Source organism: Bos mutus, chromosome 25, assembly GCF_027580195.1.
Source record: "Bos mutus isolate GX-2022 chromosome 25, NWIPB_WYAK_1.1, whole genome shotgun sequence".
Taxonomy (NCBI): Eukaryota; Metazoa; Chordata; class Mammalia; order Artiodactyla; family Bovidae; genus Bos; species Bos mutus.
This window is the reverse complement of record NC_091641.1, coordinates 22615854-22904211: the sequence shown is the minus strand read 5'-3', so window position 1 is coordinate 22904211 and position 288358 is coordinate 22615854. Positions and strand designations below refer to the sequence as shown.

General features: G+C 37.8%; 1 protein-coding gene across 1 annotated transcript; it reads left to right on the top strand.

The window, feature by feature from the left end:
- Window positions 1–51483: 51483 nt before the first annotated feature.
- On the top strand, window positions 51484–266384 carry LOC102264932 (phospholipid-transporting ATPase ABCA3). The gene is made up of 28 exons (XM_070362575.1): window positions 51484–51487; window positions 51580–51839; window positions 66427–66543; window positions 66862–66979; window positions 68708–68881; window positions 94506–94687; window positions 98512–98649; window positions 121643–121772; window positions 126155–126309; window positions 126556–126711; window positions 127123–127333; window positions 129636–129786; window positions 149670–149768; window positions 152136–152289; window positions 153964–154264; window positions 195173–195425; window positions 195654–195858; window positions 202663–202885; window positions 206098–206106; window positions 224166–224318; window positions 226937–227115; window positions 244355–244480; window positions 244703–244897; window positions 257461–257648; window positions 258581–258751; window positions 259211–259401; window positions 265791–265864; window positions 266250–266384. Exons 1-28 carry the CDS (start codon window positions 51484–51486, stop codon window positions 266382–266384), a joined length of 4452 nt encoding a protein of 1483 aa, XP_070218676.1.
- Window positions 266385–288358: the final 21974 nt, after the last annotated feature.

The window sequence follows — 288358 nt, the reverse complement described above, 5'->3', positions numbered from 1 at the left end:
GATCTGCCTCTTGAGAAATTTGTATGCAGGTCAGGAAGCAACGGTTAGAACTGGACATGGAACAACAGACTGGTTCCAAATAGGAAAAGGAGTACGTCAAGGCTGTATATTGTCACCCTGCTTATTTAACTTATATGCAGAGTACATCATGAGAAACGCTGGACTAGAAGAAACACAAGCTGGAATCAAGATTGCCCAGGGAAATATCAATAACCTCAGATATGCAGATGACACCACCCTTATGGCAGAAAGTGAAGAGGAACTCAAAAGCCTCTTGATGAAGGTTAAAGTGGAGAGTGAAGAAGTTGGCTTAAAGCTCAACATTCAGAAAATGAAGATCATGGCATCTGGTCCCATCACTTCATGGGAAATAGATGGAGAAACAGTGGAAACGGTGTCAGACTTTGTTTTTTGGGGCGCCAAAATCACTGCAGATGGTGACTGCAGCCATGAAATTAAAAGACGCTTACTCCTTGGAAGAAAAGTTATGACTAACCTAGATAGCATATTCAAAAGCAGAGACATTACTTTGCCAACAAAGGTCCGTCTAGTCAAGGATATGGTTTTTCCAGTGGTCATGTATGGATGTGAGAGTTGGACTGTGAAGAAGGCTGAGCGCCGAAGAATTGATGCTTTTGAACTGTGGTGTTGGAGAAGACTCTTGAGAGTCCCTTGGACTGCAAGGAGATCCAACCAGTCCATTCTGAAGGAGATCAGCCCTGGGATTTCTTTGGAAGGAATGATGCTAAAGCTGAAACTCCAGTACTTTGGCTACCTCATGTGAAGAGTTGACTCATTGGAAAAGACTCTGATGCTGAGAGGGATTGGGAACAGGAGGAGAAGGGGACGACAGAGGATGAGATGGCTGGATGGCATCACTGACTCGATGGACGTGAGTCTCAGTGAACTCAGGGAGTTCGTGATGGACAGGGAGGCCTGGCGTGCTGCGATTCATGGGGTTGCAAAGAGTCAGACACGACTGAGCGACTGATCTGATCTGATCTGACTCATGGTAGTTTTGATTTGCATTTTTCTAATAATGAGTGATATTAAGCACCTTTTCATGTGTTTACTAGCCATCTGTATGTCTTCTTTGGAAAAATGTCTGTTTAGGTCTTCTGCACATTTTTTGATTGGGTTGTTTGTTTTTCTGATATTCAACTGCATGAACTGGTTATATATTTGGAAATTAATCCTTTTTCAGTTGCTTTGTTTGCAATTATTTTCTCCCATTCTGTGGGTTATATTTTCACTTTGTTTATAGTTTACTTTGCTGTCCAAAATCCTCTAAGTTTAACTAGGTCATATTTGTTTAATTTTATTTCCCTTACTCTAAGAGGTAGGTCAAAGAAAATGCTGTGATTTATGTCAGAGTGTTCTGCTTATGTTTTGCTCTAAGAGTTTTATATGTTCTGTTTTTATATTTAAGTTCTTTAATCCATTTGAGTTTATTTTTGTAGATGGTGTTAGGAAGCATTCTAATTTCTTTTACATCCAGCTGTCCAGTTTTCCCAGAACCACTTATTGAAGAGGCTGTCCTTTCTCCATTATATATTCTTGCCTCTTTTGTCAAAGATATTGTCTATAGGTGCATGGGTTTATCTTTGGGCTTTCTATTTTGTTCCATTGGTCTATATTTCTGTTTGTGCCAGTGCCCTACTATCTTGATGAATGAAGCTTTGTAGTATTGTCTGAAGTTAGGAAGGTTGATTCCTCTAGCTCCATTTTTCTTTCTCCAGACTGGTATAGCTATTCAGGGTCTTTTGTGTTTCCATACAAATTGCAAACATTTTTTTTCCAGTTCTGTCAAAAATGCCATTGTTAATTTGATAGGGAGTGCATTCAATCTGTATATTGCTTTGGATAGTATAGTCATTTTCACAATATTGATTCTTCCAATCCAAGAAAATTGTATTAGGTTGGTGCAAAAGTAATTGCAGTTTTACATTGTTGAATATCATTTCCATTTGGTATTAGAATACATTCTTAAATAAATGTGGCTATGTTATACATCATTTTAATGTGCATGTCTCTCTTTATTTTTTATTTTTTTTGCTAATGTCTTATTACTTCTCTGCATCTATTGAGATCATATGATTTTTATCTTTCAATTTATTAATATGGTGTATCATGTTGATTTATTTGCATATATTGAAGAATACTTGCATCCCTGGGGTAAAGTCTAATTGATCATGGTGTATGAGCTTTTTAATATATTGTTGGAAAAAATTCTGTTTCCTAGAATTTTGTTGAGGATTTTTGCATCTATTTTTATCAATGATACTGGCTTGTAATTTTCTTTATTGGTGGTATCTTCATCTGGTTTTGGTGTCATGGTGATAGTGGCCTCACAGAATGAGTTTGAGAGCTTTCCTTCCTCTGCAATTTTCTGGAAAAGTTTGAGCAGGATAGGTTTTAGCTCTTCACTAAACGTTTGATAGAATTCACTTGTGAAGCCATCTGACCCTGGACTTTTGGAAGATTTTACCACAGTTTCGATTTCAGTGCTTGTGATTGGTCTGTTCATATTTTCTGTTTCTTCCTGGTTCATTCTTGGAAAGTTGTATGTTTCTAAGAATTTGTCCATTTCTTCCAGGTTGTCCATTTTATTGGCATACTGTTGCTCACAGTAGTCTCTTATGATCCTTTGTATTTCTGCACTGTCTGTTGTAACTTCTTTTTCATTTCTAATTTAATTGATTTATCTTCTTCCTTTTTATCTTAATGAATCTAGCTAACAGTCTGTCAATTTTGTCTGTCTGCTCAAAAGACCAGCTTTTAGTTTTATTGATCCTTGATATTGGATCCTCCATTTCTTTTTATTTGTTTCTGCTCTGATCTTAATTATTTTTTTCCTTCTAACTTTGGATCTTATTGTTCTTTCTTTTCTAGTTGTTTTAGGTGTAAGGTTAGGTTGTTAATCTGATGTTTTTCTCGTTTCTTAAGGTAGGTTTGCATTACTATAAACTTCCTTTTTAAAAAAATTAATTTATTCATTTTGATTGGAGGCTAATTATTTCACAATATTGTGGTGGTTTTACCATACATCGACATGAATCAGCCATGGATGTACATGTGTCCCACCATCCTGAGCCCCCCTTCCACCTCACTCTCCACCCTCCCCCCACCCATCCCTCTGGGTTGTCCCAGAGCACCAGCTTTGCGTGCCCTGCCTCATGCATCAAACTTGCACTGGTCATCTATTTTATATATGGTAATATATGTGTTTCAATGCTATTCTCTTATACTATCACACCTCGCCTTCTCCCACATAGTCCAAAAATCTGTTCTTTACATCTGTGTCTCTTTTTCTATCCTGAATATAGGGTTGTAGTTGTTACTGTCTTTCTAAATTCCATATATATGCATTAATATACTGTATTGGTGTTTCTCTCTCTGGCTTACTTCACTCTGTATTATAGGCTCCAGTTTCATCCACCTCATTAGAACTGACTTAAATGTGTTCTTTTTTATAGCTAAGTAATATTGCATTGTGTATAAGTACCACAACTTCCTTATCCATTCATCTGCTGAAGGACATCTAGGTTGCTTCCATGTCCTAGCTATTGTAAACAGTGCTGCAATGAACATTGGGGTACATGTGTCTATTTCAATTCTGGGTTCCTTAGTGTGTATGCCCAGCCATGAAATTGCTGGGTCGTATATAGTTCAATTTCCAGTTTTTAAGGAATCTCCACGCTGTTCTCCATAGTGGTTGTACTAGTTTGCATTCTCAATAACAGTGTAAGAGGGTTCCCTTTTCTCCACACCCTCTCCAGCATTTGTTTGTAGACTTTTTTGATGGCAACCGTTCTGACTGGTCTGAGATGGCACCTCATTGTAGTTTTGATTTGCCTTTCTCTGATAGTGAGTCTTATTGAGCATCTTTTCATGTATTTGTTAGCCATCTGTATATCTTTAGATAAACGTCTATTTAGTTTTTTGGCCCATTTTTGGATTGGGTCATTTATTTTTCTGGTATTGAGCCACATGAGCTGCTTGAATATTTTGGAGATTAAATTTTTGTCAGTTGCTTCATTTGCTATTATTTCCCCCCAGTTTGAAGGTTGCCTTTTCACGTTGCTTATAGTTTGCTTCATTGTGCAAAAGCTCTTAAGTTTAATTAGGTCCCATTTATTTATTTTTGGTTTTATTTTCATTACTCTGGGTGGGGGTCATAGAGGATCTTGCTGTGATTTATGTCAGAGAGTGTTCTGCCTATGTTTTCTTCTAAGAGTTTTATAGTTTCTGGTCTTATATGTAGATCTTTAATCCATTTGAGTTTATTTTTGTGTATGGTGTCAGAAAGTGTTCTAGTTTCATTCTTTTATGGGTGGTTGACCAGTTTTTCCAGCACCACTTGTTAAAAAGATTGTCTTTTCTCCATTGTATATTTTTGCCTCCTTTGTCAAAGATAAGGTGTCCATAGGTGCATGGATTTGTCTCTGGGCTTTCTATTTTGTTCTATTGATCTATATCTCTGTCTTTGTGCCAGTACCATACTGTCTTGATGACTGTAGCTTTGTAGTATAGTCTGAAGTCAGGCAGGTTGACTCCTCCAATTCCATTCTTCTTTCTCAAGATTGCTTTGGCTATTCAAGGTTTTTTGTGTTTCCATACAAATTGTGAAATTATTTGTCCTAGTTCTGTGAAAAATACCATTGGTAGCTTGATAGGGATTGCATTGAATCTGTATATTGCTTGAGTTAGTATACTTATTTTCACTATATTGATTCTTCCAATGCATGAACATGGTATATTTCTCCATCTATTTGTGTCATCTTTGATTGCTTTCATCAGTGTTTTACAGTTTTCTATATATAGATCTTTTGTTTCTTTGGGTAAATTTATTCCTAAGTATAGACTTTCTTCTTAACAATTCTTTGGCTGCATCTTATAGGTTTTGAGTAGTGTTTTTGTTGTTATTTGTTTTAGGTGTTTTTTAATTGCTTTTTTGATTTCTTCCGTGACCTCTTGGTTATTCAGAAGTGTATTGTTTAGCTTCCATATATTTGTGTTTTAACAATCCCCCCCCCCTGTAATTGATATCTAATCTTACAGCATTGTAGTCAGAAAAAATGCTTGATGCAATTTCAGTTTTCTTAAACATACTGAGGCTTGATTTGGGACCCAAGATGTGATCTACCCTGGAGAATGTTCTGTGTGCACTTGAGGGAAAAGTGTATTATACTGTTTTTAGATGGAATGTCCTATAGATATCAATTAGATCCATTGGCCTAATGTGTCATTTAAGGCTGTGTTTCTTTACTAATTTTCTGTCTGGATGATCTTTCTACTGGTGTGAGTGGTGTGTTAAGTCCCCCACATTATTGTGTTACTGTCAATTTCTCCTTTTAAGTTATTAACATTTGCCTTATATGTTGAGGTGCCCCTATGTTTGGTGGATATATAATTATAATGGTTATATCTTCTTCCTGAATTTGTCACTTAACCATTGTGTATGGCCTTCCTCTTCTCATGTAACAGTCTTTACTTTAAGGTCTGTTTCATCTGATATGAGTATTGCTGCTTCAGCTTTCTTCTGATTTTCATTTGCATGAAGTATCTTTTTCCACACCCACACTTTCAGTCTTATGTGTCTCTAGGTCTGAAATGTGTCTCTTATAGACAGCATATATATAGGTCTTGTTCTTGTATCCAGTCGTCTAGTCTGTGTGTTTTGGTTGGAGCATTGAATCTATTTACACTTAAGGTAATTATTGATATGTATGATTCTATTACCATTTATTTTATTAATTTCCCTTTGTTTTTGTAGGTCTTTCTCTTGTTTCCTCTCTAGAGAAGTTCCTTTAGCATTTGTTGTAAAGCTGGCTTGGTTGTGTTGAATTCTCTTTACTTTTGCTTATCTGTGGAGCTTTTGACTTTCCCGTTGAACCTGAATGAGTCCCTTGCTGAATAGAATAATCTTGGTTGTAGGTTTTTCCTTTCTTCACTTTAGGTATATCCTGCCACTCCTTTCTGGCCTGCATAGTTTCTGCTGAAAGATCAGCTATTAACCTTATGGGAATTCCCTTGTATATTGTTTCTTGCTTTTCCGTCATCATGTTTAATATTTTTGTGTTTAACTTTTGTTAGCTTAATTAATATATGTCTTGGAATGTTTCTCTTTGAGTGTATCCTGTGTGGGCCTCTCTGGGCTTCTTGGACTTGGGGGGGTATTTCCTTTCCAATGTTAGGAAATTTTTCACTGTAATCTCCTAAAATATTTTCTTATACATTTTCTTCTTTTCTTCTTCTTGGACTCCTATTTTTCAAATGTTCATGTGATTATTGTTGTCCCGAAGGTCTCTGGGATTGTTATATCATTTCTTTTCATTCTTTATTCTGCTATGCTTCAGTTATTTCCACTTTTCTACCTTCCAGCCTCACTTATCCATTCTTCTGCTTCAGTTTTCTGCTATTGGTTCCCTTTATTATGTTTTTTTATTTTAATTATTGTGTTGTTCATTGCTGATGGTTTTTTGTTTCTTCTAGGTACTTAAACATTTCTTATATCTTCTCAATCTGTGTCTCCATTCTATTTTTCTGTGCTTCCATCTTATTTCTGAGATTTTGGATCAGCTTTACTATCCTTACTCTGAATTCTTTTTCAGGTCAACTGCCTAATTCCTCTTTATTTGTGTGGTGTGTGTGTGTGTGTGTGTGTGTGTGTGTGTGTGTATGTGTGTTTTACCATGATCCTTCATCTGCTACCGTTTTCTATCTCTTTTCATTTTGTTTAATTTACTCTCTTTGGGGTCTCCCTTCCACAAGATCATAGTTCCTCTTACTTATGGAGCCTGACCCCAGGGAATGAGGTTGAATTAGTGTCTTTTGAAGGTTTCCTGGTGGGGAAGACTGGTGCCTGAATTCTGGTGGGTAGAGCTGGGTCTCATCTCTCTGAAGGGCAGTGCTGCAGTGCCCTTGACACTGCATATGCCTGGGGTGTCTGGAGCATAGTATGGCTTTGGGTATCCTGTCTGCTAATGGGTAGTATTGTGTTCCTCCTTTGCTAGCTGCTTGGCATGAGGCATCTCGCACTGGAGTTTGCTGGCCTTTGTGTGGGGTCAAGTCTTATTGTTGAAATGAAGGCCTTTGAGGATCTTCTCACCAATTACTATTCCATATGGTTGGAGTTCTCTGTTGGTCCAACATCCTGAGCTTGGGTCTCCAACCTTGGCGTTTCAGTCTTGATCCCTGGCTGTAGCACTAAGACTTGACAGGTCACACAGCACAGGGGAGAAAAGAGAAGGGGAAAAAAAAAAGAATCAGACATATAAACTGAAAAAAAGAATGGATTGATAAAATCCAGAAACAGATGATAAAGGTAAAACTAAACAGAGGAAACACACAGAAACCTCACACAGTCACACTTAGAAAAAGAAAAGAAGAGCAAAAAAAAGAATACAAAGAGGAACCAAAAAAAGGAGAGCAATCAAACCATAAACAGACCCATAAATGAAAACAAACACTAAAACTAGATTAGTAAAAATACAAAATGAAAAACGTGGGTAAAAAAATGTGTAATGAAAAAGTACTGTATAAATAGGAAAAAATAAATTTATTTAAATATAAAAGCATAAATAAGGAAAAAGTAAGTAAAAATAAAAATTAAAGGAGTAATAAAAAAGGAAAAACAATAGAACAAAACAAAAAAGATAAAGACAAAAATATATAGAGAGAGAGTGGCAGTAAGAAGAATATTTTCCTGTGGCCTCAGTTGTCAGTGTCCTCTCTCCTACAGTAAGCTCCAGTCAATCTGCCTACTCAGGAAGTCCTCCAGTATTTATAGGAAGGTCTCTGGATCTGCTATGGGCACTATGTTGTCAGCTCAGGCTTAGATCTGGCCTTATTCTAGCTTGTACTTGCTTCCAAAGTCCACAATTTACCACAGTCTCAAGCCAGTTGCAGGGATTTAATCTGCTATTCCTATGGCTGCCAGGGTGAATTTCCTTCCTCTTTGGTCACACGGCCCCTGGTGCTCAGTTTTGGTTTTACCCTGCTTTCTGTTTGTAGGCCACCCTCTGGCATCTGTTCCCCTCCCAGACCAGAATGGGTGAAAGCCACTGCTCAGGGGAGAGGGAGGGATATGGCAGACACAATTGGGATGTGCAAGAAGTGCCTGCAGCAGCAGAGGCCTGCATAAGTTGCTAGAGCCTAAGATGGGTCATGCACTCTCCTAGGGGAATTGGCCCCAGGTCGTGGATTCCTTGACAGTACCGGGCTGCACAGGCTCCCAGGAAGGTGCTCACAGTTTGGTGGAAGCTGTGATGGCCATCACGCCCACCTCCGGGGTTGGAGACTGCAGCCATGTGTCGCCCCACCTCTGAAACTGTGAAAGTGTTGTCTTGCTGTCTGAGAGTGCACAGAGTTAGAGGGTCCCCTTGACAGTGATCTCTCTCTCTGGCAGGCTCGGGCTTTTTCTGGGATTCCTCAGCTGTGTTATACTGGCCCCCTCAGACTGTCTTCATGGCAGTCAACCCCAGTCCTCTCCCTGGAGTCTCTGAACCTCACAGTGGCCCCAAACCCCAGTAGGCATGCAGACAAGCATTTCAGGCTGGGGAGTGCTGGTAGGCACTGATCTGTGTGCAGAAGTCTCTCCAATTCCCCTTCCACACACCTGTTGCTGCACTCTCCTTTGAGGTTCCGAAGTGCCCACCCCTATCCCCATCCTTGAGATGTTTATGAGTGTGCAGAAACTTTTCTTCCTTCAGAGCTCCCTCCCTGAGGCACAGGTTCCTTCCTGATTCCTTTGTCTCCCCCTCTCTTTTTTTTCCCATTATATCTGTTGCCCTACCCCATTATATGGAGATTAGCTTGACGTTTTGGAAGTCTGAAGTCTTCTGCCAGCATTCAGTAGGTGTTCTGTAGGAGCTATCCACATGCAGATGTATTTTTGATATATTTATGGGAAAGAAGGCAATCTCCACATCTTACTCTTCTGCCATCTTGAAGGTTTCTAGGTGGCAAATTTATAGTCTCAATTTTGTTCCTTGAAAACTATGTGCGTATGCAACAGAGATAGAGTTTATCTTTTACTCCTGTGGGTCTTTGGGTATTGTCTCAGAGACCTAAGCTTTTAGGTACTTTATTTTAAGGGGTCTGTGAAGCCTGCTTGTGCAAGGCTGTTCCCTCGGTCGTTTAAAAAAATGGCTGTACTCCTGTCTTCCAGTCTCATGCCTATTTGATTGTTTAAGCACTGTTTGTTCTAAAGACTATTATTTATTGTTGAAAATCAACTGACCATAGATGTATGGGTTTATTTCTGGATTCTCAATTCTATTTCATTAGGTTTATATATCTATGTTTATGGCAGTATCATACTGCTTTGATTATTGTCATTTTGTAGAAAGTATTGAAATCAAGAAATGTGAGATCTCATAATTTGTTCTTCTTTTGTAAGGAAAGTTTTGTTTATCCAGGGTTCCCTGCAATTCTGTATGAATTTTAGGATCAGTGTGTTCATTTCTGCAAAAAGACAGTTGGGTGTTGTATGACTCTGTAGATGAATTTGGAGAGTACTGCCATATTAATGGGCTTTGCAGATGGCGCTAGTGATAAAGAAACCACCTGCCAATGCAGGAAACATAAGAAATGTGGGTTTGATACTTGGGTCAGGAAGATCTCCTGGAGGAGGGCATAGTAACTCACTTTAGTATGCTTTCCTAGCGAATCCCATGGACAGAGGAGCCTAGAAGTCTCCATAGGGTTGCAAAGTGTTGGACACGACCGAATTGACTTAGCATGCAGGCATGTCGTATTAACTATATTGAATTTAGCATGAACGGCAGATGTCTTCATGTATTTTGTTGTTGTTGTTCAGTCCCTGAGTTGTGTCCAACTCTTTGTACCCCTGTGGAGTGCAGCTTGCCAGGCTCCTTTGTCCTCTACTATCTCCGAGAGTTAGTGCAAATTCATGTCCATTGAGTCAGTAATGCCATCCAACTATCCCATCCTCTGCTGCCCCCATCTCCTTTTGCCTTCGGTTTTTCCCAGATTCAGGGTCTTTTCCAATTCCAATGAGTCTGCTCTTTGCATCAGGTGGCCAAAGTATTGGAGCTTCAGCTGCACATCATAACTTCCAATGAATATTCAGGGTTGATTTCCTTAAGAATTGACTGATTTGATTTCGTTGTAGTCCAAGGGACTCTCAAGAGGCTTCTCTAGCACCACCATTTGAAAACATCATTTCCTCAGTGCTCAGTCTTTTTTATGGTCCAACTCTTACATCTGTACATGATTACTGGAAGAACCATAGCTTTGATTATGCTGAAATTTGTAGGCAAAATCTTGTCTCTGCTTTTTAATAATGCTGTCTAGGTTTGTCAAAGCTTTCCTTCCAAGGAGCAAGCATCTTCAGTCACTATCCACAGTGATTTTACAGCCCAAGAAAATAGTCAGTCACTGCTTCCACTTTTTTCCCTTCCATTTGCTGTGAAGTGATAGGACCAGATGCCATGATCTTTAGGTTTGTTTTTTTTTTAATTATTTTTTATTGAAGGATAATTGCTTTACAGAATTTTGCTGTTTTCTCTCAAACCTCAACATGAATCAGTCATAGGTATACATACATCCCCTCTCTTTTGAAACTCCCTCCCATCTCCCTCCCCATCCCACCCCTCTGGGTTGATACAGAGCCCCTGTTTGAGTTTCCTGAGCCATACAGCAAATTCCCATTGGCTGTCTGTTTTACATATGGTAATGTAAGTTTCCATGTTACTCTTTCCATACATCTCACCTTCTCCTTCCCTCTCCCCATGTCCATAAGTCTGTTCTGTATGTCTGTTTTTCCATTGTTGCCCTGTAAATAAAATGTTGAGTCTCAAGCCAGCTTTTTCACTCTTCTCTTTCAACTTCATCAAGAGTTTCTTTAGTTCCTCTTCGCTTTCTGCCTTTAGAGTGGTATCATCTGCACATCTGAGGTTGTTGACATATCTCCTGGCAATCTTGATTCAAACTTATGAGTTATCCAGCCCAGCATTGCACATGATAGTGTCACAGACTGCCAAGTGCAGGGGCATGTGGCAGCTCTGGGTCCAGGGCAGGGGTGCGGGCATGATATCTCTTTGGGTCAGGCCACAGGAGTCCACAGGAGTGACAACTGTGTGGTTCTTGGTGAGCATAGTGGGATATCTACAATGGCTACAAGGGCTGTTGGGATCCTTAGTGGTGTCTCTAGGTCCAGAGGCTACATACAAGGGCAAGCAGCAGTTGTGTGGAGCTGCTGGTGGTATGTGCATGCCACCAACTGGCGCCTATATAGTGGCAGAGACTGGTTGCAGATACGCATGTAGTGGTAGGAACCAGTGTCAGTAACAAGGGCCAAGGACAACAGAGGTCCTGACTGTTGGTATACGTTTTGTAGCTGCAGGATCTCACATCAGACATGCTCAGCAATGGGGGCTTAATGGGGACCTGGCTGGATGAGTGCAGGTGTACATTTGGTAGGAACAGCTGCACATGAGTTTAGTGGTACAGGCCAGTGACAGGAGATATCACCAGAGCTGGGCCCACAAGCAGTTGTGTGGGCTCTAGCTGTCAGTGTGCAGTTCCATGACTGCAGGATATTTTCACAGGTATGCACACTGCCTTAGAGACTGGTGATGGGAATCTACTATTATTGTATGGCTGTCTGCTTCTCCCCTCAGTTCTTTAAATATTTGCCTTATATAGTTAGGTGCTGTGAGGTTGGGTACATAAATATTAATAAATGTTGTATCTTCTTAGTTACTTGATCCCTGTATCATAATATACACTTTCTTCATCTCCTGTTACATTTTTGGACTTAAAGTCTATTTAATCTGATGTACTTATAGCATTCCAGGTGGCTCAGTGGTAAAGAATCTGCTTACCAAGCAGGAAACTCAGGTTCAACCCCCGGGTTTGGAAGATCCCCTGGAGCAGGAAATGGCAACCCACTCTAATATTCTTGCCTGGGAAATCCCATGGACAGAGGATGCTGGTGGGCTATAGTCCATGGGGTCCTAAAGAGTTGGACATGACTTAGTGACCACACAATAGCAACGACATATAGTTACCAGTGCTCTCTTTTGGTTTCTATTTGCCTGGGATATGTTTTTTCTATCCCTTGATTTGAGCCTATGTGTGTCCTTAAAGCACATAGTGAATCTTTTTATCCATTCAGCCACTCTTTGTCTTTTCATTGGAGAATTTAATCAATTTACATTTAAAGTAATTATTGGTGAAAATAGATTTAATCGTTCCATTTTGTTAATTGCTTTTTCTAGCTGTTTTGTAGTTCTTTGTTCTTTTCTTCCTCTCTTGCTCTTTTCCTCTATGACTTGGTAATTTTCCATAGTAGTATGTTTTGAGTTCTGTATCTTTTGTGTATCTACTATAGGTTTCTGTTTTGCAGTCACCATGAGGTTTACATAAAACATCTTTTAGTTATAATAATCAATTTTAAGCTGATAACAACCTAACTTTGATACATATAAAAGTTCTAGATTTTTAAACTCTCTTCTGTACTTTTTATTTTTTTAATGTCACAATTTACATATTTTTATTTTGTGTATTTATTAATAAATTATTTAGCTACTGTTATTTTTAATACTTTTGTCTTTTAACCATTATGCTAGAGTTATAAATGATTTAGACACCACCATTACAATATTAGAGTATTCAATAGATACCCTTAAGCACATTGAGGTAATTCCCTTCTATTTTGAGTTCACTGAGTGTTTTTATTATGTAAAGATGCTGGATTTTGTCAAATGCTTTTTCTGTATCATTTGAGGTCATGTGGGATTTTTCTTCATTCTCTTGATATGTGTATTATGTTTCATATGTTCACATGAGAAACACCTTGTATTCCTGGAATAAATCTCACTTGGTATAGTCCTTTTGATTTTCTGCTGGATTCAGTTAGCTAGCATGTTGTTGAGGTTTTTGCATTTATATTTATAAGAGATATTGCTATACGGTTTTCTTTTTTTTCCCAGAAAGTAATTTTTTTATTCCAGGTTTGTTGAGATATAATTGACATATAATACTAGGTAAGTTGTACTGCACAAAGATTTGACATACATATATACTGCAAAATGATCACCACAGTAAGATTAGATAATATCCATTCCTTCACATAGTTATAATTTTTTTCCTTGTGATAAGAACTTATAGAATTGACTCTCATACCATACAGCGGTATTAACTAGTCAGCATGTTGCACATTACATCCCCAGTATTTATTTATTAATGGAAGTTTGTCCTTTTTGACCACTTTCATCCACTTACAACACCTCCACCCCCTGCTTCTGGTAACCATGAATCTATTCTGTGTATATGAGTTTGTTTTCCTTAAGATTTCACATGTAAATGAGATCATAAAATATTTGTTTTTCTATGTTTGAAATTTTACTTAGCATAACATCCTCAAGATCTATTTGTATTGCAACAATGGCAAAATTTCCTTTCTCTCTCTCTCTCTCTGTCTCTGTGTATATATACATACCACATTTTCCACATTCCTTCATCCATTGGTGAACACTTTGGTTGTTTCCATGTCCTGGCTATTGTAAATAATGCAGCTGTGAACATGGGGATGCAGATATCTCTTTGACCTAGTGATTTAATTTCTTTCAGATATATGCCCAGAAGTAGAATCATTACATCATATAATAGGCCTATTTTAATTTTTTGAGGAACTTTCATACTATTTTCCATAATGGCAGTACCAATTCACATTCCCACCAACAGTGTACAAAGGTTCCTTATCTCCACATCATCAACACTTAACTTTTGTCTTACTGATAATAGTTATCCTAACAGGTGTGAGATAATAGCTCATTGTGGTTTTGATTTGCATTTCCACAATGACAGTGATGTTTAGCACTGTTTTATGTACCTTTGGCCATTTGAATATCTTCTTTGGAAAAAATCTAGTCATATTCTGGGTTGGTGAAGATACCAGTTTGCTGGCAGTGTGGCATACCGGAGAAGGCATAGAAGCACTGTGTCTCCCACTGCTTCTGCTATGTACCTCTTCATCTGACTGTTTATTTGTAATAAACTGTATTTGTAAGTATAGCACTTTCCTGAGTTCTGAGTCAGTCTAGCGAATTATTGAACCTGAGGGGGTGTGGTGGGAACTCCTGAATTTGTGGTTAGCCTGGCAGAAGTGTGGGTAAGCTGAGAAACCTAATTGCGGCTGGAGTCTGAAGTGAGGGTAGCCTTGTTAGACTGAGCCTTTAACCTTTAGGGTCTGTGCTAACTCTGGGTAATTAGTTTCAAAATTGAATTGAAAAGCAGGACACTCCATTGGGGTGCCAAAGAATTTAGAAATTAGTTGATGTTTGGAAAATCAAACAGAAGGATTTGTGTAAATCATTCTTTAGACATTAACAGAAGTCTCCATTAAGGCCATCTGACTCTGGCATTTTCTTTGCTGGCAGGTTTTTGATTACAGATTCAATCTCTAATTATAAGTCATTCATATTTTCTACTTGTTCTTGAGTTGCCTTGGTTTCTAGGAGTTTGTCACTTCATCTAGGTTATCAAATTTGCCTCGAAGTTGTTTATAGTATCGTCTCTTTAAACATTAATTTTTATTGGGTGGAGTGTAGTTGATTTACAATGTTGTGTTACTTTCTGCTGTACAGCAAAGTGAATCAGTGATACATATATTCACTCCTTTTTAGATCCTTTCCCCTTATAGGTCATTACAGAGCATTGAAGAGAGTTCTACCTGTGCTATACAGTAGGTTCTTATTAGTTATCTATTTTATATATACTGATATGTATATGTCAATCCAGATCTCCCAATTTATTGCCTCCCCCTTTTCCCTTTGGTAACCATAAGTTTGTTTTCTATATCTGTGACTATTATTTCTGTTTTGTAAAAAAGTTTATTTGTACCATTTTTTGATTCCACATGTCAGTCAGTTAAGTTCAGTTGCTCAGTCATGTCCGACTCTTTGCAACCCTATGGTGCAACCCTATGGACTGCAGCATGCAAGGCCTCCCTGTCCATTACCAACTCCAGAGTTCACTCAAATTCATGTCCATTGAGTCGGTGATGCCATCCAACCATCTCATCCTCCTTTGTCCCCTTCTCACGCCTTTGGTCTTTCCCAGCATCAGGGTATTTTCAAATGAGTCAGCTCTTCGCATCAGGTGGCCGAAGTGTTGAAGTTTCAGTTTCAGCATCGGTCCTTCCAATGAATATTCAGGACTGATTACCTTTACAATGGACTGGTTTGATCTCCTTGCAGTCCAAGGGACTCTCAAGAGTCTTCTCCAACACCCACAGATCAAAGCATCAATTCTTTGGTGCTCAGCTTTCTTTATAGTCCAACTCTCACATCCATACATGACCACTGGAAAAATCATAGCCTTGACTAGACAGAACTTTGTTGTCAAAGTAATGTCTCTGCTTTTTAATATGCTGTCTAAGGTGGTCACAGCTTTTCTTCCAAGGAGTAAGCGTCTTTTAATTTCATGGCTGCAGTCACCATCTGCAGTGATTTTGGAGCCCAAAAAATAAAGTCTGCTACTGTTTCCCCATCTATTTGCCATGAAGTGATGGGACTAGATGCCATTATCTTAGTTTTCTGAATGTTGAGTTTTAAGCCAGCTTTTTCACTCTTCTCTTTCACTTTCATCAAGAGGCTCTTTAGTTCTTCTTCACTTTCTGCCATAAGGGTGGTGTCATCTGCATATCTGAGATTATTGATATTTCTCCTGGCATCTTGATTCCAGCTTGTGCTTCATCCAGCCCAGAGTTTATCATGGTGTACTCTGCATATAAGTTGAATAAGCAGGGTGACAATATACAGCCTTGACATATTCCTTTTCCTATTTGGAACCAGTCTGTTGTTCCATGACCAGTTCTAACTGTTGTTTCCAGACCTGCATACAGATTTCTCTGGAGGCAGGTCAGGTGGTCTGGTATTTTCATTTCTTTCAGAATTTTCTAGTTTGTGGTGATCCACACAGTCAAAGGCTTTGACATAGTCAATAAAGAGGAAACAGAAGTTTTTCTGGAACTTTCTTGCTTTTTGGATGATCCAGCAGATGTTGGCAATTTGATCTCTGGTTCCTCTGCCTTTTCTAAAACCAGCTTGAACATTGAAAGTTCATGGTTCACATATTGCTGAAGCCTGGCTTGGAGAATTTTGAGCATTACTTTACTAGCGTGTGAGACGAGTGCAATTGTGCGGTAGTTTGAGCAACCTTTGGCACTGCCTTTCTTTGAGATTGGAATAAAAACTGACCTTTTCCAGTCCTGTGGCCACTGCTGTGTTTCCCAAATTTGCTGGCATATTGAGTGCAGCACTTTCACAGCATCATCTTTTAGAATTTGAAATAGCTCAACTGGAATTCTGTCACTAGCTTTATTTGTAGTGATGCTTCCTAAGGTCCACTTGACTTCACATTCCAGGATGTCTGGCTCTAGGTGAGTGAGCACACCATCGTGATTATCTGGGTTGTGAAGATCTTTTTTATATAGTTCTCCTATGTATTCTTGCCACCTTTTCTTAATATCTTCTGCTTCTGTTAGGTCCATACCATTTCTGTCCTTTATTGAGCCCATCTTTGCATAAGAAATGTTCCCTTGGTATCTCTAATTTTCTTCAAGCAATCTCTAGTCTTTCCCATTCTATCGTTTTCCTCTATTTCTTTGCACTGGTTACTGAAGAAGGTTTTCTTATCTCTCCTCGCTGTTCTTTGGAACTCTTCATTCAAATAGGTATATCTTTCCTTTTCTCCTTTGCTTTTTGTTTCTCTTCTTTTCACAGCTATTTGTAAGGCCTCCTGGGACGGCCATTTTGCTTTTTTGCATTTCTTTTTCTTGTGGATGGTCTTGATCCCTGTTTCCTGTACAATGTCACTAACCTCCGTTCATAGTTCATCAGTCACTCTGTGTATCAGATCTAGTCCCTTAACTCTATTTCTCACTTCCACTGTATAATTGTAAGGGATTTGATTTAGGTCATACATGAAAGGTCTAGTGGTTTTCCCTACTTTCTTCAATTAAAGTTTGAATTTAGCAATAAGGAGTTCATGATCTGAGCCACATTCAGCTCCTGGTCTTTGCTGATTGTATAGAGCTTCTCCATCTTTGGCTGCAAATAATGTAGTCAGTCTGATTTTGGTGTTGACCATCTGGTGATGTCCATGTATAGAGTCTTCTCTTGTGTTGTTGTAAGAGGGTGTTTGCTATGACCAGTGTGTTCTCTTGGCAGAATTCTATTAGCCTTTGTCCTGCTTCATTCTGTACTCCAAGGCCAAATTTGCCTGTTACTCCAGGTGTTTCTTGACTTCCTACTTTTGCATTCCAGTCCCCTGTAATGAAAAGGACATCTTTTTTGAGTGTTAGTTCTAGAAGGTCTTGTAAGTCTTCATAGAACTGTGCAACTTCAGCTTCTTCAGCATTACTGGTCGGGGCATAAACTTGGATTACCATGATATTGAATGGTTTGCCTTGGAAACGAACAGAGATAATTCTGTCGTTTTTGAGATTGTATCCAAGTACTGCATTTCGGACTCTTTTGTTGACTATTATGGCTACTCCATTTCTTCTAAGGAATTCTTGCCCACAGTAGTAGATATAATGGTCATCTGAGTTCAATTCACCCATTCCAGTCCACTGTAGTTCACCGATTCCCAAAATGTTGACATTCACTCTTGCCATCTCCCGTTTGAGCACTTCCAATTTGTCTTGATTCAAGGACCTAATATTCCAGGTTCCTATGCAATATTGTTCTTTACAGCATCGGATCTTGCTTTCATCATCAGTTACATCCACAACTGGGTGTTGTTTTTTCTTTGGCTCCATCCCTTCATTCTTTCTGGAGTTATTTCTCCACTGATCTCCAGTAGCATATTGGGCACCTACTAACCTGGGGAGTTCATCTTTCAGTGTCCTATCTTTTTCCCTTTTCATGCTGCTTATGGGGTTCTCAAGGCAAGAATACTGAAGAGGTTTGCCATTCCCTTCTCCAGTGGACCACATTTAAGCAATATCATATGATATCAGATGATATTTGTCTTTGCCTATGTCACTGCAAATGGCATTATTTTGTTCTTTTAAATGGCTGAATAATATTTCATTCTATGTATATACTACATCTTCTTTATCAATGTTCCTCTGTTGATGGACATTAAGATTGTTTTCATGTCCTGCCTACTGTAAATAGTCCTGCAGTGAACACTGAGGTGCATGTAATTAAGATTTTCTACGGTTATATGCACAGTAGTGGGATTGCTGGGATTATGGTAGCTCTATTTAGTTTTTTCAGAAAGCTCTGTACTATTCTCAGCAGTGGCTGTACCAATTTATATTTCCACCAACAATGTCAGAGGGTTCACTTTTCTCTACGTCCTCTCCAGCATTTATTGTTTGTAGATATTGGTGATGGCCATTCTGACATATGTGAGAATTGTAGTTCTGATTTGCATTTCTCTAATAATTAGTGATGCTGAGCATATTTTCACATGCTTTTTGGCCATCTGTATATCTTCTTTGGAGAGATGTCTGTGTAGATCTTCCACCCATTTTTTTTTTTAATTGAGCTGATTGAGCTGTTTGTATGTTTTAGAGATTAATCCCTTGTCGTTGCTTCATTTGCAAATATTTTCTCCTATTCTGTGGGTTGTCTTTTCATTTTGTTTATGTTTTTAATTAATGTGCAAAAGCTTTTAGGTTTAATTAGTTATCATTTGTATTTATTTTCATTACTATAGGAGGTGGATCCAGGAAGATCTTGCTGTGATTTATGTCAGAGAGTGTTCTGTCTATGTTTTCCTTTAAGAGTTTCATAGTATCTGGTCTTACATTTAGATCTTCAATCCTTGAGTTGGTTTGGTTGGTTGTTTGTTTCTAGGAGTTAGACATTTTATCTAGGTTATCAAATTTGTTGGCTCACAATCGTTCATAGTGTACTCTTAATTTTTAAAAAAAATTTCCATAAGATTGGTAGTAATTGACTTTTCTTTCTTTCCCAATTTTAGCAATTTGAGTCTTCTCTCCTATTTTGGGTAGTCAAGATAGTTTGTTACTTTTGTTGATCTTTTTTTTTTTTTTAAGTTGTGTACATTCCTAATACTTTAAGCTTTTTTTTCAGTTTTAAAAAATTAATTCATTTATTTTAATTGGAGGCTAATTATTTTACAATATTGTAGTGGTTTTTGCCATACATTGACATGAATTTTGTTGATCTTTTAAAGGAACCAAGGATTTAAAAAAATTATATTGTCTTTATGTTCTCTATTTAATTTCTGCTGCAATATTTATTATTTCCTTTTGTTATCTGTAGTTTTAGTTTGCTCTTCTTTTTATAGTCTCTTAAAGTGGAAGTGTAGGTTATTGACTTGAAATCATTATTGATTTGAAATGTAGGAGTTTACAGCTAAACTGCTTTCACTGCATCCCTTAAGTTGTAGTACATGGTATTGTTGTTTTCATTTATTTCAAATTGTTTTCTAATTTCTTTTGTGATTTCTTCTGTGACTCATTGGTTGTTTAAGAGTGTGTTATTTAATTTCTGAGGCTTCCCAGGTGGTTCGGTGGTAAAGAATCTGCCTGCCAAAGCAGGAGACACAAGAGATATAGGTTCAATTCCAGGAACATCCCCTGGAGTAGGAAATGGCAACCCACTCCAGTATTCTTAACTGGAAAATCCCAGGGACAGAGGAGCCTGGTGGCCTCCAATCTATGGGGTCACAAAGAGTTGGATATGACTGAGCACAGCACAACATTTAATTTCCATATATTTGTTCCATTTAATTTCATTCCAAATTAATTCCATTTAATTTCCATATATTTCAAATTTCCTTGTGATGCTGGAATTTAAATTCCTTCTGGTTTCTAATTTCCTTTCATTGAAATTACTTTGTCATAGAAAATACCTTGTATGATTTTAGTCTCTTAAATTTATTGAAACTTGTTTTGTGGTCTAATGGTCTATCCTAGAGTTTCATGTGCACTTGAGAAAAATGTCTATTTTGTCATTGTTAGCTAGATTGTTCTATATATATTAAGTCTAGCTGGTTTGTGGTGTTCATTAACTTCTATTCCTTGTTAATCTTCTAGTTGTCCTATTTGTTATTGAAAGAGAAGTATTGAAGTCTCCAACGATTGTTTTTGAACTTTTTTTATTTCTATTTTTATTTATCACCTAATTTTGTCCGTTTTTGCTTCATATATGTTGGGGCCTCTGTTGTTAGATTCATGTATGGTTATGAATTGTTGTTATATCTTCTTGAATCATTTCTTTTATCATTATATGGTGTCCTTCTTTGTCTCTTAATAATTTTTTAAAGTCTATTTTTGTCTGATATTAATACAGTTATCCCAGCTCTTCTTTTGATACTATTTGCATGGAATATATGTTTCCATTCTTTAACTAACTTCCTTTTGTTTTGGGGCCTAAAGTGAGTCTCTTGTAGACTATGTATAGTTGACTCAAACTGCTGTATACATTATGTCAGTTGCTGCTTTTTAATTAGAGAGTTTAATTCATTTACATTTTATGTAATTAACAATAAGGAAAGACTTCTTCCATTTTGCTGTTTGTATTCTTAATGTCTTATCTCATTTTTGTTACTTGTATCCTTTTGTTATTGATCTCTTTTTTTTGGAAGATATTTTTTAAGTACCATTTTAATTTATTTCTTTATTTTGTAATATATATATATATATATATATATCAGAGAAGGCAATGGCACCCACTCCGGTACTCTTGCCTGGAAAATCCCATGGATGGAGGAGCCTGGTAGGCTGCAGTCCACAGGGTCGCTAAGAGTCAGACATGACTGAGCGACTTTACTTTCACTTTTCACTTGCATGCATTGGAGAAGGAAATGGCAGCCCACTCCAGTGTTCTTGCCTGGAGAATCCCAGGGACAGAGGAGCCTGGCGGGCTGCCGTCTATGGGGTCACACAGAGTCGGACACGACTGAAGTGACTTAGCTGCAGTAGCAGCAGTATATATACATATGTAATTTTCTTAGTGGTTGTCTTGTGAATTATAACCAATGTCTTGATCTAGAATAATCTAGTTTTAATTAATACCAACAATTTCAAGAGTATACAAAGATTTGCTCATACTTACCTCTCTTTCCCTTAAATTTATTTTCAAGACTTGCATTTCTTTGTATTGTTTGTGAAATCAACATGGATTTTTATAATTTTTAATGTAGTTTTCTTAAATCATATAGGAAAAATGAGTTGCAGACCATTAATACTGCTTTATATTTAAATTTTAACTTTTACTAGTGCTCTTTATTTCTTCATGTGGAATTAATTTACTATCTAGTTTCCTTTCTGTTGCAATTTACCCGCTGTGAATTTACACATTTTTAAATTGTTGCACTAGGAATTACAAAATATAATCTTAACCCATAGTCTATTTAGAACTAACATTTTAGCACTTCAATTGAAATACAGAAATCTAATTATCATATAGGTCCCACTCTATTATCACTGCCTGGAAAATCCCATGGATAGAGGAGCCTGGCAGGCTATAGTGGATGGGGTCCCAAAGAGTCCAGCACAACTTGGCAACTGAGCAGAGCACAGTAAAAGGTCCTTTTACTCTTTTCCCCCTTATACTATATTTTTCTCATATTACATTTTTTAATTTATTGTAAACTTCATTAGTCCATATTATATCCTTCTAAAGAATGCAAGAAGTCAAGAATAATATTTTTTGTCCAGATGCTTACCATTTCTGTTGCTTTTTTTTTCATTTCTTATGTTACAAGTTTCCTTGTTATCATTTCTCTTCTCTCCAAAGGGCTTCCTATAATAATTCTTGTAGATTAGACCAGCTATCAGTGGAATCTTTCAGTTTTCCTTCTTCTGTGAATGTCTGTTTCAGACTTGTGTTTCTGAAGGATTTTTTGCTGAATATCCAATTCCAAGTTAAAAGCTTTTTTTTTTCTTCAGAACTTTAAAAATGTTGGTTTTTTCCTACTGGTTCTGTCAGTTTCTGGTGGCAATCTGCTGTTTTTCAAATTTACATCTCCTTATAGATAATGTGTTGTTTTCCTCTGTCTTTTTTTAAAGAGTTTTTGTTTTAGTTTTAATCATTTGATTATGATGTATCTAGACATAAAGTTCTTTGGTTTATTTTGTTTAAGTTCTGCTCAGCTTCTTGTAATGTCAGTTTGTATCTTTTGCCACGTTTGGAACTTTTCAACTGTTATATCTTTAAATGTTTTTTCAACATCACACTTTTCCGTCTTCTGAGATTCTGATGAGTAATATGCTAGGCTTTATTTTTGTTATTTCATGTATGTCTGAGGCTCTATTAATTTTTTCTAACCCCCCGCCCCATTTTCTTCATACTGGATAATTTCTAGTGATCTATCTTCAAGTTCACTGAGTCTTTCCTCCATCATCTTCATTCTGCCATTGAGTTTATCCAGTGAATGTTTTATTTTGATTACTTTGGGTTCTAAAATTTGTCTTTGATTTTTCTTTTTATCTTTCATTTGTTTCCTGATGCTTTCTATTTTAAATGTTGTTTCATGTCTGCAAATGCTCTCTTGAATATTTTAATAGTAGCTGCTTTAAAGTCTTTTTCAGATAATTGAAACATCTGTGCCATGTCATCATCGGTATTCATTTATTATCTTTTCCTATGCAAAATGAGATTTTGTATATTACTGTGAGCTGTATAATTTTGGATTGTATTTTGGATATTTTGTGTATTAAATGATGAGAATCCAGGTCCTATTTAAAGTTCCATGGAAAATCTCAGTACTTCTGTTTAGTAAGTAATTGATCTGGTTTTAGAGTTGGCAGATTTAACAAGTAGAATACAGAATACTTAATTAAATTTGATTTTTAGATAAAGTATGAATAATGTTTTAGTATAAGTATATCCCAAACAAAAAAATCTTATTTATCTGAAATTCAAATTTAACTGGACATCCTCTCTTTTATCTGGCAACCCTTCTTGGTTAGGTTTAAGCCACAAATTCCAAACCACTTCTGTGGCCTGTGGCTGCAATGTCAAAGAAGTTTTAAAAGATTCTATTCTCTTTAGATCCTTCTGGGACCTGGGCAAAGTCTGTATGGTTCAGTAATCAAAGTGATTGGCACAGTAACTAGGATAAGAATCACTTAATCTGTGATCAAGTCAGCTCCTCCTGTTCCTCTGTCTCCACAGTACCTTCAGTTTCTCTGAGACACTCTTATTTTTTTGTCTTTTGGCCAGAAATCACTCACTTCCTTGTTTTCCTGCCACTGAAAGTTCAGAAGTACCAATTCTGGTTTTGGTCTTATATCCCCTGGCTACTCTTCCTGTTTCACGCAAAGTGAGGGAACTTAAAACACCTCTTAGTATTAATGTAACACACAGCACATCTTTATTTTTCTTGAAGTCAATTCTGACTTTGATAGTCCAATGAGACTGTTAAAATTACTGTATAGGAAGGAAATTCTGACATACTGCAATATGGATGAACTTTGAAGACATTTTATGCTAAGTGAAATAAGTCAGTTACTATCACAGGTAAGGGTTTCCGCTTATATGAAGGACTAGAGATAATGAAATACTAGGTTATGATGGTTGTACAACAGTGTGAATGTGATTGCTGCCATTGAAGTGTACATCTAAAAATGGTAAATTTTATATTATGCATATTTTATGATAATTAAAAGTTCATAGCCTTTTAGTGACCCCTGCCATGGTAGTAAATGGCACCAAGGGAAAAACCTTATAAGTACTATAATTTTTCTGACTTTATTCATGATAAGCAGACATAGGTTAATAATTTTGATGAAAGCTAGGATTCGAACTCAAGAAGATTAACTTCTGATCTCAGATTTTTAGTTACTATGCCCTACTATCCACACCATGAGGAAAAAGTTATGACTGTTTAAATACACTTAATGCTTAGTATAGAACAAGGCACAAAAAATGTATTAAATAAGCAGTAAATATTCAACAACTTTATATTTTGTGAGAATTTCTCTCAGAATCTGTCAAAATAATAATTGATATTTTGTTTTTTTAATTGGAATATTATTGATTTGCACTGTAGTGTTAGTTTCTGCTATACAACAAAGTGAATCAGCTATATGTATATATATGTGTGTGTGTGTGTGTGTGTGTGCGTATCTTTTGAACCTCCCTCCAAACCCACCCTCCCATCCCACCCCTCTAGGTCATTACAGAGCACCAAGCTGAGCTCCTTGTGCTATACAGTAGCTTCCTACTAGCTATCTATTTTATATGTAATAATGTATGTATAGCAATGCTACTCTTTCAGTTCATTCCCCCCTCCTTTTAATAACTAATATTTTGCATTTACAGTTTACATTTTTCTTTGTGAACATGAAGTTGCAACTTACTGATCTTTGCATCTCTATTGTCTAATATTACATATTAGAAGATCATTAGGTGTGAATTTAATGAATTAATATAAAACAAGAACAGATAAGTATTTATTTCAAGCTTTTTAAAAGATTATCTTTTAAAGTTGATGAAAAGAGTAGAACAGTGAAGTAATCCTTTTACTTGACTAAACAACATTTTGGCAGGTAATGTAAATTTTAAAAATTTCTTCTTTTTTAGTGTTGAACTTTCATTCTTTGTGGTAAAATGGATACCTTGTGGCTTAACCAGTTTGCCATCCTCCTCTGGAAAAATTTCGTATTAAAGGTAAGTGGAGGTATCTTTGAGAAATGGCTGTAAAGCCTAATGAATTTGAAAATAAAAATTTTTTAAATTTATTTTAATTAGAGGCTAATTACTTTACAATATTGTATTGGTTTTGCCATACATCAACATGAATCTGCCACGGGTGTACATGTGTTCCCAATCCTGAACCCCTCTCCTACCTCTCTCCCCATACCATCCCTCTGGGTCATCCCAGTGCACCGGCCCCAAGCATCCTGTATCCTGCATGAAACATGGACTGCCGATTCGTTTTATAAATGTTTCAATGCCATTCTCCCAAATCATCCCCCCCCGCACTCTCCCGCAGAGTCCAAAAGACTGTTCTATACATCTGTGTCTCTTTTGCTGCCTCGCATACAGGGTTATCGTTACCATCTTTCTAAATTCCATATATATGCATTAGTATACTGTATTGGTATTTTTCTTTCTGGCTTACTTCACTCTGTATAATCAGCTCCAGTTTCAACCACCTCATTAGAACTGATTCAAATGTATTCTTTTTAATGGCTGAGTAATACTCCATTGTGTATATGTACCACAGCTTTCTTATCCATTCATCTGCTGATGGACATCTAGGTTGCTTCCGTGTCTTGGCTATTATAAACAGTGCTGCGATGAACCTTGGGGTACACGTGTCTCTTTCAATTCTGGTTTCCTCAGTGTGTATGCCCAACAGTGGGATCGCTGGGTCATCTGGCAGTTCTATTTCCAGTTTTTAAGGAATCTCCACACTGTTCTCCATAGTGGCTGTACTAGTTTGCATTCCCACCAACAGTGTAAGAGGGTTCCCTTTTCTCCACACCCTCTCCAGCATTTATTACTTGTAAAATTTTAATAATTCCTTCATTTCATTTCAGTTTATGGGTATTTTTCCTTATCGTTCGATGACTGAAGGTAGATTTCTAAATCTGAAGAGTATCAATAGGGAAAACCAATAAAATCAATAGTGAAATGAGAAAAGGGTGAAAAAGACAATCCAGAGAACCATTCGTTTTGTAGAATGAAGTTGAATGATATATATGTGTAATTGTATCCATGTATGTACACAAGTGTAAATACACACATACACACATATAATACTCTAAAATTAATTAGTATGATTTTGTTTCTCTTGTAGAAACGGAAGATGGGGTCTTTAATTGTGGAAATTTCCATGACAGTGCTCTTCTGTACATTGATTTTGCTTCTGCGCAAACATTCCAAAAGGGAATTTACACAAGCTACTCTTTTCCAGTCTCTTCCCTTGAATAAACTTCCCGCTTTCCTCACTAATAAGAAAAAGGACTATGAATTGGTTTACGTGCCTTCTGGAAGTGATGCGGCAAAAAATATTACTGAGAAAGTGAAAGATGATTTAAATGCCAACCTTACAGGTTAGAAATTGTGATGTTTAAAATATTTTTTTGGAATGATTATTAAATTGTTGTAGAGAAGGCATGTTTCAGTGACCCTTATAACTTGTACATTAATCTCAAATATAATATTATGAACTTTGTAAAAAAAATATCAAACACACCTAAACAAAATATACTGTTTAGAATTAGATGACAAGTTATATAATTCGAAATCTTCTTTGTCTCTGATTGCACTTAAATTAGGGTAAGTTCCTGAGTATGTCAAAAGAACACAAAGCCTCACAATAAATTGGGTAGTTTTTTCCTGGATGCATAAACTTTACTTGAGGTCACTGATTTTACATTTTGTAAAATATATTATGTAAGTGTAATGTAAGATTGTGTTTGTTTAGAATTATAGAAAACTTATACAATTCTTATGTCCTTACACTCTCCTTACTCTGCACCTAACTTCTTTTCTTTGTCCCCCACAGTTAAAAATACTTTCAGAAATTTGACAAGAATCCCTTCAGTCTTGTCTCATGCTTTTACATATGTGTGTTCATGGATTTATCCTGTTATATGTTTTTAAAATTATACTTTTTTTTTTTTCATTTCAAGGGTTTTGAGATGGGAGAGAAAGGTAGATGCTATATACTTTGTCATCTAAGTGACCATCTTTAAAAATTAAAGTGTTATATTTATGTAACTTAACGTGAAATTCCCATCAATTTTTAAAATATAAACCATGACTCTCCAAAGAACTTTGGTGCTTATGATGGGCTGGTTTAGGTTACCTTTCAAGTACCCCTGTTTGTGGAGGTAGAGGACAGAGAACAGGTTGCTACTTCTTATCCTTTCCTATTATGGGTCCATCAGTGAAAAAGTTTAAGACACATCGTCATTCAGTCATATTGAGGCCATCATGACAGAGTGTTGCTGAAGACTGGAATAGAGATCTGATGAGTTGAAGGTACATGTCTCATTATAAACTGCTAACTTAAAAGAAAGGAAGCTGAGAAAATTTCCTCCTCCTGATGATTTCTGATACATTCTTTTATTTTCAGTTGAACTAACTCCTTAGCAAAATAGCCTAATGACTATAAGATAGACTTAAAAGTCTTTATTTGGAAAACTTCCACATTCAGTTTTTACTGCTATTCTGAAGAATTATACCTTAAGTAAAACACCTTACTAGGGGCTCCAATCAGGATGGTGGAGCAGAAGGACATGGAGCTAACCTCATGCCACAGATACACTAAAAATACATCTACTGGACTTCCCTGGTGGTTCAGTGGTTAAGAATTTGCCTGTCAATGCCTGGAAAATCCCATGGACAGAGGAGCATGGTAGGCTCCTCTGGGTCGCTAAGAGTCAGACACGACTGAGCGACTTCACTTTCACTTTTCACTTTCATGCATTGGAGAAGGAAATGTTCTCCAAGGAAGTGTTCTTGCCTGGAGAATCCCAGGGACGGGGGAGCCTGGTGGGTTGCCATCTATGGGGTCACACAGAGTCGGACACGACTGAAGCAACTTAGCAGCAGCAGCAGCAGCAGCAGGCAACATGGGTTTGATCCCTGGTTTGGGAAGATATCATATCCTGTGGGGCAGCTACGCCTGTGTGCCGCAGCTACTCAGCCCACACACCCTAGAGCCTGCAAGCCACAACTGCTAAGTTCATGCACTGCAGCTACTGAAGTCCACATGCCCTCGAGCCCATGCTCCACAATAAGAGGAGCCACTGCAACAAGAGAAGCCCACACATTACAGCTAGAAAGTAGCCCCTGCTCACCACAACTAGAGAAAGCCCACATACAGCAATGAAGGGCCTGTGCTCCTGATAGGCGGCTGAAAAACAGGAAAGATTCTCATACCAAGGGAAGCCCCCTCATGGGTGGGGAGATCAGCTGGGACAGAAAGGGAGCATCAGAGTCTCAGAGGAGAGCACAAGAACCAGCTTGTGGTAGGTGGGCAGAGCAGAGAAAGACCTGAACATATGGGCTGTGCCATTGTCCTGAACTCTTCAGCTTGAGACACATGTCCATGGTACAGACAAGGGCTGGGTGCTGAACTTGGTGTTTAGAGGACAGACCCAGGGAGAGGATTTCTATTGGCTGCACAGAGACAGCCAAAAGGGGCTGGGGTGTAGTAAGGCAGTAACCAGGGGTGTTTGAGGAAGAAGTCTGGGCCTATTATAGAAGCGTGGTCAACAGGCCACTGTTAAGTGGAGCTTGAAGGAAGGGGTAGGGTTGCCAATGCAGCTTCTTTCTCCATGTGCTGGCCCTGGTCTTTATGGGCTCTGGGCTCCCACGCCCCAGCCACCTCCTTGGCAGGCTCTGGGAACAGACTTCAGTGGTTTACCCACTGCAGAGGCAAGGCTGAAACCACAGCTGAGCTGCAGGGGCAGTGGGACCTAGGAAGCAAGGCTGAAATCTCTTCCCACAGCTGTGCAAGTCTCAGATTTACATATCTGCCCATCACCAGTTTGTAAATTCAGCATCTGTAGGACATCTGAGTGGACAATAGGTGCTCCTATGGAGAGAACAGGTCTGGCCTTAGCAGCTGTGTATTTGTGGGCACATACATAGCGGGGCAGGGTCAGGATAGAGTCTGGGCTGGCTCCATAGCTCTCACAAGCAGGTCTAGGTGCATGACTACTGCAGTCTTAGAACCTGCCTTCAGCGTATCTGCATTGATGGCCTTGTGAAAACAACACATGAGGGACACCAGGGCTGATTGCCAGCATTCCCAAGGTTGAGATGGGGCCAAGGGCAGTGCCAGAAACAGTGCACTTTGTGAGCCCACATAATGGGTGACAGGTGGCACAACAGAGTATACTCATCCAGTGAACGGCCCTGGCAGAATACTCAGTGGTTCTATCCTCGTGGGAGAGCCCTAATCCAGCATACCTCATACTGCAGAAACAGCTCAGAAATGAATCTGGGGGCTTCTACTCCAGCAACTAGGGAACAGAACCAGCCTTGACAGGGCAGTGACAACCACAGAGTAAAAGAAGATAACCTGATCAGTAACCAGTGTAGGCTCTAGTCACCGCAATGTCAGTCACACTTTCTACTAGGAGGATAATGGCCAGCACACACTGAAGAAAGAGGTGGCAGACAGCTACACTAAAAAATAATTCTCACACCAAAAATGGTTAAATCCACACAGGTTATGCAGAGGGACTCCTACACAAAAATAGCCCTCTAAAACCACAGTAAATAATTGTTTCTCCTAAACTCATTGAGCAAGAGAAGTATAAGTAAAATGAAGAGGCAGAGGAACCACTCCTAATTAAAAGATCATGTATGAAACGAGTTGCCAACCCAGGTTCGATGCATGATACTGGATGCTTGGGGCTGGTGCACTGGGACGACCCAGAGGGACGGTATGGGGAGGGAGGAGGGAGGAGGGCTCAGGATGGGGAATACATGTATACCTGTGGTGGATTCATTTCGATATTTGGCAAAACCAATACAATACTGTAAAGTTTAAAAATAAAAAAAAATTTAAGTAGGATTGCCATCACATTAAAAAGAAAAAGAACAAATAAAACATAAAGTAAGCAGAAGGAAAGAGATAACAAAATTAGAGAGGAAAGAAATAAAATAGAGATTAAAAAAACAGTAAAATCAAGAGCTGGTTCTTTGAAGAGTAAACAAAGTTGACAAACCTCTGTCCAGGCTCATCAAGAAGGAAAGAGAAAAGACCCAAATAAACAAAATAAGAAATGAAAGAGGAGAAATCACAACTGATGCCACAGAATTACAAAAAACCATAAGAGAATTTTTTTTTCTTTAATAGAAAATTATTTAATTAGTATACATGTGTTCCCCATCCTGAACCCTCCTCCCTCCTCCCTCCCCACACCATCCCTCTGGGTCGTCCCAGTGCACCAGCCCCAAGCATCCAGCATCGTGCATTGAACCTGGACTGGCATCTCGTTTCATACATGACGTTTCACATGTTTCAATGCCATTCTCCCAAATCTTCCCACCCTCTCCCTCTCCCACAGAGTCCATAAGACTGTTCTATACATCAGTGTCTCTTTTGCTGTCTCGTATACAGGGTTATCGTTACCATCTTTCTAAATTCCATATATATGCGTTAGTATACTGTATTGGTGTTTTTCCTTCTGGCTTACTTCACTCTGTATAATAGGCTCCAGTTTCATCCACCTCATTAGAACTGATTCAAATGTATTCTTTTTAATGGCTGAGTAATACTCCATTGTGTATATGTACCAAAGCTTTCTTATCCATTCATCTGCTGATGGACATCTAGGTTGCTTCCATGTCCTGGCTATTATAAACAGTGCTGCGATGAACATTGGGGTACACGTGTCTCTTTCCTTCTGGTTCCCTCAGTGTGTATGCCCAGCAGTGGGATTGCTGGGTCATAAGGCAGTTCTATTTCCAGTTTTTAAGGAATCTCCACACTGTTCTCCATAGTGGCTGTACTAGTTTGCATTTCCACCAACAGTGTAAGAGGGTTCCCTTTTCTCCACACCCTCTCCAGCATTTATTGCTTGTAGACTTTTGGATCGCAGCCATTCTGACTGGTGTGAAATGGTACCTCATAGTGGTTTTGATTTGCATTTCTCTGATAATGAGTGATGTTGAGCATCTTTTCATGTGTTTGTTAGCCATCTGTATGTCTTCTTTGGAGAAATATCTATTTAGATCTTTGGCCCATTTTTTGATTGGGTCGCTTATTTTTCTGGAGTTGAGCTGTAGGAGTTGCTTGTATATTTTTGAGATTAGTTGTTTGTCAGTTGCACATTTGCTATTATTTTCTCCCATTCTGAAGGCTGTCTTTTCACCTTGCTAATAGTTTCCTTTGATGTGCAGAAGCTTTTAAGTTTAATTAGGTTCCATTGGTTTATTTTTACTTTTATTTCCAATATTCTGGGAGGTGGATCATAGAGGATCCTGCTGTGATGTATGTCGGAGAGTGTTTTGCCTATGTTCTCCTCTAAGCAATTATACAACAAACAAATTTTACAACCTAGAAGAAATGGACAACTTTTAAGAAACATACAACCCACCAAAAAGAAATCAATAAAAAAAGTTGATAAATTCAACAGATCAATCTCTAGAAGTAAAATAGTACTCTTAAAAAAAACTTCCCTCCAAACAAAAGTCAGGGATCAGATGTCTTTCAGGAGAATTCTACCAGACATACAAAGAAGTACTTATACCAATCATTCTTGAACTCTTCCAAAAGATTGAAGAAGAAGGAATGCTTCCAAAGACATTCTGTGAAGACACCATCACCCTGATAGCAAAACCTGATAAAGACACTAGCATAAAAGAAAATTACAGGCCAATATATTATATTTGATGAATACATAGGCAAAAATTCTCAAAGAAGTTAGGAAAAGCAAATGTAAATAAACAATTCCCTTAAAATCACATAAAAAATATTGACCAAGGAGATGAAAGATTTATATGCTGATAACTATGAAACATCAATAAAGGAAACTGAAGATAATTCAAAGAAAGGCAAAGATATCCCACACTCTTGGATTGGAAGAATTAATCTTGTTAAAACAGGCATACTACCCAAAGCAATCTATGGATTTGATGTGATCCTTATCAAATTACCCACAGAACTAGAACAAATTATTTTAAAATTTACATGGAAACATAACAGACTGAGAATTACCAATGCAATCTTGAGGGAAAAGAACAAATCAGGAGGCATAACCCTTCCAGTCATCAGACAACAGTGCAAAGCTAAAGTCATGAAAACAGCGTGGTATTCACCAAAACATAGACCATGAATCACTGGAACAGAATAGAGAAAAATAAACTCACACACCTATGGACAATTAATCCTTGACAAAGAGGTAGAATATACAACGAGGAAAAGACATTGTCTTCAGCAAGTGGTATTGGAAAAGCTGGACAGCCACGTGTAAATCAAAGAAGTTACAACACATCCTCACACCATGCACAAAAATAACTCAAAATGACTTAAAAACTTAAATGTAAGAGGACACCATAAAACTCCTAGAAGAGAATGTAGGCAAATGACATAAAGTATACCAATATTTTCTCAGGTCAGCCTCCCAAGGCAATAAAAATAAAAGCAAAAATAAACAAATGGAAGCGAATCAAACTTATACACTTTTGTACAGCAAAGGAAATCATAAACAAAATGTAAAGGCTGGGAGGATTGCAAATAATGCAACTGACAAAGCCTTAATTTCCAAAACATACTAATAGCCCATACAACTCAACAACAAAAAATCAAAAGTCAATCAAAAAATGGGGAGAAGATCTAAATAGACATTTCTCCAAGGAAAACATACAAATGGCCTAAAACCCACGAAAAGATGCTCAAAACATTGCTAATTATTAAAGAAATGGAAATAAAAACTGTAATGAGTTATCATCTCACAATTGTCAGAATGGACATTATTTAATAGTCTACAAATAACAAATATTGGTGAGGTTGTGAACAAAAAGAAACTCTTACACTGTTGGTAGAAATGTAAATCGGTTCAGCCAGTATGGAAAACAGTATGGAGGTCCCTGAAAAAACTAAAAACAGAGTTTCCATATAGTAGGAAATTCCACTCCTGGTAGCATATACCCAGACAAAACTATAATTCAAAAAGACACATGCACCCATATGTTCATTGTAGCACTATTTACAGTAACCAAGAGGAAACAAACTAAATGTTCATTGACACATGTATGAGTGAAGAAGATGTCATATATATATATATAATAAGACATTATATATAGTATATGTATGCCATTATCCATATGTCATTATATGTATACATATATAATGCAAAATTACTCAGTCTTAAAACATAATGAAATAATGTCATTTGGAGCAACATGGGTAAACTTAGACCTTATCATACTAAGAGAAGTAAGTCAGAGAGAGAAAGACCAATACCATATGCTATAACACGTGGAATCTAAAACAACAAAAAGAAATATGTCTATGAAATCAAATAGACTCACAAACAGAAAAGAGATTTGTCATTGCCAAGGGGGAGGAGGGTAGAGGATGGAAGGATTGGGAATTTGGGATTAGCAGATGCAAACTAGTATATACAGAATGTATAGTGAATAAGGACATACCACACAGCTCAGGAAAATATATTCAGTATACTGTGATATACAATAATGGAAAAGAATCAGTTCAGTTTAGTTCAGTTGCTCCAGTCTTGTCCAGCTCTTTGTGATCCTATGGACTGCAGCATTCCAGGCTTTCCTGTCCATCACCAACTCCCAGAGCTTGTTCAAACTCATGTCCATCAAGTCGGTGATGCCATCAAACCATCTCATCCTCTGTCATCCCCTTCTCCTTCTGCCTTCAATCTTTCCCAGCATCAGAGTCTTTTCCAATGAGTCAGTTCTTCACATCAGGTGGCCAAAGTATTGGAGTTTAAGCTTCAGCATCAGTGCTTCCAGTGAATATTTAGGACTGGACTGTGAATACTGGATTGGGTTGCCATGCCTTCCTCCAGGGAATCTTTCTGACCCAGAGATCAAACCTACATTGCTTATGTCTCCTGCATTGGCAGGCCAGTTCTTTACCACTGGTGCCACCGTATAGCAATTAATTTTAAAAAGCCTAATATATCAATCTTCTCCTTTGAGTTTATTGTTCTTTGTTTTCTGTTTGGAAAACTTACCCTCCTTGACATGGGTATTTTGGGGATTTTTTTGTTTTGCATAGATATCTACAATTTATAAGGAACTTTTTTTTTATGATATGAGATTTCATTTGTTCCCATTTGTATATTCATTTGACTTCTTACTTTTTAATGGAAAAGACCACTCTTTACCTACTACTCTTTATTTCCATTTTTATCATAAATTAATTTTCTGTATATTCATGCATGTATTAATGAGTTCTACTGGTCTATTTGTATAGCCAGTGTCAGTCTGATTCTATCTTAATCACTATAATTTTATCATGTTCTGATAACCTGTAGGGGAAGCTGTCTCACCTTGTTCTTCAGCCTTGTATTTCTATACAAATTTAAGAATCAGCTTCTAACATTACATAAAAATTCTATTTGGAATTTTATTAGAGTTGCATTGGCTCTGTATGTCAATTTTTACATTTTCACAATGTGGCTTTCTTTAAATCCTTGAACACGGATATCAATTTTTAACAACTTATTTCTTAATATGCTATTTATGTTTCTTGATATAGAGGCTATCAAAGACTTTAATATCTTTTTTACATTGATGTTGTTCAGTTGCTAAGTTGCCACTGACTCTTTGCAACCCCATGGACTGCAGCATTCCAGGCTTCCCTGTCCTTCACTAGTTCCCTGAGTTTGCTCGAACTCCTGTCCATTGAAGTGGTGATGCCACCCAACCACATCATCCTCTGTTGTCCGCTTTTCCTCCTGCTCTCAGTCTTTCCAGTATCAGGGTCTTTTCCAGTGAATCAGCACTTCACATTAAAGGGCCAAAGTATTAGAGCTTCAGGTTCAGCATCAGTCCTTCCAATGAAAATCCAGGGTTGATTTCCTTTAGGATTGACTAGGTTTGATCTCCTTTCAGTCCTAGGGACCCTCAAGAGTCTTCTCCAGCACTACAGTTCAAAATCATCAATTCTTCAACACACAGTCTCTATGTTCCAACTCTCACATCCCCACATGATTATTGGAAAAATCATAGCTTTGACAGTGTGTAGTCATTTTTCAGCAAAGTGACGTCTCTGCTTTTTAATACGCTGTGTAGGTTTTTCATAGCTTTCCTTCCAAGGAGCAAGTGTCTTTTAATTTCATGGTTGCAGTCACCATCCACAGTGATTTTGGAGCCCCCCAAAATAAAATCTATCACTGCTTAATCTTTTTCCCCACCTATTTGCCACGAAGTGATGGAACCAGATGCCAAGATCATAGTTTTTTGAATGTTGAGTTTTAAGCTAGCTTTTTCACTCTCCTCTTTCACCTTCCCCAGGAGGCTTTAGTTCCTCTTTGCTTTCAGCCATTAGAGTGGTATCATCTGCATATCTGAAACTGTTGGTATTTCTCCCAGCAATCTTGGTTCCAGCTTGTGATCCATCCAGCCTGGCATTTTGCATGATGTCAGTCAGTTCATTAGGCCAGTCATGTCTGACTCTTTGTAACCCCATGCACTGCTGCACACCAGGCTTCTCTATCACCAACTCCCAGAGTTTGTTCAGACTCATGTCCATGGAGTCAGTGATGCCATCCAACCAACTTGTCCTCTGTCATCCCCTTCTCCTCCTGCCTTCAATCTTTCCCAGCATCAGAGTCTTTTCCAATGAGTCAGTTCTTCCCATCAGGTGACCAAAGTATTGGAGCTTCAGCATCAGTCCTTCCAATGAATAGTCACGGTTGATTCCCTTTAGGACTGACTGCTTTGATCTCCTTGCAGTCCAAGGGACTTTCATGAGTCTTCTCCAACATCACAGTTCAAAAGCATCAATTCTTTGATGCTTAGCTTTCTTTATGGTCCAACTCTCACATCCATACATGACTATTGGAAAAACCATAGCTTTGACTAGATGAATTTTTGTTGGCAAAATAATGTCTCTGCTTTTTAATATGCTGTCTAGGTTGGTCATAGCTTTTCTTCCAAGGAGCAAGCGTCTCTTAATTTCATGGCTGCAGTCACCATCTGCAGTGATTTTGGAGCCCCCCAAAATAAAGTCTGCCACTGTTTCCACTGTTTCCCCATCTATTTGCCATGAAGTGATGGGATCAGATGCCATGATCTTAGTCTTTGAATGCTGAGTTTTAAGTCAACTTTTTCACTCTCCTCTTTCACCCTCATTAAGAAGCTCTATAGTTCCTCTTCGCTTTCTGCCATAAGAGTGGTGTCATCTGCATATCTGAGGTTATTGATATTTCTCTTGGCAATCTTGATTCCAGCTTGTGCTTCGTCAAGCCTGACATTTTGCATGATGTACTCTGCATAAGTTAAATAAGCAGAGTAACATTCTATAGCCGTGATTTACTGCTTTCCCAACTTTGAACCAATCCATCATTCCATATTCGGTTCTGTTTCTTCTTGACCTGCACACAGGTTTCTCAGGAGGCAGGTAAGGTGGTCCAGTATTCCCACCCCTGTAAGAACTTTCCAGTTTGTTGTGATCCACACAGTCAAAGGCTTTGGTGTAGTCAGTGAAGCAGAAGTAGATTTTTTTCTAGAATTCCTTTGCTTTTTCTATTATCCAATGAATTATGGCAATTTGATCTCTGATTTCTCTTCCTTTTCTAAATCCAGCTTGTACATCTAGAAGTTCTCTGGCTTGAAGGATTTGAGCATTACCTTGTGAGCATGTAACGTCAGCATTATTGTATGGTAGTTTGAGCATTCTTTGGCATTGCCTTTCTTTGGGATTGGAATGAAAACTGACCTTTTTCAGTCCTGTGGCCACTGCTGAGTTTTCCAAATTTGCTGCCATATTGAGTGCAGAACTTATCTGCATCATCTTTTAGAATTTGAAATAGCTCAGCTGCAATTCTATAACTTCCACTATCTTTGTTCATAGTAATTCTTCCTAAGACCCACTTGACTTCACACTCCAGGGTGTCTGACTCTCGGTGAGTGAGCACACCACTGTGGTTTTCCAGGTCATTAAGACCTTTTTTTTTTACATAGTTCTTCTGTGTATTTTTGCCAACTTTTCTCAAATCTATTCTTCTTCTTCTCTTAGGCCCTTGCCATTTATGTCCTTTATTGTGCCCATCTTTGCATGAAATATTCCTTTGGTATCTCCAGTTTTCTCGAAGAGAACTTTAGTCTTTCCTGTTCTGTTGTTTTCCTTTATTTCTTGACATTGTTCAATTAAGAAGGCTATCTTATCTCTCCTTGCTATTTTCTGCAACACTGCATTCAGTTACATATATATATTTTTTTCTCCTCTCCTTTCATTTTCTTCTTTTCTCAGCTATTTTTAAGGCCTCCTCAGACAACCACTTTGCCTTCTTGAATTTCTTCTTCTTTGGGATGGTACACCACCTCATGTACAATGTTATGAACCTCCTTCCATAGTTCTTCAGGCACTCTATCTACCAGACCTAATCCCTTGAATGTATTTGTCACTTCCACTGTATAATCATAAGGGATTTGATTTAGGTCATACTTGAATGGCCTAATGTTTTTCCCTACTTTCTTCAAGTTTTAATCCTGAATTTTGCAGTAAGGAGCCCATGATTTGAGCCACATTCATCTCAAGGTCTTGTTTTTGATGACTGTATAAATTTTCTCCATATTTGGTGCAAAGAATATAATCAATATGATTTCGGTTTTGACCATCTCTTGACATCTATGCATAGAGTTGTCTCTTGTGTTTTTGGAAGAGAGTGTTTGCAATGACCAGTGTGTTATCTCAGAAAACTCTGTTAGCCTTTGCCCTGCTTAATTTTGTACTCCAAGGCCGAACTTGCCTGTTACCCCAGGTATCTCTTTACTTCTTACTTTGTATTCCAGTTTCCTTTGAGGGAAAGGACATCTTTTTTTCTTGTTAGTTCTAGAACATCTTGTTGGTCTTAATAGAACTGTTTAACTTCAGCTTCTTCAGCTTTATTGGTTAGGACATAGACTTGGATTACTGTGAGGTTGAAAAGTTTGTCTTGGAAATTTACCAAGATCATTCTGTCCTTTCTGAGATTGCATCCTCTTTTGTTGACTGTGAGAGCTACTCTCTTTCTTCCAAGGGATTCTTGCCCACAGTTAGATATAATGATTATCTGAATTAAATTCATCGATTACTGTCCATTTTTTTTCCCCACTGATTTCCTAAAATGTCGATGTTCACTCTTGCCATCTCTTCCTTGACTACATCCGATTTACCTTGATTCATGGACCTAACATTCCAGGTTCCTATGCAATATTGTTGTTTATAGCATCAGACTTACTTTCATCCACATCCACAACTGAGAGTCATTTCCACTGTGGCCCAGCTTCTTCATTCTTTCTGGAGCCATTTCTCCACTCTTCCTCAGTAGCATATTGGGCACCTACCAACTTGTGGGGATCATCTTCCAGTATCATTACCTTTTGCCTTTTCATACTGTTCATGGGGTTTTCAAGGCAATGAAACTGGAGTAGTTTGCCATTCCCTTCTTCAGGGGACCATGTTTTGTCAGAACTCTCCACCATGACCCATCCGTCTTGGGTGCCCATGCACAGCATGGCTCATAGCTTCATTGTACCCAAGGCTGTGATCCATATGATCATTTTGGTTAGAAGTGATTGTGGTTTTTAATTCCTATGAAAATTCTTCAGTCAGTTAAGTTACTTGTATGTGTGTGATTGAGTATGAGTGGCTTTGTGAGAGTGTATTTCCAAATTTCATACAGATTCACTTGTGAATGAGAAATATAATTGAAAATGTAGTTTTATTCTACAACTTAAGGTTAGTCTCTGAAATATCATACTTCCCACAGAAATAAATGTCATTTCTCTTCACCTTTTTTTCTTTAAATCACTAGATTTCAAAACACAATAGAAAATTCTCCTGTCCCAGATTACCTTAATATACAGTTATTGTAATGGTTAAACATTATTCAAAATATCATATACAGTTTATAATACATAATAATTTTGTGTACCCTAGATATTCATGAGGACATCTGTGATGGCAATATTTGAGTAATAATGTTCTAAATTTTATAATACTATGGCAGGATTACGGTATTTATGGTAATGACAGGAAGATAGGAATAATCATTAGACATTTTGCTTTGTATGATGCTTGTTTTTCTCTGTACAGTTCGAGGCTTTCCTTCAGAAGAAGATTTTGAAAAGTATATTAAATATGAAAATCAGTCTGTTCTTGTGCTGGCTGCTATAATATTTGATCATGAATTCAAAAACAGTAATGACAGATTGCCACTTAAGGTAGGAAAGTTTTATCTAAAGACTTTATATTTCAAAGCTTCGGGGGTTTAATGAAATGAAGGTAACATCATGATTTTATAAATGGCAAAAAATATAACTTGCTCAAGATAATAACTGCTGTATATAAGAGCAGGAATTTGAATCTATTAATAGTTCCAACTTATTTTAATACCTATGCTTTTAGTCGTCACATTATGCTGATAAGAATAAAACTGGACCTTAAGGTCTTGTGGCTTCCCTGGTAGCTCAGTTGGTAAAGAACCTGCCTGCAGTGCAGGAGACCCCTGTTTGATCCCTGGGTCTGGAAGATCTGCTGGAGAAGGGATAGGCTACCCACTCCACTATTCTTGGGCTTCCCTGGTGGCTCAGCTGGTAAAGAATCTGCCTGCAATGCAGGAGACCTGGGTTCTATCCCTGGGTTGGGAAGATCCCCTGGAGGAGGACATGGTAACCCACTCCAGTATTCTGCCCTGAGAATTCCATGGACTGTATAGTCCATGGGGTCGCAAAGAGTCGGACATTACTAAGCTACTCTCACCCACTCTTAAGGTCTTGTATTCAGAAAAATGAAGTAATAGGAACTTTAGTAAGGATATTTATTTTGCCAATCTACCTGGCCAGGTAGATGTTTCCAGTCCTGCAAACTGTGGTTAAGAAAATAATAATATAGATACATAAAAAATATGGGCAGCAATATCTGTTACCTGTTTATATATCTCTGGAATTTCAGATAGTACGTACCTATATATGATATTTAAACTTTTTAGTGTGTTGATTTTAAGTGTAATTCCCATTCTGACTTTGCATGTAAAGTCAAGTTTATAATAAAGCTGTTACTATGTGAACATTAAACAAACGCAAAAGCAGCCCAACTCATGTCTGGAAATCTTTTGCCTGTGGCAGCTTTAATTACTGGGATTGTGAGCTTTAGAAGGAGTTTCTCTGCCCTCTTGTTAGGACAATTGTCTGCTAAATACCTCTTTTTTTTGCACTTGGTATCATGCTTTAATATATTGTTGCTACATATCCAAAGAGGTGATTGCTTTAACTTTGAGAATTCTAATTCTCTCTCTGGTGGCCATGGAAGCTTCTGTAATGCCACTACTAGCTAATTTGCATGTCCTTTAAATATTTTGAGTTTGATCTTTAAAATAAAGGCAGATACATATACACTGGCAAGGGCTTTCCAGTGGCTCAGCGGTGAAGAATCTGCCTGCAGTGCAGTAGTCACAGGAGTTGCAGGTTCGATCCCTGGGTGGGGAAGATCCCCTGCAGGAGGACATGGCAACCCACCCCAGTATTCTTACCTGGAGAATTCCATGGACAGAGGAGTCTGGTGGACTACAGTTCATTGGGCTACAAAGAGTCAGACACAACTGAAGCTACTTAGCATGCACGCATACACTGGCAGATTCCAATAGGAAAGGCTTCTTTCTTTTGAATAAATTACTTAATTTCTCTTCTAAGTCTCTAGTAACAGCTCTTAGGCCTTAGCCAAGTTGCATCAGAATTAGGACACCTGCAGCCACTGAAGAAGACTCTCATAACATTGCTCAAGGTAGAGTGTTTTGAACCTGGTAACTTGGTGTGTCTCTTTACCAGAGAGAGACGTTCTACGTAGGGTTGAGACAAATGATCAAACTATAGTATCTGTGCATAGAGCCAGATCCAGCATTTAAGAGGCAAGTATTTGCCAGGAGAAGGGAAGAAACTCACTTTATTCTTTTCATATATGTCTACTTTATGTTAATTACTGCCTCAAAAAAAGTGCTTGTGCTTATATAACTTCATTGGTATATGTGGATCCCCTGACCCAAATATCAAGTAACTTTGGTACAGTTGCAAACTTCATTTTTGTTGTTGATTCTCTGTGTCTAGCATTTTAAATGTATTCCTGAAAATTTTTCCACCAGGTTATTTTCCCAGATATCTGTTCTCTTTTTCTACACTTTACCAAACAAAATTTCTTATCTCTGCTTTCTGACTTCATGGATAATGTAGACCTACTATACTCCTTTTTTCCTCAACCCGTGGCTCTTATGTAGCTGAACTATATATGTTAGCTGAATTTCCCAGGCAAAAGTTACTCTATCCACATGGATACCACAACAATTCATTAAGAACACAGAAAAGATCAGGTTCCTCTGCTATGTTAAAGACATCAGGGGTGCTCCATTGACTACAGAAGTTTCTTTGCACAGGATACAAGGCCATCGGTGACCTGTTTCTGAATACCCTTCCAGCCCCATTTTTGTCTCTTCTTTCTCTGAAATTTATGTTATAGCAATATTGAACCAGTAGCAGTTCTTTGCATGTACTATGTTATCTCTTGCTCCTCTGCCTTTGGTCACTTTATCCTCTTTTTGAGAGGGAATGTGTTCTCTAGAGGTCCTTCATTTTCTTTGGATAGTTGTCATCCATTGTAGAAAACTCTTGGTGTAAGTGCAAGTGTCCTCTTCCCTCCTCTGTGCTCCCTTAACACTTTTTGAGATCTCTGAGATCAAGGATTGTGTACTAAGATATTTAAGCATGCTGTAACTAGTTAAAACTTTGTTTATAAATGACTGAATTATGTGAATTTTTACCTAGACATAGTGCAGGTGCCTGTTCCTTCTCCCTTTCTCTGTTCTGCTTCCTTGATCGTTGGTGACGGTAATCTTTTGTCTTGTTAAGCTACTCAGATTCTACTATAATTTACCCTTTTAGTTTACTTATCTCTTCAGACACAGTGAATAATTATTTTTTCATTTAATACTTAAAATAGGCAACATTCAGCATTTAAATGTAATCATCCCTCCTCTTCTTCATCTGGGTTTTTCCTTATGTGTCACTCATTATTTTGAAGAGGGAGGTATATTTTTGCCCTACTGTATTTGGCTAACATGATGGGAAATGAAATAATAGAACTTTCTGAATTTTCACCAGTTGTTGCTGTTGTTTAGTCGCTAAGTGGTGACCGACTTTTTAAGACCCCATGGACTATAGCCCACAAGGCTCCTTTGTCTATGGGATTTCCCAGACAAGAATACTGGAGTGAGTTGCAATTTCCTTCTCCAGGGGATCTTCCAACCCAGGGATCATATCTGCATCTCCTACATTAGCAGGTGTATTCTTTACCACTGAGCTACCAGGGAAGACACCAGAGAAATTGTTGTTTAATCACTGAGTCATGTTCACCTCTTTGTGACCCCATGGGCTGGAGCCTGCCAGACGTCTCTGTCTGTGGGATTTCCCAGACAAGAATGCTGAAGTGGGTTGCCATTTCTTTCTCCCACCAGGGAAGTAGGCAGGTCAGTTCTCCGTGTAGATAATTCATTCATAATGATCAAAGAAGGTACCACTACTGTGTTTTTGAAACTCAAATGCAAAAGGCCATGGAGATAAAAGAGGAAACATGTAAATTTAGTCAATTTTAAATTATGACTGTGATTATAGGATGTGAGTCCTGTACTTGTTCCCTGTTGACAGTGATACTGTCGTTTCTCCTCATTTAGAATTCTACATTGCTCACTTGTCCTCAAAACACAACTTTTAACTTTGTATTTTATGTACCTTTCATGGCTAGTATTTGCTTTTTGATGTTTATTGACTTAAAATATTTGTTTTCTATTATTGTTCGTTCTAGGTAAAATATCGTCTGCGTTTCCATTCTATAAAAAACACTCCGTGGTTTACAGAACTTCTCTTTCCAGTAAATCCCTCTCGAGGACCCAGGAACCCGAGTTCCACAGAAGGGGGAAGTCCTGGTGAGCATATCCTTAAGCACACTTAATTATTATTTTGGTTGTCCAGTCTGGCAGTCATTTAACAGTTTTTTTCAACATGTGAGAAATGTGTTTCTTTGTGAATTGTGACAGCAAGTTTTTTAAATTTAGTTTTTATGGTAAAACAAGCATATAGAAAACGTTATATGTTTGGAAAACTCAACAGTGGCCACAGGACTGGAAAAGGTCAGTTTTCATTCCAATCCCAGAGAAAGGCAATGCCAAAGAATGCTCAAACTACCGCACAATTGCACTCATCTCACACGCTAGTAAAATAATGCTTAAAATTCTCTAAGCCAGGCTTCAACAGTATGTGAACCATGAACTTCCAGAAGTTCAAGCTGGATTTAGAAAAGGTAGAGGAACCAGAGATCAAATTGTCAACATCTGTTGGATCATTGAAAAAGCAAGAGAGTTCCAGAAAAACATCTACTTCTACTTTATTGACTATGCCAAAGCCTTTGACCGTGTGGATCACAACAAACTCTGGAAAATTCTTAAAGAGATGAGAATACCAGACCACCTTACCTGCCTCTTGGAAAACCTGTATGCAGGTCAAGAAGCAACAGCTAGAACTGGACATGGAACAACAAACTGGTTCCAAATTGGGAAAGGAGTACATCAAGGCTGTATATTGGCACTGTGCTTATTTAACTTATATGCAGAGTACATCATGAGAAACGCTGGACTGGAAGAAACACAAGCTGGAATCAAGATTGCTGGGAAAAATCTCAATAACCTCAGATATGCAGATGACACCACCCTTATGGTAGAAAGTGAGGAACTAAAGAGCCTCTTGATGAAAGTGAAAGAGGAGAGTGAAAAAATTGGCTTAAAACTCAACATTCAGAAAACTAAGATCATAGCATCCAGTCCCATCACTTGATGGCAAATAGATGGGGAAACAGTGAAAAACAGTGACAGACTTTATTTTCTTGGGCTCCAAAATCACTGCAGATGGTGACTGCAGCCATGAAATTAAAAGACGCTTACTCCTTGGAAGAAAAGTTATGACTAACCTAGACAGCGTATTGAAAAGCAGAGACATTACTTTGCCAACAAAGGTTTGTCTAGTCAAAGCTATTGTTTTTCCAGTGGTCATGTATGGATGTGAGAGTTGGATTATAAAGAAAGCTGAGCGTCAAAGAATTGATGCTTTTGAACTGTGGTGTTGGAGAAGACTCTTAAGAGTCACTTGGACTGCAAAGAGATCAAACCAGTCCATAGTAAAGGAAATCAGTCCTGAATATTCATTGGAAGGACTGATGGCTGAAGCTTAAGCTCCAATACTCTGGCCACCTGATGGGAAGAACTGACTCATTTGAAATGACACTTATGCTGGGAAAGATTGAAGGTGGGAAGAGAAGGGGAGGACAGAGAATGAGATGGTTGGATGGCATCACTGACTCAATGGACATGAGTTTGAACTCTGGGAGTTGGTGATGGACAGGAAGGCCTGGCGTGCCGCAGTCCATGGGGTTGCAGAGTTGGATATGACTGAGTGACTGAACTGAACTGAACTGATACACTTGGAAAGTATCTTTGTATTACCTTCGATCATTTCCTGAACTTTTATCAATGTATATGCATGAATTTATTTAGTCGTTTTTGGTAAATGTTCACTGTGCTGACATAGACATGTCTTCATTTACTAACACTATTTGCATGCTTATGGTTCCTGTATTATTTTGGGGCAGTTATTTTGATGAATGATGTTTCATTATGCAATGGTAGTTTTAAATTGTTTTTAAATTACATAGGTTAACTTTAGGGATAAAAAAACAACAGAAAGTGAAAGTGAAGTCTCTCAGTTGTGTCCGACTCTTTGTGACCCCATGGACTGTAGCCTACCAGGCTCCTCAGTCCATGGAATTTTCCAGGCAAGAGTACTGGAGTGGGTTGCCATTTCCTTCTCCAGGGGATCTTCCCAACCCAGGGATCAAACCCAGGTCTCCTGCACTGCAGGCAGATGCTTTACCATCTGAGCCATCAGGGAAGCACCCACCCCCCCCAAAAACAAACAAACACAAAATAGAGGACTTGAATTAACTAACAATCCTGAGAATTTGTCTTTACTGAATTATTCAGCAGAAGACAAAAGCTATGTGTAGTTTACCATTATCAAGAACATGATGATATATCAGTATGACAGACTACTGTGTAGTGATAAAAAATAATCATCATCAAACCTGGTAAATACAGAACCATACGGATAGAATTACAAAAATGTATAATGGTCTGTATAAAAATTAGAATGGCTGTCTAAAAATAAAGAAAGTTAGAGTGGTGGGATTGTGTAGTGTCTTGTCATTCTTATCAAAAACACTGAGTATTTCTCTAACCAAAAGTGGCCTTTTTAAAAATTAGTATGCTGCATCCTAAGTATAGTTGTGAGAGTAGGTTAATTGAAAAGTGCATGATCTTAGTAGGAAAATAGTAGTTTAAAACCAAAAAGAAGCTTTGGTCCCATAAAAACATTTAAATATATGCTATTCCTCAAGGGAGGCTTTCCTTAAAAAACCTACTATAAAGAAAGAAAGTTTAGACAGATTTCACCTATTGAATGATACTGTGTAGCAAATTAATATTAAAAACTGGTATGAAGAGATAGTCTCCTTGTAAATGACATTATACTATAGTGACTGGGAGTCAAGTGATTTGATGTTTCTTTCTCAGACTCTGTTAGTCAGTACCTTTATGAGCTTAAACACACTGGATCAAGTTTCTTAAGGTGAAAAATGAGTATTTGGAGTAAGTGATCTTTTAAATCCCCTTCAACAGTGAAAATCTATGGTATTAACTATTAGGACCTGGACCAGTTAAATCAGCTAAGTGGTAGAAGAGATGATCAGAATTAGTTCAGTGAAATTTGAGTGTGATATTTACAAAAATTGTAATAAGAGTATTAAACATGAGATCCATTTTCTTAAGTGTACAACAAAGGTATATTATTGTGTAGCAGATCTCCAGAACTATTTAATCTTGTAAAAATAAAACCCTGCACCAATTAAGCAACAACTCCTCATTTTCCCCTCCTTCCAGCCCTTGGAGACCACCATTCTATTTTATGTTTCTATGACTTTGACTACTCTAGATATTTCATTTAAGTGGAATCATGCATTAATTGTATTTTTGTGCATAATGTCCTCAAGACTTATCCATCTTGTAGCATATAACAGAATTTTATTCTTTTTCAAGGCTGAATAATATTCCATCATAGGTCATTTCAGTTCAGTTGCTCAGTCGTGTGCAAATATTTGTGACCCCATGGGCTTTTGCAGCATGCCAGGCTTCCTGTCCATCACCAACTCCTGGAGCTTGCTCAAACTCATGTCCAGAAAGTCAATGATGTCATTCAACCGTCTCATCCTCCATCGTCTCCTCCTCCTGCCTTCAATCTTTCCCAGCATTAAGGTCTTTTCAAATGAATCAGTTCCTCACATCAGGTGGCCAAAGTACTGGGGCTTCAGCTTCAGCATCAGTCCTTCCAACGAATATTCAGGACTTACTTCCTTTAGGATTGACTGGTTTGATCTCCTTGCAGTCCAATGGACTCTCAGGAGTCTTCTCCAACACACAGTTCAAAAGCATCAGTTCTTTGGCACTCAGCTTTCTTTATGGTCCAACTCTCACATCCATACATGACTACTGGAAAAACCATAGCTTTGACTAGATGAACTTTTGTTGGCAAAATAATGTCTCTGCTTTTTAATATGCTGTCTAGGTTGGTCACAGCTTTTCTTCCAAGGAGCAAGCATCTTTTAATTTCATGGCTGTTGTTGCCATCTGCAGTGATTTTAGAGCCCAAGAAAATAAAGTCTGTCATTGTTTCCATTGTTTCCCCACCTATTTTCCATGAAGCGATGGGATCAGATGCCATGATCTTAATCTTTTGAATGCTGGGTTTTAAGCCAGCTTTTTCATTCTCCTCTTTCACTTTCATCAAGAGGCTCTTTAGTTCATCTTTGGTTTCTGCCATAAGGGTGGTGTCATCTGCATATCTGAGATTATTAATATTTCTCCTGGCAATCTTGATTCCAGCTTTGCTTCATCCAGCCTGGCATTTTGCATGATTCACTCTGCATAGAAGCTAAATAAGCCTGGTGACAATGTACAGCTTTCACGTACTCCTTTCCCAATTTGGAACCAGTCTCTTGTTCCATGTACTGTTCTAACTAATGCTTCTTGACTGAATACAGATTTCTCTGGAGGCAGGTAAAGTGGTCTGATATTCCCATCTCTTGAAGAATTTTCCACAGTTTGTTGTGATCCACACAGTCAAAGGTTCTGACATAGTCAATAAAGCAGAAGTAGATGTTTTTGTGGAACTCTCTTGCTTTTTTGATGATCCAGTGGATGTTGGCAATTTGGTCTCTGGTTCCTCTGCCTTTTCTAAATCCAGCTTGAACTTCTGGAAGTTCATGGTTCACCTACTGTTGAAGCCTGACTTGGATAATTTTGAGTATTACTTTGCTAGCATGTGAGATGGGTGCAATTGTGCGGTAGTTTGAGCATTCTTTGGCATTGCCTTTCTTTGGGATTGGAATGAAAATTGACCTTTTCCAGTCCTGTGGCCCTTGCTGCATCTTCCAAATTTGCTGGCATATTGAGTGTAGCACTTTCACAGCACCATCTTTTAGGATTTGAAATAGCTCAACTATTCAAATATAGTTCTTTTCTACTTTTACATTCCAGTCTCCTATGATGAAAAGGACATCGTTTTTTGGTGTTAGTTCTAGAAGGTCTTGTAGGTCATCATAGAACCATTCAACTTCAGCCTGTTTGGCATTGGTGTATACACACACACACACACACACACACACACACACACACACCCCCCACAGGAATTCCATCACCTCCACTAGCTTTGTTTGTAGTGATGCTTCCTAAATCCCACTTGACTTCACATTCCAGGATGTCTGGCTCTAGGTAGGTGATCACACCATTGTGCTTATATGGGTCAAGATCTTTTTTGTATAGTTTTCTTCTGTGTATTCTTGCCACCTTTTCTTAATATCTTCTGCTTCTTTTATGTCTATACCATTTCTGTCCTTTATTGTGCCCATCTTTGCATGAAATGTTTCCTTGGTGTCTCTAATTTTCTTGAAGAGATCTCTAGTCTTTCCCTTTCTATTCTTTTCCTCTGTTTCTTTGCACTGATCACTTAGGAAGGTTTTCTTATCTCTCCTTGCTATTCTTTGGAACTTTGCATTCAGATGGGTTTATCTTTCCTTTTCTCCTTTGCCTTTTACTTCTCTTTTTTTCTCAGCTATTCATAAGGCCTCCTCAGACAACCATTTTGCCTTTTTGCATTTCTTTTTCTTAGGGATGGTATTAGGGCACCACCTCCTGTACAATATCATGAACCTCTATCCATAGTTCTTTAGGCACTCTGTCTATCAGATCTAATCCCTTGAATCTATTTGCACTTCCACTGTATAATTGTAAGGGATTTCATTTAGGTCATACTCTAATGGTCTAGTGGTTTTCCCTACATTCTTCAATTTAAGTCTGAATTTTGCAATAAGAATTTCATGATTTGAGCTATAGTCAGTTCCTGGTCTTGCTTTTGCTGACTCTATAGAACTTCTCCATCTTTGGCTGCAAAGAATATAATTAATCTGATTGAGGTATTGACCATCTGGTAATGTCCATGTGTAGAGTTGTCTCTTGTGTTGTTGGAAGAGGATTTTTGCTGTTATCGGTACATTCTCTTGGCAAAACTCTGTTAGCTTTTGCCCTGCTTCATTTTGTACTCCAAGGCCAAATTTGCCTGTTACTCCAGGTATCTCTTGACTTCCTACTTTTACATTCCAGTCTCCTATGATGAAAAGGACATCGTTTTTTGGTGTTAGTTCTAGAAGGTCTTGTAGGTCATCACAGAACTATTCAACTTCAGCCTGTTTGGCATTGGTGTATACACACACACACACACACACACACCACAGTTGGTTTATCCATTTATCTATCAAAGAACATTTAGGTTGCTTTCATCTTTTGGCTATTGTGAATAATGATGCAATGAATATGTGTGTGCAGATATTTCACTGAGATCCTGTTTTCAATTCTTTATATACTCAAATGTAATTATTGGATTTTATGGCAATTATTTGTAATATTTTGAGAAACCTCCATCCTGTTTTCCATTGCAAGTGCACCATTTTATACTTCTACCAGTAGTTCACAAGGATTTCAGTTTCCTTACATCTTCACCAAAATGTTTTATTTTCTCTGTTTTGGTAGTGGCCATCCGACAGGTGTGAGGTGGCATCTTGTGGTTTTGATATGCATTTCCCTGATGACTAGTGAATTTGATTATTTTTTTTTCATTTGCTTTTTGTCCCCTTGTATATTTTTTTGAAGAAATATCTGTTCACGTCATTCATATTTTTTAATATGGTTGTTTAGTTGTTGTTGAGTTTTAGATGTTCTTTATATATTCTGAATATTAGCCCTTTATACATTTTATGGTTTATAAATATTTTCCCCCATTTCATTGGTTGCCTTTTCATTCTGTTGATTGTTCCCTTTGCTGTGGAAACATTCTTAAGTGTGATGTAGTCTACTTTGTTTATTTTTGCTGGTCCCATGTGCTTTTGATGTCATGTCTGAGAAATCACCTAATCCAATGTCATGAATAATTTGCCCTTTGTTTTCTTCTTGTGTTTTACAATGTCAGGTCTTGTGTTTAGATATTTGATCCATTTTCATTTAATTTTTGGTATAAGGTACGGATCCAAATTCATTCTTTTGCATGTGGACTTCCAGTTTATCCAACACCATTTCTTTTGAAGAGACTGTATTTTTTTGCCCAATGCCCTTAACAAAGATCATTTGACCATATATGAGAGTTTATTTCTGGGTCATCTGTTGTTTTCCATTTGTCTCTATGTCTGTCTTTATGCCAATACCATACTCTTTTGATTACTGTAACTTCCTAATTTATTTTAAAATCAGGATATGCGAGTCCTCCAGCTTAAAAGAACAAGTGTTTTTCTTGCTCAGGATTATTTTGGCTACTCAGAATCTTTTGAAATTTCATATGGATTTTAGGATTTTTGTCTATTTCTACAAAAATGCATTTGGGGTTTTGATAAAGATTATATTGAATCTGTAGAAAACTCTTGATTAGTATGAATATTGTCTTCCAACTCATGAGCACAAATGTCTTTTGATTTATTTGTGTCTTCTTTATTAATTTCAGGAATGCTTTGTAGTTTTAAGTGTACAAGTAATTTACCTCTTTGGTTAAGTTTCTTCCTATGTATTTTATTCTTTTCAATGCTATTGTAGATGGAATCATGTCATATCTTGTTTTAAAATTCATTTCTATGCATGTGTCCAGTATAGAAAAGTATATCTGGTGTTTTTCTTTCTGGCTTACTTCACTCTGTATAATAGGCTCCAGTTTCATCCACCTCATTAGAACTGATTCAAATGTATTCTTTTTAATGGCTGAGTAATACTCCATTGTGTATATGTACCACAGCTTTCTTATCCATTCGTCTCCTGATGAACATCTAGGTTGCTTCCATGTCCTGGCTATTATAAACAGTGCTGTGATGAACATTGGGGTACATGTGTCTCTTTCAATTCTGGTTTCTTTAGTGTGTATGCCCAGCAGTGGGATTGCTGGGTCATAAGGCAGTTCTATTTCCATTTTTTTAAGGAATCTTCACACTGTTCTCCATAGTGGCTGTACTAGTTTGCATTCCCACCAACAGTGTAAGAGGGTTCCCTTTTCTCCACACCCTCTCCAGCATTTATTGCTTGTAGACTTTTGGATCGCAGCCATTCTGACTGGTGTGAAATGGTACCTCATTGTGGTTTTGATTTTCATTTCTCTGATAATGAGTGATGTTGAGCATCTTTTCATGTGTTTGTTAGCCATCTGTATGTCTTCTTTAGAGAAATGTATGTTTAGTTCTTTGGCCCATTTTTTAATTGGGTCGCTTATTTTTCTGGAGTTGAGCTGTAGGAGTTGCTTGTATATTTTTGAGATTAGTTGTTTGTCGGTTGCTTCATTTGCTATTATTTTCTCCCATTCTGAAGGCTGTTTTTTCACCTTGCTTATAGTTTCCTTTGTTGTGCAGAACCTTTTAATTTTAATTAGGTCCCATTTGTTTATTTTTGCTTTTATTTCCAATATTCTGGGTCATGGAGGATCCTGCTGTGATTTATGTCGTAAAGTGTTTTGCCTATGTTCTCCTCTAGGAGTTTTATAGTTTCTGGTCTTACGTTTAGATCTTTAATCCATTTTGAGTTTATACAGTATACTAATGCATATATATGAAATTTAGAAAGATGGTGACGATAACCCTGTATGTGAGACAGCAAAAGAGACACAGATGTATAGAACAATCTTTTGGACTCTGTGGGAGAGGGAGAGGGTGGGACGATTTGGGAGAATGGCACTGAAACGTGTATAATATCATATAAGAAACGAATCGCCAGTGCAGGTTCAATGCAGGATACAGGTTGCTTGGGGCTGGTGCACTGGGATGACCCAGAGGAATGGTACGGGGAGGGAGGTGGGAGGGGGGTTCAGAATGGGGAACACGTGTACACCCATGGCAGATTCATGTTGATGTATGGCAAAACTAATACAATATTGTAAAGTAATTAGCCTCCAATTAAAATAAATAAATTTCAATTAAAAAAATAAAAATAAAATAATTTTTTTTTAAAGAAAAGTATATCTGGTATTTCCTTGAATTCTCATTTCTTTTGACTGATAATATTACATAAACCAACTGTAACATTTGGATGCAAGTATTTTAGTTTGAGGAAGGGTGGTAATGCAATTCCATTCTATTTATTATCTCTTTATATTCCAAACTGTTATAAGTTTTGTGAATTTGCTTTGTTTTATGAGTTAAAAACTTAGAATTACCTGAATTGACTTCTGTGTCTGCCTTGCTGTTTCCTAATATACTGAACTTGGCAATCTTTGTTTTTTCACTTAGATTACTACAAAGGTGGATTCCTGCTTGTGCAGCATGCCTTAGATAAGGCCATCATTGTGTACCATAATGGCAGAGCTGCGGAAATGCTATTTGCAAATGTCAACATTTTTGTTAGCAGATTTCCATACCCTACTTATTATAAAGATAATTTTTTTCTCTCTTTTTTATCTCTCTTCCCTTTAGCAGTTTTACTTATATTTTCTCTAACTGAACTTACTCTTATCAGGACCATTGTTATGGAAAAGGAAACCAGATTAAAGGTAAATTCACTTTCTTTGTTTCATTTTGGGCCTGTGGAACAGATTTATGCACAGATTTGAACTATGTCTATACCTTTGTTACTAATGAATGATTATAACACAATAGCAATATACAAATATAGATTGGGCATAGAATATATATACTATGTCATTTATCAACTTGCTGGTGTTTTTCTTTTATCTAAATTCTTGATCTGGCTTGTAATTTTATTGACTATTTGATAAGAATGCTGTGAAGAGAAATCATATATTAAATATCCTAAATCTTCTTTGGAATAAAATGAACAAAAGAGAAATAATCATACAAGCTTATAAATTATATGACCCTAATATATACTTCAATTCCAAGACTTGAGAATCTTTTTAATATCAAGTCAAATTAAGATCATATTATAAAGAGCAGTGGCTCTAAAGTCAGAGAGAAAGCCATTAATTTATCCATCTATCCATTAATGTGCGTCCCTGTACTGTAGCCCACCATGCTGCTCTGCCCATGGAATTCTCCAGGCAAGTATACTGGAGTAGGTTGCCATGTATCAGCCTCTGTATCACCCAGGCTTGAAACCTGTCTTATCAGTATACTATAGTACGTGTAGCACCTGAGTACTGCCATTTCCTACCCCTGTAACTTTTGGGTAACCTTCTTAACTTCTCCGGGCCTCATGTGTAAAATGGAGGTAAAAATACTCTTACCACATAGAGTTGTGTGATAATTAAAGAGATCTTAATTGCTAGTACATAGGAAATATTATCGGAGAAGGCGATGGCACCCCACTCCAGTACTTTTGCCTGGAAAATCCCATGGATGGAGGAGCCTGGTAGGCTGCAGGTCGCGAAGAGTCAGAAACAACTGAGCGACTTCACTTTCACTTTTCACTTTCATGCATTGGAGAAGGAAATGGCAACTCATTCCAGTGTTCTTGCCTGGAGAATCCCAGGGATGGGGAGCCTGGTGGGCTGCCGTCTATGGGGTCACACAGAGTCGGACATGACTGAAGTGACTTAGCAGCAGTAGCAGTAGGAAATATTATGTAGCTATCAATGGTTAGTTATCTTTCCATTCCCTTTGTTCCCTGTGTGCAGTGTGTGTCAACCAGCATACATTCTGTTCCTTTCCCTCCATTTTTGGAAATGTCATTTTCTACTTCAAGCTCTTTTAATTTTTAGTCATCTAGCCATTTCTCTGACTACCACATATTTTTCTTTTTTCCTACTTAGTGAATAATCTCCTTGAAATCTGTTTTCAACTTTAAACTTCAGCTTACTAATTTTCTCTCTGTGTCTCCAGGACCTGTTACACAAATGTTGATCATGTAGCTTAAATTATTTGTTATTTAATTTTTCACTTAAAAAACTTGAATTAAAATAAATACATACCAATGTGTACAGATCTTTGAAACATGAACACACAACTACTGTTCCACCCAAGTAGTGGTTCCACCCAATACTGCCTGTAATCTGGACACCCCTTTGCATCCCACCTAAATAACTACATCTCTCTTCTCTCAAAATAGTTACTATTTAAATTCTAAAATTGTATATTAGTGTTGCCTGGTTTAAAAACTTTATTTAAATAGAATCATACAACAGCCATTCTTTTGTTTCAGGGGGAGCTATTGATGTTTTCCATATAGATGCAATTTGGCCATTTTCATTATTGTGTGTTATACTTTATGACTATACCACGATTTGTCACTATTGCTGATGAATATTTAGTTGTTCAAGTATTGGCCTATTACAGTAAGCCAATGTGAATATTTTTTTTTAAATGAAGCTGTAGGTTTATTCAGTAACAGTTGAGAGGCCTCCAATATAATGTTAAATGAAAAAAAGCATATCCTGAAACAATGCAGGTATCATCCCATTTTTGCAAAAAGCATGTGTATCAGAGAAAAAAAAATAGATATATGCTAATATATTAGCAATAGTTTTCCTCTCAGTGAAATATTCCCTTTTATACTTTTTGTATTTTAAATGTATTTATTTATTTTTGAAGGACATGTTTTGGTGAAGATGTGCACATTTTTCTGTCGGATATATACCTAAGATTAAGATTGGTGGAGTATAAAATATACATATTTTCAATCTTGTTAAATAAAGTGAAATTTTTTTCTAAAGTTTGTGCCAATTCATTCTCTTATCAATAACGTAAGAGAGTTACTCTTGTTCCATAAGAATGCCAACAATTAGTGGTATTAGCCTTTTAAACTTTCAGCCATTCTGGAAAGAGTATAGCGGTGAACTCATTGTGCTTTTAATTTAATTTTCCTTGTTAACTAATGATGTTGAACACCTTTTCACATGCTTTTTGGCAACATGGATTTTCTCTTTTGTGAAGTGTGTATTCAAAACTCTTTTCCCCACTTTTCTGTTGGGTTGTGTGTCTTTTCTCATTGACTTTCATTGATTCTTTATATATTTTGGATACAAGTTCTTTATGTCATGTATGTATTGCAAGTATGTTCTCCCAACCTGTAAATTGCTTTAATGGTGTCTTTGACTTGTAAAAGTTCTGAATTTTAATGTAATAAACTCTTTTCCTTTATGATTCCTGCTTTCTGTGGCCAGTCTCTGCTGGCTGAGTTTCCCCACATTCTCTTCCTTGTAGTTCTTTAGACCTTCTTTTTTTCTAATCTTTGCACATAAGCCTCTAAATTTAGGTCAAATCAACTTTTGTTACAACCTATAAGTTGAAATACAATGTTTTCTTTATCATATATTTCATAATAGTTTCTAATTTCTTTGTTAATTTTTTCTTTGACCTATAGGGCATTTATAAAATTTCAAGGACCATTATAAATTTAAAATAGTGTTACAAGTTGCTTTTTAAGGATCAAAAGCTAGCAGTTCGTTAAGATCCTGAGGTATCTTCGTAATAGCGATAGAAGTCGTCACTATTAGTTGATGTGGTTGAAATAAAGAAATCTTCACAGATATCAAAGAAAGATATAGGTAATCTTTCCCTAAAGAGCACATACAATTAATATACATCCACATTTACTAAATCATTAACCTCTGTTTTGGAAGCTAGAGAAAATACAATTCTCAGACTATTCTATGAGAAGAATGAAAATGTTTCTTGAATGTTTATAATCTGTATTTTGATCAAAGATCATTCAGCATATTTTGAAGCTCACAATTGTGAACTTAATAAAACATATTGGTTTTTAATGTGTTTATTTTTTTTATTTTATTTTTAAACTTTACATAATTGTATTAGTTTTGCCAAATATCAAAATGAATCCTCCACAGGTATACATGTGTTCCCCATCCTGAACCCTCCTCCCTCCTCCCTCCCCATACCATCCCTCTGGGTCATCCCAGTGCACTAGCCCCAAGCATCCAGTATTGTGCATCGAACCTGGACTGGCAACTCGTTTCATACATGATATTTTACATGTTTCAACGCCATTCTCCCAAATATTCCCACCCTCTCCCTCTCCCACAGAGTCCACAAGACTGTTTTATACATCAGTGTCTCTTTTGCTGTCTCATACACAGGGTTATTGTTACCATCTTTAACATACTAGGTGCTGGTCTTTTATTTCAGTTTTTTAAAATTTTGTTGAAACATGCTTTATGGACTAGAATATAGCCAATTTTAACAAATGTTCTGTTATCACATGTTCACTGAAAAACAATGTGTGCTGAGAGCTAAAAGGTGCAGTTTTCTGTACGTTACATCAATTTTGTTATTCACATTGTTCATATTTATGTTTTATCTATTAGTTGTCAGTTATTGTGAGAAGTATATTAAATATCTACCTTTATGTTTATTGATTATTTTTTAATATTTATTTATTTTTAATTGATTGATGATTGGTTTATAATATTGGTTTGATTTCTGTCTTACATCAACATAAATTAACCATAGGTGTACATATGTCCCCTCCTTCTTGAATCTCCCTCCAACCTCCCACCCATTCTCACCCCTCTAAGTTGAGTTGTCTAATTTTTCCTTTTAATTGTCAGTCTTAGCTTTATACATGTTGATGTTATGTGTAGGGGACCCAGTACATGGGGTTTGCTTATTTTCACCTGTTTTGCATGACTGGACTAATTTCTTCATGGAGAGCCTCTCCACCATTGCTATCACCTTGTCTTCTATTAATAACATTGCTGGTTGTTTTAAACTCCCTTCTAAGGAACAGGGTTTGGAATAGCAAATATTATTCCTTCATTGGGAGCTAGTTCTATTCATTTCTGGGCTCAAAGAAAGAGCTTGTGTCATGGAGTGAGGGATCTTTCATCCACGGTGGCTTCATAGAATCTTCACCCAACTCAGAAACTCAGGGAAGTTGTCAACAAGCCAACTGAACTTTGACCGTGGAGTGAAGAGTTGGACTATCTTAAGGCCTGATGCTTCCATTTGACTTAATGGAATGATAGCATTTGAATACATTTCTTTTTATCAGCCTGTGGCCGGTGTGCTAAATACATTACATTCAATTTGTTTTCTTTCCTTCACATCTTAAATCTCTCATTCTTGCTATTCTATGAATGAACCTCCTGATAAAGTCTTAGCATGTAAGCTTTGCTTAGGCTGTATTTTTCAGTCCTTCCAGGCTGAAGTACTTTTTTGTTAGATGTGTGTGGATTTCTAATGGTTATCTCTTCCAACTTGTTTAAAGATTTTGTTGTTGTTGTTCAGTTGCTCAACTGTGTCTGACTCTTTGTGACCCAAATAGGCTGCAGTGTGCCAGGCTTCCCTGTCCTTCATCATCTCCCAGAGTTTGCTCAAACACATAGCCATTGAGTCGGTGATTCTATCCAACCATCTCGTCCTCTGTTGTCCACTTCTCTTCATGCCTTCAGTTTTTCCCAGTGTCAGGGTCTTTTCCAATGAGTCAGTTTTTCCCATCAGGTGGCCAGAGCATTGGAGCTTCAGCTCCAGCATTAGTCCTTTCAGTGAATATTCAGTTGATTTCCTTTAGGATTGACTTGTTTGATCTCCTTACTGTCCAAGGGACTCTCAAGTGTCTTTTCCAACACCACAGTTCAAAGGTATCAATTTTGGGGCCCTAAGCCTTTTTTATTGTTCAGCTCTCACATATGTACATGGCTACTGGAAAAACCATAGCTTTGACTATACACAACTTTGTCAACAGAGTAATGTCTCTGCTTTTTAATATGCTGTCCAGGTTTGTCATAGCTTTTTTTCCAAGGAGCAAGTGCCTTTTAATTTTATGGCTGCAGTCACTGTCCACAGTGATTTTGGAGCCCAAGAGAAAAAAGTCTGTCATTGTTTCCCCATCTATTTGCTATGAAGTGATGGGACAGGATGTCATAATCTTCATTTTGAATGTTGAGTTTTAAGCAAGCTCTTTCACTGTCTTCTTTCACTTTCATCATGAGGCTCTTTGTTTCCTCTTCACTTTTTGCCATAAGGGTGGTGTCATCTGCATATCTGAAGTTATTGATATTTCTCCCCAGTCTTGATTCCAGCTGGTGCATCATCCAGCCTGGCTATTCTCATGATGTACTCTGCATATAAGTTAAATAAGCTGGGTGACTATATAGTCTTGACGTACTCCTTTCCCAATTTGGAACCAGTCCACTGTTACTTGTCTGATTCTAACTGTTGTTTCTTGACCTGCATAGAGGTTTCTCAGGAAGTAGGTCAGGTGGTCTGGTATTCCTACCTCTTTAAGAATTTTCCACAGTTTGTTGTGATAGACACAGTCAAGAACTTCAGTGTAGTAGATGTTCTTCTGGAATTCTCTTCCTTTTCCTATGATCCAATGGATGTTTGCAGTTTGATCTCTGGTTCCTCTGCCTTTTAAAATCCAGCTTGTACATCTGGATGTTCTGGGTTCACATACTGTTGACATAGCTGGAAGGATTTTGAACAATACTTTGCTACCGTGTGAAATGAGTGCAGTTGTGCAGTAATTTGAACATTCTTTGACATTTCCCTTATTTGGTATTGAAATAAAAAATGACCTTTTCCAGTCCTGTGGGCACTGCTGAGTTTTCCAAATTTGCTGGCATATTGAGCAGCACTTTAACAGCACCATCTTTTAGGATTTGAGATAGCTCAGGTGGAATTTCATCACCTCCACTAGCTTTGTTCATAGTGATGCTTCCTAAGGCCCACTTGACTTCACACTCCAGGATATTTGGTTCTAGGTGAGTGATCACACCATCATGGTTATCTGGGTCATTAAGATCTCTCTTGTATAGTTATTCTGTATATTCTTACCGCCTATTCTTATTATCTTCTGCTTCTCTTAGACCCATACAGTTTCTGTCCTTTATAGTGCATCTCTTTGCATGAAATGTTCCCTTGGTGTCTCTAATTTTCTTTAAGAGCTCTCTAGTCTTTCCCATTCTATTGTTTTCCTCTATTTCTTTGCAATGTTCACTTAAAAAGGCTTTCTTATCTCTCCTTGCTATTCTTTGGAACTCTTCATTTAGATGGTTATATCTTTCCTTTTCTCCTTTGTCTTTCACTTCTTTTTTCAGCTCTTTGTAAGGCCTCCTTGTACAACCATTTTGCCTTTTTACACTTGTTTTTCTTGGGGATGATTTTGATCACTGCATCCTGTACAATGTTATGCACCTCCATCCATAGTTCTTCAGGCACTCTATCAGATCTAATCCCTTGAATCAATTTGTTACTTTCACTGTATAATCACAAGTAATTTGATTTAGGTCATACCTGAAAGGCCTGGTGGTTTTCTCTATGTTCTTCAATTTAAGTCTGCATTTTGCAATAAGGAGTTTATGATCTGACAAACAAGTCATCTCTTGCTCTTGTTTCTGCTAACTGTAGAGATCTTCATCTTCAGCTACAAAAAATATAATCAATCTGATTTCAGTATTGACCATCTGGTGATGTCCATGTAGAGTCATCTCTTGTGTTGTTGGAAAAGGGTGTTTGCTATGACCAGTGCATTCTCTTGGGAAAATTCTGTTAGCCTTTGCCTTGCTTCATTTTGTACTCTAAGGCCAACCCTGCCTGTTACTCCAGGTCTCTTAATGGCCTACTTTTGCATTCCAGTACCCTATAATTAAAAGGACATCTTTTTTGGTGTTAGTTCTAGAAGTTCTTGTTCGTCTTCACAGAACCATTCAACTTCAACTTCTTTGTCATTAGTGGTTGGGTCATAGACCTGGATTACTGTGATATTGAATGGTTTGCCTTGGAAACGAACAGCGATCATTCTGTTGTTTTTGAGATTGCACACAAGCAATCATTTTGATTACTATTTATTCAATTTAACTTTGTTTTCTTATTAGTTGTAATTCTCTAGTAATAAGTTGTGTAATTTTCACGATTGGTTTGGGTTTATATTATTCACATTTGCCATTTTGTCACATTGCTTCTTCACAATATATTGCTATGATTTTTGGTTAAAAAAACAATTACATGTTTAAAGATATTTGAATAATAAGGTAAAAGATTTTAAGATTTAAAGAGTAAGGAAAAAGATTTTATACTTTCTTCAAAATTGGGCAAGGAGTATGTCAAGGCTGTATGTTGTCACCCTGCTTATGTAATTTATATGCAGCGTACATCATGCAAAATACTGGGCTGGATGAATCACAAGCAGAAATCAAGATTGCCAGAAGAAATATCAATAACCTCAAATATGCAGATGCATGCTTAGTCACTTCAGTGGTATCCGACTCTTTGCGACCCCATGGACCATGGCCTGCCAGGCTCCTCTGTCCATGGGATTCTCCAGGCAAGAATACTGGAGTTGGTTGCCATTTCCTTCTCCAGTGATAAAGTATGAAGCAAGTGAAGTGAGTGAAGTGAAGTCGCTCAGACGTGTGACTCTTTGTGACCCCATGGACTGCAGCCCAACAGGCTCCTCGATCCATGGGATTTTCCAGGCAAGAGTACTGGAGTGGGTTGCCATTTCCTTCTCCAGACAAATATGCAGATAATACCCCTCTAAAGGCAAAATGTGAAGAACTAGAATCTCTTGTTGAGGATGAAAGAGGAGAGAGAAACAGCTGGCTTAAAACTCAAGATTTACAAAACTAAGATCATGGCATCCAGTCCCATCACTCCATGGCAAATAGATGGGGAAAAAGTGGAAACAGTGGCAGGTTTTATTTTCTCGGACTCCAAAATGACTGCAGGTTTTTCCAGTAGTCATGTACAAATTTGAGAGTTGGACCATAAATAAGGCTGAGCACTAAAGAATTGATGCTTTCGAACTGTGATGTTGGAGAAGACTCTTGGACTATAAGGAGATCAAACCAGTCTTTCCTAAAGGAAATCAACCCTGAATATTCATTGGAAGGACTGATACTGAAGCTGAAGCTCCAACAGTTTGGCCTCCTGATGCAAAGAGACGACTCATTTGAAAGTACCCTGCTACTGGGAAAGATTGAGGGCAGGAGGAGTCAGGAACAACAGAGGATGAGATGGTTGGTTGGCATCACTGACTCAATGGACATGAGTTTGAGCAAACTCCAGGAAACAGTGAAGGAGACGGAAACCTGTTGTGCTGCAGTCCATGGGATCACAAAGAGTTGGACACAACTTACCTACTGAACAACAAATGTCATTCTCATTTCTTGTCTTGTTTTTCCCTTGAGCAGGTCCAGATTCGTCTTACATCTTCTTATATATTCCTCTGCCTGATGGATTTCCTTTTTTATTTTTGGTAACGCTTTTCCTCTGTTGATTTATTATTTCAGTTTTTGCATGTTTGGCAAGGTCTTTATTTTGCTATCATTTTTGAAAGATATTTAAATTGTGTTAAGAATTCTAAGATAATGATTTTGCTTGATTACTTTAATATCTGACCTATTGTTGCTTCAAATAAGATGGGTATTTCTGCCCATCTGTACATAATGTATCCTTTTTTAATCTCCTTTTTAAGATTTCTTCTTCTCCTTTTCTTTTTCCCTCTAGTTTTCAGGAATCTGAAAAAATCTATCTGTAGATTAGATTTTAAACTTTTTAGTGTAATTTATAGATTTTAATTTTTTTTTAATTTTTTTGCTGTTTAACAGTATTACACAAGTTAATAGTTTCTAACAGCACACATTTTTTTTATTTCACACTTTTTATGTGTTGAAGTCAAAGAAGGCTTAGCTGGGTTTTCTGCAAGATTGCAATCAAGGTATTACCCAAGGATATAGACTCACTGGGGCTTTCCAAGTGGCACAGTGGTAAGGAATTTGCCTGCCAATGCAGAAGATGCAAGAGATGTGAGTTCAATCCATGGGTTGGGAAGATTCCCTGGAAAAGAAAATGGCAACCCACTCCAGTATTCTTGTCTGGAAAATTCCATGGACAGAGGAGACTGGTAAGCTATACAGTCCACAGGATTGCAAAGAGTTGGACACAACTGAGCACACACACATGTAAACTCACTGAACCTCAACTAGGAGAAGAATCACTTTTAAGCCAATGGCACCCCACTCCAGTACTCTTGCCTGGAAAATCCCATGGATGGAGGAGCCTGGTGGGCTGCAGTCCATGGGGTCACTAAGAGTTGGACACAACTGAGCGACTTCACTTTCACTTTTTCACTTTCATGCATTGGAGAAGGAAATGGCAACCCACTCCAGTGTTCTTGCCTGGAGAATCCCAGGGACGGGGGAGCCTGGTAGCTGCTGTCTATGGGGTCGCACAGAGTCGGGCACGACTGAAGTGACTTAGCAGCAGCAGCAACAGCAGTTGTTGGTAGAATTCAATTCCTTATGGTTGTAAGACTGAATATCTTAGTTTCTTTTCAGCTGTTGGCCAGATACTACCCTCAATAATTTGCCTCAATAACAAGGTCCTTATAAAATGGCCAACAGCATCAACAAATTTAGCAAGGGAGAGAGCCTCAGAGTGGGACAAGTGCCATAATCCTATGTAACATAATCACAGAAGTGACATTTAATCACTCTTGCCACATTCTGTTGGTTAAAACAAGTTGCATGACCCATTCATACAAGGGGAGTTCACACAGAATTGTGAAAATCAAAGGGTAGAGACATTAGGCTCAACTCTGAAACTGTTTGTCATACCTGGGAAGTTTTTAATTGGAAGTCAGACATTGTAAATATTACTTTGTTGAGACTTGGATTTTTCTGTATTCTATATTCCTCAGTTTTATTTTGAGACTGAGTTATGTAATCTGGAAACAATATTGTTCTTTGGGATCTTGCTTTTAAATTTCTAATAGGTAGAACCAGACAGGCATTTATTCCAGGACAGCAGGCAACTCATCTGGGGGCAAGTTTGCTCCCAGAGGACATTTGGTAATGGCTAATATGCAGAGTGCATCATGAGAAATGCTGGACTGGAAGAAGCACAAGCTGGAATCAAGATTGCTGGGAGAAATATCAATAACCTCAGATGTGCAGATGACACCACCCTTATGGCAGAAAGTGAAGAGGAACTAAAAAGCCTCTTGATGAAGGTGAAAGTGGAGAGTGAAAAAGTTGGCTTAAAGCTCAACATTCAGAAAACTAAGATCTTGGCATCTGGTCCCACCACTTCATGGGGAATAGATGGGGAAACAGTGGAAACAGTGTCAGACTTTATTTTTCTGGGCTCCAAAATCACTGCAGATGGTGACTGCAGCCATGAAATTAAAAGACGCTTACTCCTTGGAAGGAAAGTTATGACCAACCTAGATAGCATATTCAAAAGCAGAGACATTACTTTGCCAACAAAGGTTCATCTAGTCAAGGCTATGATTTTTCCTGTGGTCATGTATGGATGTGAGAGTTGAACTGTGAAGAAGGCTGAGCACCGAAGAACTGATGCTTTTGAACTGTGGTGTTGGAGAAGACTCTTGAGAGTCCTTTGGACTGCAAGGAGATCCAACCAGTCCATTCTAAAGGAGATCAGCCCTGGGATGTCTTTGGAAGGAATGATGCTAAAGCTGAAATTCCAGTACTTTGGCCACCTCATGTGAAGAGTTGACTCATTGGAAAAGACTCTGATGCTGGGAGGGATTGGGGGCAAGAGGAGAAGGGGATGACAGAGGATGAGATGTCTGGATGGCATCACTGACTTGATGGACGTGAGTCTGAGTGAACTCCTGGAGTTGGTGATGGACAGGGAGGCCTGGCGTGCTGCGATTCATGGGGTCGCAAAGAGTCGAACATGACTGAGCGACTGATCTGATCTGATCTGATCTGAAAGGCATGAATACACTGAGAACTATTGCTACTGGCACCTAGTAAGCTGAGGCCAAGGGTGCTGTTAAACATTCTATAATGCACAATGAGGAATTACTCCAAAATAGAAATACCACTAAGTGAGAAATCCCGATGTATATGAGGCACTTAGGACAATATTTTGCATTGAATATGTTTCCAGTAGTACTGAGGTTAAGAAATGCAGGTCTACGGCTAAATTTGGCTCAGTATTAACACAAAATCCTTATAGATAGTCTACCTATGACCTATAAATTATGTGGTTTTACTCTTTGGGGAAAACAAGAAATATTTCTAGGCAAATGTGAGCTCTAGATATTTTTCTCTCTAAGTCCTTAAAATAGTTCTTTTCACTACCCTGGGACATTCCTCACACATTTATGCTGGTGAATACTAATTCTATAATTAGTGAATTCTATAAGTGCACCTTCTATAAGAAGTGAATTCTATAAGAGCACCTTCCAAAGATCTCTGGAAATCTGTCTCTGATTAACCCTGTTAATTTGGCTGTGCAAACTTCAGCCACTTTGTCCTCTCTGGATTCCCAGCCCTATCTTCTCCTGTTAGGGACATTGCTGGATTCTCACTCCAGTTAGCCGGGCAACTAGTTAGCAACTAGCTGGGTGAGCATAGGGCTTATCTCAATGTTTCTCTCCTCTAAGGGATTACTGTCCTTTATCGCCAGGTCTTGGAAATCAAGATGTCTTAAAAATTAACTGTCACTTTACATCAATCATTTTTATTTTTAATTGAAATGTAATTGATATATAACATTTGTATTTGTTTTAGGTATACAACATAATGATTTAATATATGCATGCCTTGTGAAATGATTACCTCAATGAATTTAGGTAATATCCATCACCACATATTAATACAATTTGTGTGTGTGTGGTGAGAACTTTTTGAGATTGCTTTCTTAGCAACTCTCAATATACAATACTGTATTGTTAACTGTTATCATTGTGCTATGCATTAATTCCCAGAACATATTTATCTTGTAACTGGAAATTTGTAACTGTTAACCACCTTCATCCCCGCCACAAACCTCTGGCAAACACCAATCTGTTCTTGACATTTAATATAAGATTTTTTCTTAGATTTCACATGCAAGTGATATCATACAGTGTTTAACTTTCTCTACCTGACTCATTTCCCTAGGCATAACATCCTCAAAGCCCATTCATGTTGTTGTAAATGCAAGAGTTCCTTCTTTTCTATGGCTGTATTATTCCATATTCTCTCTCTCTCTCTCTCTCTGTTTCTAGCTGGAGGGTAAATCTGGTCCCATTTGCCCCAGAAGGCAATGGCACCCCACTCCGATACTCTTGCCTGGCAAATCCCATGGACAGAGGAGCCTGGTGGGCTGCAGTCCATGGGGTCACACAGAGTCGGGCACGACTGCGCGACTTCACTTTCACTTTTCACTTTCATGCATTGGAGAAGGAAATGGCAACCTACTCCAGTGTTCTTGCCTGGAGAATCCCAGGGATGGAGGAGCCTGGTGGGCTGCCGTCTATGGGGTCGCACAGAGTCGGACACGACTGAAGCGACTCAGCGGCGGCAGCAGCAGCAGCAGCTCAGAAGGGGAAGCATTCCGTTTCTCTGAATGTTTTGTTTTGTATTAGATATCTTGTACAAGGGAACAGTAGAGACAGTGTCCTCCTATCTCGGCTAGTTGTTGCCTTACCTGCTACTTTGTTGTTGTGTACTCACTAAGTTGTGTTTGACTCTTTTGTGACCCCATAGACTGTAGCCCACCAGTCTCCTCCGTCCACGGGATTGAGTTGCCATTTCCTTCTTCAGGGGATCTTCCCAACCCAGGGATGGAACCCACATCTCCTGCATTGGCAGGCAGATTCTTTACCACTGAGTCACCAGGGAAGCCCAGCTGCTATTTTAGTCAGTTTCAATACCTTACTGGTTGAAAATACAGGCACTGAATTCCAAATTATTTCTCTTTTAAAATATCATGACTATTACAGTGCATGGTTAATAAAAACCAAAATGACATGGAAAACATGACTCTCCATCATAAATCCCTGGGTTACTCACCCAGATGCAAAATCTTTTAAGATTTAGTGTATTTTTCTCCTTCTTTTTCTTTCTCTCAGTGTGTGCATGTGGATACTACACATCTCCACATTAAAGTTTGCCTACCTGTGAGTTTTTGGTGTCATGTATATTACTTCACTGTCAACTTTCTCATTTTGATTTTTTGTTGAATCTTGCTTCAAAGGACTATTTTGTCACCAATTCTTAGTAAATCTGTTATTTTAAAGTTTTCCAATCTCTTAATTAATACTTTATTTCCTTATATGGTTCCTTTGCATAATAAAATGTACCTTAATTCACTGCAAGGACATTGGAAAGCAATCAAATATAGTAGGAAACATCTGTTTTTAATCACCTCTGGAAACTAGTACCACTAATTTTGCTTTGTTAAATAGCCGTTTAAATTAAAAAGATCATCTTGTAAAGAAATTTTGATCTGCCTTTGTTAAAACTTGAAATATCAAATGTCTGTATCCATTGACTTCTGATGAATTATAGTTTATCAAACTCATTGCTAAAACTGTGAACTCTTTCTTGCTCATAGTTTTATTCAAATTGTAGTATTCATAAATGAGGACACTGAGGCAGAGAGAGGTAAAGGAGCTGGCTTAAGGTCTTTTTATTGCCAAGTGGCAAGTCAGGATTCAAACACAGGGAGTCTGTCTCCAGTCTGTGCTTGTCCAGGGAAAAGTAGCCTCTGAAATAAGAAGCAGCAGCATGATAGAACAGGAGGAGCACAGAGCAGGGAGTTTGCTGCTGTATAAATTTGTAAAAGCAACTTACCCTCTCTGGGTCTCGTTTTCTGATCTGTAAAATTGGAGGGGTTTGGTTTAAATTAGAGATTTGCAAACTTTTCCTGTATAAGACAGTATAATATTTTAGGTTCTGCAAACCATTTCACAACTATCAACTCTACTGTTGTAGAATGAAAACAGCCACAGACAATACAGAAGTGAATGAGAATGGCTATGTGTCAACAAAACTTTATTTACAAAAATTATGAGGCAGACTGGATTTGGCCCATGGGCTGTAGTTTTCCCTGCTTTCATCTATAATAATATTAAAAGTTATTTACTTTCTTCCATTATGTCCTGAGGCAGAACATCATAACGAGAAAAGTAATCCTAGATTTTATGTTTTCAATTTCTAATTAACTGTTTCTTAGATTAGAACCATAACTGGTAAGTTACTCAAAATTCCAGTTTGGAAATCACAGCATTGACATTCACTAGGTTAAATGATTGTGATCGGGTCATTTGACTATTCTGAGACTTGGTTTCTTTGCAGAATGACAATGATGATATTTAACCTATGTAAGTTTTTATGAGGATTAAGTCAGATAATGTCTGTGAGTGTATTTTGAAAATATCACTTTCACGGTATTTGTTCTGTGTTGACTCTCCCACAGGAGTACCAGTTCATGATAGGGCTCAGTAATGGTATGCTCTGGGCATCTTATTTTGTCACGTTCCTTCTGATGTTTTTAATTATCGTCTGTATACTGTGCGTGGTTTTATTTGTCAAGGCAAGTATCTGTTTGAATGCATCACGCTGCAGCGACACTTTGAGAGGGATAAAATAATTGTGGGTGGGAGCTGCATGGGTTTTAGGTTGCAAAAGAATAGATGTGTTTATCATTGACCCTCTGGGGAATTCAGAAGCTGCTCAGTCTATCAGCAGACACAAACCATTGATCCTTTCTGTGGGAAATGAGTTATTTAGTTAAATGTTGCCATTTCACTTGGGGGTACGGAAATGTTTAAAGGCTGTTTTATTTCACCCCCTTGTTTTCCTGTGACACCACTTCCATTGTGACTAAACTGGCTTCACAATTGTATTGTAGATTGTGCCTGTAGTTGTCCTCCAAAACAGCGACCCGTCCCTCATCTTTGTCTTTTTCCTGTGTTTTGTCGTGGCCACCATAACCTTCGGCTTTCTGATTACCACATTCTTCGATAAAAGTGAGTACAAGGCTCCTTCCGTGAAACATTTTAACTGTTTCAATTGACTAAAAGAGGATTTTATATGGTAGTTTCTTCTAAGTTTTAGTTGCCACTTCATATAGAGCCTCTGCTTGCATTCTAAATTTGTCTAAAAATATACATGTCATATAAACGTGAAATGATTTGAGAGGAAGGGCAAAAATTGGTGAAAATTACTATATTAATAGCATAGGATGCATGGGAAAAGAGAATAAAAATCAACATAAGATCACATGTGACAAGAGGATATAAACTAAAATACAGTCATGTGAAAGCATTTATTTATTCATCACTCACTCAGTGAAGTCTTTGGATCACTTATCACATACCTGGAACATTATCAAATATACCAAAAAAAAAAAAAAAAAAAGAATTTTCTGCCTTGTTCTCACTTACAAGAGGGATGTGTGAGTGAACAAATTCAAACTGGCCCAGTTAGGGAATTTGTAGAATTGCTTCTCCTGTGGCCATTTTCTATTATTTATTTTAAAAATAAGTAAATTTTGTTTTTCAGAAAACAAACCTTCACCATTTTTTGGCTTTTATATCTATCTTATATGCTAAACAATTAAAATATTGCCTTCTTTCAACCATATAGGGCACAAGTACCATGAAGCAAATGTTTTATGGTAGAGAAATTTGTATTTTTATTGTTTTCAGCAGCAACACCTATTGGCTTGTTCTTACAAAATAGAGCAAAATAACTACCCTCTACCACAGAGCACAGGAGAGCTATGAGTGGAGAGAATTATGTCAAAGTAAGCCTGAAGATAGTGGCAGTGGCTTAGTCACTAAGTTGTCTCTGACTTTTGCCACCCCACACTCTGTAGCCTGCCAGGAGTCTCTGTCCATGGGATTCCCCAGGCAGGAATACTGGTGTGTGTTGCTTAAATGTGACATGCCAAAGGGTAACATAAAGTAGGCAAATGTCAATGAATGACTTACTTGCCTAAAACAAGTATATCCCTGGATCGGAAAGATCCCCTGGAGAAGGAAATGGTGAGCCATTCCAGTACTCTTGCCTGGGGAATTCCATGGACAGAGGAGCCGGGCAGACTAGAGTCCATGGGATCGCAAAGAGTCAGACACGACTGAGCAACTAGCTTTCACTTTTCATAATACAAACACCCAGATGACTCTCTTTGATGATTTTGTTGTCAGTCTTTTTAATGTATTTTTATAAAATATAATAAGTAAAATTTTGAAATATAAGACTGAGAGTATTTAGAAAGTGACTAAAGCTTTTCCGTTTCAAAAGTTCCAAAATAAATGGTAATTAGGTAGGTATATTATTATGATGTGATGAGGGATGTTGTACTTCTAGAGGTTATTAAGCTAAGTGGTCATAAATAAAAAATAAAAAGGCAAGATTTTATAAATATAAGGATCAATTCTTCTTTAAATAAGTAAATATCCACATCATTGTATAAGAAAGAGCAAATTCCAGAAAAGTTCCTTCCTCATGCTACTCATCCATTCATTCAAGCAAGCAAGCAATATATTTATTAAACAACTACTCTCTGTTAAGCACTGCTTAAATGCTGATGATACAGTAGTGAACAACACTGGTAACACAGTGGTGAACAAGGCAGACAATTTCTCTTCTAGAGTTTACATTTTAGAGCTCTTTTGTAGTAAAATAGGGGTATTTCTACTGCAAGATTTTGTATGTTATGTACTGACCATGTTTTCCATCTTACCTTTCAGCTTCATTGGCTGTTTCTATTGGAGGTTTCCTCTTTTTCCTTACCTTCTTTCCATTTGTAGTGGTCATCACCATGTATGGAATGTTGAGCCGCACGGGGAAGCTGGCTTCCTGTCTCCTTTCAAATATTGCAGTAGCTTTGGGGATTACTACTATAAGCAAGTTGGAAATAAAGGGTGGGTTTTTTCTTTATAAAAAATTTACTTTGATGATTTGATTCCTAGGAAGAAAATGTAGGTGATCTGGGATTGGCAGTATAGTAAGTGGAAAGTGGGTAAAAGGAAACTTCAGTGTCTCTTAAATATTTTTCCTGGTGTGTACTATTTTGATCATAAAAATGATATTTATATACTATATATATATACAGTATATATAAATTTATACATGAAATATGTACATGTAAATGTATATACAAATGTTTATTTGTTTGTTTTCATGCCTTTATATCAGTGACCTATCTGGGGGAAAACTTTGCTACCTAGGGAATGTTGACAATGTTCAGGGATACTTCTGGTTTCTAATTGTCATAACTGGTGGAGGATTGCTACTGATATCAGTGGGTAGCAGTCAGAGATGCTATTAAACATCCCACAAAGTACAGGACTGCTGCTGATATGATTACCTAGCTCCAAATGTCAACAGCACCAAAGCTGAAGACATTCTGTTCAATATCCATATATTAAAATATATGAGTTCACACTGTTACATCTAGTTTCAATTTAATATCAATTTCCTGGCAGTTCAGTAGTATGGACTCTGCATTTTCACTGCTGAGGGCCTGATTCAATACCTAGCTGGGGAACTAATACCCCACAAGTCATGCAGTTCTTCCTACCAAAATAAGTTCTTCCTACCTTTTTCAGTTTCTTGTATTTATTTCCCTTTCCAACCATGAGAAATCTGACCCCCACCATTGTCAGAATAACTACTAAGTTGCTTAATTTTGCAATATTCATAAATGCTTACAGAAATGTTGATCTACTCCACTGTAAAGAACTAACATTTTAAGTAGGGTGATTGCTTGCAAATCTTTTTACATTTAATCTGAGTCTAGGTAGTCAAAGTACTGTGTCCAAAAATTATTTAGATTAGTATTTCTTATTACTTTCAGTGGCTCAGTTGTGTCTGACTCTTTGCAACCCCATGTACTATAGCCCACCAGGCTCCTCTGTTCATGGGATTCTCCAGGCAAGAATCCTGGAGTGGGTTGCCATTTTCTTCTCCAGGTGACCTTCCCGACCCACGGATTGAACCTGGGTCTCCTGCATTGCAGGCAGATTCTTTACCATCTGAGTTACCAGGGAAGTATTACTTTTAGTGTGGTTATGTTATTCTTTTGAAATATGGATATGTACATCTGTTTCTGCCAAATTTTTAATCTCACCATCATTGCTTATTTAATATAAATTTCTAAATATGCAGATATTAACACAGATGTTTAAAAGTAAAATCCTAGAAAATAAAGTATACTACTACTACTACTACTACTACTAAGTCGTGTCAGTCGTGTCCGACTCTGTGCGACCCCATAGACGGCAGCCCACCAGGCTCCTCCATCCCTGGGATTCTCCAGGCAAGAACACTGGAGTGGGTTGCCATTTCCTTCTCCAAAAATAAAGTATACTCAGATAAAAATCATTCCCTCCCCATACCAGTACTTTGCTCCCTTGTAGGTAAGTCTTATTTATTTCTGTTTTATCTTCTCTGTGATTTATATTCTAAGAAGATTAACAATACTGTATATTTTCATATTTATCTCACCATTAAGTAAAATTATTGGTGTAATGTATACACATTTACAATGTGCTTTTCTTCAGCCAACAATATATTCTAGAAATCTTTCCCTATGAACACAGATATATTTATTGTTTTTTACAGATACATGGTTTGGATGTGGCATAGTTCATTCAAACAATCAACTATGCATGAACATTTAGGAGATTTACAATATTTTTAAAAATTAATTTATTTATTTTAATTGGAGGAAAGTTACAATATTGTGATGATTTTTGCCATACATCAACATGAGTCAGCCATGTGTATATGTGTGTCTCCCTATTCTGAACCCCCTCCCAATTCCCTCCCCAACCTATCCATCTGAGTAGTTGCAGAGCTCTGGCTTTGGGTATCCTGTCTCATGCATTGAACGTCTTTGGTCATCTATTTTACATATGGTAAAATACATGTTTCAATGCTATTCTCTCAAATTATCCCACCCTCACCTTCTCCCACTGAGATCAAGAGTCTGTTCTTTATATTTGTATCTGCTTTGCTGCTCTGCACATTGGGTCGTTGGTACCATCTTTATAAATTCCATATATATGCATTAATATGCAGTATTTGTATTTCTCTTTCTGACTTGCTTCACTCTGTATAACAGGCTACAGTTTCATCAACCTCATTAGAACTGACTCAAATGTGTTTTTTTTTATAGCAGAGTAATATTTCACTGAGTATATGTACCACAACTTCTTTTTTTTTTTTTTTTTCAAAATTTTTTAAAAAAAAATGTATCCACAACCCTCCTCCTCCCAACCTCCCCATACCATCCCCCATTCATCTGCACTGAATGGACATCTATGACATTTCACATGTTTCAATGACATTCTCCCAAATCTTTCTCCCACAGAGTCCATGTCCTATACATTGTTCTTTTAGTGCTGCAATAAACATCTTTCTAAATTCCATATACATGCGTTAGTATCTGTATTTATGTTTTCCTTTTCACTCTGTATAATAGTGTCAGTTTCATCCAGCATTAGAACTGATTCAAATATATTCTTTTTAATGGCTGAGTAATACTCCATATGTACCACAACTTCCTTATCCATTCATCTGCCAATGGACATCAGTTCTATGTCCCAGTTTTTAAAAGTGCTGCAATAAACAATCTCTTTCACACTGGTTTTTTCTCCATAGTGGTTACAGTTCTAGTCCCAGTTTTTGCACTTTTTCCCATCAACAGTTTGCATTCCCATCAACAGTGCAAGAGTGTTCCCTTTTCTCAACACCTTCTCCAGTATTTATGGTTTGTAGACTCTTTGATGATGGCCATTGTAGACTCTTTGATGATACCTCATTGTGGTTCTGATTTGAATTTCTCTAAAAATGAGTGAAATTCAGCATCTTTTCATGTGTTTATTAGCCATCTGTGCGTCTTCTTTGGAGAAATGTCTGTTTAGTTCTTTTGCCAATTTTTGATTGGGTGGTTTATTTTTCTAATATTGAGCTTCATGAGCTGCTTGTATATTCTGGAAATTAATTATTTGTTATTTGTTTCATTTGCTATTATTTTCCCCCATTCTGAACTCATTCTATGAGGCCACCATCATCCTGATACCAAAACCAAAGATGCCACACACACACACAAAAAAAACTGCACGGCGATATCATTGATGAACATAGATGCAAAAATCCTCAACAAAATTCTAGCAAACAGAATCCAACAACATATTAAAAAGACTATACATCATGATCAGGTGTGCTTTATTCTAGAGATGCAAAGATTCTTCAGTATTCATAAATCAATCAACATGATACACCATATTAACAAATTGAAAGATAAAAGCCATATGATTATCTCAATTGATGCAGATAAAGCCTTTGACAAAATTCAACACCCATTTATGATATACCAGAAAGCAGGCAGAGAAGGGACATACCTCAACATAATAAAAGCCACATACGACAGATCCACAGCAAACATTATCCTCAATGGTGAAAAACTGAAAGCATTTCCTCTACAATCAGGAACAAGACAAGGGTATCCACTCTCACCACTATTATTCAACGTAGTTCTGGAAGCCTTAGCCCCAGAAATTAGAGAAAAAAAGGAAATAAAAGGAATCCAGGTTGGAAAAGAAGAATCTCTTATTGTTTGCAGATGACATGATCCTCTATCTAGAAAACCCTAAAAATGCCACCAGAAAATTACTAGACCTAAACAATGAATATAGTAAAGTTGCAGGATATAAAACTAATACACAGAAATCCCTTGCATTCCTATACACTAACAATGAAAAATATAAAGAAAAACTAAGGAATGAATCCCATTCAACATTGCAATGAAAGGAATAAAATATTTAGGAATAAATTTACCTAAAGGAACAAAAGACCAGAAAACTATAAAACATTGATTATATTATATGAAAAAATCAAAGATGACACAAATAGATGGAAAAATATACCATGTTCATGGATTGGAATAATCAATATAGTGAAAATGAATATAATACCCAAAGCAATCATAGATTCAATGCAAAAGCTATCAAACTAACAATGGTATTTTACACAGAACTAGAACAAATAATTTCACAATTTATATAAAAGCACAAAAGACTCTGAATAGTCAAAGCAATCTTGAGAAATAAGAATGGAACTAGAGGAATTAACCTTCCTGACTTCAGACTATACTACAAAGCTACAGTCATCAAGACAGTATGTTACTGGCAGAAAGACAGAAATATAGATCAGTGGAACCAAATCGAAAGCCCAGAGATAAATCCACTCACCTATGGACACCTTATATTTGAAAGGAGGCAAAAATATATAATGGAGAAAAGACAGTCTCTTCAACAAGTGGGGCTGGGAAAACTGGTCAACTACATGTGAAAGAATGAAACTAGAACACTTTCTAATACCATACACAAAAATAAACTCAAAATGGATTAAAGACCTAAATGCAAGACCAGAAAATATGAAACTCTCAGAGGAAAACATAAGCAGACCACTCTCTGACATAAATCACAGCAAGATCCTCTATGACCACCTCCCAGAGTAATGGAAATAAAAACAAAAACAAATAGGACCTAATTAAACTAAAATATTTTGTACAATGAAGAAATTTTAAGCAAGGTGAAAAGACAACCCTCAGAATGGGAGAAAATAATAGCAAAGACTTAATCTCCAAACTATACAAGGAGCTCAAGCAAGTCAATACCAGAAAAACAAACAACCCAGTCAAGACATGGGCAAAAGAACTAAACAAACATTTCTCCAAAGAAGATATACAGATGGCTAACAAACACATGAAAAGAGGCTCAACATCTCATCATTATAGAAATGTAAATAAAAACTGCAATGAGGTATCATCTCACACGAGTCAGAATGGCTATCATCAAAAAGTTTATAAACAACAAATGCTGGAGAGGGTGTGCAGAAAGGGGGACCCTCTTACATTGTTGGTGGGAATGCAAACTGGTACAGCCACTATGGAGAACAATGTGAAGATTCCTTAAAAAACTGGGAATAGAACTGCCATACAACCTAGTAATTCCACTGCTGGGCATACACCCTGAGGAAACCAGAATTGAAAGAGACACATGTACCCCAGTGGTCATTGCAGCACTATTTACAATAGCTAGGGCATGGAAGCAACCTAGATATCCATTGGCAATGGATGGATAAGGAAGTTGTGTTACATATACAGAGTGGACTATTACTCAGCTATAAAAAGCAATGCATTTTCAGCTCTGATGAGGTGATGAACCTGGGGCCTATTGCTTTTTCAATGATCCAGCGGATGTTGGAACAGTTTTAGATTTATAAAAAATTGAGCAGAGAGTACTAACAGTTCCTGTATAGCCTTCAACACACAGTTTCCTTCATCATTATTTTTATGTTGAAGTATAGATGATTTACAATATTATGTGTTTCAGGTGTACAACACAATGATTCAATATTTTTATAGATTATATTCCACTCCAAGATTTTATAAAATAGTGGCTATATTCACTGTGCTATTTGATGTATCCTGTATTTTATACATAATAGTTTGTACCTCTTAAACCCCAACCCCTTATTCCTCTATCCCCTTCCTTCTCCCCATTGGTAACCACACGTTTTTTCTCTTTAAGCCTGTTTCTGTTTTTGTATACTCATTAGATTGTTTTTAGATTCCATATATAAATGATAACATACAGCATTTGTCTTTCTGACTTATTTCATTGTGTATAATACCCTCCAGTCCATCCTGTTGTAGCAAATGGTCAAATTTCATTCTTTTTATGGCTAATATTTCATTACATGTATTATTATGTATACCATTATTTATTCATCTTTAATGGATACTTAGGTTGCTTCCATAGCTTGGCTATTGTAAATAATGCTGCTACAAACATTGGGGCATGTGTATCTTTTCAAATTAGCATTTTTGTTTTCTTTGGCTATATACTCATAAGTGGCATTGATGGATCATATGGTAGTTCTCATTTTAGTTTTTTGAGGAACCTCCATACTGTTTTCCATGCAGGGTGTACCAATTTACATTTCCACCAACAGTGCACTGAAATTCCCTTTTCATATCCTCACCAATATTTGTTATTTGTAGTCTAGCTGTGACCTTTTCTTTTCCACCTTGAGAACTTTCTTTAACATCTGTTATACAGTTGGTACGGAGAAGGCAATGGCACCTCACTCCAGTACTCTTGCCTGGAAAATCCCATGGATGGAGGAGCCTGGTAGGCTGCAGTCCATGGGGTCACTAAGAGTCGGACACGACTGAGCGACTTCGCTTTCACTTTTCACTGTCATGCATTGGAGAAGGAAATGGCAACCCACTCCAGTGTTCTTGCCTGGAGAATCCCAGGGACGGGGGAGCCTGGTGGCTGCCGTCTATGGGGTCACACAGAGTCGGACACGACTGAAGTGACTTAGCATAGCATAGCATAGCATACAGTTGGTTTGATAATGCTGAATTATTTTAGGTTTTGCTTGTAAAGATCTGATTTCTCCATCAAATATGAATGACAGCCTTGTTGGCAAGAGGATTCTTGATAGTAGGTTTTTCACTTTCATTGCTGTTTTTTGATTTGTAATAATCTATGATTTTATTTGCCTTTAAAAGTAGACAAAACTGTTAACTCATAACTCACCTGCCATTTGAACAGAAAACACCATATTCAAATGCATCATTTTCTAGTCTTTGTCACCATCTTCCAGCATTCTATTTTGACAGTTAAATTGAAATGTGCTTTCCATTCCATAGAACTTTTTAAGCATGAATTTTTAAATTTTCTTACAACAAAATCTACAAAAGTATATAATAGCAAATATTAGCTGTATTTAAAATTATTGTGGCTATTATTATTTTTAGCATTCTTCTTAAAGAGATAAGGAAACTGAATGGTTAAGTGAATTGTTTAAAATTCCTCAGTTTATAACAGGAACAGAACACAGTGTTGAATCCACATCCTTTGTTTTAAACATTCAAAATATACTAGTTGGCTATGAAATTGGGGTTAAATGAAATAATAGCACAATACTCATTATGTTGTGTAACTCTTGTCTTCTGGAAAACTGTAGTCTATGTTTCTCAGTGCCACTGTTGACCTAGATAAAGCACATACAACGACTCCAGAAACACTGAAGAAAAACAGGCACAGACAGTAGACAATAAAATGCATATGTCCTAATGGCAAAAAGAAATATTTGGAAGAATTACAAGCTAAATTTATTATATAATTATTAATCATATAAAGTTTTCACATTCTAAACAGTGGAATCTTCAAGTAAGATTCAAACTTCAGATCATTTGTGAGAAGGTCAAATAGTAGTTAAAATGAAGTGAATTAGAAGCAGTGGAGTTGTGCTCTTAGGCTAGATGTTTGCTGCCTTGGATAAGTTTAAGCCACTATAGACTAATTTCTTCATTAAAAAAATTTGTTTATTTAATATAGTTATTTTAGTTGGAGGCTAATTACTTTACAATATTGTAGTGGTTTTTGCCATACATTGACATGAATCATGCTCGAAATTTTCCAAGCCAGGCTTCAGCAGTACGTGAACTGTGAACTTCCAGATGTTCAAGCTGGTTTTAGAAAAGGCAGAGGAAACAGAGATCAAATTGCCAACACCCACTGGATCATGGAAAAAGCAAAAGAGTTCCAGAAAAACATTTATTTCTGTTTATTGACTATGCCAAAGCCTTTGACTGTGTGGATCACAATCAACTGTGGAAAATTCTGAAAGAGATGAAAATACCAGACCACCTGACCTGCCTCTTGAGAAACCTGTATGCAGGTCAGGAAGCAACAGTTAGAACTGGACATGGAACAACAGACTGGTTCCAAAATAGGAAAAGGAGTACATCAAGGCTGTATATTGTTACTCCGCTTATTTAACTTATATGCAGAATACATCATGAGAAATGCTGGGCTGGAGGAAGCACAAACTGAAATCAAGATTGCCAGGAGAAATATCAATAATCTCAAATATGCAGATGACACCACCCTTATGGCAGAACGTGAAGAACTAAAGAGCCTCTTGATGAAAGTGAAAGAGGAGAGTGAAAAAGTTGGCTTAAAGCTCAACATTCATAAAACTAAGACCATGGCATCTGGTCCCATCACTTCATGGGAAATAGTGGAAACAGTGTCAGACTTTATTTTTGGGGGCTCCAAAATCACTGCAGATGGTGATTGCAGCCGTGAAATTAAAAGATGCTTACTCCTTGGAAGGAAAGTTATGACCAACCTAGATAGCATATTGAAAAGCAGAGACATTACTTTGTCAACAAAGGTCCATCTAGTCAAGGCAATGGTTTTTCCAATAGTCATGTATGGATGTGAGAGTTGGACTATAAAGAAAGCTGAGCATCGAAGAATTGATGCTTTTGAACTGTGGTGTTTGAGAAAACTCTTGAGAGTCCCTTGGACTACAAGGAGATTCAACCAGTCCATCCTAAAGGAGATCAGTCCTGGGTTCATTGGAAGGACTGATGTTGAAGCTGCAACTCCAATACTTTGGCCACCTGATGCGAAGAGCTGACTCATTTGAAAAGACCCTGAGGCTGGGAAAGATTGAGGGCAGGAGGAGAAGGGGACGACAGAGGATGAGATGGTTGGATGGCATCACCGACTCAATGGACATGGTTTTGGGTGGACTCCAGGAGTTGGTGATAGACAGGGAGGCCTGGCATGCTGCGGTTCATGGGGTCACAAAGAGTTGGACACTACTGAGCGACTGAACTGAACTGACATGAATCAGGCATAGGTGTAATGTGTTGCCCGTCCTGAAACCCCTCCCTCTTCCCTCCCCATTCCATCCTTCAGGGTTGTCCCATTGCACCTGCTTTGGGTGCCCTGTTTCATGCATTGAACTTGGACTGGTGATCTGTTTCACATATGGTAATATACATGTTTCAATGCTATTCTCTCAAATCATCCCACCCTTGCCTTCTCTCACAGAGTCCAAAAGTCTGTTCTTTATATCTGTGTCTCTTTTGCTGTCTCGCATATAAGGTGGTCATTACCATCTTTCTAAATTCCATATATACACGTTAATATACTATATTGGTGTTTTTCTTTCTGACTTACTTCACTCTGTATCATAGACTCCAGTTGGTGGAGCCTATGATACAGTTTCATCCACCTCTCAAACTAATTTAAATGCATTCTTTTTAATAGCTGAGTAATATTCCATATTATTGTGTGTGTGTATATATATATATATATATATATATATATATATATATACCACAGCTTTCTTATCCATTCATCTGCTTATAGACATCTAGGTTGCTTCCAAGTCCTAGTTACTGTAAACTGTGCTGTGATGAACATTGGAGTCCACATGTCTCTTTCAGTTCTGGTTTCCTCAGTGTGTACGCCCAGCAGTGGGATGGTAGTGTCGTATGATAAGAATTAGACTAAGAAATATTGTTGTTTTGTTGTTCAGCCACTAAATTGTGTCTGACTCTTTGCAGCTTCATGCACTGAAGGCTCCTCTGTCCTACACTATCGCCTGGAATTTGCTCAAATTCTTGTCCATTGAGTTGGTGATGCTATGTAATCATCTCATCCCAACCACCCCTTCTCCTTTTGCCTTCAGTCTTTCCTAGCATCAAGGTCTTTTCCAATGAGTTGGCTTTTCACATCAGATAGCCAAAGTTTTGGAATTTCAGCTTCAGCATCAGTCCTTCCAAATGAATATTCAGGCTTGATTTCCTTTAGGATTGACTGGTTTGGTCTTGCAGTCCAAGAGACTCTCAAGAGTCTTCTCTGCCCCAACAATTCAGAAACATCCTTTCTTTGGTACTCAACTTTCTTTATAGGCTAACTCTCACATCCATACATGACTACTGGAAAAACCATAGCTTTGACTATATGGATCTTTGTTGTCAAATTATGTCTGCTTTTTAATACATTGTCTAGATTTGTCATAGCTTTCCTTACAACGAACAAGCCTGTTAATTTCATGGCTGCAGTCACCATCTGCCATGATTTTGAAGCCTAAGAAAATAAAATCTGTCACTGTTTTCAATTTTCCCCCATCTATTTGCCATGAATGATGGGACCAGATGCCATGATCTTAGTTTTTTGAATATTGAGTTTCAATCCAACTTTTCACTCTTCTCTTTTACCCTCATCAAGAGACTATTTAGTTTCTCTTCACTTTCTGCCATTATAGTGATATCATCTGCATATCTGAGGTTGTTGATATTTCTCCTGGCAACCTTGATTCACAATTTCATTCATCTCACATGCTAGTAATGTAATGCTCAAAATTCTTCAAGTCAGGCTTCAGCAATACGTGAACCGTAAAATTCCAGATGTTCAAGCTGGTTTTAGGAAAGGTAGAGGAAACAGAGATCAAACTGCCAACATCCGTTGGATCATCAAAAAAGCAAGAGAGTTCCAGAAAAACATTTATTTCTGCCTTATTGACTATGCCAAAGCCTTTGACTGTGTGGATCACAATCAACTGTGGAAAATTCTGAAAGAGATGAAAATACCAGACCACCTGACCTGCCTCTTGAGAAACCTGTATGCAGGTCAGGAAGCAACAGTTAGAACTGGACATGGAACAACAGACTTATTCCAAATAGGAAAAGGAGTACATCAAAGCTGTATATTGTCACCCTGCTTATGTAACTTATATGCAGAGTACATCATGAGAAATGCTGGGCTGGAGGAAGCACAAGCTGGAATCAAAATTGCTGGGAGAAATATCAATAACCTCAGATACATAGATGAAACCACCCTTATGACAGAAAGTGAAAAAGAACTAAAGAGCCTCTTGATGAAAGTGAAAGAGGAGAGTGAAAAAGCTGGCTTAAAGCTCAACATTCAGAAAACTAAGATCATGGCATCCAGGCCCATCACTTGATGGCAAATAGATGGGGAAACAGTAGAAACAGTGGCTGACTTTATTTTTCTGCACTCCAAAATCACTGCAGATGATGATTGCAGTCATGAAATTAAAAGACACTCCTTGGAAGGAAGGTTATGACCACCCTCGATAGCATATTGAAAAGCAGAGACATTACTTTGTCAACAAAGGTTGGTCTAGTTAAGGCTATGATTTTTCCAGTGGTCATGTACGGATGTGAGAGTGGGACTGTAAAGAAAGCTGAGCATTGAAGAATTGATGCTTTTGAACTGTGGTATTGGAGAAAACTCTTGAGAGTCCCTTGGACTGCAAGGAGGTCCAACCAGTCCATCCTAAAGGAGATCAGTCCTGGGTGTTCATTGGAAGGACTGATGCTAAAGCTGCCACTCCAATACTTTGGCTACCTGATGCGAAGAACTGACCCATTTGAAAAGACCCTGATGCTGGGAAAGATTGAGGGCAGGAGGAGAAGGGGACGACAGAGGATGAGATGGTTGGATGGCATCACCGACTCAATGGACATGGATTTGGGTGGACTCTGGGAGTTGGTGATGGACCGGGAGGCCTGGCATGCTGTGGTTCATGGGGTCGCAAAGAGTCGGACACAACTGAGCGACTGAACTGAACTGAACCTTGATTCCATCCTGTAATTCACCCATCCTGGCATTTCCCATAATGTAATCTACATATATGACAAATAAGCAAGGTGGGAAAATATACAGCCTTGTTGTACTCCTTTCCAATTTTGAACCAGTCAGTTATAAGATTCTAACTGTTGGCTCTTGACCTGCTTACAGATTTCTCAAGATGTGGTCTGATACTCCCACCTCTTTAAGAATTTTCCACAGTTTGTTGTGATCCACAGAATCAAAGCTTTAATATAGTCAGTGAAGCAGAAAGAGATGTTTTTCTGGAATTCTGTTACTTTTTATATGATCCAATGGATGTTGGTTATTTGATCTCTGGCTCCTCTTCCTTTTCTAAACACAGCTTGTATATAAATTGAGATATGGAAGTTCTCAATTAATGTGCTGCTGAAGTCTAGCTTGAAGGATTTTGAGCATAACCTTTATAGCATGTGAAATGAGCACAATTGTATGGTAGCTTGAACATTCTTTGGCATTACTCTTCTTTGGTACTGGAATGAAAACTGACCTTTCCCAGTCTTGTGGCCATTGCTGACCTTTCCAAATTTGCTGACATATTGAGTGCAACACTTTAACAGCATCAAGAATCATCAATGCTCCTTATCTCCAAAGTTTTGTGACTTTTTTTTTTCGAAGTTCAATAAACTTCTCAGAGAACGTATCAGAAATGTATCAGAGAATTAGCATTAATACTTCAAGCCCTAATTCCTGAATACCTCTTACTAAATTGTTTAAGCCTCAGTTTCCTCAACTGTAAAATTGGGATGACATTACCATTTTACCACTTTAAATATTTCTCTTCTGGCCTTTAGAGTTTGTGCTGAAAAATCATCTGATGTCCTTAAGAACATTCTCTTGTATGTTACTTGTTGCTTTTCCTCGTTGCCTTTAATATTTTCTCCTTGTTTTAATTTTTGTCAACTTGATTACTAAGTGTCTTGGCAAGTTTCCTCCTTGGCATACCCTGTTTGGGACTCTCAGCACTTCCTCATCCTTGAATATTTTCTTTCCCATGTTAGTGAGGTTTTTGATGATTATCTCTTCAAATATTTTCTCAGTTCCTTTCTCTCCCTCTTCTCCGTCTGTTGTTGTTCAGCAGCTAAGTCCTGTCTGACTGTTTGAGATCCCATGAACTGCAGCACCCTAGGCTTCCCTGTCCTTCACTATCACTTGAAGTTTGCTCAAACTCATGTCCATTGAAGCAGTGATACCATCCAACCATCTCATCCTCTGTCACCCACTTCTCCTCCTGCCCTCAATCTTTCCAAGCATCAGGGTCTTTTCCAGTGAGTTGGCTCTTCACATCAGGTGGCCAAATTATTGGAGCTTCAGCTTCAGCATCAACATTTGCAATGAATATTCAGGATTGATTTTCTTCAGAATTGACTGGTTTGATGTCCTTGCTGTCCAAGGAATTTTCAAGTGTCTTCTCCAGCACCACAATTCAAAAGCATCAAGTCCTCAGTACTCAGCTTTCTTTATGGTCCAACTCTCATTTCCTCCTCCAGGGGATCTTCCTAACCCAGGGATCAAAGGCATATCTCCTGCACTGGCAGGCGGATTCTTTACCATTGAGCCACCTGGGGAGATCAGAAAGGTCTTAATGACTCAAATAATTATGATGTTGTGGTCACTCACCTAGGCCAGACATCCTGGAGTGTGAAGTCAAGTGGACCTTAAGAAGCATTACTACAAACAAAGCTAGTGGAGGTGATGGAATTCCAGCTGAACTATTTAAAATCCAAAAGATGATGCTGTTAAAGTGCTGTACTCAATATGTCAGCAAATTTGGAAACTCAGGAATGGCCACAGGACTGGAATAGGTCAGTTTTCATTTCAATCCCAAAAAAGGGCAATGCCAACTGCTGTACATTTGCACTCATTTACAGACTAGCAAGGTTATGCCTAAAATCCTTCAAGCGAGGCTTCGGTAGTACGTGCACTGAGAACTTCCAAATGTACAGAGTTTCAAAGAGGCAGAGGAACTAGAAATCAAATTGCCAACATTCATTGGATCATGAAGAGAGTTTCAAAAAAAAAATCTGCTTCTGCTTCACTGACCACACAAAGCCTTGACTCTGTAGATCACAAAAAGCTGTGGAAAATTCTTAAAGAGATAGCAATACCAAACCACCTTACCCGACTCCTGAGAAATCTGTATGCAGGTCAAGAAGCAACAGTTAGAACTGGACATGGAACAACTGATTGGTTCCAAACTGGGAAAGGAGCACGTCAAGTCTGTATATTGTCACCCTGCTTATTCAACTTCTATGCAGAGAGCACCATGCAAAAATGCCAGGCTGGATAAATCACAACCTGGAATCAAGTTTGCAGGGAGAAATATCAACCTCAGATATGCAGATGATACCACTCTAATGGCAGAAAGGGAAAAGGAACTTAACAGCCTCTTGATGGAGGTGAAAGAAGAGAATGAAAAGACTGGCTTGAAACTCCGTATTAAAAATTATGGCTTCCAGTCCCATCGCTTCATTGCAAATAGAAGGGGAGAAAGTGGGAGCAGTGACAGATTTTATTTTGTTGGGCTCTAAAATCACTGTGGATGGTGACTGCAGCCATGAAATTAAAATATGCTTGCTCCTTGAAAGGAAAGATATGAAATTAAAAACCTAGACAGCATATTGGGATTCCCAGGTGGCATTAGTGATAAAGAACCCTCCTGCCAATGCAGAAGACATAAGAGATTCAATCCCTGGGCTGGAAGATCCCCTGGAGGAGGACATGACAACCCACTCCAGTATTCTTTATTCTTGCCTGGAGAATCCCATGGACAGAGGAGCTTCATGAGCTATAGTTTAGGGTCACAAAGAGTCGGACAAGACTGAGCAATTTCGCATACACACAGACACCATATTAAAAAGCAGAGACATCACTTTGCTGACAAAGCTCAGTATAGTCAAAGCTATGGTTTTCCCAGTAGTCATGTACAGATGTGAGAGGTGGACCATAAAGAAGTCTGAGGGCCAAAGAATTGATGCTTTTGAATTGTGGTGCTGTGGAAGAGTCTTGAGATTCCCTTGGACTAAAAGAAATCAACCATGAATATTCATTGCAAGGACTGTTGCTGAAGCTGAAGCTCCAATACTTTAGCCACCTGATTTGAATAGCCAACTCATTGCAAAATACCCTGATGTTGGGGAATATTGAAGGCAAAAGGAGAAAGGGGCTGTGGAAGATAAGATGGTTAGTTAGTATCACTGATTTAATAGGCATGTGACTGAACAAACTCTGGGAGATAGTTGAGGACAGAGGAGCCTGGCATGCTATAGTCCATGAGGTCACAAAGAGTTAGACCTTAGTGAACAGTGACTAATGATACTGAGCATCTTTTCTTGTAGTTATTGCACAATGGTATAACTTCTTTGAAGAATTATTGCACATTGGTACAACTCCTTTACCCATTTTAAAGTCAGTTTATTTTGTTCAGTTGTAAGAATTTTATATATCCTAGATACAAGCCCTTTATTATATGTATGATATTTTCATCTATTTTGTAGGTTGTATTTTCACTTTCTTGATAGTACTTTTTCATAGACAAAGGTTTATATTTTTGATCACATTCAATTTATCTCTTTTTTCATTGTTTATGTTTTGGTATTGTCTGTTTACCAAGTTGAAAGTCATGAGAATCTGACCCTCTGTTTTTTGTAACAGTTTTTAAAAAATAGTTTTAGCTATTAGGTTGAATTTTTCAATCTAAGTTACTTTTTTTACATATTGCAAGTTGAGTTCAACTTGCATGTGAATATCCAGTTATCTCAACAGTACTAATGGAAAAGAGACTTTGTTCCCAATTTTTCATAGAATCTTGTAAAAAATAAATTCACCATTGCTCACAATTGTATTATATTCTATATATCTATCCTTTGCTAGTACCACACAATTTGGTAGTTTTGAAATTGAGAAGTATAAGTCTTCTAATCTAGTTCTTTATCAAGACTGTTTTGGCTATTCAAGGTCCTTTGCAATTCTATGTAAATTTTACAGTTTAGCTTTTTTACTTCTGCAAAAAGTGCTATTGATATTTCAAAAATGTTAGAGCTAATAAACAGATTCAACAAAGTTTCAGGATACAAAGCCAACATACAATAATCAGTGGTATATCTACAAATCTGTAATAATCAAAAAGGAAATGAAGAAAATCATTCCATTTATATTAGAATTAAAAGAATAAAATGCTTATGAATATATTTAAACAAGAAGTGCAACATGTATACTGACTGTTACAAAACATTGCTAAAAGAAATTAAAGAAGACATAGGTAAGTAGGAAAACATCCTGTGTTCAGGGATTGGAAGAGTATTTTGTTAATACCTAAAATAGTCTGTAGGTTCAATGCAATAGTGAAAGTGTAAGTTGTTCAGTCGTGTTCCACGCTTTGCAACCCCACGGGCTATACAATCCATGGAATTCTCCAGGCCAGAATACTGGAGTGGGTAGCCTTTGCCTTCTCCAGAGGATCTTCCCAACCCAGGGATTGAACCTGGGTCTCCTGCATTGCAGGCGGATATATATGCCTATATATATCAGACAAGACACTGATGCTGATGCTGGATCAGCATCAGTGTCTTGTCTGATTTTGGGGTGCTTTTTGGTTTTTGGTGGGATTCCTTGGTTTTCTTCATTTCCTTTTTGATTATTACTGATTTGTAGATATACCACTGATTATTGTATGTTGGCTTTGTATCCTGAAATTTTGTTGAATGCTTATTAGCTCTAACATTTCTTTTTTTCATGGAAACTTTTGGATTTTCTGTACATAAGATCTGTGAGTAAAGAGTTTTTCTACTTTCTATCCAATTTGGTTGCCTTTTATTTCTTTATCTTGCCTTATTTTCATGAATATAATATCAAATACGGTGTTGGATAGAAGTGGAAGAGTGGACATGCTTATTTTGTTCTTGGTCTCTAAGGAAAGCTTTCTGTCCTTCACCACTGAGTGTGATTTTTAGCTGTGGGTTTTTTTTAATAGATGATCTTTTATAGGGGATCTTTGTTTTGATTAACAAAGTGCCCTTTTTTAAATAATTTTGTAGAGATTTAAAAATTTTCAATATTGAAATTGAAGTGTTGGATATTATCAAATACTCTTTCTACATCAGTTAAACATGCCACTTTTTAAATTCTGTTGTTTGTTTTGCAGAAGTATGAGTCACAAAAGTATATATTTTGAAAGTGTGCAACAGTACGACTTGATGATTTTATGTCCATACATGAAATAATCATCATATTCAAGCTAATTAACACATACAACACCATGTGCTGTGCTATGCTTAGTCACTCAGTTTTTTCCAACTCTTTGCGACCCCGTGGACAGTAGCCCACCAGGCTCCTCTGTCCATGGGGATTCTCCAGGCAAGAATACTGCAGTGGGTTGCCATGCCCTCCTCAGGGGATCTTCCCAACCCACGGATCGAGCCCAGGTCTCCCACAATGCAGGAGGATTCTTTACCGTCTGAGCCACCAGGGAAGCCCATGAACACTGGAGTGGGTAGCCTATCCCTTCTCCAGGGGAACTTCCTGAGCCAGGAATTGAATTCGGGTCTCCTGCATTGTAGGCAGAATATTTACCAGCTGAGCTACCATAGTTACTTTGTGTGTGTGTGTTAAGAACACTTAGAACTTTCATGTCGATGTATGGCAAAAACCACTACAGTGTTCTAAAATAATTAGCCTCCAATTAAAATAAATTACTTAATTTAAATTTTAAAATAAATAATTACAGTAGGAAAAAAGAACTACTTTCTCAGCAAATTTCAAGCATATTTAAATTATTAACTATGTTTACTATACTGTAGCTACACAGAATTTATTCATCTTATAGCTGAAAGCTTGAATCTTTTGACAAACAGCTTTCCATTTCCCCCAAACCACAGCCCTTGGCAAACACTGTTAACATGTAAGTGAGATCACACAATATTTCTCTTTCTGTGTCTGACTTATTTCACTTAATATAATGTGTCCTTCAGATTTATCCATGTTGTTGCAAATGGCAGGATTTCTTTATCTTTGTGGCTGAATAATATTTCATTGTGAATATATATACCACATTTTCTTTATTTGTGTATTGATAGATACTTAGTTTTTATGCCTTGGCTATTTTGAAAAATGCTACAGTAAACATGAGAGTGCAGATACCTCTTAAAAGTTCTGTTTTCTTTTTTGTGTGTGTGTATATATATATATATATATATATACACATACATACTTAGTTGGATCGCTGGAATGTATGTTTTAAATTTTTAGAAACTTTATACTGTTATTCATAGTGACTGTACCAGTTTGTATTGCCACCAACAGTGCACCATGGTCAAGAAAATAATATTTAGGAAAGAAATGTTATTTTAACATAAACAGTAAAATGGACTAAAATGGATAGTGTGTCTACATTAAAATAAGTTCAAGTTCAGTTTATGTATCCTATTATGATTAAATCATGTAAGTAGGAACTTATAGTTCCATATATATTTCCATTGTTAAATTATTTAGGATAATTATATATAAGAGCATATAATACAATATACTGAGTCTGCTTCTCTGACATTTTTACCTATTAAAACGGCTCAGCAAGTAGTTTTCACTAATAGAATAGTCTAAAGCTGCCTCCAAATTAAACACTGTAGGAGTTTTCAAGGAAATTGTTAGTATGAATGAAGAAACAACATATAGTATGTTTCTCTTGCATTTGACTATACATTTAACCAGCACATTAAAATGTTTACATATAACTCAAAAATACGAAAACAAACAACTCCAAACCACCATATGACACACAGATCTAACAAAGTATATGTGGTCAGAGATTCCGTAAAATATTTAAAGATGGACTGACTTTCCTTCTATGGAAAATGTAGAAAGCGTTTTGAAAGGCCATTGTTTTCAGAGGCTGTTGTTCAATGTATACACTTAAGATACAATATTATAGTGTTATAATAAGAAATCCTGTATTAAGATCAATTCAAATTGGATTTCACAAGTTAGTAAATGCTTTTACAAATGCTTTGACAATGTTATAGAAAGTGCATCCTTTTACTTTCCATTTTTATGCAATGTAATTATTTGGTGTTTATACAGTTAAAAATTAAAAGCAGCCAAATATTAAACAACATACATATTAAAATTTGGGGTTGTAGTTTGTGTTTTAAAATAAACAGCTTCCTATTGTTTGCTTCAAGCTCTAATAACAGCATAAAGAGAAGCACATTCAAAATACTAATTTACTTTGATAGCAAAGGATTGTTCTTTGAAGATTAATGAAAGTAGCTGCTGCTGCTGAGCCGGGTCAGTCGTGTCCGACTCTATGCGACCCCATAGACGGCAGCCCACCAGGCTCCCCCGTCCCTGGGATTCTCCAGGCAAGAATACTGGAGTGGGCTTCCATTTCCTTCTCCAATGCATGAAAGTGAAAAGTGAAAGTGAAGTCCCTCAGTCGTGCCCAACTCTTCGCTACCCCATGGACTGTATATCCTACCAGGCTCCTCCGTCCATGGGAGTTTCCAGGCAAGAGTACTGGAGTGGAGTGCCATTGCCTTCTCCAATGAAAGTAAACATGACCCATTAAGTTGAAGTGTACTATTTAAAATACTCAGTAGTTTACATAAAATTTTAAAATGTATTTTTATTACTTTTTCTCTACTGTCTCTTCTTTGCGGTGCATGGACCTTCTCTAGTTGCAGAGCACAGGCTCTAGAGCATGGGGGCTTCAACAATTGTGGCAAGTGGGCTTCGTTCCTCCCCTCCACGCCCTGCAAAACCTGTGTACCCTACATAGTCTGGCAGATTCTTAACTACTGGACCACCAGGAAAGCCTTAAAATATATTTTTTAAAGAACTAAACATCTGTATTCACTGATAGCAATGGTATACCTAACTTGATGATGACTTGAAACAAATGCCCATAAGGAAAAAATACTGTAGTTATTTTTATCTAAATTTACTTTTAGTCCATGGTCTAGAAGCATTTTCCTCTTAGTACAATACTCCTTTTCTATAAGGCAGTTCCTGGGAGCTAGACTGCTCTAGGTAATGAGACAGTTAAGGTAAAGAGTAATTGCTTGCAGTTTAAATAGATAGTAACTTTTTGCTCTGGCTTAGTGAGCCAGTCTAATCAGTTGTATCTAAAAATAGGCAATTCTTTAAAAGGTTCTAATTTCTTTATTATCTGCAATCTTTGGAAATTAATAGTATAAAACTACACAATTAGCAAATGTATTGAAATCTGTGCACAAATTACTTCTAATTTCAAGGTCTCATGTGATAGTGGTTTATTTTTTTTAAGTTGCTCCAAAAATAGTTATATACAATTTTATTTTCTTTAAAGGAAACTGCCCATTTTATTTTATTTTATTATTATTTTTTTCATGAGAGTAGAGACTTGGTTTATTTAATTCAGTGGTATACTTGAGAGCCTAGAACTATTCCTGACATGCAAACATTTGGTGGATCAATAAATACTCCTTTACATGTCTTATGCTATTTGAGAGCTTCTCATAAAAGGTTACTGAGCAATTATTTACTAATTGCTTATTTAATTTCTTGGCTTCATAAAAACAGATACATAAATAAGGAAAATAATTTTCTTCTAGAAGGCATGAGAAAAATAGAGTTTGTTTAGTAATAAGAACAAATAAAGTTTTATTTTTTTTTTTTTTTTTTTTTTTTTTTTTTTTTTTTTTTTTTATTCTTTTTGTTTTTCTTGTTTATTTCTCTTTAATTGATCCCTTATTCATTACTGATTGTCCTTCTTTGTCTCTTTTTTTTTTTTTTTTAATTGTTTAATTTCAGATATACACATGCTCCCCATCCTGAACCCTCCTCCCTCCCCCTCCCCATACCATCCCCTGGGCCTTCCCAGCGCACCAGCCCCAAGCATCCAGCATCGTGCACTGATCCTGGACTGGCATCTCGTTTCATACATGACATTTCACATGTTTCAATGCCATTCTCCCAAATCTTCCCACCCTCTCCCACAGAGTCCATAAGACTGTTCTGTACATCAGTGTCTCTTTTTGCTGTCTCGTATACAGGGTTATCGTTACCATCTTTCTAAATTCCATATATATGCGTTAGTATACTGTATTTATGTTTTTCCTTCTGGCTTACTTCACTCTGTATAATAGGCTCCAGTTTCATCCACCTCATTAGAACTGATTCAAATGTATTCTTTTTAATGGCTGAGTAATACTCCATTGTGTATATGTACCACAGTTTTCTTATCCATTCATCTGCTGATGGACATCTAGGTTGCTTCCATGTCCTGGCTATTATAAACAGTGCTGCGATGAACCTTGGGGTACACATGTCTCTTTCCCTTCTGGTTTCCTCAGTGTGTATGCCCAGCAGTGGGATTGCTGGATCATAAGGCAGTTCTATTTCCAGTTTTTTAAGGAATCTCACACTGTTCTCCATAGTGGCTGTACTAGTTTGCATTCCCACCAACAGTGTAAGAGGGTTCCCTTTTCTCCACACCCTCTCCAGCATTTATTATTTGTAGACTTTTGGATCGCAGCCATTCTGACTGGTGTGAAATGGTACCTCATAGTGGTTTTGATTTGCATTTCTCTGATAAAGAGTGATGTTGAGCATCTTTTCAAGTGTTTGTTAGCCATCTGTATGTCTTCTTTGGAGAAATGTCTATTTAGATCTTTGGCCCATTTTTTGATTGGGTCATTTATTTTTCTGGAGTTGAGCTGTAGGAGTTGCTTGTATATTTTTGAGATTAGTTGTTTGTCGGTTGCTTCATTTGCTATTATTTTCTCCCATTCTGAAGGCTGTCTTTTCACCTTGCTAATAGTTTCCTTTGATGTGCAGAAGCTTTTAAGTTTAATTAGGTCCCATTTGTTTATTTTTGTTTTTATTTCCAATATTCTGGGAGTTGGGTCATAGAGGATCCTGCTGTGATGTATGTCAGAGAGTGTTTTGCCTATATTCTCCTCTAGGAGTTTTATAGTTTCTGGTCTTATGTTGAGATCTTTAATCCATTTTGAGTTTATTTTTGTATATGGTGTTAGAAAGTGTTCTAGTTTCATTCTTTTACAAGTGGTTGACCAGATTTCCCAGCACCACTTGTTAAAGAGATTGTCTTTAATCCACTGTATATTCTTGCCTCCTTTGTCAAAGATAAGGTGTCCATATGTGCGTGGATTTATCTCTGGGCTTTCTATTTTGTTCCATTGATCTATATTTCTGTCTTTGTGCCAGTACCATACTGTCTTGATAACTGTGGCTTTGTAGTAGAGCCTGAAGTCAGGTAGGTTGATTCCTCCAGTTCCATTTTTCTTTCTCAAGATCGCTTTGGCTATTCGAGGTTTTTTGTATTTCCATACAAATTGTGAAATTATTTGTTCTAGCTCTGTGAAGAATACTGTTGGTAGCTTGATAGGGATTGCATTGAATGTATAAATTGCTTTGGGTAGTATACTCATTTTCACTATATTGATTCTTCCAATCCATGAACATGGTATATTTCTCCATCTATTAGTGTCCTCTTTGATTTCTTTCACCAGTGTTTTATAGTTTTCTATATATAGGTCTTTAGTTTCTTTAGGTAGATATATTCCTAAGTATTTTATCCTTTTCGTTGCAATGGTGAATGGAATTGTTTCCTTAATTTCTCTTTCTGTTTCTCATTATTAGTATATAGGAATGCAAGGGATTTCTGTGTGTTGATTTTATATCCTGCAACTTTACTATAATCATTGATTAGTTCTAGTAATTTTCTGGTGGAGTCTTTAGGGTTTTCTATGTAGAGGATCATGTCATCTGCAAATAGTGAGAGTTTTACTTCTTCTTTTCCAATTTGGATTCCTTTTATTTCTTTTTCTGCTCTGATTGCTGTAGCCAAAACTTCCAAAACTATGTTGAATAGTAATGGTGAAAGTGGGCACCCTTGTCTTGTTCCTGACTTTAGAGGAAATGCTTTCAATTTTTTCACCATTGAGGATAATGTTTGCTGTGGGTTTGTCATATATATAGCTTTTATTATGTTGAGGTATGTTCCTTCTATTCCTGCTTTCTGGAGAGTTTTTATCATAAATGGGTGTTGAATTTTGTCAAAGGCTTTCTCTGCATCTATTGAGATAATCATATGGTTTTTGTTTTTCAATTTGTTAATGTGGTGTATTACATTGATTGATTTGCGGATATTGAAGAATCCTTGCATCCCTGGGATAAAGCCCACTTGGTCATGGTGTATGATCTTTTTAATGTGTTGTTGGATTCTGATTGCTAGAATTTTGTTTAGGATTTTTGCATCTATGTTCATCAGTGATATTGGCCTATAGTTTTTTTTTTTTGTGGCATCTTTGTCAGGTTTTGGTATTAGGGTGATGGTGGCCTCATAGAATGAGTTTGAAGTTTACCTTCCTCTGCAATTTTCTGGAAGAGTTTGAGCAGAATAGGTGTTAGCTCTTCTCTAAAATTTTGGTAGAATTCAGCTGTGAAGCCGTCTGGACCTGGGCTTTTGTTTGCTGGAAGATTTTTGATTACAGTTTCAATTTCCGTGCTTGTGATGGGTCTGTTAAGGTTTTCTATTTCTTCCTGGTCGAGTTTTGGAAAGTTGTACTTTTCTAAGAATTTGTCCATTTCTTCCTCGTTGTCCATTTTATTGGCATATAATTGTTGATATAGTCTCTTATGATCCTTTGTATTTCTGTGTTGTCTGTTGTGAAACTGCCCATTTTAAATTACATCTGCATCATACCTTAATTTCATAATAGTTTATTTAACAGGTCTTAGTCATGGACTTTTCTAAGATGAGGTTTTATATTTCCCTCCCGTAGCTCCTGGTTGTCAGAAAGCCCATGTTTTCCGTTATTGAAGGAGTTTGGTCCTGCTGATGTTAGTGTTTGTCTAATATTTTCTCCCATTTTTAATTTTAGGAGGTATTTCCTCTGGTTTGCTCTCTTCATCTTCTTTAAAAGCTGCTGCTACTGAAAGGATTTATTGGAGCAAGAGCTGAAACAGCTTTGTTAGTTCAGGCATACATGACACAAGTCTCATAAACAAGTTGATGCTTGCTTTCTCTGTTGTCTGACTACCAAATCCAAACTTGCAGATCTTTATAAGCACTGTTGAGAAATGAGTTTTCTCCTTCAGCTCATTGCTTCTCAGCACTTCTCAACTGGCACTTTGTCCCATTGCTCCAGAGGCTTTAGCTAGCTGTGGGTTCTCAGGCTTTTCTCCCTCCTTCCTGCCCATCATTTTCCCCACCACAGCCATGCCAAGGACTCTAGCATTTCTTTTTGATTCTTTCTTATCCATCTCTCTACATTATCAGTCTATTCTTGCATGCTGTGTACTTTTTCCATTAAAGGCCTTATCACGTTAATTATGGTTTCAAATAGTCCTGGCTTATTTTTTAATTAATTAATTAATTTTAATTGGAGGCTAATTAAAATATTGTAGTGGTTTTTTCCATACATTGACATGAATCAGCCATGGGTGTACATGTGCTCCCCATCCTGAACCCCCCTCCCAACTCCCTCCCCATCCCATCCCTCAGGGTCATCCCAGTGCACCTGCCCTGAGCACCCTGTCTCATGCATCGAACCTGGACTGGCGATCTGTTTCACATATGATAATATACATGTTTCAGTGCTGTAATAGACCTGGCTTAATATTTCCAACATTTTGCATATCAGAGTCTGATTCTGAAGCTGTTTAGTTTCTTCAATCTGTGTTTTTTTCCCTTTAGTATGCTGTATAAATTTTTGTTCAAATGTGTACATGAGGGTCTAGGGAAAAGGAAATATAGTAAATAGGATATTAGTGACATAGAGGTAGGGTGTAGTGGGGAGATAAAGGATTTCATAGTGCTATGATTGGGCTTTAGTCTTTCGATGAGCTTACGTTGCTGGTCTATGAAATCATCAGTGCTTCTCGGTTTTTTCCTCTTTAGAAAAGACAAGATGACTAGAGCAGGTTGGACTTTTCCTTCCCCTAGGCAGGTTATGCTCTGGTAAAATACTTTCTCATGAATCAGGCCTAATTAAGAATAGAATGCTCTGGCACATTTCAAAATGGTTCCTTCTTCCCTTCTTCCATGATTCCTGGAAGCATGAGGGGAGTTTTCTCGTATATTTGCCGTGAGAAACTGATAAAGATCTTGGAGGTAAATTGACAGAAACATGAATTCACAAGTTCCTTATGACTTGAACACCCCTGGACTTTTTAATTCTTTAGACTTGTCCTAGCAAGGCCCCAGCAATTTGTTAATTATAGTTTAGGATTTTCTACTGTAGTACTGGATCTTTTAGAGATTCTGTTTAGAGTTTCTACTCCATTAAATTATATTCTCTGTATTTGCCTATCTGTCTCTCCAGTTTTAGGGACAGTGTGTTGCCCTGTGACCTCACTTATTTGATCGATCTAAGAAGAGTTATAGACTTTTCAGTTCAGCTTCCTACTTGTTACAATGGAGTGGTGACTTCTAAGTTCTTTCTCCAAACCAGAAACTGGAAGCTGAACCTTATTTTTTTATATTGATGAATACCTTTCCAGTTTTATATATCCTGATGGTTATTTTGATGGAAATCAGCATGAGAGAGAATGGAGAGATAGGACCACCATCTCAAGCAATAGGTCTGCTTATTGCTTTGAGTCTTATGTTATGGACTTCTGATGATTGTTTATTTTTCTTTCAGTCACCTACCAACATTTCAATCAACATGTTTGGCTCTAGGCAGAGACCCCTTTCTGGAGAAGGAAATGGCAACCCACTCCAGTGTTCTTGCCTGGAGAATCCCAGGGACGGGGGAGCCTGGTGGGCTGTCATCTCTGGGGTCGCACAGAGTCGGACATGACTGAAGCGACTTAGCAGCAGCAGCAGCAGCAAAGACCCCTTTCACTACTACGTCATTATCTTTTTGAGCAACCTAAAATTTAAAGTATCTAAAAGTAGTAAGTAGTATCTATTGCTAAAGAATATCAGTGCACTTTTCTTCATTGTTTAATTATAAAGCTGATGAGTAATTTTGTTTTAGTCACATTTGGGTACCTGAAGTAACTATCTCCTATTATATTTCAGAATATGGTGCTAAGTGGAATAACTTCTTGTCACGAGTGAGCCCAGATGATGAACTCACTCTTGCTCATATTATGGGAATGCTTTTATTTGACGCCTTTTTATATGGCCTTCTGGCCTGGTATATAGATGCTGTCTTTCCAGGAAAGTATGGTGTGCCCAAGCCATGGTATTTCTTTATGCAGGTAAGTTCTAATTATTTCTGTTATTGAGAGAAACTCAAGTTCTTATATACTGAGTTTATTGAAGAGTGAACATTATTTAATTTTAACACCATCCACACAGTCTTATGATACTAATACAGCTTTAATTCCTTCTCAACTAAAGCCGTTACGAGTTAATTTTGTAACATGTATAATAGAATTAAATGTTTTTTTATTAAAAATCTGTATCTGAAGGAATGTGTGGTAAGGTCCTTAGACCCTAGTGAGGAGATTATAAATTATGTCAGATATCTGGTTACCATTATATGCTTTTTTTCTACTATTAGTCCAAATTACTTAGAATCAAAGCCAACTCATTTGAAAAGCCAATGGCACCCCACTCCAGTACTCTTGCCTGGAAAATCCATGGATGGAGGAGCCTGGAAGGCTGCAGTCCATGGGGTCGCTGAGGGTCGGACACGACTGAGCGACTTCACTTTCACTTTTCACTTTCATGCATTGGAGAAGGAAATGGCAACCCACTCCAGTGTTCTTGCCTGGAGAATCCCAGGGATGGAGGAGCCTGGTGGGCTGCCTCTATGGGGTTGCACAGAGTCAGACACGACTGAAGCGACTTAGCAGCAGCATGCGTATGATATATATATATATATATATATATATATGGATATATATAATTCAGATGGAGGAGCCTGGTAGGCTACAGTCCATGGGATTGCAAAAAGAGTTGGACTATCACTGTATATAATTCCATGGACAGAGGACCTGGTGGGGTCACAAAGAGTTGGACAAGACTGAGCTAATAACTTTAACTTTCTTTTTTTTTTTTAATTATTTTATTTTATTTATTTATTTTTTTTTAATTTAATTTATTTTTTTATTTTTTTTATAAACTTTACAATATTGTATTGGTTCTGCCATATATAAAAATGAATCTGCCCCAGGCATACAGGTGTTCACCATCCTGAACCCTCCTCCCTCCTCCCTCCCCATACCATCCCTCTGGGTCGTCCCAGTGCACCAGCCGCAAGCATCCAGTATCGTGCATCGAACCTGGACTGGCGACTCATTTCATATATGATATTATACATATTTCAATGCCATTCTCCCAAATCATCTCACCCTTTCCCTCTCCCACAGAGTCCAAAGACTGTTCTATATATCAGTGTTTCTTTTGCTGTCTTGTACACAGGGTTATTGTTACCATCTTTCTAAATTCCATATATATGCATTAGTATACTGTATTGGTGTTTTTCTTTCTGGCTTACTTCACTCTGTATAATAGGCTCCACTTTAACTTTCATATACACATATATATATACACACATACACACACACACACATACACACATCTAATTGCTGATCTCTTAATTTCAAATGCATTTTAAAAATCCTGCATTGTATTCTCCTCCCCTCATGATTACTGATTTTGATATTATATTTTACATCTAATTATCTTCTGTATCTTTTATCTGCTTATTGTGGATAATCTTATGGGAGTTTTCTTGAGTGTTATGCTTTGCTTTTCCTATGCTGCTTTTAATACTGTCTATCTTTAATTTTGTCATTTTAATTACAATGTGTTTTGGTGTGTTCCTCTTTGAATTCATCCTGTATGAGATTCTCTGCACTTACTGGTTTTGGATAACTGTTTCTTTTCCCAGGTTAGGGAATTTTTTAGCTATTATGTCTCCAGATATGTTTATACCCTTTCTCTCTCTTCTCCTTCAGGGACCCCTATAATGTGAATACTGGTATGCTTGATATCGTCTCAGAAGTTTCGTTAACTGTCTGCATTGCCTTTCATTCTTTTCTTTTGTTAAGCATCAATGATTTCTGATACTCTGTCTTATTGCTACTCAGCTTACTGACCTTCTTCTCCATATGATTTAGTCTACTGTTGATTCTTTCTAGTGTATTTTTCATTTCAGTTTTTGTGTTCTTCATCTGTGTTTGGTAGCTCTTTATATTTTCTAATTCTTTGTTGAAAGTTTCTAACTTCTCTCTGTGTGCATCCATTCTTCTCTTTCATTTTTTGATGATCTTTGCAGTCATTACTCTAAAATTTTTCTCAGGTAGATTGTCTATTGCCTCTTCACCTAGTTCTTCTGGGTTTTTATATTGTCTCTTCATTTGGAACATATTCCTCTGTTAGAAAATTTTCCCTGACTTGCTGTTTTTATGTCTGTGTACTTGATATATTAATTACATTTGTCAACATTGGAGAAGTGGCCTTGAAGGAGAAGTCTAATGCACCCCAGCAGCACACTCACCTTTCATTACCAGAGCTATACGTTCTAGATGTGCCCCCTATTTAGGCTATGTGGGTCCTTCTGTTGTGGTGGGCTGATTACCATGGGTAATCTGGCAGGCTTTGTTAGCCTTGGTCTGGTTGGTTGCCAGGCCCTTCCTTGTGTAAGACCTGTTGAACACTAGTTTCTGGGGCCAGGTCATGGGGTGGCTGGATTCTGCACCCTGTGGAGCCCTGGGCCTGTTATTGTTTCACTGATAAGTGGAGTTGGGGTCCAGAAGATCCTGAGGCTGTTGCCACCACACTGTTGGGTGAGGCCAGGCCCTAGAGCTAGTGATGGTTCATTAGTAGGCAGAGTTAGATCCTATGGTTTGGCTGTAGGACCCAGGGATCCCAGAGTTACTATTGGACTGTTGGTGACTGGGACTGGTTCCTGACACAGCTGTCTGTGGGATCTGGCATGTCTCAAAGCTTTGTTGACCTGTTACTGGGCACAGGGCCCAGCCAGTCCTAGGGCGGGTGCTGGCCTGTTGGTAGCTGGGCTCGGACAACAGGCTGTGGGGCTTTGGTTTTCCTGTGGTTAGTATCCATCCACTGATGGGTGAGACTATTCCCAAGGCCAGAGCAGGATCACTGGTGGGCAGAGATAGGGATTCTGGGGCTGATGGCTACCCACTTGTGAGTGCACCAGGGCCCAGCTGCATGGTTCTGGGGGTCCTGCTTGTGGTGCCTGCACATTGATGGGTGGGGCCAGGTCCTGGGCCCCTAGCTGGGAAGGGACATACTGCTGGTGCTGTGGGCTCAGAAGGTCTGAAGGTAGACTGTCTGCTGCCTAGTTGATTCCTACAGGCTGTTGGGCAAGGGCATGGCTGGGCCCTAAGGCTAATCAGCTAGAAGGAGGATTCCAAAATGGTGCTTGCCAGCAAGTGTCCATGTGGTACAATAAGCTCTCCCAAATGGCTGCCACCAGTGTCTGTATCCACAAGGTGGGCTGTAGTGGCTTCATGCCTTTCCAGGGGTCTCTCCAAGATTAGCAGACCCAATAGCATTACCCAGGCATCTTTCAAATTACTGCTTCTTCTCTGGGTCCTGGAGAAGGTGATATTTTTTGTGTGCCCTCTAAAAGTAAAGTGTCTATTTCTCCTAGCTTCCTAAGACTTCTGAAAGTGAGCCCCACTGGCCTTCAAAACCAAACATTCTAGGAGTTATTTTCTAGGAATATACCATAATGGAACAGAATATGAAAAAGAATACATATATTAAAGTGCTTTTATGAAAGCAGTTTTGAACTCACAAATTCATTGAAAGGGTCTTAGCAATCTTTAAGGATCTTTAGACCATATGTCCAAATAAGGAGACTGACTCAAAATGATAGAATGCTTTTTGCTGAACCATATTAAAGTGACATTTTAAATAGCATATTTTGTAGTTATTCTGTAGGAATTAAAATTATAGGCTATTTATTTCCAAATTTCATTTCAAGTTATCTGTTGCAACCCATCTCAAAACTGAAGTGAAATGAGTCAAAGTGTTTTCAAGTTTAGGAACATTTTATTTTTCATTCACATGATAGATTCTGTTTTTCTTCTTTTCTTAGAAAGGCTACTGGCTTGGAAAGGCTACAAGCATTAGGAAAAAGGAAGATATGCCTGTTACTAATACAGTTCAAAATGCTTACTTTGAAGAAGAACCTGTTGGTTTGATTGCTGGTATCAGGATTCAACATTTGTACAAGGTATTATTTACAGGTCTCTTTTCCCCTGTACTATTGAAAAGTAATTTACAACACATAGTAAATTAATTTTCTATTGCAAAGAGCTGACTCATTGGAAAAGACTCTGATGCTGGGAAAGATTGAAGGCAAAAGGAGAAGATGGTGGCAGAGGATAAGATGGTTAGATAGCATCACCAACTCAATGGGCATGAATTTGAGCAGACTCTGGGAGATAGTGAAGGAGAGGGAAGCCTGGCGTGCTGCAGTCCATATGGTTGCAGAGTCAGACACAATTTAGAAACTGAACAATTAAAATAACAAATGTTTGTCACTGGCCGTAACCCTACTCCCATATGATGTTAATAAAAGGTTATAGTCAGCAGACTCATTATTTAATGAGACAAAATGAAAATTTATGCAAATAAAATAAAAATCCATGTTTTCCTCTATTTACTTCTGAATAGCATTCGGCTTTGTATAGACGATAACTGTGTCTGCTACAATTCTTCCATCATAAGAGTTAATTTTTCATTGGAACTGTGAAAATTTTGTTATGTAAATATAAATTTCTGTTCACCACTCTGGCTTTACTTATTCTACAAGTTATATATTAGGCCATTTGTTTACACTATCCTCTTTCAAAGTGTTCTGCAAGGACATGTTCTTAAACATATCAGTTTATCTGGATAAACTGCAGGCATGTATCATTCAGGTAACCCATATATCTGCTGGCATTCTCTTGGGCCTCAAGGAGATATTTCAGCTTAACTTGAACCTCTAATCTCACAATTTTTGGAAACTCAGATATCTCTTCAAAACTTCTGCTAATCATTTGTGGGTATTAGGAAGAGGATAGGACCTTTTATCCTATTATGGTTTTCTCTGCCTCTAGCACATTACATTATGACTCTGTCTTTATCACATCACTGTAGATGTAAAACTGTCTTTTCATTGTATTTTCTTGATTTGTGATTTACGATTTATGATGGGTTTATATTAACAGCCACATGAGCCATTTCACCACCCATATCCTTTCTAATCTCTGTTTTCGATTTTCCACCAAGATTGTCCCTGAGGGCTTCCTCTAATTTGTGTAGTAGTTCATATTTTCTTAGCTTTTTCCCCCAGACTTGCATACCCAGACTTCTGAGTACTAGCAGAACCAAGGACTTTCTATGTACTATTTATTTATTTATTCAGAAGTTCAACAAGTAGTTTCTTAGCACCTATTATGTTATAGAAACTGATTGGTATTGGAAATATAGTTATAAAATATTCAGATAAAATCTCCCTTTTAAAGGGAATGTAAGTAAACAGTTAGGGGTACTCCTGCCTCCAAAGAAGGACTTCCCTGATGGCTCAGATGGTAAAACGTCTGTCTACAATGTGGGAGACCTGGGTTCGATCCCTGGGTTGGGAAGATCCCCTGGAGAAGGAAATGGCAATCCACTCCAGTACTATTGCCTGGGAAATCCCATGGACAGAGGAGCCTGGTAGGCTATAGTCCATGGGGTCATCACAAAGAGTCAGACATGATGAGTGACTTCACTTTCACTTTCTGCCTCCAAGTAGGATGAGAAAGTTCTTGGTGGCCCAACACTCAAACTTAAAACAGTAGAAGAAACCAGATAAATTATATTTATCAGACAACTGCAGAAGCTGTAAGGGCTAGATTATTTTCAATTCCAAAGAATAAGAAATATTTTTAAGCTGACCTTAGAAATACTGGCCATTTTCTCCCTTGTAGCTGTTTTCTAACTGGGGACAGAATCAATCCTTGCACCCTCTACTCCAAATAAGAACTCTACTGAAATAAAGAGGCACTTGAGCCTTTTGGTGGTTATAGTTGGCTGGCATGACATTTTGGAAGCATGAAGAGGTCCCATGTGATCAATTTTCCCTTTGAGATATTTAAACTGATGTAAAGAGCTTTAAGTGGGATTCTGGGAAACCAGATCAAGGATTCTAAAAGGCAGCATGAAATCTGTAAACCTGTGAAGCTCAGAAGCCAAAGTCACACTAGAGGAAAAGCACACAATTGGCCTCCCCACCCCAGACACCTGGCATATTTAGAGTTGTAGCAAGTAGAAAGTAAAGAACTATATTCAAAACTATAAAGGACAGAACAGAATCTCCTTTACCTGCAAGATATTCCATCAGAAGTTTAAGAGGACCAGTCTTACAGAGTAAGAATGAACTAGGATAGCCCAAATCTTTCTAAACTTCTGATCAGTTTTTCACTCCACTGAATTCCAGGTTAGATGTAATTGATCACCTCTTTCCCTTATCTATTTAATCAAGAAAAGGGGTTATTTTCAGATGGAAGATGACTGGAGCATCCTTGGTTATTTTATACAAAATGCATAATACAAATAAAGAATTACTGGACATGTGAAGAGGTGCAAGATAGTGACCAGTAACTAAGAATAGGAACATACCATGGAAGCAGACACACAGATTATCTAGAAATAGGAGTTAGCAAAGAAAGATTTTACAAGAACTGTGAATACTGAAATAAAGAACATATTAAAAGATTGATACTCTCATCTGAATGGCTAAAATAAAAACATTTGACAATAGTATTTGTAGCAAGGATATGGAAAAAGGTTATATTTCTAGCAATACAAATCAATATAACAACTTTGGAAACCTATGTGTCAGTGTATCATTCAAAGTTGAGCTAGGAAACAGAAATTATTCTCCAGTAATACAGAAATTTTAGTGCAAAGAACTTAGTGATAAAAACAGGTAAAAATACTGATAGAAATAAATCAAACTTTGAAGAATATAGAAATAGTAGATTAGAGAGTAGTCACTACCTTTAAGGCTCAGGAGCAGCCCTCACTGGAAGAACAAACTTGGAAGTTTCTTCCTCTCTACCAAGGATGAGATCAAACTTACTTTACTGAGGGCTATGGTTCTGTGGCTGCGTGAATGGTAAGAAGTTTGCTGAGGTACCATAGTCTATGTCTGGCAACTGGAAAAACCTCGTACTGGGTGACAGAGAAACATGCCAGGAAACTTCTTGCTTGTGTCCTGGAAAGAGAAGCCACGGGATGTGGTAATGATGAGGATTGCTGAGGTGCTAGTGCTACCTTCTATGAAGCCACCACTGAGTCAATGGTGAAGTCTGACTGGAAGTCTTAGGAAGACTGAAAGGATAATGGTAAGACTCCAAAAAGATGATTATATTATGTATTATAGAATGTATTGCATCATGAGGGAAACTAGATGATTGGATAATAACTTGGACATACAACAAGAATGAGAAGTAATTTTGATGGAATAGTGAAGGAAAGCCTCTCTGTGAAGGTAATTTTTGTGTTGGAATCTGAAAGATGTGGATGAATCAGGGAGTTGAAAAGTGAAAGAGAAAAGATTAAAACAGATTAAATCCAAGTTCTGAGGTGGAAAAAACATTGTCATTATATTTGAAGAAGCAAACAAAGAAGAAATGGTTGAAACAAATTTGAAGAGATAGAAGCCAGATCAGGTAGGAACCGTTCAGTTCAGTTCAGTCGCTCAGTCGTGTCCGACTCTTTGCGATCCCATGAATTGCAGCACACCAGCCTCCCTGTCCATCACCAACTCCCGGAGTTCACCCAGACTCACATCCATTGAGTCACTGATGCCATCCAGCCATCTTATCCTCTGTCGTCCCCTTCTCCTCCTGCCCCCAATCCCTCCCAGCATCAGAGTCTTTTCCAATGAGTCAACTCTTCGCATGAGGTGGCCAAAGTACTGGAGTTTCAGCTTTAGCATCATTCCTTCCAAAGACATCCCAGGGCTGATCTCCTTCAGAATGGACTGGTTGGATCTCTTTGCAGTCCAAGGGACTCTCAAGAGTCTTCTCCAACACCACAGTTCAAAGGCATCAATTCTTCAGTGCTCAGCCTTCTTCACAGTCCAACTCTCACATCCATACATGACCACAGGAAAAACCATAGCCTTGACTAGATGAACCTTTGTTGGCAAAGTAATGTCTCTGCTTTTGAATATGCTATCTAGGTTGGTCATAACTTTCCTTCCAAGGAGTAAGCTGTTAGGTCACAGTAAAGTTCAATAAACTTTGGACTTGAAAAATAGTTGGAAGTCACTAAAGGAGTATGATTGCTATAAGGACATAATCTGATTTATGCTTTGAAAATATTCTCTGACTGTGGTGTAGAGAATTACTGTGAGGAGGATGAATAAGGAAGTTTCTGTAATCATAACAGCTTGGACTAGGGTGGTGTCAGGGAATTTGAGACAGAAGTAAACAGTTTAAGACTGTTTTCTGTAATTAGAACTGTAAAGAGTGCAGCAGGTTGAGGGAAAAGGAGGAAACTCTTTTGATTTGGGTTTCTGACTTGAACAATTGAGTGGATAGTGGTGATATTTACTGATATGGAAAAGACTGGAGAGGAATTACAGTTTTTTTAATTTAAAAGTGGAAGCTTGAGGAAATTAACAGATCTCTTTTGGATATAAGTTTGAAGTACCATGTAAACAAACATTCAGGTGAGATATCAGTTTTAGAAGTCTAGAGTTTAAGCAAATTTAAAGCCTGATATGCATTTGAAATTTATCAGCAGAGAGATGACGTTTAAAACAAATACCAAGATGAAGGCTTAAGGACAAAATGTAGATACGATGCACTTTAATTATAATGTTTTATTACTTTTCCATTACTCTCTATATTTGTCCTTTTCTCACCATCTGTTCAAGTTAGCAGAAAGGGTTTAAGAGATGAATTCTAAAACGAATATGTTTGATTCCCACCTCTTCCATGTATTTTTTATTTCTTAAAATATCAGAGCTTAATTTTCTTCATGTGCACTATGGGGAATGGTAGCTGCCATATAGATTTGCTTTACAGGTTAATTGTGAGATGTGGTGTATAAAACCAAACAGTGCTTGGGACATAGTAGATATTTAGAAGAGTTCATTCTCTTCCTTTACCAACTACTTCTCCCTCTCTACCATTACTTGTAGCTACTGGTCTTTGAAAAATAACCAATTTTTGTCCCTGTGGTTTCGAACATATTTCTCTAATAAATATTTAACCTTACTCTTTCTGTTATCATTACCTAACTCCTTGGATAATTTAACTTTATCCTCCACCATGGTCCTGGGAAGACTGAATTTCCTATCATCAATAAATGAAATGATGTTATCTTAATTTTACCTACCTGCTCTCACTCTACTTGATATCCCAATCTGCAAAGGTCAAGGAAGCAAGTAGATATGATTTTTCTCATTCATTAAAGTTGATGATTTTTTCTTTCAATTAGGGATAGACTGTAAATATATTTTATTTTTAGAACAGTCTTAGAGAAAATGAGAAGATAGTACAGGTCCCCATGTATTTATTTATTTTCAATATTTTCTGTTATTAACATATTAATATGGTACACGTGTTACAATTAAAAACAAATGTGAAATGATAGGATGGTGTCGGCATCACAGCAGCGTAAGTTGCTTTGTCTTTCTCCTTCAGTCTACAACCAGTAAAACATCCATAACTCAACAAAGTTGCTTCTGTGCAACAGACACAGTTGCCAGAGAATTCCATACATCTGTACAACTGTATAAAGTGGACTAGGAACACATGGAGGTGGTGGCAAGAGGGAGCAGTGGAGGAAGTGTCTGCAATCCCAGACCCCTGGCTGAGCCCACAGCTCCAGAGAACCCAGAAGCCACAGGAGAGGCAGCTCATACAAACCAAGTCTCCTGGTTAAATGGCACCTCTGGCCACAGTAGACCAGGCAGAAGCAGCAGCTGGGCCTGTGACACCATCCCTTTAGCCATGGAAGCTCCCATGACTCTGCCTGCCCCCAAACTCAATCACCCCAGATGTGGCAAAGGCACCTGTGACACCAGCTCCCTCTCCACTTTGCCACCCCCATCCCCTGAAATGGAGCCTGCAACCCAGGAGGCCTTAGACTTAGCAGAGGTGTGTGACATCTTGGTGTCACAGGCACTTTTAATTTTTCTGTGTCTTTGTGTTTAAACTGAAATTCTTTTATTTATGTATTTATTTTTATTATTTTTTAAATTATTTTTTGGAGAAGGCCCTGGCACCCCACTCCAGTACTCTTGCCTGGAAACTCCCATGGACGGAGGAGCCTGGTAGGCTGCAGTCCATGGGGTCATGAGAGTCAGACACAACTGAGTGACTTCACTTTCACTTTTCACTTTCATGCATTGGAGAAGGAAATGGCAACCCACTCCAGTGTTCTTGCCTGGAGAATCCCAGGGACAGGGGAGCCTGGTGGGCTGCCGTCTATGGGGTCGTACAGAGTTGGACATGACTGAAGTGACTTAGCAACATTTTTATTATTTTTGCTGTGCTGGATCTCCATTGCTGTGCATAGGTTTTCTCTTGTTGTGAAAAGAGTGGCTACCCTTCATTGTGGTGCACAGGCTTCTCATTGCAGTGGTTTCTCTTATTGCAGGGCATAGACTCTAGGGCATGCAGGTTTCAGTAGTTCTAGCACGTAGGCTCAGTTGTTGCAGCTCACAGGCTCCAGAGCACAGGCTTAGTAGTTGTGGGGCAAGGGCTCAGTTGTCCCTGGCACATGGGATCTTCCCAGATCAGGGATGAACCAGTGTCCCTTGCATTGCAAGGCAGATTCTTAATCACTGGACCAGCAGGGAAGCCCCCAAAGTGGAATTCTTGTAGGCAATATGTAGTTCCATCTTTTTAAAAATTCAGTCTCTTATTGGTGCATTTAGATCATTATTATCTAAAGTTATTATTAATATAGGTGAATTAATATTAACCAATATTATTTAAATGAGTCTTCCATCATAGCTCAGTCAGTAAAGAATCTGCCTGCAATGCAGGATTCCCCCAGCAACTCAGGAGACCTGGGTTCTATTCCTAGGTCCTGGAGAAGGATATGGCAACCCAGTACAATATTCTTGCTTGGGAGATCCCATGGGCAAAGGAGCCTGGTGTAACAGGCTACAGTCCATGGAGTCACAAGAGTTGGACATGACTTAGTGACTAAACCACCATCAATATTTAATATTAATATCTATAATTGAGAGTACAGGTGGCACACTGGTAGAGGATCCTCCTTCCAATGCAGGAGGTGCAAAGACTCCTGATCCCTGAGTGGGGAAGATCCTGTGGAGTAGGAAATGGCAACACGTCCAGTGTTCTTGCCTGGAAAATTCCATAGACAGAGAAGCCTGTAGAAACCGGCTACAGTCCATGGGGTCAAAAGAGTCCAACATGACTCAGCATTTGAGCATCACCAACTGTAACTTTCTTATACTTATTACACTTATTACACTTATTACACTTATGTTCTTTGTTACCTGTTTTATCCTCTCCTCCTTTTCTGCCTGTCAGTGGCTTATAGAGAAGTCTTAGGTAATTTAATCCTTATTCCTGTTAAGATTCTCCTCTGATCTCTGGTTTATTTCAAGTGAAGTGAAATGAAATCGTTCAGTCATGTCTGACTTTTTGTGAACCCATGGACTATACAGTCCATGGGATTCTCTAGGCCAGTATACTGGAGTGGGTAGCCTTTCCCTTCTCCAGAGGATCTTCCCAACCCAGGGATCGAACCTAGGTCTCCCACATTGCAGGCGGATTCTTCACCAACTGAGCCACAAGGGAAGCCCTAGGTTGGCTTGTCAGGAGTGGGATTCAAACCCATGCCTCCAGGGGAGACTGCAACCTGAATGTAGGGCCTTAGACCACTCGGCCGTGGCTTATTTCAAGATATTTTTATTTTTCAAGATTTTTATTATTTGGTTTTCAGCAAATACATGCTTCAGTCTAGATTTATGTGTGTGTGTGGTCTTTATCCTGCTGAATTTCCTTTGAGCTTCCTAGAACTATCTATCATTCATCTGGAAAATTCTCAGTCATCATTTCTTCAAACATATCTTCTGGTTCTTTCTCTCTTTCTTCTCTTTCTGGCAATCCCATTATATTATACATAGACAACACCTTTTGTAACTGTCCAACAGTTGTTGGAGATTCTGTTCTGATCATTTTAATTCTTTTTTCTTCTTATTTCAATTTGAGATGTTGCTATTGTTGTGTTTTCAAGCTTACTGTGTCTTCTTTTCTCAGCCATGTCCAGTCCGCTAGTGAGCTCATCAAAAGTGTTCTTCACTTCTGTCACCTTGTTATTGCTCTTTAACATTTCCTTTTGATTCTGCATTAAAGTTTCTTTCTGCTTACATTATACATTTATTTTTCATGTTGTTCCTTAAAACCTAGAGGCATTTGCATATTAATCATATTTATTTTTCTATAATATTTTTATTGAAGTATAGTTGATTTACAATGTTGTATTAATTTCTGCTGTATAGCAAAGTGATTCAAATTCTTTTCTATTATGGTTTAAAATGGGATATTGAATACAATTTCCTGCACTATGCAGTAACACCTTGCTATTTATCTACTCTATGAATAATAGAGTCTAGTCAAGACTATGGTTTTTCCAGTGGTCATGTATGAATGTAAAAGTTAGACTGTGAAGAAAGCTGAGTGCCGAAGAATTGATGCTTTTGAACTGTGGTGTTGGAGAAGACTCTTGAGAGTCCCTTGGACTGCAAGGAGATCCAACCAGTCCATTCTAAAGGAGATCAGTCCTGGCTGTTCTTTGGAAGGAATGATGCTAAAGCTGAAACTCCAATACTATGGCCACCTGATGCGAAGAATTGACTCACTGGAAAAGACTCTGATGCTGGGAGGGATTGGGGGCAGGAGGAGAAGGGGACGACAGAGGATGAGATGGCTGGATGGCATCACTGATTCGATGGACATGAATTTGAGTAAACTCTGGGAGTTGGCAATGGACAAGGAGGCCTGGAGTGCTGCTGTCCATAGGGTCGCAAAGAGTCAGACACGACTGAGTGACTGAACTGAAGTGAACTGGGGGTCTGTTTCTGTTTTGCAAATACTTTTGTGTCATAATTTAGATTACAAATACAGGTGATATGATATATTTGCCTTTCTCTTCACTTAGTATGATAATCTCTAGGTCCATCCATGTTGTTTCAAATGGCATTATTTCATTCTTTTTATGGTTTAGTAATATTCTATGGTGTATGTGTACCACATCATCTTTGTCTATTCATATGTCGATGGACATTTATGTTGTTTCCATGTCTTGGCTATTGGGAATATCGCTACCATGAAGATAGGGCTGCATGCAACTTTTTGAATTACATACTGTGTTGAATAGAAGTGGTGAGAGTGGGATTTTAACAAAAAGGTTTTCAGTTTTCACAGCTGAGTATCATATTGGATGTTGGTGTGTCATAAACAACTTTTATTATGTTGAGACATGTTCCCTCAATACCTACTTTAGTAAGAGCTTTTTTTTTAAAATCATGAACAGATGTTGAATTTTATTGAATGCCTTTTTCTGCAGCTATTGAGATGATCTTGTGGTTTTTGATCTATCTTGATGTGGTGGATCACATTGATGGATTTGCATGTGTTGACCCATCCTTGTGAACTAGCCATGACTTCAACTTGGTTGTGGTATGGGATCTTTTTTATAATGTGCTGTTGAACTTAATAGCCAACATTTTGACAATTTTCGCATCAATATTCATCAAAAATATTGTTCTGTAATCTTTTCTGGTAGTGTCTGTGTCTGGTTTTTTATCAGGGTAATGGTGTCTTTACAGAATGTGTTGGAAAGTATTTTCTCTTCTTCAGTCTTTTGGAAGAGTTTGAGAAAAATTGGTAGAAGTTCTTTGTATGTTTGGTGGAATTTGCCTGTGAAGCCATCAGGCTCTGGACTTTTGTTTGTAGGGAGTTGTTTTTTTTTGTTTTTTTTTTTTTTAATGGATGCTATTTTACTTTTAGTGATTGATCCATCCAGGTTATCTAATTCGTCTTGATTCAGCCCTTCAACTTTGAACAGCTGCAGGTTTCTAAAAAGTCCATTTCTTCTAGGCTGTTGAATTTATTGGCATATAATTTTTCATATTATTGTCATGGTATTTTGTATTTCTGTGATATCAGTTGTGATTTCTTCTCTTTAATTTCTAATTATATTTACTGGATATTCTCTTTTCCTTTCTTGATGAGACTGTACAGAGATTTATCAATTTTGTTTACCCTTTATTGGTTTTATTGAATTTCTTCTAGTGTTCTTAAAATTAATTTATTTTAATTGGAGGATAATTAGTTTACAATATTGTGATGGTTTTTGCCATACATCAATATGAATCAGCCATAGGTATACATGTGTCTCCTCCATCTTGAACACCCTCCCACTTCCCTCCTCACCCTGTTTCTCCAGGTTGTCACAGATCACCAGATTTGGGTGTCCTGCTTCATATATCAAACTTGCACTGCTTATCTATTTTATATATGGTAATGTGTATGTTTCAATGCTATTTTCTCAAATCATCCCACTCTGTCCTTCTCCCACTGAGTCCAAAAGTCTCTTCTTTACATCTGTGTCTCCTTTGCTGCCCTGCACGTAGGATCATCAGAACCATTTTTCTAGACTCCATATATATGTGCTAATATATGGCATTTCTCTTTCTCTTTCTGACTAAAATGGACACAAATGCATTCTTTTTTTATAGCTGTGTAATATTCCATTGTATATATGTATCCACAACTTCTTTATCCACTCATCTGCCAAGGGACATCTAGGTTGCTTCCATGTCCTAGCTATTGTAAATAGTGCTGCAATGGACATTGGGGTACATGTGTTTGTTTTTTTCAATTCTGGTTTCCTTGGGGTATATGCCCAGTAGTGGGATTTCTGGGTCATATGGTAGTTTTATTTCTAGTATTTTAAGGAATCTCCATACCATTCTCCATAGTGTTTGTATCAGTTTTTATTCCCACCAACAGTGTAAGAGGTTTTCCTTTTCACCATACCCTCTCCAGCATTTATTGTTTGTAGACTTTTTGATGATGGCCATTCTGACTGGTGAGATACCTCACTGTGGTTTTCATTTGCATTTCTATATTAATGAGTGACATTGAGCATATTTTCATGTGTTTATTAGCCATTTGTATGTCTTCTTTGGAGAAATGTCTGTTTACGTCTTCTGCTCACTTTTTGATTGAATTGTTCATTTTTATAATATTGAGCTTCATGGAACATTTGTATATTTTGGAGGTTAATTCTTTGTCAGTTATTTTGTTTGCTGTCATTTTCTCCCATTCCCAACTTCAGCCTATACTACAAAGCTACAGTCATCAAGACAGTATGGTACTGGCACACAAATAGAAATATAGATCAATGGAACAAAATAGAAATCCCAGAGATAAATCCACACAGCTATGGACACCTTATCTTTGACAAAGGAGGCAAAAATATACAGTGGAAAAAAGATAATCTCTTCAACAAGTGGTGGCAGGAAAACTGAACTGGTCAATTGCATGTAAAAGAAGGAAATTGCAACTCTTTGTAACACCATACATAAAAATAAACTCAAAGTAGATTAAAGACCTAAATGTAAGGCCAGAAACTATAAAACTCTTAGAGGAAAACATAGACAGTATACTTTTTGACATAAATCACAAGATCCTCTAAGACCCATCTTCCAGAGTAATGAAAATAAAAACAAAAATAAGCAACTGGACCTAATTTAAATCAAAAGCTTCCAGTGTTTTTTAAATCTCTATTTGTTTTCTTTCTGATCTTTATTATCTTCTTCTTTCTGCTTACTTTACGTTTGTTTGTTCTTTTTCTAATTCTTCTAGGTGGTGGGCTAGGTTGTTTATTTGAGATTTTTATTATTGTTTTAGAAAGGCTTGTATCACTATAAACATCCCTCTAAGAACTACTTTTGCTGCATCCCATTGATTCTTATGGCTGTGTCTTCATTGACATTTGTCTCAAGGTATTTTTAAGTTTGCTCTTGGATTTCATTACTGACTCACTTTTAAAAACATTTTTGGATAACTTTTATTTACTAAAATGTGCATATTTTCAAGGAGAGGGTCCAGTACTTTAGAAACTGCAGCAAAGCCTTATCTGTGTATTACACACATCTAATGGCCTCCCTCAGAGAAGGCAGTGGCACCCCACTCCAGCACTCTTGCCTGGCAAATCCCATGGATGAAGGAGCCTGGTAGGCTGCAGTCCATGGGGTCGCGAAGAGTTGGACGCAACTGAGCGACATCCCTTTCACTTTTTACTTTCACGCATTGGAGAAGGAAATGGCAACCCACTCCAGTGTTCTTGACTGGAGAATCCCAGGGACAGGGGAGCCTGGTGGGCTGCCGTCTATGGGGTTGCACAGAGTCAGACACGACTGGAGTGACTTAGCAACAGCAGCAGCAGCAACAGCCTCCCTAGAGGAGATTTTCCCAGTGGTTACATATGGTCGTGAGAGATGGATTGTAAACAAGACAGGATGCCAAAGAATTGATGTCTTCGAACTGTGGTGCTGGGGAAGACTTCTGAAAGTCTCTTGGACAGCAAGGAGATCAAACCAGTCAATCTTGAGAGATCAATCCTGAATATTCACTGGAAGGACTGATGCTGAAGCTTAAGCTCCAGTATTTTGGTCATCTGATGTGAATAGGCAATTCATTGGAAAAGTCCTTGATACTGGGAGAGATTGAGGGCAGAAGGAGAAAAGGGTGTCAGAGGAAGAGATGGCTGGATGGCATCACCAGTGCAATGAGCATGAACATTTGTCTCTTGGGCAAACTCTGGGAGATGATGAGGGACAGGGAGGCCTGGTGTGCTGCAGTCCATGTAGTCACAATGAGTTGGATGTGACTGGGTGACTGAATAACAACAACAATGGCCTCCCTGACTCAGCCAGAGATCTCTACATACATGCAAAGATATTTTTCCTGGCTTAATAGCATTCATGTATTTGTTTTGTCCAATGTATCTCCTTCTAAAAGAAATTGAAGTGCTCTCTATATAATAATGTGTGTGCATGTGTGTGTGTGTATGTGTGTATGGTTTTAATTACTGTCTATATGATGGAATCTCAAATTTATCCAGTTCAAATCTCTCCTTTGGGCTCTAAACTTTAGACTCCCAAGTATCCAAACAGGATGCTGGAAAATTCTCAGAGATAGATTGATACAATTAATCCAGTACAAATCTAAAGACTACATGTCTATATTATTACATCAATATTATATGTTATTTTAAAATAAAACTCTGATGTACATTCTTTCTTACTATAATGCAAAAATGCTAATAAGAATTATTTTGTAATTATCTCCAGTTCCTCAGTTAGAGAATTCATTTCTTTAACAATTTTTATTTCTTTAGTGTTATAAATGTATTTAAAAAGTAATGTTAAATCTAGTAAAAGAATATGAATTATAAAAGTATTTTGAGGTACTTATTTTTGATCATATATTTTTGTTTTTAGATTAATAATAACCAAAATATACTTCTTCACTGTATTTTGCAATGTGCATCATTGCAAATAAAGCTGATACATGGAAATAGGAATTTATACATAATACATGTTAATATTTAAATATTTTATTTACAGAAGGATTATTTATTTTGAAAGTAACTCATAATAATCTAATTGCAAATGAAAGTTTTCCAATATATAAAAAAATGCTTTTTAATTGATTATATTAAGTAGACAATGACACAGAAAAATGGAAAGATATACCATGTTCTTGGATTGGAAGAGTCAATATTGTCAAAATGATTATATTACCCAAAGCAATCTACAGATTCAATGAAGTCCCTATCAAATTACAATGACATTATTCACAAAAATAAAAAAAAAATATTAAAATTTGTATGGTAACATAAAAGATCCTGAATAGCTAAAGCAATCTTGAAAAAGGAATACATCTGGAAGAAACAGGCTCCCTGACTTCAGACTATACTACAAAACTATAATCTTCAAAATAGTATGTTACTGGCACAAAACAGAAATGTAGATTAATGGAACTGGGTAAAAAACTCCTAAATAAACCTGCACACACTATGGTCAATTAATCTATAACAAATGAAGCAAGACTAAACAATGAAGGAACTCTACAGCTACATGTAAAACAAATGAACTTAGAACATTTTTTAACACCATACCCCAAAATAAACCCAATGTATTAAAGATAAATATAAAACTATAAAACTCTTAGAGGAAAACAGGCGAAACACTCTTTGACAAAAATGCAGTGATATCTCTTCTGAGCTGTCTCCTAGAATAATGGAAAGGAAAACAAAAAGAAACAAATGGGCCTAATTAAACTCAATAGCTTTTGCACAGCAAAGGAAACCATAAAAAAAGAAAAACAACCCACAGAATAGGAGAAAATATTTGCAAATGATATGACCAAAGGGATTAGTCTCCAAAATCTACAATGAAGCTCAAGATTTTAAAAAATCAAAAAATGGGCAGAAAACCTAACTAGAAATTGCTATAAAGAAAACATAGAAGACCAGGAGCCACATGGAAAAATGCTCAACCTTGCTAATAATTAGAGAAATGGAAATCAAAATTATAATGTATCACTTCATACCTGTTGGAATGGCTATCATCAAAATATCAGCAAAAAAATAAATATTAAAGAAGGTATGGAGAAAAGAGAACCTTTCTACAATGTTGAAAGGCATGTAAATTGGTAGGGCCACTATAGAGAACAATATGGGGAGGTTCCTTAGAGATGGAGCTGCAATGTGGTCCAGAGGCAAAACTCCTGGGCATATATCCAGAGTAAAACATGGTTCAAAAAGATACATACATCCCCATGTTCATTGCAATGCTGTTTACAATAGCCTAGATATGGAAACAACCTAAATAACCATTAACAGAGGAATGATAAAAGACATGGTAGTACATATATACAATGGAATATTGCTCAGCCATTAAAAAGAATGAAATAATGTCTTTGGCAGCAACATGGATGAAACCCGGAGATTATCATACTCAGTTCAGTTCAGTTCAGTTGCTCAGTCGTGTCCAACTCTTTGTGACCTCATGGACTGCAGCACGCCAGACCTCCCTGTCCATCGCCAACTCCCAGAGTTTACTCAAACTCATGTCCATTGAGTCAGTGATGCCATCCAACCATCTCATCCTCTGTCGTCCCCTTCTCCTCCCACCTTCAATCTTTCCAAGCATCAGGGTCTTTTCAAATGAGTCAGTTCTTCGCATCAGGTGGCCAAAATATTGGAGTTTCCGCTTCACCATCCGTCCTTCCAATGAATATTCAGGACTGATTTCCTTTAGGATGGACTGGTTGGATCTCCTTGCAGTCCAAAGGACTCTCAAGAGTCTACTCCAACACCACAGTTCAAAAGCATCAATTCTTCAATGCTCAGCTTTCTTTATAGTCCAACTCTCACATCCATACATGACTACTGGAAAAACCATAGCTTTGACTAGACGGACCTTGTTGACAAAGTGAAGCTAAGTGAAACAAGTCAGGTGAAGACACATATAATATGATAGTATTTATACAGAGAATCTTAAAACATGATACAAATAAATGTATTTACAAAACAGAACAGATTCACAGACTTAGAGAATGAACTTATGGTTACTGGGGAAAGGATTGGGAGGAGGGATAGACTGAGAGTTTGGAATTGACATGTATATATTATAACCAAGAAAGACCTACTCTATAGCACATGGGATGCTGCTCAATATTCTGTAATAAATGGGAAAAGAATTAGAAAATGAACAGATACATGTATATATATATATATATATATATATATATATATATATATATAACTGAATCACTTTGCTGTACACCTGAATTTAACATAGTATTGTTAATCAACTATGCTCCAATATAAAATAGAAATTAAAAAATCTACAGCAAAATAGTTAACAATCTCTATCAATAAACTTAAATAAATGCATTTTAATCCTTTGATTAATGTTTCAATTTTAAAAATCTATTTTGGAGATATAATTTTAAAATACAGGGATTTATACACAAAAAAATCACTGCAATGCTATCAAATAAAAATTTAAAATTTTTTCCTTAGTAAGAGAAATATAAAGTAAATTAAGATCATTACTGTATTATACAATAATTTGTAAAAGCTAAATACACATATAAAGAATATAGAGAGAAATGAGAAAATTCTAAAAGTTTAGAGAAAATACAGAATAGAAAATTGTGTGCGTGTATGTGTGTAGTCTCATTGAGGAAAATTGCAAAATTTTCTACAAAATTACTATGAACAAAAATTGTTAAAAGAGCCCTTGGGTGGAATACAGGTGACTTTTATTTCCTTATTTATAAGATTCACTGATTTTTTAGTAACATGTTGTTTAGTCTCCATGTAATCATTTTTTTTTTCCTTATTTCTTTTCTGTGGTAGGTTTCTAGTTTCATGCCATTGTAATCTGAAAAGATAGCTGAAATAATTTCTGTATTCTTAAATTTGTTGAGATTCATCTTGTGTCCTTTATGTGGTCAGTCCTAGAGACGGTTCCATGTGCACTTGGAAAGAATGTGTATTCTGTTTTTTTAATGTAATACCCTATATATATCAAGAAGACTTAACTGTTCTATTGTATCATTTAATTTCTCTGTTGTGTTGTTGATCTTCTGTTTACAAAATCTGTCCACTGATGTGAGTTGGGTGTTAAAATCTTGCACTTAGTCATGTCTGGCTCTTTGCAACCCAATGGACCATAGACAGCTTGGCTCCTCTGTCCGTGGAATTTCCCAGGCAAAATCACTGGAGTGGGTTGCCCTTTTCTACTCCAGGGAATCTTCCCAACCCAAAGACTGAACCCATATGTCTTGAGTGTCTGGCATTGGCAGGCAGCTTCTCTACCGCTGTACCACCTTCATATCTGTTAGTGTTTGTTTTATGTATTTGGATGCAAAATGACTCAGTTATACCCCTAAAATGTGCATATTTGTTGATGAGTATAATACACTCTTCTTGCATTTATTCTTTTGTAATATTCTTTTGTATTTTTCTTTATGGCCTTTGTTTTAAAGTCTATTTTTTCTCATACGAGTACTGTTACACCCACTTTCCTCTAATTTCCATTTGAATGAAATGTCTTTTTCATCTTCTCACTTTCAGCCTAAGTCTGTCTTTTGCACTGAATATTCTCTTCTAGGCAGCTAGACTCGTGTGTGTGTGTTTAATCCAATCTTCCACTCTATGTCTTTGGAGCATTTAAGCCATTGACATAAGGTAATTATCAATAAATACGTATATAGTGCCATTTTAAACCTAATTTTCCAGTTGATTCTGTGTTTCTTTGTTGATTTCTTTTTTGTTCCTTTCTTTTTCTTTTTGTTCTTCCTTTTGTTGTTTGATTAGTTCCTTTTGTATTATGCTTGTGTTCTCTTATTTTCTGTTTTTTTGTGTGTGTGAAACTATCATATGTTTGTGATTATCTTGTTTTTCATGTATGTTAACATTTTCCTATATCTAACTGCTTTAGACTGATTTTCTTATAGGCTCAAATGCATTGTAAAAAATGTCTGCATTTTGCTATTCTTCTTCTTCACACTTTTTGGCTTTGTTGTCTTCTTTTACATCTTCATATTTACCCTTTTGCTGTTCACTGCTTTCACAAAAAAATTTTATTTTTTATTTTTTAAAAATCTGTATACTGGTTTATTTAAGTAATTTCCTTTTCAATTCTCATTTTCTCTTTTCTATGGATTCTTATTTCTTATCTATTTAGAAAATATCTTTCAATATTTCCTTTATGATAGGTTTCATTTTAGTTTAGTTCTTTTAGTTTTTCCTGTCTCAGAAATTCTTTATCTCTCTTTCTATTCTAAATGATAATCTTTCTGGAAAGAGTTTCTTATGTTGCAGATTTTTCTCTTTCAAAATTGTGAATGTATCTTGCTACTCCCTTTCAGCCTGCAACATTCCAATACAGAAACCAGCTGATTGCCTTAAGGAGATTTCCTTGCAATCAAATTTTGTTTTTCTCTCCTTGCCTTCAGCATCCTTTCTTTACATTTAACTTTTGCTTTCCTGGTGGCTCAGACAGTAAAGAATCTGCTTGCAATTCAGGAGACCTGGGTTTGATCCCTGGGTTGGGAAGATCTCCTGGAGAAGGGAATGGCAACCCACTCCAGTATTCTTGCCTGGAGAATTCCATGGACAGAACAGCCTGGTGGGCTATAGTTTATGGGGTTGCAAAGAACTGGATATGATTGAGCAACTAACACTTTGACTTTCTTTCTTTGCCACTTTATAGTATGTCTGGTGTAAGTCTTTTTGGGTTCATATTGTCTGAAACTCTCTACACTTCCTGTATCTGGATATGTGTTTCCTTCTTTTTTTTTTTTTTTTCGCTTTTCTTGTTTTTTTGCTTCCCTAGTAGTTCAGCTGGGAAAGAGTCTGCCTGCAAGGCAGTAGACCTGGGTTCGATCCTGGAGTTGGGAAGATCCCCTGGAGAAAGGAAAGGCTACTCACTCCAGTATTCTGGCCTGGAGAATCCCGTGGACTCTATAGTCCATGGCGGGTCGGGGGGGAGGGGGCGGTCACAAAGAGTTGGACATGACTGAGCAACTTTCACTTCACTTCACTTCTTTAGGTTTGGAAAGTTTTCAGTCATAATTTCTTCAAGTACATTTTTTGATCTCCTTTACTTTTTCTTCTTTTGTTGGAATTTATTCACCACTTATTCATTTTGTATTATTCAATCTTCTGTTCATTGTTTCTAGCTCAGCTTTTGCCTCAGCAAATGAGATTCCTAATTTTTCTTGATTCTTTATAGTTTCTAGATTCTTTATATAATAATCTGAATTTTTATTGATATCCTTTCATTGTCTCCTTTTTGCACTCTGTGTCTATCAGGCTGAATATGTCTGTTCCATTGTTTGTTCTTTTATGGGAGTTGTCTTGGTTGTCTTGTCCTGAACCCCCCTCCCAGCTCCTTCCCCATACCCTCCCTCTGGGTCATCCCAGTGCACCAGCCCCAAGCTTCCTGTATCCTGCATCGAACCTGGACTGGTGATTCATTTCTTATATGATATTATGCATGTTTTAATGCCATTCTCCCAAATCATCCCCCCCCCCTACAGAGTCCAAAAGACTGTTCTATACATCTGTGTCTCTTTTGCTGTCTCGCATACAGGGTTGTCGTTACCATCTTTCTAAATTCCATATATATGCGTTAGTATACTGTATTGGTGTTTTTCTTTCTGGCTTACTTCACTCTGTATAATGGGCTCCAGTTTCATCCACCTCATTAGAACTGATTCAAATGTATTCTTTTTAATGGCTGAGTAATACTCCATTGTGTATATGTACCACAGCTTTCTTATCCATTCATCTGCTGATGGACATCTAGGTTGCTTCCATGTCCTGGCTATTATAAACAGTGCTACAATGAACATTGGGGTACACGTGTCTTGGTCTTTTATCTGGGAGTTGTTCCTCTACTTCTTCTTTTTATCTATGTTTCTCTTACTTTGTGAGTTTGGGAGAAACAATTATCTACCATGGTCTTAGAGGGCTATTTGATGTGGTAGCATCCCCGTATAGCCTGAACGGCTTTGATATTGCTGATGCCAATGCTGTTTTTAGTATGGATGACTGCTGCTTCTTTCCTCAGTGTGTCCTGGCTTTTATCCCTTTGATATGTGATGTGACTGGTCTTACGGTGATCAGAACCTGCCCTGCATGTTAAGCAGTGCCTCCTCTCTTCCCTGTGGCTGTCACAGCTGTAACAGGGGCAGGGTCTGCACCTTAGGTTTTGGACTAGGAACCCCTCACCTGTTTCTGAGCTGCACTGTGAAGTAGGTGGTATTGTAGTGCTCCCACTGGGAGAGGAGCCACCAAGTATTCCTCCACCAGAGCCGTCCTTTAGGGATGGCACTCTGTTGTGTCATCGGTCACCCATAGTGCAGGGTCACACGGTACACTGTTTCAGCACTGCTCTCAGCCCTGCCTCAACCATGGAAAAGCTGGAAATTTGCTCTAGTGTCCTTCAGGCATTGTTTTTTACAAGGCAACCAGTGGGGATCCACTGGATTAATGACTGATAAATTTTAGTAGATGAGGCAGAGGGAGCTGTGGGTAAAGAAATCCCAAGCTTCTGCCTTGTACATCCAGATAGATAATGGTGTAACTTACTCAGAAAAGGAATATAGCAGGAGGAATACATTTTCAGATGAGTGAAAGTGAAGGTCAGTCAATAGTGTCTGACTCTTTGCGACCCCTTGGACTATAGAGTCCATGGAATTCTGCAGGCCAGAATACTGGAGTGGATAGACTTTCCCTTCTCCAGGGGATCTTCCCAACCCAGGGATCGAACCCAGGGCTCCCACACTGCAGGCAAATTCTTCACCAGCAGTGCCACAAAAGCTGAAGTTCTATGAAGACCTACAAGACCTTCTGGAACTAACACTCAAAAAAAGATATCCTTTTCATCATAGGGGACTGGAATGCAAAAGTAGGAAGTCAAGATATACCTGGAGTAATAGGCAAGTTTGGCCTTGGAATACAAAATGAAGCAGGGCAAAGGCTAATAGAGTTTTGCCAAGAGAAAGTACTGATCATAGCAAACACCCTCTTCCAACAACATGAGAGATGGCTCTACACATGGACATCACCAGATGGTCAATACCAAAATAAGATTGATTATATTCTTTTCAGCTGAAAATGGAGAAGCTCTATAGAGTCAGCCTTGCAAAATTCAGACTTAAGCTGAAAAAAGTAGGGAAAACCACTAGATGATTCGGGTATGACCTAAATCAAATACCTTACAATTACACAGTGGAAATGACAAATAGATTCAAGGGATATCATCTGATAGACAGAGTGCCTAAAGAATTATGGACGGAGGTTCATAAGGTTGTACAGGAGGCGGTGATCAAGACCATATCCAAGAAAAAAAAAAAAGAAAAGGCAAAATGGCTGTCTGAGGAGGCCTTACAAATAGCTGGGAAAAGAAGGAAAAGGAGAAAAGGAAAGATATACCCATGTGAATGCAGAGTTCCAAAGAATAGCAAGGAGAAATAAGAAAGCCTTCCTTGTGATCAATGCAAAGAAATAGAGGAAAACAATAGAATGGGAAAGAATAGAGATCTCTTAGAACATTAGAGATACCAAGGAAACATTTCATGAAAAGATGGGCACATTTAAGGATAGAAATGGCATGAATCTAACAGAAGCAGAAGATACTAAGAACAGGTGGCAAGAAGGCACAGAACTATACAAAAGGGATCTTAATAACCTGGATAGCCACAGTGGTGTGATCACGCACCTAGAGACAGACATCCTGGAATGCAAAATCAGGTGGGCCTTAGGAAGAATCACTACAAACAAAGCTACTGGAGGTGATGGAATTGTAGTCGAGATATTTCAAATCCTAAAAGATGATGCTGTGAAGGTGCTGTACTCAATATGTCAGCAAATTTGGAAAACTCAGCAGTGGCCACAGGACTGGAAAAAGTCAGTTTTAATCCCAATCCCAAAGAAAGGCAATGCCAAAGAATGTTCAAACTACCACACAACGGCATTCATCTCACATGCCAGCAAAGTAATGCTCAAAATTCTCCAAGCAAGGCTTCAACAGTATGTGAAGCAAGAACTTCCAGATGTTCAAGCTGGATTTAAAAAAGGCAGAGGAACCAGAGATCAAATTGCCAGCATCTGTTGTATCATAGAAAAAGCAAAAGCATTCCAGAAAAATATCTGTTTTATTGACTATGCCAAAGCCTTTGACTGTGTGGATCACAACAAACTGTGGAACGTTCTTAAAGAGATGAGAATACCAGACCACCTTACCTGCCTCCTGAGAAATCTGCATGTAGGTCAAGAAGCAACAGTTAAAACTGGACATGGAACAACAGACTGGTTCCAAATTGAGAAAGGAGTACATCAAGGCTGTATGTTGCTATCCTGCTTATTTAACTTATATGCAGAGTACATCATGGTAAATGCTGGGCTGGGTGAAGCACAAGCTGGAATCAAGATTTCCAGGAGAAGTATCAATAACCTCAGTTATGCAGATGACACCACCCTTATGGCAGAAAGCAAAGAAGAATTAAAGAGCCTCTTGATAAAAGTGAAAGAGGAGAGTGAAAAAGCTGACTTAAAACTCAACATTCAAAAAACTAAGATCATGGCATCCAGTCCCATCACTTCATGGGAAATAGATGGGGAAACAATGGAAACAGTGGCAGACTTTATTTTCTTGGGCTCCGAAATCACTGCAGATAGTGACTGCAGCCGTGAAATTGAAAGAAGCTTGCTTCTTGGAAGAAAAGCTATGACCAACCTAGACAGCATATTAAGAAGCAGAGACATTACTTTGCAGACAAAGATCCATCTAGTCAAAGCTGTGGTTTCTCCAGTAGTCGTGTATGGATGTGAGAGTTGGACTATAAAGATAACTGAGTGCCAAAGAATTGATGCTTTTGAGCTGTGGTGTTGAAGAAGACTCTTGAGAGTCCCTTGGACTGCAAGGAGATCCAACCAGTCTATCCTAAAGGAAATCAGTCCTGAATATTCTTTGGAAGGACTGATGCTGAGGCTGAAGCTGCAATATTTTGGTCCTGTGATGCAAAGAACTGACTCATTTGAAAAGATGCTGATGCTGGGAAAGATTGAAAGGAGGAGAAGGGGACAACAGAGGATGAGATGATTGGATGGCATCACCGATTCGATGGACATGAGTGTGAGCAAGCTCTGGGAGTTGGTGATGGACAGGGAAGCCTGGCGTGCCGTAGTCCATGGGGTTGCAAAGAGTTTGACACAGCTGAGCGACTGAACTAATTAGTAGAGTTTGAAGTGCTTATAGGACAACCACATATAACGACTTTTTGCAGTAAGTTTAGAAATTTAGCAGAAAGACATTGACTGGAGCAGATTGTAATATATCAGCTTCATGACAGTAAATGGATCAAAGTGGGTCTCCACAAAATTGTTCAGAAAAAGTCTTATGGACCTACTTTGAACTTCTATCCACATTTTGCTTCCAGATATAATTGTTCATGATTTTTTTCTTTTATACTTTGATTTTACCTTTTGAGATTAATGGTCTCTTATTTTCTTATTCTATAGATAATTGATATAAATGCATACCCTTTATAAGTAATAGTAATAGATATAAGGTTTGTGGGGTTTTTTTCTTTTCACAGGAATTCACATTGCAAAATATGACTGTACTAGCAGTTCAAGACTTGTCTTTGAATTTATATGAAGGGCAAATCACTGTCCTTCTCGGTCATAATGGAGCAGGGAAGACTACTACCTTATCTATCCTCACAGGTAAATATTCATGGTTACTTTTGACACAGATACTGTGGATTAAGCTTTGAAGCTTTTGTGTACTCTTCTTGACATTGACATTGTTACTTAAATGATACATATGGCTGTTTATTAATCTGCTCTCTTTACAAAGTATAAATCATTTATTATTAAGCTTAAAAATCAATGTTTATTTTTGTTTCTCAGGCGCATCCCACTTCTCACTTTGTAGTGCACCATCGTCATTGGTCAATGCAAAGACTAGAGAGCCTTTCTACTTTCACTTATTTATTCTTTTAAATTTCCTTTTATATTACTTTCCTCTGTTCCCTTGTCCCTTCATAGGAAACCATTCTAATTTGTTTGATGTACATTGTTTCATTGTATAATGTGTAGTATATATTCTTATGAATATACTTTTATATTTAATAAGAAAATTTCTACTTACATCCAAGTTGAAAGATTTTCAGTGACCACCCTTACACCCACTGCCTATATTTTACCATTTTATATATTTGTCACAGATCTATTGATCCCATTTTTATGCATCTGAAAATTAATTTTAGATATTAAGGTGCTTCTTAATAAATAATTTAGAATGCATATCATTAACTAGAATTTTGGGGGGGAATAAAATTTTAATTAAAAAATGCTTAAATTTTAAGTATTCATTTGCTGCATTTTGACCTACGCATACCTCTGAATAATCCTGTTGCCTATTAAGATAGATGACTTCACTATTATCCCAGAAAGTGTTCTCATTACTCAAGTGATTCACTAAATTACAGATGAGGCAAAACTTTACTCATATCATTAGTATACATTAATATGCCAGATATTTGGGTGAAAACTAAGAATGCAGTGTTGAGCAAAAAGTCCTCGCCTTCAAAGATCTTATAGTTGAGCAAGGATTTGATGAGTAAATAGGAATTTTATAACATCTCAAGAAGTTAAAAATAAAGCTTGAGTGTTGGGTGTTGTCCTGTCACCTTGATCTAACACTGCGGGCAAGGTCTATGAGCAAAGGGGAAATAAAATCTAATTTGAGATTGGTACAAGGTGTAATGAATCATGAAAGAAAGGGGAGATGCGTATTCTAAGGATATTCAGGGCCAGGAAGTAAGAAAGTAGGGAATATTATATGGCTAGAGAACAGAGACAGAGAGAGAATAGGAATGACCAAAATGATACCAGAGTGTCAAGTGAAAGGTTGGAGCAAGGATGAATTTCCCAGTTTAGGTCAACTGTAAGTAGCCTTATCTGTGAGGAAAGAAATGATGGAAAACAACAATTCTTTGTTAACTTCTATCTTTGAAATACTTCTGAAACTTAGTTAAAGCTCTTAATCATTACTTCCTAATTAATTCCACATAATTATTAGTGAATATTGTTATTGTTGTCTTCAGTATATCAACTGCCACTTATTAAATAATTTTATATATTTCATCTTAGAACATATTCCATGCTTTACATTTTGTGACAGTGGTCCCCGAAGATAATGGTCTCCTTCCCATGTGTTCTGGCCAGGTCTATGCCCAACATGTAGTGTGGAGAAGCTGATGTATTGGGCACAGACCTGGCCAGAAAGACAACAACAAATCCCTGGGGTCTGCTTGGTGTGGTGGGCTGCTCCAGCCAAGGTGGCTTCCACTTTCTGTCTGGGAGGAAAAAGGTAGGACCCTGACCCTTGTGAGGAGGCAGGGCAGTGAAGTGGTCTGTCTCTTCCTCACTGAAAAGTCAAGCATGGTTCAATTCACAACTTCAGCAGACCTTGTTTAATTAGTTTTTGTTTACTTACCAAAAAAAAAAAGATACCCACAAAACCAAATCATAAATGATGAAATGAATCCTAAATAAAAATGGATTTGCTCCACAATATTTCTTAGGAAGATCAAGAATCAGCAATCCAGGTACCCTGAAGGTCCCAAGTGTCATGGGCAAGTAGGGTTTTTCCCGGTAAGACGGATCCCTGCATGGGGTTGGATAGTTCTGTGCCAAGAAGCTTGTTGGGGTGTGTGACACCGGGCTATATATATATATATATATATATATATATATATATATAAAAATGAGATAATCCTGGTTTATCTGGCTGAATCCTAAATGAAATCTCTAGTGTCCTCATAAGTAAAAGACAGAGGGAGATTTTAGATAGGCAGAAGAATAGAAGAGAAGAGAGTAGGCAATGTGATGTTGGACCCAGATAACCGGAGTGTTGCTTCACAGGTTAAGAAATATTAGCAGCCACCATAATCTGAAAAAGACAAGAAATGGATTTTTCCCTCAGAGTCTCTGTTGAGGGTGAGGCCCTGCTGACACCTCAGTTTCACCCCAGTAATACTGATTTCAGACTTCCAGTCTCCAGAACTGTAATGGAGTATATTTCTTTTGTTTTAACACTAACTCTGTGGTAATTTGCTACAGCAGCCATTGGAAACCAATGCATTCGATATCTCAGAACATATATTATGCACTTCCTCATGTGTATATGCACATTCCCTTTTCCTTACCAGGAATGCCTAAACCACCACTTCCCTTTTGAAATTTTCTACTCATTCATAAAGATTCAGCTCAAAAGCTGCTTCCTGATCACATCAACCAGAATTAATCACCCTTACCTCTGTTTGGTAACTATGTCCCAAAGGATTAGAGTAATTTCTTACACAGTAAGTTTTCAGTAAATACTTGCAGAATGAATTAATTGTATCATGTATCACAGTTGTTGAGACACCTGTTTCCTCAATGAAAAGTAGCTCGAAGCCCAAGGGTTATGTCTTGTAATTTTTTTGAATGATAATTTTTAGTTGAGGCAAAATTCATATAACATAAAATTATTCAATTTAAAGTTTCCAGCTTAGTAGCATGTGGTACTTTTATGATATTGTGCAACTACACAGTGGAGTGGCAAGTATATTCAAGGGATTAGATCTGGTAGACAAAGAGCCTGAAGAACTATGGATGGACATTTTTAATATTGTACAGGATGCAGTGACCAAAATCATTCCAAACAAAAAGAAATGCAAGAAAGCAAAGTGGTTGTCTGAATAAGCTTTAAAAATAGCTGAGGAAAAAGAGAAGCAAAGATAAAGAGAAAAGGGAAAGACCTACCCAACTAAATAGAGATTCAGAGAATAGCAAGGAGAGATAACAAGGCCTTCTGAAATGAACAATGCAAAGAAGTGGAGGAAAACAATAGAACGGGAAAGACTATAGATCTCTTGAAGAAAATTGGAGGTATCAAGGGAACATTTCATGCAAGGATAGGCATGATAAAGGACATAAATAGTGAGGAACTAACAAGAGCAGAAGAGGTTAAGAAGAGTTGGCAAGAATACACATAGGAACTCTACAAGAAAGGTCTTAATGATCCTGATAACCATAGTGGTGTGGTTAATCACCTAGAGCCAGACATCCTGGAGTGTGAAGTGGACCTTAGGAAGCATTACCATGAATAAACCAACGGAAGTGATGGAATTCCATCTGAGCTATTTAAAATCCTAGAAGATGATGCTGTTAAAGTGCTGCTTTCAATATGCCAGCAAATTTGGAAAAGTCAGCAGTGATCACAGGACTGGAAAAGGTCATTTTCATTCTAATCGCAAAGAAAGACAATGCCAGAGAATGTTCGAACTACAGTACAGTTGCGCTCATTTCATAGGCTAGTAAAGTTATGCTCAAAATCTTTCCAGCTAGACTTCAGCAGTACATGAATTGAAAACTTACACATATGCAAGCTTATTTCAAAGATGCAGAGGAACCATAAATCAAATTGCCAATATCCGTTGGATCATGGAGAAAGTAAGGGGGTTCAAAAAAACATCTACTTCTGCTACAGTGACTACGCTAAAGACTTTGTGTGGATCACAAAAAACTGTGCAAAGTTCTTAAAGTGATGTGAGTACCAGATCACACTATCTTTCTCCTGAGAATCCTGTATGTGGGTCAAGAAGCAACAGTTAGAACTGGACATAGAACAAATGACTGGTTCAAAGTTGGGGAGGGAATATAACAAGTCTGTATATTGCCACCCTGCTTATTTAACTTCTATGAAGAGTACATCATGCAAAATGCCAGGTTGGGTGAATCACAAGCTGGTAAGATTATACTGTGGTTTGCCTATGTTGTCAAACAGACAGTAGCATAGAACCCTGAAACAGAAAATTCTTCAAAGTATTTTTTATTACTCAATTAATATTTTTATACTCATTAGAAACCAGAATGCATAGATTTTTTAAAAGTTTTCCCCATTACCAGAAGGTGCCAGGTCACTTTCTTTGTAAGAGGTACTCATAATTCTTTCAAATAGTCTACAAATAGACTATTAAGGAGGTGCTAATGAACAGTGTATTCTCAGGTTCTCTCACTGAAACTAAGTTTCTGTCATGTCTTATGCTTAATTCTAGGTCTCTATCGTCCTACCAGTGGAAAGGTGTATATTAGTGGATATGATATCTCGAAAGATATGGTTCAAGTCAGGAAAAGCTTGGGCTTGTGCCCCCAGGATGACATATTGTTCCATCACTTGACAGTCTCAGAACATCTCTATTTCTACTGTGTGGTGAGCCAGAGATATAGTCTTTTTTTCCACTCTTTTCATATGCTTCAGGCAGTGTGACAAAGAACCAACATCTTTATCTTTATGTAGTGGAAATTCATTTTTTGGAGACATTGTTCCTTAACTATAAAGGGGGGCAAAGAGAAGGAAAAGCTCATGTCTAAATAACTCTGTAAGAAAAATCCTGATGAAAGAATTTTTCTAAAGACAAAGTTGGAAGCACCATGTAAACTTTGGCTTCTCTTTTAGATAAAAGGAGTACCTCCAGAAATACAATCTAAAGAAATTAACAAAATGCTGATATCTTTTGGCCTGATAGAAAAGCATGATGCCCTTGCAAAGTCACTGAGTGGAGGAATGAAGCGTAAACTCTCCATTATTATAGCACTTATAGGAGGCTCCAAGGTAAAGAACCACTAACATGGGTCCCTATCCCAGCTAATGTATAAAACTGAGCTGACACAAACCTATGAGCTGATATGAATCTAACTCTCTAGAAAGTGAAAGTGAAGTCGCTCAGTCATGTCCGACTCTTTGCGACCCGTGGACTGTAGCCCACCAAGCTCCTCCGTCCATGGGATTCTCCAGGCAAGAATAGTGGAGTGGGCTACCCATCAGAGGGTATTTCCATCATTGATCCAGTTTATATAATATGGTTATGGGGTTTTAATTTATTGTTAATTTTTCAAAGTTCTTAATATAGTCTAGATTATGTATTTTAGCTTGCATATGTCCCCCATGTAAAATAGTAAGTTATCACATAAAGAGCATAACATGAATTAAATATGATCATGGAACTGTTCTTCTGATCTGTAGGTGGTGATACTTGATGAGCCAACATCTGGCATGGACCCAGTCTCAAGGAGATTCACCTGGGATGTCCTTCAGAAGCATAAAGAGAATCGTACCGTCTTACTGACAACCCACCACATGGATGAAGCTGATGTCCTGGGTGACCGTATAGCTATCATGGCGAAGGGTACTCTGCAGTGCTGTGGCTCTACAATTTTCCTGAAAAAAGTTTATGGTCTGTCTCCCTTTGATCACTGTTTGGATGCTAATGCCTGAATAACATTCTCTAACATAATTTTATTATCATTTTTGTTCCTCTACACAGAACTTCTTGTGTCCTATTGCATTAAATCTAAACTATTTAAATTGGCTATTTGTAGTTTATCTATCTATCCCTATTATTTTTCATTATGATACGATGAGTATATTCTAACTTAGAAAACTCATTCTTTTATTGACCTCAAAAAAGTCATGTTTCTTTCTCTCACCTGGCTTCCACTGAAGTTAGTTTTTGTTGGAATGAAGTAATGCTTCCAAGGTATTTGGTTCATAGACTGATAACTTGTAGGGGAGAAAGTGAGTGACTCAGTATCTCTGACCCTTTTTTCTCCATTGCCAAATCAGCATCACTCCCCTCTGGTGTAATTAGCTAAATACTTTCTAGTTTATTTTTATGAAATCATCTTGAAATGTGATAGTTGATCAATAGGAATTTATTGAATAGGATATGAATGAATAGTGAAATAAAACAATCTTGATTTTAATAAGAATATACTCTGATTAGTCAGTAAGACTAGTACATTAAAAATGAGCCATAATATCATATGTAACTGAGTTCCGATATTACAAGGTTCAAACCAGTAAGTGTATCAGGGCTTCAGAATTGGAGCATACAAATCAATGAGAATAGTTAAGACTGACATTATTCCATTAATCATTAATTTGGTGTTTGAATTCATTCATTCAACTCATATTTATTTTGAGTGAGTTACATTTAATGTTTACACACATTTATCTCATCTCCTCTTCATAACCTCACCATTTTTATGGAGCAGAAAACTGCTGCTTATTCTGAAGTCTGAGTCAATCATGCAGTTAAGTGGCAGAGTTTTGGACCTGGGTTCTTCTAACAACAAAGCCCTTGTTTTGCACTCTAAGATGTGACCATTTTCCCTTTACTCTATCTGAAAGAGGATATTGAGTTGAGTTTTAAGCAGTATATTTGGTTAATATCAGAAATAAAGGGACTCATACTTTTAAATGTTTTTTCACTTGCAGATGGGAACATATAAGTTAATATTCCTATAGCAGATTAGTTGTAGGAACAAAATTAATTAACCTAAGTATATTAATGCTTTTAGTTATTGACCTTAAAAAGGCAATGAAGGAAAGAACACCTCTATTTTAGAAAACGATATAAGTAAGTAATAAAAGTATGAGGATAAAAATGCACCTTTTTTCCCCTGGGACAAAGAAGAAGTCAGCTGGCATCAACAGTCTGGGGGAGAATCAGTGAGAAATTAAGTTTGATGGACAGGACATTGAAAACAGCAAGAGTGGTTTGCATTTGATGTGTGAATGCATGTATAAGACAAATTTTGAAATATGAAATTCAGAAGCCCCATTCAAGAATATAATAGAAAGATAGCCTAAAGTAATGAATGCTAAAATAAGAATATGACAGGTAAAATAATTATGTGTGTCTATACTCCGGTGGCCCAGACAGTAAAGTGTCTGTCTACAATGTGAGAGACCTGGGTTCGATCCCTGGGTTGAGAAGATTCTCTGGAGAAGGAAATGGCAACCCACTCCAGTACTCTTGCCTTGAAAATCCCATGGACAGAGGAGCTTGGTGCAGGCTACTATCCATGGGGTCGCAAAGAGTCAGGCACGACTGAGCGACTTCACTTTCACTTTCATATACATAAATGTGTGTGTGGATGTATGTATGTATATGTAAAATCCTAAAAGGGTCGGAGACACTTGGTGACAATAGTCCGTGTAGCCCATTGTCACATAATGAAGGGAAGAGTTCCTAGTACAGTGAGGTGAAATTTTGATGTTTTCATTCATTAATTTGGGGAAGTAAAAGTTTCCACTTTAATGGCATGTACCTGAAATGTGATCATTGAACATTAAGTATGGAAAGAATGACAGAAGGAAGAAAATTTTTAAATATATAAAACAATAGAAAAATGTTTAAACTTTTTCTTTTGTATTGGAGTATAAGTGATTAACAATGTTAAGATATTTTCAAGTGAACAACGAAGGGATGCAGGCATACATATACATGAATCCATTCTCCTCCCAACTCTCAGCGCATAAAAATTAACAGGTTTAAATTTTAGTAAAAATATGAAACCAGTAAATCTCAAAAATTAAAGATCACTTGCTCTTAAACACAGTATTGATGCCTTGTAAAAATGAAATTTGAAACAAGCAAGATCCTGTGCTTTCTGTTGGTAGAGTATATTTATGTGTTTGATTGGGGCAGATTGCATTTAAAAAATTTTGACCTTTTAAATGGACTTTTTCAGGTGTGGGATACCACTTAATTATTGTAAAGGATCGTCACTGTGATGTTCAAGAAATCTCCGAACTGATTAAATATCACATACCAGAAGCCAGATTGGAGAACAATGTTGCAGCTGAATTATCGTTTGTCCTACCCAAGGAGTACACAGACAGGTATGGATCCAGAGAATGTTAGATAATAGTTTGGGGTTATAAGAAATCAATATTACTTTTTAAAGTTTCCCCTGACTTGACAAATAGATTGTGTGCAGCTGTCATTTGACAAGTAATGGTAAAAAAAAAAGAAAAAAAAATTACTTCCTAAAGATTTCACTGTCTGCACAGAGGGAAGTCATATAATTTGGCTTGCATTTAGTTTGTCTTGGTATCTTTATTTCTATTTCTTACAGTCTGGTGTTAAGCAGTGACAAGAAATGATAAGCTATTTGCACAAACTTTGTTCAACTGATTTGCTGAGATTATAAGAAAAAAGTGGCCTATGTGGCAGACCTTGCATTCAGAAGCCCTAGAAACTACAGGAAACAGGCAATTTGACCATAACAGCTAAGCAAGCTAGTTTCCAAAAGGAGAAAGAAAATATTAATTGTACTTGGGATGTTTATCTTGATTAAGGGAAGAGGAAAATAAGAATACTTATGATAAACTTCCAGGGACTATGCCAATTTCATCTTCTTTCAAGTTGTAGTTAGCAGCTTGATATTATCTTGAAGCAAACTAATTGGCATTCTCAAAAGAAGATGAATAGAGGGGAACTTCTTCAACTTTCTAATGAACAAAATCCTAACAGCCTACATCATACATAATGGTGAGAAACTCAAAGCTTTCCCGTTAAGATCAGGAACAAGGAAAGGAAGTCCTTTCTCTCCACTGCTTTCAACATCATGCTGGAAGTCCTAGCTAATGCAATAACACGAGACAAAGAAATGTACATACATTAGGAAGAAAGGAATAAAACTCTTTGCAGATAATACAATCATCTTTTGCATACCGCCCAAAAGAATTTACCAAAACAAACAAACAAACAAAAATCCTTCTAGAACTAGTAAGTGATTGTAGCAAGGTCGCAGGATACAAATTTGATATAAAAGTCAATAACTTTTCTATATATCAACAATTAGTAAATATAGTTTAAAATTACAAGCACATGCTATTTACATTAGTATTGCCCAAAGCAAATTACTTAGGTATAAAGTTAATAAAATACATACAAGTTTGATATGAGTAAAACTCCAAAATTCTAACGAATGAAATCAAGATGCTAAATAAATGTGAAGATAATCCATTTTTATGAATAGGAAGACTCAATACTGTCAAGGAGTCAGTTCTTCCCAACTTGATCTATAGGTTCAGTGTAATTCTAGTCAAAATCTCTGTAAGTTATTTTGTGGGTATCAACAAATTGATCCCAAAGTTTATAAAAAGTTTATTCAAATTAATCAACACAATATTGAAAGAAAAGAATAAAGTTAGAAGACTGACAGAAACCAACTCTAAGACTTACTATAAAACTACTATAATCAAGATGGTGTAGTATTAGTAAAAGAATATAAAAATAGAACAACAGAACAAAGCAGAGAACCCAGAAATATATATATACATATCGTCACCTGATCTTTGACAGGGAAGGAAAAGCAATGGAGAAAAGATACTTTTCAACAAATGGTGATGGAATGAACAATCAGACATCCACATGCAAAGAAAATAACCTAGATGCTTAAAATGTGTGATAAGCCTAAAATTCAAACAAAAAACTATAAATCTCCTAGAAGATAACATAGGACTGAAAACTGGCTGACCTTAAGTTGGCAATGACATTTAAATTACAGCACCAACAGCACTTTTCATGACAGGAATAACTGAAAAGCTGGACTTCAATGAAATTATATTTTTGTTCTGTGTTTGGCAATTTCAAGGGAATTAGAAGACAAGACACAGAATGGAAGAAAATATTTGCAAAAACACATTTAATAAAAAAAATGTTACACAGCATATACAAAGAACTAGAAAAAGCAAGGGAATTCCTGTTTTTTACTTCTGCTTTATTGACTGCACCGAAGCCTTTGACTGTGTGGATCACAATAAACTGTGAAACAATGTTGAAGAGATGGGAATACCAGACCAACTTACCTGCCTCCTGAGAAATCTATATGCAGGTCAAGAAGCAACAATTAGAACCTGACATAGAACAGCAGACTGGTTCCAAATTGGGAAAGTACATCAAGGCTGTATATTGTCACTCTGCTTATTTAACTTATATGCAGAGTACATTACGTGAAATGCTGGGCTGGAAGAAGCACAAGCTGGAATCAAGATTGCCAGGGAAAAAAAATCAATAACTTCAGGGATGCAGATGACACCACCCTTATAGCAGAAAGCAAAGAGGAAGTGAAGAGCCTCTTGATGAAAGTGAAAGAGGAGAGTGAAAAAGCTGGCTTAAAAGTCAACATTCAAAAAACTAAGATCATGGCATCTGGTCCCATCACTTCATGGCAAATAGATGGGGAAACAATGGAAACAGTGACAGACTTTATCTTTTTGGCTCTGAAATCACTGCAGATGGTGATTGCAGCCATGAAATTAAAAGATGCTTCCTCCTTGAAATAAAAGCTATGATCAACCTAGACAGCATATTAAAAAGCAGAGACATTTCATGGCCAACAAAGGTCCATCTAGTTAAAGCTAAGTCTTTTCCAGCAATCATGGAAAAGTAGTCACAGCCATAGGCTGTGAGAGTTGGTCCATAAAGAAAACTGAGCATCGAAGAACTGATACTTTTGAACTGTGGTGTTGGAGTGTTTTAGGTCTTCACAGAGCCATTCAACTTCAGCCTCTTCAGCTGAAATGGTTGGGGCATAGACTTGGATTACTGTGATACCGAATGGTCTGCCTTAAGTTTGACTAGCTCCCATTTGCTCATTTTGTTTCTATTTATTTTCTCTTTGGAGACAGACTAAGAATATATGGCTATGATTCATGTCAGAAAAAAATTTTCACATTCTTTTCTTATAGTTTTATGATGTCATGTCTTATATTTATGTATAAACCATTTCAAGTTTATTTTTGTATATGATGTGAAGGAGTGTTCTGATTTTATTGATTTGCATGTAGCTGTCCAGTATTCTCAGCACCATTTGTTGATGAAACTCTCTTTTCTCCATTGTATATTCTTGCTCCCTTTATCATAATTGACTCTATTCTGTTGCATTAATCTAAATGTCTGTTATTGTGCCAATACCATGCTGTTTTGATTACTGTAGCTTAGTTATGTCTGAAGTATAGAAGGGTTATGCCTTCAGCTTTGTTCTTATTTTCTCAGGATTTCTTTGTCAATTTTGGATGTTTTGTGGTTCCATACAAATGTTAAGATTATTCTGGTTGTGACAAGTATCATCAGCATTTTGATAGGGATTGCATTAATCTGTAGATTCCTTTGGGTAGTATGGCCATTTTAAGAATATTAATTCTTCAAATCAAAAACATGTAATAGTTTTCCATTTTTTGGAATCTTCTTGGATTTCCTTTATCAATGTTTTACAGTTTTCAGTGTATAGATCTTTCACATTCTTTATTAGGCTATTTCCTAGATTTTAGGGTTAGACTTTTAAATGGATTGGCTTTTTCCTCTTCTTTCTGATATTTACATATTGGCATAATGAAATCAAAGGATTTCTGTATATTCATCTTGTATCCTGCTACCTTGCTGAATTATTTTATTAGTTCTAATAGATTTTATGTGGAGACTCTATGTTTCTCTTTATAGTGTATCATGTCATCTATCAATAGTTCCATTTTACTTCTCCCTTCCAATGGGGTTGTATTTCATTTTCTTTTCCTGTTTGATTGCTGCAGCTACTACTTCTAATACCATATTGAACAGAATGGTGAGAATGGGCATCCTTGTCTTTTTCCCGAATTTAGTGAAGAAGTTTTCTGCTTTTTACCATAGAATATTATGTTGACAGTGGGTTTGTCATAAATGGCTTTTACTTTGTTGAGATATGTTCCCTCTATATCCACTTTGGTGAAAGTTCTTATCATGAATGGATGTTGAATTTTATGAAAAGCTCTTTATGAGTCTACTGAGATGACCATGTATTTTTGTCTTTCCTTTTGTTAATGTGGTGTATCACATTGATTTGTGTGTGTTGAACCATCCTTGTGAACCTTGGAATTGTCCAACTGATCATTATGTTTGATTCTTTTTATGTACTGTTACATTCAGTTTGCAATATTTTGTAGAGGATATTTGCATTTATATTCATCAAAGATATTGACTTGTACTTGTCAAATGTGTAGGCATAGTCTCTTTGTCTCTTTTGGGTAATAGAGTGACAGTGGCTTCATGGAAATAATTTTGCAGTGTTCCTTCCTCTTCAATTTTTTGGAATAATTAAAGCAGGATGGTGTAAGCTCTTTTTATATGTTTTGTGGAACTCTGCAGTGAAGGCATCTGGTCCTGGACCATTGTTTTTAAATTACATATTCAGTTTCATTTCTAATGATTGGTCTGCTCAAATTTTCTGTTTCTTCTTGACTCAGTTTTGGCAGGCTGTATATTGCTACAAGGGCTTCCAAGGTGGCTCAGTGGTAAAGAATCCACCTGCCAATGCATGAGATGCAGGCTTGATCCCTAGATTGGGAAGGTCCCCTGGAGAAGGAAATGGCATCCCACTGGTATTCTTGTCTGGAAAATCCCATGGACAGAGGAGCTTGAAGGGCTACAGTCCATAGGGTTGTAAAAGAGTTGGATATGACTTAGCAGCTATGCAACAAGAACAACATATTTCTATAAACTTGTCCCTTTGTTCTAGATCATCTAATTTGTTGCCAAATAACTATTTGTAATATACTCTTAAAAATGTTTTTGTATTTCTATGGTATCAGTTTTTACTTCTCCTCTTTCATTTCTTATTTTGTTTATTTCAATCCTCCCTCTTTTCTTCTTGGTGAGATCTGCCAGAAGTTTATCAATTTTGTTTATCTTTTCAAACAAGCAATTCTTGGATTTATTGATTTTTTTATATTTTTAATCTCTATTCTATTTCCTTTCTCATCTTTATTATTTCCTCCCTTCTGCCAACTTTAGGTTTTGTTTGTTCTTCTTTTTCTAATTCCATTAGGTGGTGGATAATATTGTTTATTTGAAATGTTTCTTCTTGAGAAGAGCCTTAATCACTATAAAATTCCCCATTAGAAGTGCTTTTGCTACATCTCATAGATGTTGTAAAGTTGTATTTTCATTTCCTTGAGTTTTTTTTTTCTGATATCCTCTTTGATTTTACCATTGACCTTCTTGTTTTCTTAGTAGCATGTTTGATCTCCAGCTGTTTGTTTTACTCCTGTTTACTTTCTGTGGTTGATTTCTAGCTTCACAGCACTGTGGTCATCAAAAATGCTTGAAATAATTTCTATCCTTTTAAATTTGTTGAAGCTTGTTTTGTGATGTTGTATGTGATTTATCCTAGATCATTCATTTGCACTTGAAAAGAATTTGTATTCTGGTTTTTGTTATATTTTGGGGGGATTGTGTAGTGCCCTGTAGATATCAACTCCAAAGGATCTATTTTGTCATTTAGGACCTCTGTTGCCTTGTTACTTTTCTGTCTAGATTATCTGTCCATTGATGTCAATGAGGTATTAAACTCTCCTACTATTATTGTATTATTGTCCACCTCTCTTTATGTCTGTTAGGATTTATTATACTTATTTTAAATATTTAAGGTGCACCTATATGCATGTATGTTGATGAGTGTATGGTCTTCTTGTATTGGCTCCTTCATCATTATATAATGTTCTTTTTTATCTTTCTTCACGTCCTTTGTGTTAAAGTCTATTTTTTTTGATATGTGTATTGCTATCCCTGCTTTCCTGTAATTTCCATTTGCTTGGAACATCTTTTTCTATCCCCTCACTTTCAGCATGCATGTTTTTGCCCTGAAGTGAATCTCTTCTAGGCAGCATATTGTAAGTTCTTGGTTTTTATCCCATCTATTACACTATATCATTTGATAAGAGGATTTAGTCCACTGACTTTAATTTTTTTTTTTTTTTTTTTTTTTTTTAATTTTATTTTATTTTTAAACTTTACAATATTGTATTGGTTCTGCCATATATCGAAATGAATCCACCACAGGCATACATGTGTTCCCCATCCTGAACCCTCCTCCTTCCTCCCTCCCCATACCATCCCTCTGGGTCGTCCCAGTGCACCAGCACCAAGCATCCAGTATCGTGCATCGAACCTGGAATGGCGACTCGTTTCATATATAATATTATATATATCTCAATGCCATTCCCCAAATCATCTCACCTTCTCCCTCTCCCACAGAGTCCAAAAGACTGTTCTATACATCAGTGTTTCTTTTGCTGTCTCGTACACAGGGTTATTGTTACCATCTTTCTAAATTCCATATATATGCGTTAGTATACTGTATTGGTGTTTTTCTTTCTGGCTTACTTCACTCTGTATAATAGGCTCCAGTTTCATCCACCTCATTAGAACTGATTCAAATGTATTCTTTTTAATGGCTGAGTAATACTCCATTGTGTATATGTACCACAGCTTTCTTATCCATTCATCTGCTGATGGACATCTAGGTTGTTTCCATGTCCTGGCTATTATAGACAGTGCTGTGATGAACATTGGGGTACACGTGTCTCTTTCAGTTCTGGTTTCCTCAGTGTGTATGCCAAGCAGTGGGATTGCTGGATCATAAGGCAGTTCTATTTCCAATTTTTTAAGGAATCTCCACACTGTTCTCCATAGTGGTTGTACCAGTTTGCATTCCCACCAACAGTGTAAGAGGGTTCCCTTTTCTCCACACCCTCTCCAGCATTTATTACTTGTAGACTTTTGGATTGCAGCCATTCTGACTGGCGTGAAATGGTACCTCATAGTGGTTTTGATTTGCATTTCCCTGATAATGAGTGATGTTGAGCATCTTTTCATGTGTTTGCTAGCCATCTGTATGTCTTCTTTGGAGAAATGTCTAGTTCTTTGGCCCATTTTTTGATTGGGTCATTTATTTTTCTTGAACTGAGCTGTAGGAGTTGCTTGTATATTTTTGAAATTAGTTGTTTGTCAGTTGCTTCATTTGCTATTATTTTCTCCCATTCTGAAGGCTGTTTTTTCACCTTGCTTAGAGTTTTCTTTGTTATGCAGAAGCTTTTAATTTTAATTAGGTCCCATTTGTTTATTTTTGCTTTTATTTCCAATATTCTGGGAGGTGGGTCATAGAGGATCCTGCTGTGATGTATGTCAGAGAGTGTTTTGCCTATGTTCTCCTCTAGGAGTTTTATAGTTTCTGGTCTTACGTTGAGATCTTTAATCCATTTTGAGTTTATTTTTGTGTATGGTGTTAGAAAGTGGTCTAGTTTCATTCTTTTACAAGTGGTTGACCAGTTTTCCCAGCACCACTTGTTAAAGAGATTGTCTTTAATCCATTGTATATTCTTGCCTCCTTTGTCAAAGATAAGGTGTCCATATGTGCGTGGATTTATCTCTGGGCTTTCTATTTTGTTCCATTGATCTATATTTCTGTCTTTGTGCCAGTACCAAACTGTCTTGATGACTGTGGCTTTGTAGTAGAGCCTGAAGTCAGGCAGGTTGATTCCTCCAGTTCCATTCTTCTTTCTCAAGATTGCTTTGGCTATTCGAGGTTTTTTGTATTTCCATACAAATTGTGAAATTATTTGTTCTAGCTCTGTGAAGAATACTGTTGGTAGCTTGATAGGGATTGCATTGAATCTATAAATTGCTTTGGGTAGTATGCTCATTTTCACTATATTGATTCTTCCAATCCATGAACATGGTATATTTCTCCATCTATTAGTGTCCTCTTTGATTTCTTTCACCAGTGTTTTATAGTTTTCTGTATATAGGTCTTTAGTTTCTTTAGGTAGATATATTCCTAAGTATTTTATTCTTTTCATTGCAATGGTGAATGGAATTGTTTCCTTAACTTCTCTTTCTGTTTTCTCATTATTAGTGTATAGGAATGCAAGGGATTTCTGTGTGTTGATTTTATATCCTGCAACTTTACTATAGTCATTGATTAGTTCTAGTAATTTTCTGGTGGAGTCTTTAGGGTTTTCTATGTAGAGGATCATGTCATCTGCAAACAGTGAGAGTTTTACTTCTTCTTTTCCAATTTGGATTCCTTTTATTTCTTTTTCTGCTCTGATTGCTGTGGCTAAAACTTCCAAAACTATGTTGAATAGTAATGGTGAAAGTGGGCACCCTTGTCTTGTTCCTGACTTTAGAGGAAATGCTTTCAATTTTTCACCATTGAGGATAATGTTTGCTGTGGGTTTGTCATATATAGCTTTTATTATGTTGAGGTATGTTCCTTCTATTCCTGCTTTCTGGAGAGCTTTTATCATAAATGGATGTTGAATTTTGTCAAAGGCTTTCTCTGCATCTATTGAGATAATCATATGGTTTTTATTTTTCAATTTGTTAATGTGGTGTATTTCATTGATTGATTTGCGGATATTGAAGAATCCTTGCATCTCTGGAATAAAGCCCACTTGGTTATGGTGTATGATCTTTTTAATGTGTTGTTGGATTCTGACTGCTAGAATTTTATTAAGGATTTTTGCATCTATGTTCATCAGTGATATTGGCCTGTAGTTTTCTTTTTTTGTGGGATCTTTGTCAGGTTTTGGTATTAGGGTGATGGTGGCCTCATAGAATGAGTTTGGAAGTTTACCTTCCTCTGCAATTTTCTGGAAGAGTTTAAGTAGGATAGGTGTTAGCTCTTCTCTAAATTTTTGGTAGAATTCAGCTGTGAAGCCGTCTGGACCTGGGCTTTTGTTTGCTGGAAGATTTTTGATTACAGTTTCAATTTCCATGCTTGTGATGGGTCTGTTAAGATTTTCTATTTCTTCCTCATTCAGTTTTGGAAAGTTGTACTTTTCTAAGAATTTGTCCATTTCTTCCACGTTGTCCATTTTATTGACATACAATTGCTGATAGTAGTCTCTTATGATCCTTTGTATTTCTGTGTTGTCTGTTGTGATCTCTCCATTTTCAGTTCTAATTTTATTGATTTTATTTTTCTCCCTTTGTTTCTTGATGAGTCTGGCTAATGGTTTGTCAATTTTATTTATCCTTTCAAAGAACCAGCTTTTGGCTTTGTTGATTTTTGCTATGGTCTCTTTTGTTTCTTTTGCATTTGTTTCTGCCCTAATTTTTAAGATTTCTTTCCTTCTACTAACCCTGGGGTTCTTCATTTCTTCCTTTTCTAGTTGCTTTAGGTGTAGAGTTAGGTTATTTATTTGACTTTTTTCTTGTTTCTTGAGGTATGCCTGTACTGTTATGAACTTTCCCCTGAGGACTGCTTTTACAGTGTCCCACAGGTTTTGGGTTGTTGTGTTTTCATTTTCATTCGTTTCTCTGCAAATTTTGATTTCTTTTTTTATTTCTTCTGTGATTTGTTGGTTATTCAGCAGCGTGTTGTTCAGCCTCCATATGTTGGAATTTCTAATAGTTTTTCTCCTGTTATTGAGATCTAATCTTACTGCATTGGGGTCAGAAAAGATGCTTGGAATGATTTCTATTTTTTTGAATTTACCAAGGCTAGATTTATGACCCAGGATGTGATCTATCCTAGAGAAGGTTCCATGTGCACTTGAGATAAAAGGTGAAATTCATTGCTTTGTGATGAAATGTCCTATAGATATCAATTAGGTCTAACTGGTCTATTGTATCATTTAAAGTTTGTGTTTCTTTGTTAATTTTCTGTTTAGTTGATCTATCCATAGTGGTGATATTAAAGTCTCCCACTATTATTGTGTTATTGTTAATTTCTCCTTTCATACTTGTTAGCATTTGCCTTACGTATTGCAGTGCTCCCGTGTTGGGTGCATATATATTTATAATTGTTATATCTTCTTCTTGGATTGATCCTTTGATCATTATGTAGTGACCGTCTTTGTCTCTTTTCACAGCCTTTGTTTTAAAGTCTATTTTGTCTGATATGAGTATTGCTACTCCTGCTTTCTTTTGGTCCATATTTGCATGGAAAATCTTTTTCCAGCCCTTCACTTTCAGTCTGTATGTGTCCCCTGTTTTGAGGTGGGTCTCTTGTAGACAGCATATGTAGAGGTCTTGTTTTTGTATCCATTCAGCCAGTCTTTGTCTTTTGGTTGGGGCATTCAACCCATTACGTTTAAGGTAATTATTGATAAGTATGATCCCGTTGCCATTTACTTTATTGTTTTGGGTTCGAATTTATACACTGTTTTTGTGTTTCCTGTCTAGAGAATATCCTTTAGTATTTGTTGGAGAGCTGGTTTGGTGGTGCTGAATTCTCTCAGCTTTTGCTTGTCTGTAAAGCTTTTGATCTCTGTCTCTTCATCTTGTTTAAATTGCTGAGTTTGGGGTGTCCTTTCTGTATTCTGGCAGTTTGTGGAGTTCTCTTTATTGTGGCATTTCCTCGCTGTGTGTGGGTTTGTACAGGTGGCTTGTCAAGGTTTCTTGGTTAGGGAAGCTTGTGTCGGTGTTCTGGTGGGTGGAGCTATATTTCTTCTCTCTGGAGTGCAATGAAGTGTCCAGTAATGAGTTATGAGATGTCTATGGTTTTGAGGTGACTTTGGGCAGCCTGTATCTTGGAGCTCAGGGCTGTGTTCCTGTGTTGCTGGAGAATTTGCTTGGTATGTGTTGCCCTGGAACTTGTTGGCCCTTGTGTGGTGCTTGGTTTTAGTGTAGGTATGGAGGTGTTTGATGAGCTCCTGTCAACTAATGTTCCCTGAAGTCAGGAGTTCCCTGGAGTTAGGGTTTGGACTTAAGCCTCCTGCTTCCAGTTATCAGTCTTATTTTTACAGTAGTTTCAAAACTTCTCCTTCTATACAGCACCATTGATAAAACATCTAGGTTAAAGATGAAAAGTTTCTCCACCGTGAGGGCCACCCAGAGAGGTTCACAGCATTACATGGAGAAGAGAAGAGGGAGGAGGGAGTTAGAGGTGACCCGAATGAGATGAGGTGGAATCAATAGAGGAGGGAGCAGGCTAGCCAGTAATCACTTCCTTAGGTGCACTCCACAGTTGGACCACTCAGAGATGTTCACGGAATTATACAGAGAAGAGAAGAGGGAGGAAGGAGACAGAGGTGGCCAGGAGGATAAAAGGGGGAATGAAAAGGAGGGAGACAGATCCAGCCAGTAATCAGTTCCCTAAGTGTTCTCCACCATCTGGAACACACAGAAATTCACAGAGTTGCATAGAGTAGAGAGGGGTTAGGGAGGAGACACAGGTGACCTGGTGGAGAAAAAGGAGAGTCCAAAGAGTAAGAGAGCAGTCAAGCCAGTAATCTCGCTCTCTAGTGAAAAATGCGTACTGAAGATTGGGTTCTTAAAGGTACAAAATTGGTAACAAATACATAAAAGCAAAAATTAAAAATCTAGAGTAGAGTTTGGGATTTCAAAAATACAATGCTAAAGAAAAGACGAAGGAAAAGAAATAGAGAAAAAAAACAAACAAGCAAAGTCACAAAAATTATAAAGAAAATATAGGTACAAAATTGATAACAAATACCAAAAAGCAAAAGTTAAAAATCTAGAGTAGAGTCTGGAATTTCAAAAATACAATGTTAAAAAAAAGAAGAAGAAAAAGAAAGAGGAAAAAACAAACAAACAAAATCAAACCAAGTTGCAAAAATTATAAAGAAAATATAGGTACAAAATTGATAACAAATACCAAAAAGCAAAAGTTAAAAATCTAGAGTCTGGAATTTCAAAAATACAATGTTAAAAAAAAGAAGAAGAAGAAAAAGAAAGAGAGAAAAAAACAAACAAAAACAAACCAAGTTGCAAAAATTATATAGAAAATATAGGTACAAAATTGATAACAAATATCAAAAAGCATAAATTAAAAATCTAGAGTAGAGTTTGGAATTTCAGATATATAATGTTATATATAAGAAGAAAAGAAAGAAAGAGAGAAAAAGAAAAAAAAGTCACAGAAATTATAAAAAAATATATATATATAGGTACAAAATTGATAACAAATACCAAAAAGCTAAAATTAAAAATCTAGAGTAGAGTTTGGAATTTCAAAAATACAATGTTAAAAAAGAAAAAAAAAAACAAGGTCACAAAAAATTATAAAAACATATATATGAAGTTTGCTTTTTAAAAAAAAAAGGGTCTTTTTTTTTGCAGAATAATAGTAGGTTATAAAGTGAAAATTAAAGGAATAATAGAGGACTTAAAATTTTTTTAAAAAATTAAAAAAAAAAAAAAGAAAGAATGATCGTAAAAATAGTAAAAATATATCTACGACTTTCTCTGCTTTTGTTTTGGGTATTGTGGGGTCAGTTCATTTTTGGCTAGTTCCTTGGTCCGACTTATATTTCTCAAGATCTATAGGCCCCTTCCTATGTATTCAGTTCTAACCACAGGGTTTTAATCTATTGCCTGTAGCTTCCAAGGCCGTTCCCTCTGTTATAGCTTCTTCTGTTTGCTGGTCTCTTCGGTGTCTTTTTTCCGCCCTGATACAAAGGGGGCGGTGGTGGACACTTTTTTTTTAGGCTCACTTGTTCAGTCGTGTTGTGGGGAGGGAGGGAGGGACACTGCAAACAAATAACACTGGTGTGTGCTCCCAGTGCCTCAGCCACACTGGGTCTGCCCCTGCTCACGGCACGTGTAGCCTCCCTGCCCACACTGCTCAGGCTCTAGGCTGCTCCGCCGGGAACCATCCGTGGCCGGCCCTGGGCTGCCTGCACCTCCCAGGTCCAAGCCGCTCAGGTTCAGGCACTCGGGTAGTCCTCAGAGGCACAGACTCGATTGGGCCTACGTTTTGTGCCCTTCCCAGGTCCGAGCAGCTCAGGTGATGAGGTGTTTGGCCAGCGCGATTACTGCGACTTATCGCCTCCCTGCCGCTCGGTTATCTAGGTGTACAACTAGCACACCTTCTGAGGCGGATGTTGACTGTCCAGACCCCCAGGAAGTTTTAGTTAGCAAAGAAGCCTGCTTACAGTTTTGTAGATAATGTCTCTCTGGGGCTGCAATTGCCCCCTTTTGGCTCTGGCTGCATGTCACCAGAGGGGGACGGTCTGTAGCCGGCTATCTCTGTTCAGTCCTTTGTGCGCAGGCCTGGCGATGTCTTAGGTTAGGGCTGGCTTTTCGTGTGGTAGATATACCACAGTCTGGTTTGCTAGCCCAAATTATTTCGCTCAGATAGCACTCGAGGTATTCAGGCCAGATCCTTGCAATGCAGCCCGCGCCGCGCCTCCCTGCCCAGCCCCCACTTGCTAATGGCGGATGCAAGCGTCTGCGCTGCTTCTCCGCTGGGGGAGTTACCACAGGGCTTGTAATCTGCGGGTTTTAATTGTTTATTTATTTTTCCTCCCTGTGATGTTGCCCTCTGTGCTTCCAAAGCTCGGCACAGATTCGGCAGTGAGAAGGTTTCCTGGTGTTTGGAAACTTCTCTCTTTTTAAGATTCCCTTCCTGGGACAGAGCTCCGTCCCTCCCTCTTTTGTCTCTTTTTTTGTCTTATATATATTTTTCCTATCTCCTTTCGAAAACATGGATTGCTTTTCTGGGTGCCTGATGTCCTCTGCCAGCATTCAGAAGTTGTTTTGTGGAATTTACTCGGAGTTTAAATGTTCTTTTGATGAATTTGTGGGGGAGAAAGTGTTCTCCCCATCCTATTCTTCCGCCATCTTCTAGTCCATTGACTTTAAATTAATTATTGATAGGTATGTACTTACAGCCATTTAAATCCTTCTTTTCCAGTTGTTTTTAGTTTTTCTTTGTTCATATTGTCTTCTTTTTGTTTTTATCTTTTTTGGTTTGATAATTTTCTTCTGTAATATGATTGAGTTCCTTTCTTTTTGGTTTTTGTGAATCTAATGTATATCATTGATTTGTGGTTACCATGAAAATCAAGTATGTTGATCTACAATTGTATCTACTTGCTTTAAACTGTCATTCAAAATAAAATGCATTCTAAAAGATATATGTTTTTCTACTCCCCTCCTCCAGATTTTATCATTTATGTCCTATTTTCATGTTTGTCTTTTTATTGCTAATTGTAGTTATAATTCATTTAAAATTTTTGGAATTTTCTTTATTTTTTCATCTATACTTTGGTTTACTTTAGTAATCATCATTCTTTTTATTTGTTTGCCTTTATTATTGTGATTGTTTTTTCCTGTAGATTCTTGTTTATCTTTATTTACAGAAGACTTTTCAATATTTCTTTTATTGTATGTTTAGTATTGCTGAATTCTCTTAGTTTCTGATTGTGAAGAGGAACTAAAAAGCCTCTTGATGAAAGTGAAAGAGGAGAGTCAGAAAGTTGGCTTAAAGCTCAACATTCAGAAAACTAAGATCATGGCATCTGGTCCCATCACTTCATGGGAAATAGATGGGGAAACAGTGGTAACAGTGGCATACTTTATTTCTGGGGGCTCCAAAATCATGGCAGATGGTAATTGCAGCCATGAAATTAAAAGATGCTTATTCCTTGGAAGGAAAGTTATGACAAACCTAGATAGCATATTCAAAAGCAGAGACATTACTTTGCCAACAAAGGTCCATCTAGTCAAGGCTATGGTTTTTTCAGTGGTCATGTATGGATGTGAGAGTTGGACTGTGAAGAAAGCTGAGCACCAAAGAACTGATGCTTTTGAACTGTGGTATTGGAGAAGACTCTTGAGAGTCCCTTGGACTGCAAGGAGATCCAACCAGTCCATTCTGAAGGAGATCAGCCCTGGGATGTCTTTGGAAGGAGTGATGCTAAAGCTGAAACTCCAGTACTTTGGCCACCTCATGTAAAGAGTTGACTCATTGGGAAAGACTCTGATGCTGGGAGGGATTGGGGGCAGGAGGAGAAGGAGACAACAGAGGATGAGATGGCTGGATGGCATCACCGACTCGATGGACGTGAGTTTGAGTGAATTCCGGGAGTTGGTGATGGACAGGGAGGCCTGGCGTGCTGCAGTTCATGGGGTCGCAAAGAGTTGGACACGACTGAGCAACTGAACTGAAGGAATTTTTTATCTTTTCTTCTATTCTAAATGATAATCTTTTGGGGTATCTTAAGTTGCAGGGTTTTCTATTTCAGGTCTTTGATTATATCATGCCACTCCCTTCTGGTCTGCAAAGTTTCTGTAAAAATATCAACCAAGAGCTTCATGGAGTCTCCCTTGTAGATGATTCTTAATTTTCTCTTGCTGCCTTTAGAATTTTCTCCTTATCTTTTGCTTTTGCCATTTTAAATATGATATGTCTCAATGTGAGTCTTTTGGGGTTCATCTTTTTGCAACACTGTGCTTCCTGTACCTGGATGTCTGTTTTCTTATTTAGGTTTGAGAAGTTTTTAGCCATAATTTCTTCAAGTACATTTTTAGTACCCATGTCTCTCTTTTCTTCTTCTGGAACGCCTATTATGCACAGGCTGGCATAATTTTTATTATCCCATAGATATTATATGTTGCTTTAACATTTTTTATTAGTCTGTCTTCTGCTCTGATTGGGTGACTTCAATCATTGTCTCTCCTGAATCATGTATTCATTCTTCTGTGTTATTTTGTGAATATTCATTGCTTCTAGATTGGTTTTTATTTAAGCAGTTGAATTGTCTATTTTTGATTGGTTCACCTTTATATTTTCCAGTTCTTTTTTATAGTGATCTGCATTTGTATCAATAGTTTTTCTTAATTTGGTTAGAATTTTTATTACTTCTTTTTGGTTTTAGTTGACTGGTGAACACGGTTGCATTATTTGTTCTTTCAGGCTATTTCTCATTTTCTTTTTAATTGGGAGTAGTTCCTCTGACTTTATTTTATTTGACTTTCTCATCTCTATGGATTTATGAGAAACAGTTACCTACTGTGAACTTGAGGTATTCTTGCCAGGAAAATCCCATAGACAGAGGAGTCAGGTGGGCTATGATCCATGGGGTCACAAAGAGCTGGATACGACTGAAACAACTGAGTGAAGTGCATACAGCACACTTTGAACTCCAAGGGTTGTTCTTATATGGGAGTATACTTGTGCAAACTGTGTGTGTCCAATATTTTTGTGTTAGTACTGGTTTTGGTATGTATACTGAGCCCAGTGTGCTGGCATTTATCTCCTTGATATGGGGTGTGGTTGGTGTTGGGAGATTTAAAGTCTATGCAAGATGTAAGGTGGGGTTTCCTCTTTGCTCTGTGGCTATTGCTACCCTATCAGGGGCAGAGTCTGCCCCTCAGTTGTTGTATTTGAAGTCCTGAGGGTCAGGTTTGATATGGCTTCACTGAGTGTGAGCTCTGCCCTAAATAAGGTGCTTATTGAAGCATGTGAGGCCCATGAGATCACAGAAGCTCTATGTGATACCTATCCATTCCTCTGTTGTGTTCATCTCAGATCTAATACAAGGCTGTGACTGGGTATTGGGACATTGTGGCTGTATGAGTTGAGGTGGCTGTGCTTTCACCTGATCTGGACTGCCTCTGCAGCATACTTTTCTCAGGACCTCTCTGCACCATGTCTCATGCTAAGCTGAACTGGAGTGCCCTCACTGGGAGACAAACTACTATGTACTCCTAGGCAATGGCAATGTTTGTTGCCATTTCACTTGATTCACACCCCCAGGCTTTCTGGGCTGTCTCTGCAGACTATATTAGTTCCTTTCCCAGGGCCTGTCTGCCTGAGATTTAGCACTTATCACTGCAAGCTCCTGTGATACTGCCCTCTATGCACATTGACAATATCCCCCGTTGCCACATCTGCTGACAAAGGCCTCCACAGCTTGGCCTGTTTCACATCCCAAGCACTCTGGTCAGTTTCTGCAGAGCTAGACTGGGTCTCCACCCAGAACTTGAACAAGGCTGTGGTGTGGAGTGAGCAGGGTCAGTTGTTTCTCCCTTCAAATTGTAAAGTGCAATGAGGCAGCAGCCTCCAGTGCAAGGCTATTTCTGCCTTGATTGTCAGCGAGCCAACATGTTTACACTCGTAGGGAGCTAGGCATCTCTAGCCCATCTATCTCTCTTAGCAGTTTGCCCAGCTTGTAAGGGGCCCCATTTCCTCCACAGGACTGATATGCCCAGACTCTTTACTCCTCAGGGAAAGGGTCTGTCTGGCTGTGTCGATTTTCTCCTTACAGATTGCTCCCAGGGGCAAAGACGCTGACTTAATGCCTTTTTTCCATCCTGCCTGGTTACGTGGAGATCTTTCTTGCAGCTTTGGTTGCAAGCATTGTTTGACTGGAGTTCTGCCAGTTTCTAGTTAATTTTTTTGAGAATTGTTTCACCTGTATGTATATTTTTGATGTGTTTGTGGGGGAATGTGACTGCCACATCCTCCTACCCTGCCATTTTGATATCCCAATTGAATTTTGTTGTTGTTGTTCAGTTGCTAAGTTGTGTCTCACTCTGAGACCCCACGGACTGTAGCACACCAACCTCCTCTGTCCTGCACTATTTCCTGGAGTTTGCTCAAATTCATGTCCATTGACTTGGTGATGCTATCTAACCATCCCATCCTCTGCTTCCCCTTCTCCTTTTGCCTTCAATCTTTCCCACCATCAGGGTCTTTTCCAATGAGTTGGCACTTCACATCAAGTAGTCAAAATATTGGAGCTTCAAATATTTTAATTTACTATATTTTAAATCATAAAAAGGATAATGCTAATAATAATGCTTGACTGAGTCATTATATATTTTTGTTTTCTTCCTCAGACTTATGGGGGCTTGAGTCTGCTGTTATACCTATGTGAACAAATGTACAAAGACCACAAAACTGTTCTCAAATCTTTCTCTATATAATTACTTTTAAGAGTTGCATTTGGGACAAGGCAATGGCACCCCACTCCAGTACTCTTGCCTGGAAAATCCCATGGACGGAGGAGCATGGAAGGCTGCAGTCCATGGGGTTGCTGAGGGTCAGACACAACTGAGCAACTTCATTTTCACTCTTCACTTTCATGCATTGGAGAAGGAAATGGCAACCCACCCCAGTGTTACTGCATGGAGAATCCCAGGGATGGGGGAGCCTGGTGGGCTGCCATCTATGGGGTCACACAGAGTCAGACACGACTGAAGTGACTTAGCAGCAGCAAGAGTTGCATTTACTATGTATTGCTTAAGATTTTGCTGTGTGGGAAAAAATCATAGAGATTTCTCAAAAAGTGAAAAATAAAACTACCATACATGATCCAGCAATCTCTAATTCAATCTCTTATTCAAAAGAATTGAAGTCAGGATCTCAGAGGAACACCTGTACTCCCATGCTCATTGCAGCATTATTCACAATAGGCAAGCTATGAAAACAACCTAAATGTCCACCTACAAATGAATAAAGAGAAAATAAATGTATATACAATGGAATATAATTCAACTTTAAAAAAGAAGTAAATCCTATCTTTTGTGACAGTATGAATGGATGGACCTAGAGGACATTATGCTAGTTAATATAAAACAGACACACAACATCAAACACTGTATGATCTCACTTGTATCATGGAATCTAAAATGGTCAAATTCATAGCAGCAGAGCGTAGAATTGTGGTTGCCAGAGCTGATGAATGGAGGAGGAGAAAACTGGGAGTTGATGTTCAGTTTATCCAAAATTTTGGTTTATGCAAGATAAATAAGTTTTGGAGATCAACTATATGGCATAGTGCCTACATATAACAATATTGCATACTTAATATTTATTGACTATGCCAAAGCCTTTGACTGTCTGGATCACAATAAACTGTGGAGAATTCTGAAAGAGATGGGAATACCAGACCACCTGATCTGCCTCTTGAGAAATCTGTATGCAAGTCAGGAAGCAACAGTTAGAACTGGACATGGAACAACAGACTGGTTCCAAATAGGAAAAGGAGTTCGTCAAGGCTGTGTATTGTCACCCTGCTTATGTAACTTATATGCAGAGTACATCATGAGAAATGCTGGCCTGGAAGAAGCACAAGCTGGAATCAAGATTGCCAGGAGAAATATCAATAACCTCAGATATGCAGATGACATCACCCTTATGGCAGAAAGTGAAGAGGAACTAAAAAGCCTCTTGATGAAAGTGAAAGAGGAGAGTGAAAACGTTGGCTTAAAGCTCAACATTCAGAAAACTAAGATCATGGCATCTGGTCCCATCACTTCATGGGAGATAGATGGGGAAACAGTGGAAACAGTGTCAGACTATTTTGGGGGGCTCCAAAATCACTGCAGATGGTGATTGCAGCCATGAAATTAAAAGATGTTTACTCCTTGGAAGGAAAGTTATGACCAAACCTAGATAGCATATTCAAAAGCAGAGACATTACTTTGCCAACAAAAGTCCGTCTAGTCAAGGCTATGGTTTTTCCAGTGGTCATGTATGGATGTGAGAGTTGGACTGTGAAGAAAGCTGAGTGCCAAAGAATTGATGCTTTTGAACTGTGGTGTTGGAGAAGACTCTTGAGAGTCCCTTGGACTGCAAGGAGATCCAACCAGTCCATTCTGAAGGAGATCAGCCCTGGGATGTCTTTGGAAGGAATGATGCTAAAGCTGAAACTCTAGTACTTTGGCCACCTCATGCGAAGAGTTGACTCATTGGAAAAGATTCTGATGCTGGGAGGGATTGAGGGCAGGAGGAGAAGGGGATGACAGAGGATGAGATGGCTGGATGGCATCACCGACTCAATGGACATGAGTTTGGGTGAACTCTGGGAGTTGGTGATGGACAGGGAGACCTGGCATGCTGCAATTCATGGGGTTGCGAAGAGTTGGACATGACTGAGTGACTGAACTGAACTGAACTGAATATTTACACTAAGAGGATATATCTCAGATTATGCATTTTTACCACAAAAATAAAAAATAATAAAAAGGATGGGAGGAAATTATGGGAGGTGATGGGTATGTCTATGGCTTTGGTGGTGATAGTTTCATACATGTATATTCCAGGAATATTCTACATTCCTGATTTATCACCAACCATGGAAACTATGGTAAGCATTGCAGTGAAGGATAAGCTACATTTTTCCCCCACTGTTGAAGGTAACAAAAATATTAATGTGAAAATCACCTTCCGAGTACTAGCTCCTTCTCCTTCTTCTCCTAGGTTTAAAGCTCTATTTACTGAAATGGAAGACAGACAGGAAGAGCTGGGTATTGCTAGCTTTGGTATCTCCATCACTACCATGGAAGAGGTTTTCATTAGGTAAGTAATGATGCATGGGAGCAAGAGAGCAGAAAAAAAATTTTTCTTGAAAATCAGATTTCATTTTGAAAGCAAGACCCATCATGTGTGGAGCTAGAATAATTGAAGTAGTAATGGATTGTTAGCTATGGTTATCTTCTATGAGTCACAAACATATCAGTTTACATACCTTGCTCGCCTGATGTGCTGAGGCTGCTGTGACTCATGGAACTAGAGTGAGAATATCAGTTCAGAGAATTAGGAATCAGGATACTCAATGCAAAAAAGTGAGACTATGAAACTGCACAAAAAACTAAATCCAGGTACTGAATACCCAGGGCAGAGGAATATTTCATAAGATTATTAGAAACTTTGGGATTACAATTGAATGTCTGTGTATTTTGTGTGTAGAATTGTTAGTACTGGCCTAAAGCAGAGAGAGAAGACAGAAGAAGCAAGAACTGCAATCTCATAGCTTCCCGAATGAAAACCACAATCACAGAAAACTAATGAAAATGACCACATGGATTTTTTTATCATAGGGGACTGAAATGTAAAAGCAGGAAGTCAAGAAGTACCTGGAGCAACAGGCAAGTTTGGCCTTGGAGTACAAAATGAAGAAGAGCAAAAGCTAACAGAATTTTGCCAAAAGAACAAACTGGTCACAGCAAGCATTCTTTTCCAACAGCACAAGTGATGACTCCACACGTGGATATCACTAGGTGGTTAATATTGAAATCAGATGGATTATCTACTTTGCAGCAGAAGATGGAGAAATTATATACAGTCAGCAAAAATAAGACTGGGAGCTGACTCTGGATCAGATCATTATTGCAAAATTCAAGCTTAAATTGAAGAAAGTAAGGAAAACCAAAGACTATTCAGGTATGACCTAAACCAAATCACTTATGATTACAGTGAAGGTGACAAATAGATTTAAGGGATTAGATCTGGTAGGCAGAGTACCTGAAGAACAATGGACGGAGGTTTGTGACATTGTACAGGAGGAGGTGACCAAAACCATCCCAAAGAAAAAGAAATGCAAGAAGACAAAGTGGTTTTCTGAGGAGGGCTTATAAATAGCTGAGAAAAGAATAGAAATGAAAGACAAAGGAGAAAGGGAAAGACACCTAACTGAATGTGGTATTCCAAAGAATTGCAAGGAAAGATAAGAAAGTCTTCTTAAGTGAACATCACAAAGAAAGAGAGGAAAACAATAGAATGGGAACGACTAGAGATCTCTTCAGAAAATTAGAGATACCAAGGGGAAATTTTCATGCAAAAATGGTCACAATAAAAGACAGAAACAGAAGCAGAACAAATTAAGAAGAGGTGGCAAGAATATACAGTAAATATACAAAAAAGGTCTTAATGACTTGAATAATCATTTTGGTGTGGTCACTCACCTAGAGTCAGACATCCCGGAGTGTGAAGTAAAGTCGATCTTAGGAAGCATTACCTCGAACAAAGCTAGTGGAATTGATGGAAAATCCTAAAAGATGGTGCTGTTATAGTGCTGCACTCAATATGCCAGCAAATCTGGAAAACTCAGCAGTTGCCACAGGACTGGAAAAGGTCAGTTTTCATTCCAATCCAAAAGAAAGGCAATGCCACAGAATGCTCAAACTATCGCACAATTGTTCTCATCTCACATGCTAGCAAAGTAATGCTCAAAATTCTCCAAGTCAGACTTTAACAGTATGTGAACCATGAACTTCCAGATGTCCAAGCTGGGTTTACAAAAGGCAGAGGAACCAGAGATCAAATTGCCAACATCTATTGGATCATAGAAAAAACAAGAGAGTTCCAGAAAAACATCTACTTCTGCTTTATTGACTATGCCAAAACCTTTGACTGTGTGGATCACAACAAACTATGGAAAATTCTTAAAGAGATGGGAATACCAGATGACCTTACCTGTCTCCTGAGAAACCAGTATGCAAGTCAAGCAACAGTAAAAACAAGACATGGAAAAACAGGCTGGTTCCAAATTGGGAAAGGAGTACATCAAGGCTGTATATTGTCACTCTGCTTATATAACTTATATGCAGAGTACATGATGCAAAATGCTGGGCTGGATGAAGCACAAGCTGGAATCAAGATTTCCAGGAGAATTATCAATAACCTCAGATATGCAGATGACACCACCCTTATGGCAGAAAGTGAAGAACTAAAGAATCTCTTTAGTTTAATATTTCTGAAATAAGCTTAGAAGCATTATGAAAATAAAACTGCTGTATATTATTAATATCAGTCTTTACAGAGTTAACAACTTCTAGCCAGTGATTTTTTAAAAATTTTGACTCAATTTTTGAAAATTTTATGATGAACTATGTATTTAGAAACCACCATTCTGGTTAAAATAATTTTCTTTTTCTATGTGTGTAGGGTCAGTCAATCGAATAATCAGATTTTGCAGACCCTAAAAAATGAAGATGAAAGTGAAGACACAAATCAGAATATGAATGTCCCTAGAAATTTTGAGAGATCATATGCTTCCTCCAACTTGAATGAGCGCTCTAATATTACATTAAATACTGGGGTGAGCAACTTCACTAAGAATATAATATTTGTATATATTTATATGGAATAAAATTATAATATTTCATTTTAATATTGAATTAAAAGTAGAGTTTGAGTTCTTAGCCAAAGAAATTGAGGTAAGGAGTAGTATGTAAATCAGTTCAGTTTTTTAATTCAAAAGTAAAATATGATAGTAGAAATTAGATTTTTACTCTTCCCATTATTCTTCAGAGTCACTTATCACAGTTTTGAATTGTTAGTCCACTCAGAGTTGAGAAAGTTTCTTATAAAACTTATCACTATTCATGTACATAAAACTATTTAAATTTATGAATTGAAATGAATTGATATTTCCTAGTGAACTATTTCGGAGAAGGCAACGGCACCCCACTCCAGCACTCTTGCCTGGAAAATCCCATGGACGGAGGAGCCTAGTAGGCTGCAGTCCATGGGGTCGTGAAGAGTCGGACACGACTGAGCGACTTTACTTTCACTTTTCACTTTCATGCATTGAAGAAGGAGATGGCAACCCACTCCAGTGTTCTTGCCTGGAGAATCCCAGGGACGGGGAAGCCTGGTAGGCTGCCGTCTATGGGGTCGCACAGAGAGTCGGACACGACTGAAGCGACTTAGCAGCAGCAGCAGCAGTGAACTATTTACTTCCAATTCAGTATCTTTCTTCATTACCATGGGAAATTTTATTGGACTGACAAGCATTTCTTTCCCTGTTCTCTTAACTAAATACTCTCTATAGTGTTCCCCAAAAACACGAGGGATTCTGATGTGGAAGATATATTTCTCAGAGTTGCCCATAAGCATACTTTCACTGAAGGGGCTGATGAGACAGTTGTGAACCAGAGTTAATATTGTACAACTAGCGCGTGGAATTCTGAACCAGAGAGAACTGGAATTCCTGCTCTATTCACTAGTTATTTGACTTTAAACAAATTATTTAACATATCTGTGCTTTAATTTAATTCTCTGTGAGACATTTTAATGAGTTAACACCAAGTAAAATATGACCTTTGGAATGTTTGCCATGAATTGGATACTTTAAAATATAATTTTCCTCTTCTCCCTGCTTGCACATTTCTGCTATATCACTCTTCCTTATTTCCCCCTTCTTATAAAGATGCAGACAATGAAAGATTTGCAGAATAGTGTAGAAAAATTGATTCTTATATTAATATATTCTGTCATCCTAGAAATATATCTAATAACCCATCTTTTAAAAGTCAGAAAACAATGTGAGAAAGAATCCTTCTTAACTTTACCTTATTTCCAGTCAGTGACAACATCTAAATGCTAGTTGTTTCATTCAGAAATACTGATCGATGGGACTTCTCTGGTGGTCATTGGCTAAGAATTTGGAAATATTACGATTTAATATTGGCTAAGAAAGATAGATGTGATGTTGCTCTGGTCAGAGACACTATGAATGTGTTAGTGATCCTTTTGAGGTTTTCAGTGTAATTAGATGGAAGCATTAATCCTTGCATTCAACACATATACAAATAAGAAGTCTTGTTTGTCACCTAGTCAGTGAACTATGGTTATGTCCTTTCTGTTCAAGGGTATATTTATAAACTTATATACATCCTCTATCATAAGATTAAAAATATTAATGAATTTCATTAAATGTTGTGACCATTGTGAGGCTGTAATGCCATCTTCTGTCCTTCTGTCTTGTCAGTGGACTCTTTACAGTCAGCAGTTCTTTGCCATGTTCATGAAAAGAGCAATGTTCTCTTGGCGCAACTGGAATTTGATCTTGCTGCAGATACTAGCACTCCTAGGTATTTTTTATTTTTTGATGAGCGATGTGGAGCTTTCAATAGGTGAAGAAGATCTTGACAGAGAAATGGATCTGGAACAATATGGTCAAACAATTGTACCCTTCTCAATTTCTGGAAATTCTGAGTTTACTACGAATTTCGTAAAAAATCTTGAGATCTTGCTAAAGGCTAAGAAACAGAAACTTCACGAAGTAAAAGGTAAGCCTCTTTCCAAAAAAAAGACTGCTAGTAGATAAAGACCTGATTGTGTTCTTCCAAAAAAAGGTCTTAACTGGAATATTTAGTTACTTGCTATTTTTTTTTTTCTGATAGTCTCATAAAGACAACTAAACCAGATGCAAGAACAATCAGTTGAAATTATTGGCTACAAAAGTTAATTATTAATGGAAGTGCTGGAGTATGGGTCATCTACCAGCCATTTCCTACACCTTCCAAGTGAAAGTGAGTGAGAGTCGCTCAGTTGTGTCCGACTCTTTGTGACCCTATGGACTACACAGTCCATGGAATTCTCTAGGCCAGAATACTGGAATGGATAGCCTTTCACTTCTCCAGGGGGTCTTCCCAACCCAGGGATCAAACCCAGGTCTCCTGCATTGCAGGCAGATACTTTACCAACTGAGCTGTCAAGGAAGCCCTCACCTTCTAAGGAATGGACTCAAGTACCAGAATATTTTCTTTTGTGAAATGTAGCACAGAATTTCACATAAAACCAGTCTTACAGTGTGGTATGATGGTCCTAAATCCTGAAAGACTCCTCATAAGGTATGTATCTAGATTGGCCATATCTAAAAATTGGTAAACAGGTATGGCTGAAAGCTTTATGGGCAGGCTACTCAAAACTTATTTACATGTAAAGTAGTAATAGTAACTGATTATATGTACCGAACACATACTTTTGGCAAGAACTTTTCTAAGTATTTGCATTGTCTATTTCTATAACAATAATATGTGCTAAAGTTGGGGACACTAAGGTTTGGAGATGTTAAGTGAGCCACTCCATTTCATGCATCTAGTATGTATTAGAGCAAGGATTAGATTTTAAGGGATTGTAATATTAACTCACACTACACTAGATCATCCCAGTAAGAGGCAAGTCTGTCCCTTTACAGGATTGACCATTTCCTTCCAGGTAATTCATTTGTATTTCCTTCATCTGCTATCTGGTTAACAGTGTTACTTCATGTTAATATATAACCTATGCAGTTTAGCAGGTTTATCTTTTAGGTTCTATTGTGAGAGGTGAAAGTGCATTCAGAGATGTTGGTTAATTCTACCGTTATCTTGATTGTATGTTGATAAACATCATAGGTTAGGTGGCATAAAGCCTGTCAGTAAATCATACATTTTTTTCTCCTCCATTACTGGATGACTAAATGAACACTTATTAATCAAAAATGACACAGTTGTTTAGAAGAGAAGAGGGAAGAGAGAGAGAAAATGAATTTACCTGATTTAAAATGTTGTTCTTTTTCACTACATTATATTGTTGATACAAAAATTAAAAGACTATATTTCAGAGATTATATTAATAAGAATCAAATTAAATCCACCTTCTTGTTAGCCCTTTTACCATCTTTCTGTGCTGTGGTTAGTCACTCAGTCATGTCCAACTCTTTGTGACCCCATGGACTGTAGCCTGCCATGCTCCTCTGTCCATGGGGATTCTCCAGGCAAGAATACTGAAGTGGGTTGCCATGCCCTTCTCCAGGGGATCTTCCCAACCCAGGGATTGAACCTAGGTCTCCCATACTGCAGGCAGATTCTTTACTGCCTGAACCACTGGAGAAGCCCTAGCATCTTGCTGTTGTCTTAATTAAAAATTATTTGAGCAGCTCTTTGAGAAAATTAGTAGGCTAAGAAGCCTCAAATTCTTGTTCTACATACACAAAAATAAACTCAAAATGGATTAAAGATCTAAACATAAGACCAGAAACTATAAAACTCCTAGAGGAGAACATAGGCAAAACACTCTCCGACATAAATCACAGCAGGATACTCTATGACCCACCTCCCAGAATATTGGAAATAAAAGCAAAAATAAACAAATTGGACCTAATTTAAAATTAAAAGCTTCTGCACAACAAAGGAAACTATAAGCGAGGTGAAAAGACAGCCTTCAGAACCGGAGAAAATAATATCAAACAAAGCAACTGACAAAGAACTAATCTCAAAAATATAGAAGCAACTCCTGCAGCTCAATACCAGAAAAATAAACGACCCAATCAAAAAATGGGCCAAAGAACTAAACAGACATTTCTCCAAAGAAGACATACAGATGGCTAACAAACACATGAAAAGATGCTCAACATCACTCATTATCAGAGAAATGCAAATCAAAACCGCAGTGAGGTACCATTTCACGCCAGTGAGAATGGCTGCAATCCAAAAGTCTACAAACAATAAATGCTGGAGAGGGTGTGGAGAAAAGGGAATAAACACTCTTACACTGTTGGTGGGAATGCAAACTAGTACAGTCACTATGGGGAACAGTGTGGAGATTCCTTAAAAAACTGGAAATAGAACTGCCTTATGACCCAGCAATCCCACTGCTGGGCATACACACTGAGGAAACCAGAATTGAAAGAGACACGTGTACCCCAATGTTCATTGCAGTATTGTTTATAATAGCCCCATGGAAGCAACCTAGATGTCCATCAGCAGATGAATGGATAAGAAAGCTGTGGTACATATACACAATGGAGTATTACTCAGCCATATATAGTGAAGAGATGAAGGAAAAACATATACATAGGCCCAGGGGATACATATGCCCAGAAATGTTCTGAGAAAAATTAAACCTTTATGTCAGACAGATTAGTAAATTCTCTCTCTGCTGAGATACAATCTGCAAAGACTAGCAACTTTTTTCAAATCCCAGATGTCAAAAAAAAAAAAAAATCACATGCTATACAAATAAACAGAAACATGCTCCATTCAACCAACTCTAAAGAAACACAAGCTTTGGATTTATGGGGCAAAGACTTTAACTCTCTTAAATATGTTCACTGCTGCTGCTGCTGATAAGTCGCTTCAGTCGTGTCCAACTCTGTGGGACCCCATAGATGGCAGCCCACCAGGCTTCCCCTTCCCTGGGATTCTCCAGACAAGAATACTGGAGTGGGTTGCCATTTCCTTCTCCAATGCATGAAAGTGAAAAGTGAAAGTGAAGTTGCTCAGTCGTGTCCGACTCTTCACGACCCCATGGACTGCAGCCTACCAGGCTCCTCCGTCCGTGAGTTTTTCTAGGCAAAAGTACTGGAGTGGGGTGCCATTGCCTTCTCCGAAATATGTTCACTAAGTTAAAAGAAACATGAGCAAAATACTGAAGTAAGTCAAGAAAGCCCTATATGGTAAGAATATCAACAAAGACAAATTTTTAAAAGAACCAAACAAAAATTCTGAAGCTAAAAAATACAAAACTGAATTGAAAACTTCACCATAGGAATTCATCAACAGACTTGAGCAGGAAGACGAACAGTCAGCAAATATGAAGACATACTATTTGAAGCTCTTGAGTTTGAGGAGCAGAAAAAGGGTAGGGGGAAAGGAGAAAACTGAACAGAATCTAATGAAATTATCATACGATATAAAACAAACCAAGCTACACATTCTGAAAATCCTAGAGGCAAAAAAGAAAGGGATAGAGAACTTACTTGAAAAAGCAAAGCTGAAAATTTTCCAAAGTTGAGAAAAGACTTGGATACGCTAATACAAGCAGCTCAATGGACTCCATGTAGGACAACCAGAGAGACATCCACAGTGAGACACATTATAATCAAACTGTTGAAAAACAAAGAATCTTGAAAGCAACAAGAGAAAAACAATCATGTACAAGAGATCCTTAATGAGATTATCAGAAATTTTCTCAGTTAAACCCTTGCGGGTCAGAAGGCAGTGGGATGATATATTTAATGAAAGCTTAAAAAATGGTCAACCAAGAAGTCTATATTTAGTAAAACTGCACTTCAAAAATTGAGATATTCAGAGATAAAAACTGAGGGAGTTCATTATGAAATCTACCCTAAAAGAAAATTTAAAGATTCTTCTTCAAAGTGATATGAAAGGACACTGGACAGTAACTCAAAGCCATATGAAAATAAAAATTCTAGAGTAAAGCTAAATACATGGATAAAAGTAAAAACCAATATTATTACAATTTTGGTTTATAATCATACCTTTTTTTTTTTAACAGGATTTGAAAGACAAAAGAATAAAAAGTAACTGTAATCGCTAAAATCTGGTGTTAAAAGTAAAGTTCAATACTGCAAAGAATAATATTGCATAGGAACCTGGGATGTTAGGTCCATGAATCAAGGTAAACTGGGTGTTGTCAAGCAGGAGATGGCAAAAGTGAACATCAACATCTTAGGAATCAGTGAACTAAAATGGGCGTGAATGGGTAAATTTAATTCAGTTGACTGTTATATCTACTATTGTGGGCAAGAATCCCTAAGAAATGGAGGAGCCCTCATAGCCAACAAAAGAGTCCAAAATGCAGTACTTCGGTGCAGTCTCAAAGACATCAGAATGATCTTGGTTTCATTTCCAAGACAAACCATTCAATATTATAGTAATCCAAATATATGCCCCAACAACTAATGTCAAAGAAGCTAAAGTTGAATGATTCTGTGAAGAACTAAAAGACTCTCTAGAATTAACACCAAAAAGGATTCCTTTTCATCATAGGGGTTTGGGATGCAAAACGAAGAAGTTAAGAGATAACTGGAGTAACAGGTAAGTTTGGCCTTGGAATACAAAATGAGGTAGAGCAAAGTCTGACAGAGTTTTGTGAAGAGAAATGCACTGGTCATAGCAAGCACTCTCTTTCAACAAAACAAGAGACAACTCTACATACAGACATCACCAGATAGTCAAAACTGAAATTAGACTGATTATATTCTTTGCAGCTGAAGACGGAGAAGCTCTATGCAGTCAGCAAAAACAAGACCTGGAGCTGACTGTGGCTCAGAGCATCAGCTACTTATTGAAAAATTCAGACTCAAATTGAAGACAGTAGGGAAAACCACTAGTCCATTCAGATATGACCTAAATCAGATCCCTATGGTTATACAGTGAAGATGATGAATATATTCAACAAATTAGAAATGGTAGACAGAGTACCTTAAGAACTATAGGTGAAGGTTTGTAACACTATACAGGAACTGGTGACACCACCAAGGAAAAGAAATTCAGCAAGGCACAATGGTTGTCTGAGGAGGCCTTACAAATAGCTGAGAATAGAAGAGAAGTGAAGCAAAGGAGAAAAGGAAAGATATGCCCAACTGTATGCAGAGTTCCAGAGGATAGCAAGAAGAGATAAGAAAGCCTTCTTAAGTGAACAATGCAAAGAAATAGAGAAAAGCAATAGAATGGGAAGGACTAGAGATCTCTTTAAGTAAATTGGAGATATCAGTGGAGCACTTCATGCAAAGATGAACACAATAAAAGACAGAAATGGCAAGGAGCTAAGAGAAGCAGAAGAGATTAAGAAGAAGTGAAAAGAATACACAGAAGAACTATTAAAAAAAGGGGGGGGGTGTCTTAATAACCTGGATAACAATGATGGCTCACTAACCTAGAGCCAGACATCCTGGAGCGTGGAGTTAAGGGACCTTAGGTAGCATCACTATAAACAAAGCTAGTGGAGGTGATGGAATTCTAGCTGAGCTATTTAGAATCCTAAAAGATGATGGTGTCAAAGTGTTGCACTCAATATGTCAGAAAATTTGGAAAACTCAGCAATGGCCAAAGGACTGAAAAAGGTCAGTTTTCATTCCAATCCCAAAGAAAGGCAATGCCAAAGAATATTCAAACTACCATACAATTGTGCTCATTTCACACAGTATAAGCTAATGCCCAAAATCCTTCAAGCTGGGCTTCAACAGTTCGTGAACCAAGAAATTCCAGATGTACAAGCTGGATTTTAAAAAGGCAAAGGAACCAAAGATCAAATTGCCAACATCCACTAGATCATAGGAAAAGCAGGGTAGTTCCAAAAAGCATCTACTTCTGCTTCATTGACTACACTAAGCCTTTGACTGTGTGGGTCACAATAAATTGTGAAAAATTCTTAAAAAATAGGAATACCATACCACTTTACCTGTCTTTTGAGAAACCTGTATGCAGGAAAGAAGCAACAGTTAGAACCAGACATGAAACAATACACTGATTCAAATTTAGAAAAGTTATACATCAAGGCTGTATATTGTTACCCTGCTTATTTAACTTATATGCAGAGTACATTGTGCAAAATGCCAAACTTTATTCCACAAGCTGGAATCAAGATTACTGGGAGAAATATCAACAACCTCAGACATGCATATGATAGCACTCTAATTGCAGAAAGTTAAGAGTAACTAATAAGGGTGAAGGAGGAGAGTGAAAAAACTGGCTTAAAATTAAGCATTTGACTAAGATTGTGGCATCCTGTCCCATCACATTATGGCAGATAGAGGGAGAAAAAGTGGAAGCAGTGGCAGATTTTAATTTATTGGGCAAGGAAACATATATGTTGTAAGTGAGAGGATAAGAAAAGATACTCCATGCAAATAGTAAGCAAAAGAGAGCAGAATGAGTTGCACCAATATCAGGTAAAGTAGACTCTAAACCAAAAAGTGTTATAAGACTAAGACACAAAGAGGATGTAATATAAAAGGATATCTATAGCAATTATAAACATAGCACCAAATATCCTAAATATGTGAGGCAAACATTGACACAATGGAGAAATAAACACTATACAATAATAATCAGAAACTTCAGTATCGTATTTTTAAACAGTAAATAGAACACTAAGACAGAAGAGCCACAAGGACAGAGAGACCATGAACAATGCCATAAATCAACCAGACTTGACAGACATAAAAGGACACTTCCCTCAACAAACAGCAGAATACGCATTTTTCTTGCATGCACAAGAAAGATTCTTTAGGATAGACCATATGCTAGGCCACAGAATAAATCTTAATAAACTTAAAAAATGGAAATCCTACAAAGTGTGCTTTCTGATCACAACTGAATGAAACTAGATAAGAATAGCAGGAAGAAAACTGGAAAATAACAAATGTGGAAATGCAAAAAATAATGTTCAACTACCATTAGGTCAAATAAGAAATAACAAGAGAAATTAGAAAATGTTAATACTTTGAGACAAATGAAAATGAAAATATATCACATTAAGGAATGTGGCAAAAGCAGTGTGAGATGCTTATATTAAAAGAAGAAAACTGACAACCTAGAAGGACGGGATGGAGCTGGGGGTGGGAGGGAGGCTCATGAGGGAGGGGACATATGTATACATTTTGCTGATTTGCATTGTTGTACAGCAGAAACCAACAGAACATTGTCAAGCAGTTATCTTCGAATTAAAAATAAATTAAAAAAAGAACACTATCAAAGCAACCACCTAACTTTACAACTTAAGAAACTAGAAAAAGAAGAATAACTAAACCCAAGGCTAACAGGAAGAATAAATAATAAAAACTAGGGCAGATATGAATGAAATAAAGAATAGAAACACAATAGAGAAAATGAACAAAATTGAGTTGTTTCTTTGAAAAGATCAATATATTTGAGAAAAATTTACAGAGTGACAAGGATAAAAGAGAAGACTCAAATTACAAACCAGAAATGAAAGAGGGAATACGATTGCTGATTTTACGTAGGAGAACCTAGATGAAATCGACAAAGTCCAAGAAATGCACAAAACTGAATCATGAAGAAATATAAAATCAAATAAGTCCTATAAAAAGTAAGGTAATTGAATCAGTAATTTAAAAAAAAAAAAACTCCCAACAAAGAGCAGTCAGGGCCAGATGACTTCACAGGTGAATTTTTCCAAATATTTAGAAAAGAATTAATATCAAGTTTTCTCAATCTCTTCTAAAATATTGTAAAAGACAGAACACTTTCAAATGCATTCAGTAAGGCCAGCATTACCCTGACACAAAAGCCAAAGACATTATAAGAAAACTGCAGACCAATATCCCTAGTAAATGTCAATGCAAAACTCAGTAACAAAATACTATCAAACAAGGCAAAAGCACCTTAAAAGGATTATTCACAATGACCAAGTGGGATTTATTCCTAGAATGGAAGGATGGTTGAACACATGAAAATTAGTCCATGTAATATGTTGTATTAACAGAATGAAAGAAAAAAAAAAGAACCTGCATGATCATGAGAAAATATAATTCACAGAATGATAATTATTTTATGATAGAAAATGCTCAAACAAATCAGAAGGAAACTACCTTAACATAATAAATACATTTGTATCAAAAGCCCACAGCTAAAATCATGGTCAATATTGAAGCACTGAGAGATTTTCCTCTAAGATCGGAACTAAATGAAGATACTTGCTTTTACATTTCTGTTCAACATAATTCTAGGAGTGCTAGCTACAGAATTTAAGCAGGAAAGAGACAAAAAGACATCCAAATTGGAAAGTGATAAGTTCAAATTACCTCTGTTCTCAACATGATCTTATATACAAAATATCCTAAATTCCCACAAAAAAACATGAGTTTATCAATTCAGAAAAGTTGCAAAGTACAAAATCAACACACAAGAATTAGTTGCATTTCTATACATAACAGTGAACAATCCAAAAACAAAAATAAGAAAAACATTTCATTTACAACAGCATCAAAAGACTAAAATACTATGAGCAAGGCAAAAAAACAACCCTCATAATGGGAGAAAATAATAGCAAATGAAACAACTGACAAAAGATTAATTTCCAAAATATACAAGCAGCTCATACAACTCAATGCCAGAAAAACAAACAACCCAGTCAAAAAGTGGGAAAAAGACCTAAACAGACATTTCTCCAAAGAGGACACAGATGGCTAACAAACACATGAAAAGATGCTCAACATCGCTCATTATTACAGAAATGTAAATCAAAACTACAATGAGATATCACCTCACACTGATCAGAATGGCCATCAACAAAAAGTCTGCAAACAATAAATGCTGGAGAGGGTGTGGAGAAAAGGGAAACTTTTTGCACCGTTGGTAGGAATGTTAATTGATATAGCCACTATGGAAGATGGTATAGAGATTCCTTTAAAAACTAGGAATAAAACCACCATATGACACAGCAATCCCACTCCTAGGCATATCCCCTGAGGAAACCAAAATTGAAAAAGACACATGTATCCCTTTATTCATTGCAGCACTATTTACATTAGCTAGAACATGGAAGAAACCTAGATGTCCATCAACAGATGAATGGATAAAGAAATTGTGGTACATATACACAATGGAATATTACTCAGCCATAAAAAGGAACACATTTGAATCATTTCCAATGAGGTGGATGAACCTAGAGCCTATTATACAGAGTGAAGTATGTCAGAAAGAGAAAGATAAATATTGTATACTAACGCATATATGCGGAATCTAGAAAGATGATACAGAAGAACTTATTTGCAGGCCAGCAATGGAGAAACTATGGCACCCCACTCCAGTATTCTTGCCTGGAAAATCCCATGGATGGAGGAGCCTGGTGGGCTGCAGTCCATGGGGTCGCTAAGAGTCAGACATGACTGAGCAACTTCACTTTCACCTTTCACTTTCATGCTTTGGAGAAGGAAATGGCAACCCACTCCAGTGTTCTTGCCTGGATAATCTCCCAGGGACAGGGGAGTCTGGTGGGCTGCCATCTTTGCAGTCACACAGAGTCGGACATGACTGAAGCGACTTAGCAGCAGCAGCAGCAGCAGCAATGGAGAAACAGACATAGAGAACAGACTTACAGACATGGGGAGAGGGTGAGGTGTATGGCGAGAGTAACATGGAAACTTACATTAGCATATGTAAAATAGAGAGCCAACGGGAATTTGTTTATGTCTCAGGAAACTCACAGGGGCTCTATCAACCTAAAGGGGTAGGATGGGGAGGAAGATGGGAGGGAGGGAATATATGTATACCTATGGTTATTCATGTGTTTTGACAGAAAACAGCAAAATCCTGTAAAGCAATTATCCTTCAATTTAAAAAATAAATAAATAAAATACATTTTCTTACCAAAAAAGGAATAAAATACTTAAGAATAAAATTAACCCAAGAGATGAAAGACATGTATAATGACAAACCTTGCTGAAAGAAATTAAAGAAGATACAAATAAATGAAAAGATACCCTATATTCATAGATCAGCAGATTTAATGTTGCTAAGGTGTCAATACTCCCCCCAAAACATTCAGATTCAGTGCTGGCCCTAGCAAAATCCAAGTTATTTAAAGAAAGAAGGAGAACAGAAAAATCAATCCTAAAATTCTTATTGAATCTCAAAAGACCTGAACAGAAAGTCTACTTTTCCCATAGTTATTGAGCTATAACTGACAAATGATGTTTTGTATGTTCAAAGTATACAGTGTGATGATTTGATATACATACATATTGCAAAATTACTGCTGCAAAAGGTTTGTTAACAAATCCATAACCTCATTGAGTTACAATTTTTCATTGTATGGTTATAACTTTAAAGGTCGGCTCTGCAGTAGTATACAACACAATATTGTTAACTATAGTCACTATGCTGTGCATTGGATTCCAGAACTTATACCCGGAAATTTGTAGCCTGTGACATACATCTCCCCATTTCTCCCACCTCCCAGCCCAGGACCGGGAACTACCATTTCTCTCTATAAATAGATAGACATAAATCATTATTCATTCATTTGTTGATACACAATTAGGTTGTTTCCATGTCTTGCATATCATTAATAATGCTGTGGTGAACATGGGGAGGGGTGCAGCTATTTCTTCAAGACAGTGATTTTATTTCCTTTGGATATATACTCAGAAGTGTATATATCTACCATAGTAATATATCTTCCATAGTAATAATCATACGGTAGTTATCTTTTTAACTTTTTGAGGAACTTCCATAGTGTTTTACATCGTGGCTATACCACTTTATATTGCTACCAATGGTATACAAGGGTTCTCTTTTTTTCACATTCTTGTCAGGACTTATCTCTTGTCTTTTATATGATAGCCATTCTAACAGATGTTAGGTGATAGTTTACTGTGGTTTTGACTTATATCTCCCTGATGACTAGTGATGTTGAGCACATTTTCATATGCCTGTTGGCCGTGTATGCCTTCTTCAGAAAACTATCTGTTTTGGTACTTTGCGTATTTTTAAACTGAGTTAGTATTATTTTTCTATTGAGTTGTATGAATTCCTTTTATATTTGGTATTTTAGCTCTTCATCAGATACATAGTTTGTGAATAATTTCTCCCATTCCTTAGATGGCTTTTTGTTTTGTTGGTTGTTTCCTTTGCTGTGTAGGAGTTTTTTAGTTTGATGTATTCTTACTTGTTTATTTTTGGTTTTGTTAATTGTGATTATGGTGTCATATCCAAAGTACCAATATAAAGAAGAATGTTGGGGAGGTTTTCCCTGTTTTCTTTTAGGCATTTTATAACTTCAACTTATTTTTAAATCCTTAAACAGCTTTGAGTTGATTTTGTGAATGTTGCAAAATAGGGGTCCAGATTCATTCTGCATGTGGATATCTAGTTTTCCCAACACCGTTTATTGAGGGCCTTTTTCCCATTGAATATTCTTGGCTCCCTTGTTAATTATTACTTGAACATATATTCAAAGGTTTACATTTTTATGAAATACAAGTTTTCAACCTTTCATTGTTGAGTATGATGATGTCTTGGATTTGTGTTCTTAACGTATGCCCTTTATTGTTGTGGTATATTCCTTCTACAAAATTGCTGAACATTTCATCATGAAAGGATGCTGTATTTCATTAAATGTTTTATCTTTCATCTGTTTAGTCCTTGGCAAACACTGTGTGTGTGTGTGTGTGTGTGTGTGTTGGGGGTACTCAGTGGTTGTAATGGCTATTGGAGTCCTAAGCAGTGCCTCCTGTGAAACAGTTAGGAATCAGATCAGGCAGCCATGGAGTCTAGAGCATACACTTGGCTGTAGGTGCCACCTGCAACTGCCTATGTAGTGAAGGACAGTTGTGGACACGTGCAGAGTGATGGTGGCCAAGGAACGTAGCAGGGGATGTGAACGACTATGGGCTCATTGGAACCTGTGGAATCCCTAGCTGTCAGCATGTTCTTCTATGGTGGCACACTCTCAACTTGGATATGCAGTCTACAGTGGAAGCTGGTGACAGGGGTTGAATTAGGGGCAGACAAGTGCATTGCTGGAGAGACTAACTACGAGTGGGTTTGGTGGTACTGGCCTGTGACAGACAGCAGGGCCTGATCAAGTCAACAAGAAACAAAAGGGGCCTTGACTGTCCAATTTGTTGTTCAATGAGTCAGTCACGTCTGACTCTGCGACCTCATGGACTGCAGCACAAAAGGCTCTCCTGTCCTTCAGTCTCTCCCAGAGTTTGTTCAAATGCGTGTTCATTGAATTGGTGATGCCATCCAACCATCTCATCCAGTGTCATCCCCTTTACCTCCTGCCTTCAATCTTTCCCAGCATCAGAATCTTCTCTAATGAGTTTACTCTTTGCATCAGATGGCCAAAGTATTGGAGCTTCAACTTCAGCATCAGTCCACAAAAAAAAAAAAAAAAAAATCAGGATTTATCTCCTTTAGGATCAGCTGGTTTGATCTCCCTGCAGTCCAAGGAGCTCTCAACAGTCTTCTCTAGCACCACAGTTCAAAAACATCAATTATTTGGCACTCAGCCTCCTTTATGGTTCAACTGTCATACCCGTAAATGATTACTAGAAAAGCCATAGCCTTGACTATACAGACATTTGTTAGCAAAGTAATATCTCAGCTTTTCAATTGTCTAAATATGCCATAGTTTTTCTTCAATATCAAATGTCTTAGTTTCATGGCTTCAGTTTCTGTCTGCAGTGATTTTGGAGCTCAAGAAAATAAAGTCTGTCACTGTTTCCATTTTTCCCCATCTATTTGCCAAGAAGTGATGGGACTGGATGCCATGATCTTAGGTTTTTGCATGTTGAGTTTTAAGCCAGCTTTTTCACTCTCCTCTTTCACTTTCACCAAGAGGCTCTTTAGTTCCTCTTCACTTTCTGCCAATAAGATGGTGTCATCTGCATATCTGAGGTTATTGATATTTGTCACAGCAATCTTGATTCCCACTTGAGTTTCATTAAGCCAGCATTTTGCATGATGTAACTACATAGAAGTTAAATAAGCAGGGTGACAATATATAGCCTTGATGTACTCCTTTCCCAATGTTGAACCAGTTCATTGTTCCATGTCTGGTTCTAACTATTGCTTCTTGACCTGCATGCAGGTTTCTCAGGAGGCAGGTAGGGTGGTCTGGTATTTCCATCATTTTAAGAATTTTCCAGTTTGTTGTGATCCACCCAATCAAAGGCTTTAGCATAGTCAATGAGACAGAAGTAGATGTTTTTCTGGGATTTCCTTGCTTTTCCTATGATCCAATGGATGTTGGCAATTTGATCTCTGGTTCCTCTGCCTTTTTGAAATCAAGCTTTGAAATCTGAAAGTTCTCAGTTCACATACTATTGAAGCATAGTTTGTAGGATTTTAGATATTACCTAGATAGCATGTGATATGAGTGCAGTTGTGCAGTATTGTTAATATTCTTTCTCATTGCCCATTTTTGGGACTGGAATGAAAATTGACCTTTTCCAGTCCTTTGGCTGAGTTTTCCAAATTTTCTGACATATTGAATGCAGCACTTTAACCATGTCATCTTTTAGGATTTTAAATAGCTCAGCTGGAATTCTTTCACCTCCACTAGCTTTGTTCATAATAATGCTTCCTAATGCCCACTTGGCTGCAGCCATGAAATTAAGATGCTTACTCCTTGGAAGGAAAGTTATGACCAACCTAGATAGCATATTCAAAAGCAGAGACATTACTTTGCCAACAAAGGTTCGTCTAGTCCAGGCTATGGTTTTCCCTGTGGTCATGTATGGATGTGAGAGTTGGACTGTGAAGAAAGCTGAGTACTGAAAAATTGATGCCTTTGAACTGTGGTATTGGAGAAGACTCTTGAGAGTCCCTTGGACTGCAAGGAGATCCAACCAGTCCATTCTGAAGGAGATCAGCCTTGGGATTTCTTTGGAAGGAATGAGGCTAAAGCTGAAACTCCAGTACTTTGGCCACCTCATTCGAAGAGTTGACTCACTGGAAAAGACTCTGATGCTGGGAGGGATTGGGGGCAGGAGGAGAAGGGGACGACAGAGGATGAGATAGCTGGATGGCATCACTGACTCGATGGATGTGAGTCTGGGTGAACTCCAGGTATTGGTGATGGACAGGGAGGCCTGGTGTGCTGCGATTCATGGGGTCACAAAGAGTCGGACACAACTGAGCAACTGAACTGAACTGAACTGAATGCCCACTTGACTTCACACTCTAGGATGTTTGCCTCTAGTTGAGTGATCACTCCATCATGATTATCTAGGTCATTTAGACCTTTTTTTTTTTTTTTAACTGTTCTTCTGTGTATTTTTGCCACCTCTTCTTAATATCTTCTGCTTCTATTAGGTTCTTATCGTCCTTTCCTTTATTCTGCCCATCCTTGCATGAACTGTTCTCTTGTTGTCTCTAATTTTTGTGAGGAGATCTATAGTCTTCCCCATTGTATTGTTTTCCTCTATTTCTTTGTGTTGTTCATTTAGAAAGGCTTTCTTATCTCTCCTTGCTTTCCTTTGGAACTCTGCATTCAGGTGAGTGTATCTTTCCTTTTCTCCTTTCCCTTTCACTTCTCTTATTTTCTCAGCTATTTGTAAGGCCACCTTAGACAACCATTGTCCCTTTTTGCATGTCGTTTTCTTGGGGATGGTTTTGATCCATGCCTCTTGTACAATGTTACGAACATCCATTCAGAGTTCTTCTGGCACTCTGCCTATCAGATCTAATCCTCTGAATCTATTTGTCACTTCCACTGAATAATCATAAGGGATTTGATTTACATAATAACTGAATGGCTTTGTGGTTTTCCCTACTTTATTCAATTTAAGTCTAAATTTTGCAATAAAGAGTTCATGATCTGAGTCACAGTCAGTTCCCAGTCTTGTTTTTGCTAACTGTATAGAGCTTCTCCTTCTTGGCTGCAAAGAATATAATCAATATGATTTTGATACTGACCATCTGGTGATGTCCATGTATAGAGTCATCTCTTGAGTTGCTGGAAGAAGGTGTTTTCTATGACCAGCGTATTCTCTTGGCAAAACTCTGTTAGTCTTTGCCCTGCTTTATTTTGTACTCCAAGGCCAAACTTACCTATTACTCCAGGTATCTGTTGACTTCCTACTTTTGCATCTTAGACTCCTATGATGCAAAGGACATCTTATTTTTGATCTTAGTTCTAGAAGGTCTTGTAGGTCTTCATAGAACTTGTCAACTTTAGCTTCTTTGGCATTAGTGGTTGGGGCATGGACTTGGTTCACTGTGATATTGAATGGTTTTCTTTGGTAACAAACAGATATTATTCTGTCATTTCTGAGATTGCATCCAAGTACTTCATTTTGGACTCTTTTGTTGACTATGAGGGCTACTCCATTTCTTCTAAGCATTTCTTGCCCACAGTAGTAGATATAATGGTCATCTGAATTAAATTCACCCAATCCTGTCTGCTTTAGTTCACTAATTCCTAAAATGTCAATGTGCACTCTTGCCATCTCCTGTCTGAACACTTCCAATTTACCTTGATTCACAGACCTAACATTCCAGGTTCCTATGCAATACTGTCCTTGAAAGCTTTGGATTTTACTTTCACCACCAGACACATCCACAACTGGGCATCATTTCTTCTTTGGCTCAGCCTCTTCATTCCTTCTGAAGCTATTTTTCTCCTTTTCTCCAGTAGCATATTGGACACTTAGTGACCTGGGGAGGGAGTTTATCCTCCAGTGTCATATCTTTTTGCCTCTTCATACTGTTCATGGAGTTGTCAAGGCAAAAATGCTGAAGTGGTTTGCCATTCCCTTATCCAGTAAATGGTCCATATGTTTACCCTTGATTGCACACTACCTGCTCCCCTTGGCACTACAGTGGGGGCCAAAGAAGAGAATGAAGCTGGTGTCATGTAGATACATAGCTGGAGAGGCTAGCCCTGAGCAAGAGCACTGAGTTGAGTTTGTTATTGGCCAGAGGGTCTTTGCTAGAGTCTTGCACTCATACCTCTGTAGAAGCTTGAGCAGGCTACTATCATAGCTTTCTGATTCTGGTGGGGTTGGGGATGGTTTCACATAGCTGGTGTCTCACACACAGTGGTAGAGAGGACCTTTGGTGGATATTGATGTGGCATGAAACTCCAGCAGGGCAGGGTACAGGAAAGCACAGAGGGACTGACGTGGCTGTCATTAACAAATGTAAATATGCAAATGTGTGGAGATCTGAAGTGATTTGAAGGGTATTCTGTGGCTGTTACTTTCCTCTGCTTTCTTCAATTTAAGTCTGAATTTTGCAATAAGGAGCTCATGATCTGAGCCACAGTCAGCTCCTGATCTTGTTTTTGCTGAGTCTAAAGAGTTTCTCCATCTTCAGCTGCAAAGAATATAATCAATCTGATTTTGATATTGACCATCTGGTGATGTCCATGTTTAGAGTCATCTCTTGTGTTGTTGGAAGAGGGTGTTTGTTATGATCAGTGTATTCTCTTGTCAAAACTCTGTTAGACTTTGCTCTGCTTCATTTTGTATTCTAAAGCGAAACTTTCCTGTTACTCCAGGTATCTCTTTAGCTCCTACTTTTGCATTCCAGTCTCCTATGATGAAAGGACATTTCTTTTGGTGCCAGTTCCAGGGCGTCTTGTAGACCTTTATAAAACCATTCAGCTTAACTTCTTTGGCATTACTGGTTGGGGCATAGACTTAGATTACTCAATATTGAATGGTTTGCCTTTGAAACAAATAGAGATCATTCTGTCGTTTTTCAGATTGCATCCAAGGACTGCATTTTGGACTCTTTCATTGACTATTAGGGCAACTCTATTTCTTCTAAGCATTTCTTGCCCACAGTAGTAGATATAATGATCATCTGTATTAAATTCACCTAATTGCACCCACTTTAGTCTATTGATTCCTAAAATGTCAATGTTCATTCTTGCCATCTCCTATTTGACCACTTCCAATTTACCTTGATTCATGGACCTAACATTCCAGGTTCCTGTGCAATACTGTCCTTGACAGCATTGGATTTTACTTTCACCACTAGACACATCCACAACTGGGCATCATTTCTGCTTTGACTCAGCCTCTTCATTCCTTTTGGAGCTACTTCTCCAATTTTCTCCAGTAGTATATTGGACACCTAGTGACTTTAGAGGTTCATCTTTCAGTTTCATATCTTTTTTCCCTTTCATACTGTTCATGGGGTTCTCAGGCTTCCCTAGTAGCTCAGCTGATGAATCCACCTGCAATGCTAGAGACTCCAGTTCGAGTCCTGAGTTGGGAAGATCCACTGGAAAAGGGCTAGGTTACCCACTCCAGTATTCTTGGGCTTCCTTGGTAGCTCAGTTGGTAAAGAATCTGCCTGCAATACAGGAGACCTGGATTCAATCCCTGGGTTGAGAAGGTCCCCTGGAGAAGGGAACGGCTACCTACTTCAGTATTCTGGCCTGGAGAATTCCATGGACTGTATAGTCCATGGGGTCACAAAGAGTCGGACATGACTGAGAGATTTTCACTTTCGCTTTCATGGGGTTCTAAAAGAAAGAGTGCTGAAGTGGTTTGCAAAATTCAGACTTAAATTGAAGAAAGTAGAGAAAATCACTAGGTCATTTAGGTATGACCTAAATCAAATCCGTTATGATTATACAGTGGAAGTGACAAAGATCCAAGGGATTATATCTGATAGAGTGCCTGAAGAGCTATGGACAAAGGTTTGTAACACTGTACAGGAGGCAGTGACCAAAACCATCTCCATGAATAAGAAATGCAACAAGGCACGGTGGATTTCTGAGGAGGCCTTACAAATAGCTGAGAGGAGCACTTTAACCCGCTGTTTATGCGCCCTTCCTTCGCTTCGCTAGCTCAAAGGGCCCTCGGCCCTTCTTTAAAAAAAAAAAAAAAAACAAATAGCTGAGAACAGAAGAGAAGCAAAAGGCAAAGGAGAACAAAAGGATGTATGCAAAGTTCCAGAGGATAGCAAGGAGAGATAAGAAAGCCTTCTTAAGTGAACAATGTAAAGAAATTGAGCAAAAAAATAGAATGGGAAAGGCTAAAGATTCCCTCAAGAAATTAGAGATACCAAGGAAACATTACATGCAAATATGGGCACTATTATGGACAGAAATGGTACAGACCTAACAGAAGCGGAAGATATTAAAGAGAGGTGCCAAGAATACACAGAACTGTACAACAAAAGGTCTTAATGACGATAGCAACAATGGTATGGTAACTCACCTAGAGCCAGATATCTTGGAGTATGAAGTTAAGCGAACCTTAGGAAGCATTACTACGAACAAAGCTAGTGGAGGTGATGGAATTCTAGATGAACTAAAGTGCTGCACTCAATATGTCAGAAAGTTTGGAAAACTCAGCAGTGGCCAAAGGACTGGAAAAGGTCAATTTTCTTTCCAATCCCCAAAGAAGGGCAATGCCAAAGAATTTTCACACTACTGCACAATTGCTCTCATTTCATATGCTAGCAAGGTCATCCTCAACATCCTTCAAGCTGGGCTTCAACAGTACGTAAACAGATTTTTCAGATGTAGAAGCTAGATTTCAAAAAGGCAGAGGAACCAGAGATCAAATTGCCAACATCCTTTGGATCATAAAATAAACAAGAGATTTCAAAAAAACTGCTCCTGTTTCATTGACTATGCTTAAGCTTTTGACTGTATGGATCACAACAAATTGTGGAAAGTTCTCAAAGAGTTGGGAATACCAGGCCACCTTACCTGCCTCCTGAGAAACCTGTATTCAGGTCAAGAAGCAAAAGTTAGAAATGAACATGAAACAGTGAACTGGTTCACCATTGGGAAAGGAGTACGTTAAGGCTGTATGTTGTCACCCTGCTTATTTAACTTCTATACAGAGTATGTCATGTGAAGTGCTGGACTGGATGAAGCTTACGTTGGAATCAAGATTGTCGGGAGAAATACTGATAACCTCAGATATGCAGACGAGACCACCCTTATGGCAGAAAGGGAAGAGGAGCTAAAGAGCCTCTTGATTAGTATGAAAACGGAGAGTGAAAAAGATGGTTTAAAACTCAACATTCAAAACTCTAAGATCATGTCATCCAGTACCATCACTTGATGGCAGATAGATGGGGAAACAATGGAAACAGAGATAGACTTTATTTTGGGGGCTCCAAAATCACTGCAGACGGTGACTCCAGCTATGTAATTAAAAGACGCTCATTCTTTGTAAGAAAGGCTCTGAAAAAGTAGAGACATCGCTTTGCCCACAAAGATCCATATAGTGAAAGCTATGGTTTTTCCAGTCATCATGTACAGATGTAAGAGTTGGACCATAAAAAAGACTGAGCACCAAAGAATTGATGCTTTTAAACTGTGGTGCTGGAGAAAACTCTTGAGAGTCACCTGAACGCAAGGAGATCAAACCAGTCAATCCTAAAGGAAGTCAACCCTGCATATCTGTTGGAAGGACTGATGCTGAAGCTCCAATACTTTGGCCACCTGATGTGAAGACTCATTGAAAAAGACTGATGCTGGGAAAGATTGAAGGCAGAAGGTGAAGGGGACAACAGAAGGTGAGATGGTTGCATGGCATCATCAACTTAATAGACATGAATTTGGGCAAACTCTGTGAGATAGTGAAGGACAGGGAAGCCTGGCATGCTGCAGACCATGGGGTGGCAACGAGTTGGACATGACTGAAAGAGTGAACAAAAACAGGAACAAAATATGACTGTTGAGTTGCCAGTGGCAAAAGCTGCTCTTTTCTGCCTAGCAGTTCTCTGAACCACAGTGGCTTTGGTGTATGTGCTTTTCTTCCTTGTCCATAGCCTGGTAAATAAGTCTCAGCTTTACTGAGTCTGTGTGAAGTGAAACTGAAGTGGAAATTTCACCCAGTGTGATACAAGTCTGGAGAAGCTGGTCCCCCACCCTACTCTTCCTTGCCTGCCAGGAGGAACTCTTACTAGCTGGGGTTTTCCTTTCTGCTTCTGAATAATGTCAGCTTGTGGAGTGTAATGAGGTAGGCCAAGTGAAATTGTCTTCCTCTGTTCTTGTGTAGTTATTCTCAGATTTTTGTTATGGTGTTATGGTGTTTGTATATGGTGTTCTTAAGTGAGTGCTATAGTTCACCTGGACCTGCTTTTATTCATAGGTGATTATACATTAATCTTTGTGAGGTGACAGGAAGGTGGATTTTCCTAAGTTGCCATTTTTTTTCCTAATACACTGCTTTCTTTCTTGAACAAAATATTCACTGTTTATACAATTCTTAGTTAACAGTTTTTCTTTCTCCTTCATCCCTTTGAAGATATTATCACATTCATTTCTGGGTCCCACAGAAGTTTGTGGTTATTCATATTCTTGTTTCCACCGAAAGTATTGTCATTTTTCTTTGATATTTTTTAGGAAGTCCCCTTTATATTTGCTGTTCAATCCTTAGATTTGATATATTTTAAAATAGTTTGTTATCTTCATCATGCATGGAAATTGATAAAGCTTTTTTAAAAATTCACAAGTTTGTCTTTCATCAAGTTCAAGAAATTATCACACATTATTTTTTGAAATATATTTCCTGTTGCATTTTAGTTCTCATTTTTTAAAGAAGCTCAGTTACATGTGTACTAGGGTTTTTATATTGTCTAACAAGTCCCCAGGGCCCAATTTATTTAAAAATGTTTTCTTTCTTTTCTTTGGTTAATTCTATTGGTATGTCTTATGGTTGTTGTACAGTGTATTAAGGGTTTCCCTGATAGCTCTGTTGGTAAATAATCTGCCTGCAAAGCAGGAGACCCCAGTTCAATTCCTGGGTCAGGAAGATCCACTGGAGAAGGGATAGGCTACCCACTCCAGTATTCTTGGGCTTCCCTGGTGACTCAGCTGGTAAAGAATCCACCTGCAATGTGGGAGACCTGAGTTTGATCCCTGGGTTGGGAAGATCCTCTGGAGAAGGGAAAGGTCTACTCCAGTATTCTGGCCTGGAGAATTCCATGAACTGTACAATTCATGGAATCACAAAGAGTGGGACACAACTGAACGACTTTCACATTCACAGTGTATTCAAAAGCAGAGACATCACTTTCCCTGAAACAAAAACTTGAATAGGCAAAGCTATGATTTTTCCAGTTGTCATGTACATATGTGATAGTTGGACCATAAAGAAGGCTGAGTACTGAAGAATTTCAAATTGTGGTGTTGGAGAAGACTTGTGAGAGTCCATTGGACAGCAAGAAGATAAAACCAGTCAAACCTAAAGAAAGTCAACCCTGAATATTCATTGGAAGGACTAATGCTGACGCTGATACTCCAATAACTTTGGCCACCTGATGCAAAGAGCCAACTCATTGGAAAAACCTTGATGCTGGGAAAGATTGAGGGCAAGAGGAGAAGGGGGTGACAGAGGATGAGATGGTTCAGTGGCATCACCACCTCAAGGGACATGAGTTTGAGCAAACTCTGGGAGATAATGAAAGACAGGGAAGCCTGACGTGCTGCAGTTCATGGGGTTCCAAAGACTTGGACACCACTGAGTGACTGAACAACAACAAGATTATTGTTTCTCTCTTTTGTCATCTCTGTTTCTCTAACAGCATCTAGTGAAAAGTTCCCCCCCACCACCACCATGATATATTATATTTCCTTTAGTTCTAGAATTCCCCAATTTTTCATTTTAATATATTTTATGTATTACAAACATTTATTTTATCATCGAGAGTATTTACAGGTGTTTTAAAATCTCATTGTGCTAATTCCAACATCTGGATAATCTTAGGTTTAGTTTCTGTTAATTGTCTTTTCTTTCAACAGTGTTTCTTTTTCCCCCATTGATTGTTTTATCTAAATTTTCTAAAATAAAATTTAATTGGAGGATGATTGCTTTACAATGCTGTGTTGTTTTCTGCTGCATAACAGATTAACATGAGTTAATCATAATTATATATCTATATTTCCTCCCTTTTTAAAAACCCCTCCCTGCTCCCATCCCCCTCCTTTTAGGTCATCACAGAGTGCTCGTTGGGATCCCTATTTTACACAATAATGTATATATATCAATGCTAATTTCTCAATTCGTTCTACTCCCTCCTTCTCATGCAGTGTACACAAACTGTTGCCTATGTCTGCATCTCCATTTCTTCTCTTCAAATAGGTTTACTAGTACTATTTTTCTAGATTTCATATATATCTGTTAATATATGATGTTTGTTTTTCTCTTTCTGACTTACTTCACTCATATAATTGGTTCTAGGTTCATCCACTTTACTACAGCTGGCTCTGATTTATTCCTTTATACAGCTGAATAATAGTCCATTGTGTGTGTGTGTGTGTGTGTGTATATACACACATATATATACTGTATCTTTTTATTCATTCATCTGTTGTTGGATATCTAGGTTGGTTCCATGTCCTGGCTATTGTAAAGAGTGCAGCAATGAACATTGGGGTACATGTGTCTTTTTGAATTATGGTTTTCTTAGGGTATAGCCCAGTAATGGGATTGCTCAGTCATGGTGGTTTTATTCCTAGTTTGTTAAGGAATCTCCGTACTGTTCTCCATAGTGACTGTATCAATTTACATTTCCACCAATAGTGTAGTAGGATTCTCTTTTGTCCACATCCTCTCCAGCATTTTGCACAGCAAAGGAAACAATAAGCAAGATGAAAAAGACAACCCTCAGAATGGGAGAAAATAAGCTTCAAATGAAGCAACAGACAAAGGATTAATCTCCAAAATATATAAGTAGCTCATACAGCTCAGTATTACAAAAACAGCCCAATCAAAAACTGAACAGAGGACCTAAGCAGACATTTCTCCAAAGAAGACTTCAGATCAGATCAGATCAGATCAGTCGCTCAGTCATGTCCAACTCTTTGCGACCCCATGAATCACAGCACACCAGGCCTCCCTGTCCATCACCAACTCCCGGAGTTCACTCAGATTCACGTCCATCGAGTCAGTGATGCCATCCAGCCATCTCATCCCCTGTCATCCCCTTCTCCTCTTGCTCCCAATCCCTCCCAGCATCAGAGTCTTTTCCAATGAGTCAACTCTTCGCATGAGGTGGCCAAAGTACTGGAGTTTCAGCTTTAGCATCATTCCTTCCAAAGAAATCCCAGGGCTGATCTCCTTCAGAATGGACTGGTTGGATCTCCTTGCAGTCCAAGGGACTCTCAAGAGTCTTCTCCAACACCACAGTTCAAAAGCATCAATTCTTTGGCGCTCAGCCTTCTTCACAGTCCAACTCTCACATCATACATGACCACAGGAAAAACCATAGCCTTGACTAGATGGACTTTGTTGGCAAAGTAATGTCTCTGCTTTTGAATATGCTATCTAGGTTGGTCATAACTTTCCTTACAAGGAGTAAGCGTCTTTTAATTTCATGGCTGCAGGTCAATAAACATATAAAGGATGCTCAAAATCAGTGATTATTGTTGTTTTTGTTGTTCAGAAGATAAGTTGTGTCTGATTCTTTGAGACCACGTGAACTGCAGCATGCCAGGCTCTTCTGTCCTCCACTATCTCCTGAAGTTCTCATATTCATGTCTATTGAGTGGATGATGCTATCTAACCATCTCATCCTCTGTCACTTCTTTCTCCTTTTCCCTTCAATCTTTCCCAGCATCAGGGTCTTCTCTAATGAGTCGGTTCTTAGCATCAGGTGGCCAAAGTATTGGGCTCAGCTTCAGCAACAGTCCTTCCCAATGAATACTCAGAATCATTTTCCTTTAGGGCTGACTGATTTTATCTCTTTGCAGTCTAACAGACTCTCAAGAGTCTTCTCTAGCACCACAATTTGAAAGCATCTATTCTTCAGTATTCAACTTTCTTTATGGTCCAACTCTCACATTCCTACATGACTACTAGAAAAACCATAGTTTTGAGTATACAGACTTTTGTTGTCAAAGTGATGTCTCTGCTTTTTAATACACAAGGTTTGTCATAGCTTTCCTTCCAACGAGCAAGTGTCTTTTAATTTCATGGCTGCAGTTCCCATCCACATTGATTTTGGAGACCAAGAAAATAAAATATGTCCCTGCTTCCATTTTTTCCCTTTCTACTTACCATGAAGTAATGGGACCAGAAGCCATGATCTCAGGTTTTTAATGGTGAGTCTCTAGTCAATTTTTTCTCTCTTCTCTTTCACCCTCATCAAGAAGCTCTTTGGTTCCTCCTCACTTTCTGCCATTAGAGTGGCATCATCTGCATACCTGAGGTTGCTATTTCTCCTGGCAATCTTGATTGCAGTTTGTGATTCAACCCAGTCCGGCACTTCACATGATGTACTCTACATATGATTTAAATAAGCAGGGTGGCAATGTACAGACTTGACATTCTCCTTTCCCAATTTGAAACCAATCGGTTTTCCCATGTCTGGTTCTGTTGCTTCTTTACCAGCATACAAGTTTATTCAGTTCAGTTCATTTCAGTCACTCAGTCGTGTCTGACTCTGCAACCCCATGGAGTGCAGCACACCAGGCCTCCCTGTCCATCACCAACTCCCAGATTTTACCCAAACTCATGTCCATTGAGTCGGTGATGCACTCCAACCATCTCATCCTCTGTCGTCCCCTTCTCCTCCTGATCTCAATCTTTCCCAGTATCGGAGTCTTTCCAATGAGTCAGCTCTTCACATCAGGTGGCCAAAGTATTGGAGTTGCAGCTTCAACATCAGTCCTTCCAATGAACACCCAGGACTGATCTCCTTTAGGATGGACTGATTACATCTCCTTGCAGTCCAAGGGACTCTCAAGAGTCTTCTCCAACACCACAGTTCAAAAGCATCAATTCTTCGGTGCTCAGCTTTCTTTATAGTCCAACTCTCACATCCATACATGACTACTGGAAAAACCATAGCCTTGACTAGACAGACCTTTGTTGACAAAGTAATGTCTCTACTTTTTAATATGCTGTCTAGGTTGGTCATAACTTTCCTTACAAGGAGTAAGCGTCTTTTAATTTCATGGCTGCATTCACCATCTGCAGTGATTTTGGAGCCCAAAAATAATAATAAAGAAAAGAAAAAAAATTTTCATGGGATTCCACTACTTTCTTGCTCCAGTCACAATGTCTACTCAGAATCTAGGAATATCTTTCAAGCTGTTGTGGGCAGTGTGGAGTTAGTTCAGTGTCAGATATTCCCTTGTTCTGGCTTGTACTTTCCCCCAAAGTCTACAGTTGCCCCTGAAGTGAACAGTCTCAGTTTGATTTCAGGATTTAATCTGTTACACCTGCCACTTCTGGAGTGGTTCTGTTGCAGGAAGGCAGACCCCTTCCAGGGCCCGAAACTGGGCTCTTGTCTAACACTTGGAAATGAATTGTCCAAGGAGACACATGTGCTGACAAAGCAAGAGATTTTATTGGGAAAGGGCACCCGAGTGGAGAGCAGTAGGGTGGAGAGTCCCTTGGACTGCAAGGATTGGGGGCAGAACTGCTCTGCCGCGTGGCTCACAGTCTCGGGTTTATGGTAATGGGATTAGTTTCCGGGTGGTCTTTGGCCAATCATTCTAATTCAGAGTCTTTCCTGGTGGCACACACATCACACAGCGAAGATGGATGCTAGCGAGAGGGATTCTGGGAAGTGGACAGACACGCGGTGTCTCCTTTAGACCTTTCCCAAACTGTTCCTGTTGGTGGTGGCTTATTAGTTCCGTATTCCTTATCATGATCTCCTGTCATAAAACAACTCATGCAAATGGTTACTATGGTGCCTGGCCAGGGTGGGTGGTTTCAATCAGTGTGCTTCCCCTAACAGTTCCCCCATCTTTTCTTTGCTTAGGTTGGCTTCCTCTGCTTGCAAGTCTTTCTTCAGTGTCTGATCTCTGCCCTGACACAAGGGGTTGAAAGTGGCCTCTTATTCAGGCTCCCTTACTCCATTGTGCTGTGGAGAGGGAGAGACCCTACAAATGCCACTGTGCTGACATGTGTGGGGAGTGCTCATGGTTGTTGGGGCACATGGGGTTGCCACAGCCCAAGGTGGCATGCACTTCCCAGGTCCAAGCCGCTCAGGCTCCTGGGTGCACCACAAGGGCACAGTCCCAAGTAGGCCATGCATCTCCTCAGGGCCATTTTAGTTTGCTGATTCCTAGAATGTCGATATTCACTCTTGCCATCTCCTGTTTGACCACTTCCAATTTGCCTTGATTCATGGACCTGACATTCCAGGTTCCTATGCAATATTGCTCTTTACAGCATCAGACCTTGCTTTTATCACCAGTCACATCCACAGCTGGGTATTGTTTTTGCTTTGGCTCCATCCCTTCATTCTTTCTGGAGTTATTTCTCCACTGATCTCCCAGTAGCATATTGGGCACCTACCGACCTGGGGAGTTCCTCTTTCAGTATCCTATCATTTTGCCTTTTTATACTGTTCATGGGGTTCTCAAGGCAAGAATACTGAACTGGTTTGCCATTCCCTTCTCCAGTGGACCACATTCTATCAGACCTCTCCACCATGTTCACTCTGATTGATGCTTTTGAACTGTGGTGTTGGAGAAGACTCTTGAGAGTCCCTTGGACTGCAAGGAGATCCAACCAGTCCATTACAAATGAGATCAGCCCTGGGATTTCTTTGGAAGGAATGATGTTAAAGCTGAAACTCCAGTACTTTGGCCACCTCATGCAAAGAATTGACTCATTGGAAAAAACTCTGATGCTGGGAGGGATTGGGGGCAGGAGGAAAAGGGGACAACAGAGGATGAGATGGCTGGATGGCATCACTGACTCGATGGACATGAGTCTGAGTGAACTCCGGGAGTTGGTGATGGACAGGGAGCTGGTGTGCTGCGATTCATGGGATCGCAAAGAGTCGGACACGACTGGGCGACTGAACTGAAGTGAACTGAACTGAAAACAAACATTTCCATAAGAAAAAAGCATTGATTAGTTCAAGGTTTGAGAAAAGTTAAGTTCAGGTGGAACCAGGTGTCATCATGGCAACACAGAATTTTAAAAGAAACCTCTTTTTAATTTGTATAGAGAAGGGGAAAAAAATCTAACACTTGTAGTTTGTTTCCTCTTGCAGCTTAAGAGAGAAGTAAAAAATGTCTGACACTTGCAGCCTGTTTCCTCCATTTGGAGACCCCCTACTCTTCCTGCCTGTTACCCTCTCATTGAATTCTGTTTACTAGTGTTTTGTTGAGGATATCTGCCTCTATGTTCATCAGTGATATTGGTCTGTAACTTTATTTTTGTGTGGTACTTTGTCTGGTTTTGGTATCAGGGTGATAGTGGCCTCATAGAATGAGTTTGGGAGTGTTCTTCCATCTGCAATTTTTTTGGAAGAGTTTTAGCAGGATAAGTGTTATCTCTTCTCTAAATATTTGATAGAATTTTCCTATGAATGCATCTGTCCCTGGGCTTTTGTTGATTTCTTTGTTTGAAGATTTTTTAATCACAGTTTCAATTTCAGTGCTTGTGATTGGTCTGTATATATTTTCTTTTCTTCCTAGTTCAATCTTGGAAGATTGTGTCTTTGTAAGAATTTGTCCATTTTTTCCAGGTTGTCCCTTTTATAGGAATATTATTACTTATAACAGACTTTCACGATCTTTGTATTTCTGTGGTGTCAGTTTTCACTTCTATTTTCATTTCTACTTTATTGATTTGAGACTTCTTTTTTTTTTTTTCTTGATGAGTCTGAATAACAGTTTATCAATTTTGTTTATCTCCTCAAAGAATCAACTTTTAGTTTTAATAATCTTTGCTATTTTTTTTCAGCAGTTCTTTTTCCATTTATTTCTACTCTGTTCATAATTTCTTTCCTTCTATTAACTTCGGATTTTGTTTGTTCTTCTTTCTCTGATTGCTTTTGTTGTAAGGTTAGGTTGTTTATTTGAGATTTTTCTTGTTTCTTCAAGTGCGATTGTAATACTATAAGCATCCCTCTTTCTTATATCCCATAGGCTTGGGTTCATTATGTTTTTGTTGTCACTTGTTTCTAGGTACTTTTTATATTTTCTCTTTGATTTCTTCAGTGACCTGTTGGTTATTTACTAGTATACTGTTTAGTCCTCATGTGTTTGTGTTTTTGAGGCTTTTTATTCTGTAATTGATATATAATATCATAGTATTGTGGTCAGAAAAGATGATTGATATGATTTCAATGTTCTTAAATTTACCAAGGCTCACCTTCTGACTCAGCATGTGGTCAATCTTGGAGAATGTTCCATTTGCACTTGAGAAGAAACTGTATTCTGCTTTTGGATGGAATGTCTTGTAAATATGAATTAAGTCCCTCTAGGCTCACCCTTATGGCAGAAAGTGAAGAAGAACTAAAGAGCCTCTTGATGAAAGTGAAAGAGGAGAGTGAAAAAGTTGGCTTAAAGCTCAACATTCAGAAAACTAAGATCATGGCATCCGGTCCCATCACTTCATGGCAAATAGATGGGAAACAGTGGAAACAGTAGCTGACTATTTTTCTGGGCTCCAAAATCACTGCAGATGGTGATTGCCATGAAATTAAAAGATGCTTACTCCCTGGAAGGAAAGTTATGACCAATCTAGACAGCAAATTAAAAAACAGAGACATTACTTTGCCAACAAAGGTCCATCTAGTCAAGGCTATGGTTTTTCCAACAGTCATGTATAGATGTGAGAGTTGGACTATAAAGAAAGCTGAGAGCAGAAGAATTGATGCTTTTAAACTGTGGTGTTGGAGAAGATTCTTGAGAGTCCCTTGGACTGCAAGTAGATGCAACCAGTCCATCCTAAAGGAGATCAGTCCTGGGTATTCATTGGTAGGACTGATTTTTAAGCTGCAACTCCAATACTTTGGCCACCTGATGCCAAGAGCTGACTCATTTGAAAAGACCCTGATGCTGGAAAAGATTGAGGAGGACGACAGAGGTTGAGATGGTTGGATGGCATCACCAACCTGATGGACCTGGGTTTGGGTGAACTCCAGGGGTTGGTGATGGACAGGGAGGCCTGGCGTGCTGTGGTTCATGGGTCACAAAGGGTTGGACATGACTGAGTGACTGAACTGAACTGAACTGAGGCTTATCTATCATTTTAAGGCTTGTGTTTTCCTATCCATTTTCTGTCTGAATGATCTGTTCATTGATGAAAGTGGGGTGTTAAAGTCCCCCACTATTATCATATTACTGTCAACTTCTCCCTTTATCTTTTTTAATATTTGCCTTATATATTGAGGTGCTCATATGCTGGGTGCATATATATTTATAATGTCTTCTTGAATTGATCCTACAACCATTGTGCAGTGTCCTTCTTTGTCTCTTATAATAGTCTGATTTAGTCTATTTTGTCTGATATGAGTATTGCTATTCCAAATTTCTTTTGATTTCCATTTGCATAGTATACCGTCTCCCACCCCCTTACTTTCAGTCTGTATGTGTCCCTAGGTGTGAAGTGGGTTTCATGTAGAGAGGATATATATGGGCTTTGATTTTATGTATCCACCCAGTCAGTCTATGTCTTTTGGTTGGTGCATTTAATTTATTTACTTTTAAGGTAATTATCAGTATATATATATATTCCTATGACCATTTTCTTAATTGTTCTGGGTTTGTTTTGTAGATCTTTTCTTTTTCTTGTGTTTCCTGCTTAGAGAAGTTCCTTTAGCATTTGTTATAAAGATGTTTTGGTGGTGCTGAATTCTCTTAGCTTTTAATTGCTGGTAAAGTTTTGATTTCTCTGTCAAATCTGAATGAGATCCTCCCTGGGCACAGTATTCTTGGTTGTAGGTTTATCTATTTCATCACTCTAAGTGTATCATGCCCCTCACTTATGGCTTGCAAAGTTTCTGCTGAAAAATCAGCTCATGACCTCATGGAAGTTTCCTTGGATGTTATTTGTCATTTTTCTCTTCAGTTCAGTTCAGCCACTCAGTCATGTCTGACTCTTTGTGACCCCATGAATCGCAGCTCGCCAGGCCTCCCTGTCCATCACCAACTCCCAGAGTTCACTCAAATTCATGTCCATTGAGTCAGTGATGCCATCCAGCCATCTCATCCTCTGTTGTTCCCTTCTCCTCCTGCCCCCAATCCCTCCCAGCATCAGGGTCTTTTCCAATGAGTCAACTCTTTGCATCAGGTGACCAAAGTAATGCAGTTTCAGCTTTAGCATCAGTCCTTCCAATGAACACCCAGGGCTGATCTCCTGTAGAATGGACTGGTTGGATCTCCTTGCAGTCCAAGGGACTCTCAAGAGTCTTCTCCAACACCACTGTTCAAAAGCATCAATTCTTTGGCACTCAGCTTTCTTCACAGTCCAACTCTCACATTCATACATGACCACTGGAAAAACCATAGCCTTGATTGGATGGACCTTTGTTGGCAAAGTAATGTCTCTGCTTTTGAATATGCTATCTAGGTTGGTCTTAACTTTCCTTCCAAGGAGTAAGCATCTTTTAATTTCATGGCTGCAGTCACCATCTGCAGTGATTTTGGAGCCCCCAAAAAATAAAGTCTGACACTCTATTGTTTTAAATATTTTATCTTTGTCTTTAATTTTTGCCAGTTGGATTTCTATGAGTCTCTGTGTATTCCTCCTTGGTTTTATCCAGCCTGGAACTCTTTGCACTTCCTGGAATTGGTTGACTGTTCCCTTTCCCATGTTATGAAATTTTTCAACTATTATCTTTTCAAATATTTTCTTGGTTGTTTTTTTTTTTTTTTTTCCCTCACTCTTTTCCTTCCAGGATCCCTATACTGTGATTGTTGGTTCATTTACTACTGTCCCAGAAGTTTCTTAGGCTATCTTCATTTTTTTTTTTCATTCTTTTTTCTTCATTGTGTTCCATGATAATGATTTACACCTTCTGTTTTCCAGTTCACTTATTCATTCTTCTGCTTCAGTTATTCTGTTATTGATTCTTCCTAGTGTATTTTTCGTTTCAGTTATTGTATTTTCCATCTCTGTTTGTTTGCTATTTAGTTCTTCTAGGTGTTTGTTAAACATTTCTTGCATCTTCTCCATTATTTTTCCAAGGTCCTGGATCATCTTCACTATCATTATTCTGAATCCTCTTTTCTGGGAGTTTGCCTATCTCCACTTCATTTGTCATTTTTCTGGGCTTTTGTCTTGTGCCTTCAACTGGGACACGATTCTCTGCCTTTTCATTTTGTGTAACTTTTTGTGATTGCAGTTTTGATTCTGGAGGCTGCTGGATTGTAGACCTTGCTTCTGCTATCTACCCTTTGGTGGATGAGGTTATTTAAGAGGCTTGTGCAAACTTCCTGATGGGAGAGACTTGTGGTGGGTAGAACTGGGTCTTTCTCTGGTCAGCAGGGCCATGCTCAGTAAAACTTTAATCAATTTTTTTGCTGATGGGTGGGGCTGCACTCCTTCCCTGTTTGTGTAGCCTGTGGTGACCCAGCTCTGGAGTCTACAGGTTCTATGGAAGGGCCAATGGCAACCTCCAAGGGGGGGCTCACATGAAGGGGTACTTCTTAGAAGTGCTGCTGCCAGTACTTTTGTCTCCACAGTGAGCCACTACTGCCCGATATCTCTGCAAAAGACCCTGCAACAGTAGTGGGTAGGTCTGGTTCAGCCACCTCTGGGGTCACTGCTTCTTTCCTCTGTGTCCTGGTGTGCATGAGATTTTGTGTGTGCCCTCCAAGACTGGGGTCTCTGTAGAAGTCTCGCAATGAAATCTTGCTGGTCTTCAAAGTCAGATTCTCTGGGGATTTCTAGTCCCTTTGCTGGATATCCAGACTGGGAAGCTTGATATGGGGCTCAGAACGTTCACAATAGTGGGTGACCATCTGTGGTATTATTGTTCTCCAGTTTATGCATTGCCTATCCAGCAGGTATATGATTTAATTTTATCATGATTGCACTCCTCCTACCATTTTGTTGTGGCTTCTTTGTCTTTGGATGTGGAGTATCTTTATTCTGTTGTTGTTGGGTTCCAGCATATTCCTGTCTATGGTTGTTCAACAGTTAATTGCAATTTCAGTGCTCTTGCAGGAGGAGATGAGTGCACATGTGTCCACTTCACCATCTCGAACCAGTCCTCAAAAAGGGATGTTCTTGAATCTTGCCTTGTTTTTATAGAATTATTTTATAGGCTTATATCCTCCCTCATTGTCAGGACATTTATCACAGCTATCAGCCTGCTTTCTAATTAAAGCCCTCCAGGTCCTGCTGACATTGCAGGTCACTGATCTCCATGTCAGGGAACTTTCCCCAATGCAGGGCAGAGGTCCTGCTCCAAATTATGATTATTTTAACCCTTATATTTGGTGTGTTTTTACTACTTTTTTCTCTTGATCACATTTACAATATCTGGTTACTTTTAGTGAATGCTGGACATTATGTTAAAATACTAAAGTCTATGGAGGATTAAGCTAAGATTATCCTTCTGAGTGGCTTTATTTATTAATTTGCTCAGTTATATTCAGGATAGCTGACTTTAATAGGATTGAAGGGATATAATATTGATTTAGTCTTATAAGACCTGATCTATTGTATTTATCTTTACTCTTGGCATATAACCTCTTAAATGTACCTGTTGAAAGACTGAGAGTACTTCCCAGATCTCTCTGTTCTTAGTGAGCCTTGAACTCTAGTTTTTCTCCCTGAATGAGATTTTTTTTTCCTCCCTGATTCTTTACTTATTTCCCTCAACATTTTAAGGATCATTTTATCTTCAGTTTGTTAACCTTTCACCTTTTAGTCTTGGAAATCAAGAAATGATTTTTTTGTGGAAGCAGCATAAAGCAAGCTTCTCATTTTCTTTTCAGCTACTAAAACAAGAGCCATCCAGAATGTTCTGTACAAAAGCCACATGGTATATATTTTAGGCATTATAGTCCACATACAGTCTCTGTGTTCTCCTTCTTCCTTGTCCTCTTTCTTCCTCCTCCTTGTCCCCCTCCCTCCATCTCCACCTCTTCCTTCCCTCCACATCCCTCTTCTTTTTTTCCTCTCTTTCTTCTTTCTTCTTCTCTACCTTCATCTTTTTCTATATTATTTTTCATCAATTAAAAATGTAAAAATAATTCTTAGCTTATGGACCATAAAAAAAAGCTTCATGTCTGATATGGCCCATGCTCTGAGACTGAGTATAAGGCTCACTTCTATCAGCTTCTCTATCTTGAATTTTTATACTGTGACTTCTTAGATAAGCTTGAAATATCTGTTTTTTATTCTAAGCATCATGAAACATCTGTAAGTTCTTATTAACTGTAGTCTTTTCCTCACTTTCAGCTATGCTTCTCGACCTTCTATTTCTACAACTGTAAGAAGGGAAAAGTAGTATAAAACTTTTGACTAGGTGAGTTTTCTTTTTCTCTCAGGTCTTTGTATTTCCAAAGCTAGTTGCTTTGCTAATTTTCTGATTCATTCAACCACATTTGTTTTATAAACACAAAATTTTTCAGGCTTTCTGGTTTTTCTTAATAATGATTTGTTTTTCTTAATCATCAATGTTAGAAGTAGAAGTCCCTGCAAATAAGACATACAGATGGACAAAAGGCACATGAAAAGATGCTTAACATCACTAATTATTAGAGAAAGGCAAATCAAAATTGCCATGAGATATCACATCAGTTCAGTTCAATGGCTCAGTCATGTCCAACTCTTTGCAACGCCATGAATTGCAGCACACCCAGCCTCCTTGTCCATCACGAACACCCAAGTTCACCCAAACTCATGTCCTTCGAGTCGGTGATGCCATCCAGCCATCTCATCCTCTGTCGTCCCATTCTCCTCCTGCCCCCAATCCCTCCCAGCATCAGAGTCTTTTCCAATGAGTCAACTCTTCTCATCAGGTGGCCAAAGTACTGGAGTTTCAGCTTTAGCATCAGTACTTCCAAAGAACACCCAGGACTGATCTCCTTTAGAATGGACTGGTTGGATCTCCTTGCAGTCCAAGGGACTCAAGAGTCTTCTCCAACACCACAGTTCAAAACCATCAATTCTTGGTGCTCAGCTTTCTTCACAGTCCAACTCTCACATCCATACATGACTACTGGAAAAACCATAGCCTTGAATAGATGGACCTTTGTTGGCAAAGTAATGTCTCTGCTTTTGAATATGCTATCTAGGTTGGTCATAACTTTCCTCCCAAGGAGTAAGTGTCTTTTAATTTCATGGCTGCAATCACCATCTACAGTGATTTTTGAGCCCGCCAAAATAAAGTATGCCACTGTTTCCAATGCTTCCCCATCTATTTCCTGTGAAGTGATGGGACCAGATGCCATGATCTTAGTTTTCTGAATGTTGAGCTTTAAGCCAAATTTTTCACTCTCCTCTTTCACTTTCAAGAGGCTTTTGAGTTCCTCTTCACTTTCTGCCATAAGGGTGGTATCATCTGCATATCTGAGGTTATTGATATTTCTTCCAGCAATCTTGATTCCAGCTTGTGCTTCTTCCAGCCCAGTGTTTCTCATGATGTACTCTGCATAGAAGTTACATAAGCAGGGTGACAATATACAGCCTTGATATCCTCTTTTTCCTATTTGGAACTAGTTTGTTGTTCCTTGTCCAGTTCCAACTGTTGCTTCCTGACCTGCATATAGGTTTCTCAAGAGGCAGGTCAGGTGGTCTGGTATTCCCATCTCTTTCAGAATTTTCACAGTTTATTCTGATCCACACAGTCAAAGGCTTTGGCATAGGCAATAAAGCAGGAATAGATGTTTTTCTGGAACTCTCTTGCTTTTTCGATGATCCAGCAGATGTTGGCAATTTGATCTCTGGTTCCTCTGCCTTTTCTAAAACCAGCTTGAAACTGGTTTTTGCTGAAGCCTGGCTTGGAGAATTTTGAGCATTACTTTACTAGTGTGTGAGATGAGTGCAATTGTGCGGTAGTTTGAGCATTCTTTGGCATTGCCTTTCTTTGGGATTGGAATGAAAACTGACCTTTTCCAGTCCTGTGGCCACTGCTGAGTTTTCCAAATGTGCTGGCATATTGAGTGCAGCACTTTCACAGCATCATCTTTCAGGATCTGAAATAGCTCAACTGGAATTCCGTCACCTCCACTAGCTTTGTTCATAGTGATGCTTCCTAAGGCCCACTTGACTTCACATTCCAGGATGTCTGGCTCTAGGTGAGTGATCACACCATTGTGATTATCTGGGTCATTAAGATGTTTTTTTGTACAGTTCTTCTGTGTATTCTTGCCATCTCTTCTTAATATCTTCTGCTTCTGTTAGGTCCATACCATTTCTGTCCTTTATCGAGCCCATCTTTGCATGAAATGTTCCCTTGGCATCTCTAATTTTCTTGAAGAGATCTCTAGTCTTTCCCATTCTGTTGTTTTCCTCTATTTCTTTGCATTAATCACTGAGGAAGGCTTTCTTATCTCTCCTTGCTATTCTTTGGAACTCTGCATTCAGATGCTTATATCTTTCCTTTTCTCCTTTGCTTTTCACTTCTCTTCTTTTCACAGCTATTTGTAAGTCCTCCCCAGACAGTCATTTTGCTGTTTTTGCATTTCTTTTCCATGGGGATGGTCTTGATCCCTGTCTCCTGTACAATGTCACGAACCTCCATCCATAGTTCATCAGGCACTCTATCTATCAGATCTAGTCCCTTAAATCTATTTCTCACTTCCACTGCATAATCATAAGGGATTTGATTTAGATCATACCTGAGTGGTCTAGTGGTTTTCCCTACTTTCTTCAATTTCAGACTGAATTTGACAATAAGGAGTTCATGATATGAGCCACAGTCAGCTCCCATTCTTGTTTTTGCTGACTGTATAGAGATTCTCCATCTTCAGCTGCAAAGAATATAGTCAATCTGACTTAGGTGTTGACCATCTGGTGGTGTTTGCTATGATGAGTGTGTTCTCATGGCAAAACTCTATTAGCCTTTGCCCTGCTTCATTCCGTATTCCAACGCCAAATTTTCCTGTTACTCCAGGTGTTTCTTGACTTCCTACTTTTGCATTCCAGTCCCATATAATGAAAAAGGCATCTTTTGGGGGTGTTAGTTTTAAAAGGTCTTGTAGGTCTTCATAGAACTGTTTAACGTCAGGTTCCTCAGCATTACTGGTTGGGGCATAGACTTAGATTACTGTGATATTGAATGGCTTGCCTTGAAAACAGAGATCATTCTGTCATTTTTGAGATTGCATCAAAGTATTGAATTTTGAACTCTTTTGTTGACCATGATGGCTACTCCATTTCTTCTAAGGGATTCCTGCCCTCAGTAGTAGATATAATGGCCATCTAAGTTAAATTCACCCATTCCAGTCCATTTTAGTTCGCTGATTCGTTGACGTTCAATCTTGCCATCTCCTGTTTGACCACTTCCAATTTGCCTTGATTCATGGACCTAACCTTCCAGGTTCTTATGCAATATTACTCTTTACAGCATTGGACCTTGCTTCTATCATCAGTCACATCCACAACTGGGTATTGTTTTTTCTTTGGCTCCATCCCTTCATTCTTTCTGGAGTTATTTCTCCACTGATCTCCAGTAGCATATTGGGCACCTACCGACCTGGGGAGTTCCTCTTTCAGTATCCTATCATTTTGACTTTTCATACTGTTCATGGGGTTCTCAAGGCAAGAATACTGAAGTGGTTTGCCATTCCCTTCTCCAGTGGACCACATTCTGTCAGACTTATCCACCATGACCCGCCCGTTGGATGGCCCTGACGGCATGGCTTAGTTTCGTTGAGTTAGACAAGGCTGTGGTCCATGTGATTAGATTGACTAGTTTTCTGTGATTATGGTTTCAGTGTGTCTGCCCTCTGATGCCCTCACAACATCTACCATCTTACTTGGGTTTCTCTTACCTTGGATGTGGGGTATCTCTTCACGGCTGCTCCAGCAAAGCGCAGCTGCTGCTCCTTACCTTGGACGAGGGGTATCTCCTCACTGGCCACCCCAGAAAGACAGAAACGATTGGAGGTAACAGAAGCCAAAGTTATTAAGAAGAGGTGGCAAGAATACACAGAAATACTGTACAAAAAGATCTTAATGGCCCAGATAACCACGATGGTGTGATTACTTGCCTAGGGTCAAACATTCTGGAGTGTGAAGTCAAGTGGGTCTTAGGAAGAATCACTATGAACAAAGCTAGTGGACATGATGGAATGACAGCTGAGTTATTTCAAATCCTAAAAGATGATGCTGTTAAAGTGTTGAATTCAATACACTAGCAAATTTGGAAAACTCAGAAGTGGACATAGGACTGGAAAAGTCTGTTTTCACTCCAATCTCAAAGAAAGGCAATGCAAAAGAATGTTCAAACTACCACACAGTTGGAGTTATTTCACATGCTAGGAAGGTCATACTCAAAATTCTCCAATCTAGGCATCAACAGTACATAAACCGAGAACTTCCAGATGTACAACCTGGATTTAGAAAAGGCAGAAGAACCAGAGATCAAATTGCCAACATCTGCTGGATCATAGAAAAGGCAAGATAATTCTAGAAAACCATTGACTTTTGCTTCATTGAGTATGCTAAAGCCTTTGACGGTGTGGATCACAACAAACTGTGGAAAATTCTTAAAGAGATAGGAATACTGGACCACCTTACCTGCCTCCTGAGAAAACTGTATGCAGGTCAAGAAGCAACAGTTAGAATCGAACATGGAACAATGGACCGATTCAAAATTGGGAAAAGAGTACATCTAGGCTGTATATTATCACCCTGTTTATTTAACTTATATGTAGAGTGCATTATGAGAAATGCCCACCTGGATGAAGCACAAGCTGGAATTAAGATTTCTAGGAGAAATACCTATAACCTCAGATATGCAGATGACACCCCCCCTTACGGCAGAAAGAAAAGAGGAATTAAAGAGCCTTTTGATGAAAATTAAAGAGGAGAGTGAAAAAGCTGGCTTAAAACTCAGCATTCAAAAAAACTAAGATCGTGGCATCCAGTCCCATCACTTCATGGCAAATAGATGAGAAAACAATAGAAACAGTGACAGACTATTTTTTTGGATTCCAAAATCACTACAGATGGTGACTGCAACCATTAAATTAAAAGACACTTGCTCCTTGGAAGGAAAGCTATGGCAAACCTAGAGAGCATATTCAAAAGCAGAGACATCACTTTGCAGACAAACATCCATATAGTGAAAGCTATGATTTTTCCAGTAGCCATGCACGGATGTGAGAGTTGTACCATGAAAATGGCTGAGCACCAAAGAACTGATGGATTTGAACTGTGGTGCTGGAGAAGACTCTTGAGAGTCCCTTGGACTGCAAGGATATCAAACCAGTCAATCCTAAAGGAAATCAACCCTCCATATTTATTGAAAGGACTGATGCTAAAGTTCCAATACTTTGGCCACCTTATGCTAAGAGCTGACTCACTAGAAAAGACCCTGATGCCAGGAAAGATTGAAGGCAGGAGGAGAAGGGGACAACAATAGAATGAGATGGTTGGATGGCATCGCCTACTCAATGGAGATGAGTTTGAGCAGGCTCCAGGAGATGGTGAAGGACAGAGAAGCCTGGCATGCTATATCCATGGGGTTGCAAAGAGATGGACACAACTGAGTGACTGAACAATAACAACAGCCACTATGGAGAACAGTACAGAGGTTCCTTAAAACACTAAAAATAGAGCTACCATTTGACCCTGAAATCCCACTGTTGGGCATATACCAAGAGAAAAACATGTTTCACAAGGATACATGCACTCCTATATTCGTTGCAGCACTATTTACAATGGCCAAGACATGGAAGCAACCGAAATGTTGCTTCAGCAGAGGAATAGATAAAGAAGATGTGGTGGATATATACAGCAGGATATTACTCAGCCATTAAAAAAGTATGAAATAATTCCATTTGCAGCAACATGGATGAATCTAGAGATTGTCATACTGAGTGAAGTCAGAGAAAGAGAAATATCATATAACATCCTTTATATGCAGAATCTAAAAAGAAATGATATAAATGAATTTATTTACAAAACAGAGACAGACTCATAGACTTAGAGAATGAACTTACTCCTCCATGGGGAAGAATGGGGAGAAGAGATAGTTAGGGAGTTTAGGATTTACATGTACACTCTGCTATATTTAAAATGGATAACCAGCAAGATCCTACTATAGATCACAGGGAACTCTGCTCACTGTTATGTGGCAGTCTGGATGGGAAGGGAGTTTGGGGGAGAATGTATACATGTATATGTATGGCTGAATCCCTTTTTTGCCCACCTGAAATTGTCACAACATTATTAATACATTCCAATGTAAAATAAAAAGTTTAAAATGCAAAAAATAAAGAAGTGGAAGTCCTTACAAATCAGTTTCGGGACTGACAGTTTGAAGGAAGAAAAGAAGTTTGAGAGAATTAATACCGAGTATTAATTAATGTATTTCACATTTTCTCAGTGAAATTTAGCTAAAATGTGTGAGGTGTATGTGGACTGTTAACAGAATAAAGATTTTTCTATGTATTTTTATTTTTTAATTAAATATAGTTGATTTACAATATTGTGTTAGGTTCAGGTGTATAGCAAAGTGATTCTTTTCTGTTATAGGTTATTGCATGATAGTGGATATATTTTTCTGTGCCATATCTTTGTTTCTTGTTTATTTAATATTTCATAGTGTGTATCTCTTAATCACATACTCCTAGTTTATTCCTCCCCCTTTCTTCTTTGGTAGCCATAGGTTTTTTTTGTTTGTTTGTTTTTTCCTATGTGTCTGTTTCTGTTTTGCAAGTTCATTTGTAGTATTTTTTAGATTTTGTATATAAGTGATATCATAGTATTTACTTTTGTCTGACTTCATTTAGTATGATAATCACTAGGTCCACCCATGTTACTGTAAATGGCATTATTTCATTCTTTTTATGGCTGAATGATAAAGGATTAATATTCTTTATCCATTTATTTGTTGATGGACACTTAGGTTTCTTCTGTGCCTTGGCTATTAAAAATAACACTGCTATTTACATTCAGTTCAGTTCAGTTCAGCCGCTCAGCCATGTCCGACTCTTTGCAACCCCATGAACCACAGCAAGCCAGGCCTCCCTGTCCATCACCAACTCCCAGAGTCCACCCAAATCCATGTCCTTCGAGTCGATGATGCCATCCAACCATCTCATCCTCTATCGTCCCCTTCTCCTCCTGCCCTCAATCTTTCACAGCATCAGGGTCTTTTCCAATGAGTCAGCTCTTCTCATCAGGTGGCTAAAGTATTGGAGTTGCAGCATCAACATCAGTCCTTCCAATGAACACCCAGGGCTGATCTCCTTTAGGATGGACTGGTTGGATCTCCTTGCAGTCCAAGGGACTCTCATGAGTCTTCTCCAACACCACAGTTCAAAGCCACCAATTCTTCCGTGCTCAGCTTTCTTTATAGTCCAACTCTCACATCCATACATGACTACTGAAAAAAAACATAGCCTTGACTAGATGGACCTTTGTGGACAAAGTAATGTCTCTGCTTTTTAATATGTTGTCTAAGTTGGTCATAACTTTCCTTCCAAGGAGTAAGCATCTTTTAATTTCATGGCTGCAACCACCATCTGCAGTGATTTTGGAGCCCCCCAAAATAAAGTCTGACACTGTTTCCACTGTTTCCCCATCTATCTGCCATGAAGTGATGGGACCGGATGCCATGGTCTTAGTTTTCCAAACATTGGGTGCATTTATCTTTTTAAAATAGAGTTTTCATCTTTTCTGAATATATGCCTAGAAATGGAATTGCTGGATCATATGGCAACTCTATTTTTAATTTTTAAAGGAACTTTCTTACTATATTCCATAATGGCTACATCAATCTACTTATACCCTCTTCAGCATTTATTGGAGAAGAAAATGGCAACCCACTCCAGGATTCTTGCCTGGAGAATCCCATGGACAGTGGAGCCTTACAGGCTATAGTCCAGGGGGTCACAAAGAGTTGGACACAACTTAGTGATTAAACCACCACCTCCAGCATTTACTATTTGTAAACTTTTTGAAGAATAAAATTCTTAAGTTAAATGGTCAAAGCTTGTCAGAGCTATTGTGGGAATGGGAAAAAAAATATTAGGCAAATAAAATTATTTGGTTCGCCCTCTCTAAAATCCATAGTTAATGATCTGTATTGCGTGCTGAACCCATGATCAGTATTATGTTCTCATTCCAGGTGATCTGAAGACCTATTTGGTGGATAGTCAAAAATGTATTTACTCATGCATTATTGCATTTTCCATTGAGGTTAATGGAAATGAAAATACAGTTAACTTTTGGTTCAACGATGAGGCATACCATTCATCACCATTATCTCTGGCTGTATTAGACAATGTCATTTTTATGTCACTTTCTGGCCCTGATGCTTCCATTACAGTCATCAACAAACCTCAGCCTGTACGTTCTGCTTCTAGTGGACCTAAATATTCGTATGTATACTTTTTTCATTGAACTTAAACTTTAAGCTTTAAATAGATCCCTTCTTCCCTTTCCAACCATGTGTTTTGTTAAAAGTTAACTTTAAAAGTTAATTGAAATAGTGAAATAGCTGCTAATAATAAATATAATGTATAATAATAATTAAAGTTATTGTTAGAAATTAATGTTTCCCACTTTATTGCTTTACCAATGTGTCTGCTTTATTCATTCTTTTGTAGAATGATGACAGGAACACAAATAGCCTTAAATTTGTATTTTGGTGTGAGTATTCTTGTCAGTGGCTTTTGTCTCCTGACAGTGAATGAGAGAGTCACTAAAGCGAAGCACATTCAGTTTTTGAGTGGGGTGTATGCCCTTAATTTCTGGCTGTCTGCTCTGCTGTGGGACTTCCTCATCTTCTTCATTTCCTGTTGCTTACTATTGGTGAGTGTCAGACCAAGTATTTTAAGAGTTCATTCTCTGTTAAACACCAGAGGATTCTTATATGGCTAATATTAATTTAAATATACATCTCTCAAGAAAGATAAAAATTCTTTGGCTCATTATGTCAGAGAATCATTTGTGGAATGCATCTCATAGTGAAATTTTTCTATTTTCTATTACTTTTTAATAAAAGATTACTGTCTGCTGACACATAAAAATGTCTCTTGATCTGGCTTCTTATGTGCTTGCTCTTTCATATGTAGTCAGCCCAAAGCTTCTACAATTATTGAAGGATATAATATACACACTAGAAGACCAGTCCCATATTGAACAAAACAAATACTTTAAAATTATTTTCCTTCTGGTCCTGGTGTTTTCCCATCTTATTATCTGTTGTAATTATTTGTTATAAAAGAGATCCTTATGCTCAATTTTTACAGTTTCCCTCAAGAGATTTTTAAATTTTATGCCATCAACTGTTTAAATTTTATGTTTCTGTTTTTGAATATTTGAATGTGGAATAGATAATGAAGAGCTATTGAAACTTTTATTACTAAAAGCAAAATTAGGAGGATTTTTGGTCTGTTTATGCTTGTTGCTTTCATCTCTCTTTATACCTGGTGTCTTCTCCACAGCCAAATTTCTATCCTATGAGAAGGTCAATGAGCCACTGCTGTGAACGTTAAAACAAACCTGTTTGTTTCTTTTAAGAGAGATGTACTGGCTGTAGAGTTGGAATGCTATAACTTTTGGTTCTGAGGAAGAGCTAAGCTACTACACGTTAGAAAAGTCAAAGGATTAGAGGCTTAAGGTGGTATGGAAAGCTCCAGGGTAGAGAGGAAAGCCTGATGTTTTTCTCTTTGTTATATGCACTACTGTAGCCAAGGGGCTCAATGCTACCCTCCTCTCATGGTTTGCCAGATAGCCACTTACCAACTTTTTGAGGCTACTAGTAATTTTTGCTACTACATGAACTAACTGGGGGAGCTAATGCAGATATTACCTCATGCACCATAATTTCCCTTCTCCATTTGCTACCAATACTTACTCCTCACCCTATGCATACATTGCACAAATTCTAAAACTTTTTTATTTTAAAAAATTTCTGATTGCTTTAGCTACATTCCACAGCTATAATATATTATTTTATAAATCACTAATTTCCAAATATTTTCTAATTTCTAAAATACCTTTGAACTGTGAGGTTTTCTAGAAATGTATGATTTGATTTCTAGGCAGTTTGAAAATATATTCATAGCTTAATACCACTTTTATTGGAGATTATATGAATATTTTCAATCATTTGAAATATTTTGAATATATATATTGAATATATCATGAAATATATATTCATGATCCAGCATGTGATAAAATTTTATAAATATTTTATATGTATTTGATAAGAAAATATACTTGTGATTTCCAAAAGGGAAATTTTTTCCAAAGGTGTTATTTTTTTTCAGGCTAGCAATCTAGTTTGGTGCATTCTAAGAAGTTTGGGCTTATGACATCATCTTATTTTTTTCCTATTTAAATAATCTATTTTTGTTTCCTCTTTCTCCCTTTTTTTCTGCTCTCTGTTAACTTGTGTTAATGCTTCTTTTAGCAACTGCCTTAAAAATTAACACACACATTTGGTTAATTACAAGCTATTGCTTTTACCACTTCCCTAACAGTGGTAAGATCTTGTAGCCTTATCATTTCAATGACTCCCTCTGACTTTTTGCATTACTATAAGACATTTTCATTTCTACATACCCAAAAGGTATTATCACTTTTTATTCATAGAGTTTTTTTTATTGCTCTGCATTTTTATTCTGAAATTTTATATGACATCAGTTTTCTCTTCCTGAAGAATTTCTTATGATAGTTTCTTTAGGAAAGTTATGGTGACAAAAAAGCTTAGATTTTATTTGCATGGAAATTATTTCATTTTCTTTACCTTTTGAAGAATATTTTCCTGAATTTCCCCCTCTTATATTTTAGTACTATTCCAATGTCTCATGGCTTGCTTCCATCAGTTTTTAAGAAGTCAGTTTTTGTATTTTTACTATTACTACTCTTTGGAATGTAATATATCTTTTTTTCCCCACTGATTTTTTAAAAAATTTCTCATTTTTACTTAGACTTTTATCTTTATTACTATATTTATTGGTATACTGGGGTTTTTTTGGCATTTACCCTGTTTGGAGTGCTCAGAGCTTCCTGAATCAAAAGTTTGGTGAGAGTTAATTGTTTAAAATAACCTTACACAACCTCTGAGAAACAGTCTTAGACCTATAGCAGTTGCTCTTTAGGAGAATGCCCAAAAAATGAAAAGTCACATTCAAAATAGTAGGAAATTTTATTGCATTTTGACTGGCCCTTGACTCAGCCCCTTCCTCCTGCAGCATCATCTTGGTCTATTGGAGATGGCAATCCAGTTGCTAGTTATCTCCCTCAAAGTGAAGGAAGTAGAACTTAACTTTATTTACAACATTCTGACCTGTCTTGAGAATGTTAAAAGAATTGGTCTCTGTCTAGCCTAACTTGAATCTCAGATGGAAAGGGATGAAGGAGGGATGGATTGGGAGTTTGGAATTAGCAGATGCAGACTATTATATGTAGAATGGATAAACAACAAAGTCCTACTGTATAGCACAGGGAACTATATTCAATATCTTGTAATAAACCATAATGAAAAAGAATATTGAAAAGTACATATATTTATGTATAACTGAATTACCCTGCTGTATAGCAGAAATTAACACTGCATTGTAAATCAACTATATTTCAATTTTTTAAAAATATATTGGGATTTCCCTGGTGGTCCAGTGATTAAGAATCTGCCTTGCAATGCAAGGGATGCAGGTTCAATCCCTGGTTGGGGAACTAAGATCTCACATGTTGTGGAACAACTAAGTATGTGCTACAACTACTGAGCCCATGCACGACCAGAGAGTCTGTGCACCACAACCAAAGAATCTGCATGACACAACAGAGCCAAATAAATAATAAGTATTAAAAACTGTATAAATATGCTCAAAGACCTAAAGGAAAATACAAAGAACCAAAGAAAATTAGGAAAGTGATATATGAGCAAAATAAGAATAATAACAAACAGAAACTGTAATAATAAACCAAACAAATTCTGGAGCTAAAATATATAATAACTGGTTGAGAAAAACCCTGAAGGATTTCAACAGAAGGTTGAACAAGCAGGATAAAGAATTAGCAAGCTTTAAGAAAAATTAAATTACCAAGTCAAAAGAGCAGGAGGAAAAAATAATGGCAAAAAGTAAATCAGGCCTCAGAGAATTATGGAGTTCCATCAGCTGGATCAATTACACATTATGGGAGTCCCAGGGAGAAAAGAGAGAAAGAACAGGTGAAAAGATATTATTTAAAGAAATAATGTCTGAAAACTTCCCAAATTTGATGAAGGATATGAATCGAAAACCCCAAGAATCTCAAAAAATAGCATGTAAGAAATAACCAAACAAGACCCATACTGAGAAACATGATAATTACACTGCTGAAATTCAAAGACAAGGAGAGGATATTCCAAGTGAGAAGTAACTCCCTGTGTGTCCTGAATAATATTAATAAATAATATTACTAATCAGTTTCTTAATAAAGATTTTAGAGGTCAGAAAGCAGTGGAATGACCTATTGAAAATATTGAAAGAAAAAAGTGTCACTGAAGAATTCTATATCCAGCAAGCTGTTTTTCTAAAACAAGGAAGAAATTAAAACATTTTCAGATAAATGAAAGCTGAGGGACAACTAGGAACTCCAAGATCAAGGGTTCTGATTGATTTGTTTCCTAGTAAGAACTCTCTTCATGGCTTGCAGATGGCCACCTTCTCACTACGTCCATACATGGGAGGGAGGGAGAGAGCAGTCTTTCTTCTTCTAAGGACACTATCCCATCATGGAAGCCCCACACTCATGACCTCATCTAAATCTAATTACATCCCAAATACAATCACATTGGGACTTAGGGCTTAAAGATATAAGCTGGCAATATGAGGGGGGAGACATAGCGTTCATCCATAACACTGAATGAAATTTTGTTTGCCACTCCACTTTTCTACAAGTTTTAAAAGACAAATGTATAAAAATAGTTACAAATCCATATTAGTGGTTTACAATGTATAAAAATGTAAGTTGTAATATGAATAACAAAGAGTTGGAAGGAGTTGTATAGTAGTAGAACTTTTATATGTTATTAAAGTTAGGATGGTATCAATTCAAACTGGATTATTATAACTTTAGTATGTTATATGTAACTCATGATACAAAGGAAATAGCTATAGAATACACACAAAAGTAAAAGACAAGGGATTCAAAACATGTCAACAGAAGAAAACTGAATAAAAAAGAAGACAATAACAGAGAAACTGAGGGACAAAAATGAATTACTTAAAAAATAGCAAAAGTAAGCAAAAATAGCAAAAGTAAGCAAAATGACAAAAGTAAGCCTTTATCAGTAATTATTTTAAATTTAGATGGATTAAACTGCCCAATCAAAAAGTGCATATGAAAAATTGATTAAGATAAATGATTTAACTATATGTTGTCTAAAAAAGACTCATTTAGATCTAATGAATAAAAGAAAGAAAGAGCTGAAAGTGAAAAAGTGGGAAAAGATATTCTATGCAAATAGTAAACAAAAGGGACCTGAAGTAGGTATACCAATATCAGACAAAATAGGCTTTATGTTCAACAGTGTTGAAAGAAATAAAAAGGGTAGTGTCTAGTGATAAAAGGAGGAAATCACCCTAAATAGCTAAAACAATTTTGAAAAAGAAGAACAAAGTTGTAGTACTCACTCTTCCTAATTTCAAATCTTACTACAAAGCTACTATAATCAAAAGAATCTGGTACTAGTATATAAACCAATGGGACAGAAATAAAACCCAGAAGTAAACTCTTTCATATATGATCAAACGATTTCTGACAAGAGTTCCAAGACTATTCAATGGGTGCAGAAGAGCCTTGCAACAAATGATGGTGGGAAAACTGCATATTCGCATACAAAAGAATGAAATTGGATCCTTATCTTAAACTGTATACAAAACTTAAGTTCAAATGGATAAAGTTCTAAATGTAAGAGCTAATACTGTAAGATTTTTTAAAGAAAACAAAGGGGGAAAATTTTATAACATTGGATTGGCAGCGGTTTCTTGGATGTGATGGCAAAAGCACAAGCAGAAGAAAGAAAAAGATAAATTAATCGGACTTCATGAAAACTAAGAAAACACATAAATCAAAGGGCATTGTCAACAGAGTGAAAAGGCAATCCACAATATGGAAGAAAATATTTAACATTTTATACCTGCTAAGGAATTAATACCCAGACTATATAAGGAATTCCCCAAAATTAACAATAACTCCAACAAACCCAATTCAAAAATGAGCCAGAGCTTGCTTGAGTAGACATTTCTCCAAAGAAGGCCAATAAGAGCATGCAAAGATGCTTGACATCAGTAATCTTTAAGGGAATGCAAACCCAAAACAGTAATGAGATACTCCTTTGTACCTATTCAGATGACTACTATCACAAAGAGAAAATGACAAGTGTTAGGAAGGATGTGGAGAAACTACAACACTGTGCACTGATTGTGGGAATCTAAAATGGTAAAGTGAAGTGACGTTGCTCAGTCGTGTCCGACGCTTGAAGCTACTGTGGAAAACAGCTTGGCACTTCCTCAAAAAAATAAACAGCATTACCATATGAGTTAGCATTTCCACTAACAGTGGAATTCCAAAAGAATTGAAAGCAGGAATTTGAAAACATTTGTACATCATTGTTCATAGCAACATTATTCACAATAGCCAACTAGTAGAACCAACTCACATGTTCACTGATGAAAACATGGATAAATAAATATGATATACACATACAATGGAATATTACTCAATCTTTAAAAGTACTAAAATTATCGTACATGTGCAAGCAATTGAATTCATTCTATTTCACTTGAAAGTCTGCTCTGATAGAAACAAAGTTGTCATGTCCATAATACCCAAATATTTTCACTAATGTTATATTTGCTTTTTGTTGCTTTTTCTATTACCATTGAAAATTTGCTACCAATCACGTAGTAGATCTTATCAATATAACATTGCTGTTCACGTCTCAAATATCCTGTTATGTAATCATTTATAGTTCAAAATAGATAACCCTAGAATATTTGGCAAAACCACAATTAATAACTTACAAGATGCAGACCTCTGGAAACTTGTTTTCCTTAATAATTCTGTAGGTTCTCTCTTTCCTTACAGAATCCCCTTATAGATCCCCTATAACTTTGGACTTCCTTGTTTGCTTCTCAACTGAGTGGCTGAGATAGGAAGAGGAGGGTTAGGAATACAGTAGAGTCAAGAGGCAGAATCTAAAAATAGAGAATTGTGAAAAGTAGGTCCCTTAACATCACAGCTTACAGCTGCCAGAGTTAAAACCTTAACAAAAGTTTTCTTACTAGGAATATAACTTCTGGAAATATTGAGAGTGAGTTTGTTTGGGGTTGGGTGAAGAGGCAGAAAGAATATACTTTGATCTTGTTCAAGAACAAAATGAAACTATTCCAAGTAGATAAAAGCAAGTAGAAAGTAAAATAAAGGGGTCTTCTCACTGATTAGGAAAACATGGAAGTACCTCACAGCCATGATCACAGATCAAATTATTTGATTCATAAATAGCTCTGTATTCTAACAAAGAAAGATTTATCCTTCTCTGGGTTTATTGACTTGTGTTCTCATGTATTATATTGCATAGTTTTCTTCAGTTTGACTTTATTTCTGTATTCTGTGTCTCAGGTGGTGTTCACGTTCTCTGACTTGAAGATATTGGTCACAGGTTACCGCCTTCTGGACACATTGTTCATCTTCATGGTGTTTGGCTGGGCTGTCATTCCCTTCATGTACCTGATAAGTTTCCTGTTTTCTAGTCATACCAGTGCCTATGCCAAGCTCGTCATATTTAACTACTGTGCAGGGATTTTTGGTGCAGTAGCAGATGTAACTATATCCTCAATTCAGGGTAAGGACTTAAAACAATTTCCCCTTTTCCACAGGAATAGTTATGGAGGAATTGGCTTAAAGAATGGAACATTGCAAAGTTGTTTGCTTGGGGTTTCTGGGGAAGTTTTATGCTAGTGTTAATAACCATATTAAGTGTCACTAAAATTATACGAATTGTGTTGTGTACAATGCAAAACAAATTATGACACTGATATTTTTGCTAACCCAATCCTCTTCCTTCAGGCTTATTTTGAATGGCATTTGCAGAATATTTATCTCTTTATTTTCCTCTTGGTTTTGAGATTAAGGAGAAATTGACTGGACTGGCAAAGATATCAAATAGGAATTTCCTAGGAGATAGAATGTTGGCATGTCTTTATTAAATCACTCTACAAACATTATTGTGATCTGTTTTAAGTAATCCAGCTATCCTTGGATTTGCAGAGACTGAGAAGAATAAGCTTCCAATCCATTATTGACCTTAGATCATGCCCTCCCATGAAATAATTAATTCCCTGAGCTAGCTGAAGATCTATTATAATATTCATTGTACACTTATTCAAGGGGGAATATTAAGCCATATGAGAAATTATTGATTTCTGAATAGCAGACTAAGAAACATATAAGAGGATACTTAATCACATTGCTATTAATTAGTCTGTATTTGTTTGTATTGCTACTGTAGTAAGTTACTACAAAATTAGTGAATTGTGCAGATTTATTATCTTACAGCTTTTAAACAAATAAGTCTCATTGGGTAAAATCAAACTATCTGCAAGACTGCATCCACTTTGGGGAGGTTTAGGGGAGAATTTGTTTCCTTGCGTATTTGAGTTTTGGCAGAAATTCAGTTCCTTTATATTATAGTCCTGAAAAATGTTTTTTTTCTAAAATGGATATTTTTCCTTTATTAAGAAAAGAAGAGCTCACCAGTGAAAGATCTCATCTCACACTTGGAGTTTTCTTTGTGGGAAGTTTTGTTGTTAATTATAAATTTATTTTCTTCTTGAGACAGGGCTATTAAGATTTCTTATACCTCCTTGTGGAACTTTTGAGAGGTCATCTTTTTCGAAGAACTTTTGCATTTCATCTAAGTATCTAAAACTATTGGCATAAAGTTATTCATAACATTTCCTTATGATTCTTTAAGGTCTGTTTGTAAGTATTGATAACTGCTCATTCATTCCTAGTATTCTATATTCATTCACACTCTCCCACCCTTTCTGTCCTATCAATATTTGCCACTTTTTTTTGCCTTTTCAAAGTGTTGCCTTTGGTTTTATTAATGTTGTGTGTTTTTATGTCCTGCTTTATGAATTTCTGTTCTTATATTTATTTTCCTTTTTTTTCTGTTACCTTGGATTAAATTGGCTAGGCTTATTCTACCTTTGTAAGACCAATTATTACATGATTTTAAACCTCTTTTCTTTGGGATATATGAGCACTTAAAGCTATAAAGTTTCTTCTAGGTACTAATTTAGTTGTATCCCACACATTTAGATATGTTGTATTTTCAGTATCATTGCGTTAGGAATATTTTATAACTTTTCTTGTAATTTCTACTTTAACCAAATGTTCAATGGCTTTCTAGGATTTTTTGTGATCATTTTTTTAAAATTTATTTTGTACTAAAATTGATCTCAATTCATAGTTCAGTCTTTTAAATGTAATTATACTCTAGGACAACTTCTCTGCTTAATCACTATTGGTCTGAAGTACAGAAAATGTTCATGTCCCATTCAAGGCAGTTCTAAAAGCCCCTAAAATATTAGATTTTTATTAGAATACCCTGGTGAACTATCTCAGAGCTCTTACTCAGTATGCCTACATATGACATGTGACACAAAATGATTATAAAATATATACTAACCTGACTTCCTATAGTGATAAGGTGTACTCTAAGAAATATTTCTAGGATAGTTGGTTTAGCATGATTTCTATTCAGTTTCATAGTGCTATAACTTTATAGGGTCATTTGTTTTCTCAGGGACAATGACCTGCTTATTAATATTCTCTGAGGAGAGTTATACACAATTTAAAGAGTGCCAAAATGCAAAATAATATTCAGTCATTATAAATTCAGTATTCTGATACTCAAAGTCTTATTATACATTTGCTTAAAATGAGAGGAGATTAAGAGGTAGTCTTTGAGCAAAATAAGAAGAAATTATGGTGAACCAAACAAATTAAAATCATAATAAATGAAATGAAAAAAAATTCATGGGAAGGTTTCAAAACAGATTTAATCAGGCCAATTCTGTGAACTTGGAGACAGGACAATTGAGTCTAAGGAAAAGACAGAAAAAATAGTGAAGAAAAGTGAATAAAGTCTAAGGGATCGCTAGGACACCATTAGGGAGATTTTATATATATATAAATATATATATATATATATATATATATATATATATATATATATATATATTGTCCCAGAGGAGAAAAAAAGAGAAAAGGAGGCAAGAACAATATTTCAAGAAATAATAGTCAATAATATCCCAAATTTGATAAAAGACATGAATCTACAAACACAAGAAATTCAGCAGTCTCCATCTAGAATGAATTTAGAGATCCTCATGAAGACACATTGTAATCAGTCTAGAAAGACAAAAAGGGGGACCTTGAAAACATCATGAAAGAATTAACTCACCAAGTTCAAAGAGTTCTTGATAAAATTGTGGATTTCCCTTTAAAAACCATGGAAAACAGAAAATTGTGGAATTAAAAAAAAAAAACAAACAGAAACCTTATCTATCAAGAATTCCATATCCAGCAAATCTGTCCTTTAAAAATGTAGAGAAAATAAGAGCCTCCCAGATTTAAAAAAAAGGCAGGTAGGTACATTACCACTCAACTTGTATTACAAGAAGTGTTAAAAGGAGTCATTCTGGATGAAATAAAATTATGCTATAACATAACTTGAAGTTGTATGAAGAAATAAAGACCTTCAGTAAAGGTAACTAGGTAAAGAAATATGAAATCAAGATTATTCTATTTTTCTTTTGTAACTTTACACCTTGAGAAATGAGTAAAATAAGAGAAAACTAAAGCCAAAGGCAGCAGAAGGAAGAAAATAATAAAGATTAGAGATAAAAGAAACAGGGAAACTAAATGGAAATTCTTTGAAAAGAGCAACAAAATTTAAGAACTACAGCTAGATTGTCTAAGGAAAAAGAGAGAAGGAAATAACTACAATCAGAAATGAATGTGAGGAATTTACGTTTGATTTTCCAGAAATAAAAAGTTGTACAAGACAAAAATTAGATAACTGAGATGAAATGGAAAAATTCATAAGAGCACAAAAATAACCTAAACTGACTGAAGAAGAATTAGAAAATCTCAGTAGACCTCTAACAAATAAAAAGATTAAAAGAAGAATGAAAAATCTCACAACAAAAAGAAGCCCAGGATCAGATGGTTTAACTGGTAAGTTCTATCAAACTTTATAAGTAACATGAATTTTCCTAAAACTTTTTAAAAATAGAATATGAGAGAACAATTCCTAACTCATTTTATGAGGAAACCATTTTCCTATAGCAAAGGCAGATAAAGATATCACAAGAAAAAATAATTAGAAACAAATACCTTTTGTGAATATATGTGCAAAAGTCTCTGGCAAAGCAGTAGCAAACAAAACCAACAGCAATTTAAATGATTACACCATGACCAAGTGGAATTACACCAGAAATGCAAGGAAATTTCAACAAAACAAAATCAAATCATTCATTGACAAAATAATGGGGAAAAAATCCCACATGATCATCCCAACTGATTCATAAAAGACATTTGACAAAATTCAGTGTGCTTATATGGTAATACACCCAGATAATTATGATTTTCTCAGAATGACAAAGGGTATTTATGTAAAAACTACAGGTATACTCAATGGTAAAAGAGTGAAAGTTTTCCTTCTAAAATCATAAATAAGACAAGAATGCTCCCTTTCACCATGGCTATTCAATATTGAGTTGTAATTGTAGCCAGAGAAATTGGATGAGAAATAAAAATTTTAAAACATGTAAGTTGGAGAGAACTAAAACTGTCTCTTTTCACAGATAGAGTGATTTTTATAGGGAAAAGCCCAAAGAACCATCAAGATGGTTACTATAGCTAATCAAAAAACTAGCAAAATTTCAGATTACAGGATTAACACATAAAAATCAACTTTGTTTCTATACACCAGCAATAAAAAATTTGAAAATGAATTAAAGAAAGAAATTTCATTTGTAATAGCATCTGAAATAATTAAATACCTAGGAAAAATTCCAACCAAGGATATGAAAACTTGTGCTGAGAACTGTAAAACTTTGCTGGGAAAAATTAAACAAAACCTAAATAAATGGGAAAATATCTATCTTCATAGATTAGAAGACTTAACAATGTTAAGATAATACTACCTAAAACAGTCTACAGATTCAACACAAATTCTATACAATTCCAACATCCTTTTTCACAGAAATGAAAAAAATCCTAAAATTCATGTGAAATTAGAATGGGCTCAGGGCTTTCCTGGTGGTTCACATGGTAAAGAATCTGCCAGCAATGTTGGAGACCTGGGTTTAGTCCCTGAGTCAGGAAGATCCCCTAGAGAAGGCAACTCACTTCAATATTCTTGCCTGGAGAATCCCATGGACAGAGGAGCCTAACAGGCTACAGTCCATAGGGTCACAAAGAGTTGGACCCGACTGAAATGACTTAGCACACAAAATGAACAGAACAATGTAGAAAAACAATAAAGTTGGAATTCTATGTTTCTTGATGTTGAAGCTTTTTACAAAGTTACAGAGTATTTTGGGTCAAGATGGCAAAATAGGAGGATCTGGGGTTTGCCTCTATCCACAAATACATCAAGAATACATCTACAAGTGAAATAATTTGCACAGAGTACCTACTGAACATTATTAGAGAACCTCAGACACCTAATAACTGGGAAAGATCCCCTAATAACCTGGTAGGATGAAAAAGAGGAAAACAAGGTAAAGAGGAAATAGAATGGGACATGCACCCCTTGGGGTTGCTAAAGGAGATGGTGTTACTGCCCATAGGAAAGCCCCCTCACTAGTGGTAAGATCAGATGAAATAGAAGGGGAGATTCAGGGGCTACCAGAGGAAAGTGCAGCAGCAAGCCCATGTCAGACAGGTCAGAGTGAGACTCACTCAAATGGTATGTGCCACAGCCCTTCACGCCCCAGCCTGAGACAAGTATCCACTGGTGCTGGTGGGGAATGGATGCTGAAGCATGGAATTTGGAGAGCAGATGTAGGGAGAGGACTGCTGTTGGCTGCATAGAGACAGTCTGAGGGGATTGGAGTGAGGACCTATGCAGCTGGGAATGCTTCTGGAGGAAGGATAGACTGCCAAGGAAGCAAGGCACCACTGTTGAGTGGCACATGCAGAAAGGGCAGCCATTATGGCCTCTCTCCCCATACACCAGTCCCTGCCTCTGCAGGCACTGAGAGGGGCTCCTGCCAGAGTGAGCACATGCCCCAGGGGTTGCTACCATGTCACTCTTATGTTTGAGCAAGCCCCCATGCTCCAGTCCACCACCACCTCCTGCCAGACCCTGCCACTGTAGGCTGTAGAGGGGGCTCTGACCTAAGCAAGAAGACAAGTAAGCCTCAGTTAGTCACAGCCTTCATCACCCCCTCTCACCTGGGTGGGGAGCAGATGTTGGAGGGTGACCCACATGCAGAGATGTGACCAAAACCAAAGCTGAGCTCTTGGGGCTGTGTGACTTAAGGAAGCAGGATTAAAATCTCTCCATACAGCTGTGAAAGTCACAGATTAAACACCCATGATTGGTTTTTTAAATATAACACCTGTGGAACGTCTGAATGGAAAATGAGTGCTCTCACATCAGATATGGGTCTAGCTTTAGTAGTTGTGGTCTTTGTGGACACATACATGTGGGAGTTGGTCTAGGTCAGATTCTGAGCTGCCCCAAACAGCAGCAGTCCCCAAACTTTTGGGAAGCAGAGAACAGTATTGAGGAAGACAATGTTTTTGGGGTAGGGGAATGGTGCAGGCAGTAATACAAGTAATGGGGAGTTGAAGATGAAGCTTCACACACTCACCCACCTCTTACCTATATCTATGCATCCTGCTTCCTAACAGGTCACAGACTAGTAGTGGTCCATGGTCTAGACCTACAAAGAGGTCTTGGAGGGCCTCTTATGAGGGTAGAATTTGGCTGTGGCTTGCTCACCTGGCTCAAAATTGGGAAAGGAGTACATCAAGGCTGTATATTTTCACCCCGCTAATTCAACTTATATGCAGTTTATATCATGCAAAATGCCTGACTGGATGAAGCACAAGCTGGAATCAAGATTCCTGGAAGAAACATCAATAACCTCAGATATGCAGATGACACCACCCTTATGGCAGAAAGCAAAGAGGAACTAAAGAGCCTCTTGATGAAGGTGAAAAAGGAGAGTGAAAAGGCTGGCTTAAAACTCAACATTCAAAGAACTAAGTTTATGGCAACTGGTCCCATTACTTCATGGCAAATAGATGGACAAACAATGGAAACAGTTACAGGTTATTTTGTTCAGCTCCAAAATCACTGTGGATGGTGACTACAGCCATGAAATTAAAAGACACTTGCTCCTTGGAAGAAAAGCTATGACAAACCTAGACAGTGTATTAAAAAGTAGAGACATTACGTTGCCAACAAAGGTCCATATAGTCAAAGCTATCGTTTTTCCAGTACTCACATATGGATGTGAGAGTTGGACCATAAAGAAGGCCGAGCATTGAAAAATTGATACTTTTGAACTGTGGTGCTGGATAAAACTCTTGGGAGTCCCTTGAACAGCAAGGAGATCAAACCAGTCAATCCTAAAAGAAATCAACTCTGAATATTCCTTGGAAGGACTGACACTGAAGCTGAAGCGCCAATACTTTGGCCACTGATGTGAAGACCTGATTCATTGGAAAAGACCCTGATGCTAGGGAAGATTAAAAGGAAAGGAGAAAGGGATGACAGAAGATGAGATGGTTGGATTGCATCACCAATTCAATAGACCTGAATTTGAGCAAACTCTGAGAGATAGTGAAGGACAGGGAAGCCTGGTGTGTTGCAGTCCATGGGTGGCAAAGAGTCAGACATGACTGAGGGTCTGAACAACAACAACCCTTTGGGGGCAAGGGCATTGATAGCAGAGGCCCCAAGGAATGATCACTCTTGTTGTTATTGCTGTATTTATTTTTTACTTTTACTTATTTCTATTTTTTCATATATTTTGTGTTTCTATTTTATTTTGCTTTTTGTTCTGTTTCTGTCTTTTGTTTCTTTGTGTTTTGGGGTTTTTTTTTTTAGGTTTGTTTTTTCTGGGTTTTTGTTGTTGTTTGTTTGGATTTTGGTTTTTTGCTCTTGGTTTTATTCTGTTTTGGTCTCATGGTCTTTGTATGTTTGGTTGTTTTCTTGTTTCTTTGTGGTCTTTGTTTTTATTTGGTTTTATTTTTATTGCTTGTCTTGATTTATATTTGTTTCCTTTTGTTGGCTCAGTATGACTTGCAGGGTCTTGGTTACCCATTGAGGGGTTTAACCTGAGGCCTTGTGGTGAAGTGCAAAGTCCTGGCTGCAGGACCCACCAGGTAATTCATGCCTCTGGAGAGTATTGATTGGCATGACCTCTCTCAGAGGTCCTCATCTTGGCATCAAGATCTGGTTGCACCCAACTGTCGGCAAATTCCAGTGCCAGAACACCTAAGGCCAAACAACCAGCATAACAGGAACACAGCCCCACCTTCAGCATACAAGTTGACTAAAGTAGTACTAAGCTCACAAACACCCCAAACACATCCCCTGACATGGCCCTGCCCACCAGAGAATTAAGACCCAGCTCTACCTACCAGAAGGCATGCACTAGTTCCTTCCAACAGAAAGCCTACACAAACCCCTCGATTGCACTCACCCACTAGGGGGAGACAGTAGAAACTGGAGCAACTATGACCCCGCAGACTCCAGAAAAGAAGCAAAAAACACAGTAAGTTAGACAAAATGAGATGGCAAAGAAATACGTGGCAGACAAAGGAGCAATGTAAAAATCCGCAAGACCAACTAAATGAAAAGGAGCTAGGAAATCTACCTGAAAAATAATTCAGAATGATGATAGTAAATTTGATCCAAGATGTTGAAAATAGAATAGAGGCACAGATGGAGAAGATACAAGAAATGATTAACAAGGACCTAGAAAAGCTACAGAACTCCAATTTAAAAACAAACTGTGATGAACAATGCAATAACTAAGATACAAAATACTCTGAAAAGAATCAATTGAATAACTGGATCAGAAGAATGGATATGTGAGCTGACAAATAGAGTGGTGGAAATTACTGCATGGAACTAAACAAAGAAGAAAGAATATAAAGAAAAGAGGACAGTCTTAGAGACCTCTGGAATAATACTAAAAGCACAAACATTCAAACTATGGGGGTCTCAAAAGAAGAAGAGTAAGAGAAAGGAGCACACAGAATATTTGAAAAGATTATAGTCAAAAACTTGCCTGACATGGAAAAGAAAGTTAACACCCACCTCCAGGAAGCACAGAGAGTACCATACAGGATAAACCCAAGGAGAAACACACTGAGACACATATTAAACTAACAAAAATTAAATATAAAAAATTAAAATCAGCAAGGGAAAAGCAACAAATAACATACAAGGGAAGCCTCATAAGGTTATCAGCTGATACTTCAGCAGAAATTTTGCAGGCCAGAAGGGAATGGCAGGATATACCTAAAGTGATAAATGTGAAAAACTTAAAATCAAGAATATTCTACTTAGCAAGGCTTCTAGTAGATTTGGATTTGATGGAGAAATAAAAAACTTCATAGACAAGCAAAAGCGAAGAGAATTCGGCATCATCAAACCAGTTTTACAGCAAATGCTAAATGGACTTATCTAGGTAGAAAACATAAGTCAGTCAGTGAGTCAGTTCAGTCGCTCAGTCATGTCTGACTTTTTGCGACCCCGTGGGCTGCAGTGCACCAGCCTCCCTGTCCATCACCAACTCACAGAGTTTACTCAAACTCATGTCCATTGAGTTGGTGATGCCATCCAATCATCTCATCCTCTGTCATCCCCTTCTCCTCCTGCCTTCAATCTTTCCCAGCATCATGGTCTTTTCAAATGAGTCAGTTCTTCACACCAGATGGCCAAAGTATACTATTGGAATTTCAGCTTCAGCATCAGTCCTTCCAGTGAATATTCAGAACTGATTTCCTTTAGGATGGACTGGTCAGATCTCAGACCATGAACTCGTTATTGCCAAATTCAGACTTAAATTGAAGAAAGTAGGGAAAACCACTAGACCACTTAGGTATAACCTAAATCAAATCCCTTACAAATATACAGTGGAAGTGACAAATAGGTTCAAGGGATTCGATCTGATAGAGTGCCTGAAGAACTATGGACAGAAGTTTGTGACATTGTACAGGAGGCAGGGATCAAGACCATCCCTAAGAAAAAGAAATGTAAAAAGGCAAAATGATTGTCTAAGGAGGCCTTACAAATAGCTGTGAAAAGAAGAGAAGTGAAAGGCAAAGGAGAAAAAGAAAGATATACCCATTTGAATACAGAGTTCCAAAGAATAGCAAGGAGAGATAAGAAAGCCTTTCTCAGTGATCAGTGCAAAGAAATAGAGTAAAACAACAGAATGGGAAAGACTAGAGATCTCTTCAATAAAATTAGAGATATCAAGGGAACATTTCATGCAAAGATGGGCACAATAAAGGAAAACCTAAGAGAAGAACACAAATAGGAAGGTAAGAGAAAAGACCTACAAAAACAAACCCAAAACAATTGAGAAAATGGTAATAGGAACTTGCATATTGATAATTACCTTAAATGTGAATGAATTAAGTATCCCAACCAAATGACAGAGACTAGCTGAATGGATACAAAAGCAAAAGCTGTGTATATGCTGCCTAGAAGAGACCTACTTCAGTTTTAGGGACACATACAGACTGAAATTGAGGGGACAGGTAAAGATATTCCATGAAATTGGAAAAAAAAAAACAAAAACCTGGAGCAACATTACTCATATCAGACAAAAGAAACTTTGAGATAAAGACTGTTACCAGAGAAAAGGATTGACACTATATAATGAGCAAGGGAACACAAGAAGATACAGCAATTATAAATAAATATGCAGCTCACTGTTAAAGAATCTATCTGCCATGACAGGAGACACAGGTTCAATCCTTGGGTAGGGAAGATCCCCTAAAGAAGAAAATGGCAACCTGTTTCAGTATTCTTGCCTGGAAAATCCTATGGACAGAGGAGCCTGGCAGGTTATAGTCCATAGGGTTGCCAAAGAGTTGGATGTAACTTAGTAACTAAACACCAACAACAAATATACATTCATCCAACATAGGAGCATCTCACTATATAAGGCAAATGCTAACAGCTGTAAAAGGGAAAATCAACAGTAACACAATAATAGTGTGGCACTTTAACACCCCATTTATACTAATGGACAGATCATCCAGACAGAAATTTAATGAGGAGACACAAGCCTTCAGCTAAATATTAAACCAGATAGACTCATTAATATTAATAGGATATTCTATCTGTAAACAGAAGGATACACTTTCTTCTCAACTGCACAAGGAACAATATTCAGGATAAACCACATCTTGGGTCACAAATCAAGTGTAATAAATTTAAGAAAATTGAAGTCGTTTCAAGCATCTTTTTTGACTGCAATACATGAGATTAGAAATCAATTACAGGGGGAAAAATCTGTAAAAAACACAAACACATGAATAGAAAATAATATTTTACTAAATAATCAACGGATCACTGAAGAAATCAAAGAGGAAATAAAAAATATCTAGAGACAAATGACAACAAAAACACAGTTATCCAAATCCTTTGGGACACAACAAAAGCAGTTCTAAGAGGGAAGTGCATGGCAATACAACCTTATCAGAAAATAAGAAAAATCTCAAATAAATAACCTGAGCTTACATCTAAAGCAACTAGAGAAATAAGAATGTATAAAACCCCAAGTTAGCAGAAGGAAAGAAATCATAAAGATCTCAACAGAAATAAATGAAATAGAGATGATGAAAACAATAGTGAAGATCAATGAAAGTAAAAGCTGGTTCTTTGAAAAGATAAACAAAATTGAGAAACCTTTAGAAAGAAAAAAAGGGATAGGATTCAAATCAATGAAATTAGAAATGGAAAAGAAGCTACAAGAGATACCACAGAAATAACAAAGATCATAAGCGACTACTACCAGCAACTATATGACAATAAAGTGGACAACCTAGGATAAATGGGCAAATTCTTAGAAAGATACACCTTCTAAGATTGAACAAGGATGAAATAGAAAATATGAACAGATCAATAATAGGTATAGAAATTGAAAATGTGATTAAACTTCTTCCAACAAACGAAAGTAGACAAGATTGTTTCACAGGAGAATTAACACCTATCCTTTGAAGCTCTTTCAAAAAAATTGTATAGGAAGTAATATTAACAGGATCATTCTACAAGGCCAATACCACGATGAGACCAAAATCAGACAAAGATACTACAAAAAAGAATAGGCTAATATCACTGATAAATATAGATGAAAAATTTTTCAACAAAAAAGTAGCAAATAGAATCCAACAGCACATGAAAAGGATCATACACCATGATCAAGTGGACTTGATCTTAGGAATGCAAGTATTTTTTATTATATGCAAATGAATCAATGTGATACACCATATTAACAAATTGAAAAATAAAAAAAACACTCAATAGATGCAGAAAAAGCTTTTATCAAAATTCAAAGCTCATTAATGATAAAATCTCTCCAGGAAGTGGGTTTGGAGGGAACTTGCTGCTACTGCTAAGTCACTTCAGTCGTGTCCAACTCTGTGCAACCCCATAGATGGCAGCCCACCAGGCTCCCCCATCCCTGGGGTTCTCCAGGCAAGAACACTGGAGTGGGGTGCCATTGCCTTCTCCAATGCATGAAAGTGAAAAGTCAAAGTGAAGTCGCTTAGTTGTGTCCAACTCTTAGAGACCCCATGGACTGCCACCTAACAGGCTCCTCCGCCCATGGGATTTTCCAGACAAGAGTACTGGAGTGGGGTGCCATTGCCTTCTCCGTGGAGGGAACTTAGCTAAACATAATAAGGGATATACAGGACAAATGCACAGCAAACATCATTCCCCATGGTGAAAAACTGAAAGTATTTTCTCTAACATCAGGAATAAGACAAGGATGTTCACTCTCAGCACTATATTCAACATAGTACTGGAAGTCCTAGACAAGGCAATCAAAGAATAAAAATAAATAAAAGCAATACAAATTAGAAAAGGAGTACTTGTCTTTCTCTTTCTGACTTGCTTCACTCTGTATCCATGTTCATCCACCTCATTAGAACTGACTCAAATGTGTTCTCTTTTTATAGCTGAGTAACATTTCATTGTGTATATGTACCACAACTTCCTTATCCATTCATAAGCCAATGGACATCTAGGTTGCTTCCAAGTCCTAGCTATTGTAAATAGTGCTCTGATGAACATTGGGGTACATGTCTCTTTCAGTTCTGGTTTCCTCACATTGTATGCCCCACAGTGGGATTGCTAGGTTGTACGGAAGTTCCAAAGAATAGCAAGGAGAGATAAGAAAGCCTTCCTCAGTGATCAAATGAAAATAAAGAGAGGAAAACAACAGAATAGGAAAGAATAGAGATCTGTTCTTCAAGAAAATTAGAGATACCAAGGAAACATTTCATGCAAAGATGGGCACAATAAAGGACAGAAATGGTATGGACCTAACAGAAGCAGAAGATATTAAAAAGAGGTGGCAAGAATACACAGAAGAACTATACAAAAAAGATCTTCATGACCCAGATAACCACGATCGTATGATCACTCACCTAGAGCCAGACATCCTGGAATGGGAAGTCAAATGGGCCTTAGGAAACATCACTACGAACAAACCTAGTGGAGGTGATGGAATCCCAGCTGAGCTATTTCAAATCCTAAAAGATGATGCTGTTGAAGGGCTCCCCTCAATATGCCAGAAAATTTGGAAAACTTAGCAGTGGTCACAGGATTGGAAAAGGTCAGTTTTCATTCCAATCCCAAAGAAAATCAATACCAAAGAAAGTTCAAGCTCCTGCCCAATTGCATTCATCTCACAAGCTAGAAAAGTAATGCTCAAAATTCTCCAAGCCAGGCTTCAGCAGTATGTGAACTGAGAACTTCCAGATATTCAATCTGGATTTAGAAAAGGCAGAGAAACCAGAGATCAAATTGCCAACATCCATTGTTTCATCAAAAAAGCAAAAAAGTTCCAAAAAATATCTACATTGTTCTATTGACTAAGTCAAACCTTTGACTGTGTGGATCACAACAAACTGTGAAAAATCCTTAAAGGGATATGAAAACCAGACAACCTTACCTGCCTCCTGAGAAATCTGTATGCAGCTCAAGAAGCAATAATTAGAACTGGACATGGCTCAATGGACTGGTTCCAAGTTGAAAAGGAGTATGTCAAGGCTGTATATTGTCACTCTGCTTATATAACTTATATGCAGAGTACATGATGTGAAATGTCGAGCTGGATGAAGCACAAGCTGGAATCAAGATTGCCAGGAGAAATATCAATAACCTCAGATATACAGATGACACCACACTTATGGCAAAAAGTGAATAGGAACTAAAGAGCCTCCTGATGAAAATGAAAAAGGAGAGTGAAAAAACCAGCTTAAAACTCAACATTCAAAAAACTAAGATCATGGTATCCAGTCCTATCACTTCATGACAAATAGATGGGGTAACAATGGAAACAGTGACACACTTTAGTTTCTTGGCTCCAAAATCACTGCAGATGGTGACTGCAGCCATGAAATTAAAAGATGCTTGCTCCTTGAAAGAAAAGTTATGACCAACCTAGACAGCATATTAAAAAGCACAGATATTACTTTGCCAACAAAGATCCATCTAATCAAAGCTATGGTTTTCCAGTAGTCATGTATGGATGTGAGAGTTGGACCACAAAGAAAGCTGAGTGCCAAAGAATTGATGCTTTTGAACTGAGGTATTGGAGAACACTCTTGAGAGTCCCTTGGACTGCAAGGAGATCTAACCAATCAATCCTAAAGGAAATCAGTCCTGAATATTCACTGGAAGGACTGATGCTGAAGCCGAAACTCCATTACTTTGGCCACCTGATGCAAAGAAATGACTCATTGGAAAAAACCCTGATTCTGGGAAAGATTGAAGGCAGGAGGAGAAGGTGACGACAGAGGATGAGATAGTCGGATGGCATCACCGACTCGATGGATATGAGCTTGAGCAAGCTCCAGGCATTGGTGATGGACAGGGAATCCTGGTGTGCTGCAATCCATGGGATCACAAAGAGTCGGACACCACTGAGCAACTGAACTGAACTGATGGCAGTTCTATACCCAATTTTTAAAGGAATCTCCACACTGTTCTCCATAGTAGTTGTACCAATTTGCATTCCCACCAACAGTGTTAGAGGGTTCCCTTTTCTCCACACCCATTATAGCATTTGTAGACTTTTTGATTATGGCCATTCTAACTGGTGTGAGATGATACCTCATTGTGGTTTTCATTTGCATTTCCCTAATGGGTGATGTTGAGCATCTTTTTTGCCTGTATGTCTTCTTTGGAGAAATGTTTGTTTAGGTCTTCTGTTCACTTTTGATTGGATTTTTCATTTTTTCTATTGAGCTGCATGAGCTGCTTGTATATTTTGGAGATTAATTCTGTGTCAGTTGTTTCATTTGCCATTATTTTCTCCCATTCTGAGGGTTGTCTTTTCATTTTCACCTTCCTTATATTTTCCTTCATTGTGCAAAAGTTTTAAGTTTATTTAGGTCTCATTTGTTTATTTTTGTTTTTATTTCCATTAGTCTGACAGGTGGGTTTAGAGGATCTTGCTGTGATTTATGTCAGAGAATGTTCTGCCTGTGTTTTCCTCTAAGTGTTTTATAGTTTCTGGCCTTCCATTTTGATCTTTAATTCATTTTTATTTGTGTATGTGTGTGTGTGAATGGTATTAGAAAGTGTTCTAATTTCATTATTTTACATGTAGTTGACCAGTTTTCCCAACGCCACTAATACTGTATATTAACACATTATATGGAATTTAGAAACATGGTACCGATGATCCTACATGCAGGGCAGCAAAGGAGACATAAATGTAAAGAACAGGCTTTTGGACTCAGTGGGAGAAGGCAAGAATGGGATTATTTGAGAGAATAGCATTGAAACATGTATATTACCATATGTAAAACAGATGACCAGTGCAAGTTTGATGCATAAAGCAGGGCACCCAAAGCTGGTGCTCTGGGACAACCCAGGGGGTCAGGGTGGGAAAGGAGGTGGGAGCGGGGTTCAGGTTAGTGGGGGCACATGTATACTTGTGGCCAATTCATGTTGATGTATGGCCAAAACCATCACAATATTGTAAAGTAATTATCCTAACAATAACCCTGTGTACGAGACAGCAAAAGAGACACTGATGTATAGAACAGTCTTATGTGGGAGAGGGAGAGGGTGGGAAGATTTGGGAGAATGGCATTGAAACATGTAAAATATCATGTATGAAACGAGAAAAAAAATAAAATAAAATAAATAATTTTTTAAAAAAATAAGTAAAACTGTCACTGCAGATAACAGCATACTATACATAGAAAACCCTAAAGAGACCACCATGAAACTACTAGATCTTATCAATGAACTTGGTATATTTGCAGTATACAAAATTAATAAACATAAATCTCTTGTACTGCTATACACTAAAAATGAAAGACCAGAAAGAGAAATCAAGGAACCGATTCCATTTACCATAGCATCAAGAAGAATAGAACACCTGAATAAATAACTTACCTAAGGAGATAAAAGACCAGTATGCATAAAACTGTGACATTGATGAAAGAAATAAAAGATGACACAAACTGATGGGGAGATATGCCATGTTCTTGGATTGGAAGAACTAATATTGTGAATATAACTATAATACCCAAAGCAATCTGCAGATACAATACAATCCAATCCCTAGCATATTTCCAGGGGTGTTTGGCACAAAATAACTTAAAAATTTTTTACAATTTGTATGGAAAAACAAACAAACAGAAAAAAACCAAATAGCTAAAGCAACCCTGAGAAAGAAAAATGGAGCTGGAGGAATCACATCCCTTGACTTCAGACTGTACTGCAATGTTATGGTCATCAAAACAGCATGCTGGTTTGATCTCCTTGCTGTCCAAGAGATTCTCAAGAGTCTTCCTCAGCACCACAGTTCATAAGCATCAATTCTTTGGCACTCAGCCTTCTTTATGGTCCAACTCTAACACTGTACATGAATGCTGGGAAGACTATAGCTTTGACTATACAGACCTTTGACAGCAAAGCGGTGTCTCTGCTTTTTAATACACTGTCTACATTTGTCATAGTTTTTCTTCCAAAGAGCAAGCATCTTTTAATTTCATGGCTGCAGTCCGCCATCCACAGTGATTTTGGAGCCCAAGAAAATAAAATCTGTCACTATTTTCATTTTTTCCCCATCTATTTGCCATGAAGTGATGGGACTGGATGCCAATGATCTTAATTTTTTGAATGTTGGATTTTAAGCCAGCTTTCTTACTCTCCTCTTTCATTCTCATCAAGGGGCTCTTTAGTTCCTCTTCACTTCCTTCCATTAAAGTGGTATCATCTGCACATCTGAGGTTGTTATAAAATGTAAATTGTCCCATAAACCATTAAAAAATTAAGTTATTAATTAAAAGTCTTCCTACAAGGAAAATATTAGGCCCATATTGAAGTTTTATGAAACATTCAAAAATGGAATTCTAATTTAATGCAGACCCTTCTAGAGAATAAAGAGGGGAAAAACAGCTTTTCTACCCATTATATGAAAATAGTGTAAGTTTGACAACATAAATGGAAAAGAATAGAAGAAAGGAACATTATAAGATAAAATTACTCATAAATACAGATGCAATATTTTAAACAAAATGCTGGAAACTGAATTCAGTAAACTGTAGAAAAGGTAACTCACTTTGACCAAACTAGATTTTTCCTAGTAAGGACAGCAAGGAGATTAAACCAGTCAATCCTAAGGAATATCACCCTTGAGTATTAATTGGAAGGACTGATACTGAACTGAAGCTCCAATACTATGGCTACCCGATCTGAAGACCCAATACTTGGGAAGATTGAAGGCAGAAGAAGGGGATGAGAGAGGATGAGATGGTTGAATGGCATCACTGATTCAGTAGACATGAGTTTTAGCAAACTCTGGGAGATAGTGAAGGACAGGGAAGCCTGGTGTTCTGCAACTGAGCACATGAACAACAGCAAAAACAATGCAAATGATATACTCTAAATGATAGACTCAGAAAGTATATTAATATAATTCACAATATTAATAAATTAATGAATAAAATATAGATATATGCAAAAATATCATTTAAACATCCAACAATGATTCATTATAACTTTTCTTAATAGCAAAGTAAATATTTCCATAACCTCATAAAAGGAATTTGAAAAAAAAATGAATATCATACCCAATGCTAAATCATTAAAATATTCCCTGAAAATCAACATGACATCTAATGTCTTGATTAGTGCAGTAATAGATACAAATTAAAAAAAAAATAGAAAGAAATTAAATTGTCATTACTCAGACATGACGTAAAAGTCAAAGTATTATTATTAGTGACATTGAGAATGTATAAAGAGGAAAACCAAAACGGCAGACAGCAATTCTGCTTTTCTCTAGATCCTAGAAAAGGTCTGTTCAGTCATTATGCACAGAACAGCTGCAGTGATTGTTTATCATTTGTGCCCAATCTGGCTGGTTGATAGTCTACTCTTGCTGATTAGTACACATGCTGAGCTGGAAGATAAATATTTTAAAACATTATCCATTACAGCATATTTTTCTGTTTTTTTCTTTTTTCTCACCTCCCTCAAATGGTATCTTTCAACAGTTAACGGGTGAGGAATCATACTACTTTTCTTTATCTGGGAAGATTTTCCTCTGCTCCCTAAAGGTGTACTATATGGAGCAAGACTAATACTTCAGTATATTACATTAGCCACTTATATTTTTATTGAAGTATAAGGGATTTACAATATGCTGGTTACAGGTGAACAGCATAGTGATTCAGTATTTTTGCAGATCATACTCCATTATAGGTTATTAGAAGATAATGGATATAATTCTCTGTGCTCTAGAGTATGTTATTGTTGCTTGTCTCTTATATATGTAGTAGTTTGGTATTTGTTAATACCATAAACCTCGTTTGTCTCTCCTCTTTTCCTTCTGCACTTTGGTAACTACAAGTTTGTTTTCTGTATCCATGAATCTGTTTTTCTTTTGCATATACATTAATTTGTGTTATTTTTCAAATTCCACATATGAGATATATACTGTAGTATTTGTTTTTTTCTGACATTTCACTAACTGAATATTATCAAGGTCCATTCATGTTGCTGCAAATGGCAGAATTCCATTCCTTTTATGACTGAGATATATAACAATTCCTCTGCTGATGAGTGTTTTTGGGTTGCCTCTATATCTTGGTTATTGTAACTACTGTTGTCTTGAATGTTGGGGTGCATGCATCTTTTTGAATTAGTGTTTTCTTTTTTTTCTGGATATATACCAGAGAGAGGAATTACTGGATCATACCATAGTTTCATTTGAAGTTTCTTGAGGAACTTCTACACTGTTTTCCACAGTGGCTGCACCGATTTACATTCCCTCCAACAAGGTACAAGGGTTCCCTTCTTCCATATTATCACCATTTATTTGTAGACCTTGATGACAGTCATTCTGACCCATGTGAGGTGACATCTTGTTGTTGTTTAGGTTTGAATTTCTCTAGTTATTAGCAATGTTGAACATCTTTTCAAGTGTCTGTTACCATCTGTATGTCTTCTTTGGAAAAATGTCTATTCAGATCTCCTGCCCATTTTTTTATTGAGTTGCTTGTTTTGGGGGATACTGAGTTGAATGAGCTGCTTTTTATATTTTGGATATTAACCCCTTGTCCATTACATCATTTGTAAATATTTTCTCCCATTCCATAGGCTGTATTTTCACTTTGTTGATGGTTTCCTTTTCTGTGAAAAATATTTTAAGTTTAACTAGGTCTTATTTATTTTTTTATTTCTTTTGTCTCAGGAGTCTGATCCAAGAAAGTACCACAGTGATTCATGTCATAATGTTCAGCATATGTTCTCTTCTAAGAGTTTTATGGTTTCAGATCTTGCATTTAGGTCTTTAAACCATTTGTGGTTTTATTTTTGTATATTGTGTAAGGGAATGTTTTAATTTCACTGTTTAATTTGTGGCTGTCCAGTTTTCTCAATACCACTTGTTGAAGAAACTATCTTTTCTCTTTTGTTCATTCTTGCCTCCTTTGTTGCAGATTAATTGACTGTATGTGCATGGGCTTATTTCTGGGCTTCTTGCCTGTTTTTGTGCCAGTATCACACTGTTTTGATTAGTGTAATTTTGTGGTATAGTCTGAAGTCTGGGAGGGTTATATCTCCAGATTTACTCTTTTATCTCAAAATTGGTTAGGCAACTTGAGATCTTAGTGGTTCCATATGAATTTTAGAATTATTTGTTCTTGTTTTGTGGAAACTGACATTTGATAAGGATTGCACTAAATCTGTAGATTGCTTTGGGTAGTACAACTATATTAATAATATTAATTATTCTAATCCCAGAGCAGGTGATGTCTTTTCATTTCTTTAAATAATTTTTGATTCCCTTTATCAATGTTTTATAGTTTTCAGAGTAGCCTGTTTAAAATCACATAAAAAAATTATAAGGAGTAAATATAACCAAGGAGAAATGACACTTACTACTTTTAGCATGCTTTCTTGCTTGGAGAATTTCATGGAGAGAGGAGCCTGGCAGGCTACATTCTATGGGATTGTAAAGAGTCAGACACAACTGAGTGACTAACACTTTCCCATTTTTCAATACTAAAGTGGCCAGTCAATGTCCAGAATTATTTCTGGCCATCATATTATGTGGGTCTAAACTAATTTTTATCCGCTTTGAACATGCTTGGTGTGACTTAACCACTTGGGAAATTTACATCCTAAGAACCTCATTTATCCTCTATCATCTTTGCTCATCACCTCTCTTTTGTCAGTATCTTACAAATATTTTTTGCTCAGACATATTTTATCCTTATTCCCAATTATCTGAACTCAATCTTGAAGTCTTAATATCTTAACTACTTTTATATTTACTCATGTATGTTCATCAACTATTACACTTATGGGCTTCCCTGGTAGCTCAGCTGGTAAAGAATCCGCCTGCAATGCAAGAGACCCCAGTTTGATTCCTGGGTCAGGAAGATCCCTTGGAGAAGGATAGGCTACCCACTCCAGTATTCTTGGGCTTCCCTGGTGGCTCAGTCAACAAAGAATCTGCCTGCAATTGCAGGAGATCTGGGTTCAATCCCTGGATTGGGAAGATCCCCTGGAGAAAGGCACGCCTACCCACTTCAGTATTCTTGCCTGCAGAATCCCCATGGACAGAGGAGCCTGGTGGGCTGCAGTCCATGGGGTTGCAAAGAGTGGTCACTAAGCACACAGCACGTTATACATATTAATTTAATATTTAGAGAAATCTCAGTTGTAGGGCTTCCCTTGTGGCTCAGATGTTAAGGAATCTGTCTGCAATGCAGGAGATCTGGGTTTGATCCCTGAGTTGGAAAGATCCTCTGGAGAAGAGAATTGCTACCCATTCCAGTATTCTTGCCTGGAGAATTCCATGGACAGAGGAGCCTGCTGGGCTCCAGTCCACAGGATCAAAAAGAATTGGACATAACTGAGCAACTAAGCGTGAACACACAGTTAGCTTTAAGTTTGGTTCTTTGAAAATATACCTCCTTTCAACTTTTAAAATGTTCCTCTATCTCTTTCTCATTGTTGAGTATGAGGCTAATTTCTCATTATGACTATTTTTATTGATCATATAGGATAAGAGACATGAGAAATAATCAATATGAGTTTACTGTTCACATCAAGTGACAGAAGAGAGATAATATGGACGTCAACTTTCCCAAAAGGATTTTCCAGTTTTGTAATTACCATCACAAACTACACTACAAGATATCAGAGACAGTATACTTAGTGGCAAGAGATTTACAAGGATAATATTATGGCTTTGTAATTTTCTCAGTTTAGTTTGATCAACTTAGGGAGATTTTGCTTTCCTGGGACAGTTCATTTCATATAAATCATGCTAATGTTATTATCTTTTTAAACACAGGTGAAGAAGCTGCTTCTAAAAGCCTCCTGCTTAATGCAATGATGGTGTTACCTATACATAATTTTGGGATGAGCATCAGCCGGCATTATGATATCCAGCACACAAAATTTGCATGTACCTCAAAGGAAAAGGTTTCTTCCGTTATGAATTGTAGTAAAGCAGGTAAGTATCTTGGGCTACCCAAGGCTCATCAGAGTTAAAACTAGTCAATTAATTATTGCATGTGAATAGCGACATTATTTTGAATCTTTACAGTTATTCAAGTTTTGTGCTATTCTCTCTTTGGACTAAAGCTTATACAAAATTGAATAACTTATTCTATTATACAGCTTGTACAAGTTAGAGCTAAGATTCACTACTCATATGCATAATGCACTTTTCTCATGAGAAATGATAGCCATGGATGAATGCATTAAGAAAATGGGGTGTATATGTAATGGAATATTATTTATCCACAAATGAGGAGGAAATCTTGCCATTTGAGACATTACAGATATACCTTGAAAGCATTATGCCTAGTGAAATAAGTCAAACAGAGAAAGATGAATATCATATTATTTCACTTACATGTGGAGTCTTTAAAAAAAACTCATGAATAACAAACTGATGGTTGCAAGAGGTGGAGGATGTGAGGTTGGGCAAAATGGGAGAAGGGATTTAAAAGGTACAAACTTCCAGTTATAAAATAAATAACTCATGGGGATGTAATGTACAGAATGATAAATATAGATATTTATACTGAATTGTATAATTGAAAGTTGCTAAGAGAGTATATATTAAAAGTTCTCATCACACACAAAAAAGCAAAAGTATGTGTAGTGATGGATATTAATAAGTCTTATCGTGGTGATCATTTCTCAACATATACAAATATCAAATTATTATGTTATATACCTGAAACTAATGTTATATATTAATTATATCTCAATTCTAAAAATACTGAAGAAATTCATGCCAAGAGATATCATAATTAAACTTTGAAAACTAGAGAAAAGCAGCTATAGAAAAAAATGATACCTTATCCATAAAGGCAAAACAATTCCTCTCATTTATAGATTTCTCATCAGAGAGCATAAACACCAAAAGAAGCAGCACATTATTTTCAAGTAAATAAAAAACTGTCTACTCAAAACTTCATATAGGTAGGAAATAACTTTCAAGAATGAAGGGGAAATCAAGACATTTTCAGATGAAGAATATATAAATTTGTCACCTCTACAAGTCCTGAAAGAATGGCTCTAGAGATTCTGTAAACATAAATGATTGAAGAAAGAATTTTGAAGCATCAAGAAAAAACAGTGAAAAAAATAAAAATATGGTGGACACTATATCTGCTCTTGAGTTTTCTCAAGTTTGGTGGTTAAAGCAAAAATGGTAACAGTGTATGATAATGTTCTCAGTGTATATAGTGGGGATATTTAAGACGGTAATAAATGGGGTGTTAAAGAGATATAAATCATGGAAATGTTTTTTACACTTCACTCAGACTGGTAAAAAGAAGAACATCATGATTCTGAAAGTTATGTATGCATAAAGTAATGTCTCAAGTGATAACTACAAAAAGTATGTCCAGTGATAAATGGGCTTCCCACGTGACGTTAGTGGTAAAGAACCCACCTGCCAATGCATGAGACTTAAGAGATTCAGGTTTGATCCCTGGGTCAGGAAGATCTCCTGGATGAGGACATCACCACCCACTCCAGTATTCTTGCCTGGAGAATCTTCACGGACAGAGGAGCTTGGCGGGCTACACTCCACAAGGTCACAAAGAGTCAGGCACGATGGAAATGACTCAGCAGACATGCACGCATGTACAATTATAAACTAGAAGGAAAGAGCGAAAGAAAGGAAGAAAGTAAAAGAGAAAAGAAAAAATATGACGCAGTTGAAGTTTAAAACTGGGTGAAAAATATTGCTTGTTATATAGATATTTTCAGTTTCTAAAAATTCAATGAGTCCTATACTTAGGTGGATTTCCATGTATGTATATCATATATTAATATGAAGTTTTTTTAAAGTAAAAAAGAAATTTGATCTTTACTGCTTTTATGAATCTACTGCTTTCACTATCATGAATTCAAAACCTTGTAATTATAAAGTTTTCTCATAAGTAATTGGAAAAGTACCAGCTCTTAGGCATTTACAACTGAAGTTTAAATGTTCAGTTACAACTAACTTTTAAACTTTAACCTTTAACTCTTATAGGTTAAAGTGTATATGTAGCACACTACCAGGTGATTCTTCTGCTCCTGCTCCAATTTTCAAACCTCTATCTATTTTCAGAGAAAATAGTATTTGAGGGCAAGGAGAGTCTCTGCTACTACCCAGTACTCTGATTACTGTGAGTGGGCATTCACCCAATGATTCTGACCATCTATGTTGGGAATGGATGCCTAGAACTATAGCAAGACAAAGTTCATGCAATTAAAGGCTTTGCCTCCATTAATGGATTTTGAGGGCTCAGCTAGTAAAGAATCTGCCTGCAATGCAGGAGACCTGGATTCAATCCCTGGGTTGGGAAGATCCCTAGAGAAGGGAAAGGCTACCCACTCCATTATTCTGGCCCGGAGAATTCCATGGACTGTATAGATTTTGGACTGTAACGGATTTTGAAATATTTTCAATGACATGCAAAGTTATTTAAACATACAATTAAATACGTTAATTTTGAGCTTGTTTGATAACCATTCCTTAGTGCTTCCTATTTGTTGACTTTTTAAAGTTTGCTCATTGAGTTAACTTTTAAAGTAAGTCCATATTTTATTTGTTGTTGTCATCAGTAACTGAGCGTAGTATATATACCTTGGAATATGATGCAGTTGGAAGATACTTACTTGCAATGGCTGTCACAGGACTTCTTTTCCTCCTCTTGATATTCCTTCTGGAGACCACCTTGTGGAAAGTGAAAACCTTTGTGTTTCGCTACATTTTGTTTGGTATCTTCAAAAAATCCAATAAGGTAAGTAACTTATTGAATCAGAGATATTTCTAAGACCAAAAGCGGTCTCTATCTGCCTAACCTCATTACTAAGATATAGGAATATAAATCACTCCATGTTGCCTGGGATCGATATGAATCAAAGATGTTTATCATAATTTGAATTTTGGTTTCTAAACATTATGACCTCTACCAGTCAGAACATGATACTGTAAAATATTTTGATCATAATAGAAAGGTTTCCCATGAACATCTCCTGTGTCAGAAAACCATTCCCTCCCAAAGTTGCTTATTCACCCTAACTTGATCCCTGCATAGTTCTAATAAACTCCCAAGTGATATTGATTCTGTTGGCCTACAGAATGCATATTTAACAGCACATCTCTATTGCAGTTGCTTTCAAATGTTGGTATTTGTCAAAATCTCCTGGACTCTTTCTTAAAGTACAAAATTATGGTCTCTGTTCTACTGCTAAATAAAAAGTCTATATAGAAAAATCAGTTGTATATCTATATATAAGCCACAAACAAAAAGCTAAATATAAAATTATGTCATTTGAATAGCATAAAAACATTCAAATGGTGTTATTTGAATTAAAAAATAAAAATACCCAGGAATAAATCTAACATAAGTTATGTAAGACATTTTCATGGAATATTACAAAAAAAAACAATTGAAATATTAAAGAAGACCTATCTAAATGAAGAAATATACCATGTTCTTGCTTTGGAAAACCCAATCATGGGGAGATGACAATTTTCCCTAAATTAATCTAAAGATTTAATGCTATCCCAATCAAAATCCTGTGTGTGTGTGAGTGTGTGTGTGCACACGCACACGCGCACGCGCAGAATGATCATCTGATCAGTTGATTCTAAAGTTTACATGGAAATGTAAAGTGATTTAAAAATGTACACAGAAATGCAAAATGTTAAGGATCTCCAAGGAAATATTGAGAAAGAACAAATATGGTAGACATATACTACCATATATGTGTTTTTTAAACTATAGTAACTAAGACTGAGAAATAGAGCAATGTAACAGAAAGAATAATTTTTTCTTAACGTTTGGTTATCTGCATAAGCTCAGATTTTTAGAAATGCAGCTTTTCAGGCCCCAGCCCTGACCTACTACACCAGAAGATTTGGAGTTGGAACCCATTATTCTTGTTTTAACGAGCCACTCAAGTAATTCTGTGCATGCTAAAGTTTGAGAACAGTGGAATAAAATGTCTAGAAATAGATGCACAAATATGATAGAATTGACACAAAATGCAGTGAAGAGAGGATGTTCATCTCAATTAATGATGCCGATTCAAATGGATTTCCATAAGCACATAATGAACTTTGATTCCCATCTTACTTCATACAGGTTGGTTTTAGTTTACAACTTTTCTACATCTAAATGTGAAAGATAAAGCAATAAAGCTTTCAGAACAAAAACATAGCAAATATAACCATGATAGTGAAGGCATAATCATCAAAAGACATCATTAAATGAGTCAAAAGGCAAGTCACACAAAGGAAAACTATTTTGAATTGAAAACCACTAATAAAATTGGCAGAAAACCCAATTTTAAAATGAGCAAAAGACTTGAACACTGACTTTACAAAAATGAAGATACAAATATCCAGTCAATTAGTTCAGTCGCTCAGTCGTGTCTGACTCTTTGTGACCCCATGAATCAGAGCACACCAGGCCTCCCTGTCCATCAACAACTCCTGGAGTTTACTCAAACTTATGTCCATCGAGTCGGTGATGCCATCCAGCCATCTCATCCTCTGTCGTCCCCTTCTCCTCCTGCCCCCAATCCCTCCCAGCATCAGGGTCTTTTCCAATGAATCAACTCTTTGCATGAGGTGGCCAGAGTACTGGAGTTTCAGCTTTACCATCAGTCCTTCCAATGAACACCCAGGACTGATCTCCCCTAGAATGGTCTGGTTGGATCTCCTTGCAGTCCAAGGGACTCTCAAGAATCTTATCCAACACCACATTCAAAAGCATCAATTCTTCGGCACTCAGCTTTCTTCACAGTCCAACTCTCACATCCATACATGACCATAGGAAAAACCATAGCCTTGACTAGACAAACCTTTGTTGGCAAAGTAATGTCTCTGCTTTTTAATATGCTATCTAGGTTGGTCATAACTTTACTTCCAAGGAGTAAGCGTCTTTTTATTTCATGGCTGCAATCATCATCTGCAGTGATTTTGAAGCCCCCCAAAATAAAGTTTGACACTGTTTCCACTGTTTCCCCATCTATTTCCCATGAAGTGATGGGACCAGATGCCATGATCTTAGTTTTCTGAATGTTGAGTTTTTAGCCAACTTTTTCACTCTTCTCTTTCATTTTCATCAAGAGGCTTTGTAGTTCCTCTTCACTTTCTGCCATAAGGGTGGTGTCATCTGCATATCTGAGGTTATTGATATTTCTCCTGGCAATCTTGATTCCAGCTTGTGTTTCTTCCAGTCCACTGTTTCTCATGATGTACTCTGCATGTAAATTAAATAAGCAGAGTGACAATATACAGCCTTAACATACTCCTTTTCCTATTTGGAACCAGTCTGTTGTTCCATTTCTAGTTCTAACTGTTGCTTCCTGACCTGCATATAGGTTTCTCAAGAGGCAGGTCAGGTGGTCTGGTATTCCCATTTCTTGAAGAGTTTTCCACAGTTTATTGTGATCCACACAGTCAAAGGATTTGGTATAGTCAATAAAGCAGAAATAGATGCTTTTTTGGAACTCTCTTGCTTTTTCCATGATCCAGCGGATGTTGGCAATTTGATCTTTGGTTCCTCTGCCTTTTCTAAAACCAGCTTGAACACGTGGAAGTTCATGGTTCACATATTGCTGAAGCCTGGCTTGGAGAATTCTGAGCATTGCTTTACTAGCGAGAGCATATGTAAATGAATAACATCAACAGTCATTGGTAAATGCAAAGAATGCCACTGAGAGATACCACAGTATACATGTAAATATACTAAGTGTTGAAGAAACAGTACAACTGGAGCCATCAAACATTGATGTTGGGAATATAAACTGATATTCCATTAGAAAATTGTCTGGCATTATCTTCAGGAGTCAGATAAAGATAGCAGAATAAGAGTTTACTTGTTCCCAGAGAAATGCCAAAACCACATCTACAACTGTCTCCAATAGTAACCTAAAGACTAGCAGAACAAAATTCATATTGTTAAGGATATATAGAAAAGGCCACATCAAGATGGGTAAGAGGGGCAGAGATGTGGACTAGCCAGAACCCACAGGAGGAATATTACCCCAAGAAGTAATATTCAAGGAGGGAGGGGTTCAAGCTCCACATCAGGCTCACCAGCCCAAAAGACCTGCACTGGGAAGATAAGTCCCCATAATGTCTGACTTTGAGAATTGGTGGGGTTTATAACCAGGAGAACCAGTAGGCTGTGGGAAATCAAAACTCCCCTTGTGAAGAGCTTGTATGCAATTTCAACTTTCTCCATGTCCCAGCACTGAGGATTTGCAAAGCACCTGGATCATATAAGAAGGCAATTAATTGATTAATTTAAGGGCATATGCCAAAGGGTAAGATCTGGTGGAACTATCTCAAAGAACAGAAGTGCTAGTGGATGTCATATATTTTTAGTCTCCTTCTACTTAGCTGATCCATTGTTGGTGGGGATCATTTCTGTAATTCTCCAGATATATAACTAACATTGTGTGCCACACCCCAGCCTTATGCTAAGTGCCAGCCCAGCCCAACCCAGTTTCCCTGCTCAGTCCTCAAAGTGGCTCTCACTCCACCCTACCTGGCACCGCTCCAAATCATCTCCATTTCCTGGAGACCAGCCCTACACACTAGCACACCTACAATGGTCACAGCTGGGCCTCACAACCAGCCATACTGAGGGGCAATCCTGCTCACGAGCACACCTACAGTAGTTGTGACCAGGTCTCAGACAGTTGGGATGGGACCAACCAGTCTGCAAGGGCATTGCAGCAGCTACCAAGCCATGCAGCATGCCTGCAGGAATTGTGGCCCAATCACAACAGAAAGGCACGCTGGTATACATAAAGATACCCCTAGAGCACCTGGCCCTGATGACCAGGGGGAGTTGTTCCACTGCAATTCACTGTACACCAGTGGTCTACATAACACCACTCTTTCAAGACCTAGTGCTATATCTGATATACCCAACACATAGAAACAAACAGAGAATGAGGCAAAATGCAGAGACAACATGACAAAACCTCATAAAACAAAAGTAATAAAAAAAAGGCAAGACAAAGCCTCATAAAAAGAACTAAATGAAACAAAAATAAACAATTATTAGATAAAGAATTCAAAGAAATAGTCATGAAAATCCTCACCAAACTCAGAAGAATGGAGGAAATCAGTAAGCTTCAACAAAGAGTTAGAAAATATAAAAAAGATGCAGTCAGAACTTCAGAATACAATAATAAATGAAAATACACTTGAGTAACTTAACAGCACATTAGAGGATGCAGAAGAATGGATCAACAATCTAGAAGACCGAGTAGTAGAAATCACCCAATTGGAATAGCAAAAAAGAAAAAAGAATTTTTTAAAAATGAGGGCAGTTTAAGGGACCTCTGAGAAAACATTAAGCATAATAATATTTACATTATAGGGATTACAGGAGGAGAATTAGGGGGCAGAAACTCTATCTGAAGAAATAATGGCTGAAAATGTTTCTAAATTATTGAAGGAAACAGACATCCAAGTGCAAGAATCACAGAGTCCCAAACAAGATGAACCGAAAGACATTCATGCCAAAATACATTTTACTTAATATAACAAAAATTAAAACTGAAGAGTCTTAAAGGCAGCAAGGAAAAAAAAACTCATTACATACAAGGGAACCACCATAAGATTATCAATTGATTTTTCAGCAGAATCTTTACAGGTAGGTAGAGACTGATGCTACATATTCAAAGTACTGAAAAAAAAAAAAAAATAACCAATAATACTCTACCTGGCAAGGATTCATTCAGAATTCAAGGAGAGAGAGTTTCCCAAAGAAGCAAAAGTTAAAGGAGTTTATCACCACTAAACAAGCCTTACAAGAAATAGTAAAAGAGACTTCTTCAGGTAGAAAAAACAGAAAACGCCATAACTAGAAAAGGAAAATCATGAAAGGAAAAATGTTGCTAGTAAAAGAAAACATACAGTAAAGACAGTGGATCAACCACCTATAACAATAGTATGAATATTAAAAGACAAAAGCAGTAAAATGGTATCTAAAGCAATTAATTGTGCAATATACAAAATTAAAAGATGCAAAATGTGACATCAAAAACATAAAATGTGGGGCATGATTGTACTTTTAAAACATATTTGAACTCAAGTGATCATCAACTTAGGCTGCTATGTAACAACATAGGTTGTTACATAAAAACCTCATGGTAAACGCAAACAAAAAAAGCTGTAATAGATACACAAAATTTAAAAAGAAGAAATGTAGACATAGCGCTAAAGAAAGTCATCAGATTACAAGGAAAGAGAACAAGAAAGAATCAGAGAATTAAACAGAAAACAACTAATGAAACAGCAATAAGTAAATACTATCAATAATTACTTTGAATATAAATGGAATAAATATTACAATCAAAAGACACAGAGTAGTTGACTGGATTATTTTTTAAAGACCCATGTGTATGCAACCTTCAAAGACTTACTTCAGAGATAAAGACATATACATGCTGAAAGAGAATTGATGGAAAAGATTTTCCACGCAAATGAAAAGGAAGCTGTGGTGGCAATGATTATATATTTTTAAAATTTACTTTAAAACAAACACTGTACTGAGATGAAAAGGTCATTACATAATTATAGAGTGATCAATACAATAAAAAGATATAACATTTGTAAATATCTATGTACCTAACAAAGAAATACAGGTATAAAGCAAGATAATGCCAGTTGTATAAAACTAGAAGAGGACTTTAACACCCCACTTGTTTTAATAGATAGACTATCCAGAAAGAAAATCAATGAGAAAACATTCTATTGGGTTGGCCAAAAATGTTCCTTTGGGTTTTCCAATAGCATCTTATGGAAAAACATAAATGAAATTTTTGGCCAACACAATACTTAAACAACAGGCAAGTTTGGCCTTGGAGTACAAAATGAAGAAGGGAAAAGGTTATCAGACTTTTGCCAAGAGTGCACTGGTCATAGCAAACACTCTCTTTCAACAACACAAGAGACGATTATACATGGGCATCACCCATCTGGTCAATACTGAAATCAGATTGATTATATTATTTGCCGCCAAAGATGGAGAAGCTCTAAACAGTTAGCAAAAACAAGACTGGGAGCAGACTATGGTTCAGATCATGAACTCTTTGTTATAAAGTTCACACTAAATTAAAGAAAGCAGGGAAAACCACTAGGCCCTTCAGGTATGACCTAAACTAAATTCCTTACAATAATACAGTGTAAGTGACAAATAGATTCAAGGGATTAGATCTGATAGAGTGCCTGGAGAACTATGGATGGAGTTTCATAATGTTGTTCAGGAGGCAGTGATTAAAACCACCCCCCGAGAAAAAGAAATTCAACAAGGCAAAATGGTTATCTGAGGAGGCCTTACAAATAGCTGAGAAAAGAAGAGAAGTGAAAGGCAAAGAGGAAAGGAAAGATATACCCAACTGAATCCAGATTTCCAAAGAATAGCAATGAGGGATAAGAAAGCCTTCCTAAGTGAACAATGCAAAGAAATGGAGGAAAACAATAGAATGGAAAAGACTAGACATCTCTTCAAGAATATGACAAATGCCAAGGGAAATTTAATGCAAAGATGGGCACAATAAGACAGTAATGGTATGGGCCTAACAGAAGCAGAAGATGGGCGATGCCAAAGAATGTTCAAACTACTACAGAAGTGCACTCATTTCACATGCTAGCAACGTCATGCTCAAAATCCTCCAAGCTAGCCTTCAACAGTATGTAAACTTAGAATTTCCAGATATACAAGCTGGACTTAGAAAAGGCGGGGGAACCAGAGACCAAACTGCCAACATCTGTTGGATCATAGAAAAAGCAAGAGAATTCCAGAAAAAACATCTACTACTGCTTCATTGACTATGCTAAAGCCTTTGATTATGTGGATCACAACAAACTGGGAAATTCTTAAAAATATGGGAATACCAGACCACCTTACCTGCCTCCTGAGAAACCCGTATCAGGTCAAGAAACAGTTAGAACTGGACATGGAACAGAAGATTAATTCAAAATTGGAAAAGGAGTATGTCAAGGCTCCATATTGTCACCTTGCTTATTTAACTTATACGCAGACTACATCCAACGAAATGCCAGACTGGATGAAGCACAAGCTGGAATCAAGTTTGCCAGGAGGAATATCAGTAACCTAAGGTATGCAGATGACACCACACTTATGGCAGAAAGTGAAGATGAACTAAAGAGCCTCTTGATGAATGTGATAAAGGAGAGTGAAAAAGCTGGCTTAAAAGTCAACATTCAAAAAACTAATATCGTGGCATCTGGTCCTATCACTTCATGGCAAATAGTTGGGAAACAATGGAAACAGTGATAGATTTTATTTTCTTGAGTTCAAAAATAACTTCAGATGGTGACTGCAGCCATGAAATTAAAAGACATTTGCTCCTTGGAAAATAAGCTATGACAAACCTAGACAGTGTATTTAAGAGCAGAGACATTACTTTGCTGACAAAAGTTTCTATAGTCAAAGCTATGGTTTTTCCAGTAGTCATGTACAGATGTGCGAGTAGGGCCATCAAGAAGGTTGAATGCCAAAGAATTGATGTTTTTAAACTGTGGTGTTGGAGAAACTGTTGAGAGTCCCTTGGTCTGTGAGGAGATCAAACATAAAGAAAATCAACCCTCAATATTCATTGAAAGCACTGAAGCTGAACTTCTAATACTTTGGCCACCTGATGCAAAAGTCCAACTCACTGGGAAAGACCTTGATGCTGGGAAAGATAGAATGCAAGGGGAGAAGAGGACAAAAGAGGATGAGATGGTTGGATGGCATCACCAACTCAATGGACCTGAGTTTGAGCAAGCTCCAAGAGATGGTGGACAAGGAGCCTGGCATGCTGCTGTCCATGGGGTTGCAAAGTGTCGGACACAACTGAGCAACTGAACAACAACAAATACTTAAATGACAGCCTAGATCAGGTTGATTTAATAGATATATATGAAATATCCCACTCCAACAGAATTCCCCTTCTTTTCAGGTTCACATAGGACTTTTTCACATTAGGCTGCAAAACAAATCTCAGTGAATTTAAGAAGACTGAAATCATGTCAAGCATCTTTTCTGACCACTCTGGTATGAAAATTAAAATGAATTACAAGAAGACAATTATAAAAACCACAAGCATGTGGAAACTAACCAATATGTTGCTAGACATCCAATGGATCAGTGAAGATATCAAAGATGAAATAAAATGAAAATGGAAACACAGTGCTCCCAAATATATGGATTGTAGCAAAAGCAGTTCTAAGAAACTTTTTAGTGATATATACCTACCTCAGTAAACAAGGATAATCTGAAGTAAACAATCCCACCTCACACATAAAAGAACCAGAAAAAGAACAAATGAAGCCCCAAGTTAGTAGAAGAAATTAAATAATAAAGATCAGAGTCCAAATAAACAGAAACTTTAAAAAAGTAGAAATAGATGAAACTAGAAGCTGGCCCTTTGAAAAGATAAACAAAAGTGGTAAACATTTAGCCAGATTCATTTTTAAAAACAGAGAGATAAAGTCCAAATGAAATCATAAATAAAAGAAGAGTTACAACAGACACTACAGATACAAAGGTTCATGAGTTTACTATAAACAATTACACAGTAGCAAACTGGACAATTTTTAAGAAAGGGATAAATTTCTAGAAACACACCATCTCCCAAGACTCAGTCAGGAAGATACATAAAATCTTAACAGATCAACACTAATAATGAAATCAAATCAGTATTCAAAATACTCCTAATAAAGTCTAAAAACTAGAGGGAATCACAGGTGAATTCTACCAAATATCCAAAGAGTTAATACCTAGTATTCTCAAACTAGTTCAAATAATTGAAAAGAACACTTCCAAACACAATCCATGAGGCCAGTATTCCCCTGATAGAAAAACCAAAAACACTACAAAAAAAAGAAATTACAGGCCAATATCCCTGAAGAACATAGATACAAAAATCCTCAACAAAATATTAGCAAACTGAATTCAACAATGCATTAAAAGGATTTTACACATGATCCTTCATGTGTAAGAATGAATGATGAATTTGGATGGTTCATTATTCATTGAATGAATGAGTGACACATCATTCATTTGTTCAGTATCTGCAAATCAATCAATATTATGCACATGTTAACAAAATCATGGGTAGAAAGACTATGATCACTTCAATAAAAGCAGAAGAATCTATTTATGATAAAAACACTCAACAAAGTGGGTATAAAGGGGACATATCTAAAATAATAAAAAGGCATTTCATGATAAACACACAGCTAATATCAAACTCAATAATGAAACACTGAAAGCTTTTCCTCAAAAATCAGGAACAAGAAAAGGATGTCCACTCTCACTTCTTGTATTTAACACAATATTGGAAGTCCTAGCCACAACAATCAGACAAGAAAGAGAAATAAAAGTTATCCAAATTGGAAGGGAAATGTGAAACTGTTAGTATCCACAGATGCCATTCTATATACAGAAAATCCAAAACACTATTAAAACTATAATAGACCAAAACTATCATAACTAATAAATGAATTCAGTAAAGTTGCAGGGTAAAGATGAATACACAGAAATCTGATGCATTTCTAAACATTATAATAATGAACTAACAGAAAGAGGATTCAGATGGCCAGCAGAAAAAATAAAATGATGCTCAACATCACTAATTTTCAGGGAAATGAAACCAAAATCACATAGCAATATCACTTCATACTAGTTAGATTGGCAAGTGATGATGTGGATAAAGGGAACCCTCAGGTCCACTGTTGGTGGGAATGTAAATTGGTACAGTCAATATAGAACACAGTATATAAGTTCCTCAAAAAATTAAAAATAGAATTACCATATGATCCAGCAATTCCACTTTCAAATATTTATCTGAAGAAAATGAAAGCACTAATTCTGAAACATACATGCACCACTATGTTTACTCCTGCATTATTTACAATAGCCAAGGTTTAGAGGCCATCTGAAGAAACAGTGTCAGACTTTATTTTTGGGGGCTCCAAAATCACTGCAGATGGTGATTGCAGCCATGAAATTAAAAGACGCTTACTCCTTGGAAGGAAAGTTATGTCCAACCTAGATAGCATATTCAAAAGCAGAGACATTACTTTGCCAACAAAGATCCGTCTAGTCAAGGCTATGGTTTTTCCAGTGGTCATGTATGGATGTGAGAGTTGGACTGTGAAGAAAGCTGAGCACCAAAGAATTGATGCTTTTGAACTGTGGTGTTGGAGAAGACTCTTGAGAGTCCCTTGGACTGCAAGGAGATCCAACCAGTCCATCCTAAAGGAGATCAGTCCTGGGTGTTCATTGGAAGGACGGATGCTAAAGCTGAAACTCCAGTACTTTGGCCACCTGATGCGAAGAGCTGACTCATTGGAAAAGACTCTGATGCTGGGAGGGATTGGGGGCAGGAGGAGAAGGGGACAACAGAGGATGAGATGGCTGGATGGCATCACTGACTCGATGGACATGAGTTTGGGTGAACTCTGGGAGTTGGTGATGGACAGGGAGGCCTGGCGTGCTGCAATTCATGGGGTCGCAAAGAGTCAGACATGACTGAGCGACTGAACTGAACTGAACTGAACTGAAGTGTCCATCAGTAAATGAATGGATAAAAGCTATGATGTACATGTACATATGTCTTCCCAGGTCACGCTAGTGGCAAAGAGCCTGCATCCCAATGCAGGAAACATAAAAGATGTGAGTTCAATACTCGGGTAAGGAAGATCCCCTGGAGGAGGGCATAAAAACCCACTCCAGTATTCTTGCCTGGAGAATCCCTTGGACTGAGGAGCCTGGAGGACTACAATCCATAGGGACGCAAAGAGTCTGACACAACTGAAGTGACTTAATACACACACACACACACACACACACACACACAATATATTACTCAGCCATAAAAAAGGAATGAAAGTGCCCTATATATACCAAGGTAGATAGTCCTGGAGATCATTATGCTAAGTGAAATGTCAGATTGTCAGTGTTGTTGAGTCGCTAAGTCATGTCTGACTCTTTGCGACTGCAAAGACTACAGCACGCCAGGCTCCTCTATACTCCACTGTCTCCTGGAATGTGTTCAAATTCATGTCCATTGAGTCAGTGATGCTATGTAACCATTTTATCCTCTGCTACCCTTGACAGAGGAGCCAGACAGAGGAGCCTGGCATAATATAGTCAGTAGATCACATAAAGAACTTTTGCCTACAATCTTTCCCAACATCAGTCTTTTCCAATGAATTGACTCTACACATCAGGTAGTCAAAATATTGGAGCTTAAGCTTTAGCATCAGTCTTTCAAATGAATATTCAGGGTTTATTACCTTTAGGATTGACTGGTTTGAGCTCCCTGCAGTTCAAGGGACTCTCAAGAGAAAACCATAGCTTTGACTATATGGACCTTCATGAGCAAAGTAATGTCTCTTTTTTAATATGCTGTCTCAGTTTGTCACAGCTTTTCTTCCAGGGAGCAAGCATCTTTTAATTTCATGGCTACAGTCACCATCTGCAGTGATTTTGGAATCTTAGGAAAGAAAATTGGTTACTGCTTCCACTTTGCTGCTGCTGCTGCTAAGTCGCCTCAGTCGTGTCAGACTCTGTGCAACCCCATAGGCGGCAGCCCACCAGGCTCCCCCTTCCCTGGGATTCTCCAGGCAAGAACACTAGAGTGGGTTGCCATTTCCTTCTCCAATGCATGAAAGTGAAAAGTGAAAGTCAAGTCGCTCAGTCGTGCCCAACTTGTAGTGACCCCATGGACTTCAGCCTACCAGGCTCCTCCATCCATGGGATTTTCCAGGCAAGAGTACTGGAGTGGGGTGCCATTGCCTTCTCCGTGCTTCCACTTTATCCTCATCTATTTGCCATGAAGTGGTGGGACTGAATCCCATAATCTTAAATTTTTGATGTTGAGTTTCAAGTCAGCTTTTTCATTCTCCTCTTGCACCCTCATCAAGAAGTCCTTTAGCTCCTCTTCACTCTCTGCCATTAGAGTGGCATCAGCTGCATATTTGAAGTTGTTGATATTTCTCCTGGCAATCTTGATTCCAGCTTGTGATGGAGACAGTTACTATGACCTCGCTTATATGTGGGGTTCCATGGTGGATCAGTAGTAAAGAGCCTGCCTACCAAGGCAGGAGATGTAGGTTTTGTCCCTGGGTCAGGATGATGCCCTGGCAAAGGAAATGGCAACCCACTCCAATATGATTACCTGGAAAATCCCAGGGACAGAGGAACCTGGCATGATACAGTCAAGATCTTAAAAAGTCAGACACAAATTAGTGACTAAACAATATACTTATACGTGGAGTCTAAAAAACCAAATGACAGAGACTCAACACAACAGAAACAGACTCATAGGGGCAGAGAACAAACTGGTGACCACAAGAGGCAATGGTGATCATTTCATGGCAGGATTCAGAGAAAAAGAGAAAGACAAAAAGATTGAGATACAAAATTCCAGTTTAAAATAAATGTCATAGGTCATAATGTACACTATTGTGAATACTGTCAATAATATTCCAAATATTTTGTATGATGACAGATGGTTACTAGATGTTGTGGTGATTAATTTGTAATGTATATTAATGTGAAGTTTCTATGTTGTAGGGGGCTTCCCTTGTAGCTAATGTGAAGCTAACATGAAGCTAATATATTTTATAACTATACTTCAAAAGAATAAAACATTTTATATGCATATGAAGTGTGCATAACTAAGTCCTACAAGCTTCCCTTCTAAGTATAAATCCAACAGAGAGGCATAGTCATGTTCACTGAAAGACATTTGAAAGAATGTGCACAAAACATTATTTATATAAGACAAAGTTTAAGAAGGAAGCAAACCACATGTCTCTCAGTAGCATAATGGATTTTAAAATGTCTATTCACACAATAGAATATAGCAATCAGAAGGAAGAGCCTATAACTTATGCAACAGCATAGAATAATCTCAGATACAAATTCAATCAGATGTAAAAGAATATGTAAAGTAGAATTTCATTTATATAAAACAAAACTAATGTATAACAATACATAGTGAGTTACGTGTCATATTTCTAGTTATTGAGGGGTAATATTCTGTTTACTTTATTGATACTGGTTACAATAAAACTTATTAAGATGTTGATTTATGATTTATGTACATATCTAGATATATGTTCTGACAAAATATAGTCCACTCGAAAACAGAATGGCAAACCACTGCAGTATTCTTGCCTTGAGAATCCCATGAATAGTATGAAGGGGCAGAAAGATGTGAAACTGGAAGATGAGCCCCCCAGATCAGTAGGAGTCCAATATGCTACTGGAGAAGAGCAGATAAATAGCTCCAAAAAGAACGAAGAGGCTGAGCCAAAGCAGAAACAACCCCTTGTTGTGGATGTGTCTGGTGGTGAAAGTAAAGTCCAATGCTGTAAAGAACAATATTGTGTAGGAATCTGGAATGCTAGGTCCTTGAATCAAGGTAAATTGAAAGTGGTCACACAGGTGTTGGCAAGAATGAACATCAACATTTTAGGAATCAGTGAAATAAAATGGGTGGGAATGGGCGAATTTAATTCAGATGACCCTCATATCTACTATTGTGAACAAGAATCCCTTAGAAGAAATGGGGTAGCCCTGAGTCAACAAAAGAGTCTGAAATGCAGTACTTGGTTGCAATCTCAAAAATGACAGAATGATCTTTGTTTATTTTCAAGACAAACCATTCAAATTCACAGTAATCCAAGTCTATGTCCCAACAAATAGCACTGATAAAGGTGAAGTCAAACAGTTCTATGAAGACCTACAATATGTGATAGAACTAAGACCAAAATGGAGGTCTCTGTCATCAGAGGGGATTGGAATGCAAAAGTAGGAAGTCAGGAGATACATGGAATAACAGGCAGGCAACTTTGGCCTTGGAGTACAAAATGAAGCAGGGCAAAGGCTATCAGAGTTTTGCCAAGAGAGCATACTGGTCATAGCAAACACTCTTTCAACAGCACAAGAGATGACTACACATGGACATCACGCATATGGTCAATACTGAAATCAGATTGATTATATTTTTGCAGCCAAAGATAAAAAAAGCTCTATACAGTCAGCAAAAATAAGACTGGGAGCTGACTGTGGCTCAGATCATGAACTCTATATTGCAAAATTCACACTTGAAGAAAGTAAGGAAAACCACTAGGGCCTTCAAGTATGACCTAAACCAAATCCCTTACAATTATACAGTGCAAGAAACAAATAGATCCAAAGGATTAGGTCTGATAGAGTGCCTGAAGAACTATAGTCAGGGGTTCCTAACATTTTACAGGAGGTAATGACCAAAATCAACCCCAAGAAAAAGAAATGCAAGAAGGCAAAGTGATTGCATGAAGAGGCCTTACAAATAGCTGAGAAAAGAAGTGAAGCGAAAGGCAAAGGAGAAAGGGAAAGATATACCAACTGAATGCAGAGTTCCAAAGAATAGCAAGGAGAGATAAGAAAGCCTTCTTAAGTAAATAATGTAAAGAAACAAAGGAAAACAATTGAATGGGAAAGACTAGAGAGCTCTTCAAGAAAATTAGAGATACCAAGGGAATATTTCATGTAAAGATTGGCACAATAAATTATGATGGAAACAGTAAGGACCTAACAGAAGTAGAAGAGATTAAGAAGAAATTGCAAGAATACACTGAAGAACTGTACAAAATAGGTCTTCATGACCCATATAACAACTATGATGTGATCACTCACTTAGAGTCAGATTTCCTAGAGTGTGAAGTCAATTGGCTCTAGGAAGAATTACTAGGAACCAAGCTAATGGAAGTAATGGAATTCCAGCTGAGCTATTTCAATTCCTAAAAGATGACACTCTTAAAGTTTCAGCAATATGTCAGCAAATTTGAAACACTCTGACAACTGAAAAAGGTCAATTTTCATTCCAACTCCAAATAAGGGAAATGCCAAAGAATGTTCAAGCTATCATACAAGTGCACTACTTTCACATGCTGTTAAGGTAATGCTCAAAATAATTCAAACTAGGCTCCAACACTATTTTAGCCAAGAACTTCTAGATGTGCAAGTTGAATTTAGAAAAAGGCAGAAGAACCAGAGACCAAATAGCCAGCATCCACTGGATCATAGAAAAAGCAAGAGAATTCCCGAAAAACATCTAATTCTGCTTCATTGACTACGCTAAAGCCTTTGACTATGTGAATCACAACAAACTATGGAAAATACTTAAAGAGACGAGAATACCAGACCACCTTACCTGCCTCCTGAGAAACCTGTATGCAGGTCAAGAAGCACGGTTAGAACAAGACATGGAAAAATGGACTGGTTCAACATTAAGAAAGGAGTACATTAAGGCTGTATATTGTCACCCTGCTTATTTAGCGTATATTCAGAGCACATCATGTGAAATATCAGGCTAGAATCACAAGCTGGAATCAAGATGGCCAGCAGAAACATCAACAACCTCAGATATGCAAATGATACCATTCTAATGGCAGAAAGCAAAGAAGAACTAATTCTTTTTAACATTAAAATCTGGCTTAAATCTCAACATTCAAAAAACTGATATCATGGCATCTGGTCCCATCACTTCATGGCAAATGGATGGGGAAACAATGGAAACAGTGACAGACTTTATTTTCTTAGTCTCCAAAATCCCTGCAAACTGAATGCAGCCATGAAATGAAAGGACACTTGCTCTTGAAAGAAAAGCTATGACAAACCTAGACAGCATATTAAAAAGCAGAGACATGACTTTGCCTATAAAGGTCCACATAGTCAAGGTTACGGTTTTTCCAGTAGTCATGTACAGATATGAAAGCTGAACCATAAAGAAAGGAAAGCTGAGCACCAGAGAACTGATGCTTTTGAACTGTGGTGCTGGAGAAGACACTTGAAGGTCCCTTGGACAGCACTGAGATAAAACCAGTTAATCCTAAAGAAATCAATCCTGAAAACTCACTGGAAGAACCAATGCTGAAGCTGAAGCTCCAATACTTTGGCCACCTGATGTGAAGAGCCAATTCATTGGAAAACACCCTGATGCTGGGAAATATTAAAATCAGGAGGAGAAGCAGGCAATAGAAGATGAAGTAGTTGGATGGAATCACTAACTCAATGGACATGAGTTTGAGCAAACTGAGTGAACTATTGAAGGACAGGGAAGCCTGGTGTGCTGCCATTCATGAGGTCACAAAATGTTGAACATGACTTAGTAACTGAATAGCAGCAACAAAGATATATATTATGCTTAAATGAATAGCTTATACTAAAAATAGTGTTAAAGCATTCAAAATATTTTGCACTAAACATCAGTAAGATCTGTAGTTAATAGAACTGAACCAATGTTAATTTCTTAGTTTTAATCAATGTATCATTACTATATGATGTCATTAAGCAAAGTTAAAATGTATACTAGAGCTGTCCTGTTTTTATAGCTCTTCTGTACATCTAAATTCTTTCAAAATAAAAAGAATGACATGCAAGTCATAGAGTATTCTTTCATATTCTTTTCACTTTGTGGGATGTCTTACCTATTCTTTCTTTCCCATCATAAGTTGCCTGATGAGCTCCTATTTTATTGAAATTCATCTTAAGCATTTCTTACGTGAGTCTGTCCTTGGATTCTACTCCTTCTCTGAAAGAAAAGTGTTACTCTTTCCCTACTCTCAACTCTTCTGATATCTTATAAAGTATACATTTATTATTAAAAATAACTTTATATTTAATAAAAATAAAAAATAAATTATTTTAAAATAACTTTTAGTTATAATTAACAGTTTTCTTGTGATTGCAGTTTTTTGTGAAGTGCCCATTTTGTTAAGAACATGCTACTTGCTCATGGTATAGGTTTTAAACTTTGGATGTAGGAAATATGTAAGAGCTGAGTTGATATGCAGGAAGTCATTTGGAAATGACTCAAAACTTCTGTTTTGACATTTTTAAGATTATCCCAGTTTAGCCTTCCCACAGCCAACCAGTGTAGACCAGATGTCTAAAGTGCATCCATATCTATATCTGTGGTCTTATTTTTAAAATATAGGATAGAGTGTCCAAGGAATTATCCGGGGAATCTGAAGATGAAGATGTACAAAATGAAAGAAATAGAATCCTGGAGAACCCTCAGGAGTCACTGAATTCTATAGTGCTTATTAAGGAACTCATAAAGGTAATATTATTCAATGAATAACTTATGATGGTTTAATTTCTGTTAAAGAGTATGTCATTAATGCCAAGGGCTTACTGTGGTTCTTTGAATCTATGTGTGTTTTCTCAAGAGAATAGAAGAACTCTTGTGAAGCTACCTGAGGTGGTCCATGGGAGTCTAAAGTATTGTTTGTATATGACCTGTAAGTATTTTTACTATATTATGTTTTCTGTATTTTTTAAGGTGTATTTTTCAAAACCAGTCGTTTTAGCTGTGAGAAATATCTCTGTTGCAATCCAAAAGCAGGAGTGCTTTGGGTTGCTTGGATTAAATGGAGCTGGGAAAACTACTACCTTCGAAATTTTGACTGGAGAGGAGGTTGCTTCCTCTGGGGATGTGTTCGTTGAGCGCCTTAGCATCACCAAAAATATCCTAAAGGTAAAACATCATTGCTGTCTGAGGTGTGAGAAACATGATTTGTGGGTGAAGGTCAGAAGCAACTCGTGGGAAATGATAGACATGAGTCATAGTAGGCATTGATATCGCTACTGTTGACTTAACCCAAGGATTCTAGAGAGCAATGAGAATTTTGGTCAGAGATGGTGAGGCAATTAGAGCAGCCTTACCATGAACATCTAACAGTGTCTTTAATTTTCTTTAAAACTATCGGAGAGCAAGATGGTAAAATAGGAGACCCTTGACTTTCCCTCCTTGGATGCACCAAATAAACAGTTAAACAGGGATCCATTCCCCCTGAGATGAATCCAGAACTAGTTGAAAGACTCCTACACATCACACAACTGAGAAAATATCCACATCAAGATGGGTAGGATGAGCTGAGACATACTTGCACCATAAACTCCACCCACAAAACAGTGCATTACAATCAGAATGGAACTCCCAACTCCCAGCTTCACACATTTAGCTCCTCAACTTTTTGTCTACCATCCAAAAGACTGTTTCTCAAACCACCTAGCTCTGAGGGCAAACAGGACGTGGCATTCATGAAGCCCCCTGGAATGTAGAAAGCGAAAAGGCAGTTTCAACAAGTGCATAAGAACTAGGAGTCCTTTAGGAGCCTAAATGGGCAAGTGATCATTTTCTCAGCCTTCAGGGCACTGTCAGGACTTGTCAACACCTTAATCTCCTAAGGCCACTAACACACACAATGGTTTAGACAAGCACAGAAGTTTAAGAGGATCTAAGAATCCCTGGCAAGGCCGGAGAGATCAGAGGTAGAAGTGGAGTGTTATTGCATGCAAAAAAACTTAAGTTGATATTAGCTTTAAAAAGCCTCTTGGTAACTACAAAGAAACATCTTTAGATGTTTTACTCGTTAAAGGAGAAATGATTCAAAATCTATCAAAAAAAAAAAAGAGAGAGAGAGAGAAAACAAAACAAAAAGGAAGACAGCAAGAGAGAAAAAGAGGAACAAAAAAACTATAAAATTAAATAAAACACTTAAAAATGACAATAGTAAATCCTTCCCTATCAATAAATCTAAATGGATTAAGTTCATTATACTCAGAAAATAACAAAGAAACAGAGGGGCTAAATAGATCTATATCAAAGATCCAACTATGTGCTATTTACAAGAAACTTACTGTAGATTCAAGGGTATAAATTGACTAAAATGAAGACATCAGTTCAGTTCAAACGCTCAGTCATGTCCAACTTATCCCACAGAGTCCAAAGTCTGTTCTTTATATCTGTGTCTCTTTTGCTGCCCTGCATTTAGGATTGGCGGTACCATCTTTCTATATTCCATATATATGTGTGTGTATTAATACACGATATTTATCTTTCTCTTTCTGACTTACTTCATTGTGTATAATAGGCTCCAGGTTTATCCATCTCATTAAAACTGACTTAAATGTGTTCCTTTTTATAGCTGAATAATATTCCATTGGTTATATGTACCACAACTTCTTTATCCATTCATCTGCCTATGAACATCTAGGTTGCTTCCGTATCCTAACTATTGTAAATAGTGCTGCAATGAATATTGGGATACATGTATCTTTTTCAGTTCCAGTTTCCTCGAGGTATATGCCTAGTAGTGGGATGTCTTCTATTTCTTTGTCTTGATTATTGCTCTGATTAGGACTTCCAATATTATGTTGAATAGGAGTGCTGAGAATAGGCATCTGTGTCTTATACCTGATCTTAAATGAAAAGCTTGCAGTTTTTCACTGCTGAGTGTAACGTTAACTTTGAGCTTGTTACATATAGGCTTTATTATGTTGAAATATGTTCCTTCTGTACTAAAGTTTTCAGAGTTTTTACTTATCATGAGAGGATGCTGAATTTATCAAATGATTTTTCAGCATTTTTTAAAAGATCATGTGATTTTTAACCTTTCATTAACTTGGTGCATCACATTTTTTGTGTTTGCTGAATTATTCTTGCATCCCAGGTATAAATCCCACTTGATCTTGGTGTACAATACTTTTATTGCCATGTTGAATTCACTATAGTAGTATTTTGTGCCGTATGTATGAGAAAATGCTGTGCTCATTAATTCTGTTTTTATTTTTATTTTTTGGATTGCCATAAAGTCTTCCATAGTTTTTAGCTAAAACATATTACATTCTCACCAACATGGCTCAGGGTTCAATTTTCTATACATTCTAGATAGCAACTATTATTTTCTCCTTTTAATAGTTGCTATCCTGATGGATGTGAAATGGTTTCTCATTGTAGTATCAATTTATATTTCTCTAATGATCACTGAGAGCCAGGATTTTTCTATACCTAATGTCCAATTACATATAGTCTTTGAAGAAATGTTTATTCAAGTCCTTGCCAATTTTTGGAATAAGTTGTTCTTATTGAATTTCCAATATTTTCTATAAAACCTGGGTATTAATACCTAATCAGATAGATGACTTTCAAATATTTTTTCCATTCCGTGGTTGCCTTTTAACTTAGTTGGCAGTGTAATTATATGTACATAATTTAAAATTTTTTTATAAAATCCAATGTGTCTATTTTTTCTTTTATTTGCTAAGCGATTGGTGTAATGTCCAAGAAATTGTTGCCAAATATTGTGAAACACCTGACCTATGTTTTATTCTATAGTTTCAGGTCTGAAATGTAGGTCTTTGGTCATTTTCATTGAAGTACAGTTGATTTTCAATATTATATTAGTTTTAGGGTGCATAGCATAATGATTCAGTATTTTGACAGATTATATTCCATTAAAAGTTATTACAAGAAAATGGTTATAGTTTTCTGTGCTGTACAATATATCCTTGTTGCTTATTATTTTATAAGTAGTAGTTTGTATCTCTTAATTTCACATCCCTAATTTCCCCCAGCAGATTTCTCCCTCCCATTTGGTAACCACTAGTTGCCAGGCTTCTCTGTCCATGGGGATTCTCCAGGCAAGAATACTGGAGTGAGTTACCATTCCCCCCTCCAGGGGATCTTCCCAACCCAGGGATCGAACCCAGGTCTCCCGCATTGCGGGCAGATTCTTTACTATTTGAGCCACCAGGGAAGGCCAAGAATACTTGTGGCAATTTCACACTGAATAATTCTCACAAACACACAGGATTGTGAGAGACAGCACAGGGAGAGTTCTCAGAGAAGCAACTCCCTGAGAACATGCTGAGCGCATATTTTATTGGTAATTTATCTTGTAATCTTTAACTAAGAGGAGTAAAGCAAGACAGAGGCGGTAACTCAGGGATTAAGAAGACTTCCTCCTGAAGATCTGAAAGTAATCACATGAGAGCTGTAAAGAAAAGTCTTTAAAGATAAGAGGGTTGTGTGGATCACAATAAACTGTGGAAAATTCTGAAAGAGATGGGAATACCAGACCACCTCACCTGCCTCTTGAGAAATCTGTATGCAGGTCAGGAAGCAACAGTTAGAACTAGACATGGAACAACAGACTGGTTCCAAATAGGAAAAGGAGTATATCAAGGCTATATATTGTCACCCTGCTTATTTAACTTATATGCAGAGTACATCATGAGAAACAGTGGACTGGAAGAAACACAAGCTGGAATCAAGATTGCCAGGAGAAATATCAATAACCTCAGATATGCAGATGACACCACCCTTATGGCAGAAAGTGAAGAAGAACTAAAAAGCCTCTTGATGAAGGTGAAACAGGAGAGTGAAAAAGTTGGCTTAAAACTCAACATTCAGAAAATGAAGATTATGGCATCTGGTCCCATCACTTCATGGGAAATAGATGGGGAAACAGTGGAAACAGTGTCAGACTTTATTTTTTGGGGCTCCAAAATCACTGCAGATGGTGACTGCAGCCATGAAATTAAAAGACGCTTACTCCTTGGAAGGAAAGTTAAGACCAACCTAGATAGCATATTCAAAAGCAGAGACATTACTTGCCAACAAAGGTCCGTCTAGTCAAGGCTATGGTTTTTCCAGTTGTCATGTATGGATGTGAGAGTTGGACTGTGAAGAAAGCTGAGCGGTGAAGAATTGATGCTTTTGAACTGTGGTGTTGGAGAAGACTCTTGAGAGTCCCTTGGACTGCAAGGAGATCCAACCAGTCCATTCTGAAGGAGATCAGCCCTGGGATTTCTTTGGAAGGAATGATGCTAAAGCTGAAACTCCAATACTTTGGCCACCTGATGCGAAGAGTTGACTCATTGGAAAAGACTCTGATGCTGGGAGGGATTGGGGGCAAGAGGAGAAGGGGATGACAGAGGATGAGATGGCTGGATGGCATCACTGACTTGATGGACATGAGTCTGAGTGAACTCCGGGAGTTGGTGATGGACAGGGAGGCCTGGCGTGCTGTGATTCATGGGGTCGCAAAGAGTCAGACACGACTGAGCGACTGAACTGAACTGAACTGAAAGCTGATCTGTCAGCCAGAACATCTAATTTTAGGACAGGGTGTTGTGGTTGGGGGAGTGGGAAGAGCAAGCAAGGAAAAGGGAATGAGTAAAATTAAATTCTAAGAGACATTTCTGAGAAAGCAGTAAAACATGGTTCCCACAAATACTGGAGTGGGTAGCCTATCCCTTCTCCAGGGGATCTTCCCAACCCAGGAATCAAACCAGAGTCTCCTGCATTGCAGGCATATTCTTTACCAGCTGAGCTACCATGGAAACCCACAGTTTGTCTTCTATGTAAGTAAGTATGTTTCTGTTTTTTACATACATTGATTGACATTACTTTTTAGATTCCTCATATTAGGGATATCATGTAGTATTTGTCATTCTCTGTCTCATTTATCTCACTAATCATAATCTCATCAATGTTCATCCACATTGTTGCAAATGGAAGAGCAATATTCCATTGTATGTGTGTGAGAGAGAATGTGTATTTGGGTTGCTTCAATATCTTGGCTATTGTAATGAGTGTTGCTATGAATATTGGCATGCACATATCTTTTTGAATTATAATTTTAATCTTTTTTCGAACATATTCTCAGGAGTGGATTTGCTGGATCATATGGTAATTCTTTTTAATTTTCCACACTGGCTGCACCAATTTACATTTCCTCTAACAATGTACAAGGATTCCCCTTCTTCACATCTTCACCAACATTTGTTATTTGTAGACTTTTTGATGTTGGCCATTCCGACAAGTGTGAGGTGATAGCTTATTGTTGTTTCAGTTTGAATTTCTGTAATAATTATTGATGTTGAGTATCTTTTCATGTGTCTGTGACCATCTCTATGTCTTCTTTGGAGAAATGTCTACTCAAGTCTTCTGCCCATTTTTTGATTGGATTGTTTATTTTTTGTATTCAGTTTAATATTTTGAATATGAACCTTTTGTCAGTTCCATCATTTGGAAATACAGGTATTCCATTCAGTTCAGTTCAGTTGCTCAGTAATGTTCAACTCTTTGTGACCCCATGGACTGCAACATGACAGGCTTCCCTGTCCATCACCAACTCCCAGAGCTTGCTCAAACTCATGTCCATCAAGTCTGTGATGCCATCCAACCATCTCATCCTCTGTCATCCCCTTCTCCTTCTGCCTTCAATCTTTCCCAGCATCAGGGTCTTTTCCAATGAGTCAGTTCTTCGCATCAGGTGGCCAAAGTATTGGAGTTTCAGCTTCAGCATCAGTCCTTCCAATGAATATTCACAGCACTGTTTATAATAGCCAGGACATGGAAGCAACCTAGATGTTCATCAGCAGACGAATGGATAAGAAAGCTGTGGTATATATACACAATGGAACATTACTCAGCCATTAAAAAGAATACATTTGAATCAGTTCTAATAAGGTGGATGAAACTGGAGACTATTACACAGAGTGAAGTAAGCCAGAAAGAAAAACACCAGTACAGTATACTAACACATATATATGTAATTTAGAAAGATGGTAACAATAACCCTGTATGCCAGACAGCAAAAAAGACACAGATGTATAGAACAGTCTTTTGGACTCTGTGGGAGAGGGCGAGGGTGGGATAATTTGGGAGAATGGCATTGAAACATGTATATTATCATACATGAAATGAATTGCCAGTCCAGGTTCGATGCATGAGACAGGGTGTTCGGGGCTGGTGCACTGGGATGACCCAGAGGGATGGGATGAGGAGAGAGGTGGGAGGGGGGTTCAGGATGGGGAACACATGTACACCCGTCGCGGATTCATGTCAATGTATGGCAAAACCAATACAATATTGTAAAGTAATTAGCCTTAAATTAAAATAAATAAATTCGTATTTTAAAAAAAGAAACCTTTCTTATCTCTGCTTGCTATTCTTTGGAACTCTGCATTCAATTGGATATATCTTTTTCTTTCTCCTTTGCCTTTCTCTTTGCTTCTTTTTTCAGCTATTTGTAAGACCTCCTTATATATCACTTTGTCTTCTTGCCTTTCTATTTCTTGAGGATGATTTTGGTAACCACGTTCTGTACAATGTTATGAACCTCCATCCATAGTTCTCCAGGTATTCTATCTACCAGATCTAGTCCCCTGAATCTCTTTGTCACCACCACTGTATAAACATAAGGGATTTGATTTAGATCATACATGAATGGTCTATTAGTTTTCCCTACTTTCTTCAATAAAATTGAATTGTTCAATAAGGAACAGATGTTCTGAGACACAGTCAGCTCCAGGTCTTGTTTTGCTGACTGTACAGAGCTTCTCCATCTTCAGCTTCAAAGAACATAATCAGTCTGATTTTGGTACTGACCATCTGCTGATACCAATGTGTAGAACTGTCTCATATTGTTGGAAGAAAATATTTGCTATAATCAGTGTATTCTCTTGGCAAAACTCTGTTAGCCTTTGCCCTACTTCATTTTGTACTCCAAGGCCAAATTTGCCCATTATTCCAGGTATCTTTTAATCTCTGTAATAGCTTATTTAAGTATCTTTAATTTATATTTTATTTGTGTCTTTCCTAGTGGAATTTTCCTTTTTCTATAGATTTTTCTCTTCCATTTAGAGAAAACCTTTCAGCATTCTTCTAGTATAGGTTTAGTATTGATGAATTCTTTTATTTTTTGCTTCTCTGAGAAGTTTTCTTTACTTCTATGCTAAATGATAATCTTGCTGTGTAAAACATCATCAGTTCAGTTCAGTCACTCAGTCATGTCTGACTCTTTGCGACCCCATGGATCGCAGCACACCAGGCCTCCCTGTCCATCACCAACTCACACAGTCTACTCAAACTCATGTCCATCGAGTCGGTGATGCCATCCAGCCATCTCATCCTCTGTCGTCCCCTTCTCCTCCTGCCCCCAATCCCTCCCAGCATCAGAGTCTTTTCCAGTGAGTGAAGTCTTCGCGTGAGGTGGCCAAAGTATTGGAGTTTCAGCTTTAGCATCAGTCCTTCCAACACCCAGGACAGACCTCCTTTAGGATGGACTGGTTGGACCTCCTTGCAGTTCAAGGGAGTCTCAAGAGTTCAAAAGCATCACAGTTCAAAAGCATCAATTCTTCGGCACTCAGCTTTCTTCACAGTCCAACTCTCACATCCATATATGACCACTGGAAAAACCATAGCCTTGACTAGATGGACCTTTGTTGGCAAAGTAATGTCTCTGCTTTTGAATATGCTATCTAGGTTGGTCATAACTTTCCTTCCAAGGAGTAAGCATCTTTTAATTTCATGGTTGCAATCATCATCTGCAGTGATTTTGGAGCCCAAAACAATAAAGTCTGACAACTGTTTCCACTGTTTCCCCATCTATTTCCCATGAAGTGATGGGACTAGATGCCATGATCTTAGTTTTCTGAATGTTGAGCTTTAAGCCAACTTTTTCTTTCAACTCTCCTCTTTCACTTTCATCAAGAGGCTCTTTAGTTCCTCTTCACTTTCTGCCATAAGGGTGGTGTCATTTGCATATCTGAGGTTATTGATATTTCTCCTGGCAATCTTGATTCCAGCTTGTGCTTCTTCCAGCCCAGCGTTTCTCATGATGTACTCTGCATAGAAGTTAAATAAGTAGGGTGACAATATACAGCCTTGACATACTCCTTTTCCTATTTGGAACCAATCTGTTGTTCCATGTCCAGTTCTAACTGTTGCTTCCTGACCTGCATACAGATTTCTCAAGAGGCAGGTGAGGTGGTCTGGTATTCCCATCTCTTTCAGAATTTTCCACAGTTGATTGTGATCCACAAAGTCAAAGGCTTTGGCATAGTCAATAAAACAGAAATAGATGCTTTTCTGGAATTGTCTTGCTTTTTCAATGATCCAGCAGATGTTGGCAATTTGATCTCTGGTTCCTCTGCCTTTTCTAAAACCAGCTTGAACATCTGGCAGTTCACAGTTCACGTATTGCTGAAGCCTGGCTTGGAGAATTTTGAGCATAACTTTACTAGCATGGTATATACTCCTTTTAATATTGCTGGTGAACTGGTTCACTACTCTTTTGTTAAAAAATTTTATGTCAAAGTTCATAAGGTGTGTAGTTTTTTTTCCTATATTATCATTTTTCCTAGTTTTAGTATCAAGATAATGCTCATCTTATAGAAAGAATTAGAAAGTGTTCCTTTCTCTTCAGTTTTTGGAAGAGTTTGAGAGGGCTGATACTTGTTCTTCCTTAAATGCTCAGTAGTATTTGCCAGTGAATGTCTGTAACAATATCTATGTATATGTCTGTAAATCTGTTAAATCTAGAGTGTTCTGTATATGTCTGTTAAATATAGTTGACTCATGGTGTTTTAATATCCTCTATTTCTTTACTTATGTTCCACTTCATCGTTCTATCCATTAATGAATGCAATACTGAAGTATTCCACTATTATTATAGAGCTGTTTATTTCTCCCTTCAATTTTGTCAGTTTTGCTTTTAATATATTTTATGGTCTATTGTTAGGTGATAGCTATTTATAATTATTACATTTTTTGCTGCACTGAAACCCTTATAAGTATATCATGTCCTTTGTATTTTGTAATCTTTTTTATATTTTAAGTCTCTTTTGTCTGATAAAAGCGTAACTACCCTGCTATTTTGTGTCGTGTTCTGCACGCAGGTTGGAAAAGAATTTCCAGACATGAGACAGAATGAGAAGGAAATAAAGTTTATTAGATAGAAAGATGGTGTTAGAACAGTGGGCCAGCCCAAGGGAGAACTGACATTGAACAGGGGTCTTTAGTCCACTTTTATACCCAAGGTACAAGGAATGGGATAGGGGTCTTGTGGGTCATTTGCTGATCGGATGAAGCACGTATACTGGGTGGAGAGAAGAATAAGGCAAATACACCTTCTCCCTGTAGGGTAGGAGGGGAGACAGGTTATAGTGGTCAGGAGGATTTGAAATCCACTAACAGTTACAACATGGGGGAGGGAAGGATGATAAGGGTCTGGTTTTTCCATTCCTGTATTCCAAGACCCTCCTTGGTTTTATCCACTCTTTCTTGGGTCACCACGTTTTGGTTACTATTTGCATGGAATGTCTTTTTCCCATCCTTTCACGCTCATTGTATTTGTTTCCTGGATTTAAAGTGAGTCTCTTATAACAAAATAACATATAATTAGACCGTGACTTTTAACCATTCTGCCAATCTCTGCCTTTGGATTGGAAAGTTTAATTTATACATTTAAAGTAATTATTGGTAAGACATGACTTATTTCTGACATTTTGCTGTTAGTTTTCTATATGCCTTACTGCTTTTTTGTTCTTCACTTCCTACATTATGTTCTCTTGTGTTAGGTCACTTATATTTTGTAGTAACATGTTTAAATTCCTTACGTATATCCTTTTATGCATATTCTATAGCTATTTTTCATTGTGGTTACTGTGTTGATTATATTTAACATCTAAAGTTATAACACTAATTGTATTTATAGCAGCATAACTTCAATAACAATTATTTTGCTTCTTTATAGTTCTGTCTCTACCCATTTTTTGCTGATGTCACAAAATTATATCTTTATACATTGTGTGAACAATGAATTAGTCTTTCATGTGCATGCATGCTAAGTTGCTTCAGTTGTGTCTGACTCTTTGTGACCCCATGGACTGTAGCCCAGCAGGCTCCTCTGTCCATGGAATTGCCCAGGCAAGAATACTGGAGTGGGTTGCCATGCCCTTCTCCAGGGGATCATTCCAACCCAGAGTCTTTTACAATGATATGTAGAAAATAAAATGTGAATTTACAAAACAAAGTTTTGTAATTGTAGTTATAATTACTATTATACTAGTAATTTAAATATATATTGATCTCAAACCATGTAGAAAAAAATGAGTTATAAATTTGTGTTATATTAGCTCTTATTAATAGTAATTGCTATATATTTACCTTAATTGAAATATTTATTCTTTCATATTGCCTTGAGTTACACCTTGATGTCCTGTAATTTTACCCTGCAAAACACCCTGTACCATTTCTTGGAGAGCAGATCTAACAGTAACAGATTCCCTCAGTCTTTATTAATCTGTGAATGCCTTAATTTTTCCCTTACTTTTGAAAGGTAATTTTCCCAGATATAGGATTTCTGTTGACAGTTTTTTAAAAGCACTTTGAGTATATTTGGCCCACTGCCTTCTGACCTCCAAAATTTCTGATGGGAAATCTGTTCATGATCTTATTGAGGATTCCATGTATATGATTGGTCTCATTTCTTTTACAGATTTCATGATTCTTTTTTTGTCTATGGTTTTGGAAAGCTTGATTTTAATGTGTCTTGGTGTGGTTCTCTTTGAATTCATCTCTTTTTAATTTCATTGATCTTCTTGGATGTCTGTATTCAAATGTGAGAAGTTTTAGTATCGTTTATTCAAATATTCTCTCTGTCCTTTTCTTACTCTCTTCTTCAGGAGACCTACAGTGGCTATGTTCATCCACTTAATGGCTTCAAATGTACCTTAGGCTCAATCTACTGCTCTTTAATGCTTTTTGTTTTCTTTTTCATGTTCCATTGTCATAGCTTTGTCTGCTGATTATTCTGCCTACTCTAATCTGCCTTTGAATCCTTTTAGTGAATTTCTCATTTCAATTAGTTGTTGTACTTAACAATGCTAAAATTTATTTTAGTTTCTGTTTATAGTTTCTCTTTATTGATACTTCCATTTTGTTCATAAATAATTTTCTTGACTTTCTCCACATCTTTTTTTAATTCCTTGAACACCTTTAAGATAGTCACTTTAAAGTATCTGTCTAGTAGATTTACATCAGGTTTTTTTTTTTTTAGGGGTAGTGCCTGATTATTTATTTATTTTTAGATGGCTCATGCTTTCTTGTTGGTCTGCACCTCTACAATCAGAAGTAGCAATAAACAATTAGAGCACAGATGCCCTTTATTTGGAGGACAGAATCTTGTTTGCTCATCCTGTCTCCCCCTAGCGATGTAAAAGCTGCTTCAAGAACATATGCACTGAGATGACCCAGAGGGATGGTATGGGGAGGGAGGAGGGAGGGGGGTTCAGGATGGGGAACACATGTATACCTGTGGTGGATTCATGTTGATGTATGGCAAAACCAATACAATATTGTAAAGTAATTAACCTCCAATTAAAATAAATAAATTTATATTTTAAAATAATAATAAAAAAAAGAACATATGCACAAATGTGGCTTGGTGTGGGGGTGGAGGATGGTAGACACTAGTATGCTAACAGCTGAAACTGACTGCAATTAACCACAATTTACAGTCCAAATCTTCCCCTAGGAATTTGCAAGCTTTCAGTAGACTACAGAGTCCCAAAATAATTTTATTAGACAGAGATAAATTCTTGGTGCTCCCTACTCAGCTATCTTCCCAGAATTCTTTGAATCTGTTTTTCACAAATATGTTATTATGTTAATAATTTAATCATTGATTTACACTCATTTGTTACTCTGTTGTTTAAAGTGGCCTATATCCCATAGGTTCAAAATATTCTGCAAGATAAATTGAGCTTTTCAGCCCATGAATTAAGGATGTAGTCTTAGAAATTCATTTTGAAATATGAAAAATATTGAAGTTTCTAAAATATTTGTTTTATTATTGATTTTTACTTTAATTCCATGTTGTCAGATATTTTCTCTGAATATTATAAAATTTTTATAATATGTTCAGACTTCTTTTATGACTAATATATGACTAAAATAAGAGCTAGGATCCCAATTCTGCTCATTTGCAACTTAGATGATTCTCACAAAGTAATATTGCATATAACAGAGAGACTCCATTTATCATCACTACCAAAAAGTCGGATATCACTGAGCCTAGACTAGCCCAGGCACTCCTTCTATGGCAGTCTTGGATTATGCAATCCTGAAATCCCTTGGGACTAAACTAATGAAGATTTATTAGAGAAAATAAGATACCAAAGTTCAAAAATAGCCATCCAGTTATCAATGCTGGACATCACACTATTGATTTAGATCTCTTTTACTTTTTAGAGTTGTCAAAGTTTTAATTTTAATACATGACAATAGCTTACAACAGCAATGACTTTGTAATCACTGGGAAAGAAGTTATTTACTAAAGCTCTGGGTTATAACCTTCTTAGAGGCATGGGCTGGAAAGTGTCAGGTCTTCTATGTTATTTGTGTATACTATATGCTCAGTGAGATATAGTTGACTTATGTCCATCGTTGTTCTTTTATTTTAGGTAAGATCAAAAATTGGTTATTGCCCACAATTTGATGCCTTGCTGGATTACATGACTGCTCGAGAAATAATGGTCATGTATGCCAGATTGTGGGGGATTCCTGAGACCAAAATTAACAATTATGTAAAGAAGTCAATGGAAGCACTGAATCTGGAATCCTATGCTGACAAGTATATTTACACTTACAGGTGAGATATTATACTGATGCTCTCATTGCAGCTAATATTGAGGAGCCTTCTGCTGATTCTGATCTTTGGAATCAGTGCCCACAATCTAGCCAGAGTTCCACTGACAAACAGAAGCAATGACTGGGAAATAATCTACTGCCTTGCCAGTAGTGGGATATCAGCAATAAAGCAGACCTAATTAGGCGTGCTGTGATGCATGGGGTCACAAAGAGTCAGACACAACTGAGCAACTGAACTGAACTGAATTAGTATCACAATTTTCCCTTGCAGAGATGAAACACAATCCTGGTTCAATCGCAAATGTAGTCATTGAATTTATAATGAATTATAAATGAAAGCATCTCTCTCTCTTATTCTCTGTTGTTCTTTGTCTCTCAAGGACCATGTGAAATTCTTTGTATTGGCTTGGTAAATATATTGTTTATATATCTGGGAATCTAAAGGAACTCTGGTAGACAAAAGTCACTTTTCTACATTTCAAATGAAAATGACTTGATTTATATATTTGCATTTGGATCTGATGCCTTGGCTGCGTGCATGCGTGTCCCACTCGTTGTTACCCTATGGACTGTAGCCCACCAGACTCCTCTGTCCATGAGGTTCTCCAGGCAAGAATACTGGAGTGGGTTGCCATGTCCTCCTCCAGGGGATCTTCCCGACCTGGGGATCAAACCCATGTCTCTTAAATCTCATGCATTGGCAAGCAGTTCTTTATCACTAGTGCCACATGGGAACCCCAATGCCTTGGTTGAATGACATGCAGTCAGCATTTTTAATATCTTGGATGTTTCCTATGACTCAGCATTTTGGAAATAATTTAATTGTTTCCTGTCAATAATGGATATACATTAAATATATGTTTTTAATGTATTCAATTACTGACACATATACCCATCTGTTTCTGCTTTCTCTCTCCTTCCTTAACTATGAAGTGGAGGAAACAAACGTAGACTGAGTACTGCTATTGCTCTCATGGGAAAGCCCTCAGTCATCTTCCTAGATGAACCATCAACTGGTATGGACCCAGTAGCCCGGCGCCTACTCTGGAATGCAGTGACACAGACACGTGAAAGTGGCAAAGCAATCATCATAACATCCCACAGGTGCAGCTCACTGGGAGGCTCGGTTAAGGGTTAGAAGAGTTATAATCGTATGACCTATGGGAAGGAGTTTTCATTGAGAGGAGAGGGCAGGAAGTTCAGGAACTGTTCCACTTGAGGATTTGGTCTTTTAGTACTTTTAAAAAAATTAAAGTGCAGTTGATTTACAATATTATATTAGTTTCAAGTGTGCAACTTAGTGATTCAATATTTTTATAGATTATACTCCATTTAAAGTTAGTAAAAATATTGGCTATATTCCATGTGCTGTACATTATATCCTGTAGATTATTTTACGACTTTGAGTTTGAAAATATCTCCATTTGCCATGATGTTGATGAGGGGCAGATAAAACTTCCGTTTTCAGAGAGGGTCGCAAAATACTGGCTATTTGAACTATAGAATATCTTCTGATAGAGATTTTTTAAAGCTCCACATCATTTTGGTGTTTTGTTCTACTAGTATGGAGGAATGCGATGCTCTTTGTACTAAGCTGGCCATCATGGTGAAGGGAAAGTTTGTGTGCCTGGGCAGCCCTCAGCATCTCAAGAACAAATTTGGCAATGTTTACATCCTAAAAGTCAAGATCAATATTGATGAAAATAAGGACAAATTAGAGCACTTTAAAACTTTTGTTGAAACAGCTTTTCCAGGTAAACTTGGTTGGTTGGGTTAGCTTTGATATAGATGTGTTAAACCATATTTATTGTTCTCACCTTCCATATGCTGTGTATCTCCAGTAACTATTTCTTGTGAATTATTGATATTAATTGCCCTTCCATGTTGAATTATTTTTGGAATGCTTGTTCTTTTAAACTTTTTATGTTTGGTTATGCTCAGAAGTTTACACAAAGAACAGAAATATTCACCAATATCTTGGTGTATATTAACTAGTAAGGTAGTTGTGACATTAGAGCTGTCCATATGACCTATATACCTAAAATCATGTTTGAACATAATTCTCAATTTTTAGTAAATAGAACCTGTATTAGTTTACTAGGGCTGCTATAATAAGATACCACAGACTGACTGGCATAAAGGCAGAAATTTATTTTCTCAGAGTTCTGAGATTAGAAGTTCAGTATTAAGATTTCAGGAGGTCTGGTTTCTCCTGAGGGCTCTCTTTTTGGCCCGCAAATGGCCTCCTTCTCTCTCTGTGTCATCAGACAGCTTTTTTTCTGTGTGTATCCATGCCTGGTGTCTCTTACTCTCCTTATAAGGACATCAGTCACAGTAGATCCAGGTATCACCCTTATGATCTCACTTATCATTAATTACTTCCTTAAAAGACATATGACCAAACACAAGCAACTGGGGTTAGGGCTTCAGCAAATGAATTTGGTGGGGGTGGGAGTGGGGGATGGGAAATGACACAATTCTTTCCATAATATCACTCATGAAAAGTTTTAAGGTTTTTTACCTCACACTGAATATATAACTGTGGTCTTTTGCTGTCCCAGTCAGGATATGAAACTGAAATTCAAACAAGAACCGCTAAGCTTTCTTCTCCTTAAGCATTTTTTTGACTATATGGTACAATGCCAGAGACAGCAATTATTTCTTTCTATCTCTTATCTTTCCTTCCTAAATATAAAGAAGAAACATGGTATTAATATAAAGAAACATTTATTAATTCTGCTTTTTCATCTTAGTTTCCATTCTGCTATGCTGAGCAAAATATCACAGATATCCCCCTTGTGTGTCAGGCTGAGGAGTTGGAAGTTTATCTTCCAAGCAATAGAAAACAGCCTAATTGATTACACAGTAAGAATGGAGAGCAGAAAATAAAAAGAAATAGAAGGTAGAGCAGATCTGGGGGAACAGATGTATGGGAAATAGAACTATCTCAGTGTTGTTATTAATAGTCTATTAAGAAGTTTAATACTCATTTATGCATTCATTCAGCAAATATTTCTGAGATATAGTGCCTACATCACTACAAAGAAAAGCTGTGAACAGAAAGTCTCATTTGCTGTGTGCTGTCCTAACAACTTTCTCTAGGACAAGTCTTAAAGAAGAGACACTAAACATCAGAGACCTATAATTGAGGATGTGGACACAAAAGCTTTAATAGAAATGTGGGTTTGAGGAACATTTTCAACTGAAGGTGGCTGTTCCTTGCATTATTATATTTGCATCCACCTGTGCCATGACATAAATAAAATATTTAAATCAATGATATTCACATTATACCTGCCAGCAATTGAATGGAAAATAAGTTATGGAATAATCATATACCAGATTACCACTGTGCAGAAGGGGAGATGAATGAAATAACTATATATAACAGCATGAGTCAAACTTATAATATTGAGAATCATATAAAGATGGCAACATAGGTCATTCCCAACATCAGTTGGGAAAATCATATTCATAAGAAGACCAACTAGTAACTATCTGTAGACAAGACACCATTATGAAAATCCCAGAACCTGGAGGTAAGGTTGAAGCAACCTCCTGGGCAATAGAAACCAAGAGAGCTATGAGAAGGGTAAGAGGAGAAGCTATACACTGACTGTATCAACCCTCCCTTAGACCTGCAGTTTCTCCACTTTGGAAAAGAGGGTCAGTGGTGTTCATCAGGTCCCCCAGGGTTGCAGAATGCTTCTTCAGAGGCCCAGTTGGGTCTTAACTCTCAAGGGTCACTGGGTGAACCTGTGAGACTTTACCACTGGAGACTACGGAAAGACAGAGAAGAGGGCTGGTGCTTCAACCACTAAGCACTCCGATCTTAGCAAAACCACATTCTTTCTTGCAGCAGCATTGGAGTAGAGTTCCAGGCCAATGGCTCTGCTCATCTGCAAAGCTGAATTGGTGGCCATGTCTGGTGTGAGAGCTTGGAGGGTACTTCTACCATATTTGAGTTCCTAGCCAATTAGCTGTACCAGGGGTAGAGTCATTCTATAGCCCTGCTGACTAGAGAAGTAGATTCAAAGCCCCTGACCATCTGCTGAGTATAGCCTCTAGTTTCCTCCAACCAGGAAACCTGGCCAGAGAATTTAGGAAGAACCATGGAACCCAACCTATAGCTGCACTTTGGCCTTATCTGACCAAAGAGCTCAAAGGGCAGGTCTGCCTGATGTGGGTCCCCAGCCAACAAACCCTATCAGCTATGGGGCCTGTTCCATGGCCCTATCTAGGAAGAGAAGCAAATTCACAGCTCTACCCAACAGCTGAGTATAGCTTCCAACTCACCTGACCAAGAAGCCTGGCCAGTGAATTTGGGCATCTGTTAAGCCCATTCTACAGACATGCTTGGTTGGGAGCCAAACCAACAGTCTTGCCCAACGGTTAAGTATAGCCTCTGGCCTTACATCACCATGATGGCCTTGGATGGCCTTGGAATCTAGCCTATGATATTGCCCACCTGCAGAGCCCAAATTATAGCTTTGCTCAATTGCTGAACACAGCATATGGATTTGCTCATGTAAAAAGTCCAGTCAGTGACTCTGCTCATTCATAGCATAACCTAGGGCCTGACTTGAAGACAGAGACCAGACAGTGACCCTGTCTGACCACAGAGTACAGTCTCGAGCCCATACAACTGTGGAATATAACTGGCGGCCCTCTTGAAAGTAGCCCAGCCTGTAGCCTTAGCCAGCAATGAAGCACAACCAACAGCCTACTAGACTGTGAAGGCTAGCCTACAGTCCTACCCAACTTTGAGTGCAGTTTACTTTCCAGTATAATCATGAGCACAGCGTGAAGCCTCATCTAACTATAAAGCCCTGTCTGTGGCTCCACCTGAATGTAGAGACCAGAAATTGGCACCATCCAGTCAAGGAGCACAATATGAACCCTTCCCCCAAGAGCAATTGTGTCCACCCCATATGTAGCCTTGCCCAATCATGGAGTCAAAGAATGGTCCTACCCTGCCAGGGAGCACAGCCTGTACCTCAATAGGCCAGAGGTGATTACAGATCTCAGTTAATGTTACCACTAGACTGTGAAGTAATAGCCTGTAGTCATAAGTCTTGCCCATCCAGGGAGCCTATCCAGCCGCCATGCATGAACAGCTCAGCTGGAAGGTCAGTTCAGCCACAGAAATCAGACAGCAGCCCTGCCCATCCACCCACCTTCAACCTCAGATCACAGGCAGTGTACTTGCCCAAGCCAAGACCCTGTTAGCATGACTGCCTGCCCCTGGATGCTGCCACACAAATGGTCCAAACCTCTAGCTGAGCTGATGAGTGAAGGTGTGTCCCTGCTGAAGTGAGTCTGTAAACTCTACAAGAGGAGACTACTTATCAAAAGTGGATACAAACTCAAGGAATCAAGGACCACAGAGAGTCAGGTATATATAACACTACCCAAAGAAACTAATGAAACTCCTTAAAGAAATGGAGATCTATGGGCTGTCTGCCAAGGAATTTAGAACAATCCTTTTAAAGATGTTTAATGAACTATATGAACACACAGACAACCAAGTGAAATTAGTTGTACAATGCAAAAAGAAAATGAAAAATACAACAAGAAGAAAAAATAGGCACCATAAAAAAGCCCAAACAGAAATCCTAGAACTGAAAATATAATGACTAAACTGAAAAATTCAGCAGATTCAACCAATCAGAAGAAAGAATTAGTGAACTATGAGATAGGTCATTTGAAATTATCCAATCGGAGATGCAAAAAGAATGAAGAGTGATTAAAAGATGAAGTAAGCTGACAAAATTTACAGGGCACTATAACAGAAACAATTTATATTTTATGGAAATCCCAGAAGGAGAAGAAAAAAGGACTGAAAGTCTATTTAAAGAAATAATAGCTGAAAATTTCCCAAACTTTGGGAGGGATATGGATTTTCAGATTCATGAAGCCCAAAGAACTCCAAATAGTTGAACCAGAAAGGGGCTAAAGAATATTGTAATAAATTTGTCAAAAGTCAAAGACAAAAAGCAGGAGAAAAGTATTTTGTCAAACAAGGGAACCCCATTAACCTATCAGCAGATGTCTCAGTGGAAAATTTTCAAGCTGAGAGAAATTGAAAATATATATTCAAAATACTGAAAGAAAAAATGTCAACCAACAGTACTATAACTGGAAGAGCTATCCTTCAGATGAAGCCCAGGAAAAGATGAAGCCTGTTTAAGTTTATTAAATTCTCCAATCAAAAGACAGACATTAGTCAAATGGATAAAAACACATGGACCCATAAATTTTGTCCATAGAGTTAGCTGGAGTCCCAAACTCTCTGAATATGGAGGAAGTCATTTTCTTCTTTCTTTTCATTAAGAAAATGTTTTCCAGAGGCCTCACACTGAACCCATTCCAGTTTAAGTTGGACCTAGTCTGACTCTGAATTGGAGAAGGAAGTGGCAACCCACTCCAGTGTTTTTGCCTGGAGAATCCCAGGGACGGCGGCGCCTGGTGGGCTGCCGTCTATGGGGTCGCACAGAGTCGGACACGACTGAAGCGACTCAGCAGCAGCAGCAGCAGCAGCAGCCTGACTCTGAACCCAGTTTGGTTGTTGACAGAGAGCTAATGATGTTTAAGTCAGATCCAGTCCAACTCCATACCCAGTCAGGTTAAAAAAGGAAAAAAACAGAAACCTCAAATCAAGTTACAGAGCTCTTGACAGAAAAGCTAGGAACTCGGATATCCAAGAGGGACTTACTTAATACCTTCAGGTCCAGTGAGAAAGTAGTGAAAACGAAAGGCTCAGCGAGTACCTACATCTGGTTGCACTTTGCTTATAGAGCCATTGGGCATCCTTTTGGATCCCACTTTACTTCCCTGGTGGCTCAGACAGTAAAGAATCTGCCTGCAGTGCAGGAGACCAGACTGATTCCTGTGTCAGGAAGATCCCCTAGAGAAGGGAATGGCAATTCATTCCTGTATTCTTGCCTGGAGAATTCCATGGATAGCGGAGCCTAGCAGGCTACAGTTCAAGGGGTCACAAAGAATCAGACATGTCTGAGCAACTGACATTTTCACTTTTTTCACTTTCACTTTGATGTCAGAACTACTCATCTGATGCATATCAAAAATTTTCAAGAGTTTATCAGAGTGTACATTGATTCTAATTGGGCATCACCAAACCAAAGGTGGTTAGGAGGTCTCCACAGACAGGAATTAGGGGAGAGATGTTTATAGAGAAGACATGGGAAAAAGTAAGGAAATATTTGATTTGCTAGAGCTTAAGCAGTTGCCTTATTTGGGGAAACATAGTTGGCTCTTTGTGATTGGTTGTTCTTAGAGTTGATTTCCTCAGATTCAAGTACATTTGCTTTGGCTTAGGTTTTTATTTCCTTACATAGACTATCAAGGAATTAGAGCCACCTCAGTCTAATGGCTTCCTAGTTTGATTATATTAACATATTTAAAATATTTAAAATCTCAATTAATTTGCTGCTGCTGCTAAGTCGCTTCAGTCGTGTCCAACTCTGTGCGACCCCATAGACGGCAGCCCACCAGGCTCCTCTAAATTTTAATAACTTACAAAATACAATGATAAGCATAAACAAATATGTTTGTTCTAAATCTGGAAAGTATACCACTTCTTCCCCCAATTTGCACCAGAGGATTCTTATTCACTTAAAAAAGAACATACAGCCTGACTTTGGTGGTTTATATGTATGATTTCCTCTTTAACCTAGCATAGGATCATAAGAATAGCAAGAAAGCCTCTTCTCTCTTCCCCAGGAAACATGCTGTACATACATGTTCATAAAGCCAGAATGAAAATCCCACCCATTTATATTCTCAGCCCTATGTTCAGGGATTACATCTTACAGCATTAGAATTTTGGAAGGCTCAAGTTTCATCCTTTAGACATGTGAGTTGACAACATTTTGTGCCTGAAAGTCTGTCCTCAATAATTCCTAAAAATCCATAAAACAAAGCCTATTACACCAGGAATAAATCTGCTGAAGAAATTAACTGTATCATGTAAAGAGGTAGGCTTTTGGATTACATCCCTTTTTTTACTAGCCATATCTATTTATGCCTCTGTTATACATATAATTAAGCTGATGTATCAGTATTTTGACATTTAAAAAGCAATATGCAAAATTACGTATCTATCCTATCTTTTCTTTCTTAGGTAGTGAATTAAAAGATGAGAATCGAGGGATCATTAACTACTATGTTCCCAGCAAGAACAATAGCTGGGGAAAGGTGAATGTAGAAACCATGCCCTTCTGATATTAATATGTTAAGAGAAAACTAAAGCATTTGGGATTTGGTCTTATGAAATGGGCTATAGGAGGAGTAGAGACTTTAGGTTACTTTCAATGGTCCAAGGAATTAATTTTAATTAAGTCAGATTTCCACCTTTAAGTCCCATTTTTTGTCTATATCCATCAACAGAATGGAGACAGAGACCTGCTTCTTCTCAAATTCTCAGTGATGTCTGTTATCTCATCCCCCGCCCTTTTGTATCTTTTGTCCCCCACCATTAACTTGGCAGCAGTTGGAGGAAGTGTAGGAGAGGCTCATCGGGGTGGTGGGCTGGAAAGGAGGACTGAAATGGTAACTGTACTTTATGTTGTTGCTGTTAAAGATGTTTGGTATTTTGGAGGAAGCTAAAGAAGAATTCAATTTAGAAGACTATTCCATCAGTCAGATAACACTGGAACAAGTCTTCCTGACTTTTGCTGGCAGTCAGAACCCAGAAGTTGAGAAAAAAGAGTCTTGAGACTCACTTGCAACTAGTAATCCTACGCGTTCCTTAGACTACTCTCTACTACACTTGGATACAGAGAAGGGCATCCCTGTGAGTGTATATCTTGGTATAAATATATTTATGTAATAAAGAGTTCTTCAAAGGAAACATATGTTCCTTCTTCATAGACTTACAGTAGTGGCTTGTGATTCTAGTATGTGCAAATCTAAAGATATTTAGTGAAATTTCTATTTTCTCTCCTAGAAATATGAAACAACATCATTTATCAGAGTGGGGACAAGGGCCTTGTCCTGAGTATTTTGAATATCTGAAAAGAAACATTCAGAAATGATGGAGCTGTCAGAATGGTACAGCCTAGAGAGCAATGGTTTTACATTTTAGCAGTTGATTTATAGATAAGAAGAAGATAAAGCCTGGAACAAAAATCACCTTTTTCATAGATAAAAACACACACAAATAGACACACCAATTTTCTGCCAAAAGAGTCCATTTAAATTAATATCAAAGTTTATGGGGGTAAATTGTGTATTTCCAAAACTCAAGCCAACATTCTACGTTTGTAAAAGGATATTTGCACTAAGGGGCTTTCCAAGTTTCCCTAGAGATAAAGAACCTGCCTGCCAATGTAGGAGACATAAAAGACATGGGTTCGCTCCCTGGGTCAGGAAGATCCCTTGGAGGAGGGTACGGCAACCCACTTCAGTATTCATGCCTGGAGCATCCTGTGGACAGAGGACCCTGGTGGGCTACGGTCCATAGCGTCGCAAAGAGTGGGACACAACTGAAGGGACTGAGCACACACAAATGCATTTGCAATAAGAACATTTAGAGTTCAAGAAAGGAAGCAGACCATTCTTAAAGAAGTGTCCTTTCTTTTCTATTCTTGGCATACCTCTTATTTAGAAAGAAAGAAAGAAAGAAGGCGAAATGAGGTGTAGAGAGAGGGAGATAGCATATTCTAATTCATGTTTAGGCAGTTGGAGTTCCCCCATAAGCAACATGAGAAATCTAATCACTTCTGCAGAATCACAGGCAGATGAATAGAGAAGTAGGATGATCCTCCTCAAACTGCAAGATAGAGTCAGTGAAGCTGTTCTATTGCGGAGTGCATGGAGGTGCAGGGCTTTTTTTTTTACTCTTCAGTTGAATTTGTGACTGTATTGTTTCTGTTTTATGTTTTGGTTTTTTGGCCCCAGGCATGTGGGATTTTAGCTCCCAGACCAGTGATCAAACTTGAACTCCCTGCACTGGAAGAAGTCTTAACCACTTGACTGCCAGGGAAGTCCCCCAGGTATAGGTTTTTATATCCTCAATTGGATATTGTAATTAATATCTAGAAGCTATTCTCTGTACTGTTTTTAAAATTTACATAACTTTCTCTGGGTTCCATTCCAATACCTGCCATTAATCTCTGACCAGTGACTTCAGTAATTACAAACTTTGTTTCCCAGACTGGCCATCTTTAGAAGGGAAAGGGAACTCGTTTTGTTTAACCTTTTACTTACATCTTGTCTTCAAGTTGGCTTCAATAATGACTCTTTAAAATATTCTTCTAGTCTAATAGGAAGAGAGAGGCTTTATCACCTATCCTATCTCTTCATCCTTCAACAAGAAACAAACAAACAAATGTGTCAATTCCTCTACTAAGCACTTTACATACATAGGATCATTTAATCCCGTGACACCCTCTGAGATAGGAAGTGCTATTATTGTCCTCATTGGGAGGCTCAGAAGGGTTATCAGTGTCCCTAGTAAGAATTAGGAAACCACACAACAATTTGAACAGGGAAAATTAAAAGAATTGTTAACCATAACAGGGATTAGCTATAAGAAAGTAAAGAGAACCCCCGAGACTGTCCCATGGCTGAGGTAAAATGTTCTGTTTGATTAGTTGGTCAGTCGTATCGGACTCTGCAACACCAAGGACTGTAGCCTGCCAGCCTCCTCTATCCATGGGATTCTCCAGGCAAGAATACTGGAGTGGGTTGCCATGCTCTCCTCCAAGGGATCTTCCCAACCCAGGGATCAAATCCAGGTCTCCCACATTGCAGGTGGATTCTTTACCATCTGAGCTACCAAGGAAGCTCAAGAAATACTGGAGTGGGTAACCTATCCCTTCTCCAGGGGAACGTCTCAATCCAGGAATCCAACCGAGGTCTCCTGCATTGCAGGCATATTCTTTATCTATCTGAGCCACCAGGGAAACACATAAAACTTGGAAGATGGTTCCTCCCCAAGGAAAGGTTTAATTGTGGCTCAACTGATCCCGTGAGGAAGTTCACTGTCCCTGGACCAGGGCTATTCCACACCTGCTGAGCAAGCAGGAATTACTGCTCCCAGTACAGGCAGCTGAGGCTGGCCAACAGGAACCATGGCTAGATCTGGCAAGCAGGAAACTCTCCTCTGGGTTGTTGGCAGCCGGGTGCTAAGAAGGGTAACCTCTGTGAATCACTGGGAATTCACACTTAATACCATGGCTGGGGTGGGGTGGGGTGAGTGTCACGAAATGTCCTCCACATCCACTGCTGGCAGCGACAAGGTAAGAGCAAGAAGAATCTAAGAGAAAACACTTATCACAAATAGAAGTCCCTCTTCTGCAGTATTTCTCCGGCGACCTCTCCTGACAAAGTTAACCTGTCATTCAAGAACCCAGATCTATTTGGCGTTTGAGAGGCAGTAAATTGATACCTGGCACAGCAGGAGAGAGAGGATTTGCCCTCCAACAGTCAGAATTCAAAACCTATGATTCGCTACGCTACACTGGAGCTGGGCATTCAGGTGGGGTCAGCCAAGAGAAGCAAGCATGAGTGAAACCGGGGAGCAGGAGAAAGGTTTGGAGGTTAGGTGAACCCAACGCCTAGAGGGTCAGGGCATAGCTCAATGTGCGGAAGGTGGAGGGGTGGGCTGGGCTGAGCCATGCACTCTGAAGAAAGGGCCCCTTGGCGGCCTGTCCTGCACCCGCTGCAGGATATTGCAGACTGGGGTGCTTTGGGATGGCCAACCGCGGAGGGTTTAGGACTTTGCGCCTGTGCCTTGCCTCTGAAAATTGCCTGTTTAACCCCCACAGAGCCAGGGGTGGCGGGGGACGGTCAGCGACAGACTCTCGTTAACCTTCCTGCCTTAAGCCACCGGTTCTGCTGAGGGTGACTTTGATGAGGGAGCGGGGAGCCCGCGAATTACAAGATTATGGGGTTGTCCAGTAGGGTCCAGAGGCGAGGAACCTGGAAGAGCAAGCGAAAGGGTGGAAATAGGGCCTTCAGGGTCTGGGCGGTGTGCGAGAGACGTTGCGGGGACGGGGTGCAGTGCTCAGAGAGGGGAGGAAGGGGAAGGCTGGCGGGTGCTGGGGAGGTGGGCAGATCAAGGGGGTCGCTCTCCGGCTGTGGGTCTGGACGAGCTGGGGTCTAGGGTCTGTGGGGGCTTGCGCTGGGAAGGAGCGGAGACAGCACACACAGGTTCCTCTGATCAGCCGGTCCTCAACGGGCAGTGGCAACAAGCGGGAGCTAAGGAGGTTGCGGAGGGCCTTGGGAGGAGGCACCGCGCAGGTTCTACTTGCGCTGGGGTGTGGCAGAGACGCTTCTGAGGTCTGAGTGGTGAGTTCCCAAGACCTCCCTTTCTTTCCCTCTCCAGTCCCGTCGCTTGGGCGAAACTGCCCAGGTACCCACCCCCCAACCCCTCGCCCAACAAAAACATGACAGACAAGTACCCAAAATAAAAGACTTACTCGTACCCCCAAACACACGCTAGAGCTCACCAAGACAAATTAAACAAAAACATACTCTTAGGAATTTTCTTTTGGTTGTGCTAAGTATTTGAAAGAAAAGGCTTTGGAAGCAAATGTTTTGGTGCCAATCTGGGCTAATCCAGAATTTATTTGCAGACTGTCTTAGTCAACTTGTGCTGCTGTAATAGAATAACATAGACTGGGGGACTTCTGAACAACAGAAATTTATTTATCACAGTTCTGAATGCTCAAGACTCTGTGAAGATCCTTGTCTGATGAGCGCCCAGTTCCTAGACAAGGTGTCTGCTTGACGTATCTTCACATGGTTGCAGGGGGCAAGGAAGCTCTCAGGGGTCTGTTTCATAAAAGCACTAATCCAAATTTCCCACCTCCTGATTGGATCACAGTGGGGTCAGAATTTCAACATAAGAGTGTTGGGAGTACACAAACATTCAATTTACATAATAACCTAAGGAAAATTATTTGATTTTCCTAGGCATCAGTTTCCTCATCTATAGGAGAAAGAATACTACTTGTACCCATCTTAGAGAGTTATTGCAATAAATTGCCAGAACATACTTCAGTAAACAGCAGAAAGGAGAGTGGGAGTTGTAGTGGGAATTCCTAATAATGTACTTCCACAGCCTTGAGAAATTTCACAGAAATTGCACCTGGAAAAGCAGCATATATTAAGAAACTGTGTTTTTCTTGAGAAAAATCTCCTTGTTACAAACCCCAAGGCCAGACCCAGAAGGGAGTATGACTTGGATCATGAAATCATGGACCTTGGAACACCAGGTCAGCGTCAGGAGTGAATGCTGCCTACATACTTGGTGACTGTCCCCAAGACTAGCCCAGAAGGGAATGGCCTGGGGTAAAAACAAGGAGATCTGGACTATGTCAGTGTAGTGTCTTGGGAAAGATAAGATCAAAAAAGTCTTGTAGTCTACAACCAGGAGTAAAAGCTGGACTCAAAGTGGACTCTGCACCTCAGTCCTTTAAAGGCTGCAGGTCCCCTGACCCATTGCACCAGATTTCATGTTCTGTCTTCATTCTCGTCGCTTGCTCCTGGATGATTAGGGCGACAGTTACTTGCTACAGGTAGTTCATTTATCTTAGTTTTCCTATGTGAAATAAAAATTGCACAGAACAAAGTTAAAACAGGCAAGGAAGACTCTGCAAAGTTACTGGAATAGGGACATGAGGGCAGATCTCAGTGTGAGCTTAACTCTGCTGAAACAAAAGGGTTGGAAAGGGCTGGAATGAAATAGTGGGAAAGGGCTGGAGGACTTCAGGGAGGAGATTTTCAAGAGAAAGTGGTTAGGTCATCTGTACCAACTGAAGCTGGCTCCCAACCTCCTGGGAATAGGGGTTCTATCTTTCTTGACTGCATTTTAAAGGATGACTCCTAGGTCCTTAAGAAAGACACTTTGGGGTTGTAAAATAGGAAAGAGTTTCATTTTTAAGAGTTACATATATCTTAAAGACACAGAAAGAATTCATAATTACAAGTTTTCTAAAGAAAATGCTTTTTTGAAAAAAAGGAAGGTCAGTCTGTAGAACCAGGAGAGCCTGATTAAATTTTAGTCAAGCTCACAGGCCACCTGATGCAAATACCTGATTCATTGGGAAAGACCCTGATGCTGGTAAAAATTGAAGGCAGAAGGAGAAGAGGGTAACAGAGGATGAGATGGTTGGATGGCATCACCAATGTAATGGATATGAACTTGGGCAAACTCCAGAAGATGGTAAGGAACAGGGAAGCCTGTTGTGCTGCAGTCCATGGGGTCACGAAGAGTCAGACATGATTTGGCTACTGAACAACAACAGTAACAACAAGCTCACAGGAACATTGAGGCCATCTTGGTCACTGTATTTTATGCAGAGTGTGAAGAAGACTTTTATTTTTTTTAAATCTGTATTTTAGTGTAATTAAGAAAGATACTATGTTCATTTAGAAGAGGAAATAAGATAGTTTAATGGCTATCAGGACTGTATAAAATGTAATTGCTTAATTTTCAGTGATTTTTTTTTTTTAGTAATTGTTCTTTTGGGCCCACGCTTAGGTTGCATGAAAATTTTTCAGACACTTTGGTTTCATGCCCCTTCTACCTCCTCACCCTTTCTCAATGCTCCAGGGTTGCATCCAAGTTTTGGGGAGCAGGAGCAAGAATGCATGCCAGAGTCCAGCTCCAGCAGCCAGGGAATCAGCCTGAAGGGGTGAGCAGTGTCAGCGGACGATGATGTAGTCTCTGACTCATAGTATGGAACTACGTGTTTATTTCAAGCTTCAGGCTCTCTTTTATACTTTGACAAAAGCATTAGGTCAGAGGTTTGACATTTTTCGTTTCCCCCACCCAGATTTACTGTACTTAACTTGTGATTACATTGTAACTCATGCTACATTCCTCAGTTTATTTCTTATCTTTCTAAATCCTGTTTGCTCCTAGCATCTTAAGATCACTATCTCCTAAAAAGGCTTCTAGCTATTCTTAATTATTCTTAAACCCTAAACTCAGCAATTTTCTTTTGCCATAAATATTTCCCTCACAAACAAGTCTCAGATAACAATCCTTCCCATGGCCTCAAGCTGTGGCCTACGTGCTCATCCTGGGACATTCTTTGTAAAGATCCTTGAACAAATGTCAATGGTTATTTTACGGATTATTTTCTGGGCACAACTGTAGAAGGCTTTGTGCCTTCTCATGCTTCTCTCAAGCACCTTAACATTCTTTCCAGCCAACTCAACCGAAGAAAGAAAAGAACAAGTCAGAATCACAAGGCCTAACTCCTTCATCCCAGGGCCATGCCTGCGAGATGAGGAGAGGGGGTTGGGGCCATGCCTCCATTTTGTCAATAATGCCTAACGTAGCTCCTGACAAATGCATTTAGTATTTAGGACGTCAAAAGTCCAAGAATATTAGAAGTAAAACCATTGAGTCACCAAAATCAGTCATCAGTGAATTTGTAAAATTTATTGTGCACACACCAAAAAGACAGTTCATGAACAAGGAACACTCAATCTAAAACATGGAATGAATCGGAAGTATTGTTTTAAAGAAGATAGTGAGAGGGGCTTCCCAGGTGGTGCTAGCTGTAAAAAAAAAAAAAAACCCACCTGCCAATGCAGAAAGATATGAGAGACTGCAGGTTTGATTCCTGGATTGGGAAGATCCCCTTGAGAAGGGCATAGCAACCCACTTCAGTATTCTTGCCTGGAGAATTCCATGGACAGAGGAGGCTTGCAGGCTGTAGTCCACAGGGTCACACAGAATTGGACACAACTGAAGTGACTGAGCACACACTCATGCATATAGTGAGAAGGCTTCCCAGGTGGCACACAATAAGGAATCTGCCTGCCAGTGCAGGAGAAGCAAGAGACATGGGTTCGATCCCTGGTTTGGGAAGATTCCCTGGAGTAGGAAATGGCAATCTGCTCCAGTATTCTGACATGGAAAAATCCACGGACAGAGGAGCCTGGCAGGTTACAATCCATGGGGTCACAAAAAGTTGGACACGATTGAGCAACTGAGTACAGACACACAGGGAGTAAGAAGGCAGTAACTGATTACTTTTCACAGTGATTGGTTAGAATTTCCTAGAAAGATAGTGTGTGCATGCCCAGTCATGTCTGACTCTATGACCCTATTTATTGTAGCCCTCCAGGATCCTGTGGCCATGGGATTTTCCCAGCAAGAATATTGGAGTGGGTTGCCATAATGACACCTTGAGCTAAGCAATGCATTTTCTTATGGAAATGTTTATCTTAAGCTATGTTAATGTACTATGCATTTACCCTAGACTCTATCTTCACGTTGGTTCCACCTAAAGGCTCAGCTTTAGGCTCAGAACAGACTTGACAAACCAGTATGTTATACTCATACATTGTTCTCCTAATCGATGTTTATGAAACTATTTGTATGGAAATCCACCTTTCTTCAAGACTCATGTCAATCATTTTATGGCCCAGGATGACTCACCTGGTGCCATTCTCTGAGTTTTGAGACATTTCCTTTCTTTAATTAACAGACTGCTAGTAGCTATATAACATCCAGCTAAAGACTAGCAGGGGGGGCACTCTTTCTGCCCCCTTCTGATGTTTATGTCATAAGCTTTCTCTATCTCTTTTATACTTTAATAAAACTTTATTACACAAAAGCTCTGAGTGATCAAGCCTTGTCTCTGGCACTGGAGTGAATTGTTCTCCTCCAGAGGCCAAAAATCCCAGCATCTTTCATAGTTCAGCAACAGAGGCTAGAAATCATTACAAGCAATTTTTCTGACCACAACAGAATGAAACTAGAAATTAACTACTGGAAAAAATGGAAAAAACACACAAAGACTAAACAATATGCTTCTAAAAAACCCCCAGTGGATCAATGAATAAATCAAGGAAGAAATCAGAAGATATCCAAGTCAAATGAAAATAAAAACAACTTTCCAAATTTCTATGGGAAGCAGGAAAAGCAATTCTTAGAGGGAAGTTTATAGCAACATAGGCATACCTCAAGAAATAAGAAAACTTCCAAATAATTAACTGAAATTTCCATCTAAAAAAATTAGAAAGATAAGGACAAAGTAGAAAGCAAAAGGAAGGAAATAATAAAGATCATAAAGGAAATAAATAAAATATTGTTGTTGTTCAATCACTAAGTCCTGTCTGACTCTTTGTGACCCCATGGACTGCAGCATGCAAGGTTCCAGCCTTCTTCATTATTTCCCAGAGTTCATTCAGATTCATGTTCATTGAGTCAGTGATGCTAGCTAACCATCTCATCCTCTCCCACCCCCTTCTCCTTTTGCCTTCAATCTTTACCAGCATCAGGATCTTCTCCAGTGAGTCAGTTCTTCACATCAGGTGGTGCATCAACTGTTAGAGCTTCAGCTTCAGCATCAGTCCTTCCAATGTATATTCAGGGTTGATTTCCTTTAGGATAGACTGGATCTCCTTGGACTCCAAGGGACTCTCAAGAGTCTTCCCCAGCACCACAATTCAAAAGCATCAATTATTTGGCACTCAGCCTTCTTTATGGTCCAAAACTCACAACCATACTTGACTACTGGAAAAAACCAGAGCTTTGACTACATGGAATTTTGTTGGCAAAGTGATGTCTCTGCTTTTTAATACATTGTATAGGTTTATCATAGCTTTGCTGATAAAGAACAAGCATCTTTTAATTTCACAGCTATAGTCACAGTCCCTTGTAGCTCAGTCGGTAAAGAGTCTGCCTGCAATGCAGGAGACCCAGGTTCAGAAACCCACTCCAGTATTCTTGCCTGGAGATTCCCACAGACAGAGGAGCTTGGCAGGCTACAGTCCATGAGATCGCAAGAGTCGGACATGACTTAGCAACTAAACCACCACCACTACAGTAATTTTGGAGCTCAAGAAAATAAAATTTGTCACTGATTCTACTTTTCCTCCCTTCTATTTGCCATGAAGTTATGGGACAAGATGCTCTGATCTTAGTTTTTTGAATGTTGAGTTTTAAGCCAGTTTTTTCACTTTCCTCTTTCACCCTATCAAGAGACTCTTTAGTTCCTCTTCAGTTTCTGCCATTGGAGAGGTATCATCTGAATATCTGAGGTTGTTGATATTTCTCCCAGCAATCTTGATTCCAGCTTGTGAATCATCCAGCCTGGTGTTTTGCATGATGTACTCTACACATAAGTTAAATAAGCAGAGTGACAATATACAACCTTGACAGTGAAAGTCACTCAGTCTTGTCTGACTCTTTATGACCCCACGGACTATACAGTCCATGGAATTCTCCAGGCCACAATAGTTTCCTTTGTCCAGAGGATCTTCCCAACCCAGGGATCAAAACCGGGTCTCCTGCATTGCAGGTGGATTCTTTACCAACTGAGCTATCAGGGATGTATTCCTTTCCCAATTTGGAACCAGTCCATTGTTCCATGTCCAGTTCTAATTGCTGGTTCTTGACCCACATACAAGTTTCTCAGGACACAGATAAGGTAGTCTGATATTTCCATCTCTTTAAGAAGTTTCCACAATTTGTTGTGATCCATATGGTCAAAGGCTTTAGGGAAGTCAATGAATAGAAATAGACGTTTTTCTAGAATTCTCTTGCTTTCTCTATGATCCAACGAATGTTGGTAATTTGATCTCTAGTTCCTCTGCCTTTTTAAAATCCAGCTTGTATATCTGACAATTCTCTGTTCATATATTGCTGAAGCCTAACTTGAAGGATTTTGAGTATAACCTTGCTAGCATGTGAAATAACAATGGTACCGTAGTTTGAACATTCTTTGGCTTTGCCCTTCTTTGGGATTGGAATGAAAACTGACCTTTTCCAGTCCTGTGGCCACTGCTGAATTTTAAAAATTTGCTGACATATTGAGTAATAAAATGGAGATGAAGAAAATAATAGAAAAGACCAGTGAAACCAAGAGCTTTTTTGTTTGAGGATATAAAAAAAATTAATACCTTTAGTGATGTTCATCAAAATAAAGAGTAGACCAAATAAGCAAAATAAGGAATTAAAATCACTGCCAACACTGTTAAAATAGAAACCATCATAAAAGAATATTATGAACAGTTTTACACCAAAAAATTGGGTACCCTAGAAAAACTGGATAAATTCCTAGAAACATATGGCCTTCCAGAATGAACCAAGAAGAAACAGACTATCTGAATGAACAGGTAACTATTCATGAAATTGAACTTATAATTAATCAAAAAACTCCCAGAAAACAGAAGGCCAGGACCATACAGTTTCACAGAGGATATCTACCAAACATAGAAGAGCAAAGACCTATTCTTCTCAAAGCAACACTTACAAATTCATCCTACAAAGCCACCATTACCCTGTGCTAAAACCAGACCAAGATACTACAAAAGAGAAAATTATAGTAAACATATATTCACTATCTCTAGTAAACATAGATTTAAATTTCCTCAACAAAATATAACAAAGCCAAGGTAAACAATATACAAAAAGGATCATACAACATGATCATGTGGGATTTATTCCATGGATGCAAGGATACTTCAATATCCACTAATCAATCAATGTGATACACCATATTAACAAAGGAAGGAAAAGTAATCACATGATCATCTCAATAGATCCAGAAAAAGCATTTGACAAAGTTCAACATCCATTCATGTTAAAAACTTTCATCAGAGTGGGTGTAGAGGAAACATATCTCAATATCATGAAAGCCATTTATGACAAACCCATAGCCCACATAATATACAATGGTTATTAGATGTTCCCTCTAAAATCTGAATAAGAAAAGGATGTCTACTTTTACCACATGTATTAAACAAATTATAAAGATCCCCACAATAGTAATCAGAGAGGAAAAAGAAATAAAAGGTAACCAAATTGGAAGGAGAAAAGTATAACTCTCACTATTGATAGATGATATGACACTGGGGCTTCCCCAGTGGCTCAGCAATAAAGAATCAGCCTTCAGTGCAGGAGATGCAGGTGCGTTCCCTGGGTCAGGAAGATCAGCTGGAGAAGGGAATGGTAACCCACTCCAGGATTCTTGCTTGGAGAATCCCATAGATACATGAGCCTGGCAGGCTACAGTCCACAGGGTTTCAAAGAGTTAGACACAACTGAAGCAACTGAGTATGCACATAAGCTACTGTATACATAGAAAACCCAAACTTCTCCAAATACCTGTTAGAACTAATATATGAATTGAATAAAGTTGCAGGATACAAGGTTAACACAGAAATCTGTCACTTTTTGATACAGTAATAATGAACTATCAGAAAGAGAATACAAGAAAAAAATAACATTTGAAGTAGTATCAAATAGAAAAAAATATCTAGGAATAAACATAACCAAGAAAATGAACGATGTATATTCTAAAAACTATGAAACAATGATGAAAAAAATTAAATATGATGCAAAGAAATGGAAAGATAACCTATGTTCATGGATTGGAAGAATTAATATCTTTAAAATCTGGATTACTCAAAGCAATCTACACATTTAATGGAGTCTATCAACTTACTCCTGGCATTTTTCACTGGAACTGGAACAAATGATACAAAAATTTATAAGGAACTTAAAATGACCTGAAAAGCCAAAGCAATCTTGAGAAAAAAACCCACAAACCTGGAGGAATTATACTCCTTGACTTCATACTATGCTATCATACAAAGCTACAGTTATCTTAAAAAAATTAAAAATGTATGGTACTTGCACAAAAAAACAGACACATAGATTAATGGAAAAAATAGAGCCCAGAAATAATCCCATACACATATGGTTAATTAATCTATGACAACTGAAGCAAAAATATATGGGGAAAGTGGTGCTTTCTTCTATAAGCGGTGCTGGGAAAACTGGACACATTTATGTAAAGGATATGAAATTAGAACATTTGTTACATCCTATAAAAATTAACTCAAAAATGTATTAAAGACCTTTTAACAAACACTTGAAAAGATGTTCAACATCACTCTTTATCAGAGAAATGCAAATCAAAACCACTATGAGGTACCATTTCACACCAGTCAGAATGGCTGCGATCCAAAAGTCTACAAATAATAAATGCTGGAGAGGGTGTGGAGAAAAGGGAACCCTCTTACACTGTTGGTGGGAATGCAAATTAGTACAGCCACTATGGAGAACAGTGTGGAGATTCCTTAAAAAACTGGAAATAGAACTGCCTTATGATCCAGCAATCCCACTGCTGGGCATACACACTGAGGAAACCAGAAGGGAAAGAGACACGTGTACCCCAATGTTCATCGCAGCACTGTTTATAATAGCCAGGACATGGAAGCAACCTAGATGTCCATCAGCAGATGAATGGATAAGAAAGCTGTGGTACATATACACAATGGAGTATTACTCAGCCATTAAAAAGAATACATTTGAATCAGTTCTAATGAGGTGGATGAAACTGGAGACTATTATACAGAGTGAAGTAAGCCAGAAGGAAAAACATAAATACAGTATACTAACGCATGTATATGGAATTTAGAAAGATGGTAACGATAACCCTGTGTGCGAGACAGCAAAAAGAGACACTGATGTATAGAACAGTCTTATGGACTCTGTGGGAGAGGGTGGGAAGATTTGGGAGAATGTCATTGAAACATGTGAAATGTCATGTATGAAACGAGATGCCAGTCCAGGTTCAGTGCACGATGCTGGATGCTTGGGGCTGGTGCGCTGGGAAGGCCCAGGGGATGGTATGGGGGAGGTTGGGAGGGAGGAGGGTTCAGGATGGGGAGCATGTGATTTTTTTTAAAAGTAATAAAGAGAATTAAAAAAAAATAAATAAATAAAAAAAAGGAAAAAAATAAAATAAAATAAAATAAAAAGACATCACAGGCTAAATAGCAAGCTATGAACTGAAAATTTAAAAAAAAAAAAAAAAAAAAGAATTGAATAGGGTGAAAATACTTTGAACCAAAAAAAAAAAAAAAAAAAATGTATTAAAGACCTAAATTTATGACCAAAACCCACAAAACTCCTACAAGAAAACATAGGCAGGACTTTCTTTGCCATAGTCACAGCACTATTTTTTAGGATTTGTCTCCTCAGGTAAAGGGAAAAAAGCAAAATATATAAATTGAACCTAATTAAACTTAAAAGAAAATTTGCACAGCAAAGGAAACCATTAACAAAATGAAAAAATAATGTACTGAATGGCAAAAATGTTTTTAAATCATATGAGTGATAATTGGTTAATATTCAAACTATTTAAATAACTCCTACAACTTAATGGGCTTCCCTGGTGGCTCAGTTGGTAAAGAATCTGCCTGCAATGTGGGAGACCTGGGTTCAATTCCTGGCTTGGGAAGATCCCCTGGAGAAGGGAAGGGCTACCCACTCCAGTATTCTGGCCTGGAGAATTCCATGGACTGCATGATGCATGGGGTCGCAAAGAGTCGGACACGACTGAGCAAATTTCATTCATTTCATTTCATAGAACTTAATAACTGAAAAATATTCAACTCGATAAAAAAAAGGCACAAGACCTAAATAGACATTTTTCCAAAAAAAGATATACAGATCACCATCGAACACATGAAAAAATGCTTAATATCAAATGCAAATCAAAACCACAGTGAGATATCACATTGCACATGTCAGAATGACTCTCATCAAAAAATCTAGAAATAATAAATGTTGGTGAGGGTGTGCATAAAAGAGAATTGTAAGTACATTATTGGTGAGAATATAAATTGGTACTACCACTATAGGACACAGTACAGAGGTTCTCAAAAAAACTAAAAATAAAATTATCATCAGTTCAGTTCATTTGCTCAGTTGTGTCCAACTCTTTGCAACCACATGAACTGCAGCACACCAGGCTTCCTTGTCCATCACCAACTCCCAGAGCTTGCTCAAACTCATATCCATTGAGTCATTGATGCCATTCAACCATCTCATCCTCTGTCATCCCCTTCACCTCCTGCCTTCAATCTTCCCCAGCATCAGAGTCTTTTCCAATGAGTCAGTTCTTCACATCAGGTGGCCAAAGTATTGGAGTTTCAGCTTCAGCATCAGTCCTTCCAACGAATATTCAGGACTGGTTTCCTTCTGGTTTGATCTCCTTGCAGTCCAAGGGACTCTCAAGAGTCTTCTCCAACACCACAGTTCAAAACCATCAATTCTTCAGTGCTTACCTTTCTTTATAGTCCAACTCTCACATCCATACATGACTACTGGAAAAACCATAACTTTGACTAGACGCATCTTTGCCCGCAAACAAACGTCTCTGCTTTTTAATATGCTCTCTAGGTTGGTCACAACTTTTCTTTCAAGGAGCAAGCTTCTTTTAATTTAATGGTTGCAGTCACCATCTGCAGGGATTTTGGAGCCCCCCAAAATAAAGTTTATCATTGTTTTCAGTTTCCCCATCTATCTGCCATGAAGCAATGGGACCAGATGCCGTGATCTTCGTTTTTTAAATGTTGAGTTTTAAGCCAGCTTTTTTACTCTCCTCTTTCACTTTCATCAAGAGGTTCTTTAGTTCTTCTTCACTTTCTGCCATAAAGGTAGTATTATCTGCGTATCTGAGGTTATTGATATTTCTCCCAGAAATCTTGATTCCAGCTTGCACTTCATCCAGTCCAGCATTTTGCATGATGTACTCTGCATATAAGTTAAATAAACAGGGCAACAATATACAGCCTTGATGTACTCCTTTCCCAATTTGGAACCAGTCTGTTGTTTCATGTCTGTTTCTAACTGTTGCTTCTTTACCTTCAGACAGATTTCTGAGGAGGTAGGTCAGGTGGTCTGGTATTCCCATCTCTTGAAGAATTTTCAACAGTTTGTTGTGATCTGCACAGTCAAAGGCTTTGGCGTAATCAATAAAGTAGAAGTAGATGTTTTTCTGGCATTCAAGTACCATATGATTCAGCAATTCCTTTCCTGGTATGGAGCTGAAGAAAATGAAAACACTAATTTTGAAAAGATACATGCAGTTTAATTATAAACATAATTTACAATTACTAAGATATGGAAGCAAACTATTAATAAGTGCTCATTGACAGATGAATGGATAAAGAAGCTGCAATACATATGTGTATATACATATATATATATGTATATACACACACACAATGAAATATTACTCAGCATAGACAAGAATGAAATCTTGCCCTTTGTAACAATATGGATGCACCTTGAGGGTATTATGCTACATGAAATACATTTGACACAGAAAGACAAATACTTTACTTATTTGTGGAATGTAAACAAAGAAAGCACATGAACAAACATAACTGAACAGAAACAGAATCATAGATACAGAGGAAAAACAGGTAGTTTCCAGAATGGAGGTGATGGGAAGCAGGAGAGAATAGTTAAGAAAGATTAAGAAGTACAAACTTTCAGTTACAAAATATATGAGTCATGGGAATGAAATATACAGTGTGGGGAATATAGTCAATAATTAGTTAATATCTTTATACGGTGACAGATGGTAACTCGACTTATCATAGTGATCATTTTGAAATGTATAGAAATATCAAATCTCTATGTTGTGTGTCAAAAGATAACTTAGTTTTGTATGTCAGTTATACTTTAAAATCAAACTTACAGGAAAATAGATAAGATTTGTGGTTACCAGAGACAGATGATGTGGGGACGGGGAACTGGGGGATAGTCAAAAGGTACAAAGTTCCAATTATAAGATAATAAGTACTAGGGGTGTAATGTATAACATGATTAATATACTTAATACTGCTGTATGTTATATACGAAAAAGAAAATTCAGAGTTACCTTCACAAGAAAAAAATTTTCTTTTCCTTTTCTTTTGTATCTATATGAGATGACGGATGGTCACTAAATTTATTGTGGTGATAGTTTCATGATGTATAAGTAAAACTATAATTATGTACACCTTAAAATTATACAGTGCTATATGTCAATTATAAATTTTATTATCAATAAAACTGGCCAAGGGAAGAGTAGTTCTGCTTCAGCATACTAAAATCATTAAGTGCTTCTCTGTCTACATGATACAATATCAGAGACAGCAACTATCTTTTTCCATCCCTTACCTCCATTTCCTAAATGTAAAGCTGGACCTAGGCAGTTTTTAATAACTCTGGCTTTCATCTTAATTTTACTTTGCCAGGCTAACACAGTCGCACAGAAGTTCCCATTGTATGTCATGCTGCAAAGTAGGAAGCTTACCTTACAATGGAAAGGTAGCGTGGAATGGAAAATAGCATGGTTGATTACTCTGTAGGAATAAAAGTCAAAAATAGAAAAGAAATGTATGATAGAGCAGACGTGAAGAATAGATGTATTGAGAAATAATTACCTCAATTACCTGTAACTGAAAATAATTAGCTGGTGCTAGTCAAGCGCTTTTACTATGCCTATAACACATGCACATGTGTGCTAAATGCACACAGTAACTTGCTCTGCTTGAAGCAGGGACACTGAACTTCAGTCAGTGATCTATTCTAAAGGATGTGGACACAAGAGCTTTAATAGGAATGTGGGTTTGAGGCACATTCTCAACCATAACATGGTGGTTCTCCACTCCTTTCTCATATTACTCTTGAGAAAATAACTATTCAAATAGAATCACAAAGGAATGGACATAGAATCTATAACTAAGTGTTGAGTTTTCAAAAGAATAAACATTACAAGCACAAATCATCTAGAATGTATATGTTCAAGAGGGCTTATCACAAGCAGAATACTCAGGTTAAATGATTCCACATCATCTCAAGGAAATTTAAGTGACCAAGTAATTTTTTTAATACACAAGTAAGATAATTCTAATTCTGCAACATGGACGATTATGTACTCTGAAAAGTGTTCCTGGTAATATAAAACTGAGAGTTGGTAAAAAATTAAAATAAATACATCTTTAATGCAATAACTAAAACAAAAGTGATGTAACTATTTCAACAACAACAACAAAAAGAAAACAGGAAAACAAGGGGAAAATGAAAGAGTGGCTGAAAGAGTGAGCAGTAAGAAAATGCAAATCCTGGAAGCAAATTACGTTGCCAGCACTGGGATCAGGGATGAAATTCTGGACACACTTCATGATTGAGACTGCTATATAGAGGGGGACTTCATAGTGGGTGGTCAGTAGCATCCTCTGATTCCAAACAGGAGCAAGCACAGATCTTCTCTGAAAGCATCCCTAATTTAGGTTTGGAGTAAGGAGAAAGCCACAGGAGACAGATATAAGAAAGGAACAGAGAAAGGTCTATGCTGAGAGGCCATATATTTTCATATATCCCAGAAGACTCTAAAGAAGAAACTGCAGCACAGAACTCTAAAGCCAAGAAAGATATTCTGCCTACCTACATCCTACATAGGAAACATCCCTAAAACTACAAGAAATTAACCTTCTCCAAGCCTGGCTTCAGCAATATGTGAACCGTGAACTTCCACATGTTCAAGCTGGTTTTAGAAAAGGCAGAGGAACCAGAGACCAAATTGCCGACATCCACTGGATCATGGAAAAAGCAAGAGAGTTCCAGAAAAAATCTATTTCTGCTTTATTGACTATGCCAAAGCCTTTGACTGTGTGGATCACAATCAACTGTGGAAAATTCTGAAAGAGATGGAAATACCAGACCACCTGACCTGCCTCTTGAGAAATCTGTATGCAAGTCAGGAAGCAACAGTTAGAACTGGACATGGAACAACAGACTGGTTCCAAATAGGAAAAGGAGTATGTCAAGGCTGTATATTGTCACCTTCCTTATTTAACTTATATACAGAGTACATCATGAGAAACGCTGGACTGGAAGAAGCACAAGCTGGAATTAAGATTGCTGGAGAAATATCAATAACCTCAGATATGCAGATGACACCACCCTTATGGCAGAAAGTGAAGAGGAACTCAAAAGCCTTTTGATGAAAGTGAAAGAGGAGAGTGAAAAAGTTGGCTTAAAACTCAACACATTCAGAAAATAAGATCATGGCATCTGGTCCCATCACTTCATTGGAAATAGATGGGGAAACAGTGTCAGACTTTATTTTTCCGGGCTCCAAAATCACTGCAGATGGTGACTGCAGCCATGAAATTAAAAGACGCTTACTCCTTGGAAGAAATGTTATGACCAACCTAGATAGCATATTGAAAAGCAGAGACATTACTTTGCCAACAAAGGTCCATCTAGTCAAGGCTATGGTTTTTCCAGTGGTCATGTATGGATGTGAGAGTTGGACTGTGAAGAAAGCTGAGTGCCAAAGAAATGATGCCTTTGAACTGTGGTGTTGGAGAAGACTCTTGAGAGTCCCTTGGACTGCCAGGAGATCCAACCAGTCCATTCTGAAGGAGATCAGCCCTGGGATTTCTTTGGAAGGAATGATGCTAAAGCTGAAACTCCAGTACTTTGGCCACCTCATGTGAAGAGTTGACTCATTGGAAAAGACTCTGATGCTGGGAGGGATTGGGGGCAGGAGGAGAAGGGAACGACAGAGGATGAGATGGCTGTTTGGCATCACTGACTCGATGGACGTGAGTCTGAGTGAACTCCTGGAGTTGGTGATGGACAGGGAGGCCTGGCGTGCTGCGATTCATGGGGTCGCAAAGAGTCAGACACGACTGAGTGACTGAACTGAACTGAAAGATGAGTGACAGAACCTCACAGAAAAATATCAAGTAAAAGAGATAAGAGGAAAACGTAGTGGATACTGAAAGAAAGAACAGTGGAGATATATAACTATAAGCAGATGAAAATTATTACCTAATATTTCATATAAGCTTTAAAATTAAGAAGAGTGTAGACACTATGTAAGAAAATCCTGAATCAAGATTGAAAGGACTAGTTTTGACTTACATTTCCCTAATAATTAGCAATGTTGGGCATCCTTTCATGTGCTTTTTGGCCATCTGTATGTTTTCGAGCAAACAAGATGATTGCTTCTTGGCAGGAAAGCTATGACTAACCTAGACAGTATGTTAAAAAGCAAAGACATCACTCTGCTGACAAAGGTTCGTATAGTTAAGGCTATGTCTTTCCAATAGTTGTGTACAGATGTGAACGCTGGACAATAAAGAAGGCAAAGCACCGAAGAATTGGTGCTTTCAAACTGTGGTGCTGGAAAAGATTCTTGAGAGTCCCTTGGAAGGCAAGGAGATCAAACCAGTCAATCTTAAAGGAAATCTACCCTGAATACTCTTTGGAAGGACTTGTGCTGAAGCTGAGGCTCCAATATTTTGGCCATGTGATGCGAACAGCTGACTCCTTGGAAAAGACCCTGATGCTGGGGAAGATTGAAGGCAGAAGGTTCAGAAGAGGGCAACAGAGGATGAGATGGTCGGATGGCATCATTGATTCAATGGACATGAATTTGAGCAAACTCAGGGAGATGGTGAGGGACAGGGAAGCCTGGCATGCTACAGTCCATGGGGTCATAAAAAGTCAGATATGACTTGGTGACTGAAAAACAACATGTCTTCCTTGGATAAATGTCTATTTAGATCTTCTGGCCATTTCTGATTGAGTGTTCTTTTTATATTGAGCTGCATGAGTTGTTTATATACATTTGGAAATTAATCCCTTATCGATCATTTTGTTTGCAAATTTTTCCCCCATTCTTTCAGTTGTCTTTTCACTTTGTCAGACAGAGAAAGAGAAATACTTGGAATCTAAAAAGATGATACAAATGAACTTATTTACCAAACAGAAACAGACTCACAGACTTTAGAAACACACTTACGGTTACTAAAGAAGAAAGATGGTAGGTAGGGATAAATTAGCTTGGGATTGACATATACACACTACTGTATATAAAATAGATAAACAAGGACCTACAATACAGCACAGGGAACTCTACTCCTTATTCTGCAATAACTTATATGGGAAAGGGATCTGAAAAAGAATAGATATATGTATAACTGAATCACTTTGCTGTACACATGAAACTAATACATTGTAAATCAACTATACCCCAATATAAAATAAAATTTTTTAAAAGAAAAAAATATGAGGAAAGAAAGAAAAATGAAAGGGCTGAAAAATTAGATAAGTAGATGTGGGGAGAAACCAAATTAGCCAAGATGGCACGTTCAGGTTCTCTCGCCCCATGTTTTGTAAATAATGACTAACAGCTGAGATCATTTGTAGTACTGCACGAGCACGTCACAGGGTGCTCACTTGGTCATGGGTTGTGTGCAGTATGTATATGTGAGCACCACCTAAAGGAGTGGTAGCATTATTGCTGTGTCACAGCTGTATCCTTTGGGTCAGCCACAAAAGGAGAGAATATAGCTGTCTACTGCTCTGGCTGCTGCATCAGCTGGAAGAGAATACTGTTATGGCTGCTGTGCCAAGCAGGAGAGATGCTGTGTTGTGTTAGGTTCTGCTATAGCTGCTGCTACAGCTGCAACATCAGCCAGGAGAGAATAAATGTGTCTACAGCTGCTACTATGGCTCCTTGAGTTTTCTTCCAGCCTCTTAGTTTGTGCTTTGCCTACCCTGGGTTCTGTGAACAGTGTGGACAGTGAGATACAGCAAGACAACTGGGGCTCTGAGCAGAATCAGCAATATAATTGGCATAGTTGGCAGGATACCCACTTGATAGAGGAGCCTGAGTCTCCACAGAAGAAGAGGCAGCAGGATTCCCAGCAGGTAGAGGAGCTTGCGGAGAAGGCAATGGCACCCCACTCCAGTACTCTTGCCTGGAAAATCCCATGGACGGAGGAGCCTGGTAGGCTGCAGTCCATGGGGTCGCTAAGAGTCGGACACGACTGAGCGACTTCACTTTCGCTTTTCACTTTCAGGCATTGGAGAAGGAAATGGCAACCCACTCCAGTGTTCTTGCCTGGAGAATCCCAGGGACGGGGGAGCCTGGTGGGCTGCCTTCTATGGGGTGGCACAGAGTCGGACACGACTGAAGCGACTTAGCAGCAGCAGCAGCAGCAGCAGAGGAGCTTGAGGCTCCACAGAAGAAAAGGTGGCAGGATCCCCAGCAGGTAAACGAATCTGAGGCTGCACTGAATGGAAGAAGTCAGTGGCCACTACATACCATGTGATACACTGTGGATGAACCTCCCATGTCGGTAGGTGCCCAATATGCTACTGGAGAAGAACAGGGAAATAGCTCCAGAATAAATGAAGAGGCTGAGGCAAAGTGAAAACAATGCCCAGTTGTGGATGTGTCGGGTGATGAAAGTAAAGTCTGATGCTGTAAGAACAATATTGCATACGAACCTGGAATGTTAGGTCCACAAATCAAGGTAATATGAAAGTGGTCAAACAGGAGATGGCAAGAGTGAACATTGACATTTTAGTAATCAGTGAACTAAAATGGACCAGAATGGGTGAATTTAATTCAGATGACCATTATATCTACTACTGTCGGTGAGAATTCCTTAGAAGAAATGGAGTAGCCCTCATAATTAACGAAAGATTCCAAAATGCAGTACTTGGGTGCAATCTAAAAAATGATGGAATGACCTCTGTTCATTTCCAAGCTAAACCATTCAATATCACAGTAATCCAAGTCTATGCCCCAACCACAAATGCCGGAGAAGTTGAAATTGAGCAGTTCTATGAGGACCTATAAGACATTCTAGAACCAACACTGAAAAAGATGTCCTTTTCATCAAAGGGGACTGGAATGCAAAAGTAGGAATTCAAGAGATAGCTGGAGTAACAGAAAGTTTGGCCTTGGAATGCAAAATGAAGCAGGGCAAAGTTTAACAGTGTTTTACCAAGAGAACATACTGGTCATAGCAAACACCCTCTTCCAACAACACGAGAGACAACTCTACATATGGACATCACCAGATGGTCAATGCCAAAATCAGATTGATATATTCCTTGCAACG

Bases quoted from the DNA above. Each gene is read 5' to 3' on its own strand.
- LOC102264932 (XM_070362575.1), top strand. The intron at 121,773-126,154 runs GTAAATATTCAT...GCTTAATTCTAG, and splicing joins TACCTTATCTATCCTCACAG to GTCTCTATCGTCCTACCAGT. The intron at 224,319-226,936 runs GTAAGTATCTTG...TGTTGTCATCAG, and splicing joins TATGAATTGTAGTAAAGCAG to TAACTGAGCGTAGTATATAT.